The 288,358-nt window shown below is 39.0% G+C and overlaps 1 protein-coding gene across 3 annotated transcripts; it reads right to left on the bottom strand.

Annotated features, from left to right (window-relative positions):
• Positions 1–82,954: 82,954 nt before the first annotated feature.
• On the bottom strand, positions 82,955–274,896 carry LOC149208252 (putative protein phosphatase 2C 5). Of its 3 annotated transcripts, none has more exons than XM_089395971.1 (11): positions 274,329–274,896; positions 203,371–203,499; positions 203,119–203,224; positions 202,240–202,350; positions 143,734–143,813; positions 143,537–143,590; positions 84,682–84,798; positions 84,471–84,525; positions 84,291–84,323; positions 83,557–83,600; positions 82,955–83,290 (listed from the first exon to the last, which is right to left on the bottom strand). In XM_089395971.1, the coding sequence occupies exons 1-11, from the start codon at positions 274,670–274,672 to the stop codon at positions 83,155–83,157; spliced, it is 1,209 nt and encodes a 402-aa protein (XP_089252097.1). In that variant the 5' UTR covers positions 274,673–274,896; the 3' UTR covers positions 82,955–83,154. The 3 variants fall into 3 exon arrangements, with proteins under 3 accessions (XP_089252097.1, XP_089252094.1, XP_089252095.1); XM_089395968.1 differs by having other exon boundaries at positions 83,557–83,603; positions 274,329–274,895; XM_089395969.1 differs by having other exon boundaries at positions 83,557–83,603; positions 203,119–203,221; positions 274,329–274,893.
• Positions 274,897–288,358: the final 13,462 nt, after the last annotated feature.

Genomic DNA, 288,358 nt, shown 5'->3' with positions numbered 1-288,358 from the left:
AAGTCAAAGCAGAGAATGTTATCAGAATAGCGCAGTGGAAGATTATGATGGTCCATCTTAAGATCACTTCATTGGGAAGTTCAGATCTAAGGGTGGAAGGAAAGGTAGATGCCTTGTTGAAATAAGTTCGGCCGTTATGCGAAGGAGTGTTCAAATGGAAGAGACACATCTCTTGATGAAGATAACAATCATTCCTGGGACATCTTCAATGATCAAAAGAATGATTGGTAATGCAGGTCATCAAGGAAATGGTCGACTCTTCCAGGAAAGCAAGGAACCCCAAAATCTCTTTTATGTACCTGATCGAACCTGATGTCCATCTCGGAAATGGGAGTCAAAGGTTACAGGGTGGCACTTATCGATGGAAAGGTACGTGTTTTAAAATAGATCTTTTAAAGATGTTTTGAGTTCAGGTTTGTATCAAGTTGCAGGAAGTCCACTGGGGACCATGTCCATTGACTCAGCACTGGAGGTCTGTGAGTCAGATGGTGACTAGGATGCCTGAATTCAAAAAGAAGCATGAAGTACATGTCTGAAATGTACCGAAGGAAAACATTATAAGGGGACCTTTCCCCTCATGCAGCAGTTCACAAGTTTGGAACAACCCGAGGAGTTTGATGGAAGAAAGCCCTCTATGGCTTGAAGAAAAACACCTCGGGCATAGTATGAGAGGATTGATAGCTGTCTAATGCAGCTGATATTCACTAGGAGTCAAACCGATCCAAACCATTACTCGAAGGTTGTGGATGATAAACCTCTCGTACCGACACCTATGTCTGACAGGTGCAGAGCCTCTCATTTATAGGAGACAGAGGGAGTTGGATCCTGAATGTGAGAAGATAAGCTGCAAGCTTGTGACTGCCTCGAAGATCTTAACTTTCAGAAGTTATATGGTAATGATGTTGGACCAGATTTGGGAAATGCCTTTGAGTTTCATAAACTCATTCACATTGATGTACTTGGAGAACCTCCGTCTGGACATATGGGATGCAGTTAGCATGGTGAGCTCATATTTGAGCCTCACTGGATTGGTGCCAAGAATCTTCTGAGATATCTTCAGGGCACAATCTCTCATGGATTGAGATAAACTGGCGAAAATATGAAACCACATGATTATTCGAATGATGAGTGGGCAGGTAGTATGGAGTATCACTAGAGCACTTCCCAGTGTTGTTTCTCTTTGGAATCTGCCTCGATATCCTGGATGAGCAGGAAGCAGAAGTCAGTGACTCTGAGCAGAATACATTGCTGATAGCATGGCCTTCTGTGAGGCAGTCTAGTTGTTGAAACTCTTCAGTGAGCTGTTTGTACACATGATGAATACCACTGTGATTCTCTGTGACAACTAGAGGTGGGATTCTATTATTGAGGAATCTCATATTTGACAATTGCTCCAGCAAATAGACATCAAATACTGCCTTATCTGGGATATGGTAAGTCGACGATCAAGGAGGCTCCATCGCACTAAGATGATGTACAGGACAAAGCCCCGAGGAAAGATCAAATTTGTGATTTTCCCGAACGACTTGGAGTCATCGGGAGACCTTTGTAAAAGGGTCCTGCATGTTGCATACATTGAGCTCTGGGAGCTCTGGGGGGCTTGCAGTTCTACTGGAGCAACATACGACCACAGGGTGACTCACCCTCCTCTGGTGGTGCGTACTGGAACAAGATGATTCGCTCTGTTGTGGGACAAGATGATACGCTCTCTTGTGTAGTAGGATGATTAGTTCTCCTGTGAGGCCTGGATTGATGTGTTCTCCATGGCGATTGTAGCAGGATTGATGTGTTCTCCCGTGAGGCCTGGATTGATGTGTTCTCCATGGCGATTGTAGCAGGATTGATGTGTTCTCCTGTGAGGACAGGATTGATTAAGTTCTCCTGTCGAGGCATCCTACCCATGCAGTCTGGGACTCATGGGAAGTACCTCTCATCTGATCAATGAGTAGGGAAATGAAGTTAGGGACCATAGTAGTATTGATGGATGCATCATTGTATCTACCATACTCCCTACGCTAGGATGACCTCCATTGATCTGGGATCAATGATACTGGTCTGGGACCAGTGGTAGGAGTTGTACATACTATGATGTTGACTTCGGGTCGGCTGAGACTGGTCTGGGACCAGTGGTACGTACTCTGAGACTGACTTCGTGTCAGTGCAGTACTGGTCTGGGACCAGTGAGAGTCGTACATACTATGACGCTGACTTCGGGTCAGTTGAGACTGGTCTGGGACCAGTGGTACGCACTCTGAGACTAAATTCGGGTTAGTGGAGAATGATATGACTCATTCTCAATCAATTCTTCTTCTTCATAGTTCAGCAGAGCAGAGCTAGTAGAGCCAGCAGAGCTGAGCAAAGCAGAGCTAGCAGAGCCAGCAGAGCTGAGTAGAGCAGAGCTAGCAGAGCCAGTAGAGCTGAGCAGAGCAGAGCTACCAGAGCCAGCAGAGCTGAGCAGAGCAGAGCTACCAAAGCCAACAGAGCTACCAGAGCTAGCAGAGCTAAGCAGAGCAGAGCTACCAAAGCCAGCAGAACTGAGTAGAGCAGAGCTACCAGAGCCAGCAGAGTAGAGCAAAGCGAGCAGAGTTGAGCAGAGTTGGGCAGTACAATGCAAGGCACTGATGGAAGAGATAGTATAGTCGGACTTATGGATCAATGAATGGAGTTCTCCCTAGTTGAGAGGGAGAGTTAAATTGGTAACTAGGGCCAAACTCCATGTGGGTCGGCTTATTTATGGCAGCTGATATTTTATTGGATCCCTATCGTCGAGAGGTGTAGGATTGATCCAAAGATCATCCGATTCTGATAAGTATTTATGGAGATATGAATTTATTTTATTTATGTAATTATTATCAAGCCGACCAGCTCTTATGTAGGCTCTAGAAGCCCAACCGACGTGTCTATTCATCATCCTCATTTTAGTATAAATATAAGAGGATTTGATTTCATTTAGACACACTCTTTAGGTTATCTCCTCTCCACGTCTGGGTTTTTGGAGAAGGAGAAAACGCTAAGAGTATTTGCTATGATGCCCTAAGATGATCCAACATAGTAATGGAAGATACCTAGCCGCGGTAACATGAAGCTTAATATGCTGGTCATTGAAACAAATACACAGCAATATATGGACAGGTCAAGAAAATATGTATACACAGCAATAAAAGGCCGCAGTCAAGCTGCAGCCCGCAGGCATAGAGTGTAATCGCAGTCAACATATGGAGCTGTAGTCACGAAGGCCGCAGTCCTGAGGTGCAGCTGCAGTCAACACACGGAACTGTTGTATCAAAAGAAGAACACGCAGTCATATATAATAAGCTCTCTGAAATCCATGTACAGGTATACGCTAAATACGTTGGGCAGTCATGGTGATATACCACGCAGGTCTTATCATATATGAGACACAGTCAATGTGTGTATGTGATACGCTGTTATACGTTCACCTCGGAAGTAGGTAAGGATGAAACACATTCATTGGAACGCATACATATCATATACTTATATAAATGCTAGACGTTGGGCAATAAATTAATCACTGGACAGTCTTATATATTCGCTGTATCATGGTCTTATATATATACGCTGGGCTGACATACGTTGGTTAGCAAGAAAAGGGTGCCACTATCATCAAGCCGCAGTCATAAAAAGGTTCATCTCAACTTAAGGTAATGTGAACCATTCGCTGATATTATACACAGTCATACATGTCCTAAATTATATATCTCTACAAGTACAGGCTTAATACGTTGCCTTAATATGCTATATAATAAAGCTCTAAAAGGAGCCTTAACTGCTGTCAAGAGGATCACATCTATCCACAGTTATACGTTGCTCATATACGCTGATCATGGAGACATTTATGTGCTAATCATGGAGACATATATATACAGGTCATGAAGACTATTATACACTATGCATGGTGAGTCGGTGACTAAGTGCTGTCGTAGAAGAACTTTAGATAGCATGGATTTAACAGTGGTCAATCTATGCAAGTGGCAAGAGGGTTGCACTAACAATGCTGGAACCTCTCTTGGACCAATGAGAACCGCTCATTGATACTTTGGTACAGCACTAGAATAATGGGCATGTTAATAAAGGGCAGCATAATAATGTAATGGACAGCATGTTCAGTAAGACTACATGATGAGTAATGAGACTGCATGATGCAGCATAATGGGTACGTTAAGTAAGGAGCAGCATACTGATGAACAGGGCAGCATGATGTATGAGCAGCATAAGGATAGCATGATGGTGCTACATAGCAAGGTGCAGCAAATGGACGAGATGTAGCTCTAAGATAGGTGAAGAAGTCACCTTAGAGAATCAGTTGAAGCAATATGTCTTCAACTGATCTCTATAGATATCAAAAGTCAAAGTGTTGACTTCTATTGTAATTGTACTCTCTCTCTCTCTCTCTACTGAACTTCGAAGATAAAAGAAGATTTGATCAAAGGGTTTCCCCACACATTGTGGGGTTTGTCCCTGGCTCGCGCCATATCTTGTGTCCTTTTGCCTTGGCTTGTCTTCTACGATTTATATTTATGTTCTATCTGCAGTTTATCTTAATGCTGATGTGATTGCTAAATGTGAAAATTTAAATAAATTGCTCTAGTATAGAACATACCTAATCTTAACACATTATCATGATAAATAAATAAATAAGAACCACATATAAATCATTACCCTCTCATCCTAACTATATTTGTTTACCACATACCATCTCATTATGAAACATCATTAATATGAGAATCATCTCAATACTTATCAAATATAGAACAACAATGCACTTTAAGCATTATTATCATGAATTGATTTCATTTACTTATATAAACAATGAATACTGACTATGAATTAAGATTATTCAACATCCCTCTAAAATCTATGTTATCTCATGAGTACTATTATTGTCATGTTTTCATCAAGATACCAATTGCTTTCCAATATTCATTTTCACTTCTTTCAACTAGGAAGTTGACAATTCACTCAGTTGGTATAGTCATTTAAGTACATCATGAGCCTCATCAGCTTTGAACTTTAATCTCTAGTCATGTTTTCTTCCTTCCTCAAATAAGATTTAGTGAAATTAATTATTAAGATATTACTAGCCTTACAACGTTCCTTAAATTATTAATATTGGATTTTACATCAATTTACACCTTTGCCTTACTGTCTCATTATATTCATCTTTAGTTAATCATTTGAAGCCCGAAGCCACTATTACCCTTATCATCCACAAAAGGTTTCATATGCTTGGTGTGCTTGGTAACTCCTTCCATTTCCCATGGTACAAACTTGATAAATTCTTCTACAAAAGCCTCAGTATCATGAATCCAGTACACCCTCTTAAATAGTAAAAAAAAAAGGAATTTAAAGCTCTTAGATAATAAAAGAGGAATTTAAAGCTTTAAGGAAAGTTATATATATATATATCTATATATATATATATATATATATATATATATATATATTAAATACCCCTCAAAATATTAATGAGAAAAATTCTTTACAGTGGTTCTATAAAAATTAAAATGACAACCTTTCTCCCAAAGGAAATTGATTTTCCTTTAAATAAAATAAATAAATAAATAAAAACTCAAAGCAATTGACGTTAAGACTCAACGATGAAAATTACTCACTAGGTAAAGTGAATACAGCCTCAGAAATTAAATTATAGATTCCAATGCTCTGAATAATTTATTTCTCAAAATCGACTTGTAGAGATTTTCTCTTAGAAATGTTGACAACTTCCTAAAATAAATCGATAAATCATTTAGATCGAATTTTTCTATATGAAAATTTCTATAGGCCCTAAGAGTTGAAACTATGCTCTGATACCATATGTAACAGCCTCGAAATAAAAACATGTAATTAATTAGATTATTCATGTGATTTATAATCAACACACAATTTATTAACTAATTAACATCAAATTTCAGAAATATGAGTAGAGACAACTTACCTGTGATTTCGGGGTTGAATGCTATTTGAATTTTGCTAACTGCAACAAAGTCTTGGAGATGACTCTCCACCCAACCGTAGGCTCAATTGCACAATATCATGCTACAATTGGCCACCCCCAAGCCCTTAATCAACGTACTACTGCCAAGGAATCCTTTGTCTCATATCATTATTCTCCCAAGAGAATGGATGATGGAATCATGGAAAGATGGAATGCCTCTCATCTTCCTCACCATCTACTAAATAGAGCAAACATTGGAAGGGAAACCACATGCACACACTCCATGTGTCAACATGCAACTTTACTGCTTTCTTGTTTTATTTCTTTTGTTTTTACTTTTTGATAGCTTTACTGAGTTTTAATTCTTTGTTTTTACTTTTTGATGGCTTTACTGATTTTTACTATTTTTCTGTTTATTTTTATTTATATTTATTTAGAGCTTTAGTATTGTTATTTATCATTTTATTATCATTTATTATTTATTTACTATTACCATTTTTTCATTTATTGTTTATTATTTATTTTCTTGTATTATATTATATTATTTATTATTATTATTATTATTAGTATTAGTATTTATTATTTATTATTAAAGGACATTACAGTGTACCATCTCTAAATATTTGGTTGTTTTGTCTATAGTCACACACCGAAGGATAAGAGAAAGAAGTTGGATCCTACAAGCATGAAGGGAACATTTGTTGGATATAGTAACACTTCAAAGGCTTATAGAATCTACATAAAGGAAGGACACCAAATAGAAGTGACTCGATATGTGATATTTGATGAAATTATTTCATTTAGGAAATCAAAAGACCTCCCCATGGACTCTGACGATGAATAAATTCCAATATTTGAAGAGGAATATACGAGGGGGAAGAAGATTTAAATCATGAAAATGAAGGCCCTAGTGAACCTGTGCAACTTGTGTTCATCTCTTAAAGTAGAAAGAGACCTAATTGGTTGAAATCTAATCTTTTAGATGCAAAGGGACATGGAGCATCCAAAGGCGCATTTAGGGCAAGTAAGAAGCCCAAAAGATATTTTGGGTATGCAACCTATATGACAAAGCTAATAGAATCAGAACCATCCACCTTTGAAGAGATTTTCAAACATAAAGAGTGAAATATTCCATGAATGAAGAGTATTAATCAATAATGGATAATTGAGTTTGGGAGATCATACCTAGGCCTGATGAAAAATCTATTGTATCTTCCAAGTGGTTCTATAAGATTTAAAATGCATCACATGGAAGTATTGATAAATAAAAGGAAAGATTTGTGGCTAGAGGTTTCTCTCAACAAGAAGGCATTGATTATGAAGAGACATATGTACTTACATCAAGGTATAAAATTATATGTGTAATGGTCTCTTTGGCAAGATCGATGGGATGGAACATCCATCAAATGGATGTCAAGATTGTATTCCTGAATGGTACCATTGATGAAGAAGTCTATACAGAGCAACCCTTTGGATTTGAAGTCAAGAATATAGAAACTTATGTTAACAGGTTAAAGAAGGCATTATATGTCCTTAAGAAATCTCCAAGGGAATGGTATGCAAGGATGGATTCATACCTACAAAGATTGGGCTTCTTGGAGAGTTATGGTGATCTGAAACTCTATATCAAGGTTTTGAAGGATGGGCCTGTAATCACATTAGAGGAAATTTCAGCCTAAAATTTCCCATGAAATTTTCATGTACATAATATGTAAACCAATCAAAATCCTTTAAATATAAAAACATGTACATGCAAATATTTTGGAGGGAAAGTAAAAGAAGTAGTTTTCTTCTTTTCCCTCCAAAATTCATCTCTTATTTTATTATTTTTCCTTAGGAGGTCACTTTTAGGGTGAAATTTCCTATAATTTTCACCAGTATGTGGATGATATTATCATGACACATGTGGAAGGTTGTAGTCAAGAGTACAAGAAGCAACTGGCAACAAAATTTGACATGAATGATCTAGGGCTGATACACTAATATTTGGGACTGGAAGTTTGGCAAGGACCTAATGAGATTTATCTAGGTCAAGGAAAGTATGTGATTGAGATGATGAAGATATTTGACATGATGGATTTCAAACCTATGACAACTCCCATGATCACAAATTTTAAGAGGCTAAGAATTTCTGAATCAATCCCAATGGCTCCTACTAGGTATTGACAATTGATTGGCTCACTGATGTACTTGGTAAATACTCTACCAAAGATTTGTTTTGTAGTGAATGTTCTCAGTTAGTTATAGGATCCCAAACATGATCATTGGATAGAATCCAAGCATATACTAAGATATATACAAGTAACAATCCACTACTTCCTAAAGTATTATAAGAGGAATAATGTCGACTTGATTAGATATAAAAATTCCGACTAGGTAGGCAGTGAGCAGGATGGAAGAAGAACTATTGGAGGATGTTTCAGTTTGAGATCCTCCATGTTCTCTTGGATGAGAAGAAATAAAGGATCAGTTCCTTTGATTAGTGTTGAGGCAGAATATATTGCAGCTTGTGAAGTAAGTAGATAATCTCTCTAGTTGAGGAAGCTACTATCTGACTTGTTTGAAGGAAAAATGGACCCCATGGTGATACATTGTGACAACACCAACTGTATATGGTAGTTTGAAGACCCAGTATTTCATGGAAAGACAAAGCACATAAATAACAAGTACAACTACATTTGAAAGCCAGTGCAGGATGGTGTGTTACAACTATAATATATCTCCAATGATGAATAGGTAGCTAACGTCTTGACAAAACATCTTCCTAACAAGAAGCTTGTGTATTTGAGAGACAATATTGGACTGGTTGATATATCCTCCCTAGTTGAGAGGGAGAGATATACACATCATTATTGTCTTCACTTCTTGAAGAAAGAATGGAGGATTAAGTAAGAATATGGCATCTGATACTCTTTGAGGATGAGGTAGGACATCTAAGATAAGAGTAGTCGTAGAGCACCGATATTCTTTAGGATTGAGAATCCAAGATAAGAATAGTCCTAGGAGGAAATACTCTGTGAACACTCGAGTGGGGTATATTCCTTAAGATAAAATGATGATGGTGTCTATCAGTGATTGATCTCGCTAACATTGTGCTCCAATCTTATGGAGATATAGAGTTGTTAGCCAAGGCCTTGCTATGTGACAATGTTGGTTAGTATGATGTTAAACAGATGGCTTACCATTCTGACTCTTCTTATGAAATCTCTTTAGATTGAGAATGTCCATGTACCATTTATGAATACCCCCTAGTTAAGAGAGGGTGTTGAAAAATGCGTAATTAGGTTTGCTCTTCATAAATATGAAATGCACTTTCAAGTCTTGTATATTGTAAAATAAAAGAAAAAACATTATTGTTATTTTATAAAGCATGGGTTTCATGCTCAAGGTCTTTTATTTTAGAAGTCAAGCACTCATTGAGTGCTTCTAGGGTTCATCCTAGGCCAAGAAGTCTAAAGAGTCATTGTCATATGATGAAGACCCATCGGTCACATTGTAACTTGTAAAAAATAATTACTTTTGTATTTAAAAGTGTCAAAATACCCTTTAAGACGAATTCAACCTGCCAGCTAATAAGTTATCCTAAATTGGGGCACTTCATCCACCTTAGAAGCCTATATATAGGAGGGAACTCAACCTCCTACGAACATAATTAATTCTCTCATCAAGCAATAAAAGAAGAATAAGAATTCCAAAGAAGGAGGAAGAAGGACGAAGATCAAGTGATTGGGTTATTTCTCTCTCTCTCTCTTCACACGTGCAAAGGAAGGAGACTAAGGTTTCTATTGTTGGGCTAGGGTTTTGTTGCTGCGAGATCAAACTTGGATAAAGTGCAAAAAGAAGGTCAAAGGAAGGCTCATCATGTCATCCTAAATCCCTATAATAAGGAGAAACTCAATAGAATGTCAAGAGAATCCCTAATTCAGCTCACACATGTGAAGGCGACAGTTGCTAGAAGGGATGAAAATTTCAGACATGTAATGGAGGCTGAAATTTTCTAGCTAGGGGTCAAAGTTGTACTGCTGGAAGAGATTTGATTGGTTTTGAATTGGACAAGGGAAGCACATCATCAAGAAGGTCGTACTTTCTCTTGGAAGGTTATTGGTCTTGTTCTAGAGGTCTTGGAATTCATCAATTGAAGAATCTATAAGAAGAGAAGAGGTTTGTGGTTTTTTCCTCTCAAGTCGAGAGGTTTTGGCCTTGGCTTGTAACATATATCGTGTGTTCTTCTGTATTATTTATATTCTTGTTTTGATAGTTGTTTAATGATAATAATAACATAATAATTCAAGAAGAAGCTAATAAGTAAGAAAAATTAAAAGGACATCACAATCAATTATCAGGTATAAGAGAAATCATCCTAACTATTTCCCTATAGATTTCTCAACGTAACCATCATGAAACTAAGAAGTGCCCTTTTGATTTTCATTATTTTTATTGTTTTCTTCCATTTTTATGTCATACACCATCTTCGACTAGTTTTCACATGACATGTGCTCAAGCATGTGCCCAAGGGTTTTCATATGTGAGCTACACTTTTTTTTTTATGTATTTCAAGGTGGAAGAATGAGTAATCCTATAGGAATTTCTCCTTTCTGGATAATTCCCTATATCACTATCGAGCCATCCATTAGTTGTATTTCTCAAAAAGGCCTCTTTTGATAAGGTTCAGTGAAACAAGTTAATATTTTGTCCATTGGCCATCATAAGAGTTCTTTCTTTATCAATAGTATGAAGCTTGATTACTCCATTTTAATATAATGTATCAATCTCATGCATTCCAACCCATCTAATGCAAAAATTCCCTCTAAATTCTTTGAACTTGGAGTCAAATAATAGTTCCCAATCTCAAGCTTCAAATTTGTTCTTTTTTGATGAACTTATCATACCACCTATCCCTTTGATGTTGTATCATTGTGGTTTGATCTAAGGAATATTCCTAACATAGTTCATTTAACTAATTGATCGAGAGGATATTTTTCTTATTATCTAATGATAATTCCAATCCAAGTTATACTGCTATCCTTAGTGTCTAGATCCCCATACCAATAGGAAAAAACATTCTCTTTCCATACACTAGTTCATATGGAGTACGTCCAATAGTAGTTCTCTAGGTTTATCTATAGACCCATAGTGCTTTGGAGAGTTGAACAACATATTCCTTGAGGTGTAGCATAACAGTCTTGGTGATGATGTCCTTAAGGATCTTATTAGCCCCCTTCACTTTTCCATTGGCCTATGGATGATACAGAATTCCTCAACAAGATTTTGGTAGTTTTTTCTTTCCACTGATGTCAAGTTTAGTCATTGATATCAAGTGATGTTAATATTAGGGGGATTTTGTTGATTATTCATGATACTAGTGTTGTCATTGTTATTTAAGGTTTCTACTGTTATTTATTGTTGATTATATGTTGCAAATTGGCCTTGAAATCATGAATGAAAGATAGTTGGATAGCCTAACTTGGAAGATATTTTTTCTATATTTATCTTGATCAAAAGAGCATGCAAAGTGTTTGGTTAAATTACTAAGGAATGACAAGAAAAATCCTTGTAAATTTAAGGAATTGTTAGCAAGAATAGATGAATTTAGTGCATCCCATCATCTAAGGTATATGAAAAGCAAGGTTCTCTTATTAAAGCAAGAGGTTGGATGGGAAGATTAGCGAGATTAATCCATGCTTTGATGAAATTCAAGCTCCTTAGGCATCTAGGATGTGAAAATTTCAACATGTGATGCACATCGAAAGTTGTCTAATACTAGATTTCCCAATGTTGAACACCAGGTGGACCCCAGTACGATGTAAAAGCACATGTGACACCATATGGTAGAGACACATGGCAAACTGATGATGTGGAACCCTAATGGAATGACACATGGAATTATGCTAACATGGAAAGGTGACATGGCATATAGGTGGCAGTGACATGGCAAGTAATTCAATGACATGATAGCAAGAAAACATGACACAATGCATTCATATAGCAATACAAGTGTCATCCAAGTGGCATTAAGCGAGAATGATGTGACATGAACGATGATGTGGCACTTCATGGACATGACATGTGACAAGTGGACTTGGCATTTTTGGTGGCAAAGTACCCCTTTTCAAGTGACACGTGGCAGTGACATGGCATGACAGGTAGCAAAGAGATTGTGTGGTAGTGACATGGCATGATAGGAGGCAGAAAGATGATGTGGCTAAAAATGTGGGACGGAATGGAAAATGAGGTGGTAGGCTTTGAGATTCATGCTAGGAAGTTTGTTTAGCAAGGATTTGTAGTGTTAAATAATTTTGGCACTTTTCATATTTTTGGCATTCATAGGAAAAAATCCATCTAGGCATCTAGAGGTTGGGTTGAACAAGTGTTTAGCAAAGGAAGTTAGGACCATATCCCAGAGCCCCAGATTAGGACACAACATAGACCATAAGGCTTAATAGAGTTATCCAACCATTCAATCGACTGGTGATGTAGTATCATAAGAAAGGGGAGAAGGCACTAGATGCTAGATATCTCAAATCAAGTACTTAGCGTGGAGGTCCTATCCACCCATCTAGGGATATAATGGATCAAGCATTTTAATAATTGAATGGATGCCAAATTGTACAAGGAAAAGAGTATAACGTGTAGATGTCAAATACCAAAATTTAAGTTTTAGCCCTCTGTCCAACATTTGATCATATGGAGAAAACAACCAAAAGAAAAAGAGCTTAACTGCTCTAGCACCATCAACATATTCAAAGGATTAATAAGGCATTATGTGATGATACAGTGAAATGAGAATTTCCTTGGGTAAAACCACTAAACTATACCCATGGTAAAGGAAGGATCTAAATCGTAAATACATAAGAGAAATAATTGTATAGGTGGTTGATGGAGTGTTGAAGATAGAAAATGATTAATAGAAATATCAGATAACAAAATGAAGAGCAAGCAGAAGGTATAAATGCAGTAATATGTTATGAATGTGTAAGAAGAGTGGGTAATATAGACAATGCAATTTCTAGAAATTGTAGTTGTTGGTATGAGTACAGAGTGAAGAAATAAAAGAGTTGAACAATTGAACAACACTAATTGTGGATTGGTTCACGTGGTAAGTGGGTTCCTACTAAAATTTGGGGACAAGTGTCTCCAACAAGTCAGAGCCTTCAAAATTAGAAAGAGGATAGGAATCTCCTGCAAGTGGGTGCTTGCAAAATTTTGTAATTATAGGTGGGTTCCTACAACAATCATTTAAAGAGGAGAATAATTGTTTGTAGTTTTCTCCCTTCATGGGTCTCCGCATTAAATATATAATGTTTTATGCATTCATTTAATTATGTGATTCCTTTTTATATCTGTTAACACCAAAAACTTGTACACTACTAGTACAATCCAGAAGATATCAAAAGTGTCCAACAAAGTGCATAGGTGGACATTTTTCTAGCCGAATACATTATGAAGATTCAAAAATCAAAGGTTCTCCTAAGGTCCAAATTTTATAAAGGAAATCAATTAAGGTCGCGCATATATTTCTTTGATAAACACACGAGTGTGACATATCCTCAAAAATCCATGTGGCTATAGAAAAGGCGACTCAAGAGTCTAGGGCCACTCTACACATTTGGAGCTTATTTCTTGATACACGTCAGCCTAGTACAGCCAAATTTGAGTCGCCTTGGAGAAGTGCAGCCTTCAATGGAATCCTCTTGTCCTACACATGTGTCTTTATCATACATGCACCAAGAGAGGGAAGAGGGATTCAAAAAAATCTATATAAACAGGCCATGGGGGATCCAAAAAGAATAGACATTGTTATGTTGGCCAAATTGTTGTTTGAGCAAACCACCATTACATTGTTGAAACCAAGGAAGTGAAGAGCACTAGCATGTTGGAAAAATTTCTTCTAAGCAGCCCAACATCTTAATGAGTGAAGAGTAATCCACCCTTTGAAGAGTCTTCACACTTCTTTGAGAGAGAAGAGAAAATTTTAAAGAGATTGAGGAAAGGAAACCCCCTTGCTGAGGATTTTTGAGCTCCCTGGCTCAAAGAATTCTCTTCAAGTGTCTGAGATTATAATTGTATTCAACCTCTACCACCAACAATCAATAAAGGGATATTTTTCCATATATTATTGACGTGTTTTCTCCATTTGAGCATTGTTTTGTTCATGCACCTCTTTGTTTAAGATTATTTTTATTTATGCATTGTTTCCACTATTTATAATGTTGTGTTTATTTAAGTCTATCCACTAACATCACCAATTTTGACTATGATCCTTTGCAGGTAAAAATCCACTGCAAAGGGGGTGTTTTTTTGGTACACTTGTGCTCCAAAAACACTACAACATGAATCATGACCATACTGATATCTTTTCATTAATCTAGAGAGTTTTTCAGGAACTCCTCTCTGTGAAAACATCCTACAAGGCGCTCATCACCTCCCTAGATTTTTTACTATCCCCCAAGATCTATTCTGAGCCCATGGAAATGAAAAAATTTCAAAACTTTCTTGGCCACGAGTTTTTTTCACTAATAGACATGAAGCGCACGTCTGTTTCTGCAAAACCCATGAAGTGTGCGTCTATTTCTACCAAACACGTGCGACAGACACAAAAACAACAAAAAAATCCTTGTATTTTTCAGCTTTCTCAGGTGATTGACAGCCTCTAGTGAATTGCCTTCACCTCTTCATTCTGTGTTTTATGTTCAGTACCCATGGTTTCTTGAATGAACCCTAATTCATCAAGCAATTAGATATTTTTTTATTTATTTTCAACAAATACCCACATAGCTTAATTAGGGAGGAAAGTGGCCATAATCCACATATGTTTCCAAACTATTTCGCTTAATTTTCTGCAAATCACATTAGCTTAATTAGTGAAGCAAGTAAGTGGCCCATTATCCACGAACCTTACTACCAACCAAAGCATTTTTTTGGGACTAAAAGCAAATGTTACTAAAGAAAGTGAGTAACCCATGCTTCCCTTGCATCTCCTACATGAACCTAGGATTTCATTTGAAAAACCTTCTCGAAAATATTTTAATTTCCATCTCCCTTATTAAACTCCACATAGTTTAATAGGAAAAAGGTAAGTTTCCCATAATCCACAAACAAACAAAAAAGTCCATGCAAGGAACAACCAACACTTAGTGTAATTAGAAGGATATTGAAAAGGCTCATCGCATATCCAAATCTTATCACACTTTATATACTCACTTGCATCACACACTAAGCCTCCATACACTTTGTACTCAAAGATCATCCATCTTTTGGATCGTTGGTTACTTAGTCTATTTTGGCTTACAAAGTCACTCCATAAGTGAATTAAGCCTCTTTTAAAACAACCATAACTTGAACAAATTAAATTTCCCCACAGGAGCCACCAAAAAATTTATAGTTCAAGATAGGACCATTGGGGGTAGGCATCCCATAATCCACCATGGTCATGCTTCACCATTGAAACATGGTTGTTGAATTTCTAGGGAGCTTAAAAATCCTTCAACCATCCCATGGAAAAGAAAACCCAAGCATGGCAGAGACCCGATTCAGAGGGGGTTCGTCTTAGGCCCAGTGCATGTGGTACTCTTTGGGGCTACCTGGCCCATCTAGTGCTCGTTACTGGTAACTGATTATCAAGAAGCTAAAGACTTGAATTCTCACGTGAGACGAAGGTACTTAGTAACCAAATCTAGGGCATCCTTTCCTTATAGGTGACGATGCAGGCAACACTTGAGCCTCATTACCATTACCTTGGTTAATTCCTCAGCTGCTAGAAGGTGTCACCAGTTCTTTCAGGACGTTGCCCAAGACCCATCAGAGGTTATCTCCACAAGGCCCAGTTACTTTAAATAAACCATTTATATTTTCACTTTTATTTATGTATGTGATCCAATTGTATCGATATTTATCTCCTTTCCTCACCAAATGCAAAGTAGTGGACAATATAAATCGACACCATAGGGGACCCCATAACTCCCTATTGATCTAGGCATTTTTTAAAGCTCCCCCCCTTGCCAGGAGGTGTACAAAGACTTCCACCGTTTATGCGGAGAGTACGTCACTCAGCCACCATTATTGGATCTTACTTTATTGATACAACTTTGCTTGGAACTCCTCCTCGAAAAAGTACACCCTTCACCACTCCTTAAGGATCCCCAAACGCTACCCCCTTTGGTAGCGCACACACCTCTCCTCCAGATAGTCCCCAAGATGCCCATCAAGGTAATCCTCTCATGACATCCCCAAAGAGGACTCCATTGCATATAGTTGTCCAAAATCATTTTGCAATGGAAGGTAATACATAAATCTTGTTCTTAGCTTCATTAAATCTCTCATATTTAAAGAAGCTCACAAATGACCCGATCAAATATGGCCAAAATTGGCCATCTATGCCCACATAGCACCCTTCATATATTCCAAAATTCGAGGGAAAGTAGGGTGAAGACCCAGGGAACCATGTCATGACGTTTCACCCGTGGTGTTCATCTAATAGTATCAAAGAATATACTATTAGATTACGTTATTTCAATGCACCCTAACAGGGCCTACCTCGAAGTCGTATATAGACCAACCCTCTACGTCTCATGGAACCTTTATCTCATTAGCTACTACATTCCTTACTTTCTCCCAACTCCCAGTCCACCATGATTCGGGTTTGGAACTTCTAACCAACTTTAAACAAACACAAGCTACACACATCTTGGACCATATCCATGAATGGGGGAAATGCCACGGCCTGTGCAAAACTGACTTTGAAGATAAATTTCTCCTAGACATTTTCTTTAGTACCCTCACCTCCAAAATATCTAAAGATATGGCTAAAACATTCGTACAAAGTGAGAAAGAAGCCATTAGTAAATCCCAACAACTGGATCTGATCTATAACCAGTCTGGATACATTTACCGCGTACATCCAGATGCCCCGCACCTGCAATCTTATTGAGAATAGTAGGCACATCCAATATTTCTAATGGACTAATTGGGGTCGTATCCCAAAGACATCAAAAAAATAGTTGCCAATACCATGCATATCTAGTTAATGGCCCATCTTATGATGCTACACCACCATTGCAAAATACAAGGTATTATAATGGTCAACCTGCACCTATGTAGAATATAGTCAATAGGGTTAACCAGCACCAGCCCCTGCAAGGAGGCTCGTATCATCCCCCTCAGGGAAATTAATACTCCTCTTGAAGTACAGATAAGACATCTACTCCCCAGAACCAGTACTTAACCAGGGACAAGAGAACCAGTATTATCCTTTCCTAGCACCGCAATAGAATATCCCACCAAAGAAAAATAATGCATGGGTGAATTTAGTGAAACCATCTCTCACTTCACCGCATCAATCAAAAGAACAACCGAATTCGGTTAATCCTTCTAATGGTGTTAGGAAAAAACCTAAAAATAACCCAAAGGGAGAACCCGAGCAAGGAGGCAACAATCAGTAGCAACCCCCAAGGGCACCGAGAAGGGATAACCCCAACCAAAACCAAAACTAGGGTACGACTAATAAAAACTCACAGAAATAAGGAAAGAACACTAATCTTCGGACTAATCATGCATGCACTTTTTTCAGGGAGTATGACCATTATACCCATCATTGTCCTCAACTTCCTGATTTGAAAAGGATACAAGATAGTAGGGGGCAAAGTGACCAACTAACTGTAGTCATGCAAGAACCCTTCCCCCATCAAGGAATCATTAACACAAAGCAACAAACTTCCTAAACTCACCCATCTGGAGAGAACCTCAATAATACTCCTAACCTTGATATCTTCATGACAGGAGAGAACATCCTCTTACAAATGAGGAATCGAACTTATGAGACTCCCTTGGAGCCTAATCCATCCACCTTGACTACGGCCATACCTATTAGACCATTGGCCATCACGCAACCTTCCATAGATGTCATGCCTAAAATGGTTAAAGGACCTTTATGGCATGCATGACACAATTTGAAAGCTACTCATGGCTACAACATATTTGATGACTTAGCACAACCCCTGTCAGCTATGAGTCAACATTATAAATCCTACAAACATGCCCAACCCAATGGAAAGCCTCACTTTCTTCTTTAGGTGCAATCAACCTAGTTGATTCTCGCCTAATGGTCTTTGACTTGGATAAAGTTGTCTAATCATAATTTTTTGGTGGCGAGACCACAAAATCCACCTCACTAGTGGTAACATCACTGATAGTGCAAACCCATCCCATCTACACTTTGTCAACTTCGCTAGGTTCTACAACACCAACCATCGAATCATATTCTTTCCTATCGACCAGCATAGCTAGGCCTGAACTCCACCCTCCAGACTTGGCACACCCCAAGTCAACATTAGATAATATTTTTCACTCAGATGAATATATTGTAGAAACCATGATAGAACATGAATATTCTTGGTATGCCATGCACCATCGTTCACTTTCTCTACCCAAAAAAACATTTGTTCCCAACAACGCACATGTTAACACCCAGGTTGTTCCCTATGACTCCCAAGGGAATACGGCCGGGGTAACCACTAACCAAGCTTTGGATTACAGTCTCTAGCCAAACTGTAATCAGAGAGGGCTCTCTCTTTAAGATTTATCTCTGTTTTGTGAGGATTTTAGGCTAGTTATGAAGTGAGGGTTTGGTTTGAATTTTGGTTGAATGATATCTTTCAATACCTAAGATGTAGTGTTCAGACAGTTGTAATTCATTGGGCAATGGAGTCTAGAGCTGTGAATTGTTTGAAATGCTTAAGTGGGAGTGTTCAGACTGCAGGGCCTATTGGGTATTCCAACAAACAAACTTAAAACTGTGGTGATGATGTATGATTAGCCAATGGAAAGCAATTAAGAATTTTCCACTAAGCTAGTGGTGTGAAAGTGAAGTATATTGCACAGGAGCAAACTTGAATTCCTGAAACAAGGGTCGATGTGAAAGATATATTCTGAAAGTGCAGCAATTAAGAATTACACTTATCAAGATTATAACTGAAGAAAACATTCATTAACAACATAGATTGAGCTCAGGGTATTTCATGAATAAATCCTGAAGCTATTCTTTTTCTTTGCTGCTAAATACTAGAACTTAGAAACATGTATGGATTGTAAAAGAGTGAAACACATAACGAAGAGAGTTACAGAAGATTTATTGTTTTGTGAGATGCACAGGGATCCTGCACCTTTTAAAAAACACCATGAACGCATTCAAACAGCTCAGAACTTGAGAGATTCCATCACTTCTTTTATTAAACTCTGAATAAATTACAGCATAGGATCTCTTCAAGAGGAAATCAACAACCCCTGCAAGCAAATGCGAGGGGGAATTTATACAATCGGTCCCAAAATATCTGAACCGCTGAGTTATCTGATAATTAAATACGTTACCAACTTTTACAAAATATCAGAAAAGCAGTTACTGCTGCTATTAATACAAAATGAATGCCCTTTATATCTGTCAGGAGATACTTTGACCCTTGGAGGCCACTTAGTCGATCTGAACGTTCTGCTTTAATGCTGGAAATGTGCCTTTATGGTTGTTGTGATGTAGCTTTTTGGCCCTGTTACCTGTTAGCTGTCAATCTTGCTTTTGTTGGCCGAATATGATCTGCTGAGTTGGCTCAGCCCTTCCCTTTTTATGCATGCTGATTTTACTAAGTTTTCCTGTGCATACCAACTTGTATTTTTTGATGAAAAAACTTAGTGAATGGCTTCCTGGTCTATAAGATCATCTGTATTGCCTTAGTCCACCATTCCTGTGTGGGCAGTTGATGTCTAAGAATTGCATCCAAAGTCTCATCTGCCTCTGTGTATTTATAGAAATTGGGAGGCACTTCAAACAGGTGTTTAATTTCATTCATTATAAAGAATAAATTCTCTACCCTGTTGTAGAGACTTTGTCCTGTAGCTGGCCCTGTTTCCTCTGAGGTGCTAGGCCTTTCAGTGATCTTATTTGTGGCGAATGTGTTGACCCTCTTGGCATACTGCTCATGTGTAAGTAGTCTTCCTGCGCTGTTCAGTAAGCCAGGGAGACCTCTGTTTTGCAATGCCACAAATTTGTCCATGAATCTGTTGACCTCTGTCTGCATGTCCTGGGTCCTTCTTTCTAATGTCTGCACCAGGTTTCTTAGTGTCAGGAACCTCTTTACTAACAAAATAGTCTCAGTCCTGTTGGAAATTCCCATAGTTGCTAACTGAGCACTTGTTCTATTATTGAGCACATTGATCATCCTGTTGGCAACTTCAGGCATATTGCCTAGAGAGGCCCTTGATCTCTGAATTTCCTTCTGTGCTTTTGCAATGAGCTCTAACTGCTCATGAATTTTCTCAATATACTGCCATTGATCAGTGATGGATTGGCCAATATTGGCCCATAGCACTGTCTTGAGCTCAGCCACTACTTTATCCAGTTTGAGCTCCTTCTCCAACTCCTTTATCCTGTCTTTGAGGGCTTTTATTTCCCTGCCCTTTTCTGCCACAGTCTGCTTGGATTTGTCATATCTTTCATTTACCTTGGCTAAATTCTCCCTGGCCTCATTTAATTCTGTCATTTGAGCTTCCAGGGCCTGAATCTCATTTCTCAGCTTTTGCATGTCCAGGCTTGGGGCCTGCTCTGTTGTTGGTGGTGGTGCTGAGGTAGAAGGTGCTGCTTGTTCTGTTTGTTGAGCGAGGGGAGCAGTAGTTGGAGGAGATTCCTCAAGGTTAATTATTTCAGGAGGAGGCTGAGATGTTTGACCTCCTTCCTTTTGCTGTAATGATGCTTGCAATGCTGCCTGTGCAGCCTCTGATTCTCCCAGCTTTTCTTGAGTCTGGATTAGCTGTTTAAATAAAGACACCAGCAAAGGTGTGGCATCTTGATCATGTCTCATCTGGGCAACTTCATCTGTTTGAGGGTGAATTGTTGCTGGGATTTTGATCTTTCTCCTCAAAGCTGCCATGTCTGCATCCCTCAATTTCAATATTTCTTGTATGCCCTTGATGTCCTTGGGATCATGCCCAATCTCTATGATTATATCTTCTAAGGACCTGATCCTGTTGTCCTTTGCTTGAGAGGATGCTCTCTCCAACTCAAGTTGGGCAGCTGTATTATTTAGGCTATTTTCTAGCCTATAATTATCCAATGTCTTGTCTGCCAAGGAGGCATACACCATCTCACCTGTTTGCTTATGCAATTCGATTTTGTCCATTGGGTGGATGTCCTTGGCAAGGACCTCAAGATTGGTCCTCAAGTAGTCTGAAGGGGACTGTGGTTGTAATGCAGTTGGCATGAAGTGACTCATGATCATTTTGCCTTCACTAACATCATATGCAGACATCAGTCTTTGCTGGTTAGTGGGAGCCATTTTCAACAAATGATTATATAGTTGTATCTTTATTGGCTCATTCCTCCTCTTTATGTCAATGAACTGTTGTTTGATGCTCAGTTCACCTTCTCTCTGCTGGCTTGAGGAGCTGACTTCTCCTCCCACTATCCTCTCTTGTTCCTGCTGGAAGGAACTCCCAGATGCCTCCCTGCTAGGTGGGCCCATGCCCAAAGATTTCCCTATAGGCACTTCTTCCTCTGAGAAGGGATTCATTCTATGTCTTTTCTCCCCATGAGTTGTCGATGTTGTGAGGGGAGTCTCTCTGTCCCTCTTCCTGCTTATATCTTCTTTTTGTGGGGTTTGGAGGACTGAGGCCTCCACTGTTGTCTCTTGCCTAGGAGGCACAATTTGTTGGGGCTGTTGCTCAGTGGATTTTGGGGCTTCCACTGTTTGCTTTTGCTGCACAGGTTGCTCCTGTCTTTGTTCTTCTTGCTGTTGGTGTTGTTGTTGTTGATGCACTTCCTGCTGCTGCACTTCTTCTTGCTGTTCCACCTCTTTTTCTGTTTGCTCTTCAGTCATGGGAGGTGGCTGTTCCTGTTCCACCTGTTTTTGTTTGCCTTTGCTGGATGTCTGTTGAGTGTCCATGGCAGCTTGCTGATGTGCTGTTGAAGATGAGGCAGCTGCTCCAAGTTGCCTTTGATATGAGAAGGAAACCTGTCCACAAGTTTCCAAGTCAGCCTCTTTTTGAATATTCCTAGCCTCTCTTTCTAGCATTTGCTCTCTAGTAATTGGCTCTTCTAGAGTGCCCTCTTTCCAGCTCAAAGAATTGGCATACTTTTCAACATGAGGCAGCCTTACATGTGCATAGTTACCCAATTTGTATTTTATCCTCCTGAGGGAAATAAAATGATTAGGGTCATAAGGTGTCCATTTGAAACTGGTTTGCAATTGGAAACCCTCTAGGATCATATCTGCCTCCTTCCATCCCTCCTCCCTTTTGTTGTATAGAAAAGGGCCTAGCTGGTTCCTTACCTTCAGATGCACCTTCTTGTTCTTACTTTGGAAATGGAAGCAGTCGGCATTTCCAAACTGCCTGAAGTATTCTAAGGCAAAAAGTCTCATAGGGACATATTTTGGCAGCCTATAAGGGTTCAACTCACAGCCATATATTCTGATTACTGTGTGGTGTTGGTAAAAGTACCAATCACCAATGCTGTAGGCCTTGGAGAGATGGAGAACTCTTTGCATGTCATCAGTCAACCTTGGAGGAGGAACACCATACAGCAATGTCATAGCTGGGTGAATGAATAGGTCTATGAATTCACAGTATGTGTATGGTGATTCAGAAGTATAATGAAAAACTAAAGTCCAAAACACAACTGACCTTGGATTTCCCTGGGCATTAAGTTTCTTGAGGGGAATGGAGAAACTGTCTGGTTGATAAAATAAGAACAGATGGTAGATGTATGAGGTGTATCTGAACACCCTTTCCCTTTGTAGATTCATTAGTTGTTCATGAATCTTTTCTGCAATATATGTGGCATAGTCATAGTGTACAGCAGGAGGCTTTCCAGGAGAAAATATGGACAGCATTGCCATTATGGTGTCATCAACATCCTCAACTCCCCTGTACCCCAGGACGTAGCTAATCAAATCCACCAGCATTTTGCCCAAGTCATTCAGGTACTGATATCCAATAGGAGGAGTTCTCGTAGTTTCAGAGCTTGGCTGTATGAATAACTGATTGATTTTGATGATCTGGGCACTTGACAAATTACTCCCCTTCTTTACTAAGTCCAACATGGAGAGAGGGGTCAATGGTCTTGCAGTGTGAAAATGCAGCATCTCATTTATGGTTTCTGGGGTGATATGGAACAAGACTGAGCCTGTAGGACTGAGAATAGCTCTCTGGCATGGATCATAGCACTCCTGGAATCTATGGATCAAGTCTGGAAGGGCATTGACTTGAGGGAGGTTGTAAATGGGCAAATTTGAGTCCCAAATCCCTAAAATATCATCTCCACTAAGGTGTTGGGCTTTCAATTCATTTAGCATATGAATATTAAACTTAGAATTCATTGGGAACCAGTCTATCATCTGATAATCTACATCTCCCAGGGCTTTCCATTCTAACTCCCTTTGAGGGGCATTCAGAGGCTGAATATTCAGGGCTATTGGTGTTTCCATGGCTAATAAGGCTTCTGACTTGTATGTGAACTGGTTTGAGTGAGCAGAGCAACATAGAGGGGTTTCTTTGCAATAGAGAGGTGAGTTGTAAGGAACAGAGGGTAAATTGTGAAAGCAGCAATTGAAATACTACTCAGAGGACTGATGAAGCCAGTACCAGGACTGATAAGAGTGTTTCTACGGTGAATTTATGCAGTTGAGGTTTTTAGTTCATGACTGCGCGAACTACCGGTGAATTTAGGTAAATTTTGCTAAATGCAGGCTCTGCAGAAGGTTTTTTGCCCCGCCAGTTGGAAATGGATACAGGTCACTGGATGTTTGCTGGTGAATTCAGTGCTTTACACTCTCTTAAGCCAGTTTTCTTGTACAAATATGGATAAAACCAGGTGCGGGGAATGATTTTGAGAAATACCTTGTGAATTGCTGGTAACAGTTGCAAATGCAGGTATGACAGATGCGCCCACGGTTTCTGAGTCGAGTTCTGCAGGTTGGCGCTGGTTTGGTCATGAAATGCATGCAAGGAGAAAAATAGTCGTTTTCGCAAAAAGTGGGAAAAACACAATTTTTTGGCTAAAATATGGATTTTTTGGAATATTGGCGCGTTTTTTGGATGACATCAGCATGACGTCATCAGGTGGGGTCAAGGTCGGATGACGTCAGCATGACATCACCGGGTGATGTGGCAAGCTGTGAGTGGTCCACGGGGATGGTGAGGTGGCGGACAGATCAGAGCAGTGGCGGACAAGGGTGCTGACGCGGCGGCGAGGTAGCACTGACGTGGTGATGACGTAGGCATAGCAGGACCGGCGGTAAACCAGAAGCAGTAATGGTTTTTCTCGAACCGCCTTAGATACAGTGGCTGTTTTGTCAGAGGGCGACCTGAGAAATTGTGAGGGCGACGCGTGGCAGAGGCCTGACGTCACCCTCCGACAGTTTCTCGGGTGATATCTTACGGACGTCGGGCCCGACCCGATATGCATACAGGCCGTCCGATCAAAGGTGCCCGATCCGACGGTTGACGGATTGCTAAACTATGCGGACGATACGGCAGCGGGTGGGGTAATAAAATATTATTTTCTTTGAAAAACGCGCCCGGCGGGACTTTGGGTTTCGGCGGAGTTATATAGTTTTCATTGTATTTTTCAAATGAAAATGTATATTGTGCCCATACTTTGGATAAGTTGGAAAAAGTGGGTTTTTTGTGTATTTTTGCGAATAGAGCGGGTTAGGGGTAAAAATGGGGTTTTTACAAGGTCTTTTAGCAAATGAAGGGGTTAATGGTTTGGATAACTTCTGAAGGGGGACAAGGGGTAGGGTTTGGGTTCTTAAAGTGACCAGATGTCACTTTAATCCCTGACTGTGAGCATATGGCTATAGTGCCAAAGGGGAATGGGTATTTATAGCATGCTTGGGGTTTATACACCATAGTGTTTATAATAGTAGGGAAAAGGGGAACATAGGGGATTTAGATAATAAGAAGTTATGGGTTAGTAAGAGTGGGGGAAGGGGTGAAACACTAAGTTTTTGTATGAAATCAACTTAGTATAGGAAGTAGATCAAAATGAAAAGAATTTTTAGACAAGAAATGTGGCTCTAAAGGAAACCAGAACCAACATAAAACCTTGAATTCTTTCATGAACACCACTGGTGTAGGGATGTTAGTAATGAAATATGAGAAAGGGAAAAAAGGAAGTTAGACATGCTCCATTGTGTTACAGCAAAGTGATAGAGAAGAGGAGATTTTCTATCCATTGATGCTTTCCTTGTTTTGACCAGCAAGATTCAGTTGGAAAGGAATGACATTTCTGCAACCCCATCTACCTACCCATCTACTTGCCTAGCATTTTTTGTTTCTTCTTGGAGGGTGCACTTGGACTTGCAGACCCTTATGTGCCTTTTCTTTTCCATTGGCTTTTTCTTTTGATTGTCTATCTAGCACTACCCTTATTGCTTCCAAGGCCCCAGATTAGGCGGTTGGGAACCTTAATTCTCTGCCTAACTATTGGTCTGCCAATATTTAAAGAGTTTGGACAGACTTCTTTCTCTATTCTACAACAGAAAATTGAAACATGGCATGATCCAGATTAGGCTGTTGGACCATCCACCAAAATTGAGTCAACATCAAGCTATGTACATACCTTGTCTTCTCTTGGAAATATGGGATCTTTGTATCAGCAAAGCAGAGCATATTTGGAACTTTCTTTGCCAATCATGAAATATGAAACCTATTGGTATAGGTAGCTAACAGTGGCTCCACATGGGGATGGTTTTTCTTCTTGAAAGACCAAGAACAACAGGTCAGAATGCCTTGGCCCTTTGACTACTCTTTACCAAAACTTGGAGTTTTTCTTCCTTGAAACCTCAAAATTGTAAACTGTCATATTTATAGAACTTGCTGAATTACAGCCTTTTCCTGCTTCTGCAAGATCCTTCAAACTAAGCTATTCACATGCTGAAAGAAAACACTAAACACAACAAATTATGTACAAGGGAACAACCATGCTATATACATGGGGGGCAGTCAAAATAGTGCTTCAACATCCTGCCATTCACAGGACCTTCATCCAAATCAGTTTCATCAAGATTCTTGAGGAAGTAAGTGTTGTTTCCTTGTACTGCTTGGATGACAAATGGTCCTCTCCAAAGGGAATCAAATTTTCCATGTTTTCCTTTATCTTCCCTTCTTGAATCCCACTTGAGGACTTTGTCACCCATGTTGAAATCTTCAGCCTTAGTCCTCCTGTCAAAGGCTTTCTTCAGCTTCTCTTGTAGGATTTGAACTCTGTTATAAACTTGGTCTCTAGTTTGCTGTAAACATATAATTTGATTTACCCTCCTTTGCATATCATTGGGCTCAGCTTGAGTCTCTTGAAGTAGTTTCATAACAGGGATCCCTAGTGATGAAGGGAATTTGGCCTCTAATCCATAGACTAGCTCATATGGGCTGACCCCAATTGATCTCTTGGTTGTTAGTCTATCTGCCCATAAGGCATTCACAAGCTTCTTATGCCAATTCTTCTTATTTTCTTCCAATACCTTCTTTATGATGTTTACAAGGCTTTTATTTGATGATTCAGCTAGGCCATTTCCTTGGGGATAGTATGCAGTGGAATGGCCCAAAGTGATGTGAAATCTGTGGCAAAAGTTCACCATCTTCTTAGATCTGAAAGCAGCAGCATTGTATGTTATTATTTTATCAGGACAACCAAATCTAGCAAGGATATTGGCCTCAAGGAACTGAATGATAGTGGAATCATTTGCTTGTCTACATGGGATGGCCTCAATCCATTTAGTAAAGTAGTCTGTAGCTGTTAGAATCCATCTATGTTGGCCTGAAGATGAGGGATGAATTTCTCCAATGAAATCCAAGCCCCATTGCTAAAAAGGTCTCTCTGTTGTAATAGGCCTCAAAGGAAGTGGCAGTAATGGCATTTATGACATGAAGTGGTAAATTTCTTGATATCAGAGAAAACAGTGGGCCAATAATAACCAGCTCTTAATATCTTATCCACAGTGGACTTCCAATACAAATGTCCACCACAATTACCTGCATGAAATTCTTCCATGATTTTGTTAGACTCATTTTCCATTAAGCAGTTTAACAATATACCCTCATGGTTTTTCCAAAGCAAATTTCCATTCATAACACAAAATTTTGAAGCTTTCATTTTTAGGAACCTACATTTAGTTCTGGACAGTCCTGGGGGAGCACACAGGTTTTCTAACACATAACAGATATCAGAATACTAGGGGGATTGTTCAAAGGCTACATTGATCTTTGGAGTCGCCAGCTTCGGTTCACTGTCTAGCTGGTTGATGTCCAAGGCTTGGAAATTTGTTTCAGACATTAATTTGGCCAAACCTTGCCCTTTTATCAGTTTTGTAGGTTTTATTTCAATGTCAAATTCTAAAATGTTGGCAATCCATTTTCCTCTCCTGCCCTCTAAGTTCTCTTGAGTAAGTATGTCTTTCACAATTGGGCTTGGTACATAGGCTATAACATGGGAGTATAGGATGTAGATCCTAAAGTATTTAATAGCTTTGACCAAAGCATATGCTTGCTTTTCCATGATCTGGTATTTCAGGGGTGCATCTCTAAGAGCTCTACTAAAAAAAGCAATAGGTTTTTCATTTCCTTGGTCATCTTTCTGTAATAAGACAGCATCAATTGTGTGTTGGGAAGCAAAGGAAAATATGATAAATTCCCTATCAAATTGAGCGTTGGTTAAGACTGGGGTTTGGGTGAGGGCTAGTTTGATACCTTCAAAAGCTTGATTTGCTTCTACTTTCCATTTTACTTTTGAATCCTTTTTTAGCATGTTATTGATTAATCTGCTTAATTCAGCCAAATTTGGGATAAATCTCCTTAGGAAGTTGATTTTACCCAGAAAGGCTTGTAATTCCTTTACATTTCTTGGATGAGGCATTTGTAAGATGGCCTGGATTCTGTCTGGGTCGATCCTAATGCCATCCTTTGAAATGATGTGACCCAACAGTTTACCTTCTTCCAAACCAAACAGGGATTTCTTGGGATTTAAGGAAATTCCATATTTCCTACAAGTTATGAATATCTGCCTTAGATGTTTCAGATGTTCAGGGTCAGATTTTGAAAATGGTGTAAGGTCATCTAAGTAGACCACAAGGAAATCATGGATCTCTTTGGCAAAAGCAATATCCATTGCTCTTTGAAAGGTAGCCCCTGCATTTTTCAATCCAAAAGGCATTTTCACATATTTGAAGGTTCCACAAGGAGTTGTAAATGTTGTTTTGTCCTGATCATCATGGTGAACTAGGATCTGGTTGAAACCTGAGAATCCATCAAGTAGAGAAATTCTTGAGGCCCCCACTACTCTCTGCAAGATGTGATCCATCTTGGGTAAGGGGTAGTTATCTTTCAAGGACACTTGATTTAAGTTCCTTAGATCAACACAGAGCCTTATTTCACCAGTTTTCTTTCTTGTAGGGACTAAGTTTGAAATCCAATCAGAAAATCTGATTGGTGCTATGATGCCAGCTTTAAACATTTTTTGTACCTCTTGTTCCATTGCTGGGAGAAGCATAGGATTGATTCTCCTCAATTTTTTCTTAAAGGGTTTTTGATCTGGCTTGAGAGGGATAGTGTGTTGAATTACAGAGGTGTCATAGGATTTTAAATCCTCATAACTCCATGCAAATACATCCTGGAACTCCTTGAAGAGGTCAATGTATTTATGCTTTTGATCAGGAGGTAATGAAGCAGACAGTTTTATTATTTTGGGTTGTTCAGCAGTCCCAATGTTACACTCTTCTATGGCAGTGTTGAGGGGCTAGATTTTTGGTTTGTTGGGAACATCATTGGAGTCAAAAATGTCTTCTAATGGAGCTAAGCCTGTTGGAAGAAAATTGTCTTTCAATTGTATAACTTCGGCTTCATCATCAGCTATCTCTTCACAACTGTTTTGTCCAAGTTCTTGTATGTTTTCTTTGTTAAAAATTGTTGGATGTAACATTTGGTTTGCTGTTTTGGGTGAAACATTTGTTTGGTGTTGTTCACCTAGTATTTGTGATTGACTTGCTCCCTTGGTATCAATGTTTAGTCCTGCAAATTCTTGCTGTAAAGTCAAGAAATTGTTTATTTGTGTATCATCATCAAATACTTGCCAATCCTTGACATTATTTGGGACAGATGGTCTGTGTTTTATCTCAGCTGTAAAACAGTGGTTGGGTTCAAATGGAAGTTTACAGGTGCTTGCAAATGTGGCCAAACTATGAGCATGAAGATTATGTGTTCTCGGAATTTTGGTTATTTGAAATTCAGTGAAGGAGTTTAGTAGTTCAGCAGCAACAGACCTATAAGCCCTCAGTCTTTTGTCATTGGTGACAAAATTTCCCTTTACTTGTTGGATAATTAGGTCTGAATCTCCTAGGACTGAGACTTTTATGGCTTGTAAGGATTTTACTAGCTTTAGGCCTAGTAAGAGAGCTTCATATTTAGCCATATTGTTGGTGCACCTGAAGTTTAACCTATAGGCTCGGCCCTCTACATGACTGTTTTGTTTGTTATGTATCCAAACCCCTGCTCCTGCCCCTAACTTGTTGACTGACCCATCAAATTCAAGAAACCAGAGGACTTCTTGATTAAGGGAAGGTTTGTCAACTGTTATGGGAGTTGGCATCAACAACTTGAGATCTTGGTTTACCCTTGATTTTTCTTTTGGAACATTTTTGTTAATTGATTTCTCAACCTTCATTTCTTGAACAGCAGTCTCTTCATTTGTCTGCTGGTCTTTTTTGAGTGTGTGGAATTCCTCATCACCTGTGGGGTTTGTTTTGTCATTGAAGAGAATGTAGGAGTCAATGTCAGAATGGACAGCATATATGGGGAAGTTTTGAGGTTTTTCACTGCTGACCATGTATTTCATAAGTGACTCTCTATATAGTCTCTTGGGTTGACCAAAGACTGTGATTGTGGCATATGACATGTCTAATTGTAGGGACCCTTGAAGTTTAGCCCCCCATGATCTTGATAACAACATTCCATATTTGGGTGGGATATCAGCAACTACAACATCCATTAAGATTGTTTTATTTGGATATTGGACAAGGGATACACATAAGTCTTTTATCAAGCCTAAACACTTAACTTGGCTGGAGTCAAATGAGAATAGGTCCTTATATGGTCTTGTAATATCTAGATTCAACCTTTCCATGACTGATTTCGGAATCAGGTTATGAGAGGCACCTGAGTCAAACATTGCATTGTGTAGTATCTTATCATGAACATGTAAACTGACATAAAAAGGTAAGATCCCTGTGACTGCTGTCTTTCCATCAACCTCTGGACCGAACAGCAATTCTGGGGTATCATCCAACACATTGACATTGTCTTTATTACGAGTAATTTGGAGGGACTTCTTGATTTGTTGTTTGTAGATGTCATGCTTGGCTAGTTCTGAGAGAGGGATGGCTACCTTCAGTTTGCCAATTTCAGCTTCCAAGTCAAAGGGTCTTTCAGATTGAACCTTAGTGTTGTGGGTGACAACCTTTTCTTTGTTTAGTAAGTTTTCTTCTTGATCATTGTCTTGATCTTGGGGCTTGTGCCTTTCATTCATCTTTTGAGGAAGGTCACTTGGATTAGGCTGCAAAGATGATGCAGCCAGTGGCTGTTGTGTTGAGGGAAGTTGTTCAGTAACTTCTTCAACGGTTACCTCCTTTGTAAGTGAATCAGTTGTGTTAATTGGTTCTGTGACTATGGCTCTTTTAGGCTGCATCCTGTCGTTTGTTTTTCAGGCTGTGTTATATTTACAGTTCTACTTCTTAGTTTGTATTGTTTATGAACTTCATAAACAGCTGTGTCATAGCCTTGTTTGAAGTCAAATGACTCACCTGACTTGGTTTGGAATTGTTTAATATCATCATCTTTGTGATCTTCTTGACTCAGAAAAACTTGATGCTCATCATTGAGGCCCATTAGGTTGATGTGGGTGTCATCTACTTGCTCGTTTGAAGTGGATGTTTCAGCATATTTTTCCTGGAACGAAGGTCTTATCTCTGGATCAGAATTGGCCTTGCCAACGTTTGGGTTTTGATTTCTCCTAAAATTGGGATTCCTTATAGGGTTGTTTTGCGGTGCTTCCCATGATGCCTTTCTCTCAACCGATTCCACTCTATCACCCAATCTCTTCATACCATTGAGTATTGCATCCAGTTTCTGATCAAAGGTCGAGGGTTCTTCTTTGTATATGTTTCTCTTTTCCAATCTTGCCCTGTTTCTTTTAGCAATCAGGTTTGCTTCTACTGTGACAGCTACCTTTTGGGCATCTTGGAGAGTTTCAGGTGCTCTTTCCTTTAACTGATATGCCATGTCAGGGTCAAATCCATCAGGGAATTTGTACAAGGCTAAATCAGGAGGAGGTCTTAAGTTTTGTGGTATTGCGTTGTATACATTGTTAAATCTGGCACAATACTCTAGAACGGTCTCTTGAGGACCTCTCTTGATTGTGTCATATTCACCAAGTATGTGCAAGGGATCTTTCTTTTTCTCCCATCTGTTAGTAAAGGCTTGATAAAGCTCATCAGGGGTTGTGATGGTATTTACAGCAAGTGATCTGAACCAAGTTCAGACATCACCTGTCAGGCTCTGGACAAAAATTCTCATTCTCACACTATCATCATCTATTTCATAGTTCTCAAAGTGATCCTGCATCTTCTTGGCATGCTGAATAGCTGTGAAAGGGCCAGTGGAGTCAAAATATGAGATTTTGGTTTGGTAATCCTGAGGTAAGGCTGCAGGATTAGCAGGCAACTGCAAGGGTGCATATCTGTTAGCCATATTTACAGGGTTTAGAGGATTGACAAGGGAAACTGGGACAACAGGAACGATGGATACCACAGGGGTAACATGTATAGCAGAACCTAGAGTGTTGGTCAAGGGAATATGTGCAGTGGATGAAGGTGTGAAAGGAGGGCTTTGAGATGTGGATGGTGAACTAGGGGAATTGGGGGCAGACCGAAAAAGAACCTTGATTGGAGTGGAAATGGGGTTAGGGTGAACTGTCTCTAGACTTAAGTCAGCAAGCTTATCTGGCCCTTGCTGCTTCCTAACAATCTTAGGGATTGTGTTAGGATTTTCAAAAACAGTGGGTGGGTTGGGGTCCGGATTTGACCTTGTGTACCGTGGATTCTTCTTGGGAGCCAGCTTCTGAACTTGTTTTTTGAGTATTTTGAGGAAATTTTTATATCTGCAAGGACTAGACTAGATTTTGGAATGGTTGTATATGTTTCAAAGCTATCATGAAGATTTGACTGAAGCAGCTTTAGGGGATATATAGCAACTAGAAAATCCTAAGGAGTCCCCAGTGGAGTCGCCATTTACCTTCTTCCAAACCAAACAGGGATTTATGTTAACACCCAGGTTGTTCCCTATGACTCCCAAGGGAATACGCCGGGGTAACCACTAACCAAGCTTTGGATTACAGTCTCTAGCCAAACTGTAATCAGAGAGGGCTCTCTCTTTAAGATTTATCTCTGTTTTGTGAGGATTTTAGGCTAGTTATGAAGTGAGGGTTTGGTTTGAATTTTGGTTGAATGATATCTTTCAATACCTAAGATGTAGTGTTCAGACAGTTGTAATTCATTGGGCAATGGAGTCTAGAGCTGTGAATTGTTTGAAATGCTTAAGTGGGAGTGTTCAGACTGCAGGGCCTATTGGGTATTCCAACAAACAAACTTAAAACTGTGGTGATGATGTATGATTAGCCAATGGAAAGCAATTAAGAATTTTCCACTAAGCTAGTGGTGTGAAAGTGAAGTATATTGCACAGGAGCAAACTTGAATTCCTGAAACAAGGGTCACTGTGAAAGATATATTCTGAAAGTGCAGAAATTAAGAATTACACTTATCAAGATTATAACTGAAGAAAACATTCATTAACAACATAGATTGAGCTCAGGGTATTTCATGAATAAATCCTGAAGCTATTCTTTTTCTTTGCTGCTAAATACTAGAACTTAGAAACATGTATGGATTGTAAAAGACTGAAACACATAACGAAGAGAGTTACAGAAGACTTGTTGTATTGTGAGATGCACAGGGATCCTACAACTTTTAACAAACACCATGAACGCATTCAAACAGCTCAGAACTTGAGAGATTCCATCACTTCTTTTATTAAACTCTGAATAAATTACAGCATAGGATCTCTTCAAGAGGAAATCAACAACCCCTGCAAGCTTATGCGAGGGGGAATTTATACAATCGGTTCCAAAATATCTGAACCACTGAGTTATCTGATAATTAAATACGTTACCAACTTTTACAAAATATCAGAAAAGCAGTTACTGCTGCTATTAATACAAAATGAATGCCCTTTATATCTGTCAGGAGATACTTTGACCCTTGGAGGCCACTTAGTCGGTCTGAACGTTCTGCTTTAATGCTGGAAATGTGCCTTTATGGCTGTTGTGCTGTAGCTTTTCAGCCCTGTTACCTGTTAGCTGTCAATCTTGCTTTTGTTGGCCAAATATGATCTGCTGAGTTGGCTCAACCCTTCCCTTTTCATACATGCTGATTTTACTAAGTTTTCCTGTGCATGCCAACTTGTATTTTTTGATGAAAAAACTTAGTGAATGGCTTCCTCGTCTATAAGATCATCTGTATTGCCTTAGTCCACCATTCCTATGTGGGCAGTTGATGTCTAAGAATTGCATCCAAAGTCTCATCTGCCTCTGTGTATTTATAGAAATTGGGAGGCACTTCAAACACGTGTTTAATTTCATTCATTATAAAGAATAAATTCTCTACCCTATTGTAGAGACTTTGTCCTGTAGCTGGCCCTGTTTCCTCTGAGGTGCTGGGCCTTTCAGTGATCTGATTTGTGGCGAATGTGTTGACCCTCTTGGCATACTGCTCATGTGTAAGTAGTCTTCCTGCGCTGTTCAGTAAGCCAGGGAGACCTCTGTTTTGCAATGCCACAAATTTGTCCATGAATTTGTTGACCTCTGTCTGCATGTCCTGGGTCCTTCTTTCTAATGTCTGCACCAGGTTTCTTAGTGTTAGGACCCTCATTACTAACAAAATAGTCTCAGTCCTGTTGGAAATTCCCATAGTTGCTAACTGAGCACTTGTTCTATTATTGAGCACATTGATCATCCTGTTGGCAACTTCAGGCATATTGCCTAGAGAGGCCCTTGATCTCTGAATTTCCTTCTGTGCTTTTGCAATGAGCTCCAACTGCTCATGAATTGTCTCAATATACTGCCATTGATCAGTGATGGATTGGCCAATATTGGCCCATAGCACTGTCTTGAGCTCAGCCACTACTTTATCCAGTTTGAGCTCCTTCTCCAGCTCCTTTATCCTGTCTTTGAGGGCTTTTATTTCCCTGCCCTTTTCTGCCATAGTCTACTTGGATTTGTCATATCTTTCATTTACCTTGGCTAAATTCTCCCTGGCCTCATTTAATTCTGTCATTTGAGCTTCCAGGGCCTGAATCTCATTTCTCAGCTTTTGCATGTCCAGGCTTGGGGCCTGCTCTGTTGTTGGTGGTGGTGCTGAGGTAGAAGGTGCTTCCTGTTCTGTTTGTTGAGCGAGGGGAGCAGTAGTTGGAGGAGCTTCCTCAAGGTTAATTATTTCAGGAGGAGGCTGAGATGTTTGACCTCCTTCCTTTTGCTGTAATGATGCTTGCAATGTTGCCTATGCAGCCTCTGATTCTCCCAGCTTTTCTTGAGTCTGGATTAGTTGTTTATATAAAGACACCAGCAAAGCTGTGGCATCTTGATCATGTCTCAGCTGGGCAACTTCATCTGTTTGAGGGTGAATTGTTGCTGGGATTTTGATCTTTCTCCTCAAAGCTGCCATGTCTGCATCCCTCAATTTCAATATTTCTTGTATGCCCTTGATGTCCTTGGGATCATGCCCAATCTCTATGATTATATCTTCTAAGGACCTGATCCTGTTGTCCTTTGCTTGAGAGGATGCTCTCTCCAACTCAAGTTGGGCAGCTGTATTATTTAGGCTATTTTCTAGCCTATAATTATCCAATGTCTTGTCTGCCAAGGAGGCATACACCATCTCACCCGTTTGCTTATGCTATTCGATTTTGTCCATTGGGTGTATGTCCTTGGCAAGGACCTCAAGATTGGTCCTCAAGTAGTCTGAAGGGGACTGTGGTTGTAATGCAGTTGGCATGAAGTGACTCATGATCATTTTGCCTTCACTAACATCATATGCAGACATCAGTCTTTGCTGGTTAGTGGGAGCCATTTTCAACAAATGATTATATAGTTGTATCTTTATTGGCTCATTCCTCCTCTTTATGTCAATGAACTGCTGTTTGATGCTCAGTTCACCTTCTCTCTGCTGGCTTGAGGAGCTGACTTCTCCTCCCACTATCCTCTCTTGTTCCTGCTGGAAGGAACTCCCAGATGCCTCCCTGCTAGGTGGGCCCATGCCCAAAGATTGCCCTATAGGCACTTCTTCCTCTGAGAAGGGATTCATTCTATGTCTTTTCTCCCCATGAGTTGTCGATGTTGTGAGGGGAGTCTCTCTGTCCCTCTTCCTGCTTATATCTTCTTTTTGTGGGGTTTGGAGGACTGAGGCCTCCACTGTTGTCTCTTGCCTAGGAGGCACAATTTGTTGGGGCTGTTGCTCAGTGGATTTTGGGGCTTCCACTGTTTGCTTTTGCTACACAGGCTGCTCCTGTCTTTGTTCTTCTTGTTGTTGGTGTTGTTGTTGTTGATGCACTTCCTGCTACTACACTTCTTCTTGTTGTTCCACCTCTTTTTCTGTTTGCTCTTCAGTCATGGGAGGTGGCTATTCCTGTTCCACCTGTTTTTGTTTGCCTTTGCTGGATGTCTGTTGAGTGTCCATGGCAGCTTGCTGATGTGCTGTTGAAGATGAGGCAGCTGCTCCAAGTTGCCTTTGATATGAGAAGGAAACCTGTCCACAAGTTTCCAAGTCAGCCTCTTTTTGAATATTCCTAGCCTCTCTTTCTAGCATTTTCTCTCTAGTAATTGGCTCTTCTAGAGTGCCCTCTTTCCAGCTCAAAGAATTGGCATACTTTTCAACATGAGGCGGCCTTACATGTGTATAGTTACCCAATTTGTATTTTATCCTCCTGAGGGAAATAAAATGATTAGGGTCATAAGGTGTCCATTTGAAACTGGTTTGCAATTGGAAGCCCTCTAGGATCATATCTGCCTCCTTCCATCCCTCCTCCCTTTTGTTGTATAGAAAAGGGCCTAGCTAGTTCCTTACCTTCAGCTGCACCTTCTTGTTCTTACTTTGGAAATGGAAGCAGTCGGCATTTCCAAACTGCCTGAAGTATTCTAAGGCAAAAAGTCTCATAGGGACATATTTTGGCAGCCTATAAGGGTTCAACTCACAACCATATATTCTTATTACTGTGTGGTGTTGGTAAAAGTACCAATCACCAATGCTGTAGGCCTTGGAGAGATGGAGAACTCTTTGCATGTCATCAATCAACCTTGGAGGAGGAACACCATACAGCAATGTCATAGCTGGGTGAATGAATAGGTCTATGAATTCACAGTATGTGTATGGTGATTCAGAAGTATAATGAAAACCTGAAGTCCAAAACACAGCTGACCTTGGATTTCCCTGGGCATTAAGTTTCTTGAGGGGAATGGAGAAACTGTCTGGTTGATAAAATAAGAACAGATGGTAGATGTATGAGGTGTATCTGAACACCCTTTCCCTTTGTAGATTCATTAGTTGTTCATGAATCTTTTCTGCAATATATGTGGCATAGTCATAGTGTACAGCAGGAGGCTTTCTAGGAGAAAATATGGACAGCATTGCCATTATGGTGTCATCAACATCCTCAACTCCCTTGTACCCCAGGACGTAGCTGATCAAATCCACCAGCATTTTGCCCAAGTCATTCAGGTACTGATATCCAATAGGAGGAGTTCTCGTAGTTTCAGAGCTTGGCTGTATGAATAACTGATTGATTTTGATGATCTGGGCACTTGACAAATTACTCCCCTTCTTTACTAAGTCCAACATGGAGAGAGGGGTCAATGGTCTTGCAGTGTGAAAATGCAGCATCTCATTTATGGTTTCTGGGGTGATATGGAACAAGACTGAGCCTGTAGGACTGAGAATAGCTCTCTGGCATGGATCATAGCACTCCTGGCATCTATGGATCAAGTCTGGAAGGGCATTGACTTGAGGGAGGTTGTAAATGGGCAAATTTGAGTCCCAAATCCCTAAAATATCAACTCCACTAAGGTTTTGGGCTTTCAATTCATTTAGCATATGAATATTAAACTTAGAATTCATTGGGAACCAGTCTATCATCTGATAATCTACATCTCCCAGGGCTTTCCATTCTAACTCCCTTTGAGGGGCATTCAGAGGCTGAATATTCAGGGCTATTGGTGTTTCCATGGCTAATAAGGCTTTTGACTTGTATGTGAACTGGTTTGAGTGAGCAGAGCAACACAGAGGGGTTTCTTTGCAATAGAGAGGTGAGTTGTAAGGAAAACAGGGTAAATTGTGAAAGCAGCAATTGAAATACTGCTCAGAGGACTGATGAAACCAGTACCAGGACTGATAAGAGTGTTTCTACGGTGAATTTATGCAGTTGAGGTTTTTAGTTCACGACTGCGCGAACTACCGGTGAATTTAGGTAAATTTTGCTAAATGCAGGCTCTGCAGAAGGTTTTTTGCCCGGCCAGTTGGAAATGGTTACAGGTCACTGGATGTTTGCTGGTGAATTCAATGCTTTACACTCTCTTAAGCCAGTTTTCTTGTACAAATATGGATAAAACCAGGTGCGGGGAATGATTTTGAGAAATACCTTGTGAATTGCCGGTAACAGTTGCAAATGCAGGTATGACGGATGCGCCCACGGTTTCTGAGTCGAGTTCTGCAGGTTGGCGCTGGTTTGGTCGTGAAATGCATGCAAGGAGAACAATAGTCGTTTTCGCAAAAAGTGGGAAAAACGCAATGTTTTGGCTAAAATATGGATTTTTTGGAATATTGGCGCGTTTTTTGGATGACGTCAGCATGACGTCATCAGGTGGGGTCAAGGTCGGATGATGTCAGCATGACGTCACCGGGTGATGTGGCAAGCTGTGAGTGGTCCACGGGGATGGTGAGGTGGCGGACAGATCAGAGCAGTGGCGGACAAGGGTGCTGACGCGGCGGCGAGGTAGCACTGACGTGGGCCTGACGTGGTGATGACGTAGGCATAGCAGGACCGACGGTAAACCAGAAGCGGTAATGGTTTTTCTCGGACCGCCTTAGATACGGTCGTTGTTTTGTCAGAGGGCGACCCGAGAAATTGTGAGGGCGACGCGTGGTAGAGGCCTGAAGTCACCCTCTGACAGTTTCTCGGGTGCTATCTTACGGACGTCGGGCCCGACCCGATATGCATACAGGCCGTCCGATCAAAGGTGCCCGATCCGACGGTTGACAGATCGCTAACCTGTGCGGACGATACGGCAGCGGGTGGGGTAGTAAAATATTATTTTCTTTGAAAAACGCGCCCGGCGGGACTTTGGGTTTCGGCGGAGTTATATAGTTTTCATTGTATTTTTCAAATGAAAATGTATATTGCGCCCATACTTTGGATAAGTCGGAAAAAGTGGGTTTTTTGTGTATTTTTGCGAATAGAGCGGGTTAGGGGTAAAAATGGGGTTTTTACAAGGTCTTTTAGCAAATGAAGGGGTTAATGGTTTGGATAACTTCTGAAGGGGGACAAGGGGTAGGGTTTGGGTTCTTAAAGTGACCAGATGTCACTTTAATCCCTAACTGTGAGCATATGGCTATAGTGCCAAAGGGGAAGGGGTATTTATAGCATGCTTGGGGTTTATACACCATAGTGTTTATAATAGTAGGGAAAAGGGGAACATAGGGGATTTAGATAATAAGAAGTTAGGGGTTAGTAAGAGTGGGGGAAGGGGTGAAACACTAAGTTTTTGTATGAAATCAACTTAGTATAGGAAGTAGATCAAAATGAAAAGAATTTTTAGACAAGAAATGTGGCTCTAAAGGAAACCAGAACCAACATAAAACCTTGAATTCTTTCATGAACACCACTGATGTAGGGATGTTAGTAATGAAATATGAGAAAGGGAAAAAAGGAAGTTAGACATGCTCCATTGTGTTACAGCAATGTGATAGAGAAGAGGAGCTTTTCTATCCATTGATGCTTTCCTTGTTTTGACTAGCAAGATTCAGTTGGAAAGGAATGACATTTCTGCAACCCCATCTACCTACCCATCTACTTGCCTAGCATTTTTTGTTTCTTCTTGGAGGGTGCACTTGGACTTGCAGACCCTTATGTGCCTTTTCTTTTCCATTGGCTTTTTCTTTTGATTGTCTATCTAGCACTACCCTTATTGCTTCCAAGGCCCTAGATTAGGCGATTGGGAACCTTAATTCTCTGCCTAACTATTGGTCTGCCAAGATTTAAACAGTTTGGACAGACTTCTTTCTCTATTCTACAACATAAAATTGAAACATGGCATGATCCAGATTAGGCTGTTGGACCATCCACCAAAATTGAGTCAACATCAAGCTATGTACATACCTTGTCTTCTCTTGGAAATATGGGATCTTTTTATCAGCAAAGCAGAGCATATTTGGAACTTTCTTTGCCAATCATGAAATATGAAACCTATTGGTATAGGTAGCTAACAGCACAAACTCACAATATTTGTGCCATTAAATCAAAAGATTTCATACCACTAGAGAAGGTCGATTGGTTCAAAAATCCCATCCCAACACTTGGTGCATTTGAGGAAGGGAACATGTCTAACATTTCACCTACAATCAAGGTAAATATTTCAAACAAACCTGGCACTGTTGAAGAGATCTCGCTGGGGGCAGCATGCTCCCCAGAAGAGGTAACCTCCTACAAAACCATGTCTCTAGAATATAGGGACATTTCTGCGTGGTCATATTCTGAGAGGCTTTCTATCAGCCCTTCAATCATGGAGCACCAAACCGACACATCATCTGATGCTTACCCAATTGGGAAAAATCAACATCAGCACTGCTCATTTAGAGAACCCATCAGGTCGCCTTCCTGTGTTTTTGGTACATTCTTCTTTCCAGTTTTCATATTTTGATAGATGGATGTTTTCACTTGGGGTATTGGCTTTCAAAGTTGTAGGATATCAAAACCTTCACATCAAGTTCATTCTCTCGATGAAAATCAACAATTAAGGTATCATCCCCCACATAGCATGATAGGATTTCTCCACCGCCTTGCATATCTTGCCACCACATCTCTGACATTAGCAATAGGGTTCACCATCTCAACCACGCTTACCATCACCTTCTATATGCACATGGTAAGTGTCCACGTCAGTTGATAGAACCCCACCTGCATGGATCACCCCAGTTCATAGTCCCATTCACACTATTAGTATCCATGTTCATCCCCCCAGGCCTGGAAGTCATTTTACACACATGTATCGAAGATCAACCTCATACTTCTCTCATTTTCACCGTGCTTTCCTCCCCTATTCTCGAGTTTCCATCCTTGATCATAGATGGATTGAACTGCATGCACCACTGTATGCTACATTGGGCCTACCATTCACCCATATTATAGTAGATCATTTGTGGCACATCACCCACCTCACCAACCCAACACGGAGACCAACCAATGGGGCCCCCACCCTTGGCAGAAACATTACACCTTCACACATGTTACTATCATCATGGGGCACCCGTCTGCATGGTTGTACATCCAAACCAACCCCTGTTCTTTTCACAAGTGTACAAAGATTTTTTTTTTAATCCCATCCACATTTGATTTTTAAAATTCATGGCCCTCGCCCTGCTGCATTCTATAATCACCTTTGGTCACAAATCATCAGTGAATCACCATCATTTTTCATGTCAGTCAAAAATCACTTACACACATCCTGGAAATTCTACCCACTCCAGGATCATCATAAAGCATATTTTTGACCATCGTCATTTTCATATCAAGATTTGACCTCAAAATAGTTATTTGTATCCTCCAATATCGATAGCCCTCGCTATCATGAATATATCTAGCCCAAGTTATTACAATATGTTCATATCTCACATTGATTTCCTGACTCACCATGGCGGGCCGTTGATACCCCTTTCCTATCGACTTCAACAAATATATTCTAGGAAAGAGGTAGTACCTTGGATACTCCCTCCCTTAATAGGGATATCCTCGGGTGGCACATTGGGAACCATTATTGCCCAGTGATTTCATCGGTCCCCTTGACATTTGACATCAACTCAATCATTCATGTCAAGGTGGTGTCGTACTTAGTTACTGTTGCAACTCATTCACATAGTCAAAGACCCCCACATCACTAAGCACCTCATTCAGCAGTGCTTATATTATGATGTGGGGAGGTACCTACCACCAAATACCTATGCATACCACAACACCCATCAACAAAGTGCTTCACCAAGATATGCATAGTGTTGTCACCTTCTGAAAATAGAGTTCCAATTGTACAAAGAGTACCAAATAACAAAGAATTTTTCAGCCATATTCCAATCCACAAAGTCTCTCAACGAAAATCAAACCCTCTCTAATGGATAGTGCTAGGAATAAGCTTTCCAACGATAGGTGGAAGTCTAGAAATGGAGTCTTGGATCAAAAGTTAGAGCAAATTGAAGATACCCTTTCAAAGCAAGAAAACAAAGAAAAATGGCTAAGGGTCAGGCTCATCACAAATCATAATACGGCTTTTTTGAAGTAGCGGCAGGGGAAAATGGTGAAATTTGTGATCGTCCAATCATAGATATGACACATCACAAATTTAAGGGTCATCGGGCACAGTGTATCGACTTATCGATGGTTGGAGGTCCTGCATGTCGTACTTCCCACAATATCAGCGATTGGCGATTCTGAATGGGATTGGGGTTAAAGGATTGTGAAATGGAAAATTCCTGATATAGTGTAAATTCATCGAGAGGGTCCGAAAACTAGTTAAAAAAGGATTGGAGGGTCAAAGAACCAAGGGCCAAGCACTAAATGCGCCAATCCTGTAGATCAGTGATCGCACAAAGAAGGGTCCCTCCTCCGCTGAAGCCCCTCCCAACCTACAATTGCAATAGATGAGGCCCCTCCCGGATGTAATATTTTATTCATCCTGCTTTCTTGAAGTCTCACATCTAGACAATTAGCAACCTCTATGTAATATGGTAGGAATGCTCTCTCCTATACTCCAATTAAGATATCCTGGGTGGGCCCAATCCCGCGGATCAGTGATCGCAAGTGTCAATGGGAGATACTAAAGGTGAGCGTTATAAACTATCAATATGTAGGATTCTATGTAACAAAGGGAAAAGATCCCTAGAGGGACGTCCAAAATCCCTAACGTATAAGGACTAAGCACTTGATCATGGCCCCCAGTCACATGAAGCAAAAGGGGCTAAAATGGATCAAAAGGCCTCATCCTGTAAAGACTTCTTAATGGAAAGTCTTGAAGTGATAACTCTGCAGCCAGGTAGTGCAGAACTTTAAAGGCGTGATGGGTCGGTAGTTGTGGCATTTAATAAAGGAGATGGAGCATTCAAACTCAACATGGACTGACCCAGAAAGGCCCCTTGTGACACGAAACCAGGGTCGATGCTGACAGAAGTAAACAAAGACTTGGAAGCCCGGGAGGACTTGATTATCTAGCATGGTGTCCCATACAGAGGGAAGATGAAGTATCACCCAAGGGTCCTATGCTTCTATATTATGGCATGAAACTGATAGTTTCCCACCCCCAACTTTAAAGGATGAATGATTCAAGCAGTAAACGCAGAAGCGACAGAAAGCGACTGAGCAACACAAGAGGCCAGACTGTGGGCAAGCTACAACCTAATGCAAAGGCAATCACAAGGACAGGCATGAAGATATCTTATTAGCATTCTTATCCGACTGTTGGCTTTTTTTATTACCATGTAATGTGTCACCATTAAATGAGGCAATTAATATTTTGTAATGTTTTTGGGCCACAGAGCCATCCCTGCCAAGACAACTAGTCGACCTGATAGCTGAGAGAGGGCCGAAGATATTTTATTGTAATGAATGTTCAAATGCTCCCCTCTCCTGATAAATAGAGGGAAACGACACTTTACAAAGGTTCAGAAATCCAAAAGAAAAAGCTACATGTTATTTTCATATTGTATTACTGTATGATATGCATCTTTCGAAATAAAAAGAAAATGGTGGTGATATCCCCTTCGAGTACTATAATATGTTCTCCCTCCGTTAAAATCTATTATGTTCATGTTTCTTCTCTGAATTCATGTAATCATAACTGCTAGAAATATTTCAAACTTCCTCGCAGATCCATTTTTTATTAACTTGTTAATGCGTGTGCCTGTATGGATTATTGAGATTGTACCTTTAAGATTGTGCTCCATGAATCATAGCACCTAGTCTCTCTTTTGTCCATTATATCTACCTATAACTCAAATAAGTGTATAAATTCTTGATTCTGCAAGCTCTATGTGTTAAGTGTAGAACTCTTGATGATTTAAGCTCTATGTGATGAGTTACTCCTCCTTGTCCTCTCTCATTGCTCTATCAAAGCTTATTAAAATTTAGGTCCTTAAGCTACTTGGCCTCGACTATTTTATGCACATATTTATGTGAGTTGTATATGCGAATAAGTACCAGAAACTCATGGCTTACTCCTTTAGATAATTGAACCATTCAGTTTAATATATATGTGTGTGTGTGTGTGTGATGTCTCCATTTTCCTGAGAATCATACGAGACACGGAAAATCTAGATGTTCCCAAGCACTCCTCTTGTAAGAAATCCAAGATTGTCTCTGGGAGTGACAACATCTTCTGGTGATGTTTCCAGGGAACGTATTGAAGGTTTTTTCCCTTGGGATACGACAAGTTGATCACTCTTTTTGTAGGTGAGAAAAGGCATTCTAATTGCATCCACATCACCTTGGTGACTCCACAAACCCCATTATCATTTATCATCATGGCCTTTAAAAGCCTCAAACTCTCTCAGATACCTCTTAGCAGAAAACCCCATTTGGATCTGACCCAAAGAATTTAATTTTCGGGAAAGTCTAGAAGGAGAAAACTTCTACTACATGTGCTACCGTCTTATCAGGCTTTGAAGCTTCCTCATCCATCTCCTAACTCGTTGTTACTTACTACTCAGGATTTACCCCTAAGACCCTTACATACCCTGCTTTCAATCTAGCAACTCCAACCACTATGGTTTTGGCCCAAGTTCCTTCGGAAAATATTAGCCCCCCTCCGTTAATACAGATGGTTGTTCCAGGTTTTTTGCTAAATAAATATGCCCCTATTGATTTACCTCAACCCCTAAGTGTTATTCCCTAGGACTACCTAAAGCTTCTTCCTAGGTTTAATGGGGAGGATGAAAACACTACACAGAGACACATTGAAACCTTTTGTGCATTTGTTGAGAATCTAAATGTAGAACAACTAGATGTGGTCCTGAGACTCTTCATACAATCCCTTGATGGAGAAGCCAAAAAATGGTTTAAATCCCTACCTCATGCCTCCATCACTACCTTGGAGGAACTTGAAAACTCTTTCACACAAAAATTGGGTGGAAAGAGAAATCATGAGTACCTCCTCACGAAGTTTAATGCTATAAGGAAGAAGTTGAAAGATGACACTTCAGAATTTATAAAAAGGTCCAATAAGTAGTATAATAACCTGCCTTGTGAGATAACACCTCCTCCACCTATTGTTCGTGTAGCTTTTTTTAGAGCCTTTGAATCCGACTTTGGTTTTACCCTAAGAGAAAGGAAGTCTCTCACTTTATATCAACTCCAAGTCAATGCTCTGGAGATAGAAGCAAATTTCACCTTGGCAAGGAAGTCAAGAGGAAAATAGGAACCTACAGAGAATAAAAGAGGGAAAGAATAATCATCCTCCTCTGGTCAAGCTAAATAATCACTAGATATGAAGTGGGATGAACTGAATAAACTCATCAAGATTTTATCAAATAAGGTTGGAAAACTTTAACTTGAGAACAAGAGTCTCTCCAAACAAAATGCTCAAGGCAACAACTAGGGGTATAACCCTCAATACAGAAGGCCTCCATTACAGATACTTCCAAGGGAAAAAAAGGAACAACTCAATCAGATCCCTCATCCTCTATATTTATAAGATGATCCCGATGAACAATCGTCGAATACACATGAGATGTAGGGAAACTTGTATTCCACTTTCTCTGAAGAAGAACATAAAAATATGGCTCACTAGGAGACCCATCATGATAGAGAAGCAGCAACAAATGAGGAGGATATAGATTATTATTGTAAACAATTTTTGGATTTCATGCAAGCACAGATACACCAAAGGTATGATCGAAGATATTTAAGAAAGAGTTTGAGGGAACCAGAAGAACAAGAGGGAACTACTCCCCAATATATTCCCCCAGTACTAGATAAAGGGAAAGGTAAGTTGAATCCTGACTCGTCCAAGATTAAAGTCTCCTCAAATAAGGAAAGCAATAGTTCCGAGGAACACATTAAAAAGAAGGCACCTATTCTACAAAAAACTTCCAGTGGTAAGGAAGGAGAAGTAGAGCCAAGAGGTATAGAAAAATTCCAACCTATGTTGAATCTTCAAAAGGAGCTTGAGAAGGTAAAGATTCATGTTCTTCTTATTGAGCTTCTAAAGAAGCCTACTTATAAAGCTCAAGTCTCTCAAAACATACATCCATCCACCTCTTCACCCACCCACGATTGTTTAAATCTTCAAGAAGAAAGGCCAATGGTTGTTTTTGGGCCTCATGTGGAAGAACTAAATCCTTCTATTGCACCCTTATATGTGACCCTGGTAATCCATGACCTCTTATTAATTTCATGTTGTACTCTGGAGCCTCACACAACCTCATGCAATTAACAATGGTGGAACATCTTGGCTTGCAGATCACTAGGCCCTACAAGGACCTATACTCTTTTGACTCTAATAGGGTCAAGAACTTCGAAATGATAAAATATCTGGTGGTAAACCTGGCTCAGATCCCTGTGAAGAGCATGGTAATGGACATAGTAGTGGTAGATATTCCCCCTCAGTTCGACACACTCCTATCTAGATCTTCGGGTTCCAAGGTGGGAGGCTCTATCAAGTTATATCTAACTTATTCCACTATCCCCACTTGTGGAGGTGAACAAAGGAGGTTGTATCGAGAGTCCAGATTTGTAAAAACTATGACCCTAGCTAAACGCTCAAAAAAATCCCCACTACATGGAAAAGAAATCGACCTCTCCTTCCTATTCCTAGAAGAAGATGAGACCATCTTAGAAGAAACATTAGTACCCCTAACAAGGTAGTTAGAACACCAGCACACAAATGAAAACAAAGTATGGAAATCATACTTTGACAGAGCAAATTCCAAAGAGGGAAATGGAGCAAGAGTATTGTTGGTATCTCCAGAGGGTAGCCTAATACCCCTCTCATTCAAGATGGAGTTTGAGGCAACCAAAAACGTGGCAGAGCATGAAGAATTTCTCCTTAGGCTACAAATGGAAAAGAATATGAATATTGAATGCCTAACGGTCTATGGAGACTCTAAGCTGGTTGTAAGGCAAATCAAAAATCAATACCAGGCCAAACACCCCATGCTAAGGACTTACTGGAAGGAAGTATGGGATCTAATTGATAAATTCTTTCTGGCCTTTAATATCCAATTTCTGCCTAGAGAAGGAAACAAAATGGTTGATTCCCTTGCTGTAGTAGCAAGCAGTTTCAAGCCCCCTCAAAATCCACTCCTCAGGTATGAGGTGGAAGTCAGATACATACCCTCTATACCTGATAATTTCAAGCATTGGCAGGTATTCAAGGACGATGAGTAGGTGAAATGATTTATAGAAGTCATTGGGGAGTTCACTAACTTAACCATCGATCAAGTAGAGGAAAAATAGGTAGATTAAGAAATCACTTCATGGGAAGACACAGTGGTTGGATGCAAAATTATACAACTAAAAGGGAATACCATTCCTCGTAGACTAGTCCCACTAGAAAGACTTTTTAATAAGGATGACATAACCTCCAAACCAATGGCTTCGAAGATGGAAAATCAAGTAGAAGATTGCAATATCGGCTCAGAGGATGAACTGCAGATGGTCAAGCTATCAAAAGGAATCCCCTTGCAATATAAACAAAGGTACTTAAATCTATTCAAAATCTACAAGGATGTTTTTTCTTAGTCGTATGAGGATTTAAAATCATTTGATACTAACATCATACAACATAAGATTCCTTTAAAGAGTGGAATAAAACCATGCAAGAAGAAACTCAGGTAGATAAATCCACTCTTACTCCCCTCCATTGAAAAATAAGTGAGGAAACTTCTACAGGCCAAAATCATAGTGCCTTTAAGGTACTCGGAGTGGGTGGCCAACTTAGTCCCAGTCCGGAAAAAAGAATTGAGAAATAAGGCTATGTGTAGATTTTCATAATTTGAATAGGGCGTCGTTGAAAGACAACCACCTGCTACCTAAGATGGATTATCTATTGCAGAAGGTGGTTGGCACAGTCAGAATGTCCATGATGGATGGGTTCTTTGGTTACAACTAGTGGCATTCCAACCTGATGATCAAAAGAAGACTGCTTTCACCACCCCGTGGCGAACATTCCTGTATGCTCACATGCCTTTCGGTCTTATTAATGCAGGGGCCACATTTTAGAGATCTATGGATATAGCTTTTGTAGGCGAGAAAGACAAGTTTGTGGTTGTTTATTTGGATGATATCACAACCTTCTCTAAGACAGATGAAGAGCACATCCTCCACTTGAAGCTCACCTTTGAGAAATGTAGGAGGTATGGTCTTTCTTTGGATCCCAATAAATCTCAACTCACCTTGAGTGAGGGGAATCTGGTAGGACACATAGTAGCACAGGAAGGAGTGAAGATTGATCCTAAATGAGTCAAAGCCATCAGTTGTATTCCTCTATCCAAAAATAAGAAATAGGTCCAAGCCTTTTTGGGGAGAATAAATTTCTTAAGGAGGTTCATACCCAACTATGCAGAAATAGTCAAGGGTATTACAGACATGTTTAAAAATGAAAATGAAGTCAAGTGGATCCCTACCCCCTGAGATTCTTTCATTAGAATTAAAGAAGCTTTGGTTGAAGCCCTAGTACTAGTCGGTCCCGACTATTCAGTGACTTTCTATATCTTTTCTTTTGCTTCTCCGCATACTATTGCCATAATTATGCTACAGAAGAATAAATATGATTGTGAACAACCCATCGCCTTCTTCAGCCAAGTCCTGAGGGATGTTGAGATGAAATATAACATCTTGGAGAAACAAGCCTATGCACTAGTCAAGGATTTGAAGGCATTTCATACGTATGTGCTACAATCGGAAATCACAGCATTTGTCCCAAGGACAGTAGTCAAGGACATTCTAGTGCAAGGAGACATCAAAGGAAAAAAGGGTAGGTGGATAGCAAAGATACAAGAATATGAGTTAGACATCAAGCCTGCTAAGCTCGTAAAAGGCCAGGGGTTGGGCAAGGTTTTATCTGAATCTAATTTCCAAGCTTTAGGGATAAACCTGATAACAGAGGAAGGCAGACCAGAGGTTCATTAGAATGGCATTAAAACATCCGAGCAGAATATCTATGCTAAATATGAGGGATCACCCTAGTATAAGAATATCATCCATTATCTCTTATTCCTGGGGTGCTCGTTAGGGCTGGATAAATCCAAATATCGAGCTCTGAGATTTCAAGTACAAAAGTATATCATATCCAATGGTCAATTCTATTGGAAGGACTTGGTGGGAGTTTTGCTGGTATGTTTGGTAGAGGGAGAAACCCATAAAGTGATTGAGGAATTTCATGGAGGATTTTGTGGAGGTCATTATAGATGGAAGACCACAACACAAAAAATCCTCAAGGAAGGATTCTTCTGACCTACACTATTTGGAAATGTTCATTCCTAGGTTAGGTCATGCCAGAAGTGCCAAATGTTTGTTCAGAGTAAAAAACTTTCTCCTCTCCCCCTGATTCTAGTGCATGTAGAAGAACCTTTTAGACAGTGGGGACTAGACTTCATAGGAGAAATAAACCCACTATCTAGTGGCCAACAAAAGTGGATACTAACGGCCATGGATTATTTCACCAAGTGGGTAGAGGCCATCCCAGCAAAAATCGCTACAGACTCAGTGGTAATTAAGTTTATGGAGGATAACATATTATCTCACTTTGGTTGTCTTATCAAAATTATCAATGACAATGTTGAGGTCTTCAAATCTGCCAAATTCATCAACTTCTGCCAGAAATTCAATATCATCATCGGGCACTCCACTACCTACTATCCTCAAGGTAATGGCTTGGTTGAGTCCTCAAACAAAACTATGGTGAGGGTGCCAAAGAAGACCATCACTGAGAATCAGAGGAACCGGGACTCCCAACTGAAGTTTTCCATATGGGCCAACCGAGTAACTCCTAAATGATACACTAGAAAATTGCCTTTCGATATAGTGTATGGTAAGTCTTCCCAATCCAATTAGCGTTGTGAGTGGCGAAATTATTCCAAGAATTTGAGGAAGAGCCAAGTGACTTGACACGAAGGATAAATCAGTTGGTCGAACTTCATGAAAATAGAGAACAGGTGGGGGCCAAATTGTCAAATTACCAACAGAAGATGAAATCCCTGTTTGAAAAGAAGGCTAAGGATTGACCTCTTCAACCAGGAGATTTAGTTCTCTGATGGGATGTCCGACAAGAAGAAAAAGGCAAACACGGAAAATCTGATCCATTATGGTTCAGCCCTTTCAAAATTGCAAAAGAGAGAGGAAATAACACATACCTTCTTGAAAATATGGATATTGAATCATTGGAACTCCCGATAAATGATCAATTCCTCAAACTATATTTCCAAAACTAGAGGTACTTGTCTTGCACTCATTGTAAATATCAGTGTGTGTATTGTAATTATTATATGAAATTTCTAGTTTCTATTGAAAATTCCACTTTCACAAAACTATTGTTTGTTTAGAAAAGACTCCATGCCCAAAGGAGAAGTTCATAGTTTGCAGGTTCTCAGCACCTTGCTAGCAAGGCACTGTCCCCAGGTGGAGCCAATGTTGTCACCTTTTGAAAACAAAGTTCTAGTTGTACAAAGAGTACCAAAGAACAAAGAATTTTGCAGCCATATTCCAAGCCACATAGGCTCTCAAAGCTAAATCAGACCCTCTCCAATGGATAGTGCTCGGAATAAGCTTTCCAACGATAGGTGGAAGTCCAAAAATGGACTCTTGGATCAGAAGTTAGAGAAGATTGAAGATACCCTTTGAAATCTAGAAAACAAAGAAAAATGGCTAAGGGTCGGGCTCATCGCAAATCGTAATCAGGGCTTTTCTAAAGCAGCAGTAAGGGAAAACGGCGATATCTGTGATTGGCCAATCTCCGATATCGTACATTGCAAATCATAGGGTCCTTGGGTATAGTCGATCGGCTTATCGGCAGTTGGAGGTCCCGCATGTTGGACTTCCCGCAATATCAAAGGTCCCGCAATATCGGCGACCATCGATTCTGGATGGGACTGGGGTTAAAATATTGTGAAATGGAAAAGTCTTGATATAGTGTAAATTCATCAGGAGGGGCCGAAAACCAACTAACAAAGGATTAGAGGGCCGAAGAACCAAGGTCCAATCACTAAAGGGGCCAATCCTACAAATCAGTGATCACACAAAGCAGGGTCCCTCCTCTGTCGAAGCCCCTCCCAACTGGTGATTGCGGTAGACAAAACCCCTCCCAAATGCGATATTTTATGCATCTTTCTTTTTTGAAGTTTCACGTCTGGACAATCGGAGGGCTCTATGTAATATGGTAGGAAGGCCAACTCCTATATTCCGATTGTAATATCCTCAGTGGGCCCAATCTCGTGGATCGACGATCACAAGTGTCAAGGGGAGATACTAAAGGCGAGCATTATAAGTCGCCGATATGTGGGATTTTATGTAACAAAGAGAAAATACCCCCGGAGGGCAGTCCAAAGGCCCTAGAACTCGAGGACTAAGCACTTGATTATGGCCCCCAGCCAGATGAAGCAAAAGGAGCTAAAATGGATCGGAAGGCCCCTTCTGGTAAAGTCTTCTTAATGGAAAGTCCCGATGTGATAACTCCATGACTAGGTAGTGTAGAACTTTATAGGAATGATGGGTCGACAGTTGTGGCATTTAAGAAAGGAGATGGAGCACTCAAACTTAGCATGGACCGAACCAGAAAGGCCCCTTGTGACATGAAACCGAGGTCGACGCTGACAGAAGTAAATAAAGACTTGGAAGCCTAGGAAGACTTTAATATCCAACACGGTGTCCCATACAGAGGGAAGATTAAGTACCACCCAGGGGTCCTCTGCTTCTGTGTTGTGGCATAAAACCGATAGTTTCCCAGTCCCAGCTTTAAAGGATGAATGATTCAAGCAGTAAAGGAAAAAGTGACACAATCGGTTGAGCGACACAGGAGGCCAGACCATGGGCAAGCTACAACCTGATGCAAAGGCAATCATAAGGACAGGTATGAAGATATTTTTCTAGCATTCTTATCTGACTATTGAATTGTTTTATTACTTTGTAATGTGCCGCCATTAAATGAGGCAATTAATATTTTGTAATTTTTTTGGGCCACAGAGCCATCCCTGGCCGAGACAGCTAGTCAACCTTACAATTGAGAGAGGGCCAAAGATATTTTTTTGTAATGAATGTTCAAATGCTCCCCTCTCCAGATAAATAGAGGGAAGCGACACTTTACAAAGGTTCAGAAATCCTAAAGAAAAAGCTACATGTTATTTTCAGATTGTATGACTATATGATATGCATCTTTCGGAATATAAAGAAAATGGTGGTGATTCCCCCTTCGATTACTACAGTATGTTCTCCTTCCATTATAATCTAGTATGTTCATGTTTCTTCTCTAAATTCATGTAATCATAGCTGCTAGAAATATTTCAAACTTCCTCGCAAATTCATTTGTATTGACTTGTTAATGCATGTGCCTGTATGGATTATTGAGATTATATCTTTAAAATTGTGCTCCATGAATCATAGCACCCAATCTCTCTTTTGTCCATTATATCTACCTGTAACTCAAATAAGTGTAGAAATTCTTGATGCTTCAAGCTCTATGTGTTAAGTGTAGAACTCTTGATGCTTTAAGCTCTATGTGATGAGTTACTCCTTCTCCTTATCCTCTCTCATTTCTTTGTCAAAGCTTATTAAACTGTAGGTCCTTGAACTACTCAGCCTCCACTATTTTATGCACATATTTATGTGAGTTGTATATGTGAAGAAGTACCAAAAACTCATGGCTTACTCCTTTAGATGAATGAACCAACCCATTCCATTTAATATATATATATATATGATGTCTCCATTTTCCTAAGAATCATACGAGACACACAAAATCTAGATGTGCCCAGGCACTGGTCTTGTAAGCAATTTAAAACTGTCTCTGGGAGAGACAACACACAAGAAAAAATATTTCACCTATTTGACCAGAAAGCGCCCTTGAGGGTGTCAACAATTTTTTCATCATTAGTTATCAACACGACAACAACCACCATGTTGACTAGACAAAAAATAAGTTGTTGTCTGATTCTAATAAATTATGATTAGCCATAATAACGAGCATGGTACATGCCTACCTCATATAGACACATTATTAGTGTAGTTTTTTCACCAAAGCATGAGTATCATTCATACTCAGTCAAGGGGTTTTTTCTCCACTCATCTATGAAACAAGCTATCCTCTCTCTTGAAAAGTTAATCGAACTCTCCAAAGGAAATGAAAACATGATGTATTTCAGCTATAAGTTTGCTCCTAACCTCATACATTAGGGGGAAATTGTTAACACTGAAAAATTGTATGTACAATCCAAAAGACATTAAAAGTGTCCAGCAGAGTGCACAAGTGGGCATTTTTCCAGTCGAATATATTATGAAGATTCAAAAATCAAAGGTTCTCCTCAGGTCCAAAGTTTATAAATGAAATCAATTAAGATCATGTGTAGATTTCTTCGATAAATGCACATGCAACATACCCTCAAAAGGCCGTGTGGTTGCAGAAAAGGTGACTTAGCAATCCGATACCACTCTACACACTTGGAGCCAATTTCTTGATACAAGATCGGCCTAGTACAACCGAATGTCACCTTGGAGCAGTGCAACCCTCAATGGAATCCTATTGTCCTACTCATGTGTCTTTATCATACATGTACCAAGAGAGGGAAGAGGGATTCAAAATATATATCTATATATATATATATATATATATATATATATATATATATGTATATATATGTATGTATGTATGTATGTATGTATGTATGTATGTATGTATGTATGTATGTATGTATGTATATATATATATATGTATGTATGTATGTATGTATGTCTGTATGTATGTATGTATGTATATATATATATATATATGTATGTATGTATGTATGTATGTATGTATATATATATATATATATATATATATAGATATACATACATACATACATACATACATACATACATACATACATACATATATATATATACATACATACATACATACATACATACATACATACATACATATATATATATATATATATATATATATATATATATATATATATATATACTATAAACAGGCCATGGGAGAGCCAAGAAGAAGAGACATTGTTATGCTGGCCAAATTGCTTCTAAGAAACCCAACATCTTAGTGAGTGAAGAGGAATCCACCCTTTGGAGAGTCTTCACACTTCTTTGAGAGAGAGGAGAAACTTCCAAAGAGATTGAGGGAAGGAAACCCCCTTGCTGAGGATTTTTAAGCTCCCTATCTCAAAGGATCCTCTTCAATTGTGAGATTCTAATTGTATTCAACCTCTACCACTAGCAATCAATAAAGGGATATTTTTCCATATATTATTAATATGTTTGCTCCATTTGAGCATTGTTTTGTTCATGCACCTATTTGTTTAAGTTTATGTTTATGTATGCATTGTTTCCACTATTTACAATGTTGTGTTTATTTAAGTATGTCCACTAACAACACCAATTTTGACTATGATCCTTTGCAAGTAAAAATCCACTGCTAAGGGAGTGTTTTTCGGTACACTTATGCTCCAAAAACGCTACAACAATATCTATTCCATAAATGTATAAGAAATAAGGATTGAAGTGAAGTTTCATTTGTGGGAAACAAGAATATTAATTCACACCCCCCTCTCAATATTCAACAATTGGTATCAAAACAAGGTTCCTTGAGTAACAACCTAACCTCTAGAAAAAAATCCCACGCAAAATGGAAAATCAAGACGATGTTTTGTCAAGAAGACCTCCACTATTCAATGGGGCAAACTTTACCTTTTGGAAAATCAAAACAAAGATTTATCTAATGTCACTTGGCATGGACATTTGGAATATCGTAGTGAATGGGTATCAGAACCAAGCAACGGATCCAACTAACAAGGCTAGTAATAAAAGGTATGAAAGCAATATTAAGTCTATGAATGCAATTTTGCGTGAACTTGCACCCTCATAATTTTTTAAAGTAATGCAGTATGATACATCCAAGGAAATTTGGAAAAACTTGTAAACAATTATAAGGAGGACACCAAGGCTAAAAATGCAAAACTACAAACCTTCAAGATACAATATGAAAACCTGAAAATGAATGTGGGTGAAAGAATAGTTATCTTATTTTCCATAATGGATGAACCTGTAAACATAATTAAAGGGCTAGGTGAAAAAATTGATGAAGTTATAGTAGTCCAAAAGGTGTTGAGATCACCTACTCCTAGATTTGATGCCAAAGTCTCAGAAATAGAAGAAATGCATGAAGTATATTAACTAACAATGGAGAAGATTCATATAATACTCAAAACCTATGAGATGAGAATGAAGAAGGATCAACCAAAACTTAGAGAGGCTATTTTAAAAGTATCAAGAAATTCAAAACAATATCAAGACCAAGATTGCTCCAACCACATTCCAAACAAAGAGGAACCAAATTTTGTCAGAACACTACAAAAGGGCACTAGAAAATATAAAGTTATGTTACCATTCAAATGTTTTCAATCTAGTAGAATAGGGCACTTTGCTTCCAAATGTCCCTACAGAGAAAATAATAATTTTGAAAAGAAAGAAAAAGAAAAGAAGACATATAATAAAAATATCAAGAAGCTTGTTAAAAGGAAAAAAAGTTATTCACCAGAAGAAAAATACATTTCATTAGAAGATGAAGTAGATTATGAATCTAACACGAACCTTGATGAGAATCTCCTTATGGCACTTGAAATTCAAATGTTTGGTCTAGAGAAAATTGATTCAAAGGAAGGTGAAGCAATTGTTGACATGGAAACTGAACTTATAAGTGGATTGGAGAAAATAGATAAGCTAAGAAGAATAAACAAAAACAAAAAAGAATATATCCAAGCTTACAAAGAATAAGAGAATAATGCATCTAAATAAATGGTTCTTTTAAGAGTCCAATTATAAGAAGTCAAATGAGTGGAGAAAGTTTTAATGAAAATGTTACAAGAAAATGAGATATATTGTGATAAATTGGAATATGTCTTTGAGAAAGTAACTTTATAAGAATAAAATGCAGTTGAATCTGAACCTAAAATTCGTGAAGCAATCAAAAACCTTAGATAATATTATCAACACTCAATGATCTCTATCAATTAAAATAGGAATTGGGTACAAGGAAACACATGAACAAGTCAAGGGAGATTCAAGTTACAAAGCATCAAAATATGGAGGTTTAAATAGCTATGTTAATGCTCTTATGGGAATAAGTAGTCAACCCAATGAACTCAACAAAGGAAGTGATGATCAATAGAAACAAAATCATCTAATCCACACAAGTAACAATGGAGTTAGGAAGCAAAAGAGGCATATTTCATCAAATCAGGAACCAAGGACCAATCCAGTTGAAAGGTTTCCTCACTCCCATGTACCCAAACATTTTCTATGGTCATTGTTTTACCTATCATAATTTTGGTCATAATGAAGTACATTGCACAACATACAAAGTTATCATGTCTAGGACTAGAAGGATTAAGATGAATTTGGATGAAATGACAAGAACTAGAAAATCATTCAATAATGCATTCTCATCCTCTCATGGATGAAATTGAGTGTTAAATCTCCAACAATTCTGCGCATATGGGAAATGAACGAAAAATCAAGTTGATGTCTTCCTATCAGCAAGAGAGAAAGGAAGCAAAACATGGAAAAAGAAGACTATATGCCCATAAGAGTTTGGGTTGGTTCTGTATGCCAAAAATCAAGGAAATCAATGGAACATATATAGTGGATGTTCAAAACACATGGAAAGTGATAGAAGTAGATTTATATCCTTCAATGAAGAGAGAGGTGTAAATGTTAACTTTGATAATGATGTACCAACAAGAATAATGGTAAAGGGACAGTAATCTTGGAAAAGGAAAGATCAAGGCTCAAAATGTGTTATATGTAGATGGTATTAAGCATAATATTTAAGTGAGTTAGATGTGTGACCAAGGACATGAAGTAACATTCAAGTTAGATGAGTGTGTGGTCAAAGAGTTGTATAAAGGAGAAACTAGAATTAGAGAAATTACGACTCCAAGTAATGTATATGTGTTGAAAGGAAACAAAAAAGGTTGGTATTTTAGTAAAATTGTTGAAAGTTGGTTGTGGCACAAGAGATTTGGGAAACTTTGTTTTCACCATCTAGTTAAATTAGGTTTAAAAGGTATTTTCCAAGACATGCCAAAAATCACCAAACATGAAAATAATGTTTGCAAGTCATGCCATTTGGAAAACAATCAATATTTCAATTCAAAGAAAAGGAATATTCTATAAAAAGGCCTCTAGAGTTTATTCATACAAACATATGTGAACCCACAAGAATGATATCTCCACGAGGTGACAAATACTTTATGTTGTTGATTGATGATTACACAAGGATGTGTTGGCTTATTTTGTTCAAAATATAGGGATGACGATTTTGAAAAATTCAAAATATTCAAAGCACTGGTGGAAAATGAAACGAGTCTTAAAATTAAGTGCCTTAGATCAAACAAAGGCGGAGAATACAAATCTAATGAATTTTATGATTTTTGCAAATAACATGGGATTAAGAGACAATTATCAATAGTTAAAACCCCTTAGTAGAACAACGTAGTTGAAAGGATGAATAAGATAGTCCAAAAATGACTCAAGTTATGCTTGACCAATAAAAAGTACCACATACTTTCTAGGGAGAAGTTGTTTAGAAGAAGTTGAAATTCCAAACAAGACTCATGTTAGAGTAACCAATTATAAAACTCCTCATGAAATATGGTATGGAAGACCTACCTCTATAAATCATTTTAAGGTATTTGGTAGCATGTGTTTCAACAAAAGAAATGAGGAAAGTATTGGCAAATTTGAGTTAAGAGTATATGAAGGGATCTTTCTTGGATACTCTTCTAGGAGAAAAGGTTACAAGTGCTAAAAAAAGACTATACAAGATAGTTGAATTCATAGATGTAAGAATAGATGAAGGACCTATTCACACTGGAAGACGATTGCAACATGATGAACCAATAAACTATGAGGTCAAAGAGCATCAAGTGTTGAAATTTTAGGGCATCCTCTAAACTAATAATTACTTCTTATGATTTTCACAATATATTAATATTTTCATGTAGTCTTTTCCATCATAAAGCAACTACACAAAGGAGCCCAACTGTATAAAAAAAAAAGAAAAACGATAAGTATCATAAAGATATAGCCGCACAATAACACAAGTATTTACCCTGGGAAAACCCAACCCCTTCGTTAGAGAAATCATCAAGTTCAACAAAGATACATCAGTCAAATACAATTTCAAGCATACCAGCAATGTAGCTAGATTAAACCTGCTCCACTTCCTCCTATTCAAGTCAAGCATTGCCCAATAAATTCAGTCTGCTCTTGTACCAATAAACTTGGTTTGGTAAACCATTTACACTTCAAAAGTTTGGTCCTAAAATTCTTGATTATAAAAGGAATGTGGCCTTGCTTTTTCTCAGAGCTTCGACCTTATCTGCCAAAGGAAAGCTTTCCATCTTTAGCAGAGATCATACCTCAGAAATTCATTTTTCTTACCTCAGTAATATGCCTAAGAAATTGGTCCTTCTTGCAAAATGTGCCTAAAAAACTCGTCCTTTATTTGACTTTAGAAATATTCCTTCGCTACCTTAAATAGGTCGAACTTTCTAGCCTCCAAAAAATCCAAAATTCTTACTTGGAGGTAGGTCGAATGGCACATATTTATAGTAGAATGGCTTATCCGAATGGGTGTGTTTATACTGGGGCTGAATTAAATAGGAGGAGGGCCAACCTCGCATCCTCAAGCCAAAAATCACATTTTGAAAATTCAAATTTTCTTCTTATAAAATCCAACATGAAGAACATGTCCAATATTTTTCTCTTTCAACAATAGTATGAAGAACATGCTATACAAATACATCAATGACTACAATAATAATTATGGCAACTAACCATACTTACAAAATTCAACAATCCCTCTTAGCTAGGGAGGTATTCATCATGACTATCCAGATGTTCTCATGTTGATAAATTTCTTTAAGAAAATATTATAACAAATCCAACATAATCGGGTCAATAATTATGACACATGTTACATTGATAGCATCAACCAATTTACCATAATATGGCCAAACATCTTTGACACATGGTAAATCAATAGCATCAATAATATAACATAATGTATTGAGATTAAGATAAGCATCATCATCAATATCATAATCACTAGCACCAACCATACATAATCATGATTCACCATAAAACAACTATATACATAGTCTAGGTGAAACACCAGAGACCTCATCAATGATAAACAAGCTCACTCTAGAAATATATCATATCATGATGATGAGAGGCTCCAACTCGAATGAGTGGCCTCTAGGAACATATTCCATCGAAGGCCAACTGACTTAGGGAGTATGTCATCTACCAGACCAGTTTCCCTAATTCAAGTCAGTGTACTTGATACAGGGATAACTTCCCTAATTATGGTCAAAGTGCTTAAGACAATTAGAACGTCAATCCACTAGCCCATTCTCTAACCAACGTCATAATGACACAAAGAGAATGTATGTCCATCGAAACATTCTCTAACCAAGGTCATAATGACACAGAGAGAATGTTTGTCCATGATGGTATCTAATTTGTCAAACCATTCTCCAACTAAGGTCATAATGACACAAGGAGAATGTCATTGCATGATGATATATCATCAACACTCCCAATCAATGAGAGATTCATTCTCCACAAGTCCAATCTTGTCCCTAAAGTAGGAAAAATCAATCTCAACAGAGGCTCCATGATAATATCGGTTATACTCCTATCAAGGGAGATATAATGGAGCTCCATTACTCCTTTCTACACCATGTCTCAAATGAAGTGGTACTTGATCCCAATGTTCTTTGACCTTCCATCATGGTCATCACCTGCACCTGATTAAGCCATTTTTGGAAATAACCTCTGAAGTCAAAATTCTTCTCAACCAACTGCAATATAATCACTTCTGCAATATTGAGTGTCACAAATGACTACTTCATTCTCATATAAGAAATTATAACAAAGACCAAAATGAAGCAATATCCTTATGAACTCCTTTTGTCTTCAACACGAGTCTACCTAATCTAAAATCTGTAGTTGTTGTTTGAAACAAATCTCAAATCATAATTTACTTTGTCATTATAAATTGTACCATGTTTGTAATCCAATCCACGTTGAGAAACATGCCTTAGTTCATAAAATTGATGAGCTTATTCTCACTTAGTCCAATACCATAGTTGTTTCTTTCCTATCACCCTAATCGGATGCTCCTTCTGACACTTAAACATATTCTATTGTGGTAATTTAGGCTACTCCCTTTTCCGTTGTTGTGTTTTATAATATTAATTATCTAGTCTAACAATGATAATGACAGTCTATCATTTTAGAGATCAACTCCCTCTAAAACTAAAAAAAAGCTCTCTAACTACTTTCTTTGTTATGGAAGCAATTATTTCTACTACTACTTCTTCCTATAACACATGATTCCTGCTTCTTTCATCTGAGACAAATCATATAGGATCAACTCTGATCCATCAATCCAAGTGTATCAAGTCTTAAGGAGTATGTACAAATATGTCTTTCTTCTTACAAGTATAATACTTCTTCATGTACCTCACAAGCTTGAGGTAGATTGTATGTACACTCATCTCATAAAGGACAACAATCTCTACATCCATTTGATGTAACATAAATCATAAGATAATAAATTATAACATAAGTGTACTTAACAAGATGTCCCTTCATAGTCTTCTCCCTCTTACTGAGGTAACCCTTTGCGTTGTACTTCTCTTAAGTTGTTATCTATTACATACTTTGCCTTGGAAGTCACCACAGACTTCTTTTCGACATAGATCAAGACATACTTCAATATCTCTCAACAAAATTCATGGTTCTAGGAAAGTTTTCTCTCTTTGCTTCATTCTTACACTTCTTCCATCTAATTACCATAGCATTGGAAAATTTTACTATGTACCTACAATCCACTCTAGGAGGTCATGGAAGAACGATTAGAACCCAACAAAAGAAACAAATACAAGAGACTAATAGTAAAACAACAACAACACTAATAGTGCAAAAAACAATAGTAATAGTCAAGGAAGAGAGATATAAAATATGTATCTTTGAGGATTATAGAGGAAACTCCCTCTTGATCTTAGCTTCCTGCATACATTTTAACTTTATCATCCTTGTCCTCCTCATGATGTCATTCCCTCCTTCCTAGGGTTACGGTTTCTTCTTTCAGCAAAAACATACAATCTTATGGTTTTGCCCATAAACCCTAAGGATTTCCTTTCCAAACCTTTTTATCTAGTTAGGGTTCTCAAACCCTAGATCAATGTCTAAATGTCAAAACCCTAGAGTTGATATTCTCTTTGCATATGATATGAACTACATCATTCTTCACCATTCTTCATCAATCAATTCACATGATTTAATCAATGATTATACTTAATCTTTTCAAACTAAATGTCTTTTCTTTCTCAAATCGTTGTAGCAATAATAACTTGACCTTGGAGACTTGGTTTTCATTTCAAAAAGTAGACTTCATCATTATGGTTTGAGAATTATATTTAAAAAATAGTTCACAACACTCAAATAGCCATAGTAATATTGTAGTATATCAATTCTTTTAGAAGCTTAAATCTTTGCAACAATAGATTTGATAATAACTTCAATCCATTATATATTTATGACAATTTCACGTCATACTTGCTTCAACATTTCTAGCAATGATATTCTTAAACATCAATCTTGACCTTTTCCAAACCTTGGGCTTAAGTTTTACAGATCACTCATTTTTCGTGAGAATACTTTTGTCTTCAAAACTTGAAGGAGGACTTGGCCTTTTATTGTAATTTTTTAATGTTCAACAATGCAACTTTCAGGACTTTTAATTAATAGTGCAAGGTGTCAACACTTTGTAGCTTCAAAATAGTGTCATGCTTCAAAGAATTTTCATAGATACAATAGCAACATATTCAAGGACAAACATAGATTTGTCGTTTCATATTTCAGATGATCAACACTGGTATATAGATTGCATATTTCTCTTGTGTGACTTTATCTTGCCCCATATCAAATTGTGATGTTGTTATTCATTAGGGGAATTTTGAGGTCTAAAATGGGTCTCCTAAGAAAAATGTACAACCAAAATAAACTTTATAAGAACCAATAGGATTCAATATGATGAGGTCAACCATGGGGGATGATTCACCATTTTTGGAGTCAAACAATAAAAAGATCAAAAAATAATAAAATAACTTTTTAAACTCGTATTTTCAACTTATCTCCCTAAGGTTTTACTCAAATTTCAAGCAGTACTTGTTGGATGCAAAATTTGATTCCTCATCCAAGGAGTACCCATGTTGCATACTTTCAATGGACCCTGTACATGAAAAAACGTGATTGCAATCACATTTTTCATGTATTTCTCATTTTTCGTGTAGTAGGGTCCATCAAAAGTATGCAACATGGGTATTCCTTGGATGAGGAATCAAATTTTTCATCCAACAAGTGTTGCCACTCGAAATTTGAGTAAACCCATAGGGAGATAAGTTGAAAATATGAGTTGAAAAAATAGTTTTTTCTTTTTTCCCTCTAAAATTTGATGATGTAATCTAATCTTATTTTATTATTTCTACTATTATTTTATAATTTCCTTAGGAGGCCCATTTTAGACCTCAAAATTCCCCTAATGATATTTTAAAGGTGACTATCGTGCTACAATATTTTATGTTCTTAATGGATTCTTCAAGGATGACAATAGATCATATATTTGATACTCTTCTACAAGCAGATCATAGTCCTATTTCATTTCCTATGGAAGAAACTTTTAACGAAGCATATGATAAATCTTATTTAGGATCATTGCCACAACAAAACCTTTGATTATTAGGTAATTTTAAATGATGATGCATACCTTTTATTTAGGCATTAAATATTAGACATGTGGCCTTTGTTGATACCATACTCCTTTTGAATACCTTCATCACTGGTAAATCCTTAAGGAGGATACTTCAAACTTGTCATTAGACATCAGTCCAATATTTTAGGATTAAGAGTGGACTTCATGTTGGCGTGTTATTAGACAAGGACATTTTCAAGCTTATTTTGGCTTCTTCCTGAGACTCCTTGTCCTTAGATATATAAACTTAGATCTCAAGTACAAGATGCATTTTATCACAATTGTATGCTTCTATCACCAATACTTCTCTTTGTTGATGAGTGAATGTAAACACTATATGCTTTAGGATTTAACCTTATTTAGTCAAATACATGACCTGAAGCTACAAAAAAATATTTGAAACAAAGAAAATGGGTGTTTCTCATCACATTTTCAAGACCATATCTTAGGCTACTCAGCCTTCTATTAATGGCCCTCATGCCTTTCAACCTTCTACAATAAGTCTGAGACTCAATGGGATTTTTCAGACTTCAGTCTGTTGCAATTATATTGAGATATTTTTCCCTTCCTTGTAATGGGTTTTGAGATATTTTGTTCTTGTGGATATTTTTTCCTTTCTGCAATATTTCATGATGTCTTTGCATCCTCTTTTCCCTTGTCTCAAGTTATGAAGATTTTTTCACTCCTTATAGAAAAAATAACGACATAATTTTCTCCTTTTCATTACCAGGATAGACCCTAGTTAGGGCATGAATTACACAGTGGAATTTCTCCCCAAACTTAGCCATAACAGATAGATTGGCTTCATTTGAGGTATCTTTCTAGTTAACAGATCAAGATATTAAAAATATGACTTCCTCTTTCAGGGTTTCTCTTACACCACACTCTAATACCATATTGAAATTTTAGGGCATCCTCTAAACTAATAATTACTTATGTTTTTACATTATATTAATATTTTCTTGTACTCTTTTCCATCATAATGAAATTACACAAAGGAACTCAACAGTAAAAAAAAAATACCACAAGGATCATAAAGAGGAAGCCACACAATAACACAGGTATTTACCCTAGAAAAACCCACATGCAAGAAAATCCCAACAAACTTTTCCTTAGAGAAATCATCAAGTTCAACAAAGATACATTAGTCAAATACAAGGTCAAGCAGACCAACATTCATGCAAGATCAAACCTGATCCATCACCTCCTATTAAATTCAAATACTATCTAATAGCATTAGTCTTCTCATGTACCAATCAACTTGGTCCTACAAACCATTTACACTTAAGAAGTTTGGTCATGCAACTCCAAATTATCTCAAGAACGCGACCTTGCTCTGTCTTAGAACTTAGACCTTTTGCCTCAAGAATTTCATCCATCTTCAACAGAGATCATACCTCATAAATTTGTCTTTCTTTCCTCATTAATCTGCCTCAAAAACTTATCCTTATTTTAGGAATGTGCCTCAAAAACTCGCCCCTTTCTTTGATCTTAGAAATATTCTTTCACTGCCTTAGATAGGTTGAACTTTCTTGCATCAGACAAATAAGAAATTCTTGCTTAGAGCGAGGTCGTGTTATGAAACCAGCTCAGAAAAAGATAGAAAAGATAAATTAACGCCTTAGAATTCAGCCTCTTCGAGGGGGAAACCTCCTTTACATTACATAAATGAACAATTCTTGGATGATACAAATGAAAATACCTCCTTTCTATATATAGGAGTCTAAGGGGTCATAATATAATCATAGTCGACATAACAATAATAATGTAAGGGCATAATAATAACAATAGTGGGCTTCTATGGGGCACAATAGTAACAATATGGGCACTACATGGGTACGTCAATATAATAAGGGGGTTGTACTAATAACAATAAGGGGTTACACAAGTAGTATAGGGGCCTAACATGCCCCTCTCCTTCAAAACGTGTTGTCCTCAACGCTTGAGTAGTTCTTGATGCTCCTGTATAAAATTCTTGTCCTCCCATGTGGAATCTTCAGCGGGTAAGTTCTTCCACTTGATGAGGCACTCTGAAATTGATCGATTTCGTAGCTCTCGGGTTCTTGTTTCTGTGACTTCTCTAAGTTCCAATATGATTTTTCCTTCCTCATCAATTTCTGGCAATATTGTTTGAATTGGGATCTTTTACAACTTTTGAATGAGTGACCATACTTCTTTGTCCTTCTTCCATTCATCCCTTTCCTCGTTTATCCAATCTGGTTAGATAATAGAAATAGCACAAAACAATGCTTCCACATCCTAATCCTTTCTTGAGAGTGCATTTGCAACAAAATTTTGCTTCCCTTTTCTATAGATGATGTCAAAGTCATAACCCAACATAATTGTGACCCATTTTTTATGTTCTTCTAAAGATAATAGTTGTTCTAAAATGTATTTAAGACTATCATGATCCATTTTTACCTTGAAGTGTCTTCCCATTCGGTAAGGTCGCCATTTCTTAAGTGCGTGTAGTATTGCCAACATTTCCTTCTCATAAATAGCTTGCTTGAGATGTAGTAGTAAAAATATTCAATCACCTACATCAAAACAATGTTCACTAGGATGTTGATCTACCTGTTGTTTCATTCGATTTTGTACCAAAGTGGCGTTATCCTTTAAAAGTTGGAGAACTTGGCATTGATGCTCGATGTGATCTTTCACTGCTTGAACCTTTTTCTTCTTGATATGTCCTTCTATCTTGAGAGTTTGAGGAGTGGTAATTTCTTCCAATGTTTTACAAGATATGGTCGGATTCATTTCTTGATGCTAGATGTGATCTTTCACTTCTTGCACATGTTTCTTCATGATATGTCCTTCTATTTGGATAGTTTGAGAAGTGGTAATTTCGGCCAATTCATTACAAGATATGGTTGGATTCATTTCTTCTTTCTTGATGTGATCATTCACTTCTTGAACCTTTTTCTTCTTGATATGTTCTTCTATCTTGAGAGTTTGAGGAGTGGTAATTCCGACGAATGCATTACAAGATATGGTCGGATTCATTTCTTCTTTCTCTGGGGTTGGTTCCTGGAGTATATCCTCTTCTTTTGATGTTTCTTGATCCTTTTCTTCCTCCTCTTCATATTCTAACAAAGCCCTTTTTCTCTTGTAACAAAGCCATTTTTCTCTTTTTTCTTCACAATTGTAACAAAGCCCTTTTTCTCTTTTTTCTTCCAATTGTTGTGGTGTAACCCTTGTAGGTTGTGGAAGGCTAGGAGAAACAACACTTACATCTTTATAGTTGTGAGCGGTAGACTTCCTTGTTGCCATAATTTTACTTTCCACTATGTAACAAAGCCCTTTTACTCTTTCCAATTATTGTGGTGTTTCTCTAAAGAAGGTGTTGCTCTTTGTATCCTCATAATGTGCTATCATTTCCTCCATGAAAATTGACCACGTAACAAGTTGTTATGAAAACAAAGCCCTTTATACCATAAAAATTGATCCAGTTCTAAATATGAAGATGCAATACATACCTTTTGTAACAGTGGTACACCATGTAGATCAAAATATTGCTCCATCTAAGGTATCCAATTTATCGGATCCTTGCCATCAAACTTCCTCATCTTGCTTTTTCTTGATTTTACGAGCTCGATCTTGAAACAACTATAACTCTGTACTTTCATATCTTTAAGTTATGAAATTGTGACCTGCAGTAGCCCTCTATGTCCTCTTTCCAATGCCACCAGTCTGATCCAAATTGGATTCTCCAAGGAAGGGTTATGCCAAATCTCCCACAGTGACCTGATTATAGACTAGTTCACTAGAGAAAATTGTACGACTTGCCACGTGTCACGGTTTCAACCTTTGGCTCTGAAAAATATATTAAAGAAACTACAGTTCATTCTCTTTCTGTTCCTTCTTACGAAATTTCAATTTGATGCTCAGAGAGAAAGTTATGACGATTTTCCCCAAGTCACCTATTTGGAATGTAATTCAAGAGTCTGCAAAAAGACCAACTTCCTCATATCATATCTCCGCAAATATAGCGCGAAAAACTCTGAAATTCGGACCCGAGGTTCAGTGCAGTTTCGCCTCAAATGGATTTTTTTTTTCGCTTCTGAAACGTCGCAAAAAAAAAATTATATCAAAAATGCCACAATGACCTATTTGGAGCAACGAAACCCTAGAATCAAAAGCTCTGATACCAAATGTTATGAAACCAACTCACAAAAAGATAGAAAAGATAGATTAACGCCTTAGAATTCAGCCTCTTTGAGGGGGAACCTCTTTTACATTACATAAATGAACAATTCTTGGATGATACAAATGAAAATACCTCCTTTCTATAAATAGGAGTCTAAGGGGTCATAATATAATCAAAGCCGACATAACAATAATAATGTAAGGGCATAATAATAACAATAGTGGGTTTCTATGGGGCACAATAGTAACAATATGGGCACTACATGGGTACATCAATATAATAAGGGAGTTGTACTAATAACAATAAGGGGTTACACTAAGTATAGGGGCCTAACAGGTCGAATGGAACATATTATAGTAGACTAGCTTATCCGAATGGGTGTGTTTATACTGGGGCCAACTTGACTCAGAGGAAGGATGACTTGCCTTCTTAGAGCCAAAATTTACATTTTCAAATTTCAAATTGTCTTGAATCTCATAAAAACCGACATGAACATGGAAAAAAAATTATCTTTTGACAATAGCTTGAAGAACATGCTTTACAGATACATCAATGACTAAAATAATAATTATAAATGCCAACCATAGCTACAAAATTCAGCATTGAGAACAAGAGGAACATAAAGAGTCATAGGAAGAAGGAGTAGAATCTCTACAAAAAAATAGTCCATCAAGTTATGTACAAAAACACCATCTCGAGAGTCAGATTCATGTTGACAAAGAAATAGGGGTGCAAACAAGAATAAAATTCCTAGCCGCATCTAGTCATGCAAGCCTAGCATTATTATCTGTGATAGAACCTGAAAGTTTTGCACAAGCAAGCCAAAATGAGCATTGGATCAAAGAAATGAATAAAGAATTGAATAAAATAGAGAAGAACGAAACATGGGATCTTTTTCCAAGACCTAAGAATAAAAATGTGATAGGAACTAAATAGGTTTCCAAAAATAAGTTTAATGAAGATGGGCATATTGTTAGAAATAAGGAAAGACTTGTTTGTAAGGGATATGCTTTGAAAGGAGGCGCAGATTTTGAACAAACATTTGCTCCTACTGCAAGAATTTAAGAAATTAGAATTTTTTTAGCATTTATTTGTTATCAAAGATTCAAAGTTTATCAAATGGATGTTAAGTCAACATTTTTAAATGGTGACCTAGAGGAGGAAGTCTATCTAGAGAAACTAGAAGGTTTTCTGCTGAGAAACAATCAGTATCATGTCATTAAAATCAAGAAAGCTCTTTATCGATTAAAGCAAGCACGAAGGGCATGGTATTATAGGTTAGATAGGTATTGTCCATGATAATTCTTTATGAAAGTCACAAATGATAGCAATCTATATATTAAGGATAAACGTAATAACTTATTGTTAGTTGTAGTGTATGTTGATGTGTCATGGTGTTTGGGAATAATATTGGATCAATGAGTAGAAGATTTTTCGTTGTTATGCATCAGAATTTGATATGTCTATGTTTGGAGAATCGTTCTTTTTTCTTGGACTACAAGTTCAATGAACAAAAAAAGGAGTTTTTATTTCTAAAACCAAGTACCTAAAAAAATCTATGTTTTGGATAGAGGACTGTAAATGGGTAAGTATACTTATGGTAACTAGGTGAGACATTAGCAAGGATGAAAAATATATAGAAGCTAATCAATATTCCTATAGATCAATGATTGGGTGTTTGCTCTATCTCATAGCTACAAGACCTGGTATTATGCATGCAGTTGGCTTGGTGGGACAATTTCAATTAAATCCCAAGAAAACTCATTTCAAGGCAGTGAAGACAATATTTAAATACCTGCAATGAAATTTAGACTTTGGTTTATGGTATCCTAAGGATACAGACTTTACTACAAGCTTATACTAATTCTAATTACATAGGTAGTATTGATGACAATAAAAGCACCAGTGGTGGAGCTTTCCTTCCAAGAAATTGTCTTGTCTCCTAGCTAAGCAAGAAATAGAGCTCTATCTCCCTATCTATTGTTGAAGAAGAAAAAATTGCAGTTGCATCATGTTGTATATAGGTACTATGGATGATGAAAAATATCAAAGACATTTATGTAAATTTCACTCAACCTATATATATCTTCTATGATAACATCGATGTAATTAATATATCAAATAATCTTGTGATGCACACCAAAAAAAATCACATTCCTAGTAAATATCATTTTCTCAGCGAACCAGTACTGGGTCAAATAATTAAGATAGAATATGCACCCAGTAAGGAGCATATTGTATACATCTTTACTAATCCCCTTGCAAGAGATCCTTTTGAGTATCTCAAACAAAGATTGGGAATGATACCTTTCTCCTCTCTTCCATAGATTCCTTACACAAGAAAGAGGGCATTTGCCCAAATATGGTAGGGATAGTTTTATGCCAAAACCTCAAGATAAGGATATAGAATTAGCTCAGGGGGAGCTCTAAGCTTAGAAAATGTAACATGTGTTCAGGGGAAGAGATTTGCACTCAATATGATGAAATGAAAAAATGTCATCCTCTTTTGAATTATCTTATTTCTTTCAAAAATTAGTAGCATCATCATCCTAATATATTAAAGTAGGGGGAGCATTTATCCCTTGGAACAACCATTAGTGTACCTTGGTACAAGCAATTTGGAGACACTTGGTGTTCACCCCAAGTCTTATGTAAGTGAGCATCTAAAGTCCTTTTCCATTGATGTCAAAGGGTGGGAGGGAGGGGAATAAGTAGACATTGGAAACTCAAAGCAAATGATAGTGAGCATCCAATGGAACTTTATAGTTAGTGGGAGTTTCAACAACCTAACAGGGGGAATCAAATCTACAACCATCAACTACCAATAATGTATAGTGTAGTTGCCATCAATGAGAAAGGGGGGATTGTTGGCAGTTTGTGGTTGTTATTGATGTCAATTTTAATCATCGATGTCAAGTGATATTAAGCTCAAGGGGAGCTTAATGAGTATTCAAGATACTAATGATGTCATTGTTGTTTAAGGTTTCCAATGTCATCGATTGCTGACTATATGTTGCAAATTGTTGGCCTTGAAATCATGAATGCAAACCATTTGGATATCATAACTTGACAGATATTTTTCCTGTATTTATTTTGATCCAAAGAGAATGCAAAGAATTTGGTTATAAATCTCTCTCAAAGATATTTCCAGTGATATATGGCACTTGGCCAAATTTGTAAGGAACGAGGAGAACAATCTTTTTGAAGTGAAGGCATTTTTAGTAATCATAGATGGCTTTAGTGCATCTAATCATCTAAGGTCCAGAACATGCAAGGTGATCTTATTCAAGTGATAGGTTATATGGCATATTAGCAATATTAATCAAGGCTTTGCTAAAACTCATTCTCTTCGAGGCTATCTAGGAATTCAGGGCGCAATAAGTTCAACATGCAATGCATAGGGAAAGTTGTTGGATACCAAATTTTCCATTGCCCAACAGTAGATGGACTCTAATATGACGTGGCAACACATGGTGTTAGATGGTAGAGACAGGAGGAAAATTAATGATGTGGAACCCTTAAGAGAGGACATGTGGCATTGTACTGACTAGAATATAAGTGTCAGTGACATTGCAATCAGGTCAATGACATGGAAACAAGAGGATAGGACACCTAGCATTCATATGGCAATATAGGTGGCATGAAGGCAATACTAGGTGAGAGTGATGTGGCATGAATGATGATGTCACGGTCTATGGACATGACGCATGGCAAGTGGATTTGACATTTTTTGGGTGGCCAAGTGGCCCTTTTTCAAGTGACATGTGGAAATGATGTGGCATGACAGGTGGCAAAGAGATGATGTGACAATGACATGGCAGGATAGGTGGTAGAAAGATGATGTGGTAGTGGCAAGCTTCAGCATTCATGTTAGGAAGATGGTGTGGCAAGGCTTTACAATGTTAAAGAATTTTGGTACTTATCATATTTTTGGCATTCAAAGGTCGAGCCAAGCAATTTTTTGGAGGAGGCAGTTACAACTAGATCTTGGATCCCTGAATTAGGACCCAACATAGACCACAAGGCTTAACAGAGTTATATTATCATCCAAACAATTGGTGATGTAGTCTCATAACAAAGAGAAGAAGGCACCAGACTCAAATCTCCTAGATCTGGGACTTAGAGTGGAGGTCATATCTTCTTATCAACCACTTCAAGGATGCAATAGAGTAAGTGGGTTAAGAATTAACCAGATGTTGGATTGCACAAGGAAAAGTTGTATAATGTTTAGATGCCAAATACCATACTTAGGTTTAGCCCTTGGTCAAGCATGTGGTCATATGGAAAAAAGGGCCAAAAGAATTGATTAAATGATTTAATGTCATTTAAGTATTCAAAGGATAAGAAATCATTGAAGTATTCAAAGGATAAGAAATTATGTGTTTATATAGTCAAACGAGAATTTCCATGGGTAAAAACATGGACCTATACCCATGTTAAAGGAAGGATATAAATCATAAATATAGAAAATAAATAATTGTATAGGTGGTTGATGGAGTTGTGAAGAGAGAAAAAGATCAATAGAAATATTAAATAAAAAAGGGAAGTGTGAGCAGAATGTAAAAATACAAGAATGCATTAGTGAATGTGTGAGAAGAGCAATGAGGGTAATATAGACAATGCATTTGCCAAAAAATGTTGTTGTTGGTATGAATACAGAGGCAAGAAAGGAGAGAGTTGAACAATTGAACAACACTAATTGGGGATCATTATACCTAGCATATGGGTTCCTTCTAAACCTTGTGGATAGGTGTCTCTGGCAGGATAAATCTTGCAAAATTAGAGAGGGAATAGGAATCTCCTGCAAGTGGGTGCTTGCAAACTCTGTAATTGTAGGTGGGTGTCTATACAATCATTTAAAGAAAAGAAAATTTGTTTGTGCTTTTCTCCCTTTATTGGTTTCCATGTTAAATCTCTATTTTCTATGTGTTCATTTAATTATGTGATGTTTTTCTATTTATTCCATAAATGCATGAGAAATAAGGATTGAAGTGAAATTTTCATTTGTGGGCAACAAGAATACTGATCCCCCAAGTGTTTAATACGAGCCTTGAAGTAAACTAAGTTCCTTCGTTTGTTACTATCTTTTGATGTATCCCTAACCTTGTGAAAATCTCTTCATGGATAAATTCAACTACTTTCTATTCTATTTTTGTTGGGAGTCCTTTAGCTTCCATCCATTTTGTAACATAATCAGCGTAGATTAGGGTGTACGAGTTCTTATGGGAAGAGGGATTTATTGGCTCCAAAAAAATCAATGGCGTATTTTCTAACGATTCCAACACCAGCTAAGGCCGCAACACCATCTCTTATGTTTATACTGGTCTACCCATGCATTGGGTTGAGTCACCAAAATTCCATCTTTTTACCAACCTTTTCCTTGACTTTTAACCAATTTCCGCTCTTCAATAACCTTGTTTTACTCCATTTTTATGCTTATATGCCAAAGTAGAATCAATATTTTCCAATTGACTTATTTTAATATTTTTTATTGAATTTATGATTAAATACTAGAAAAATAACATGTTTGCAGTTATATTTTAAAATTCCAATAATGCAAATTTTTACCACTACGGTCCAAATTCAATTTTCATCTCCAACCTTTGAAGATTTATGAAGATTTGGGAAGACCAGTCAAGTATCTTGGATGGAAAAGAATCATCGAAGATTTGATATCAAATATTTTAGAGAGATTTGTGGAAATATCTTTAGATATATTATTTGCTAGTTGTGCTAAGAGGTGCATTCTACACTCAACTTGTCACTTTCAAAATAAAAATAGAATATACTCTAAATAAAAAAAACACAATGTTAGCTATGGTAAAAAATTAATGAATATACATATTTGGTTAATTTTAATTAAAAGTACTATAAAACAACAATAATCTCACTCTCTGTGCTTGCTCATAACATTGTTAATATTACCATTCATTTATGGTAAAACATACAAGAATATACATATTTGGTTAATTTTAATTAAAAGTACTATAAAACAACAATAATCTCACTCTTTGTGCTTGTTCGTAACATTGTAAATATTACAACTCATTAGGAAGTAGATGTGGTAAAAATATTTTACTTTCACTCTCAAATTCATAAATAAAATATTTCTATATATAGATATAAGTTACTTCCTCAATAAAAGGAGAAGTGTAACTTATTTAACTATTAATATATAATTGATATGTTGCATTTAAAAATGATTAATAATTATAAATAAATAAATGTGTCATAAATAAAATATTTTACTTTATAAATTTAAGTAATGCTGATTTGTATTTAAAAATATATTAATAACATTTTAATATGGACAATGTAGTCCATAAATAAAATATTTCAATGTTAACCATGCATATATGTATATATTATATAAAGCAATTAAAAAACATAAATTCTTATTATTAAAATATTTTATAAATCAATTTAAAAACATAAATTCTTATCGTTAAAACATTTTAAAATATTTCAAATAGTCTCACTGATTTTACATTTTGGCATTGTTTTCAATCAACCTTGTGTGAGATCTAGAAAAGATTTGTTGGAATTGCAAGTTTAAGTTATATATTATGTACAACTTTGAAGGCATTGTAACATTTATGCATTCAAAAATACAATTCAAGGGAAAAAAATTTGCATGGCATAAAAGATCAACATTTCTAGATACATCTAACAATTTTAATCATGGCACATATTGAAAACCTAATTTACACAATATAATATGCAACATATAGAATATACCAGTAAACATACAAAATTCCATATGAATCTCTTAAATTAATCCCAAGAAACTAGCTTCAAACAAAAGATCCACCTCCAAGAGCAACTTGCACCATAGAAACACATTGTGTCCAAGAACAAAGAGACAAGAAGATAGTGAAAACTTCCATAGAGAAGGAAGTGTGATGACTGAATGATGATGAAAAATTATTAGGCTCCGCTCTATTTATATGATGGTAACCAGGCCTTATTTCATTAATTTTACAAGCAAAACCAAAAAAAAATTACGTGAGCATTCAACAAGGTCAAAGGTCGTAAGCTAGCCTTGAAATAGCTAACATAAAAAGCTGCCAAAAAATAACCCACGTGTGCGATAAAAGGAGTCTCCACCATGGCATCATCCTCCAAAATAGATAATAAGAGATCAAAGAACATGAGACAATGATCCACAAGAGCTTCTCACTACAAGAAAGTTTCATAGTGTAGGTGTACAACTTCAAATGACGTCCTTTCGACCATGATGTGATCCAAGAGAGACTCTATGCCACCCTTTTTAAGCATGTGCGAATGACATGCCACCTCTAAGGGCAAGTGTTGCATCAAAGAGAGATATGCTAGCTCTCTCAAGTCATCTCAATGATAATGATCCTCATCTGGTCTCTAAAGCATGGGGGCGTCTTGAGTCCATCTAGGCACATCATCAAATAGTCCGACACCCAAGCTATTAGGCTCAATGTTTCATCATTTGGAGTCTCATCAAGGGGTGTAGCATCATGTGGAATCATTGCAAGGCCTAACACTCATCTTTGGAGGGCCAAGGTTAGGACCACATAATCAAGTCTATCCTCTAAATGGGGCAAATAACCCACTAGAAGGGGTTGAAGAAAAATGAAGTTATTCCTCAAGGGATCTCTACCACATAAGTGATACCACCTGAGAAAACCTCCCAATATCAAGTGAGATCAAATTCATTTGGGTCATAAAACCATTAAAGCATCACATCGAACCATATCCAATGTTAAGGGCACAAGACTACTTGACACAAAGCTTACCTTCAAATATCTAACTAAATCGGGATCTGTAAACAAGCTTCCTCACTTATGTTATGGATGACTAGTTCAACAACATTATTAGGTGCTTTTAGCCCCCAAGGACTGTGGCATGTCATGGTTCACCCCATCAATCCAGATCTATGTGTGATAACAATGGTCATGGAGTGAGAGAGACTTCAAAGAAGGTGTCATAGCCATGAAAAAATTTAATGGGGGTTCAACACCTTAAGTGTAATGGTGTAAGGAGGGAGAAATTATGGTGGCAAGAGTTACCCCTCTCCTCAGCCTGCTTTATCCACCCCTATGGTGCACCTTTTAGTTTAATGATTTGTCTTTATTTGGTGCATAGCTTAGGAGCCCAAGATTTCTTTATACTTTTTCAATCTCTCTTTAATATGTAATAGTTTCACACTCACTGATCTCGAGACATTAAAGAGTTCCTTCATTTGAGATGAAGCATTGAATGCTTGAGGAAATGGGTGATGGCTAATGAGGGGGGTAGAGCTCACGCTAGGCTTTTACTTGCACGCTAAATATTTTCTCATTCATCTTTTGTATCTTACATTTTATTTCATTGTCACTTAATATGCTACAACAACATTCAGGGCTAAGTTTTCGAGCCTTGACTCAAGGATGTGGATATATGGTGCCAATCCCAATGACCAATGATCACTAACCCAAAGAATGGAGATGGATAATAAAGAGATATGGAAAGTAGTAAGCATGGATTACCTTGGACACACTAAATCAATCAATGCCTCTCCAGTGGTGCCCTTCCTAAACCTTAAGGCCTGACATGAGATCCCACTAGACTAGAGTCATAGACTAACCTCCCAAGTGAAGTGTGGGAACAAGAATACAATCAAGATTGATCAATCATTCAATTTTCCCTGTGATCTACATCAATATGGCCATTACATTAAATGAAAGCGCATGATTACAAGAATGGTTAGAGTACCTGTCGGGAGATGACCCACCTTCCCTCAAGAAGAAATATCATATGGGATAGAGATCTAACCGAATCAACAAGTGGAGAACCCTAGCATAATGTTGATTGTTGACCACTATGGGGTTATTAGTTGGCTTGTTGTCGAATGAGGAGAAATTTTTTCTCCTATGGGTTGCCTACTTTTGGTGGGTAACAATCCACTCTTGCATCAATCTCATAAAATAATAAAAATAAAACCTTAATTTTTAACTATTTTCTAGGGTAAATTAGGGTTTGGTTATTTAAAATTTTGTATTTTTCAACTTTATTTACCTTAGACCTTATCGTCTTATGGTTAGACTTTGCATGCATTAAATTGGAAAAGAATAAATATTGTTTGTCATGCATTTTTCCAGTGATTTTATGTTTTTTCAGCCATTGAAAATTGTTGTAAACTATTTCTTAGTTCATTCATTAAAAAATCCTTATTCTTCACTTGTTTATTATAATTTTTGGACTATTTTTATATTATTGTTATAAATATTTGGATGTTGTAATTGAGTTGATTAAACCCTTAGTTTATAACAACAATTTGTAATTTATAGACAACGTTTTTGGGAACCTAATTGAGCCTCTCCAAGACTTACCAAGCCTTCTAGAATTAGCCATAGGGTCCTTTGAACTCATGGTATTGGAATTATATCTTATCTCATCTAAAACGCTAATTATTGAACATTTACCTTTGGGTGATTTTATTAATAGAATCCTTAGGGGGTATTTAACTTTGGAGCACTTGGGTTATCTAATCTCTAAGATCTGTTGGGTAAGCCTCCATTGTGGGAATCACATATGACCACAAAACATTAGGGGAATAGTTACTAAGGTGGCAATGGCAACTAATTCCATTGTTGCTCTTAATCTAGATTTCTGAGTAAGGATTTGCACTAAGGTGCTAGATTTTGCAATAACAAACACGACACCTTGAATGGTATCCATGAACTATACTTCTAGAATATCAACAATGATATACTAACAAGAAACAATACATCCCTGACCTTCTAGAACCCATCATTTTACCCAACAAACTAGTGGGTAACAAGTCCATTTGAAGTTTTGTATGGCCAAAAATGTAAATATACCAATATGTTGGGATAACCCAACCGGCGAAGTTACACATGGACCTAAATTACTCAAGGAAAGTCAATAACATATTATTAGAATCAAGCAAAAATAGGGAGCAATCCAAGATGGGCATAAATGTTATGTAGATAATGGAAAAATATATAAATAATTTTGTGTTGGGGGTCATGTGTTTATCATATTGAAACGGAAGAGAACATTAATAAAGCTTGAAAGTTGTGTCAATATTGCATCGAGATGTTGTGGACCCTTTGAAGTTCTCAACAAAATAGGAGTAGTTGCATATAGGATAGCATTGCCTACTAATATAAAAAATCAAAATTCATCTAGTGTATTCTTTAAAGAAATATGTTCATGATCTTAACAATGTAGTTGATTGGGTTTCTATCCAAGTGGAACCAAAAGAAAATATTTAGACAAAGGCATTATGCATCCTTCATAGAATGCATAAGTTGTGATTACCTCACTAACAAAGTTATACTCAAACCAAAATTACTCAGGAAATTGAAGAACATAGTGGAAAATCCAAGTAAAACTTGAAACCAGTGTAGGATAGGCATAAAAATTATGTAGAAAACAACAAAATACACAAATAATTCAGCTCTAGGGATCATGTATTTCTCAAAGTGAAATCAAAGAAAATCACACTGAAGTTTGGCATTTATGCCAAGCTTGCACCAAGATATTATGGACCTTTGAAGTCCATAATAGAATATAACTAATTGCATATAGGATTGGATTGTCTGCTAATATAGAAAGTTCACAATATTTTTTATGTATCTTTGTTAAAGAAATATGCTCATGATCCTAAAAATGTAATTGATTGAAATTTGATCTAAGTGGAACCAAAAGAAAATTTCTAAACAACCACCATGCATCTCAGAAATAAAATCACATTGTTTGAACATAACAATCAGATAAGTAAAGGTCTAATAGACACATTATAGTGCCAATGAAGCAACACGATACACAATGGGAATACCATAAGAACAACATGCCCACTTCTTTGTTTTTATTAATTTGATATTGCACGAAGGTCAGCGATAATCCAAGTTGCATGGGAATGTAGTAACATGGTATAGATCAATTATGTTGGTACGTAATGATAACTTGGTTAGAGGCATAGACTTACATTGATTTTATTGTGTCGAGAAGCGCTCTATAGGCCAGTATGGGGGTAGATCTCAAGCGTAAACATGTAAACATTTAACATGTCGTGTTTAACATTTAACATTTAACATTTTTAGTCTAATGTCGAACCTATTTAAAAATCAATCTAATTATTATTATGTATAAACACAATATAAATTTAAAATATAAAGAGGTTTATGAACACTCAAAAAATAAGTATGGTAAATAAATAAAAATATAAATAAACCAAATGTATGGTAAGTAAATAAAACATATTTTTATACTTCCTCTAGAGGTATGGTAAATGAGTATATATATAAATAAACTAGAGATATGGTAAATAAATAAAACCTCTTTTTATATTTACTCCATAAACCTCTTTATATTTACGAAAATTCATAAAAGAGGTTTTATTTAGGTGAAGCCTCTGGACCAAATTATTATTAATACCATGCAAAAAAAATTATTAACCCTAATATTCATATTAATATATTATAATATTAACATTATTAAATTTAATAACTTTGGATAAAATACAATATTAATTTTGTTATATTATAATATATCATCATATATATTAACTCTAGATATATATGGAAGGGAAAAACAAAGACATAGAGTGATAAAGGTGGAGAGATAGGGGGAGTGACAAGGGAGAGATGGAGACAAACTGAAGGAGAGGGGAGAGGGGGAATGAAGAGACAGCAAGGGAGAGAAGTGAGAGAGGTAGATAAGGGTAAGTGAGGGAGAGGGAGACAAAAAGATGGAGGGGAGAGAGGAGAGGGATGGAGATAGTGAGAGGATTGGAGGGCAGAGAGAGAGAGAGAGAGAGAGAGACGATGGAAGAGAGAGGGAGTTAAGAGAGAGAGAGAGAGAGAGGATGAGAGAGGGAGGGATAAAGAGATGGAGTTACAGGGGAAGAGAGGGAGGGAAGAAGAAAGACATATAGAGTGAGAAGTGGAGAGACAGAGGTAGTAACAAGGGAGAGATGGAGAGAGAAAGTGCATGTTTAGGGGTGACATAAAGAGACAAAGGAGAGGGAGGGATATAATAACATAGTTGGGGAGAGAGAGAGAGAGTTGGGGAAAGAGAGAGGGAGGTAGGAGAGAAAGGGAGAGAAGAAGGACAGAGAGAGGACTTAAGAGAGAGGAGGAGAGGGAGGGAGAGAGGAGAGAGGGAGGGATAAAGAGATGGAGTTGGAGGAGGAGAAAGGGAGGGAAAAAGAAAGAGAGCAAGAAGTGGAGAGAGAGAGGGAGTGACAAGGGAGAGATGGAGAGAGTGTGTGCATGTTTGGGGTGAGATAAAGAGACAAAGAAGGAGAGATAAAGAGAATGGGGGAGAGAAGGAGATGGAGGGATACAATAACAGATTTGGAGGGTGGAGAGAGCGAGAGAGGAGGTTGGAGAGAGAGAGAGGTGGGAGAGAAAGGGAGAGAGAGGATGTGAGAGAGTGGAGAGAGGAAGGGAGAGAGATGGAGTTGGAGGGGGAGAGAGAGGATGTGAGAGAGTTGAGGGAGGAAGGGAGAGAGATGGAGTTGGAGGGGGAGAGAGAGGGAGGTAAGAAAAAAGAAATAGAAAGAAAGTTAGAGAGAGAGAGAGAGGAAGTGATGAGGAAGATGGAGAGACGAGAGCAGGAGGGAGGAGAGATAGAAGCGAGGGTTAGGGAGAGAAGGGGAAGAGAGAGAGGGGGAGGGAGAGGAGGAGGGAAGGATAAATATATAGATTGGAGAAAGTGTTGGACATTGGATAAACCAAAGGTCCCATTGTGTTTCGTGACATGGACTAATCGCCTCTCGTGGATCCTTATCTCTAGCGATGTGACCGTTGACTAACATGTGGGTTTTGTTCTAATGACAATCATGATTCCCAACAAGTGGTATAAGAGCGTAGGTCACGAGTTCAATACACACTCGGTTTGCGTTTGGGGGGGGAGATTGTTGGACATTAGATAAACCAACGCTCCATGTGTGTTTCGCGACATGGCCTAATCGCCTCTCGTGAATCCTTATCTCTGTCGATGCGATCATTGACTAGGACCTACGAGTTTTAGTCTAACAACAATTGTGATTCCCAACAGAAAGAGAATGTATATTTTGGGGGTGATAAAGAGAGACAAAGGGAGATAGAGATATAGATGGAAGGTGAAGAGAGAGATGGAAAGAGGGAGGGAGGGATAGATAAATTGATAGATATGGAGTGAGAGAGTGTGTGTTTGGGGGGTGAGATAGAGAGACAAAGAAGGAGAGATGGAGAGAGATATAGATATAGTTGGAGGGGGGAAAGAGGGAAGAAGATTTGTTGCACTATATGCATTGACTTCAGTATAGATGGTTATTTCTAATCATATTTTACTGCTTGCACTAGATGCATTGATTTTAGTGTAGATGTTGATTTTTAATGATATTTGATTGCATGCACTAGATGCATCGATTTCAATGAAGATGATTTCTAATCCTATTTTATTGTTTGCACTAAATGCATTGATTTCAGAGTAGATGGTGATTTCTAATCTTATTTTATTGCTTGCACTATATGCATTGATTTCAGTGTAGATGTTGGTTTCTAATCTTATTTGATTACTTGCACTAGATGCATTGATTTTAGTGTATATGTTGATTTTTAATCCTATTTGATTGCTTGCATTAAATCCATTGATTTCAATGTAAATGTTGTTTTCTATTCTTATTTGATTGCTAGCATTAGATGCATTGATTTCAGTGTAGATGTTGATTTTTTATTGGATGTAATTGGATGTATGATGGTACAATAGTTTTAAAGTGATTGGATTAACATTGTGCATTGATTTTAGTGCATACACAAAAAATTATTGACAATGTACATTGATTTGTGTTATAGTAATTCAACCTATTAATATTGGAGAGCAAGAGAGACAAAGTATGATGTTTACTACAATAGCTCAAGCTAAAGATTTTAGATGGTTTACGATTTCAATTGTCGTTTTCATATAATCGATATGAAAAGATGACAAAAGTAACACGTGTAACAATAAGAATAGTAGAAAAAAATAGTTTGAGATTAATCACAATGAAGACTATTTTAATTGACTACATTCTTATTATTCACATTTTCTATCATTCAACACTACTATATTGTCACTTTGCATTCAAAAAAATTATTTCATCATTTTTCATCATTAAAGTTATTAACAATATTTATCATCTCAGCAAACTGAGGTAACTAAGAAAATTTAAAACTAAAATGACCAGATTAATCTCGGGCATATTTAGCATATTTAAAATGATTATATTAATATTATACGTATTTACATATTATTGATAAAGAAAATCATATCTCCGATAGATTTTCCTTGCTTGCACACCACTGAAATCAGCGTAGATCCATCTTAACTCCGGATCTATCAGGTGGCTAGAGGGATCAAATCTCTCAAGGTGAAAACCTTTTCTCAAGTTTTGCACTCAAAAAGGAGGTTTGCACTTCGAGAGATTTGATCCCTCTCAATGCTTGATAAATTCAGAGTTAAGATGGATCTAGGCTGCTTTTTAGCAAGCTATGATACACAAACTACTCACCGGATGAGTAAACATTTCTACAGAGTATTTTTGGAATGTAAATAGGTACATTATTTCAATGATAAAATCATCAATTAGGTTGGAAATTAGAATAAATGGGACCTATTGGTCTGCAAAAGGGGAATAAGAATTATTATTATTATTATTATTTTTTATTTTTTTCGTGGGTTCCCTGACCATTCCAATATCAATTAAAGTCTTAATGGCCTTGTAGGTTATTTGTCAAAGTGAAGGTATTGTTAGAAAATCAGAAAGGCAGAAAGGCTTTCTTGTACTTGATAATTACCTGTGATGTTCTTGACTTCTTATTAAGTTTTGTATCTTCTTTATTTTAGTTCAAGCAATTACCAAAGCAAAAACACATAAAACAATGAACACAAAATATAGGCACTATGTCAAGGAAAAACCCGCCTCGAGGGAAAAACCCGCCTCGAGGGAAAAACCCAATCAGAATTCTCTTCTTTTCAATAGTATTCTTTGAGACTCTTCACCCTAAACAAACACTAGACCTTCCCTCCACACCAAGTCAGCCTACCAGATCTTCGACCTCTTTTCCAGCTACTTCGACTATGTAGCAACTTCTGGCATAAAAAAGACTTGGAAGACTTCGATCTCCCAAACTAGGGCACGAAACAAAGAGAGAGAGGCACCAAAATTTTGCTTTTCTTTTTCTCCTTCGACTCCACCCAACTCGCACTTCCTTGGCTTCCTTAGACACACTTCACACTTCTTTAGCTTCCTTAGAAATATCGAACTTGCTTGAGATGCAATGCTTCAAATGAATTCAACTTGCTTCTATTTATAGGCTTCAAGGGAAGTCGAATTGATGTCCTTAAGCAGACTTGATCTCTTCTAGGCCGACTTGGTGTGGAGGATACATAAATTATATTTGACTCAATACTAAACCTTTTTACATGATTCAAAAGCCCAAAAAAGGTCTCTTTAAAAGTACAATGACTCTATTGACTCAGAATAAATCCTAGAAGTCCTCAATGGGGACTTCGACTTAAAACATGGTGACCCAAGCATGGAACCCATGCTTTAATAAGTCACAATAAAAATAATAATAATTTTTTTCTTTATTCTTTGACAAGTACATTACAAAATTACTCAAATACATTTAATGAAAGCCGAACCTAGTTACATTTTCCAACAGATATACATGGTCTTATAGTTGCTTTTATTTTTTAGTGAATTCCCCAACCATTCCTACCTCAATTAAAGTCTTAGAAACCTTGTGGATTATTTGTCCAAGTGAAGGGATACATGGTCTTCTTGTGAAGGCATGTGGTTCAATGTCTATTATCTATAATTTTAGGCATGTAAAAAATTTCTTCGTTCAGTTTGTTCCTCAGCTGCGGCCATTAATTCGTAAAAACCATGACCACTATCATCTGTGAAGGCATGAATACAGACCAGCAATTTCCAGCAGCTAGTACAGGAATATTAATGGTGCGAGTAAGATAAGATACTGGTGAAATCACTAACCTGCAACTCTGCGCTTGTTCGAAAGGTGACTTTAGACAAAGCAAAGTTTATCTCTACGGAGAATGCATCAAAACCAACAGAAAATATTCCCTTTTCTTTAGTGGAGCACTAGAGGGGAAGAGATTGCATTGCAAAGACATGTTTTCCTTGACTAGTGTTGAGTGGGGCTGATAAGGAATATTGTGGCTGGTTGAAGGTGGATTGCCATGTCTGGAGTTGTTACAGCGTCAGAAATCAAAATGGATAGTTAGAAGTTTCTCTCTCTGAGCAATGTGGATTGCTATTTGTGAGAAAGTTTAGGGCCAGCGTAATTTCACTATTGTGGTGTCATAGCCAAACTTGGGGACAGCATCTGCAATAGATTGCCCTTTCTATTAGAAACACTTTGTTAACCATTTCTTGCAGTAGTACCTAGATACTAGATTCAACAAATATTAGATAACGGGAGAATGCACATTCTCCTCTGGTAAAATGAACTGAAACGTGTCCACAAACAGTATTCTGTCTCCAAAATAAAAAATGAAAGGAAAAATAGACCAAAATTGGAGGGATTCAATTAGAAAGATAATTAAGACTAGTCATCCTGAGAAATTCCGTACATGACATAGACAAGACAATGTTAGCTGCCAAGCCCTTGGCCAAATAAAGATGATAGCCAAATTCCCAAAGTTACAGTACCAACTGTTGCAGTAGCTTGCAAAATTTCACTTCCAAAATTTTGCTCTTCCTCTGGTCCATCCTGCTGTGCAACTCTCCTGTACATAGAAGTTAGAACATAATCATGACTAAATGCAAGGCTCGAATTTCAATGAAAAACAAGAGAGATTCAACTGCTCTATTGAAATTTGGCACAATCAACTATACTGTCATCTCATGTTGTGCAACCATGTCCAAAGTTCTGAACTAAATCAAATTGACACACAACCCTTCCTAGGAAGGTAAAGCATGACAGAATTTCACTTTCTTCAAACAGCAGATCCCTCTACATAAACTTATTTAAGATATATATGCATTTGCTTACCCAAAGTCTGCGATGATAATACTAACATTGTCCTGTGCATTTCTCTTCTGCAACGCAAACATAGTATTGTCATAACCTTACTGTAAGACGTGAAAAAAAGAAGCGAAATGCATAGACTTCCTTATCAGAAGTTACTGACCAAACTAGTTATACGAAAATCAAGAAACCATAGAGATTGAAACCTTTTAACATGGAAGAGTCAATTATGCTGAACAAAAGCAGAAATTTAAGTATGGGGGATTTTCGCAGTGCATTATATTAGATATCATTTTTTGGGATTCAACTGCGTTAAGTAAGTCATTCAAAGTATGACCATTTCCATAATGGGATCAAGGGATCTCTACCTGAATGGTTCATGAGGCACAATACTTGCTAAGGTTTTGCAAATGGGGTAGCAAGTTAAGTGGGCTTGATTGTGGGAAAAACTCCACAGTTAAGCGCGCTTGAGCCAGAGGAGTTCTGGGATGGGTGACCTCCTGGGAAGTCCTGGTTACCGGGTGCAAGCCCCGGAAGTGATGATTGATGCTATGTGATTCCCACATTTCACTAGTTTCAATCCCACTTCTTCACCCCTGTGAGCATCACCCGATGCAATGAGTGCTAAGTGAACTATTCAAAAATCATGAGAAATTAGTCACTTTACGACTACCTCTCATGGAAATGGTCATACTTTGAATGACTTACTTAACGCAGTTGAATCCCAAAAAATGATATCTAAAAGCAGAAATATTTACCAGAGCAGCATTGGCAAGTGCTTCACAAGCAAACTGCACAATAACAAGACCAAGACACTGATAAGAACTTGATACCTAGAATAAGGAAAAAAAAAATTGTGGGGGAAGGAAACAAAAAATAAAACTCTTATCTATACAAGGGAAAAAAATTAGAGCAAAGAAAAAGTCGTGGAGGAACACCTGCACATCACGATGTTGTCGAAGTTGATTCCTAACGAACTTTACTGCATCAGAACTATAATATATAAAAGTCATCAGTACTAGATCATGCCTCCTGTGATATGGTTAACTTGAGAAACAGAAAGTGGAAGACTAAAAATTACAACATCATCTCAGATGGCCTATCAAACTGAACAAGCATAACTGCTGCATAAACATAATTTACTCAAACCTGTGCATGCAATCCCAAAGGCCATCAGAGGCAACTATAATAAACTCTATATCAGGGCCCAAATCTGCATGATAAATGTCAGGTGTGGCAGTAACCCAGTCGCCACTAAGCTTGATTCTGCAATAGAAAGTCATTCAGGTATCTCCTAGTTGATTCTAAATTGCAGTAAACTCTTAGATGAGATAACGTTTGTCAGTTTTCAAAGTACATTACAGGAAGAATTCTTCAAGAAAGTTTTTACTTTACGTACACAGAATAGCAAATTATGCCAAAAGTAACAAGGAAATGGCATAAGTTCCAATAGCAAATGAAGAACTGAAGGTACATAACAATTGACAGTTCAGGTCTATAAATATAATAATTATGTAAATGAAAATGCCTTCTACAATATCCCTTCTTCAACAGAGCCAGATGAAGTTAGACGATAAAATGAGAAAGATATACACATGGATGTCCAGCGACATCCTCTTACAGGTCTAGAAAAGGTTTAAGATCTCAGCTACATCTCGAACCTGCATTCAATGTATACAAAGTCCGAACCACAAAATGTAACCTCAAGGGAACTCAGAAAGCCTATACATTGTGACCTCTGTAGGTCTTATCCACTCTTTAGGTCAGATCTCCTGCAGTACAAGGGGGGCTTCACTAGGTATAAGATTGCCAAAGCTATATCACTGAGGCTCAAGATGAAATTGAAAACTTAGCTTTAGCAAAACATAATTGTGAAAGATATTGATTTATTTTTTTTGTAACTATGGTCGGTCTTCATAATGTATGCTTGAGTCATTATGAATTTGTAAAGCGTATTTTAAAATGCTAAGAGTCAAAAGAAAAATATTTTTGTTCAGTCCCATTTGGACTTTCAAAAGAAAGAAATTTGAAATTTTTTAAATTAAAGTTCTTGGCTCCAAAATTGTAAAGTTGACCTCCTAGTCAAGTTGGCCCTCCAAATAGCTCAGGTTGGCTCCAATGAAGATGCGCCCATTCGGCCTCAGGAAAGATTATATAAAGGCACCACTTCGTCCCTCCAAAAGGTCAAGAAAGCTCACATATCTGAGGCAGAACAGAGAGCATTTCTGAGGCAGCTCGCATAGCTATTCTGTGGCAGTTCATATGGCCTTTCTGTGGCAGTTCGCATGGCCTTTCTGTGGCAATTCGTATGGCTTTTCTGAGGCATTCGTATGGCATTCCTAAGGCAGTTCATATAGCATATCTGAGACAACTTGGTTAACTGTTATGAGGCCAGCAAAGTATGATCTATGGAGGCTAGCAAAGGGTCATTGCAAGGATGAATCTCTGTTGAATTGTAGAAGGATGAACCTCTGTTGGACAAAGAATCAAATCTCTTCAACGGCAAGATTGACTTGACTAGGAAGATGGACCAGATTTGACCTAGTAGTAAATGTAGATGTATCTCTGATGAATTGAAGAATTCTGGATAGAAAAGGGTTGCTGGGTTTTTCCCCATGTGGATTTTCCTACAGTAAATCTTTGTGGTCTTTGTGTGGCTGTCTGTTTATGATCTCACTGTCTTAAATATTGCATTGTTGATGTCTTTTGTATAATTTGCTTAATGATGAATCTGTGGATGAAATTAATGTGTAAGAGAATTAAATCATCATAACGAATTATCAGTATAGAAGACATATGTATATTCAACATGGTATCAGAGCAGCCCTGAAAAGGAAGTCATCTAGTCTTCATCTAGGGCCTAATTTGTCAAATAGTCCTAGTTGCCTTAGTTCAAAAATCAAAGTCTAGATTCGCCTTTCTGGAAGAAGCCTTGACCTACTTTGTTGGTCAAAGATGTGTTTATTTTTCCATGACACTGGAGTCTAAGATAGAATCTTAAATCACTGACATTACCAATCCAAGTATCACAACAAGACTACTTTGCAGAGCAGAACAATGTACAATAGTAAATCTACTAGTGCACAAAATATACACAACGTTTTACACAATTTTACAACAACCCAACTTCATTATATTAATCAAACTAATAATGCAATAGTCTAGGGCTCTTGTACCAAGGATAATGTCTCTCAAACATCCACTACTACAAGAATAAAAGATACAAGATACACTGACGGTCTAGCTGATGTAGTGCACAATCACAACTGCTTTGTCGTACCCTGTACATTGTGGGTCCTTCACTTCCTTTCTGCAGCCCCTGCCTCTATCAATGCACCAAATCCTTTATGCCATTGAAATCGGCTCTCCAATCTGCCCTTTAGTTGATCATAATTCCATCTGCAACACATGGGGTCTTCACGCTCACTAGTTGCTCCTTCGTCCTTGACTCCTTCAAGGCCACAACACTTTGAGACTTCTTGCCCACTGCTGCTCCTCAGCTACTCAGAGACTTCTTCCCACTATAGTCTTCCTACGCTACTCCATGAAGACTAACATAGGGCAGGAGCGCTGCCACCTGTCACTGCCAAACGTCTCTTCAACAATGAACATGGGCTAGAACAACAACTGCTCCTCGCTGGCCAGACCTTGAACTCAACTTCTCTTCCTCTTCTAGCAGCCACCTTAGTCCATCAAGGTGCTACTCTAGGCCACACTTGGTCCACTCTCACGCTGCCCTCCAACAAACCACAAATGTCCAATACCAAGTCTTCTCCTAGAACTACTCATCCACTAGCATCCAACCATCAACAAGAGAACATCTACAACACACTATTGCTGCCTCTTGCCTTGGGATCTATGCATCTACAAGTCTGGTTAGGGCACACCAACTGCCCTAAACCATTGCTCTAAGCCACTGTATTCCTTGTCCAAACTACTACCTCCTTTGTTGTCCATTCCTTGGCATCCAAAGCACTTCGGGCACCTCCACAAAGCTCTTCTATAAGGCAGATTGCTACAGCAAGAAGATCAACCTCAAGGCACAAGAGAATACCACTGTTTGAAGCCTTCCTTACCTCTGTTCACCTGCGGCTTTCTTCCTCGAAGTTGCGGCTTGAAGGGAAGTCCCTTACTAGGCAACAATGCCCACCAAACAAGTCTCCAAACTAGCTGTTGTAGCAGCAAGTACTGCGGCCAAAGCACAAAAGACACCCTACAACTTACCTCTGATCTGTGGCCTGGTCTTGCAAGTAAGTCTGCTCAAAACAGGAGATAAACTCCCCAACAGGTTCCCCCTACCTCCACGCAAGTTGCCTCAGACATGCGGCTCTATCTCTTCAAGGAATCAGTACCCAAACAAAGATAAACCCTCTCCAAATCTCATGCTGCTTGCCTCCTGTGTCCTTGCTTCAAATCTGCTATCCAAATTAGAGACATTCTTTCATGGATGATGCACTTGGATGTGAGAAATAACCTCCAACATAACTCTTATTTATATCTTTTTCAAGGGCTTCATCAAACTACCCTTGTGGGCTTGCCAACTTGTCATGACGCTTACAATAACCCTAGCTAACGTGAACAATACATGTGCAAACCCAACATCCACATATAAAAATTAATATCTCCATTTCTAGAACTCTGATTCGAGTGTTTTTTGCTGCCCCTTTCTCCTCTAAGGGTCCTCTAACACCTCCATGTGTCAAATCACTCAAAGTCCTCATGGTTTGACACCCACAATCTTGGGTGAAAATCCCATGCCTTGGGTTATGTTACCGCTCAAACTAGCAGGGGACCAAAGGGGAATCCCTAAAGGGAAAATGTTAGGCCAAGGACAACAAATGGAGTCTTAGCCCACTTGTCACCTCAACTAAGGCTCCCTTCTATTTACGGATTTTCACCGATGGGAGGAGACCCAGTATGTGTGGAGTCACTAATGAAGGATAAGTCAATGGATATGAGTGACCTGAACCACCCTTTCCCAAAATTTGAAGGATAAAGATTGCTTTCTTTGTAAGCAAGGTACTAGGTGATCTAGGGAAAGGAAGAGAGGATTTGAGGGTTAGGTATATGGGATAAGACGTGTGAAGGAGTTTCCCAATCCCTAAAATCCTTGTTAGCATTGGTATCTTGGATGATTTTTGAAGAATGGTATTTCAAAGGAGTGGGATCACACGGGGCCAAGTGGACCCAGTTTAAGGTACGAGGAAGGAATGTAGCAACCAATGATATTCTTACCCTAGACAAGGTGGATAGAGGATCAAAGAAAATATTATTACTCAAAGATGTTGGTTTGACCTTGGGAAGTGCTAGCCTTGGGGATGGCAGGGCAAGTTTTGGTCTCGGAGCTAGGGCTTGGCTTTTCTCCCAACTCCACCATCGGAATATCTTCAAATTTGGAGGAGATCTAGAGGAAAGGCTAGTACAGGAGACCCTAGGAGATCGAATTTTTTTAGTAGCTAGCTTGTCGGGAAATTGATGCCCTAGGCACCCCAATGTGGCTAGACTTGGGAGAAGGTGAAGAAATAAGAGTTTTGGTGACCACCCTTGGTAGATCAAAGCCTTAATCCTTGGGAGAATGGAGTCGATGTTGATTATGTGTAGTATCTCTTGGTTCCCAGTCAAGGAGGCCTCAAAATTACTTCACAAACCCTCTAGGTCAAGTGAAAGCAATCTTGCAGCTTTTATACTTCAAATGCACAAGAGGAATGGCTTATCAAGGTCAAATTTTACACTTAGGAGATTTCTCTCACACTACATGGCTCATACATGGAGAGAACGTTATATTAGAGACAATTCCACAATATTAAGCAATTATTGCATGCAGCAATTAGCCCTAAAACAACGAAAATTCTAATCCAACATCTATGGAAAAAAGTAACAAGAATAACATCAAAATTCCATACTTACATGTAGTAGAGTATATCCAACCATTCACAAATGACAATAGAGAAGCTCCATGAGAAGATAGGCCAATAACCATACATCAAAATTCATCCATAAAAGTTTCAATTCATCCTCCGGAAAAAGTGTAAATTCTCTAAAGAAGATAGAGATCCAATCCAAAGTGATGATGAGAAATGATCTCACCTCACTTGTATTTATACACATCTTAGGAGTTTGAATTAGCCTCCTTCGCCTAAATAAGCCCCAAAAATAAAACAATGTGCTAATAATACAACTTTTGGTGACAAGCCCACCAAACTAGCTCATAAATGAAAAAGTAAGCCTCTCAAGAGGTCAAATAATAATCTATGCATGTTGCAAGGCTCTCTAAGAGGCCTAATGAGGTCCATGGGTGCCACAATGAAGAACAGGACCCTCAAAAGCAGTGGGCAAGGGGTTGGCCCCTTGTAATAACCTGTGGTACTCCTGATCACATGCAGAGGCACACAAGTGTCCTCATGGGTCTTCAAACAAATCGAAGATGCCTGTAGGTTGCCTGCAAGGGCTAGGATGATAATGTAGGTGATGGCACATCATCGTACAATACCTGGATCATCTGCCAAGTGTATGGTGTAGATCTGGGGCCAGCTGGGAATGATGGATCAGGTGCATCCTCTTCGTTCAATAAGTGAACCATGAGCAATCTTTGAATGGATGTGGGGATCCATAGAGTGAAATCTGGTGCTGTGGAGGCCCATGGCTCTAAATGCTCACCCTATATGTGCCAATATAGCCCTCTGGAGGATTAGGACCCTGTATAGGGAGGCCAAACCCCAAATGGAAACCATCTGCAATCTTACATAAGATCCAATGTGTCCCCTAGATTTTTAGTACAAGAAGTCATTAGAGAAATCGAGTAAATGAACTTACCTAATCATGGACCACAGGTGGGGACTTCATAATGGCCTGCCCTTCCATAATGGGCTTTGGGATGTGCTAATGTCTCCTAAACTCCTAATGGGGTTAACCAAGCATCCTATTAGGTGGTTTCTACCTCTAAAGGGGATAATATAGTCAAGGTACATCTGTCAAAAGGTGGTGGTATGTGACAGATAGGTGAATGAAGTAGGGGATGAGAAGGGGCAACCCTGGGTCACATGCTGGGGTACAAGGGTAGCTAATAAGAGGAAAGCCCACACTTGGGTTGATAGTGTGTAGGAGGGAGCAATCGTGGTATATGAGGTGCCCCGGCCTTGATTTTTCCACCCTCTTTATATGACTTTTGCCTTTTTATGATTTTCTTTGATTAACTGCTAAGGGTTCAAGGGGTTAGAGCATGTTGTATAAGATATAGCAATGAATTCTCCCCTTTAAGGTGGGGTGGTTCATCGCCTACCAGGGGTTGGGACAATCATGGATTCCTATATGATGAAGAAGGCTCATAAAACCTGTTGGAACCAGGGTGATGGCCATGATGATGGGGTGGAGCTCATGCATTGGCTTTTACCCACATGCTAAATGTTTTTGTCCTGGACATCTTTTACATTGTGCGGTACTTTTCCTTTTGAATGTGGCCATATATGATTTTAACTTTCTTTTCAGTTGCACCAACCTTCGGGCTTAATTCCAGGCCATGACCCAAGGTGTGGATAAGGGGGAGAGGCGAGTTGACCCTATGTGGACCCGATCGAGGAATGTGGACCTAGGTGGGAGAAATGATGGATGGGGTGATAACGAATGGAAAGAGGGTAATATGAGCAGATAAGGGAGCGGGACCACGCAACCATTATTGAAGTTCCCCGTGAAATACCATCGTTAGAACCAAATGGTCAGTAGAAGAGATCCCACGAGACTAGAATCCAAGGTTAATTCCTAAAAGGGGTCTAGGGGACAAAAGCACATACCTAGCCTATTCTTTCCACCGAATCCCCCCATTAATCCATACCCAAAAGTGTCCATGATAAGCAAACTACAATACTCAATATCCAAATGACAAGGCATACCTTTAGATTCAGGAGGCCCACCTTCAAATATACGATCATGGCAGATGGGCGAGGGACCACCTGGTTGGCTCAAGTGGCAAAGAAATGGCACAATGAGCTAGCTGATGATTGCAAGGGATTGTTGGCTGCCAGTTGAGGACCCTCTTGAAGAAAATTATTCTCCTAGGGATATTACCCAAGCCCACAAATTACTTTTGTGGTGTTCCAACCTCCAAACCCTAGGGCTTGGAGTACCTCTTGATGTCGCTCAAATTGTACAGGCACCGCGACAACAATGCAAGGCAAGGGCTTTCACTCTTATCCCTGCCCTCTTCATTCTAGCTGTCTCCCAACAACAGGTTATGGGGGGTAGTCCCTATGAAATGAGAGAATGCAAGACTCATTGGCAACCAACAAGTCCGAGAGACACGGTTGAATGGCCTAGCCACTTGGTTAATTTTAGCAAGTTTTAAAGATTTGATTAGATTTATATGTGAGACCAGTGCCTTATGGAGTCAACTACTTGCTTTATATCAATTAAAGACCAAATGACCGGATGAACAAGCTCAGCTTAATGGATGCTTGACTATCCTAGATGAAATGCAAACCCTAAGATCTTGTATTTTAATTAAATGCCTAGATAAGTGTATCCCTTGATCTTTATCTATATTGAACCTAGTCTCTAAAATAAGTAGCAAAGAGAAGTCAAGGTGAAGCAAGCAAGGGCTCGGTTAACGATCCCTCTCCTAGAAATCTAACATACCCAATGCCTCCGGCACTGCAGAGACTGTGACTCTGACGACTGCGAGGTCACCATTTGAAATAAAATGTTCAGCAAAGAGAGTACAATGATCCAATTCACCTATCAAGAGTCAAAGGTCAATCCTTTGACTATACAACAAAGTCAACCAACCAATATCAAATGATGAGCCAAGAGTCAAATCTATCCCAAGTCAAGGCTAAAGCACATGAGATCTCCAAAACCCAGAAATCGTTTTGAGAAATTCTACCCGGATAAGGAGATATTAAAATAATTAATATTTTTAATGGGGTCTTAAGTATAAACTTAGGAAAATTAAAATATTAATGTGTACTAATATAATTTTTGGTTAAAAGGTTCCAAGAGACAAGGATCAAACCAAATATAATCTTAGCCGTTGATTATGGACTTAATCTCGGCCGTTGAAGACTCAACGGGAAGAGTATACGAGGAGGCTTGAGGGTTAGTTAGAGATACACCATATTGATCAGTCAGTTCGATTTTCTGGAGCGGGGTTTTCCTAAGAGAATCGAGCTAGTGATCTGTTGCAGCGAGGGGTAGTTCAGCATGAGGCCAAGAATACATAGCAGAGAGGCAAAGATAATACCAGAGAGACAGCGCAGGGCCTAGAGAGGCTTATTCACAAGCAGTTAGGAGCTACGCAGTGGCTAAAGAGGCCAACGTGAGTGACGCATAGGGTCTGAGAGCTGACGCAGAGGCTTCAGTAGCTGCGTAGAGGCTAGCAAAGCTGACACATGGCCAAGAGGCAATGCCAGAAGATTTTCGTGGGGCAAACTGACTACTAGTGAGCTAAGAGGGTGACACAGTCCCTATCAAAGTGACGCAGAGCAGTGGAAGTTGCCATAGTTGCTGTGGGATCATTCATCTGATGATTGATCAGCGAGAATATTTGTCTCCGAGGAGAGGTACTACTGCTAAGGGTATTCTTTGTTGGGTGAGCCATTTCTGGCACCCTAGTTGTCTTCAAAAACTGCATAATCATAAAACCCTCATATCTGTTGCACTAGTTTTCCCGCATTGGGTTCTTTTGGGGATGATTGTCCAAAAATAACTGTATCCCTTGTGTTTTTGTCTCAGTTATTTCAGTTGTTGATCTATATATGAGTTAAGGCTGCATTTGTGTTTATTTTCAGTATTTATATTTATAAATAACACATTAATGAAAAGAACAAGTAGGAGAAAATAAACCAGATAATGCAATAGGGATTTCTAACCTGTTAGACTTAGAAATTTCAACATGGTATCAGAGAATTACATATCACAGGAGAACTGAAGGCACCAGCAGTAATCTAAAGAATTTGCAGCAGAGGCAGTTGTCCCGAGAGACAGCATTGTTCCAGAGCAAAAACAACAGAGAAGAAGTGATGCAAAGGGCCTGCATCATCATTTCGAGCCAAGAGGAGGGTCGACGCAGAGGCAAAGAGGGGCAGATCAGACCTATGCAGTGTCCGGTCATCTTTCTCAGCCAGGAAGGATCAACGTTGTGGCCAAGAGGAGCAGATTTTGTCGTTGTCGAGATTGCGCATAGCATGAAAGGCTCAGTTTCTTCAGTTGTCGGGGCTTGGGGAGCTGTGGGCAGATTGTGATTGAGAAATTGGTGGTGTGCCGGTTCTGTCAGAACAGAACAGTACCTAAGGAGATGGAACCAAGGTAGAGAGAGTCGCTACCTTGACGGATTTCTAGCCAAGAAATCCAGATCAAGGTTGCAGTTGCAAGGAGGATTGGAGAGGAGCGATTCGACAATTGGCTAGAGGATTTCCAAGAGGGAAATCAAGACTTAGAGGGAGATTTCCAGGAGGGAAGTTGAAACTTAGAGGGAGTCCAGAAGAGGAGCTGAAATGGCAGTGAACGTACTGAGGGAACAGGATAGGCTAGATGGGACTTGCAACTTTGTCATCTGGAAGGCCAGGATCCTGGCAGTCCTGGATCGACATCGCATTAAGGACTTTGCCTTGAGAACTGTGGCTATCCCAATTGACCCAGCTGAGAACAAGTATGAAGATGCAATGGCGAGGGCGAAGTGCATGATCCTTGACGGGGTCAAAGATCATGTCATACTACATATTGCAAAGAAGAACACAACAAAGGAGATGTGGGACACTTTGACGACCTTGTATCGGGGCACTTTCGTGCAGAGGAAGATAATATTGAAGAATCACCTGCGGTCATATCAGAAGCAGAAGGGAGAGAAAATAGATCCATTCCTTCTCAGGTTGCAAGAGATTCGCGACCAGCTTACTTCCATGGGGTCTACACCGGATCCAGAATTTATGGACAGGACTACCCTGAATGCAGTCTCCGAGGAGTGGGCGACATTTTTCCAAAGTATTTTGGGCAGGGCTACTCTTCCTGGTTGGAAGGAGATGTGGGAAGCTCTTCGGCAGGAATAGATAAATGGAATGACTAAGGCGGGGAGTAGTGGCAAGAGAGGTCGAATCAAGAAAGAGGAGGAGGAGGATGCGACTCTAGCATCTACAGGACAACGAGGAAAAAGGAAAAAGAAGGATATCTCCAAAGTGAAGTGCTTCCACTGTGGGGAGCTGGGACATTATGCATCCCGGTGTCCCAGGAAGAAAAACAAGGGAGAGGCTTCTGATTCTAAGGCAACTCCAGCTAAGGCGAAGGAGGTCGAGACTGATGACAATTGTGCCATGAGTGCTCATGCACCTCTAGAGAAGAGGTGGGGAGACATCGAGTTCAAGTCAGGAGGACTACATACTAGGGGCACGATCCTTGAGGTGCCCAAACTCTTGGATCATATCCGGCTAAAGGAGCCCTTAACGACAGTAGCAGGATGATAAGGGTCGAGTGGAGCAAAGTGTAGTGGAGCAGCGAGGCAGTGCTTGGGTGCAGAAATCTGAGGTAGTGCAGTGGAGGTTGCAACAGTGTGAGAGGCACAGAGGTGTATGTAGCAGCGCAGTCGCAGTAGAGGGAGCACAAGATAGTAGCAAAGGCAGCTTCAATTTCACGAGGCTTCCAGACTGACTAGGATGTCAGTATTTTGGAGAAGTCAATTACCTATTTCTCGGTAACTAAGTTGCAAGCAGCAGTTAGCAGTGACAGTGCCAGGGACAGCATGGGAAGCATATTGAGAGGGAGCTGCAATACAGATGTAGTAGTGGAAGTGGCAATGTCATGGGCAGCAGTACAGGAAGCAGCAGTTCAAATGATGTGAGGCAGCATGCCAAGCATCAACACAAGTACTTGTGCAGAGGATCGGTGTGATGTTTCCATGGTGAAGCATTACTAGAGCACATTCCTCGCTAAGAGGGAGTGTTGATCTGTGGTAGCATCGGATGTGCTATAGCCATGACAATTGGTGGAGAGGCTAAAGCACATAAGATCTCCAAAACCCAAAAATTGTTTGGAGAAATTCTACCTGGATAAGGAGATATTAAAATAATTAATATTTTTAATGGGGTCTTAAGTATAAACTTAGGAAAATTAAAATATTAATGTGTATTAATATAATTTTGGGTTAGAAGGTTCCAAGAGACGAGGATCAAGCCAAATCTAATCTTAGCCATTGATTACAGACTTAATCTTGGCAGTTGAAGACTCAACAGGAAGAGTATAAGAGGAGGCTTGAGGGTCAGTTAGAGATAGACCATATTGATCAGTCAGTTCGATTTTCTGGAGCGGGGTTTTGCTGAGAGAATCGAGCTAATGATCTGTTGCAGCAAGGGGTAGTTCAGTACGAGGCCGAGAATACATAGATGAGAGGCAGAGATAGTACCAGAGAGACATCACAGAGCCTGGAGAGGCTGACGCATAGGCAGTTGGGAGCTACACAGAGGCTAAAGAGGCCAGCGTGAGTGACCCAAAGGGTCTGAGAGCTGACGCAGAAAGCCAAGTGGCTGAGGCAAAGGCTTTAGTAGCTACGTAGAGGCTCGCAGAGCTGACACAGGACCAAGAGGCAATGTCGAAAGATTTTCGTGGGGCAAACTGAGTGCTAGTGAGCTGAGAGAGTGACACAATCCCTATCAGAGTGACGCAGAGCAGTGGAAACTGCTATAGATTTTGTGCGATCGTTCATCTGGTGATTGATCAGCCATAATATTTGTCTCCGAGGAGAGGTACTACTGTCGAGGGCATTCTCTGTTGGGTGAGCCATTTCTGGCACCCTAGTTGTATTCAGAAACTGCATAATAATAAAACCCTCATATTTGTTGCACCGGTTTTCCTGCATTGGGTTTTGTTGGGGACGGTTGTCCAAAAATAACAATGTCCCTGGTGTGTTTCTCTCAGTTATTTCAGTTGTTGATCTGTATATGAGTTAAGGCCGCATTTGTGCTTATTTTCAATATTTATATTTATAAATAACTCGTTAATGAAAAGAACAAGTAGGAGAAAATAAACCAAATAATGCAGTAGAGATTTCTAACATGTCAGACTTAGAAATTTCAACATGGTATCAGAGCATTATAGATCACAGGAGAACTGAAGGCACCAGCAGTAATCTGAAGAATTTGCAGCAGTAGCAGTTGTCCCGAGAGACAGCGTTGTTCCAGAGCAGAAGCAGTAGAGAAGAAGTGACGCAAAGGGCCTGCGTCATCATTTCGAGCTAGGAGGAGGGTCAGCGCAGAGGCAGAGAGGGGCAGATCAGACCTACGCAATGCCCGATCATCTTTCTCAGCCAGGAAGGATCGACGCTATGGCCAGGAGGAGCAGATTCTATCATTGTCGGGATTGCGCAGAGCCTGAAAGGCTCAGTTTCTTCAGTTGTCGGGGCTTGGGGAGCTGTGGGCAAATTGTGATTGAGAAGTTGGTGGGGTGTTGGTTCTATCAAAACAGAACAGTACCTAAGGAGACGAAACCAAGGTAGAGGGAGTTGCTACCTTAACGATTTCTAGCCAACAAATCCAGATCCAAGTTGCAATTGGAAGGAGGATTAGAGAGGAGCGATTCGACAGTTGGCCAGAGGATTTCCAAGAGGGAAATCAGGACTTAGAGGGAGATTTCCAGGAGGGAAGTTGAAACTCAGAGGGAGTTCAGAAGAGGAGCTAGAATGGCAGTCAATGGACTAAGGGAACAAGACACGCTGGACGAGGCTTCCAACTTTGTCATCTGGAAGGCCAGGATCCTGGCAATCCTCAATCAACATTGCATGAAGGACTTTGCCTTAAGAACCATGGCTATCCCAGTTGACCTAGCTAAGAACGAGAAGTATGAAGATGCAATGGCGAGGGCGAAGTGCATGATCCTTTGCAGGGTCAAAGATCATGTCATACCACATATTGCTGAGAAGAACACAGTAAAGGAGATGAGGGACACTTTGACGACCTTCTATCAGGTCACTTCCGTGCAAAGGAAGATGCTATTGGAGAATCACCTGCGGTCATATCAGATGCAGAAGGGAGAGCAGATAGATCCATTCCTTCTCAGGTTGCAGGAGATACGCGACCATCTTACTTCCATGGAGTCTACACCAGATCCAGAATTTATGGTCAGGACTGCCCTGAATGCAGTCTCCAAGGAGTGGGAGATATTTTTCCAAAGTATTTTGGGCAGGGCTACTCTTCCTGGTTGGGAGGAGATGTGGGAAGCTCTTCGGCAAGAAGAGATCAGGGGAATGACCAAGGCGGGGAGTAGTGGCAAGGGAGGTCGAATCAAGAAAGAGGAGGAGGAGGATGTGGCTCTACCATCTGCGGGACAGCGAGGACAAAGGAAGAAGAAGGATATCTCGAAAGTGAAGTGCTTCCATTGTGGAGAGTTGGGACATTATGCATCCCAATGTCCCAGGAAGAAAAACAAGGGAGAGGCTTCTGATTCTAAGGCAGCTCCAGCTAAGGCGGAGAAAGAGGTCGAGACTAATGACGATTATGCCATGAGTGCTCATGCACCTCTAGAGAAGAGGTGGGGAAACATCGAGTTGTAGTCAAGAGGACTACATACTAGGGGCACGATCCTTGAGGTGCCCAAACTCTTGGATCATATCCGGCTACAAGAGCCCCTAACGACAATAGCAGGATGATAGGGGTCGGGTGGAGCAAAGTGTAGTGGCGCAGCGAGGCAGTGCTTGGGTGCATAAATTTGAGGCAACACAGTGAAGGTTGCAACAGTGCGAGAGGCATAGAGGTGTATGCAACAGCGTAGTCACAACAGAGGGAGCACAAGATAGCAGCAAAGGCAGCTTCAGTTTCATGAGGCTTCCAGACTCACTGGGATGTTAGTATTTCGGAGAAGTCAATTACCTAATTCTCGGTAACTAAGTTGCAGTGCAGCAGTTAGCAGTGGCAGTGCTAGGGGCAGCATGGGCAGCATATTGAGAGGGCATTGCAGTACAGATGTAGCAGTGGCAGTGGCAGTGTCATGGGTAGCAGTACAGGAAGCAGCGACTCAAGGGATGTGAGGCAGCAGGCCAAGCATCAGTACTGGTACTTGTGCAGAGGATCGGTGTGATGTTTCCATGGTGAAGCATTACTAGAGCGCATTCCTCGCTAAGAGGGAGTGTTGATTTGTGGTAGCATTGGATGTGCTCTAGCCATGAAAATTGGTGGACAGGCTAAAGCACATGAGATTTCCAAAACACAGAAATTGTTTGGAGAAATTCCACCCGAATAAGGAGATATTAAAATAATTAAAATTTTTAATGGGGTCTTAAGTATAAACTTAGGAAAATTAAAATATTAATGTATATTAATATAATTTTGGGATAGAAAGTTCCAAGAGATAAGGATCAAGCCAAATCTAATCTTAGCCGTTGATTACAGACTTAATCTCGGTCGTTGAAGAGTTAACAAGAAGAGTATAAGAGGTGGCTTGAGGGTCAGTTAGAGATACACCATATTGATCAGTCAATTCGATTTTCTGGAGCGGGGTTTTGCTAAGAGAATCGAGCTAGTGATCTGTTGTAGCAAGGGGCAGTTCGACACGAGTGCGAGAATACATAGCAGAGAGGCAGAGATAGTACCAGAGAGACAACACTAAGCTTAGAGAGGTTGACGCACAAGCAATTGGGAGCTACGCAAAGGCTAAAGAGGCCAACGTGAGTGACACAGAGGGTCTGAGAGCTGACACAAAGAGCCAAGGGGCTAATGCAGAGGCTTCAGTAGTTGCGCAGAGGCTAGCAGAGCTGACGCAGGGCCAAGAGGCAATGCCGGAAGATTTTCGTGGGGTAGACTGAGTGCTGGTGAGCTGAGAGGGTGACGTAGTCCCTATCAGAGTGACGCAGAGCAATGGAAGTTGCCATAATTGTTGTGGGATCGTTTATCTGGTGATTGATCAACCAGAATATTTGTCTCCGAGGAGAGGTACTTCTGCTGAGTGCATTCTCTATTGGGTGAGCCATTTCTGGCACCCTAGTTGTATTCAAGAACTGCATAATAATAAAACCCTCAAATCTGTTGCACCGGTTTTCCTGCATTGGGTTTTTTTGGGGACGATTGTCCAAAAATAACAGTGTCCCTTGTGTGTTTGTCTCAGTTATGTCAGTTGTTGATCTGTATATGAGTTAAGGCTGCATTTGTGTTTATTTTTAGTATTTATATTTATAAATAACTCGTTAATGAAAAGAACAAGTAGGAGAACATAAACCAGATAATGCAATAGGGATTTCTAATCTGTCAGAGTTAGAAATTTCAACACTCTCCTGTTCACCCTCTTCGGAGGACCAACGGACTCTGCTTCCTTCAAGCTGTCTTGAAGCCACTTGGGCCTCCTCTTCCCTGAAGAAGCTTCCCAATAGGGAACCTCATCCTCTGCTCCCCAGTCTGGTGAACTTGAAGGTCTGCTAACTGACCTTGGTGTGCCTGTACCAGCACCTGTCCTCGAAGAACCTGTATTTGCACATGTGCCTATGTCAGCTGAAGTGCCATGTGAACTTTGTACCAGTGGACTCCGTAAAGAAGTGCTCGGGAACTCGCCACTGGTGCCCCAGATGTCACTGACACTGAAGTACCTCCTGTACTAGTCAATCCAAAACCCTGAGGTCGTGCTCCCTATTCTTGACCTCCCTGCTGAGGAGAAGTTAGTGACTCTCTCTCATCATACTCCTGGGATCTCCAATAGGCCCTCTCCTCCTCGAACTTCACATCCCTCCTAATCACCACTCTCTGTTTAGAAGGAATGAAGATCTGATAGGCCTTCAAAGTCTCGTTGTAACCCACAAAGATACCCTTCTCTGCCATGGGTTCCAGCTTCGTCCTCTCCTCCTAGGGGATATAAGAATATGTGAGACATCCAAAGATACGAAGATGTCCCACATGAGGCTTCTCTCCAGTGAAAGCCTCCTTCGGAGTCATATTCCCCAAATACTCTGTGAGGACTCATGTTCTGAAGATAAACAACAGTATTGCAGGCCTCATCCCACAAAGATAAAGGCAACCCCTGATCATGAATCATCGCTCTAGCAACCCCAACAATAGCTATGTTCTTCCTTTCAAACACCCCATTTTGCTAGGGGTTGTAAGGAACTGTGAACTCTCTCTAATGCCCTCATGTGCACAGAAGTCAGAAAACCCACCATCAGTGTACTCACCACTATTGTCTGACCTCAAGACCCAAATCTTCCTACCTGTTTGCTTTTCCACAAGAGCTTTGAACTCTTTAAAGCAACTAAATACCTCACCCTTGGTCTTCAGGAAATATATCCAAGTTCTCCTAGAGTAGTCATCAATTAATGTAACATAATACTCATAACTACCCAAAGACACATGAGACATACGACCACTAACATCAGTATGAATCAAGTCTAGTATGCCTGTAGATCTGTTGTCGCTCACTGGGAATGGTAACTTGGTGTACTTTCCCAAAGCACACCCTCTACAAACCTCGTAGTGCTCGACACTAAAATCAGGAACTCCAATAGTGATCTCCCTCAGTACTCTCAAAGCTCCGTGATGCATATGCGCCATCCTCCAATGCCATAACTCACACAAGTCTCTCATGTTGGTGGTACTAGGATGAGTGCTACTAGATGTGCTACTCACCAATGCTCCTACCAACTGAAAATTGAACCTGTATAGTTTCCCAAAGCAGACACCAATCACTTTGGCTGAAGTGATGGAGGCTCCCCTAGGATGCATCAATACCTGCCCTCCTGAGAAAGTGACATCAAACCCCTTCTCCTCCATAGCAGACACTAAAATCAAGTTCTTGTTCATCCCCGGAACATACAAAACATCCATGACCTTCAAAGGAGGTAAAGACTCCCTCTCAAAGGTCACAGTCCCCACACCAACAACTCTCACAGTGCGATTAGCTCCTAGTACAATCTCAAAATCAAGTGCCCTCTTTGCAAGCTCTGAAAAGAACTCCTGTGCACTTGTGTTAAAATTGGCAACTAGGGCAAAACTCCATGTGGGTCATCTTATTTATGGCAGCCGATATTTTTCTTGGATCCCTCTCATCGAGAGGTGTTGGATTGATCTAAAGATCATCCGATTTTGATAAGTATTCATGGAGTTATGAATTTATTTGTGTTATAAGACAATTCGTCAAGGTCGGCCAGCAACCAAATAAACCCCACATGTGCTTCAACTTTTTAGTATAAAAAGAGGTGACTTGATTGTCATTTGTACACACACTTCACTCTTGATTTCTCTCTCATCGAGAGGTGTTGGATTGATCTAAAGATCATCCGATTTTGATAAGTATTCATGGAGTTATGAATTTATTTGTGTTATAAGACAATTCGTCAAGGTCGGCCAGCAACCAAATAAACCCCACATGTGCTTCAACTTTTTAGTATAAAAAGAGGTGACTTGATTGTCATTTGTACACACACTTCACTCTTGATTTCTCTCCACTTGTTTTAGGTTTTAGCGGAAGAGAAGTCTAAGAGGAGGAAGGATGCCCTAGCTGCAAGTCTTGTGAAGGTTTGGTCGCAGTTCAAAGGGAGATCTAGCACGGTGAAGGAGGCCTAACAGCTGACCCTAAACACAGTCTTATCATACCCTAGATGCCCTAATCTATACGTTGTTTGAGACAGCCCTTAGACGCTGGAAAAGAGGCAGTAAACTCGCTGCCCTAACCAGCAAAGAAGGTAGGGACAGCGTGGGTGGTTTAGGGCTGTTAGAATCTCTTGGTGACTGTGTGGAGGGTTGTTCCATGCTACAAAGAGGCCGATTTAGGTAAGGAGAATTGTGGACTGTTTGTGGGCAGCTTTAAGGTAAGGGTGACACTATTTGGTTGGCTAATAGGTGACAGCAATCCCTGTGGTAGGCTGTAGGCCTTGCCTAACTAAAATAGGGATAGCATGGAGGCTTCTTGGGCTGAAAAGTACCCATAACAGTGACACAAATGGAGGAGACCCTCCCTTGACAAGGCCACAGTTTTTGAGGGATGTTTTAGGTGATTGTTTATGGGTGCCCTAACCAGTCACAGTAAGGAACAACAGCAAACACAGTCTTCTACACCTCCTATCTGTTGTAAGAAAGAGACATTGTTGTGTTTTAGGTGCACATCTTGTTTGTTGTCCTAAAGACCAGTCAAATTAAAGAGAGAGGTCTCTTCAGATGAGGAGATCCTATGTGCTGTCACAAAAGGTTCTTATCAGCAGTCTAGATAAAGGAACTGCTACCCATACCTAGCTCCTATAACACACAGATCAGCATTGTGTGTTTCCTAGGACTGTGGGATCATAGTCTATCTAGCTACTAAGACTGTGTGGCAGCTGCTAAGGCTGTGTGGCAGCATGACTAAGGTAGTATGGCAGCATGACAGAAGTTATGGTGCAACATATGTGTATCAGGGTGTGCAACACAAGTGTATCAAGGTGCAGCATGGTGTATCAAGGTGCAACATAATCAAGGTGCAGCATAAGTGTATCAAGATGCAACACAAGGGGATGCAGCATGATGGGCACAGTAAGGTACAGTTTGAAGATGCAGCACAAGGAGGTGCAGCATGATGATACGGTGCAACAGCATGATGTGTGCAGCATGATGATGAAGAGCAGCAAGATGGGTACAGCTCAGTAGTGATGCAGCATGGTGCAGCTCTGTGATGATGGACATGGTATGATGGTGCAGCACTATGATAGGGTGATGGAATCACATGAGTCCATATCAATTATCTCACGCGACATCTTCTTAGAGAAGATCTATGTTCTTATCTTGTCAAGTCAAAGTGTTGACTTCTGTTGTAAATGTACTATCTCTCTCTCTCTCTCTCTCTCTGTGCTGAACTATTGAAGAACATATAAGAAGAATTGATCAAGGTTTTCCCCACATTGAAATTAGTCCCTAGCTAGCGCCACATCTTGTGTCCTCTTGTCTTGGCTTGTCTTTTGCGATTTATGTTTATGTTCTATCTGCAGTTTACTTTAGTGCTGATGTGATTGCTAATCTAGAAAAGATATTGAGCTAACTATAAAAATTGAAATAAATTGCTCTAAGCATAGAACATACCTAAACTTAACAACTTGTCATATGGCGGGAAGCCCCGCTGTCTATGTACCACACATCAGATGATGTACTCCTACTAGATGTAGAAGTAATAAATGCAAAGTCCTGGTCAAACTGTGAAGCAAACTACTCCACCTCTGTTGAAGCTGAAGCAGTGTTGCACACATCGCGATAAAATCGGAAAATCGCGATTTTTTAAATTTGCCGATTCAAAGCGCGATTTTTTATCGAAAAAATCGCCCATTTTTTTTATAGCGATTTTTATCGAAAAAATCGCAATTTTTTTCGGTTAAAAATCGCGGCGGGGCGCGGGCAGCGGGGTTTTATATGGAAAAAAAACGATTTTTTTTTTTATTCATTCAGCAGTCCGCCGCGGAGGAGAAGGAGAAGAAGGGAGGGAGAGGGTTGCCGTCGGTTGTGGGAGCGAATCGAAGCGATTTTAGGAGGAATCCAAGCCAAGATCGCCAATTTGTCCATAAACCAGTATGTAGATTAATTTTTTTTTGTTTTGGTTCAATAAAAACTTTGTTTTTCATTGTTTTTAAAGAATTTTTGGAAATTTTTCATTGATTTGGGATGGGTTATTTGTTATGACTATGAGAACCAATTTTTGATTTTTATTTTCTCATTTTCTTTAAACATTGTTTATTTTTTTTGATTTTTCATTGTTTTTTGGCATTTGGTTGGGTGACTTGGGTTTAGAAATTGGGATTTTGGAAATAATTAGCTTGTAATTTTGCAAATGCTAAATTGTAATTTGTATTTACTATTATCATTTATGTAATCCTAAATTCCTATTTCCTAATCCTTATTTTTCCATAGGTTTGCAAATTCAAAATTCAAAAACAAACATGCCAAGGAAATTGGATCCTTTCTGGGAATATGGTGACCCTAAAACTCCGAATGATAGACAAAACTTGTATTGCAAGTTGTGTGGAAAGGAAATATTCGGGGGGGTGTACAGGTTGAAGTTCCACCTTGCACAAATCCCTGGACGTGATGTGGGGCCCTGTCTAAAGACAAATGCTGAAATTATCCAAAAGCCATGAGAGCATTGGGAGAATTAGAGCACACTAGAGACGCCAAAGAAGAACTCAAAAGGCAACTAAAAAGGTCAGTTGAAGGAAGTGGGCCAAGTGGCACAGGTTCTACTGCTGCGCGTCAGTCAATCCGTTTGCTGGCATCATCATATTTTGGTTCCTCGAACCACACCTGGTTCACAACCAACTATCGGTTCAATGATGAAAAGAACTGAAAAAGAAAAAGCTGACAAGTGTGATGACAAAATTTCTCCTCTGGAGTGATATTCCTTTCAGCATTATAAGGAATAATCCATTTTTCCAACCTACTCTTGATGCTGTTGCGCAGTGTTGGCCCGGGGTACAAACTCCCTTCTCTTCATGATTTCAGAGGCCGGCTTCTTCAAGATGAAAAGCGTGACTGCACCCAAAGATTGGAGGATTTTAGGGCATCATGGCACAAACAGGATGCACTGTTATGTCAGATGGTTGGACTGACCAAAAGGGGAGAACCCTTATAAACTTCTTGGTTAGTTGTCCCTTGGGGACTATGTTTATCAAATCTGTTGATGCAACTCATCAAATCAAAGATGCAAAAAATTTATGTGATTTGCTGGATGTGTTTATTTTGGAGGTGGTGCAGAAAATGTTGTCCAAGTCATAACGGACAACGCTGCAAATTATGTTGCTGCTGGTAGAATGCTTATGGACAGGCATCCTAACTTTATTTTGGACACCTTGTGCTGCCCATTGTATTGATTTGATGTTAGAGGACATAGGGAAAATTCCCTTTGTCAAAGAGGCTGTTGACTCATCAAAAACCCATCACAAAATTTATTACAATCACACATCTGTGCTTAGCTTGATGAGAAAATGCACCAACAACAAAGAGTTGGTGCGCCCCGCCATTACACGGTTTGCGACGAGTTTCATATCTCTTCAATCCCTCTTGAATTCTATGTGGGATTTGAAGAGAATGTTTGTTTCAGAGGAGTGCGTCTTCTTCGCCAATGAGCCGCAAACCAGAAGGAGAGGCCGTCTGCAAACTTGTTTCATACCAAGAAGACTTCTGGGCGGGAGTGCAGGAGGTGTGCGCTGTCACTGAACCTTTGGTAAAGGTTCTTCGGTTGGTAGATGGTGAGAAGCCCGCAATGGGCTATTTGTATGAAGCCATGGACAGGGCCAAAGAAGCCATTCGGTCCTACTATGATGACAAGGGAGATGATGGGTTCCAGAGACAACTCCTTCTATGGAAGGTCATTGATGAGCGATGGACAACACACTCCATCGTCCCATTCATGCTGCTGGGCTTTTCCTGAAGCCCTGCATTTTCTTATGCATGTGGGTTTAATTTTGATGTTGAGGTCGTGGAAGGATTATTAACCTGTGTCCAGAAGATGGTGAGATCTTCAGAAGAACGTATGGAGATCTCTAGACAAATTGAGCAATATAAGTTGTCAGGTGGCTTATTTGGCTTTGATATGGCTGTCATTGATAGGACGGTTAAAATGCCAGGTATTTTTTATTTTGTAGTATGTACTTTGTAACTTTGTTTCAAATTTCATTGTTTCTTCAAATTCCATTTTTTTCTTATGTTTATTTAAAATTTTATTTGTAATTTTGTTGTAGACGCATGGTGGAAGATGTATGGTGGCAGAGTACCCCTTTTGCAAAATCTTGCCATACGCATCCTCAGCCAAACATGCAGCTCCTCGGGATGTGAGCGCAATTGGAGTGTAATTTGAAAAAATACACAACAAGAAGCGCAATAGGTTAACACTTAAACATTTAAAATATTGCAAATTTCCAAATAAATTTTTGAATTCATTAAAAGTTTTAAACAATATTTTTTTTATAATATTAATTATTAATTATTAATTTATTATTTCATGAACTTTGTACAGGTTGGAGTCCCATAGACTTAATGACATGGTCTATGTCTACTACAATCTTCGATTGTGGGTGAAACAACTAGAGAAGACACCTGATACGGAAGCCATCTCATTGGATGGGATTGACACCACTGCTGAATGGAGGGTTGAGACCGAGAGGCCTCTCATGGATCCCACTGAGGATTGGTTAGTGCAGGATGAGGGGAGGAGGAGGGGGAGGAGGAGGAGGAGGAGGAGCAGGAGCAGGAGCAGGAGGAGGAGGAGTTGGAGGAGCAGGAGGAGGAGGTGACACCGCCTACCCGGGCTACCGGGCTACCACTACCACCAGTAGAGGACGTGGTCTCCGTCCACCTCAGCCTCCTATAGCTGCTACTACTAGTTCTTTCAGCTTCTAGAGCACGTCAGACTCCACTGCATTTCCACCACCACAGGCACCAGCTTCTACATCTAGAGGGAAAGAGAAAGTTGTGCCATTTTCTCGCAAGAGGGGCGAGGAAATCAATAGGATTAGACTTTCATTTTATTGTATATGACATTATGACATGATGAGATACATTATCATATTTTTTGTTGATATTTTGAGGCTGAGTTGGACTTGGGACTCAGGACTTACTATTCAGGACATGATTCAATGTTATGTGTGATTTTAGCGCTAGAAATGATATTAAACATCTTATATATTAGTTTTTTTATCATATTTATGTGTCAATGTATTTATTTTATGTTGTAGATGGTTAGATATTAAAAAATTGAAAAAAAAAAAAATTGAAAAAAAAAATGAATATTTTTGTGCCCAACGATTTTTTTTCTTCTTTTTTTTCGCTTTTTCCGACTTTTCTTTTTTTCCGATTTTATTTTACGATTTTTTCCGCTTTTTTCGCCCGGCGCCGATTAAATCCGATCGCGATGTGTGCAACACTGAGCTGAAGTACCCTTCTTCCCCTTGTTCTTCCTCTCAGGACACATAGCAACATAGTGTCCCATCCTCTGACATGCCCAACATTTGACTTTGGATATATCTGTATCTTTCTTCTTCTTCTCCTTTTCCTTAGCCCCATCTGATGAGGCCCCTTTCTTGGCCTTCCCTTTGTTCTTCCCCCTGGCTACATCCTCCTCATCTGCTATCTTCACCCCACCACTGCCAGTCTTCCGTATCTCATGCTGCACACAACCATCCCAGAATTTGTCCCAATTGCGAAGATTCTCCCTAGAGGTAACAGCATCTCCAAAGACCTCCCAAGACTTAGGAAGTCCCTCTACAGCTATCCTAACTAACTCTGTGGGTACAATTGCCTCACTAATAGTAGTCAAATCATCACTTACCTGTTTGACCCTGCCAAGATACTGAACTACACTTTCAGCCTTTGTCATCCTAATGTTCTTCAATTGTTCTTTGAGTACCATCTTCCTACTCTCATTGGTACTCTGTTAGAGAGTGGTTAGAGTTGTTCACATCTGATATGCATATGTGTTTCCTCTCACCTGAGGAACCACATGATCCTTCAGAATGTCCATCAAAATCCTTTTTGCCATTGCATTATCTTTTGTGAATCCAGCAAGTTCATCTACAACAGTAGGAGGTACAACCACTTGCCGCACTATGTCCCAAACTGTTGCCTCCTTAAACATTGTCTGAATTATGTCCTTCCAAACGACATAGTTGGATATCCCATTCAATCTATCCTCTATCCTTAAGAACATGGCCATGATTGTTGTCCAAAATTTACAAAACCAAGAAAATGGAGAAATGAACTTTCTAGCACACCTTGTTGTCCCAAAAGTTCAGTCTGTGTAAAATTTCACCTTCTTGTCCCAAATTATCAGTTTGTTGTCCAAACTGAGTTTGCTATCCAAAAATTCAGTTTGTTGTCCAAACCACTGTTTGTTGTCTCAAACTATTGTCTGCTCTACAAACTGCAATTTTCAACCTGTAGCTCTAATACCATGTTGAAATTTGATGATTAAAATATTTCTTGCAATTCCAACCCGGTCTTAATTTCACCTTATCAGTCCCATTCAATTAAATGCCCTTTCCCATAAATATACATTCAACATATAGAATTCTGGAAATGAAGTTTTTCAGATTAAAACACATGGGACTGTAAACACATGTTGAAAATAAATATGGACATAAATACACCAGCAACACACATAAAAATACACAAATTTTTGGTCAAGTTAGACCTAGGCAAAACCTCTTCAATCTTCTCGAGGGAAAACCTGCTAGAGAGCTCTTCAAATTTATTTACCTTTCAAGTTCAAGAAAGATACATTTACAGACAAAAACAAAACAACAAAATACAACTTATCTTTTCAACCCAAAACTCCTTGAAAACCGTGCCCAATTTGCCTCGATTTTTGTGCCCACTTGAAGCTGATACGAAGAGTACAAAATGTACAGATACGAAGAGTACAAAATGTACTGTAAGGATCTTGTATAGACTATATGGATCTCTGTACCGCTGTACGGACTGTACGGATTTTTTCCCAAAAAAAATCTCAAAAACTTCTCTCGAACGGCGTGTAACTCACAACATTAAATGTTGTTCATAAAGTACCTTCTGTTGTCTTCTATGCCTCGATTTTCATGCCCATCTTTGCCCAGAAATCACTCCTTTAGCTTGCTGCAACAAATTTCTCCTTCAGAACTTTTCTCTAGCTCTCAACCTCCTTTCTCCAATCTGCTCATGAAGAATGAATGCAGTCTCTTTTTTCTTTTCCCCCTTTTGTTTCCTTAAATGACTTTTGGGCAACCCTAAGATCTAATGGCTCAAATTCATTTAGATCAAGAGATGAGGAGAAATGTGCATTTAATTCTCACTTTCTATTTTTAACTCACCCATTAAATAAAGTACCCACACTGTACTTTATGTCTAAAGTCACTTATCACTTTATAATTTAACATTGACTTTACCACTTATAAAGTCACTTTCACTTTATAAAGTCACACTTAGGATAAAAATTATTTTGGACACTAACCCATGGGAAACCACTTGTCCAAGGTACATTAAAAATCAACATATTTGTTGTGTGCTACAACAAATATCGAAACAAATACATTGCAGCCTTCACAAAACAAATACTGCGGAAGAAATAAAAAAACTGGAAGAAATAGATGCACACACACAAAATACACCATTATTTTTGGACTAAGTCCCCAGGAAAACCCAACACGAGAAAACCGATGCAGCAGATGAGGGTTTTAATATTATGCAGTAGTGAAAATCTGAGTATAAATTATGGATGCTTAAACTAGCAATCCAAACAAAGAAATAACTGGCAATAATAACTAGTGAGAAAAATCTCTCACTCCACAAGTAATCCCACACTGCCCCAAGCTCGAATTGAGCTGCTCCCTGCTCCCTCTGCGCAGTCATTGCGTCAACCTACGCAGTTACTGTGTCCCACAAGCTCGGAACTGCGTCTCCTCTCACTGTCTCATCAGCTGCTGTCTGGGAAACTGATACTCTTTGCCTCCAGACCCTCTGCCCAGCTTCTGGCTCAAAATCTCGACTTCTCCCCAGCAAAACGAAAATCTCCTCGAGAGGGCTTTGTGTTGCCTCTCTGCAATGTACTCACCGGAACTAGAAAATCTTCCTCCGGCCTCACTATCTTGACCCTCTCTCACTGCTTCGACCTCACTGAATCACTTCCGGCAACATACAACTACTACTCTGGAAATCAGTTTCTCAGAAAAATCAAACTATGTAAGTATCATTTCCAAGCCCCATCGACTTTCTTCTTATAACCCTCTGTTGAGACTTCAACAGCCAAGATTAGATCTAAATCTATGGCGAGGATTAACTAAAAGTCAATCTGTGTGAGTTTCTAGAAGATTCACACCATAACTTAATTAACTATGGTTAATTAGTCATATTCCCTAAGTTTAGAGTTAAAAAAAATGACTAATAATCTAATTAAGTCATCTCTAGGTGGAGTTTCCATAAACGATTTCTGGGTTTTGGAGATCTCATGTATTCTAGCCTCTCCACAAAATTTTGTGGCTAGAACACATTTGATGCTACAAAAACTAACAGACTGGACCCAAGAAGACAAAGATCAAGATGGAGCTGACACATTCTCAAGAGCTAAGTACTTTCTTGATTGTTTCTAATATTGTTTCATTATGAGTCTCTTGTCTTTGCATGCCTTGCTTGGTTGAATTTGTTCTTCCATGGCCTCCTAGTGAGGATTGCGGGAACATGATGAAATACGTCAAGGCTATGGCATCGTTGAAAAGATGGAAGAACAAAGTGACAAGAAGACTCGTGATTGGATGGATTTTGGACTTAGAGGGAGTAGACAAGATCAGCCTGCTTAAAGCATGGTTTGATCCATGATGGTTTGAAGTCTTGAAGATTAATGATGATACAAATCTACTAAAGAAGAGCTCGTGATTTTTCTGTTGTGTATTGATGATATGACAACGAGTGAGGTCCTCTTTGTCCATTGTAACATGGAGTTAATTGAAGAACTGTAAGATTGAAAGTATGACACAATCTTGATGAAATCCTTGCTAAGGTTGTGGCATGATGGACTGTGAATCCATGGACACTTGCTCGATGATAAATTTGAAGAAGTTGCGAGACTTTCTTGTTGACTTGATTGATTCTCAGATTGGCTCGTTGAATCACTAAATGCATGAAATTGTTGACTCTATCTGGACTGAATGTATTTTGGATGTTGTATTGATATGAACAACATGGATGGTCTTGTTGCATGTAACACGTTTGAAGTTGGAAATGTAGCTGATTTGTGAAGTTGATTGTTGATCTATTTAATCTTGTGTTGAAAAGCAGGTTGTTGATATTTTCCTCTGTGAGAATCCACTTATTATCTACTGGATTCGACTATAGCACACTTTCTTGCTGATAAGAAGGTTACTGATATTTTCTTTTGTGAGAAGCCATTTGTTGTTCGTTGGATTCAACCATGGTTGTTGTTGATGTTTGCTTCTATGAGAAGCCCCAGCTAAAGCTGAATGAATAGATGGATGTTATTGTTTGATGAAATGTTAGATAAAACACTGAGATCCACCATGGCTACTTTTCGGTTGTTTCACTGGTTGCTAATGTTTATGTGGAGAAATAGGAATGGCTAAGAATCCCTTTGGAGAGGGATCATTGATTACATAGCATCATGAATCTTCCATAGGTTGCGGCTTTGAGACCAATAGATTGGTTGGGAAGATTGTCACTTCCTTAGGTTGTGTGCTATGAGACCTTTTGGTCGCGGAGATGCATTGAGATGATGATTCCTCCCTTAGGCTATGTGTTGTGAGACCTTGTGCTTGAGGAGATTTATTTAGATGATGATTCCTTTCTTAGGTTGTGAGTTGTGAGACCTTGTGGTGGGGGAGATGCATTGAGATAAGTTGGATGCTATTTATATTTCCTTATGATGAGAATGACAATCTCTCCCTTAGTTTGTGTGCAATGAGACTTATGGATTGGTCAGGAAGATTGTTCCTGACAGAGAGAAAGACTTGTATTTGTGGTCTCTTCCTTAGGCTGTGTTGTGAGAACTATGAAATGGTCGGGAAAATTGATCTTGAGAGAAAATGAAAAATACCTCCCTGGCTAAGAGGCAGTGTTGGAAATATAGTAGCCATGGTTGGTATTTTCATCATGTGAAGAAGTTGAAATTTTGAAATTATATTTTTGCCTTCAAAATTTGCTCAAGTCGGCCTCCTATTATATTAGGTCATTTGGGCCCCTAAGAGGCACCCATTCAACCCCCTTTAAAAGTCTATATAAAGGAGAGCCTTCCTCCTCATTTCACACATCGATTGTCTTAATTCTCTCTAATCCAATGAATTTTAGGAGAAAAGGAGGGCCGAAAATCTGAAGGAGGGCATGGCACTTGGCTTGTCATTTGATCTTGGTTCGTGTTTACTAGTTTGGCTATTATCTTGCTATGGTTATTTCTGATGTATTGATGAATTTGAAACTCTCTCTCTCATAAGGAAAGAATTCTCTGGGTTTTCCCCTTGTGGGTTTTTCCCTAGCCTCAGGCCTAAATTTTTGGTCTCGTCTTATTGTCTCGTGCTTATCTTTACAGCCCTTTCATGTTTTATGGTTGAAATTTTCTTCTATGTAATTGCTTAATGATATTAAATGTTATTAATGCAAACTAATCATTGGATGTAGTTACCTATTAAAGGAAATTATATTTCTAGCTTGTGTGCCCTAGAAAATTCAACAAATACCTCTACCACTGTTGCTCGCAAGTTCTTCTGCTACTCCAGAATGCCTTACATCTTTAGCTCATCAAATTGCCTTCTATCAATACACTTGTATTCTTCAAGGTCATTGAACATAGGTCAACAAATTTTCCCTCCAACAATCCTCTAGCTACTCCTTACATCATTGTTCTTAGGGTCTTCAATCAATCTTCCCTCTATCAATCCTTACTGCTTCTAGAAGACTAAACCTAAGGCTTCTATAAACAAACCTCGTAATTGGCTTCTTAATCCTCCAAGATATTAGTCCTGAGGGCACACAACACTGTCCTAACCTTCCTTGTAGGATATACTTTTCACACCATCAACCTAGCATTTCTTCTCCTCAAAGACTCAACCACATGTCCTCCTTGCAACCTTTGCTCAGACTACAAGAAACTCGGTCCTGTGCAAAATAAACTCAGTCCTACCACAATTCGGAATGACCTTAACACTTGTGCACCACCTTAGGAACGTGTCCCTCGCATCTCCATCATATCAGCTCCTAAAGTCGACACACAAGAACCTTTATCTCCTTCGCTCCACTCTAATTGAGCTTAGCCCTTACTCAGCTAGCATTAAACCCTCTTAGCCTCATGTATAACACATTAAGGGAGTCTTGGCCCTCTTGAATAGAAAGATATAACTCAACCATAGCACATTTTAGATGGATAGAGAATCTCAAACCTTATCGCAGATATTTACCTCAACTTGGATGCACAAAAACTCCGCTTTAAGCACAGAACCATGCCCAGACTCTCGGCCAACCTCCCTCCTCTTGACCTGTACCAAAACATGAGAAATTTAGAACCAGAACATGTCGTTCTTCTCCTTTCTATCTCGATTCCTTTGGTTAGCAGCTACTTAGGCTTATCTTTTCTTGAGAAGATACGCTTAATGCATGCCCAAATGGTCTTAATCTCATCTTTACTTATAGTGATCTTAGGGGATAACATTAAACCCCAAAGGTCATATCTTGTAGGTCAAGCCGACATGAGCCTACACATGAAATCCCACTAATCATAAGAGATAAAATTATTTTCATTTGTTTTTCACCACTCCATTGAAGTCCGAGGTGCCCCTTAGCCCATTAAGGGTTCCCCTCATGCATCCAATGAATAAACAACCATTTTTCACTTTGGTCTTGCGCCCACAACATTGGGTACAAATCCCACTACTTGGGTACATCGCCCACAAACCACATTTTTTGGGTCAACTCCTCACAAACCCAGTACCCTAGGGATTGTGGGAGTACCTCCCAAGCTACACATTTCAACATATATCCCTGTAGTTGTATATCATCTTTTGAGACATCTCAAATCATAATCGATCGTACCACACAAATATCTCAATATATGCTTTGCTGCAATCCAATGATCATGTCTCGGTTCCACCTGGAACTGGCTCAAAGTGTTCACTGTAAAGCAAATATCTAGCCTGGTATTGACCAAATACATCACTGAGCCAATCAACATTCAATACATGGATGGATCTACCAAATCTGACTCAGATCTCTCAATGTTCTCAAAGTTGTTACCATGGGAGTTGCCATCGATTTAAACTACATCATTTGAAACTTCTGCAGGATCTTGATAATATATTTTCCTTGACCAATAAAGATTTTTTCGAGCTCCTACCATACTTTTAGTCCCAAATAGTAATGCATCAATCCAAGATCTCTCATATAAAATTCAAAGGCCAACTTCCTCTTACTTCAAATAATGAGATGCTCCACACTTGTCAAAAATAAGTCATCAACATATAACAATTGAATCACAAGTTCATTCTTCTTGACCTTGAAATACAAGTTTGGATCAACATCACTTTTGGAGAAACCAAGTCTTGTAAGATAACTCTCAATTCATGAATACCAGGCTCTTGGTGCTTACTTAAGTCCATACAAGGCTTTCTTCAATCTGCACACATGACACTCTCTTCCACGGACCTCCAAAACTTGAGGTTTCTCTATGTATACTTCTTCAATCACGCCATTAAGAAAAGAAATTTTTACATCCATTTGATGTAAATTCCAACTCATAGAAGAAGCAATGGAAATAATAGATCTAATGGTAATGTACTTGGTAACCGAAGCAAGAGTCTCATCATAATCCTCTCCCTCTTTCTGGGAGAATCCTCTAGCCACAAATCTTGCTTTGAATTTGATGATATTGCCATCCTCTGCATGCTTGATCTTGTATACCCATTTGGAGGACACCACGGATTTCCCTTCAAGTCTAGGCACAATTTACCATACATCATTCTTCATAATCGATTGGTATTCTTCTAACATAGCATCCTTCCATACTTGTTGGTTAGTTGCTTCTTGAAAGGTGGAAGGTTCAGAATCAATAAGACTTGTCATCAAAACAGATCTAGAATATCTCTTAGGTCTCTTGCTTTTCCTGAAGGCACCACATGGTGTTGCATGTTCTTTTGCATCCTACAATGTAAATATAAGCCAACCTAGCCTCTTCCTTATTTCAGGAACAAAAATCGGATCCATTGGTTCACTTGGCCCTTCTAACTCTTCTTGATGATCTACGGGATGTTCTGCACAATTGGATGGCCCTAAAGCTTCTTCCTTGTGAGCTTCATTTTCTTCGTCATAATCAGAGTCCATGGATACTTCTTTAGATTTCCAATAGGCAACATTTTCATCAAATCTCACGTCCCTACTAACTTCAACTTGTCTTTAACCTAGAACATAGATTCTATATGCCTTTGATGATTCACTGTATCCAACAAATATTCCTTTCTTTCCTGAATGCTCTAGCTTCCTTCTCTTATCTTTAGGCACATGGATATAAACCTATGTTGCACGGGTACCATTCCTGAGAGCTTGGAAACCTGTTCCGGTGGTTCCCACGCTCCCTGGAACTTTAGAGCTACACAGGAATGTTCCTTTTTCTGTGGGAACGGGAAAGGAAACTTCAGACAGTTTCTGGAACTGTTAAGACTTAAATCGGCAAAGTTCCAGCGTTCCCATACGGAAATTGGAATTGGCGGCAGTCGCGGTTGTCTCTTTGCTATGACGGCTAGTTTGGAACGACAGATTCCTGATATGGTTTCAGAGGAAAGTGCCAGTGTGAACAGACCCGGCAGTCGCAACAGTCTCTTTCCTATGACGGCTAGTTTGGAACAAAAGATTCCTGATATGGTTTCAGTGGAAAGTGTCAGTGTGAGCAGACCTAGGTGCGCTTTGATCTGTTCGTATGAAAAGAGTAAGTTATGACAATTGGCTACTTGATTGAGTACATATACGAATTTAGTAATTTACCCTTTGAATTCAATTGTATTACTTCTTGATATTGAATAACTCTTCGTGGAAATTCCTTCTTCATGGCGATAGGTGAAAACAATGTCAATTTGGTAGAGATACGCTTATGCTAGATGCGGGTGACTCTCCCACGTCTAGACTTTGTTGTGTGAGCTATTCACCCACAAAATTGTATAGTCGGTTTTACCGATGAACAATATGGGAAGTCAAAAGATAAGGTAAGCCCCAAAGAAAGGGACCTGGGCAGAGAAAGACGCACTTGTTGTTACACACTGTATGATCAGAGGGAAATATGCACTTGCAATTATTAGACGATGCACTATTTGTCTTTCCACCAGTTTCTGTGGATAGGAATGGGTGGGAATGTTTTTGGCGCCAAAAAAAACCTTCAGTTCTTCCATAAATGCTGGTTGCTACACCTCTTTTCACTGAGAGCTTTCGTTGTTGTTTGGTGTTGAGAGCCGAGAGCGAAGTGTGTTGAGAGCGAACTGTGTTGAGAGTTGGAGCGCTGCCCTTCAGCAATAAACAACTTATTGTTTCGTCTTCATAGGTTCAGGTAAAAATCAAGATCAAGCATATTTTGTGTATATATTCGGGTTGTTTGGGAATGCAGTGTTTAACTTTAACTTTGTAAACCATTAATGCTCAAAGGCTCTGCGCGTGACTTAATGGTGTCATAGATATATAATTAAAGGTATGTACTTTTGTGGATGATTCAGGATTGATTCTCTTTTCTCCTCCTTATCTTCTCGATAACAAAATGAGAGTCAAGAGTGAAGTTGGCTTGGACAATACCTCGAAATCTAATGGGTGCCTAATGCTAAAAACAACATGTTGATATTCGTTGGCTAAACATTTCGGTTTCACTATTAAAAGGAATTGTCGTCTCCTGGCTTCCCCAATTATATTTTTTATCGATTTTTCTCCACCTGTATTTTACCAATATCCATATTTTTCTGGTTTGGGCATTGGCCTAGAAGTCGTATGCTACTTTGAGAATCAAGATGCTTTAATGCTGGAAGAATCTAGAAGCTCTATAGTGTAAATGGAGGAGATATACGCTTGTAATAAAGCCAAAACCAAACACCTCGTAAAACTAGGATCAGAAAAAGAGTAAACATAAAGCAATTTGAAAAATTGAGCTCTCCGCCTCTTACCAGGTTCTAAAATTTACAGTATATCCAAAAGTATTGAGGAGAAATTTCTGGAGTTCTAAGGTTGGAATTAGTATATAATTCTGTTTCAATTGGTTCTGAGAAATTTCTCTCCGGATTCATCTTCGAATCTCTTGTACACCAACTCTAGAAAATTTCAGGCCTTATTCTTTGTAAATTACAACAAAATGAGGTCAAAGGAGTTGAACTCAAAATGAGGTCAAAGGCCTTATTGCCAACGGCAGAAATCCATATCAAGAATCTGCAAATCTCCAATTTACACTTTTGTTTTCATGGGATTGGATATTAATCATATATTTAATATTAGTAATGGTGCAAAATTAACTTACATAGTGGTAAAATCTCCAATTTACACTTTTGTTTTCGTGGGATTGGATATTAATCATATATTTAATATTAGTAATGGTGCAAAATTAACTTACATAGTGGTAAATTTCTTAACTCATCCTTTGACAGAAACTTTAACCTTTAGATAAATTTCTTCTCAAGCATTTTTAAAGGTTTGGAAGGCAGAACTGGAATAATATCCCCAATCTGTTCTTTTACGTATAAAAGTGCTCTGTATAGGTTTTGGTTAAGCATTCTAGCTGCCTATATTTAAATGCAGGTAAGACTATCATGAACTAGTATACAGCGTTAACCCATCTATTTCTAATCTCTATAGATTAGATGGTTGTAACCCTAACTTTGATATGACCTCAACTTTGATGTTATCAGGTAATTTGATTTATTTATTTTTAACTTAGATAGCTATTTTTATTTAGATCGTAGATTTTTAATAATAAAGAAAATTCAATTATTTAACTCATTTTTATTTTCAATTTGATTTATTTATTTTTAACTTGGATAGCTATTTTTATTTAGATGGTACATTTTTAATAATAAAGAAAATTCAAGTATTTAACTCATTTGTATTTTCAATTTGATTTATTTATTTTTAACTTGGATAGCTATTTTTATTTAGATGGTACATTTTTAATAATAAAGAAAATTCAAGTATTTAACTTCATTTTTATTTTCAATTTCGCTTCTATACATCAAATTTCAAAATAGTCTGCAATGTAATTAACTTATTAAGTTAAATATTAAAGTACAAGAAGCAATTAAATTTGCAAATTGCAATTCCTTGAGGCTTTTTAACTTGGATAGCTATTTTTATTTAGATGGTAGATTTTTAATAATAAATAAAATTCAAGTATTTAACTCATTTTTATTTTCAATTTGATTTATTTATTTTTAACTTGGATAGCTATTTTTATTTAGATGGTACATTTTTAATAATAAAGAAAATTCAAGTATTTAACTTCATTTTTATTTTCAATTTCGCTTCTATACATCAAATTTCAAAATAGTCTGCAATGTAATTAAGTTAAATATTAAAATACAAGAAGCAATTAAATTTGCAAATTGCAGTTCCCTAAGGCCTTTGGTGATGTGCAAAAGAAAATGGGAGTAAAAATTGACAATATAGAACCTTGGCACAGTGACTCATGGGACCTCATATTGAAGATCTGCTAAAAAAAAATGCTCAATCTATTTTTCTATTGTCTTGGACTTCTTCTCATCTCATTGATATGTTGTCATAGATATATTAGTAATGGTGCAAAATTAACTTACATAGTTGTTCCTAGTAAGTATGGAAAGAAATAAAAAGTACTTGGGTGTAAGCCCTTAACCACTTAAAAGTTAAGAGCAAAGATTAGTTTATGCTAATTTATTTCATTATTTTTTTATGTCAACACTTCTTTTTTATAACTAAATGCAAAACATCAAAATTTTTCTATTTTGTTTTATTGGTATTATCCACATAGATAGTAGTTATTATCCACATAGGTAGATATGTAAACCTTAGTGTGTTTTTTTGTTAAGCCTTATTGTTGGTTCAAATTTTGATTCATAGGCAGAACTTGATAGGTACATTTGTATTTTTGTATGTAAGTACAAGTTATTTTTTGATTTCTCATTGTACATTTTGTTTATAATGTGTTTTTCTGTCTCTTGTATTAATCAGGGAAATCATGGAGGGTGGTAGTTCAATACCAACAAGTGGATATGAAAATTCTTCTCTTCCTCCAATTCCAAGTGGTCAAGTCCAACAAAGCACAAACCCCAAGAAACCCTTGTTAAAGTTTGTGAAGAAAATTACTAAAAACAAGAAAAAGAATAGTGGTGGTTGTGAAGAATGGATGTGCACATTGTGTAACCATGTGTTTAAAGGAAGCTACACTAGGGTGTGGCATCATCTTCTATCCCTATCCGGTGATGGTGTAAAGGGTTGTACATGTACTATTTTGAAAAGGATGGAGTTGACAAAGCTTCATATGGCTTCCCTAGGATCCAATGTAATGAACTTGGACAATGATTGTAATTTTAAAGTACCTAGATCTTCTTCCCATGATATGGAAGATTCAGTTAATCAAAATGCATCAAACCAATTTGAGTCTGTGGGGGGGTCTACTTCTGAGAGGAGTAAGAGGCCCGCTAGTTTTGCTCAGGAACAAATTTCTAAAATCTACAATGTAGTACATAGGGATGAGGTTGATGATGCTATTGCTGATTTTTTTATGGAAAATGGAATTTCATTTAATGCTACCCGTTCTCCACATTACAAAGAAATGGTGTGAAAAATCATAGCTGTTGGGCCAGGATATGCACCTCCAAATTACAACAAAATGAGGACATCATTGTTAGATAAAGGGGTGACAAGAATGCAGGGGCTTATGGGCCCCCTTAAACAATCTTGGATTTATTCAGGATGTTCAATAGTTATGGATGGTTGGACAGACATTCAACAAAGGCCATTGTTGAATATTATTGTTACATCTCCAGCTGGGCCCTATTTTTTAAGAGCAGTTGATTGTAGTGGGAAACTAAAGGATGCTACCTTCATGTTTGAAGTATTGAAAGAAGCAATTGATGAGCTTGGTCCTTCAAATGTAGTACATGTAATCACAGATGCAACGCCTGTTTGCAAAGCAGCGGGTTTGATGGTTCAAAGTCGATATAGGCATATCTTTTGGACTCCTTGTTGTGTACATGCCTTGAATAATGTCCTCAAAGACATTGGCAAAATATCTTGGATTGAAAAACTAATTTTAGATGCAAGAGATGCACAAATGTACATTTGCAACCACCATGCCTCTTTAGCAATCTATAAGATGTACTCAAGGAAGAGGTTTTTGAAACCTGCAGAAACAAGATATGCTACATACTTCATTCTTCTTCAACGTATGGTTGAGGTGCATGCATCCTTACAAGCCACTGTTGTTTCCCAAGAGTGGAATGCATGGTCTGAATCTAAATCAATGCAGGCAAAGAAGATAAGAGAGAAACTTCTCAATGATGATTGGTGGTCTAATTGTAAATATGTTGTTTCTTTCACAGCTCCAATTGTGGAGTTGATTAGGTATGTAGATTTCTGATTCCCCCACCCTTGGAGAAGTTTATGAATGTATTGATAGCATGGTAGGCAAGATAAGGCACATCATTCAGGACAGAAACCCCTCTTTGGAGTTCTTCAATGAAATTCATAAGATAATAGGGAAGAGATGGATCAAACTCAATACCTCTCTTCACATGGCTGCTTATGCCCTTAATCCAAAGTGGTATATGGAGAGACCAAACAAAGTTCTACCCATTGATGATGAAGAAGTGAAACAAGGCTTTCTTGATGCCATATGCAAAATCTATACACCTAATGAAGCAATTGTAATGCGGGAACAATTTATTGATTTTTCTACCTTAAACCCTTCCAAATTCTCTCAAGATGCAAGGGTGGACATCAACATTTATGCACAAAGGAATCCCATTGGATGGTGGAGAATGTATGGGTGTAGGAATTTACAGGGTAAGTTCCTCAGAAAGAATACCAAAAGGACACCGCTCACAACCAGATCACAGATCAATACACCAGTATTTTTGACGTGGTTAAAACCCTCAAAGAGGGAAACAGTCCACGGCCTGTCCCAACGTGGGTACTACAGGCAATTTATTAATCAAAGAATGAAAATTTACATAAGCTTCTCTCATGCATGGATTACCCGAACAATGACCCTCCATGCGCTTTAAATAGAACTCATGGACCAATCGGATGTCAAGCCACGGATCAAGTGTCGGTAATACCGAGGAGAGAATGAACCGTCGGATCACTACATATCGTGACCGTCGGATTGTAAGTTACAAAATGTACAACGGTAAAGAAACACACTTTACCTAACTCTATACTAGACCAAGTTGAACTTAACTATTTCCTATGTGTCGGAATATCCTAACATCCCCCCTTAAGAACAACTTGGGATAGGATTGAAGGATTTACAAATATGACACAATAGGAGAAGGAAGGAGGCACTAGAGCCTATCCCCCCTTAGTGACAACTTCCTGAACTCCAAGCATATATCGAAGTTTAGTGAACTTTGCCTCTGTGAGAGCCTTTGTGAAGATGTCTGCAACCTGATCATCTGTTGAACAATATTGCACTTCAAGAACATGGTCATGAATGAGCTTTCTGATGAAGTGCATGTGTAGTTCAATGTGTTTGCTGCGCTGATGCTGGACTGGATCTTTGCATAGCTGAATGGCACTTTGATTATCACACCAAAGTGTGGTTGGATGCTGCTGCTCAAAGCCAAACTCTGATAGGATCTGACGAAGCCACAAGGCTTCCTTACTAGCTTCCACGGCACCACGATACTCTGCTTCTGCTGACGAAAGAGAAATGGCAGCCTGTTTCTTACAAGCCCATGTAATAGGTCCTGAACCAAGAGTGAAGACATAACCGGCAGTAGACTTCCGATCATCATGGTCACCAGCCCAATCAGAATCAGTGAAACCAACTAACAGAGGAGCTGCTTTGGCACTGTAATGAATCCCAAACTGTACTGTACCTCGAACATAACGAAGTATTCTTTTAGCTGCTTTCCAATGACTTTCACGGGGGTTTTGCATAAAACGAGCAACAAGGCCAACAGCAAAGGAAAGATCAGGACGAGTATGGGTTAAATACAAGAGTTTTCCTACAAGTTGACGGTATAAGGTAGCATCAACTTCAGGAGAAGTACAAGAGACTGAAAGTTTGACTCCAGACTGAAAGGGAGAAGGGGCTGGCTTACAGTCTTCCATGTGAAAATGACGAAGAATATCACAAGCATACTTGGACTGGGAAAGGAGAATACCCTCCTTGGATTGCAAGACTTGAAGACCGAGAAAATAGTGTAAGTGTCCTAAGTCTGTCATTTCAAATTTCTTTTTAAGGCTGGACTTCACATGGTTTATAAGGTTGGGATCACTACCAGTAAGAATAAGATCATCAACATAAAGAACAAGGATGATAAGAGAGTTGCCCACTTTCTTGGTGTAGACAGTATTGTCAGAATGACACCTAGAAAAGCCAGATTCTAAAAGAAAGCTATCCATTTTGGCATACCAAGCCCGAGGAGCTTGCTTGAGGCCATAAAGGGATTTCTTAAGTCGACAAACAAGGCTGGAGTCTGTTTGTATGAAGCCAATGGGTTGTTCCATATAGATTTCTTCCTGCAAGTCCCCATGCAAGAAGGCAGATTTAACATCCATCTGATGGACTTCCCATTTTAAAGAGGCAGCAAGGGAAAGAACAAGGCAGATAGAGTTCATTTTGGCAACAGGGGAGAAGGTTTCAGTGTAGTCAATGCCTTCAACCTGTGAAAAGCCCTTAGCAACGAGACGAGCTTTATGTTTATCAACTTTTCCATCTGGTCCATACTTGGTTCTGTAAACCCATTTACATCTAACAAGTTTGCGTCCCTTTGGTAGAGGAACAAGATCCCATGTATCATTTGTCATCAATGAATGATATTCTTCATTCATAGCTGCTTCCCAATGTGGATGGCCTGAAGCTTCTGCAAAAGTGTCAGGATCATGATTTACTGGAGCTTGAGCCAGTAAAGAAGAGGCTCTTTCAAACTGAGAACGTGTACGTCGCTGATCTGTAGGATCACCGGCAAGATCACCTGCTGCATCCCGAGTAGCACGGACCCATCTTGGAAGTTGAGGATCCTGAGAAGGTGGGGGAGGATTATCATCCTCACTTTCATCATCTGAAGAAGAAATGTTTTCAAAAGTAGAAGAGATAGGAAGAGGTGGCACATCCGCCGGACTAGGCTCGCAGGCCGATTTATTTTCATCAAATTTTACATCTCTTCTAATGATAACATTTTTGGACTTAAATGGAATAAGTCTATAACCTTTTACATCTTCAGAATATCCAACAAAAGTACATTTCTCACTCTTAGGTTCTAAAGCTTTATGCTTTTCATCTGGAATATGGGCCCATGCTTCACTTCCAAACACACGAAAGTGACTTACATCTGGTTTAATGGAACTCCAAGCTTCTTCTGGAGTGATATTCTCTAGAACCTTAGTAGGAGTGCGATTGATTATATAATTTGCACAATTAATTGCTTCGGCCCAAAAACTAAGACTGAGTCCTTTAGATTGCAGCATACAATTAGCCATTTCCTTTAAGGTGCGATTTTTCCTTTCAGCTACACCATTTTGTTGTGGAGTGTATGGAACAGTATGTTGCATTTGAATTCCATTTTCGGTGCAAAAGTTGATGAATGTGTTTTTAACATATTCTCCACCATTATCAGTTCTTAGCTTAAGAATTTGATGTCCAGATTGTTTTTCAACAAAGGCTTTGAAGGCCAAAAATGTGTTAAATACTTCGCTCTTGAGTTTTAAGAAGTATACCCAAGTGCGTCTGGAGAAATCATCAATGAAAGTTAAGAAGTACTTGCAGCCAGAGAATGAAGCAACAGGAAGAGGACCACATAAATCACTGTGCACAAGTTGTAAAGGGGCTGAGGCGTGCCAAGAGGCACGTTTGTCAAAACTGTCCCGATGATGTTTTCCGAGTACACATCCGAAACAAACACCATCTCTGCAAGATACCATAGGAAGACCTGTCACCATATTTTCTTTACATAGATGCTGAAGGGAGCGATAGTTTAAGTGACCAAATCGCTCATGCCAAAGTTTGCTCACTTCATCATTATGAGCAACAAATACTGAGGGAAGATTTGATGACCCAAAGTTGTGAAACTTATACAACCTTGTGGAATCATCAGCAAGACCAGTAGCTAGAATCTGTTTAGGATCTTTTAGATCCTTGATTACAACATCATGAGGTGAAAATTCAACAATTTTACCTTCACCTGAATGAGTTATTTGATAGACAGATAGAAGGTTGCAGGATAAGGTTGGAACACATAATACATCATTAAACTGACCATTGTCTAGATGAACAGTTCCAGTCCCTACAACATTAAGAGATCTATCATCACCAACATATATATTTTTGGTGTTACAATCATTTAAAGAAGAAAACATGGCTTGGTTTTTGGCCATGTGATAAGAGGCTCCAGAATCAATGAGCCACTCATGAGAATGAGAAGAAGAAGAATATACATTTAATGCATAACCAGACTGAGATGATTGACAACGACATGCAGAAAGTGCCATTCCGGAAGTTGAAGTTGAAGTAGGCTCCACATGGATGTTATGTTTCTTCATTGTGGCTTCCAAGGCTTCCATCTTCTTAAAGCATTTAGATTCTAAGTGGCCATCTCGATTACAAAAGTTACAATGTCTATCAGTCTTCTTCCATTTGTTTTTATTGGTCTTATCATTTTGCTGAAATGATCTTTCATTTTGAGGCTGAGTTGGTTTAGGACCATTCTTTTGAGGATATGACTTCTTAGGATTCTTTGAATTTGGTTGCTGCTGGGCGGCTAACGCTTTCGTGGAAGAGTTTCCAAGATTAAGAAGACCAAGGTGTAAGAGTTTTTCTTGTTCTCTTATTAAGGAATCACAAAAGGAGTCAAAGGAAGGGGCCTTGTAGTCTTTTCCTTGACAAATGAAAGCTTCCCTTGTAGAATGGAAAGTGGAAACAAATACAGAGTAGGCTGGTCCCAACTTAGTAAGGATGGAATAAATAAGGTTACCATCTTCTTTCTTAACTTTAACACCTTCCAAGAGATATCTAAGGGTCTTGAATTTGGACAAGAAATCTTCAATGAAAGAAAAATTATTAGGATCCAAAGTAAGCAACTCATTTTCAAGTTGATGGGCTCTAATTTCATCTTTAATCTCAAAAACTTTAGCGAGTTTTTTCTAATGCTTCATGAGGAGTCTCAAGTTCTGCAATGTGGAATCTAAGATCAGGAGAAATAGACATCCCTATCAAACCACGTGCTTGATCTTGTCTATTTTCCCATTTTGCAGCCTTGTCTTCATCTTTTGGTTTCTTCTCTTGGTCTGTGGCTATTCTGAAGAGACCTTTACTTCTAAGTAAATCTTCCATGTAGGCTACCCATTGGAAGTAGTTAGTGCTGTCAAGAATGACTTGGCATGGACTTTCCATTTTTTTTTAAAAAACTGAAGCTGAAGATGCTGAAAGTAAGTGTTCCAATGGATAGATCTCGAAAAAATAGGCGGTTTTAAAAAAAACGGCTCTGAAAAAGGCTTCCGGATGAAGAAGTTATGGCTTTTTGAAAAAAAATTGTTGACGTTGCCGGCAAAGTGCGCGAATGTGCGGGAATGAAAAAATCCGCCCCCACAAAATGGAGACTTGAACCCAAGACCTCTACTCTCTTAAAATAGCTTTGAACCAATTGATCTATACAAAAAATTTGAGAGAGAGAGAGAGAGAGAGGGGGGGGGAGCCTTGGTTTGCGTGCTTGCCTTGAGAAAGCTCTTTTTCCCTACAAAACACAAAACCCAACACGAATATGCAAAGTAAAACGAACCTTGCGGCTCGAAGTTAGCTTTAGCCAAAAAACTAGAAATTTTTTAAAAAAATCTCAAAGTTAGCTTTAGCCGAAAAACTAAATATTTTTCTCAATGTTTCTGATTTTCCGAGATCACACTAAGGTGCAGGGAAAAGAGCATATGCATGAGCAAAATCCTTCCTTTCTGTTTCTGATTTGCCCAGATCGCACAGAGTCGCAGGGCAAAGAGCATACGCAGAAATGAAAGGTATAGATCCGGTTAAAAAAAAAGGCTAAATAAACCGAAACCGAAATAAGCAGAGAGAAAATAACAGTAAACTGCAAAAAACACTGTATACCTCCCGATCTGAAAAATGACGCAGCTAGGGCTACCGGAAACCTTTTCGCGTGAAACGAAAGGGGTTCCTCACTGGAACAGATGCTCCGAACGCAACAGAGCAGTCCTCTCGGCCCGAAAGCAGTCAGAAACAGCAGATCTAGGAAACGACAACCGCATGCAGTTCTACCGACTTCAGATTTGGATCACCAACGGACGCGGCCCTCAAATAGCTCCGATACCATGTAGGAATTTACAGGGTAAGTTCCTCAGAAAGAATACCAATAGGACACCGCTCACAACCAGATCACAGATCAATACACCAGTATTTTTGACGTGGTTAAAACCCTCAAAGAGGGAAACAGTCCACGGCCTGTCCCAACGTGGGTACTACAGGCAATTTATTAATCAAAGAATGAAAATTTACATAAGCTTCTCTCATGCACGGATTACCCGAACAATGACCCTCCATGCGCTTTAAATAGAACTCATGGACCAATCGGGTGTCAAGCCACGGATCAAGTGTCGGTAATACCGAGGAGAGAATGAACCGTCGGATCACTACATATCGTGACCGTCGGATTGTAAGTTACAAAATGTACAACGATAAAGAAACACACTTTACCTAACTCTATACCTAACTCTATACTAGACCAAGTTGGACTTAACTATTTCCTATGTGTCGGAATATCCTAACAGGGAAAGCCCAAGATCTTTGAAATCTTGCCTCACGCTTGCTATCTCAGGTTTCTAGTTCATCGGTAGCTGAAAGGAATTGGTCTACTTATAGTTTCATTCACTCTGTTAAGAGGAATAGGCTTACCTCTAAGAGAGCAGAGAAATTGGTTTATATGCATAGTAGTCTTCGACTTTGCTCAAGGAAGCTACCTAAGTATTTAGATGGCCCTGCAGCAAGATGGGATGTTGACGCTGAGGAGGCTTCTCAGATTGATGATGATGAGGATAATCCTTCACCAGATGCAGGTTTAGTTGGCATACCTTTGGGTAGCATTGCAGGTGATCTTGATATTGATGATGGTGATGATGAAATTGGAGTGCCTAGCGAGGCTCAAGGTTATATGGATAGTCTTGATGCTGAAGATTGCACTTTATGATCATCTTCAACTTTAGTCTTTAATGTTATGTTTTGGCCTTTGAGCATTTTTGGACCATGTATTACTTTGCCACTTTGGGCATTTGTCATTTTTTTTTACTATGTACTACATTGGGCATGCTAGCAATATGAATATTAATATGATGAGTTCTTTGATTTTCACTATGTTTCTTAAATTCAAAAGTGTCTCTTGAATCATTTACATTTTCAAATTTTCATTTTTGAATTTGATATTCATATAATGAATTAAAATTTTAAATTGATTTTAATATTTGAAATATTTTGATTATTATATATATATATATATATAGATATAGATATATTATTATATTATTATATAATATTACCACTCCCAATTAGTTGTTTCCTAGAAATTTTGGGAAAACCTCTAGCCGTTCTAGACACCCGTACCCAAGTTCCCAACATTCCCAAGTTCCAGAAACTCGTGCAACATAGATATAAACAAGACAACCAAATATTCTCAAATGACCAACTTGTGGTTTCTGTCTGGTGAATGCTTCTTCGAGAGTCTTGTTTTCCAGAATTCGATGAGGACTTCTATTTTGAATGTAGAAAACTGTCATAAATGCTTCACTCCACTAAAACATAGGCAAGTCTTGATTGTGCATCATTGCCTTTAACAAATTCTTTAATGGTTCTATTGTTTCTTTCAACAACTCCATTTTGTTGTGGATTGTAAGGGACTATCAACTCCCTCTTAATCCCAACTTCTTTACAAAAGGAAACGAGCTCCTTGGAAGCATATTCTCCTTCATTATCAAAACCTTAGGATCTTGATCTTCTTGCCTTTCAACTTCTCCACTTCAACCTTGAATTCCTAAAACTTGTCAAAAACTATCATTTGTCTTCATAAAGTAAATCCATGTCTTGCGAGAGAAGTCATAAATAAAGGTTACATAGTCCAAAGTGCCTCCAAAAGATTTCACTACCATCTCACCACACATTAGAATGGACTTGATCCAAGATTTCTTTGGACCTACTTTCGCTGCTTGGAAAAGGCCTATTGACATTCTTTCCAAGTGCAAAACCTTTACATAATTCTTCATACTCCACCTGCAATTCTCGAACACCTAAAACCATTTGTTTTGAAGTAGGCAAAGCTCTATAGTGAAGGTGAGCATATCTTCTATGCCAAAGCTCACATGGATTAATATCATTATGTACAAATGTTTGAGCAGGATGTTTCAATAATCTATACAACCTTCCTTCACGAATTCCAATTACTCTAGCAGAATCTAAACTAGATCCCTTTGGCCATACAAGAATTTTTCCATCAACAAATGCTACTCTATCTCCCTTATTTTCCAAGCATGAATTAGAAACCAAATTCTTTTTCACATAAAGTATGTTGCTTAGATGAATGTTTATACCTAATCCAACTCAACAGAAGTATTTCCAATGCTTTTAACTACATAATTGTTGTTGCCTCCAAGCTCTACCTTCTGAGATAATCTTCTTTCCATTAAGCTTGCGAGGTTTTCACAATCTCCCATCACGTTCCTTGAGGCACCATTATCTACTAGCCATAAATCATCACTATTTGCAATAAAACTTGTAAGAACATAGAAATAAAAGAAATCTGTCACCTGATTCTTCATTCTTGGGTCTTTCGATAAGTTCATCGATGTTTTTCGTGGTGGCATGTTGCTTTCCCTTTCTCTTTCTATCATTCAATATTTTAGGAAAATCATGTCTATAGTGACCAAATTTGTGATATTGATAGCATTGAACTTTTGACATATCTCTATTTCCTTGAGGAGTAGGTATTCTTTCTTCAAGTCTTCTTCCTTCATCTCTTCTTCCTCTATTTCTTCTTTGGAAACCAAACTTTTTTCTTCCTCCACCCTTCCTGAATCATGTTGCATATGCTTGAGAGTTACCTTCTTTGGATCTCTGAATCTTCCCTCTTGACATGAACCTTGATTCTTCTTGAGCACATGCAGTCCATAGTTCATCAAACATTGGAGCTTCCTTTCTAGCACATATTCCTGCTACAAATATGTCCCATGATTCAAGTAAACCATTGCGTTTTGTAGTCATAGTTTCTTTTCAGGAATGATTTCATCAATTGCTTGAAGTTGATCTCTCAATTGAGAAATCCTCATGAAATATGAGGCTATAGTATCATTCCTTGTCATTCTAACATCACAAAGTTCATTTTTCAAACTCATTGCTTGACCAATATTGTTGATAGTGTATAATCCAAATAGGGCATCATCTGTTTTCTTTAAAGAGTCAATATTTGCAATATATGGAATCAAATGATCTCTGACGGAATCTACAATGATACTTCTAGTTGTAATATCATCTTTCTCAAATTATAGTTTGTCTTCATCCTTTTCGAGTTCAGTGACCTTCCCTTTTACAATACCTAAAAGAACATTCTTTGCAAGGAGGAGATCGATCCTTGTTTTCCAAGCCCTAAAGCTTGTAGCTCCTAATTTGTTTCCATCCTTCATATAGGAACCCATAGTCATAGACAAGTAGATAGATCTTCGATAAGGTATTTTTCAATTCTCTTTTCTTGACCAAAGCTTTCCAAGAGTGATCTCAATGTCCTAATCTTCACCAAAGCTCTAATAACATGTTGAGTTTTCAAGTGCAATAGATACAAGCACTAATTTCTAAATACTGATAATTACTTCAATGATATAGATCTTCTTTTAACAATTCCAAATTATCATTAAGCAATTACACTTCAGAAATTCAACCATAAAACCACAAGGATAGTAGAGATCACAATGCACAAAGAGAACACAAGATTTACCCTAGGAAAACCCACTTCGGAGAAAAACCCAACAACCTTTTTCTTAGAGAAATTCTTCAGTTCAACAAGAGATACATCTAATGCAACTAGTCAACTATGACATCCAACAAGCTATGGTCAAACCTAGTCAAGCAACCCTCTAGTCAAGTCAAGTCAAGTCAAACCTCTACCCTTCAAACTTCACCCCTCTCAGATATGCCCAAAATTTTGGCCTACCTATAATCTGATGCCTAGAAAAACTATCCATAATTTCGACCTATCCAGAAACTGCCTAGAATTTCAGCTTGTCTAGAAACTACGCCTAGAAAACTGCCAAGAAACACACATGTGAGCCAGAAGAGAGAGATGCAAGTTAGAGACAGAGAGGGGGAGAGAGAGATGATCTTCTTCCTTCTATTCATCCTTCTTGTCCTTCTTGTACTTCACTTGGATGACCATAAATTGTCTTTCTTGGGTGCCTTTGTGGAGGAGATTGAATGCCTTTATATAGTTACCTGACTGTCCAGAATGGGTGTGTCTCTTCACTGGGCCAACTTGACTTGAGGGAGGGTCGACTTGACAAGTTTGGAGCCAAAATTTCAAATTTCAAATTTTGAAATTTTTTCTTTTAAATCCGACACGAAGAACATGTCTTGTATAAATTCTTTCAAGGGCTAAACAAAGGAGGGTAGGCATGAGTACGCCCAGAGGATGGCATGCTCGTAAGTAAACAACATAAATGGCTCACTGCCATCTGGTGGGAACATAGAGCTCACGTGGCATAAAACGGAGTCAATGAACTGAATCAATACATAAGTTCCAAAACATCCAAGAATCCATCCAATAAGAAATCCTCCCATCGGCTCCAAAAATACAAGAAGGTATCGACTCTTGTATAAACTCTTGTATCGACTAGTGGAAACCTGGCATTGAAGCATGGAGTAGCGGCATCACCACCTGGGATCAACACCTGGATCGACTAGGGTACACGCTCAGTCACTATATCTTGAAATCCTATTTCGGTGAACTCTGTCATTGTGGGATATTCGGATTCCCAACCAGCCAGTGAACCACCAGAAAAGTCATTAAGTCCCGAAACCCGCCATTACTCAACTCTCCTTCTTGGGAATACCCTTCAATTTGACCGGGAAGCCGGCCTCTTGCAATATTTGGTCCAGTCTCCGGCTCCAGCTTATGCGCTACCTAGGTGATCCCCTCTTCCAAAACAAGTTCCGCCTGACATTTTTTTAAAGCAAAAGAGGACCTTTAGGTGCTCGACTGTTAAGGAGAGGTATTTCATGGTTTTTAGTGTATAGAATCAAAGAACCTTTCTCGACTTGGAGATGACCTTCTATAAAAAAAATGACTACTTTAGAAGAAAGCCCCTTTTCATCTTTCGACTTGGCTGAAAGAGCAATTAAAGGTAGGTTGCTTCCTTAGCACAAGCGCTAAGCGATAATAATTCCTCTCCCGCTGGTCGAGCCCTCTCCTTATTAGTCGAGCGTTTGTTCATTTTACTTATTGGGTGGCCCCTCTCAAATAAGTAACTAAAAAAGTCACTAACGTACCTCTCCTCTCCTGTCGATGGCGGCCCTCTCCCTCTCCCTCTCCTCTCGATGGCGGCCCTCTCCCCTCCCTCTCCCTTATGGTCGAGTACCTAAAGGTCCTATGGTCGAGTACCTCTCCTTATTAGTCGAGCGTGCTTACGCACCCTAAAGGTCCTCTCCTTAACAGTCGAGCCTGCTTGCGCATCCTTAACAGTCGAGTGCCTCCAGACCTTATGGTCGAGCACCTCTCGTTATTAGTCGAGCGTGCTTACGCACCCTAAAGGTCCTCTCCTTAACAGTCGAGCCTGCTTACGCATCCTCTCCCTCTCCTTAACAGTCGAGCACCTAAAGGTCCTATGGTCGAGTACCTCTCCTTATTAGTCGAGCGTGCTTACGCACCCTAAAGGTCCTCTCCTTAACAGTCGAGCCTGCTTACGCATCCTTAACAGTCGAGCACCTAAAGGTCCTTATGGTCGAGTACCTCTCCTTATTAGTCGAGCGTGCTTACGCACCCTAAAGGTCCTCTCCTTAACAGTCGAGCCTGCTTGCGCATCCTTAACAGTCGAGCCCCTGACGGACCTTATGGTCGAGCACCTCTCCTTATTAGTCGAGCATGCTTACGCACCCTAAAGGTCCTATGGTTGAGCGCCTCCAGACCCTATGGTCGAGCGATAAATCCCTCACCATATGAATAGTGAGTGACTCCATCCCTCACCCATATGATGAGTGAGCGTTAAAACCCTCACCATATGAATAGTGAGTGACTCTGTCCCTCACCCATATGATGAGTGAGCGTTAAAACCCTCACCATATGAATAGTGAGTGACTTCGTCGATGGCGGCCCTTATGGTCGAGCGATAAATCGATGGCGGCCTTAACAGTCGAGCCCCTCACCATCGGAATAGTGAGTGACTCTGTCCCTCCGGTCCTTAAGGTCGAGCAACTAAAGTTTCAATTTACTTATTGGGTGGATGGGCTTAAGGTCGAGCCCCGTTGCCGGTCCTTATGGTCGAGCAACTAAAGTTCCTCTCCTTATCAGTCGAGCCTCGTTGCCGGTCCTTATCAGTCGAGCCTGCTTACGCATCCTTTCAGACGAGATTCCACTCTCGATGCATGCCTCTGGAAAACTACCGCAACATAGGCTGGCTAAAGAGAGATAGATCGAGTAAGTGAATCGGTCTACATTGAATTATATATGTCATTACGGCAGCATCTGAATCTCTATTTTATGAAGCCGCAACTACCATATGCTCATATATAACTACCACCATTTCACCGGGCTATCAATTAGGCGGTTTATAGGTACGATTTGCTCGAATCATCAATCATAATATCGTATACAAAGAGATATCTCATTCATGCATAATGACCAGCAGTCACTTACTCATTGTCTTGGTCGGCATTCATTATATACGTAATTACGTCATTCGAGATAGGAACCAGAATAGAATCACCCACCTCCTCTTTTCAATTTACTTATTGGGTCTCTCAAATAAGTAACTAAAAAAGAGTTCGACAGGCTCACCCTTGCCCTCCTAACGTCAAGCAAGCGGGTTCATTTGACTTACTTTTTGATCAGCTCCCTTGGCGGAGGTTTTGGACATTCTCCCTACGAGATTGGCCATTTTCCCTTGGCGGAGGTTAGGGAAGTTTGACTTCTCATTTTCTCACGCACTCCTCTCCCTCGTAACCTCGGTCGAGTCGATGGTGGCTTTTTAGTCGAGTGTGCTAACGCCAACCAGGAAGGCCACCCTTTAGATGTACATTCACAGAAAGCAACCAACCAGGAAGTCAGATACCAACATAGATCTGGACAACCAGTAAGCAACCAACAAGGAAGTCAGATACCAACATAGAGCTAGACAATGACACCAACAAGGCATGGTGTTCCTGGGTTTGACGCCATCTCAGGAATGAAATTGACCATACTCGTATGCGGCTCACTCCGTGCAGGCAATATTGAGCTTGAAGCAACACTGAGCCGTAAGCCATTGGGTGCAAATAATAGTACGTCACACCTTTAAAAAGGGCCTCAACACCCCTATGCCTTGTCATGGAATCACTAAGGCACTGAGTCGATGTGGGGCTATCATTAATTAGGGTACTCTACCCTAGCTCATCGTGAAGACAGTGGGCTAGGTGCCCGGGTTAGCCAAACAGGGCTTTGTGCCTTAGCCAAATCTAGAAAATGAAGGCAAGACAACCAACATAAAGTCAGACACCAAAATAAAACTATACAAACAACAAGTCAGATACCAACATAGAGCTAGACAAGTCTGTGGCACAGGATGGATAAATAGATGATCGGCAAAGGGACAACCACTACCAACACTAGGAGGCTGGGAGGTCATGCCTGGTAGCCCTGTAGGCCCACTACAGCCAGTGGTAACCTTATACCTCCAGTAAGCTGCCTTGCTCCCTAACCAAAATGATGGACAGCCTCTAATGCAGCAGTGAGGTTGAGAGTCATGTCTGCCCCATCATCCCCTTAACCGCCAACAGCCCGAAAGTGAAAACCCTCAACAAAAATAAGTCCATGCCCAAACAATCACCCCCTGACTTTATCATCCAACTCTGACACCATCCTAAACTAGCTTCCCTCTCTCTATGCTTTCAGCTTCTGACAAAAAGCAAGGAATACCCATCTTTTTGCTAAACAAAATGGATTGAACCCGTAATTAATTAGACCTTTTTGATAAGTGTAGGCCAAATATCGTAAGTGAATAAGCCCTGGCTGTCTAATGATTTGATCTCCAAATTCATTCTTGAATAAATTATGACTGTAAGTAAAAATTGATTCAAATTTAAAAAGGGTTTTTTCCGTCATTAGAAACTGAACTAGTAAGTTTATCTCTTTTTCGGAGATATCCATACTAGAGCACAATCCGTTCAACTCTCTTATTATAGTTATAAGCAATTTTATATTTCTATTCTTCGTCTTCGTCTTCCTCTTCATAGAAAAAAAACTATTAATAATCTGTGGAAGAGAACTGGATCTCTCTATTGTATAATAGAGAAAGCTATTAGGCACAGGAGGATTAATCATTTTTTTGGAGAACTGAAACTAATCAACTACCGGGGGTCCTGAACGAATAGATAGCGGTGAGATGGGGTAGCCATCCATTTTGCTTTCATTAGTCCCTGGGGGATGGAGTCCTAGAATATGAGTAGGATCCTTGGCACAGAGTTCTAGAAAGTATTCTCCATCGGGAAGGCTGGACGGTTCCCTGGAGTTAACTACGTTTATCGGGTGGGAGGAAGATATAGTGGAGTTCCCGGGCTCAGGGATAGGAGGAAGGGCCGGCCATCCTGTATTTGTTTCCTGTCCGGAGGGAGGGCCAGTAAGATAGGTTAGTGAAAGGCGACACCAGTTCAGTAGCTTTTATGGAAGAGATGCTAGGCGAGCGAGATGGCCTACAGGTATGCTGCTGGATGCTATAGTTGATTCCCGAGAAGGATGAGGCAATCCATCTAAACCGGACAATTCCGATTATAGTTCTATTCAACTACTATCTATGGAAGGGAATTCCAATTCCGAGGGAGGGAAGGTGGGAGTTCTAGCCAACTCGACTGAAGCGGGTACGACATTCACTTTAGTAATAGAAACAGATCCAGTAGTTGAACTCGTTACCTTCTGTATGACGTACTATTGTTTGCACCCAATGGCTTACGGCTCAGTGTTGCTTCAAGCTCAATATTGCCTGCACGGAGTGAGCCGCATACGAGTATGGTCAATTTCATTCCTGAGATGGCGTCAAACCCAGGAACACCATGCCTTGTTGGTTTCATTTTCTAGCTCTATGTTGGTATCTGACTTCCTTGTTGGTTGCTTACTGGTTGTCCAGATCTATGTTGGTATCTGACTTCCTGGTTGGTTGCTTTCTGGGTCTAGAAAACAAAACAAAAAAATAAAGTTATGAAATAACAGTCAGATCTACTAGTAGGGTCTCCAAGGCCTGATACTAGTAAGTGGCACAAATGAGGTTAACTAGATTAAAGCTGGATAACCAATGTCATTAGCACAATAACAGTAATCGAGTAAACATTAAATCATTAACTCTCCTCGGCTTCTACGATTAAGCAACCACTTTGAGTGGGGCTACCTCACTGTAATTAATTGGTATGGGCTGTGGTTGGACAGCAAGCTTACCGTCGAAAATTAGTATTCCCCTTTCAGCCTACTCTCAACGGATAGCGATTGGCGTCCGTAATACTGTTTTGGTACTGAGAGCGGTGGATACTTTAATATCTCGCGTGGGGGGTATTATGGTATTTCATCACGGGTTAGGCAACGGTTAAGTTCTCCAATAAAGTGAACTGAGCTCACCCCTTCAATCTGTGGTCCATGTCAATTGATAGGCCTAGTTAAATATTTAAGGCTTGGTTAAACATTCTCAAGCCCTAGTTAAACCTATATTGACATGGGGATTAGTGCTTATTGCTTTTTCATAGTTTTGTATATAATACTACATTTTCATGTAACCCCTTTTTCATGGACCCTCTCTTTAGATAAAATGTTCTAAGCTAAGTCTAGAAAACAAAACAAAAAAATAAAGTTATGAAATAACAATCAGATCTACTAGTAGGGTCTCCAAGGCCTGATACTAGTAAGTGGCACAAATGAGGTTAACTAGATTAAAGCTGGATAACCAATGTCATTAGCACAATAACAGTAATCACGTAAACATTAAATCATTAACTCTCCTTGGCTTCTATGATTAAGGAACCACTTTGAGTGGGGCTACCTCACTGTAATTATTACTTGGTATGGGCTGTGGTTGGACAGCAAGCTTACCGTTGAAAATTAGTATTCCCCTTTCAGCCTACTCTCAACGGATAGTGATTGGCGTCCGTAATACTGTTTTGGTACTGAGAGCGGTGGATACTTTAATATCTCGCGTGGGGGGTATTATGGTATTTCATCACGGGTTAGGCAACGGTTAAGTTCTCAAATAAAGTGAACTGAGCTCACCCCTTCAATCTGTGGTCCATGTCAATTAATAGGCCTAGTTAAATATTTAAGGCTTGGTTAAACATTCTCAAGCCCTAGTTAAACCTATATTGACATGGGGATCAGTGCTTATTGCTTTTTTGTAGTTTTGTATATAATACTACATTTTCATGTAACCCCTTTTTCATGGACCCCCCTTTTCAACTAAGTTTCACTCCATTTAACGTTATAAGATCGATTAAGCATCCATATAATTACATTGAAGGGGGGATTCACTTTCAGATAAAAGGATGTTGGAGGTTACAGTCAAGGCTCAAGGCTGGCTAAAAGTGGTTTAATACCTATTTGAAGGGTAAAAAAACCAGGCCAGCCTTGATCCTTGAACCTTCGGCCAGCCTTGATGGAGCCCCATCATCCCCTTAACCGCCAACAGCCCAAAAGTGAAAACCCTCAACAAAAATAAGTCCATGCCCAAACAATCACCCCCTGACTTTATCATCCAACTCTGACACCATCCTAAACCAGCTTCCCTCTCTCTATGCTTTCAGCTTCCAGGTGACTTCAAGCTTTCAGCTTCCAGCTTCCAGCTTCTCTCTCTCTATGCTTTCAGCTTCCAACTTCCAGGTGGCTTTCAGCTTCCAGCTTCCAAGTGACTTCAAGCTTTCAGCTTCCAGCTTCCAGCTTCTCTCTCTCTATGCTTTCAGCTTCCAGCTTCTCTCTCTCTATGCTTTCAGCTTTCAGCTTCCAGCTTCCAGGTGGCTTTTAGCTTCCAGCTTCCAGCTTCTCTCTCTCTATGCTTTCAGCTTCCAGCTTCCAGGTGGCTTTCAGCTTCCAGCTTCCAGGTGACTTCAAGCTTTTAGCTTCCAGCTTCCAGCTTCTCTCTCTCTATGCTTTCAGCTTCCAGCTTCTCTCTCTCTATGCTTTCAGCTTCCAGCTTCTCTCTCTCTATGCTTTTAGCTTCCAGCTTCCAGGTGGCTTTCAGCTTCCAGCTTCCCTCTCTCCAGAAAACTACGAAAAAGCAATAAGCACTAATCCCCATGTTTAATTGACATGGATCACAGATTGAAGGGGTGAGCTCATTTCACTTTATTGGATAACTTAACCGTTGCCTAACCCGTGATGAAATACCATAATACCTTCCACGCGAGATATTAAAGTATCCACAGCTCTCACTACCATACAGCATTACGGAAGCCAATCGCTATCCGTGGAGAGTAGGCTGAAAGGGGAATACTAATTTTCGACGGTAAGCTTGTTGTCCAACCACAGCCAGCCCATACCAAGTAATAATTACAGTGAGGTAGCCCCAATCAAAGTGGTTGCTTAATCGTAGAATCAGAAAGAGTTAATGATTTAAGGTTTACGTGATTACTGTTATTGTGCTAATGACATTAGTTATCCAGCTTTAATCTAGTTAACCTCATTTGTTCCACTTACCTTCTGGTTGGTTGCTTTCTGTGAATATACATCTAAAGGGTGGCCTTCGGGCCATTGTACTTTTAACTAGATTAAGTGGAACAAATGAGGTTAACTAGATTAAAGTTGGATAACCAATGTCATTAGCACAATAACAGTAATCACGTAAACCTTAAATCATTAACTCTCTCTGATTCTAAGATTAAGCAACCACTTTGATTGGGGCTACCTCACTATAATTATTGCTTGGTATGGGCTGGCTGTGGTTGGACAGCAAGCTTACCGTCGAAATATAGTATTCCCCTTTCAGCCTACTCTCCACGGAAAGCGATTGGCTTCTGTAATGCTGTATGGTAGTGAGAGCGGTGGATACCTTAATATCTCGCGTGGGAGGTATTATGGTATTTCATCACGGGTTAGGCAACGGTTAAGTTATCTAAAAAAGTACAATGGCCCGAAGGCCACCCTTTAGATGTACATTCACAGAAAGCAACCAACCAGAAAGAAACCAACCAGGAAGTCAGATACCAACATAGATCTGGACAACTAGTAAGCAACCAACAAGGAAGTCAGATACCAACATAGAGCTAGACAATGACACCAACAAGCCATGGTGTTCCTGGGTTTGACGCCATCTCAGGAATGAAATTGACCATACTCGTATGCGGCTCACTCCGTGCAGGTAATATTGAGCTTGAAGCAACACTGAGCCGTAAGCCATTGGGTGCAAATAATAGTACGTCACACCTTTAAAAAGGGCCTCAACACCCCTATGTCTTGTCATGGAATCACTAAGGCACTGAGTCGATGTGGGGCTATCATTAATTAGGGTACTCTACCCTAGCTCATCGTGAAGACAGTGGGCTAGGTGCCCGGGTTAGCGTACAATGGCCGGAAGGCCACCCTTTAGATGTATATTCACAGAAAGCAACCAACCAGAAAGTAAGTGGAACAAATGAGGTTAACTAGATTAAAGCTGGATAACCAATGTCATTAGCACAATAACAGTAATCACGTAAACCTTAAATCATTAACTCTCTCTGATTCTATGATTAAGCAACCACTTTGATTGGGGCTACCTCACTGTAATTATTACTTGGTATGGGCTGGCTGTGGTTGGACAGCAAGCTTACCGTCGAAAATTAGTATTCCCCTTTCAGCCTACTCTCCACGGATAACGATTGGCTTCCGTAATGCTGTATGGTAGTGAGAGCGGTGGATACTTTAATATCTCGCGTGGGAGGTATTATGGTATTTCATCACGGGTTAGGCAACGGTTAAGTTATCCAATAAAGTGAAATGAGCTCACCCCTTCAATCTGTGATCCATGTCAATTAAACATGGGGATCAGTGCTATTGCTTTTTCGTAGTTTTCTGGAGAGAGGGAAGCTGGAAACTGGAAGCTGAAAGCCACCTGGAAGCTGGAAGCTGAAAGCATAGAGAGAGAGAAGCTGGAAGCTAGAAGCTGAAAGCTTGAAGTCACCTGGAAGCTGGAAGCTGAAAGCCACCTGGAAGCTGGAAGCTGAAAGCATAGAGAGAGAGAAGCTGAAAGCTTGAAGTCACTTGGAAGCTGGAAGCTGAAAGCATAGAGAGAGAGAAGCTGGAAGCTGGAAGCTGAAAGCTTGAAGTCACCTGGAAGCTGGAAGCTGAAAGCCACCTGGAAGCTGGAAGCTGAAAGCATAGAGAGAGAGAAGCTGGAAGCTGGAAGCTGAAAGCTTGAAGTCACCTAGAAGCTGGAAGCTGAAAGCCACCTGGAAGCTGGAAGTTTAAAGCATAGAGAGAGAGAACCTGGAAGCTGGAAGCTGAAAGCCACCTGGAAGCTGGAAGTTGAAAGCTGAAAGCATAGAGAGAGAGAAGTTGGAAGCTGAAAGCATAGAGAGAGAGAAGCTGGAAGCTGGAAGCTGAAAGCTTGAAGTCACCTGGAAGCTGGAAGCTGAAAGCCACCTGGAAGCTGGAAGCTGAAAGCTGAAAGCATAGAGAGAGAGAAGCTGGAAGCTGAAAGCATAGAGAGAGAGAAGCTGGAAGCTGAAAGCTTGAAGTCACCTGGAAGCTGGAAGCTGAAAGCCACCTGGAAGCTGGAAGCTGAAAGCTGAAAGCATAGAGAGAGAGAAGCTGGAAGCTGAAAGCATAGAGAGAGAGAAGCTGGAAGCTGGAAGCTGAAAGCTTGAAGTCACCTGGAAGCTGGAAGCTGAAAGCCACCTGTAAGCTGGAAACTGAAAGCATAGAGAGAGAGAAGCTGGAAGCTGGAAGCTGAAAGCTTGAAGTCACCTGGAAGCTGAAAGCGTAGAGAGAGGGAAGCTGGTTTAGGATGGTGTCAGAGTTGGATGATAAAGTCAGGGGGTGATTGTTTGGGCATGGACTTATTTTTGTTGAGGGTTTTCACTTTCGGGTTGTTGGCGGTTAAGGGGATGATGGGGCCAGGCCAAAGGTGATTCGTTTCTCCCCCCGGCTGGTCCCTTTCATCGCTATTACTACTAGACCAATTCAGGAACAGATTGAATCTTTAAACGACGGCAGGGAAACACTAACTCTTTGCCTTGGTGCCTCGCTCTCGCTCGGCCTTCGGTTCACATGGCAAATGTATATCAATTCACTCAAGACCAGGTAGGTCTCAGGTGGGTATTTTTAAAAAAATACAATGTCCCGAAGGCCACCCTTTAGATGTATATTCACAGAAAGCAACCAACCAGAAAGTAAGTGGAACAAATGAGGTTAACTAGATTAAAGCTGGATAATCAATGTCATTAGCACAATAACAATAATCACGTAAACCTTAAATCATTAACTCTCTCTGATTCTACGATTAAGCGACCACTTTGATTGGGGCTACCTCACTGTAATTATTACTTGGTATGGGTTGGCTGTGGTTGGACAGCAAGCTTACCGTCGAAAATTAGTATTCCCCTTTCAACCTACTCTCCACGGATAGTGATTGGCTTCCGTAATGCTGTATGGTAGTGAGAGCAGTGGATACTTTAATATCTCGCATGGGAGGTATTATGGTATTTCATCACGGGTTAGGCAACGGTTAAGTTATCCAATAAAGTGAAATGAGCTCACCCCTTCAATCTGTGATCCATGTCAATTAAACATGGGGATCAATGCTTATTGCTTTTTCGTAGTTTTCTGGAGAGAGGGAAGCTGGAAGCTGAAATTTCTCTCTCAGGGGGGGAGGTCGCAAGGTCGATCTAAGCATTTCGGGTATGCGATTTCACTGTGTGGACTGGAGGCGTAACAGTGTTGTGTTGTGACCAACTGGATGTGATGATAACTGTAGGTTGAACGTTGGACGTAAGGTGAACAGCAGCATAATACGCAGAGCATAATACGCAGAGATCGATGAAGCCCCTCTCCTCTCCCTCTTGGTCGAGTACCTAAAGGTCCTCTCCTTAACAGTCGAGCCTGCTTACGCATCCTTATTAGTCGAGCGTGCTTACGCACCCTTTCAAGGTTCAGTCAATTAAGCAGTCGGTGAAGCACAAGTAGATCCAGTGGGTTATCCAGTTGCTTAGCTTTATCCAGTAGATCCAGTCGTTGACCTAGCAGCAATACCAGCAGAAGCTGTTTATGTATATGATCCATAAGTATATATAGGTTTAAGTGCACGTTTAAGCATCTTAACCAGATCAAGATCCAAATGACATGAATAACATGTATTACGAATTATTTATACATTACAAGGGCTAAATATAAATTATGAAGACCAACCATGGCTACAAAATTAAATAGTTCAGAGGATGAGCGTTGGAGACATCTTGTGGAGTCCCTTGCTTGCATATGACATCACCTTGGAACTTGGCATGCGTATGTTGGAATGTATCACTTCACCTAGGGCATAGTTGTGGTTTTGTAGGCTGTAAGGGTTTAGGCCCATAGATGTATTGTTGACCTCCCTTCCCTCTCATATAAATAGAGGAAGAAGAGAGTTCATTTATCATTCTTATTCATCATCATCTTGTGTTAGAGATGTGAGGAGAGAAGCACACTTCTCTCTCTCTCTCTGATCTTCAGTTTTATATTTGTTTCGTCGTCTTGGAGATGCTAGGGTTTCTTAGAGCTTGTGGAGCATCTTGAGTACTAGGGTCAGGGTTTTATCTCTTGGAGACATTGGAACTAGGGTTTTGTGGTTAACCCCTAGATTGTATTTGTTGAGTGAAGGGGATACATCTTCCCTCAAGAAGTTGTTAATGTGACGATTTCCTGTTGGAAATCCTTGTTGTTTTCTAGGGTTTTTCCTAGCTTTTCCTAGCTAGGGTTTCGGAAATCTAGAGAATTTTAGTAGTATTGAGATAAAGCTCAGTATGTACATGAACTTCATTGTTACGTATGTATACAAGGTTTTCAGCCATCCAAAATTGTTTATTGCAGATTTGATTTTCAGCTATCTATTCCTCCATGGTTTGGTAATTTCAAACACTAGTATGTCTTGCTGATATGACCTAATTTAAGACTAAATTGCTAAGTGATTTAGCATTAATCTTGAAGATAGGATAGATTTACCGCTGTTATAAGGTGATTTCCAAATCTGGATTTTGCATAATAAGTTTGTCCTTTAAGGGCTTAAACTTGTTGGCACAAATTGCTATCTTTTCTATTGGATTGTTTTGTTGATTAGGGCTGTTAAGAAGTGAAATATTGTCCCTTTTTGCTACTACTTATCATATTCATAAGAGCCTTAAGGCTGAAAATTCATAGGGTTAAGATCTAGGAAACCTCTAGGGAAGAGATCAAATTTCTGTAGTTGCATTAATTGCCCTAGATCAATAAATTTCTACACCAACCATGATGAAATATCTATTCTAAAACATACTATCCTAGCTGAAACCTAAGCCAATAACTCAACTGGGACATTTGGTGTTTCCCGTTGATTGGATTGGAATATCTTCATTAGAAGTTGTTCCACATCTTTTCCGTAAGTTGGATAGACATTGAGGCAAATGATACTCCAAGTTTCCAGACAATGTTGTTTAATTATCTAGTTGTCTCCAAGAATCGCACCTCTCCATCTTAGTGAACCCATAGATACAAATCAATACTCTGTTACAATCCAGTACCATGATGCTTGAGACATACTGCAACTCTAGAAAGTATGCTTCAATCACACAATCTAATCTTCTGTTATGCAGCCTTGCTTTAACAGCTACACTCTAATTAGTCATTATCTGTCTAGCATATAGTATTTAGAAGACAAACTAATTTTTCAAATGGGAAAATATGGCCTGCAAAAACTAAAAGCTAGAGGTTTGTAACCTCATACACCATGTCATTCTAGCGTGGCATGTGACACATGAGGTGATTTAATTTGTGGTTTATGAGACTGCAACAATCTTAGCTATATTCTAGGTAGCAATGTCTAGTTCATGAGGAATTGGTCCTCATCTAGATTAAATGCATAACAAGGCATATGCCTGCCTGCTGTCACAAAGATTTGACAATTTCAAAATTATGGTTGGCCTAATTGGGGCAAAATGTAATCAGTTCTCCTCACAATAATTATGGACACATTACAGCAATGAACTAAAAAAGTGCTTAGTGGAGAAAAATAATTACCTAGATACGAATTTCCTAGTCCATTTCCCTTCTCGAACACCTTCCTCCAACATACTGTTCCACATGAAAAAAATGTTAATATAATATTTATTGAAATCAAAATTAAAATTCAGTTCCCTGTCACTCATTTCTTGAGCTCGAATTTTAAAAATTGCAACCATAGTTATTAAATAAAGCCAACAATGAGTAAAACTAACTCTTTCATCTTTGTCTTGAATCGCATATCCCCAAATGCACGTGAAACAGATATGTCTCCACAAATTCGACCATTGGTAACCTGAGAAACAAGTAAAAACTAAATTGGAGCAAAAGAAAAAAGACAATGGAGGAATTTTTCATAACCCCTTGAAAAATCAGCATTTACATAATGATTGTAAAATTATTTCAGCCCCACATTTGATCACAAGCACATGTTGATATTTTATGCTCAAGGCTGTGTAGACCTCAACATCTATAACAAGTCGACGAATTACATGTTACAGAACATAACATGGACACATCCCCATTAGTTCATTACAGTACACATAAAATACTTTCAAACTGTTCTCCAATCTTATCAATACTAACCAAATCAAGCATCGGTGCTTTCTCCCTACCATCCACAAGCCAACAGCCAAGTTGAAGTCACTAATAGGTAGATGGAAAACAGACTGTCCAATTTCATCATCACAACTGGGATAATCCACACCCTGAAGCTGCTTTGGTTTATCATACAACTTGGAAGACTCTATAGGTTTCACTCCCTGTGAGCTCATGTATGGAAAAACAGTGCTTTTGCCAATCAAGTTTGAAACCAAAAGTCTTCAAACAGCTCTTGAACTAAGCATTGGCATTTCTATTGCTCAGCAGCAATGCTCACAGAGCTCAATCTTTTGGATCAATTTTGTCTGCAAACTCTGCAACATACCAAGACTCTGAAACAACAGTGCATTCAATGGCATGACTCCAGAATCTTTTCATATCACATCATCAAACCTAAATCTTTTCAACCCAGTGATTGGGATTTGTTGTATGACTCCAGAATTCAAGAATTTAAAGGTACACTTCACACACATTGGCCAGATCCTTATGAGGTTGAAACAATCTATGATAATGGAACAGTTTGGTTATGTACTATTGCTGATCACATACCTCTTGTCAACGGCCACCATCTTAAGATTTACAGGAAACCCAAGTCTAAGGAAGAATTTGTTACCATATTACAAAACCAATAATCCATGGGTTTCATTGAAGGCACTTCAGCCTTCATATCTAACTAATCAACAATCTTTTAAGTGTGAAGCTGTAATATCCCCAATTTTGTGAGTGCAGAAATTGCTATGGAGTTTTGCCCAATTTTGATGATATTAATTAAAAAAAAGGGGGAAATATTATTTTATTAGAAAAATGGGAGGCAAATATTATCTTGGTGGAAAATATTATTTTATTAGAAAATGGCGGCAAATAGTATTTTATTAGAAAATGGCAGCAAAAAGTCACTTAGTAGAAAGTGGCCCCCACCACTAAAATAATATTGAAAAGGGAATCTAGAAGCTTGGGGAAAACTCATCAACAGCTTATAAAATGGAGGTTGGAGATCATTGTTCATCTGCATCATTCTATCTGATCATTTCTTATTGTCATTGAAGAGAAACTCAAGTGAGTTTCAGATCGAGGGTTTCAAGTGAAATTCCTCACCCTAGTTTCAGTGGATTTCTTGCCACCCTAGCTAGTCTCTTCCAACTTCAGTGCACAGATTTTTCCACCCTAGTAGGACTACTCTTTGGGATTATTTGAAGATCTAAAAAAGAATTGGTTGCAGGAAAACTTATGTTCCAGCAGTACCAATTTTGTTTACAGGTTGGGCATTCACACAAAGTATGGAGGACGATCCTCTTTGCTGATGGGAGCATATTCCTTATTCCCACTGCTGGATGTGTTATCTTCTTGTTGGGTTGAAATCCTTGAAGAATCAAGTCGAGTTCCTTCATTCTGGGCTGAGTTTAACAGTGCAAGAGTGACTGCACTGTAACACCTGGAGGCACGAGTTTGCTAGATCTATGGGGCTGAGTTTCCTTTTAGTGTGTGCAGAGGTTCTCAGTGTCTAAATGCCAAGCTTTATTAAAACAAAAAGGGTGAGTTCTACCTGTTGGGAAGGGCCGAATTTGTTGAAGGAAATGTAACTAGGTTCGGTCTTCATAAATGTACTTTTGATATTTGTACTTATTCAAGAAAAGAAATATTATTTTTATAAAATATATCAATGAGTTTCTTGCTCACTGAAATAGGTCTAGCACATCTTAAGTGCTATAGGTGAGTCAAATAGTCAAAAGGAAATGTTGAAGGCCTTAAGGGCATGTTACACCATGTATGATTATGTATTAGGGTCAAGAGAACACCTCCAAGCAAAGTCAAGTCTTCTCCTAGCAAAGACACCATCAAAAGAAGCAATGGCACCATTAAAAGCAACTATCGTAGCAAAGGAAGACAAGTCGGCCTCAAAACAGCAATTCGACCTACAAGTCAGCCTAAAGGAGGGACGGTCCTCTATATATAGAGGCTGTCCACTCCTCTAAAGAAAACGCATTCATAATCTCTGAAATTAGCGAAGGTGGAAGGCAAGAAAAGGGTAATAAGAGGACAAGTAAAGGAGAAAACAAAGGAGAAAGTAAAACCGAAGTCTTAAAGGGCTGTTACAGTCACACGTGCTAAGAAAGGAAGCCCTACCTGCGGTCAGAACAGCACCACTATAACAGTCATATAATTTCATTGGTTGGGCTAGATCATTAGGCCTATAAGGTCTCTCTCTCAAGCGTGGAAGAAGGTTATACAAGCGAAGCTAGAAGGAGAAGTCTAACATAATTCTTGTGAGGGTATTCCCTCACACGTGCGAAGAACTAGGGCTGCATTACTGCTGCTCTAAAGTCTGCAATATTTGTGAAAGAGAAGAAGGCTCGGTTGGGAGGCAACAAGAGCATCTCCTTAAGTTTGAAAGGCTCCATCACTAGCAAGATAAGAAAAGATCAAGGGTCATTCTAAAGTATACAATCAAAGGTCTCTACAGTTGCTGGAAGAAGTGCCGAAGGAAGAAAGATTAAGTGCTAGAAGGAGGAGGACAAAGTGCTGCAAGAAGAAGTATACAATCAAGATAAGAGAGGTTTTGGCCCTGGCAGAGAGCCAACGTCTTGTGTTCTTGTTCTATGATTTGATAGCAGTTTGATGACGCACACACACATGCATTAATAAGAAAAGAAGAAGATTAAGCTAACAAGAAAAGTAAGAAGACATCACAAATTGTTATCTAGTCCTAAAGAATCACTCTACACCTAATTGCCCTAGATTCTTCAACAGAATTTGCATTTCCTTGGCTAGTCGTGTTGGGCCATTTACTGGGCTGAATCTTATCACCAGTGCCGACCAAGTTCAAGCTCTTTTGGAGGGTCGATTTCAGACTTAAGGGACAGAGAATACCTCCTTGCTGGTTGTGGGTACAGTAGAGAGAATACTCAGACTTCCTGGGGCTGAGTTGATTCTACAGAGGTCATACAAGGTTGCTGAAGCAATTCTAGGCATGTTTATCAGTCTAAGAACTAGGCCGAGTTCCTCTTGTTGACTGGGTACTCATAGCATTGGCTGTGGCAGCATGGGAACAGAGATAAACAAGGAACCTCCCTCCTGTGCATTGTACTCCTATAGTTCGCAAGAGGGCTGATACAACAAGGATTACTTCACTGACAAATATACCAGGTTTTCCTATATCATTTACCAATATAATCTCTGTTAATACTGTGTGAATTTCCTGAGTTGTATTCAGTTAGAGAAGAAGGTTTTTTGGTTGTCATATTGTTCCAATGTTATGTTCTATATGCTGAGTCAGACATGCTGATATAATATTGACTTCAGAGTATCAAAGAGGGTTGGGTCCCCAGTGTATTTTGGCTGAGAATAGAACTTCCAAGCTGGCTGATAACCCTGTGTCAAAGGCTCATTTCTTGGCTGTCATGGGGCTGTAACTTCTGAAGAGTATATGGATTGATATGCTGAGCTTATTTACTGATATAACTCCAGGTTCCTCTGATACTATGCCTTGTAATTTCTGCCCATAATTTAATGTTGCAACTGTGTATGGAATATATATATTTCTGAGTTGTTTTATCAATAGAAAAGATTATCATATGATTGTTGCATGTTCTCTCTGAAGGACTGTGTGATTTCTGAGTGTAGCATATGTTTATTATTGTTGGTTGAAAGTCTGTTCATCTAAGTTACCAGGATACGGATTCGGATACGGATCCGCCAGTTTTTTGAAAAGTCAGGATCCGGAAACGGCAAGTACAAGCAAATATAAAATATTTTATAATTTTTAAAATTAAAATTTATATAAATATAAAATTAAATACATAATTTTTCAATATGTAATTTTTATATACAATAAATAATTATTATATAAGTAATTCCTAACGTATCATTTATAAGTATTAATTAAATTTATATAAAAATAAAAAAACATGTGGAAATTTTTAAATATATCAATTCAATATAATACTTTAAAAATAATTATTAAGTTAATCATAATATAATTAATGCATCGTTTATAAATATTTGAACATTAATTATTAGTTATAATTATTTATATTAAGCAAATTATTAAACTTATTTTAGAAAAACTATTTTTAAACTTGAAAATTTATTAAAATATAAACTTACTTTTTAAACTTTAAATAAAATATCTTCTAAATAAATACGAGTAGATTATAATCTTGACGTCACATGTATTAAAGTTTATAATATGTATTTGTATTAAATAATATAAAGTTTATAATATATCTTTGTATTAAAGTTTATAATATATATTTGTATTAAATAATATAAAGTTTATAATATGTATTTGTATTAAATAATATAAAGTTTATAATATATCTTTGTATTAAAGTTTATAATACGGTCAACATAGAAATAATAAATTGTGGCCCGCCAACTCCCTCTCGGACTTCATATCCGCTCGTTCTTACCATTAGCTTCATTCACTTGAATTAAAGTTTATAATATATTGTATTAAAAATAATACATTTCAATGTAAAAATAATAAATTTTATGACGTCCAACAACTCAGTTTATTTTCGCGTTGGGATTTTTAATCCATTTCTTAACATTCGAAATTGACTTGCGTTGATATTTCTGTTTAGAAATTTTGTGCTGAATTACAGTTTTTTACCCACCGAGAGAAATTTTTGCCAACATACGGTATTTACACACGGAGAGAAGACGGGCGGATCTCTACGGATCCGGATCCGGATCCGTCTCTGATCCGGGGATCCGCGGATCCAGCCATCAGGCTTGACGGATGCGGTAACATAGCTGTTCATGCTTTATGTGGCACTTCATTTGTTACTTGAAATAAAATATAAAGGGCAGACACCTGTAGGCAATCATGTACCAATTGTTTGACAAAATTCTTCACTAGAAACTCATCAAAACTCTGAAATATCGTAGGGAAAATTTGAGATATCCTAGGTGGGTATATTACACAAGCAGGCTGTTACCCACCAAAAGTGGGTGACCCCATAGCAGAATTCTTTCTCCTAGATATCTCTTCAACCGGCAGCCAGCATCCCCTGACAGCCACCAGTGTAGCTGATTCATTGTCTCATTTGATCTCTGCTCCCTGCATCAGTTATATGTTTCCTCACCCATCTATTGAGAGCATGTGTTTGAAGGTGGGCAATCCGATCCTAAAGGTATGTTTTTCATTGTGCAATCAGGTGCTTGCGCTTGTTTTTCCTTGGGAATCTTGGGCATGGATTATTGGGTGACTTGGAAGAAGAAAGGGTTTTGACCGTAGTCTTGTTCCATCACCTTAAATTGGGGGTTAATCCTCAATCCTAGTCCCTTGGGATCTCGCCTATTGGCATATGGCTTTAAGAATGGCAATACTTGGGAAACCCTAATTTTGGTAGCATGGTCCCATTTTCCCGTTTCATATTTTTCACTCGCCTCCACACATTACAAGCCCTATTTCATCATCTTTCCTCTCTAGGTTTGCACGACCACCGGTTCCACAAGGCTTTGGTACACCCCCTTCCCTTGTCCACATTTTTGGGTCGGGCCTAGAAATGTTGCCCATTAGGTTGATTTAGCTAAACGAATGTTAAAAGCATATCATGGCCACAAGCAGAAACAAAAGAAAACAATATCATAAAATGCAAAAGATGGCCAGGGCATTAAGATAGCACATGGGGTTCCTAGGGCCCATGAGTGCCCCCACATCATTAAGGAATCCATGCATGTCCCATACCTTAGTGGGTGATGAATGGCCCTACATTAACGGGGTAACAATTGCTTATATCATACATAGCATGCTCTCATCTCCTGAAGCCCTGGGAAGTAATACAAACAAAAATCAAGAGAAAGCAAAAGGCTAATGAAGAAATGTGGATCTGTAGAAAAACAAAGGTCAAGGTAACTCATGTACCCACGATTGTTGTAATATTCCGAAATAGGAAAAATAGTGATATACAAAGAAAATAACACATGCAAGCACAAAATTTCCAAAAATCAGTTAACACCCATGAAATCTCCACAAATACCACGAAGTTGAGCCGTTTTATTATATATATGGAGCAAGAGTACAATAGTATGGAAGGAGTGCACTTGGGCTTGCCTCAAGGGAAAGCTTGATAAGACCCAAGTGAGAAAATGCAATGCCCATAAGAGAGAGTGAGCTGCCCCAAAAGGCCCTGCACTGCCCCAGAAAACTGCATTGTCTGCTGGAGAGATTTTGTTGAAAGTCCCAACTCTGGTGCTCAGAAAATTCCACACAATTAGCCCCGAGCTCCTCTCAATAAACCCACCAAAACCCAGAAAGGATTCGGCCTAGTTCTGACCTCTGAAAATCAACCCCAAATACCACGTCCTCCTAAAACTGACTAGAAAATACACCTGTTTGGAAATGTGTTGAGCAACCTCCCAATTCCCCCAAAAATGTTGAACTCCACTCCCCAAATGATCTCCTCAAACTCCTAGCACAATCCCGCTCCCAAACTTCTTTTCTCAACCTTCCACGAGTGCCCAAAAATTAGCTTCTACATTGACCCAGAAATTGTGCCACTGCTGCTATCTGGAATTGGTTCAAGTCCCTTGCTAGAATCCCCAGATTGGCCTAAAATTGTTATTGAAGCTTATTTACTGATATAACTCCAGGTTCCTCTAATACTATACCTTGTAATTTCTGCCCATAATTTAAAGATGCAACTGTGTATGGAATATATATTTCTGAGTTGTTCTATCAATAGAAAACATTGTCATATGATTGTTGCATGTTCTCTCTGAAGGACTGTGCGATTTCTGAGTGTAGCATATGTTTATTATTGTTTGTTGAAACTTTGAATAACCACGAAATTTTAAAAGCTAAGCACCTAGGATTTAAAATGATTATGCCTGAAATTCCAAATCTAGGAACTTTATCACTTTCCAATAGTTAGACTCCAAATAAAAAATTTAAGCACATTTAACTATAGAAAAAAGTCAAATATTAATACCACAAAAGTTCACTTTCAGATTTTATCCTTGAAAAACCTTTTTCAATATGCGGTAAATGATTTTCTAATGTGACCAAAATAAATCCTAAAACAAATTTTATTTTTTATCTTTTTAAAAGAAAATCTAAATGAAAATCTGAACAAAAATAAATCAAACCTAAAGATTAACCTTTATGCTTTTTTTTTTAATTTTTTTTACGATTTTTTATTTATTTTAAAATCAAAATCAAAACAAAACTAAACTTAAAAATACCTAATTCTAAGACTAAAACCTAAGCTTAAATAAAAGTAACAAAAAAAACTAACACCTAATAGTAAAAATGAAAATCGAAATTTAATGAATATAATCTAGATTTTATGAAATCAAAAAAAAATTAAAGAAAAGGAGAAGATATAGCTAAATCTAAACCCTAAAACAATATATAAACCCAAAGGACTACCTGCACACATAAAATCGAAAAGCTTTCTTTGTTATGTAGCTACAGGTTGACGACGGGAGAGAAAAGGCTACGCAGAGAGGAGCTAAGGAATGCAGCAGATCAAGATGAGCTGTAGAGGTAGCACGCAGGGCATTGAAGGCTTGGGCATAAGATTGGACGCAAGCAGAGATGGAGGTTTATGGCGGAGGACACAGCGAGTAGGAGAAAAATTGCAGGTGTGGGAGTGCTGAAGGGCGAGTGAAGTGCGGTTTTGGATAGCGATGAAGAGCAGGTTGAGGGGATGCAGATAGCCGCAATGACGAGGAAGCAACGTGGAGGTTTTGGAGAAGGCAGCGTAGGAGAAAGGAGCAGGAGGATAGCAACGGAAATGGACAGTATCGAGAAGGGAGCTACGGGTTGGTGTGACAGATGGAGGATGTGACTGTGCGAGCGAGGGGATTTTGAAGACAATGTGTAGCTGCGTGGAAAGGCAACGGATGAGGAGAGAGGCTGCGCAGGTCAGGATGAAGCTAGCGGGGCGAGAGTTGCGAATGAAATGCGTGAAGAGGCCGCAAGTGACTGGAATGAAGCCACAGTAGCGTAAAATAAATAACTAAATAAACGATTTTCCCTGCAGGTTGGTGGAGTGGCGTGAAGGATGCGGATCAGGGACAGCGCACAAGTGAGGGTTTGGATAGCTCTCACCTTTAAAAAAAAATTCAAAAATTTTTATGCGAAAATGAAACCCCAGCAGACAGATAACATGAACCAACCCTCGAATTTCTTCAGAAAATTTTAAAATCCTTTGAAGGATACCCTTGCAAAAATGACTCTGAGGCCAAATCTTACCCTCCAGGGCCTAGATCTGGCTTCAGAACAAGACTACACTTTCAGATCTGCAACCGGTAAAGACAAAAATAAACACCCAGAAGCAAAATATGCAAGAAACAAAACTAAAAACCCTAAAACCAACTAGATAATTGCAATATTCATAGTTCAAAGGCTCTAAATAGCCAGATTTATCAGTATGCCACAGAAATATTTTCAAAATTTTAGATTTTATATGAGGTGCTTCAGAAAACCCTTCATGTATTCAAAAAAAAAAAAAAAAATTAATGATAAGTCCAAAATCAAAACTAGTTGGCATCTTCAGAGAACGCTTCTAGGGAGTTGCCTGGTTCAGCCAAAAACTTCCCCAAACGCCCGTTGATTTTCAAGATCCATATTTTCCTGCACAACTTACTTCAACCATTAACAAGAGGGAGAAAACGATACTAAAATCCAGATCTAATGGAGATACTTGCCATCATATTCAGAAATTTAACTATCATTCAAACCCTAGTGACTAAACAAGATACCTGTGTTTAAAATCACTCTTCATCAAGCTATCATCAATGGCTGAAATTAAATTTATGCTTTAAAATAAAACATCTTACAGGATTTCCAGAAGAGTAACACCAGCAAGATTTCAACCCCAAAGTCTTTCTTTATTGCACATGAAAAACGATTACAAGAGAGCTTTCTTTAGCACAAGACTCACAGATCCAATTGTCTCAAATGAACCCTGACACCCTATTTAAAGAAAAAATTCCCAACGGCTAGTTCAAGTGATCCATGTCAAAGTAATCTCGACCATCGATGAGGATCAAAATCTCTTTTTAATCTCATCCATCGAAATTTTAAAAGTTGAGGAAATTTCACATTTTTTAAATTAAATGCATTTTAATATATTAAAAAATTAAAATTTTGCATTTATTTCCTCAAAACTTTGACTTATTATTTTATTATTTTATTTTATTTTATTATTTTTTTAATTTTTTAATTTTATATAGATATATATATATATATTAATAATAATAATAAATAAATAAAATAAAATATATTATTATTATTTTTATTTTATTTATTATTATTATTATTATTATTATTATTATTATATATTTATATATATTTGGACCCTGGAACTTAGCCTTTGGGAATTTTACCTAGGACCTAGGACCTATGAGAGGATAAATAATTTTTCTAACCCTCAAGACACTTTACATCATGATTTTTACATTTTTACATCTCAAGGGGGAAAACCCATTTGACATAGACCCTCATAGACTACCCAGTTCTGCGACACGAATATAATCTAGCAGATCAAGCAATTTGTAATAAAATAGCCTAACCAAATAGTTATGCCTATTCCTAGATCACTTTTACATAGACTCGGTAAAGTACACTAAGAGTCCCCTAAGATTCTAATAACAAAAGCCATTCTGGCTTTGGGGTTAGACTGAAGGAAAACTCTGCCGATCATGGATCGATGAGACAAAAACCTTCCGGAATGTAGATCATCACTAGAAAATTAGGTTTACCTACGCAATTACATACATGATACAGATCTGCTAAGATTATTTACAATTTACACTGCAAACTGGGTTTACAACATAACATGATCAGGCTGATGATAGTCGAATGGCACGGACATATCGATCAAGTGCTATCCCTTTTGCGAAAAAGGGGGTGTATTGCTATGGGTAGTTGACACGTAGTGGTCAACAGGACCTCTCACACTTTTGGAGATCAAATTCAAGGAGACAATGAGCACTTGAGTGCAGCTGCGAAATAGCTAGGCTATGGGACCTTTGAGGCTGATTTCTTTCTTATAATTTTCAGATTTTGAGAAAATTTCCATTGGCTATTGAGGTTACCAAGTTTCACAAGGAGACTCTAGCTTCTAAAGCTCCTACTTAGTAAAAGTTTCTCCTTTATCTTTTGGGAAGCTTTCTAAAAGGCCTTCTCCTCATCATAACGTTTAATAAAAGTTCCAAATGTTCTTGTGGGAGCTTGGGATTTTATCCCTCCTATTTTACAGGGAGGACTTTTGTGGGTGGATTGACTTGCATCTCATTTTTCTAGTTTTCTCACTTACTTCATTTATATGCTCTTTTGGTAATCTAACTCACATGGCATCCACATCTAATTTCAATTTTAGCTTGCTTTGTATTTCCCAAGTATTTGCAATCTCTTACATCCCATGCACAATCTTTGAGCAAATGCAAGTATTCTAAGTTTTATGTGGCAAGTTTAACTCATTTACTTAGCATTTGGTTTCCTTGGAATATATTGCCTCATTACTTGCTTACTTGTTGTTTTGATCATTCATCATACATTCTAAGTAATCATTTTGCTCATTTACAAGCAAGCATTTTACTCTTGGCTACATTTCAATTGATACATGCTTCATTGTCAATTTATGCTTAAGTATATTGTCCATTGGTATATCCTTTGATGAAGCATTTAGTTGGAACACATTTGCAAATCTTGGTCATTTGTGAAGCTTATGTTTACATGCCATTTACTTTTACAAGCTTGTGAGTAATATTGGAAGTCATTGATTCAATCTTATTTTGAGCAATTTATCCATTTACTTTGAGGCATTTTCCTTTGCAAGCTCTAATAACATACAAGCATTCAAACATTTTAGTTTTAGATCTTGCATGCTTAAAATTTACTTCCAAGCATAAGTTTGGTTGAATAGAAATAATAGGGCCAAGATTTTTTTTGAAATCTCTTCCAATTGGTACGGAGTAAGGTAAAGTGTTTGACCCTACAGCTATGAAGGTGGCTTTGTCCCCTTATAGGAACGAAGACACACGTGGCTTGTAAGGATTAGGGGAAGGGTATCGTTAACAAAGGCAAGAGCTTCCTGAACCTCTCTTCCTTGGAGTCACCCCAATATCTACCTTTGGTAAGAGGTTGAAAGGAGAATCTCTCACCTAGAATAGACATTTGGTTTAGAAATTTACCAAGATACTTGCATCTCACCTTACATAAGTGCATGTCATTCTAGCTCATTTTATTTTGAAATATTTTCCATTTACTTACAAATTTATCTCATGTACTTGTTCTGGTGAATAACCTCACTATCAATTGAAGTTATCATTTTTATTGTTGAAGTATCTCATTTAGCAAGTACAATATTTTTCTTTTGCAAGTAAAGCTTTGGTTCATTTAATTTCATTTTGCAAGTCATTGTCCTTTAAATTGCTACTTTACATGCTTACGATTATGAATGATAGTTTCTTTGTTTAATCATTTCTTTAAAGTACAATTTATATCTTGCAATCTAACATTGATTTGTTTTGCAAGACTACTTGTTATCTCATTTTTGGGTATTTACATTTGAGCAAGTTTTTTTACTATTTCTTGAAGTAATCATTAAGGCACTAGTTTTTACATGTTTATCTTTTGAAAGATGTGTTAATGATCATTAAAAATATCTTTATTCGATTATTGAATCCATATCTTGTATTTCTCATTATATTCACTAAGCTTGCTCATAATTTTTTGTAGTCCAATTAACTTAAGGTATCCTAGAAACTTACTTCATTTCATCTAACCTTTCATTAGGGACCACCCCCCTTAGCTTTACCTAGGAGAGAGATTCAACAGGGAGAATTGGGAATAGGTGACAATCCCATCTCTTAGGTTTGCCACCAAGCCACACCTTGTGGGGTTAGGGACTTTTCCCAGACTAACCTAGGTGTGAGTGTTAGGCGACATTAACAAGGCCTAAGAGGGTAACACCAAAGGATAGCTAAAAGACTGAGGAGCAAGCCGTGGATTAGGAAAGAGAAGGTTGTAGCCCAGGAGAGTTGGTTGTTGCAAGAAGAAAGGGCCAAAGTCAGGTAAGGAAGGCTGTGACAAAAAAGAGACAGGACGTAGGCCTATTGTGGTAAAGAGAGTTCTAGCTAGAGTAGGTCGAGGGCTAGAGAAGGCTACAACAGTTGGCTGAGGGGTTTAAATGGTAGCGTGAATGTGATTCATAGCTAGGATAGTCTGGCCGAGGGCTAAAAAGGAAAGTTGAGTGAGCGGCAGGACTAGCAGAGGGTTGATAGTGCTACAAGAAGAGGACTGAGGGCTAAAGGAGTAGGCCGAGGTAAGTAGATTGTTGTTTGGATGATTTAAGGTGTTGATAAATCCCTCGTTTGCTATAACTGCATAATTTAGAGTGCTGTAAGTGTTGTTTGGGCAAAGAAGGCTTAAGAGGACAAAGCCTTAGCCCTAGGTAAATTGGTCAAAAGGATTTGACATTGTATTGGGATATAAAGGGCCATTATCCCTGGTACGAGAGCTTTGTGGTTTTTCTTGTTAATGGACTGATAAGAAACATGTTTGGACATAAGCTATTGTGTACTATCATTAATCTAGTTGTTGGTGTAATTTCTGTTATGCAAAATTTTTTGAAGTTAGGCATTTTCACTGTGTTTATATTTTCTAGCTAAAGCATAGACTAGAGTTGAGCTGCATGAAATTCTAATAGTTTTAATCTACATAACAATATAACAATAGAAATCTAATCACTCAATATCTAGGGCTTAATAAGGGGTTTTATGGTTAACATGGGGCTTATACAAGGCTTAACAACTCATTAGCCCTTATCTCACCTTGTGGTGGCTTTTTGTGTTCATTTGGAGGGTGATGTCATGCTTTTGGAGCATTTATTTCCACATGTGTGCGATTTTATGGCATATTTGTTATGGTTTTGAGCTATTTGTATCTTCTTTCTTGTAGAAAACTTAAATGTTATTTTTTGTAGCATCAGATGTGTTCTAGCCACAAAATTTGGTGGAGAGGCTAGAATACATGAGATCTCCAAAACTTAGAAATTGTTTCTGGAAATTCCGCCTAGAAGTGTATCAATTAGATCAATGTTACTTGGGAGCGGGAGCAAAAATGGGTGCGGGAGCGACATTTTCAGAAGCTCCCAGTTTGGAAGCGAATCTCGGAGCGTTTTATATATATATATATATATATATAGATATATATATATATATTATAGTTTTATATTTTGATACATATATGTCAACAAAAACATGTAGAATGATGAACTAGATATAGAAAACATAAGAAAAACATAGATTGAACCATATAACAACAATCATCTAGAAGTTATAATCTTCATCAACCACGTCCACAAGTTAGTGACATAGTAACATACAACATATTGAGTCTCATGATTCATCAATCTTAAAGTTTCAAGCTTTCAAAATTCAATATATAACATTTATCATCATTGATCACCAAAGCTGTACTTGTAAGCTAAGTGTAACCATTACAACAAATAATATCTAACATGAAATGAAATGTTATAAAATGAAATGAAACAACTTTCAACTTTTATGAAGCATCATATTCATAATTCATTACTAATGAGTTATAATTGCCAACTTCAAACTTAAAATGTCATATATTGTTTAAAAAAATATCATAATAAATATGAAAGAGTCAATATTTATAAAAACTACTAGAAACTATAAAAGACAAGTAAATCTATTATCTATTGCTTATGTTTGGGCCTCTTGCCACCACGAGAAATTTCTAATTTTTTAGTCTTGTTGGAAAATCTGGATCTTTGTCATTAATATCACCCTCTAAGCATTAATATCCAGAGGTATCTTTGTCATTACCTCTGTATCTGTATAGGAATATTTGTCATTAATATCACCTTCTAAGCATTAACATAAGATAGAAAAAGCATAGCATGTCAAGTCAAGATTTTGTTTGAGTGATGCGTACATTTTTAGGAGGGTCATGATAGAGGAGTTCGACAACCAATGTCACTAACATCAGGGTACATAGAGGGATTGGTGCTCTTGATTAAATACAAGTTCCATACCCTAATACATGTCAAAATTCAATGGAAACATTGCAATCCTGAAATCCTGAAAAACTGATAAGTCTGTTAGATTTTGAATGAAATCTAAAATTCTACTTTCTCCATATGAAATCCAATGAGGTCGGAACCACTCTCAAACATCCTGAGTCATTTCATGGTAATGTTAAAAATTTAAGTAAAAGGATGAAAATGAAGATTAAGGAGAATGTCACTTTTACTAGGGCCATAGACTTGATCATTAAGCTGCCCCACTCAAAACTTATTTGTTTCTTTGAAAAAAAATTGCATTTGGAACATCACTACAAAAAAAAATTGCAAAAAAGGCAAAACGCTCCTTTTTTAGGAAGCGCGCTCACGACCCGCTCTCGAGTCGCTCCCGCCCAGAGCGCGGATTGGGAGCGGGATTGAGGGGAGGCGAGGCAATCCCCAGCAACACTGAATTAGATTATTAACCATTTTTTTTAAATATTTCCTAAGTCTAAACTTAGGGAATATGGTCAATTAATCAAATATTAATTGAGATAAAATGAGAATCATCTAAAAACTCACACAGATCGATCCATGATGATCCTAGCCATTGATTAGGTTTTAATCTTGGTCGTTGTTGCTCCAACAAAGGATTATAAGAGGAGGTTGATGTGGCGATGGAGGATACGTAAGTGCAAATACTTAGTTGCCCAAGCAGTTTGATTTTCTCAGTAGCAGTAGCTCAACAAAGAAGATAGAGCCAGAGTGTGAGTAGCAGGTGGAAGAGGAGGGCACCAACATTCTGGGAGGAAAGTTTCCAGTGCCCAGAAGAGGCCAAAGAAGGAAGGCCGAAATTCTCGTAGGGCCAGTTTAAGCTCTGCACAGAGGGTAACGCAGGAGGCTCAATGCAGAGTTTGGGGAGGTAATTTCAAAGGAAGAAAATAATTGTGGGGTGAGAGAAAATTCCTCACTAGATTTGCCAGTGTTTTCTTCAGATTAGATCGCCAGTTAGGCATCCAAAATTATTGTACTAAGAATTGCTGCTAAAGAATAATGATAAAATCCTCATCTGCTACACCAATTTTCCTGCATTGGGTTTTTCCGGGGACAATTGTCCAAAAATAAATATGTCCAAATTCTTGTGCGTGTGCTAGAATTTCTCAGTTTCCAGTGTTTTATTTTCTGCAGTATTTTTATGGTGAAAATTGCAGTTGTGATTTTATTCGTTGTTTGTCGTAGCAAATAAACTGCATAATTAATTTTTCAGTTAGAAGAATAATTTCCAGTTGCTGCAATAGATAAAAATTTCACATTAAAGTGAACTTCTCAATAGGGCTTCTTAGTTTTATTTGTAAAATGAGTGGGAGAAGGCTCATATAAATAGAGCCTCCCCCTCATTTCTCTTTTCCTAATGACACACATGTAATTCGACCTCTCCAAAAGAGAGTGTGAACTTGTCTCTTTTTCGCTAATTGAGCATGATGTGATCTTTTATGGATGCAACTTACTATTGGAAGAGATTTTTCCTTGGAGACATTATTTTGGGATTGGAAGAAGTGCTCTTGTGGAGGACTTTTGTAAGTTTATTGATTATCATTGATATTTTGTATGCTTTCATATTTAAAGTAGGGTTTCTCTTGTTCCATGACTAAATGTTTATTATTGTTGAAACTTTGCTTCATAGTTGCATGTAAAATTCTCTTCTCCAAAGCCTATAAGGATTCTTCAAAGCCTATAAGGAAACTCTTTATGTGCAGACCTTATAATTAATTTCTCCCCTCACAAGAATAATAATTAGGGTTTTATAAGTGGATGCCCTAGATCATCCCCCCTTACTCCTTCATAGTCCTTCTTTGGTATTTTGTTTGTGCCATTAACACTCCATTAGCCCTTGTAGGATAAGCTGCTTGTCTAAAAGTGTGTTGATCACCATAAAAACAAATAAAAACCTCTCTAATTTTCTCTCTCCTAGACGGCTAGTCCAACTCCTAGGGTTTAGGAGCTGATTTGTGTGTAATTTTTTTTTTTATTGCTTAAGTGTGGCCTTAAATTGGAGGTTAATCTCTATACATCATACACAAGAAAAATATAGCATTGTATATTTCCTTACATGCCCTTGACGGGATGACATCACCTCTTTCTTGTTGTTTATGCATATCTAACAACCTTGAATCTACTTGCTTTAGTTCAACCCTAGTCTCTAATTGAAACCCTTGCTCCTTTATTGTTGAAGATCACTTGGAGGGTTTTTCTTAGGCTTCTATATACCATTTCATGCCCTAACATTAAAGATCATACAAACCCTAAGTTATAGCAACCCTTTTATTGGTCTAACTTTAGAGTGCTTGAACCCTATCATTGAATAGCCTGGTCATCTTTGGCCTTGCCAAGCCCTCTATCCATCCTTGGACCTTAAAAAATGTTAATCTAGGTTGTCATTGATGTCAATATGGCATTGACCGAGACGGCGAGATGTCAATATTTGTGAGATGGCTAATGATAGTCAAGCCTCTTGTTTGACAAGGATACCATGAATGAAGATGTCAAGATACTAAGAAGAAGTCTTGTCCTAGATGCCTATTGTTCATAATGTATCACTGCACTATCATGATGACATGATGATTAAAGACATAACAAGTGGAGACCTCACTTAAAAACAGTTGGTGACAAAGAAGAAGCTCATACTGCCCTAATATGCTCTTGGTGATAAGTTGAAGAAAGCTTGGCCCTAAAACTGAGAGTTTAGTGTGCACTTATCAAATCTTTAGATTAACATAAACTAAAACCGTGTGAAGGTAAATTCAAGGGTAAACACTACATTCTGTCAGCAATAAAAAAAACAGCAGATACAAGGAAGCTAACTTCACATAAAATATACATATCAAGATGACATGGATGAAGCATATCATGATGACATTATGACCCTAAATATTAATTTCTACTTGTTTTTATAAATCCTAAACATTAGTTCTAAAATCTTAATTCCTAAACACCTACGCAAACATCATACATCTATGCCATTACCAGGTACATAAAATTACTTTGTTTAATGGCAGACAAACATGGCATACATGTTTCCTATGGCCATACATGGCAGACAAACATGGCATACATGTTTCCTATGGCCATACATGGCAGACAAGGCCTTTTACATGGCAGACAAGTATTTTGATGATTTACAACACTCGCATGGCAGACATTCTTTTGCATGGTTCTTATATCATCGATATTTCACATGGTAGACAAATGTAATGCATACATCACATGGCAGATAGAAGTAATGCATACATCACATGGCAGACAAATAAAAATGTCAAAAAATATATCCTAAAGATATGTTGGCTTCAACAAAAGTCGGCCTGTCCTCCAACTGACGTATCTATTCATATAACTCAAAAAACTAGTATATATTAATGTTTAAAACTCAGCATTCATATTATCCAATCTCGGTGATCAATACAGATACGAGGCTTAGAAGGAGACAAAACCCAAGGAGGAAAAAGAAGATTAAATGTTTAAGCATATGCCTTATCCAATTCGGTGAAGTGATCTCGGATAACAATAAACTTGAAAGTATGTTCATGATTTATGTGGCACTTCATTTGTTACTTGAAATAAAATATGAAGGGCAGACACCTGTAGGCAATCATATACCAATTGTTTGACAAAACTCTTCACTAGAAACTCATTAAAACTCTGAAATATCAAAGGGAAAATTTGAGATATCCTAGGTGGGTATATTACAAAAGCAGCCTGTTACCCACCAAAAGTGGGTGACCCCATAGCAGAATTTTTTCTCCTAGTTATCTCTTCAACCGGCAGCCAACATCACCTAACAGCCCAGTGTAGCCGATTCATTGTGCCATTTGATCTCCGCTCCCTGCATCAATCATATGTCTCCTCACCCATCTATAGAGAGCATATGTTTGAAGGTGGGCAATCTAATCCTAAAGGTATGTTTTTCATTGTGCAATCGGGTGCTTATGCTTGTTTTTCCTTGGGCATCTTCGGCATGGATTATTGGGTGACTTGGAAGAAGAAAGGATTTTGACCGTAGTCTTGTTCACTCACCTTAAATTGGGGGTTAATCGTCAATCCTAGTCGCATGGGATCTCCCCTATTGGCATATGGCTTTAAGAATGGCAATACTTGGGAAACCCTACTTTTGGTAGCGTGGTCCCATTTTCATGTTTCATATTTTTCACTCGCCTCCACACATTACAAGCCCTATGTCATCATCTTTCCTCTCTAGGTTCGCATGACCACCAGGTCCACAAGGCTTTGGTACACCCCCTTCCCTTGTCCACATGTTTGGGTCGGGCCTAGAAATGTTGCCCATTAGGTTGATTTAGATAAAAGAATCATAAAAGCATATCATGGCCACAAGCAGAAATAAAAGAAAATCATATCACAAAATGCAAAATATGGCCAGGAGTCAGGACATTAAGATAGCACATGGGCAAAAGCCAAACATGAGCTCTACCCCTTATCATTATGGCCATCACCCTGGTTCATAGGGCCCATGAGTGCCCCCACATCATTAAGGAACCCATGCATGTCCCATCTCTTAGTGGGTGATGAACGACCCTACATTAACAGGGTAATAATTTCTTATATCATACATAGCATTCTCTCATCTCCGAGAGCCCCGGGAAGTAATACAAAGAAAAATCAAGAAAAAGCAAAAGTCTAATGAAGAAATGTGGATTCGTAGAAAAACAAAGGTCAAGGTAACTCATGTACCCACGATTGTTGTAATGTTCTGAAATAGGAAAAATAGTGACATACAAAGACAATAACACATGAAACCACAAAATTTCCAAAAATAAGTTAACACGCATGAAATCTCCACAAATACCACGTAGTTGAGCCATTTTATTAAATATATGGAGCAAGAGTACAATAGTATGGAAGGAGTGCACCTGGGCTTGCCTCAAGAGAAAGCTTGACAAGACCCAAGTGAGAAAATGCAACGCCCAGAAGAGAGAGTGAGCTGCCCCAAAAGGCCCTATGCTGCCCCAGAAAACTGCATTGTCTGCTGGAGTGATGTTGTTGAAAGTCCCAACTCTGGTGCTCAAAAAATTCCACACAATTAGCCCCCGAGCTCCTCTCAATAAACCCACCAAAACCTAGAAAGTATTTGGCCTAGTTCTGACCTCTGACAATCGACCCCAAATACCACGTCCACCTCAAACTGACTAGAAAATACGGCCTATTTGGAAATGTGTTGAGCAGCCTTCCAATTCCCCCAAAAATGTTGAACTCCACTCCCCAGATGATCTCCTCAAACTCCTAGCACAACCCCGCTCCCAAACTTCTTTCCTCAACCTTCCACGAGTGCCCAGAAATTAGCTTCTATGCTGACCCAGAAATTGTGCCACTGCTACTATCTGGAATTGGTTCAAGTCCCTTGATAGAATGGCTAGATTGGCTTGAAATTGTTGTTGTAACTTCCTCTTAATTTTTCTCACAAGACCCAAAAAGGAATTGGTCCCAATCCTTCAAACCCACAAAATGGAGCAATATTACCTAATACCAATCGCTACTAGTTGGAAAGAGACACCTGTTTGACCCTGCTAGAGTGCTCAAAAAATTCAGCCAAATTAATCTTGGCCTCTCCTCAATAAACCCAAAGAAACCCAAAAGGGGTTGGGCCTAATTCCAACCTTCCAAAATTGGCCCCAAATAATGTGAGCACCCTCTACAGCTGGGTAATTCGTACTGCCTAGTAAATAGCTGCCAAGGCCCTCCAAAATTAGTTGAGGATACCTCAATGAATTATCCTTATGCCCCCTTGCAAATCTTCAGCCCCCAATTCCGGTAGAAGCCTCCACAACCAATGTGCTCCTCCAATGACTGCACAAGCCCAGTGAAACTACCTCTGCATATGCACTGGAGAAATAATTTCAGCCAAATGACCAGCCACTGATTCAGCTTGGTAAACTCCACACAAGAGTAGCAAAATCCAAGGTGATTATGTCCCCAAAAGTTCGAAACCAATGCTGCTATGAAGCTCCCTCTCCTAGGAAATGCGTACATCCCTTCTGCGTCCAGTCTGCGCCCAGAACAATTCGATCTGCTCTGTATAATACTCTCGGGCCAGCTGACAAGTGTGGAAATGTCTCCCCTAGGGTGGCACTCGAAGTCCACTAAAGTAGGAGTTGAGATTTCCCCTCGGAAATCTCATGTGCTGAACAGCACTCTGTTGACTCAGCGAAACAGCTTGAGCAAACTATGATTCAAATATCAAATTAACAAAAGATGCCTAAAATGAGGCCCTCCACCTCTATTTATCTTGTTGCCCCTTCTATTCCTTCATGTGGCCCCCACAATTCGAGTTCCCTCTACTCTTTCTCCCCACAAGTTCGAACTCTCCTAAGGGGTACGAATTCCCTTTAAAGTGGCCCCCACATTCCACTTGCACTTTGATTTATAACCTTTTCTAATGTTTGGAAGCCTTCTTTTCCTAAAAAGCCAAGTGGGGTCCTCTTAATCCACCTTTCCTAAGTTCTAATGCCAAAATATCTCCCAATGGTCAAAATTGTAAAAATGGAATTTCTTCTTAACCATATTAATTAATTGGGGACATTACAATTGCTCCCCCCTACATCTATAAACCCAAGTATGTGGACATCCCTCATCACTATCATCTTTGAACCCTTGACATTTTGCTTTGAGACCCCTATGCCCCATCTATCCCATCATTATTCGCATGACCCCTATCAATTGAATGATGTACCTTTCCCCTTAGGGGATGGGAACACCTAGTAGGATTGTTTATTAGCCCCTCCTACCTTAGGAAGTAACATCATTATGAGCTTAAAGCCCAAAATTTGGAAGGGAATCCCATTATGAAGTCTCAATGTACCCTTGATTAACAAGCTTGGTTCACTGAGATGCACTAATGAATTATTGTACCTGATGGTAAGGAAGGGCATTGGATCTTATATGTAATTTGCAGGTGGTTTCATCATAGGCTGGGCAACTTAATTAGGGCCCAAGCCCACCAAAGTGTTGAATTTTCTAAGTCTATCCGTTAGAAAATTAATCTGTATTATGTTGGTTTATTTCTTCTGCTTGTAAATTATGAACAAGTTATTTAAAACATTTAAATACCAAAATAAACATGATATAGTCACAACATCTACATATCATCAACTGAAGGAAAACAAGCACACAAGTGACACCATTATTTTTGGACAAATGTCCCCGAAAAAACCCAATGCAGGAAAACCGATGCAGCTATTCCGAGCGTTATATTATTATGCAGTCTTTCTGAGTACAATTGGGTGCCTAACCGGCTCACCCGACACAGAAAAATACATGACAGCAATACTCTATATTCGGAAACAGGTATTCAAAAAACCTATCCCACAAAATCCTCTCCAATACAACTAAAGCTCCGCGCTGGCCCTTCTGGCCTCTACGACAACCTCCCGCTGACCTGCGTCATCCCAAAGATCCTCTGCGTCAACCCTCTGAGGCACTGCGCAGCCTCTGGGACCCTCTACGTCACTCCAGTAACCTCTGCATGGATGACGCAGTCCCTCTGGCCTCTGCACTATCTCGGCTGGGCTCTGTGTGCCCTGAATTGGCTGCTGCTCTCGCTCTCCCTACTTCTGCGCCAGTCTCTCAGTACTGTCTCTGCCTCTCTGCCTAGTACTCCCTGCCACTCATTGTTGATCACTGATTCACTTTTGCTTAGCAACCCTGCTCTAGAAAAATGAATGATTGATCACTCTGGTGTGTTCTCCAACTAACCCTCAAGCCTCCTCTTATGCTTTTCTCGTTGGTCCTTCAACGGTCGAGATTAAATCTCTAATCAACGGCTAACATTAGATTTGGCTTGATCCATGACCTTTGGAACCTTCTAACCCAGTTTTATATTAATACCCATTAATATTTTATTTTTCCTAAGTTTAGACTTAGGAAATCCATTAAAAATATTAATTATTTTAATATCTCCCAAACCGGGTACAATCTGTCCAAACCATTTCTGGGTCTTTGAGATCTCATGCACTTTAGCCTCTCCACCAATTTTCATGGCTAGAGCACATCCAATGCTACACCAAATCAACACTCCCTCTTAGCGAGGATTATGCTCTAAGAATATTCCACACTGAGCATCACTTGGATTATCTGGCACCAGTACCTATGCTGATGCTAGGCGTCCCCGCCCAACATCCTCTACATTGATGCATCCTGTACTACTGCCCATGGCCCTACCACTGCCACTGCTGCATCCGTACGGCAGCTCCCTCTACATCCATGCTGTTGTTGATCCATCCTCCCAACACTGCATCTGCACTACATCCCCTCTCATCATGCTACATCGTTCTACTGCATACTGCTACTGCACTGCAACTCAGTTATTGAGAAGTAAGTAACTGATCCACCCAACTTCTGACATCCCTGTCAGGCTAGAAACACTCCCGATGTTGAAGCTATCTCTGCCGCTAACAAGTGCTCCCTCAACTAGCCTCCGCTGCTACAACAACTCCCTACATCTCGCATCGTTGCACACCTCTCTGTGCCATCCTGCATTGGTGCAACACTCCCATGCCTCTCACACTGTTTCAACCTGCTAGTCTCGTGTTGCCCGGGGACTCCTGCATTGTAGCACTCTCTGCCGCTTCATTCGCATCCGTCTCTACCAACATCCGCTAGTCCTGCTACTCCTCTTTGGGGCTCCCGTAGCAAGGTATAATCCAAGAGGTTGGATACCTCAAGGATCCTACCCCTCCTCGCATGTAGTCTTCCCGACTACAGCTCAATGTCTCCCCACTTCTTCTCAAGTGACACATGGAAACTCATGGCACAATCGTCATCCTCCTCGACTTCTTTCTCCGCCTTCACTAGCGCTGCCTTCAAGTCAGAAGCCTCTCCCTTACTCTTCTTCCTCTAACACTGTTTTGCATAGTGACTCAGTTCCCCACAATGGAAGCACTTGACCTTGGAAAGGTCCTTCTTCTTCCTCTTCTCCTACTTTCTCGCCGATGCCAAAGCCGCATCCTCTTCCTCTTCCCTCTTGATCCTGACCCCTTTGCTGCTACTTCCCGCCTTGGTCAGTTGACTGATCTCTTTTTGAGGAAGAGCCGCCCACAATTCTTCCCAATCCAAAATACTCGTCCTGCTCAGTATGCTCTGGACAAATGTCTCCCAATCCTCGGAGACTGTGTTAAGTGTGATCCTTTCCATCAACTCCTGATCCGGCATGGCCCCTATGGAAGTCAGTTGTTCACAGATCTCCTTCAACCGACCAAGGAAGACATCTATCTACTCTCCCTTCTGCATCTGGTATGACCTTAGTTGATTCTCCAGGAGCATCTTCCTCTACACAGAATTATGTTGGTACAATGTCTTCAAAGTGTCCCACATCTCTTTTGTCGTTTCCTTTTTGGCAATATGTGGAACCACATGATCCTTGACCCCATCAAGGATCATACACTTTGCCTTAGCCATTGCCTCCGCATACCTTTCATTAGCTACCAAGTCAACTGGGATAGCCATCAGTGAGCACTCTCAAGGTGACGCCCTTGATACGATGTCTGTCTAGGATGGACAAGATCCTGGCCTTCTAGACCACAAAGTTGGACGCTCCGTCCAGCCTGTTCTGATCTCCCAGCCCATTCACGACCATCTTGCTGCTATTCTGTCGACTCCTCCGAGTCTCTCTACTTCTCGCCTAGAAGTTCTCGGTTCAACACCTGCTGAGTCTCTCTACTTCCCGTCTGGAAGTTCTCGGTTCAACTCCTCCAAGTCTCTCTACTTATCGTCTGGAAGTTCTCTTCTGGACTCCCTCTGAGTCCCAATTTCCCTCCTGGAAATCCTTTTGCCAACTGTCAAGTTGCTCCTCTCCAATCGTCTATGCAACTAGAACACTGATCCGGATTCCTTGGCTAGAAATCCGCCTCGGCAGCAACTCTGTCTACCTTGGTCTTGCCCTGTTAGGTATTGTTCTAACCACAGTACCCCACCAACTTTGCTCCCGCAAACTGCCCACAACTTCCTTCGCCCCAACAACTGAAAGATTAAGCCTCTTGGCTCTGCGCAATCCCCGCACCAGCAAAACAACTCCCTCAACCAACTACGTCAGCCCTCCTGGCCTCTGCGTGAGCCTCTCTCTGCCCTCGTCAACCTCTGCACTAGCCTCTCTCTAGCCCAGACTAATGACGCAGTCCCTCTGCGTCAACCCTTCCTCTGTCGCGTTTGCAAGGATCAGCGACTGTCACTCGGGATAGCTGATTCTGCTGCAAATGCTCTGCTCAGCTGATGCCTTCAGCTCTCCTGTGATCTGCAACCATGCTCTGATACCATGTTCAATTTTCTCAATCTATTCGTTAGAAAATTAATCTATATTCTGCTGGTTTATTTCTTCTACTTGTAAATTCTGAACAAGTTATTTAAAACATTTAAATACCGAAATAAACACAATACAGTCACAACATCTATAGATCATCAACTGAAGGAAAACAAGCACACAAGTGACACCATTATTTTTGGACAAATGTCCCTGGAAAAACCCAATGCAGGAAAACCGGAGCAGCTATTCTGAGGGTTATATTATTATGTAGCCTTTCTGAGTACAACTGGATGCCTAACCAGCTCACCCGATTGAGAAAAATACATGGCAACAATACCTCTATATTTGGAAACAAGTATTCAGAAAACCTGTCCCACGAAACCCTCTCCAACATAACTAAAGTTCAACGCTGGCCCTTCTGGCCTCTACATCAGCCCCAGGACCCTCTGCATCAAACCTCTGAGGCACTGCACAACCTCTAGGACCCTCTGCATCACTCTAGTAGCGTTTGTGTGGATGGCGCAATCCCTCTGGCCTCTGCGCTGTCTCGGCTGGGCTCTATGTGGCCTGAACTGGCTGCTGCTCTCGCTCTCCCTGCTTCCGCGCTAGTCTCTCAGTACTGCCTCTGCCTCTCTGCCCAGTACTCACTACCCCTCGCTACTGATCACTGATTCACTTTTGCTTAGCAACCCCACTCTAGCAAAATGAATCATTGATCACTCTGGTGTGTTCTCCAACTGACCCTCAAGCCTCCTCTTATACTTTTCTCGTTGGTCCTTCAACGGTCGAGATTAAATCTCTAATCAACGGCTAAGATTAGATTTGGCTTGATCCATGACTTTTGGAACCTTCTAACCCAGTTTTATATTAATACCCATTAATATTTTATTTTTCCTAAGTTTAGACTTAAGAACTCCATTAAAAATATTAATTATTTTAATATCTCCCAAACCATGTACAATCTTTCCAAACCATTTCTGGGTCTTGGAGATCTCATGTGCTTTAGCCTATCTGCCAATTTTCATGGCTAGAGCACATCCGATGCTACCCCAAATCGACACAAAGGATCATATTGACACTCCTAGGGGAAGTATTGGGAGCCAAGGACTCCATCATTTGTTAGAGCATCATTTCATGCCATGGACACCCTCAGCGATTTGTTCATTGCCCCAGATTATTCACAGGATGATGCACTTGGACCAATGTGCCCCGACTGGCTTAGCATAATTTGGTAACTGATTTAAGGCCCAGAGAAGGTTAGTCTCACCCTTGAGACATAGGAGGGTAGGCACCATCATCAAAGCCCTCATTTGGAGCATTATACAAGCTATTTTATTATCAGGAGGCCCATGAGACCAACATTTGTGCCCCAAACCCACTTTGGGGCCCCACATGATGACTTGCATGGAGAATTAGGGGACATCCCCTAATTGGTGATTTATGTAGCCCTCTCTCTCATCTCGACACCTAGAAGACTCAACATGGCCTTCCAATGGCCCTATATCAGCATGACATCATCAATTTCGCTCGCATTTGGATGGGTAATTTATAATTTATGAAAGCTACTTGGTTTGCTTGTCACCAAGGCTTGTATTTTGCACATTTTTATAATGTCAGGGGCCCCTAGACTAATAATTCGACTTGGTGAGACACATATAAATAGAACTCACCTTCATATGTATTTCACCATCACCACACTTGGATTAGTTCTCTTTTAAAAGAACTCTCACTTTTTCTTTCGAGCTACTAGAGATTCTTTTCATGCATTTTGATGTGGAAGATGATTCAGTTTTCTTCTTTGGAGCTTCTTCTTGAATGATGGATGGATATATTGCATGTCTCTTTGCAAGTGTTGAATGTTGATGGAATTTTTTCTTTGAAAGTTATATAATGTATGGAATTGAAAGTTATTCATGGGAATAAATCACAAGAAGCCTTTTCTTCTCTCTAGTCTTGACCTTGTGAATACCTATTATCATCAAGAAACCTAAAAACAATAGGTTTTGTGCCTTCTTTTCTAGGGTTTTACTTAGAAAGTGGTTCGCTTCTTTGAAGCCTCGTACCTTTATTGAGCCTCTCTTCGAATGAGCTCTAGCTCCATCGCCTCAAACCTTCAAACCTAGAATATTTATTATAGGTGATCATATTCATACCAAGACCAATGTTGCGAACATCGGCATCAAGATAAAATTGTTAAGGGTCCAGAAAACCAAAAAATCATAAAAATCGAGAAAATATCGGTAAAAATTGGCAAAACATTAGCTAGGCCAAAAATCGTGATTTCGAGATAAAATTGGGATGTTATCGAGATGTTAGCAAAGTTCATAAAGAACAAGGGACCTTGGTTGTGGTGACAGTGGGCCATTGTCCCATTAATGTCACTTAGTCTAGTAATTGTCCGGTAGGTTTTCACCCCTTTGGGCCCTACTAGATTTTGTGGTAACACGGCCAACCAAAAAAACAAATCTTGTGTTGGTTTTCTTCAACACTAACAACTTTCTCTATAGCAACTATGATTTGTCGATGTTGACAACTTTATCTACAGCAGCTGTGTTTTTTGGCACTAACAATTTTTTGTACCACCACTATGTTTTTTGGTGCCACCTCCTTTCTCTTCGACCAATCCATTAACATTTTTTTGGCTCTTTATGCCAACTTGCTCCAACCTGCATTCTTGATTGTCAAACTTAAAGATGCTACTCCTCCATCTTAATTTTAAATCTATCTCTTCTTCGACAATTCATTTATTTTCATGCAATTTCCTTGCCGTGAGTGCATTTGTCCTCTCTTCTTACCTAACTTTTGTATTACCAAGATGGCATCACCTTAAGTTTGGGGGCGGGGCCGGGGGGGTTGGTCAGGGCGTAGATGTATTTCATGAATGGCATGATTTATGGCCTTGTGTTGTTTTGAACTGCCTTTGCACATTTAGTGCAGCTTTCCATTGTTATATTACAAGCCAAATCATCATAATTCTAGCACTCATGACTCATTACTCCATTTTAAAGCATACATATCATAACCCCTCACGTTAGCCATTATGACCCCATAATAAACACTACATGCCTACATGTACTTCACACATGTCTACAGCATTAACTCCATAAGTACGCTGGCACGATTGATGGTTGAACCAACCAATGGAGATGACAGAAATGACAGTTAATAATAGAAAATCCCATGCATCAAATAATTCACATAACCCAAACCTTCCAAAATTTAACTAAATCCATAATGAAATGATTAAGGCATGCATGAGCAACATATTTGAATTATGAGAAATAAGGAGTAGTTCCCATCCATACTTTCATGCAGAAGAGTTTGCATTACAATGCTACCAAATGAAGAATTGAGATTTGTCAGAGATGGGAGGCAAACTCAATAGACATAAACTCGCTACTTTAGAGATAATCCTCTGAAATAAACAAGTTGGAGATACTTTTTGGTAGGCTAAATGGCTGCAATTCTACAAAAAAAAAAATCAAGATGTTAGGTGCCAAGAGCTAAATATATTGCCCAAAATCTGCAGAATGGAATCACAAGAGTAAATGGATTGGAAGTATGGTTTTAGAAGGGGTGATTTCCAAGGTTACGGGACTGCCTCAGATGGAAAGCAAACATTTATGGAAAGAGCAGTGTCTATGAGGGTCAAGGGATGTTTCTTAGCAGCTGATGAAGGCATCAAAGACATCGGGCAAGGAATAAAACATCTTTCTATACCTCAACCATAGGCTTAGGTAGTGCATCATGTGATAAATTATTTCACTTGTGATGGTTGTCCATCCATTTTCATGGCATACCACTTTTGTTTCCTTGCACATCTAAAGAGGAACAAAAGAATCAATGTGCCTTTCTTTTTACTACGCTTGCTCTCGGCCATGGCTGAACATGTTCAATCCAGTAAACAACTACCCCTTGCTCACCACATATTAATATCTCTTCTTGTCAAAGATGCATTCATGCAAGCTCACCACAGAGAAAGTTGGGATGAGCTTGTTGATTGACTGCCTATTGAACATGCAGATGATAAGAAGGACACAAAGATGATCAAACAAGCTGGTTCTCCCAACAACAATGAGAATCCACTTTAACCCAAGGTTACCAAGAAAATTGAAGGCATTAGGATAAGTAAACGGTTAAAGAGGAAGAACTCTACAATTGAGTCTTCCTACAGTAGGGAGCAGCACACAAATTCCACTTTAACGCTACACTATGATGATGATGGGGTGCAAGGATAGAAGAGAAGGATGTAGAGCTAGCTATAGCTACCCAAGAGGGGAGTTGTGTGGGCTCTCCTGAGGGGTTGCGTGAGTGGTCCCCTAAGGGGTAGTGAATGGGGTGCTTTGACAAGGAGGGGTCACAATCAAAGTCGCACCGATAAAGGAAGATCCTATAATAGTGGCTGTGTGGTGTCTTCTACGCCTAAACGGCAAGAGACCAGGCACACCTCCTGGTAATGGAGGGAGGTTTTGAAAATGTCTAGATCGACGGGGAACCAGGGGGTCCCCTATGGTGTTAAGTAGAGTGTGTGTTACTTGGTGTGATGAGGGAAGGAGGTAAGTATCAAAGAAAGAAAATCACATACATAAAACAAAGCGAAAATAAAATGATTACTTTCCCTTTAACTTAGGCTATGTGATCAATCAACCAAAAAATGGTTTTTGTTTGTTTTTGCATATGATAAAAGATCCTATAAAGACTTATTCGTCCTTGCGACTCTCAAAGTAACTGGGCCTTGCGAAGATATCTTCTGATGGGTACTGAGGCAACGTCCCGAAAGAACTAGTGACACTTTCCAACAGTCGAAGAATCAACCAAGGTAACGGATGAGGCTTTAGTGTTGCCCGCACCTCCACCTATAGGGATGGATGCCCTAATTTTGGCCACTAAAGTACCTTTGTCCCACGTGAACATTCAAGTCTTTAACTTCTTGGTAGTGAGTTACCAATATTGAGCACTAGATGAGTCGGGTAGCCCCAAATAGTATCGCACGCACTAGACCTAAGTCGAGCCCCCTCTGAATCGGGTCTCTATTATGCTCGGGTATTCTGTTATGTGGGACGATTGAAGGATTTTAAGCACCCTAAAAGTCAATTTCCATGTTTCAAAGATGTAACCTGACCATGGCGGCTTATGGGATGCCTAAACCCAATGGTCCTAACCTGAACTATTAATTCTTTTGTGGCCCCTGTGGGGAATTTAGATGGTTCAAGTTATGGTTTCTTTTAAGAGTCTTGCTTTTCATAGGGTGTGAGATGTAAGCCAATTAATTCTTTTGTGGCCCCTGTGGGGAATTTAGATGGTTCAAATTATGGTTTCTTTAAGAGTCTTTCTTTTCATAGGGCGTGAGATGTAAGCCAAAACAAGTTAAGTACAAAAAGCTCTGAAAACTATATGCCTTTCTATACAAAGCTTATAGAAGCTTAGTGTGTGATGTGAAATTTGTGTGCAAGTGGCCAAATAATCATACAAAGAGTGATAAGATGTGGATATGTGATGATCATTTTCAATATCCTCCTAATTACAATACGTTTTGATTGTTCTCTGCATGATAAAGAAATAATGTGTGGATAATGGGCCACTTACTCTTTTTCCTATTACACCATGTGAGTTTCAACAAAGGGAGATAGAAACTTGAGTGCTTTAAGAAAGTTTTCATATGAAAACCTAGGTTCGTTTAGGAGACGCAAGGGAAGTAGAGATTACTTACTTTCTGTAATAACACTTAATCCTAGTCCCAAAAATGAAGAAAAATAAATGCTTTGGTTAGTAACAAGATTTGTGGATCATGGGCCACTTACTCCTTTACTAATTAAGCTATGTGAGAAATGTAAAAAAACAAAGATAATCTAATTACCCTACTAATTGTGATTAGTAAAGCAACTAAGTAATCTAAACCGATTGGAAAAAAATTGCAGAGGTGAAGGCAATTCACCTAAACGCTGCCAATCATCCGAGAAAAGTGAAAGTACAATGATTTTTATGCTCTCTGTAAACTGCGTGGGTTTTATTGTGCACAGATGTCTGTCTGAATAAAAACTGCACCTGCGCATCTGTCTCACCGAAAGTCACGCAGTGGACAAAAAAGAATGAACAGACGAGCTTTTCGGCCGACAACAGGTCCAACTGGTCCTGCAAAGATTCCATAGAGATGTTCAACGCCCAATGAGGTGATAACACAAAGAAAATCTCCTGCAAACACAACCGTTAGAGTAAAGAAAAGAAACTAGTGGAGTCGCCAATTATGTAGTAGTGTTTTTGTAGCAATGGGGTACCAAAAGACACCTCCTTAGTAGTTGGTTGTTCCCTGCAAATAAATACAGATAGTTTGGTTGTTGTTAGTGGACAAGCATGAAGAAACAAAGCATTGCAAATGGTGAAAACAATGCATATACAAACATAAACTAAAACAAAGAGATAAACACATAAATAATGCTTAATGAAGCAAACAAGTCAACAAAATTATGGAAAATGGCTCCCTTTATTGACTGTTGGTGGTAGAAGATGAATACAATAGATGAATACTAAACACTTGAAGAGAATTCTTTGAGCTATGGTGCTCAAACATCCTCAACAAGGAGGTTCCTTTCCTCAATCTCTTTGCAAGCTTCTCCTCTCTATCAAAGAAGTATGAAGACTCTTCCAATGGTGGACTCTTCTTGCACTAGAATGATGGATTGCTGAGAAGCAATTTGGCCAACATACTAATGCTCTACTTCTTCTTCTTCAAAAATGAAATGTAGGATTGCTTTGATAGCAATTTTTCCAGCATAACATTGTCTTCTCTTTGGTTCTCCAATGGCCTGTTTATATAGAATTTTTTGAATCCCTCTTCCCTCTCTTGGTTCATGAATGAAAGTGACTTATGAGTAGGAAAAGAGGATTCCTTTGAGGGTTGCATATCTTCAGGATACCTCGAATTCGGTTTTCCTTGACTGGAACATGTCAGGGAATCATCTTCCAAGTGTGGGAAGTGGTCCCGAATTTGCTGAGTCGAACTTTTCTTCGACCGCGTGACTTTCATAGGAAAAATCACACAGTTGTAATTTAATTCTTTTGTATAAGCCGCATAGTCCAATTTTACACATAAGACCTTTGGAGAATTTAAATTTTTTGAACTTCATAATGTCTTCAGCTGGAAAATCTTCACTCGTACGTTTTTTTGGACGACTTTGGGCATCTTTTGGATTGCACAAATATGTGTACGATTTTCTGATGTTAACAGGGAGTTATTGCCCAACAAGGATTAGTCAGCAGTGCCACAAAGTTAGACACACCATGAATAAAACAAGATCAAGAGTAGCCATGGTTGTCCACACCAACAAGGATCTGAGAGTCGCTTTCACAACAATGCACACAGCCACATGACCTCACAAGGCTATAAGGCACATCCTTTGGGCTTATATGGCGTGGCGAACCAAAATGTTTTGGAGTACCCCTACGGAAATAGGAGTAACATGACCCTTTAACCTTAACAAATTACTTTAATTAAAGGAATAATTAAAGTAATTGTTTTTTAGAAGAAAATTTAATTTAGCCTAATGAAATACAAAGTTAGTTATATTAGTTCGAGAAAGAATTTTCATTGGTCTTTTGTCTATCTACCAAACAGCATCATCAAGAGTGCTTGGTACTTGGACAATAGTGCATCATGCCATATGATAGAAGCACAGGGGTATTTTAGCAATCTAATGAAGAAAAACTCAGGTGTTCATGTGGAACTTGGTGATGATGCCACGTATGAAGTGAAGAGAGGGAATTGTTACCACAAAATCTAGTGGACCTTGGAGAGGGAAACCCTACAAGACAAAGAGTTAGACTAAGTATTAACAATAGCACAAGGGCCCACTGTCACTACAGTGAAGGTCCCCTGCTCTTTATAGAAATTTTCCGATGGGATAAGTCCCAGTAGTATATGATCACCTATGAAAGGTATTCTAAGGGTTTAGGGTGCGAGGTGATAGATTTAAAGTCTCAAGAAAGACTCAAATATATGATATGAGGCTTCAATGGGCACTTCACTTTCTACAAGAGACCTAGTAAAGGATTGCGCAAGACCTAGGGTTTCACAAATTTGTGTGGTTATAGGTACTCCTGAGATCAAGGCAATGAGGAGAAAACGTTCCTTGTGATATACTTCAACAAGTACTAAGCTCATACAACCTTCAAAGAAGTCCCAAAGTTGAGGAGGAATAGCTAGGGTTGCCCTTTTAGCTCAACACATAGGGCAAGAGATATGGACGAAATTTAAGTGGATGCCCACAAAAGTTGGAGGTGAAGTAGCCAAGACCCTAGGCTTGATGTTTAGGTGCTTATATTCCCACAATACCTCTCCCAAGGCAAATCGCTTTAAGCCCTAGTTAGACATCCTACCTTAAGAGGACCAAAATTTTGTGAGGTTGACCACCAATGACTTGGATTAGTGGCTTGTACTTTGGGCATATTGATTCTAGAAGGCTCAAGATAAGCTACATCTTTTCTAACGAGGCCAAAAGTTTATGCCCTAGGTATCAACTTATAGCATTTACCTTCTTCTAGAGAAAATGGAGTTTGATGGAGATATTTAAGATTTCCTCCGCTAGGAACATTGATTACATGTTGTACAATGAATAATATATACAATACTCAACTAGATAGCCTCTCAAAATTATTTTTCCAATAATTAAGGCACAACTTAGCATAATCTAGAAGTAGCAATTCCATACATTAGACAATTTCAAGATAAAATTCATCAACAAAAGGAAGTTACAAGACAACATGTAGTATATCCATCCATTATCCAAAGAATTAGCTCCAAAATGGGTCTCCTAGTAATAGAATAGACTAGATTTGCTCCCACATGAAGAATGGTGCTATCCCTCCCATGTCTGAAGGAGAAATAAAATCTCATCTAAGACTCGGATCAGCTACCAAATTATGTGCACACTGTTAAACTAGTTGGGGGCACATTGGTCCAAGTGCATCATCTCATGAATAGTGTGGGGCAAAGTACAAATTGTGGTGGTGCTGAAGAAGCCCATCGAATGAAGTGATGCTTTGCAAGTAGTAAGAGTTCTATGGCTCTCAACGCTTCACCTGTAGGGTGTCATAATTCTCTTCTAATGGGCATGGACCCCAGTTAAGTTGCCTAGCCCATAATGGAAACCACCTGCCAATCACGCACAATGTCCAGTGTTGCATCTTCACCATTAGGTACAATTAATCATAAGTGCATCTAAATGAACCAAGCTTGATAATCAAGGGCAAATTGAGACTTCATGCAAATCTTCTCTTCTAAATTTGAAGTTTTGATCATGTACTAGTGTTACCTCCCTAGGTAGGAATGGCTAATAGATGACCTTATTAGGTGTTCCCAGCCCCTAAGGGGACAAATATGTCCGTGGTGCATCCTTCAATCAATAGGTGGCATATGAATAATGATGGAATGGATGGGGATAAGGGGGGTGGTGTCTCAAAGGTAAATACCATGGGCCAAGCGGTAGCAATAATGAGGAAGTCCACATATTGGGTATATACGTATGAGGCGGGAGCAATTGTAAAAGTCCTACTATTTTAGTCAAGTCCTACTGTTTTAGTCGAGTCTTATGTAAAAGTGGTTTGGGAATAATTTAATCTAGTTGACTAAATTATTTTATTACAGATCACTTGGTCTACTAGATCATATTGTGTCGCAGAATTGGGTAAATTATTTGAGGATCTATACAGAATGGGTGTTCCCCCTTGGAATGTTGAAAATGTAATTATTTTATGTAAAAAAATATTTTAGTGCATGGTCCCTCATGCTTAGACACCATGGCTAAAATATTAGAGGGTGGAAAATTTATTAATCCCCTCAAGTGTCAATTAATTAAATTTTCTGGCAAAAATAAATTAAAATCCTAAGCTATAAATTTAATTAATTAAAGTCTCAGAGAAATTAAATTCTCCAAGTGGAAAAATTTGTGGGTATCAAAGAAATTATTTTTTGGAGGCCCCTACCAAAAGAATATTGAAAATTTCAAAAAAAATTGGACCCTTGGACCTTGGTGGATAAGTCAAAGTCATTTTTTTAAGAAATTAGCTCAAAATAATTAATTTTGAGCTAAAAAAAAATGGGTTAAATAAGAAACTTGAAAATTTCTCACAAATTATTATTTCAACAGTAGAGATTAAAAATTCATCAAGGATTTATCAACAACTGAGATTATTTTGACGAGAATCAAACCAACTAGCCGTTATTTTTCCATTTGGAGGATTTATCTATATATAAAGAGCGATTTGTGTCTAAAGCGATGAGATAATTGGCTAAGAAAATTCTATAGAAACACTGATGTAACGCTACTGTCCCACTGGGAATGTTTTTTGAATCATAACAAAGACTTTGGGGTGCAGTTCATCGTGTTTATTGTCTACTGATTTGTGGTACGTGCTAGGTACGGGCATTCCTATATTGTGCATAAAATTTTAAAAGTTTTTTTATTCATTAAATGGTGATAAAACATTCTATTTGTAGATTTTGGGTCTATCTTAAATGATCCGATTCGCCATATGTCTAACAAGCTTTCTTGAAGAAAATATATAGTGTTTGCAGGTTCCCCAGTCCTTGGGCTCCAAGTTCACAAACTATGGACATAAGCTGACCTTGTTTGGACGTCAAATATTTTTATGGTTTATCAAACTTCACTAAGGTTGTATCTTGCATTTATTTTCCAAAGTACACTTAGCCATTTATCAAAAAAATCTTTAAAAAAATTATTTCTCAAAATTCCTTGTAAAAGCATTGTATATTTGTACAATTGTAAATAAATTTGTATAATATATTTTGAAAATTATTTTTTCTAACAGGGTTTGGGTGTTTGTAAATTCATTTGTGCAGGTGAAATCAAGTGAGAAGAGTTGGATTAGAGCTAGATCTAGGCCCTTGAGGATAAGATCTAGTCTCCATTGAACATTTTGTGACAAAGCTAAATCTGAAGCAAATAATTTTTTTTAGAGTTGGGGTTTCAAGTTTTAAGGCTCCCGAGCCTAGGTCTACCCTCTCCAGGCCCTACGTCAGTCTCCTTCCTCCCTGCGTCACCTCCTTGAGGCCAAATGTCATCTTTTTCGGCCCTTCTAGGTCTGGTTGTGGCCTCTATGCCACTCAACCTCCTCTCTTTCCTTTGTCGCAGGCCTCTGAAGGCCTTTTCCCCCTTGTCTTGGCCTTGAAAGGCCTTCATCCCTTCTCCTTATCCCTCTACTAGCCTTTCTCCCCTTCGCTTTTCCCTCCTCGACCCTCTCCTTCGTCCGTTTCCCCTCTTCTCCTTGGTCACGACCCTATAAGGGCTTGTGGAAGGCCATCTTGGCCTTAGAACCCCAGGTCATAGGCCTTAGGGTCTCTCCCAAGCCTCTCGGCCTCCCTCCTCTGCCTAGGCCATTGCCCTTTTGGGGTCCACAGTAGCCCTTTAGGGCTATTTTCGTAAGTCGTTAGGCCTTCCAAGGCCTCCTCCCTCTATCGATGACCCTCCTAGGCATCTAGACATCTTCAGCATTAATATTTTGGGCTTGAATCTTCATTTCTAGTGGCTGATATCTCTGCATAAAAGGCATAATCAAATCTGATATTTTCTGAATTTAACATCTTAAAAGGGCTAAGAGTTCATAAATTTACATTGGCAAAGTTGTTCTATCAATTGGCAAGTCAATAGGCTATTTATTAGTCATTTTCAGTTTTACATGCTTAATATTTTTTTGATTGGAAGGGATTTACATACTGTTGTCCTATACTTCATCATTGTAATGTCCCAAATAGGCATTTTCACTAAAATTTCATGTGGGTTTTAACTTTGCACAATTTCACCAAGAAACATAACCAAAAAGCTGGAAATTGATAGAAACAATGAACCCATAAATTATATGGCAATCTCATTAAAAATAACACAACATGGAGAACAATGAGAAATGTGGCAACAATAACAAAATCCATCTTTATCATATAGAGAAATATGTGCCAATACAATAGCTGGAAACAACCCTCCAATATATGTTATAATGTTGATGTCGACCTCCAAACTGAAACAAGAAATCAATCACTAATCTAAATGATTCCACGAAGGGGAGCGATGGAATTGCACCCAACACTCACTGAATCACTCGAGGGTTTTCGTCTTGGGGCTACTGGAGTAGAGAACTATGTTCTCAAACCTCTCACACAAAGACAATGCACAAATCCAAGGTTTGAGATGGACCTACAAGGTCAAAATACGCTGCAAATGGCAGTGTGGAAAAATACAAAGCCAAGTTCGTGGCTAAGGGGTATGCTCAAAAGGAAGGGATAGACTATGAAGAAACCTTCGCCCCAGTAGCCAAGTATACTTCTATTAGATCCGTGATATCCCTTGCAGCACAGATGGGGTGGGAGATTCACTAGATGGATGTCAAGACTGCGTTCTTGAACGAGGTGATAGAAGAAGAAGTATACATTGAACAACCAGAGGGTTTTGAGACACATGAGAAGAAATCTCATGTATGCAGGTTGAAGAAAGCCTTGTATGGGCTTAAACAGGTGCTTAGAGCATGGTATGGTCGAATTGATGGTTACTTGCAAAAGATGGGATTCGTCAAGAGTGATGCAGATCCCAACCTCTACTATCTGATTGTAGAGAATGAGCCTCTAATTCTGGTGTTATATGTGGATGATCTTTTTCTAACAGGTTCATCCAAGCTCATCAAAGATTGCAAAGAAAACCTAGCTACAGAATTTGACATGAAGGATTTGGGGCGGATGCATTATTTTTTGGAGTTGGAAGTTTGGTAGCAAAAGGATGGAATTTTCCTTGGACAAGGGAGATATGCTACATGTTGAAAATAGCAACAAGAAATGATAAAAATAGAAATGCTAGAAATAGCATTGCTATAAATAGCATTTCAGGATATGCTCCAACTTTATTGAAAATAGCAAAAAATAGAAATGCTAAAAATAGCATTGCTATAAATAGCATTTCGGGATATATTCCAATTTTAATTTGTCCTTGAATTAAAATTGAGAATTCAAATTCAAATTTAGTCTCACCAGCTATTTGAAAAATAATTAATTAATTCATCTTGAGTTCATTAGTTGGAGAAAATCAAACATGAAGTCAATGTGAAAACATGCAATAGTTTTCCCTTTGATTGAGGAAGTTATCCCTTAATTAAGGAGATAAGGATGAGTTGTATTTGAATTGTAATTAGTTAGCTCAGTTAACTAAGTTAAGTCCAGTTAAATTAGTTCCAAACAGTTTGAGGAACTAATTGTGAGTTCAGTCAGTTAATGCATGCATGCATGCAACTAGTGTTCTCTAGATAACTGAATATTCTCTCATAAATAACTCATGCATGTCAGTTCAAACAAAGACCCAATTGAGATTAAAGATAGGGATATTGTACTATCAGTTGGAGGAATTTTCCTATAAAGGAAACTCATCCATGCAGAAGGAATTCATTCCTTCAGGATTGCGCAGTTACTACAGAGGTTAGAGCAATGTGTGAGGTGAGAATCACACAGGTGGCAGCTGGAGGACCCAGGAGAAACTGCGCAAGGAAATAGGAGGCTTGGAGGATTGAAAGAAGGCATATGTGTTGTCTATTGTGTCTATGAGCAGCAGTAAGTGATTGTACTGAGAGCTGGATAGTTGTGTGAGAGCTAAAGCTTTGTGTAATCCTGAGATATTTCCACTTGTATGATAATATAGATAGCGAGGTTTTTAGCTGAGGCTTTCCCCAGAGTATTCTTCTGTGTTTCATGTGTGATTGATTCTTCTTCTCTGTTATATGTGTTCTGGTTGATCTTGCTCAAAATCGATTAAGCTTCCGCAAGTTTGGTTGTAGAAGTAGATTAAGTATTTTGCTTTAGAACATTGCATAATCAGTTTAATCTACAGTGAGAATTTCTACATGGTATTGGAGCATAGGTGATCAAAGCGAAGAACAGTATACAAAGAAGGGAGAAGTTCGAAGTTTGAAGTTCCTGATTATAGAATTCGAATTCTTATCACATCTCAAATTTCACCAATGGCGTTCAACGATTTGAGACTCGAGTATGCCCTTGATGGCAACTCGAATTATATAGCCTGGAAAGATCGCATGGAAGCGATATTAGAGGACAACGGTTTGAAGGACTTCATTGATCAAGAAGTCCCCAAGCCAATAGCTGTTGATGCCCAAGAATTGGCGGAATGGAAGAAATGTGTGGCTAGAGCGAGGAGAATCCTCCTGGAGGGAGTTCGAGACCACATTGTCTCGAGCCTCCATGGGAAGGAGACACCATTTTCAATGTGGAAAACATTGAAGGATCTATATCAGAACAACATCGATCAAAGGAAGTTGGCACTGAAAGACAAGCTTCGGAAAATCAAGTGTGAAAAGGGTGACACGATCTCTGCATATCTGAACAAGCACACCATTTGCAGGGATGAGCTTGGAAGTGTAGGGATCACGACAACTGATGATGACATGGTGAGTCTTCTTCTCCTTGGTCTTCCTAAGAGCTTGCATAGCTACCAAGACTCGATAAATGGAAGAGAGAAACTGCCAGATTGGGAACGACTTTGGTCGGATCTGATGCAAGAGGAGATAAAGAGAAGCACCAGAGATGGATCTTCATCAAATCAAGATGATGAAGAAAATTGCGCCTTAGCAAGTAAAGCAAAGAAAGGGAAGGAGAAGGATTCTCATCCCAAATCGAGTTCTTCCCATGGTGGGAAGAAGATTGACAAATCTAAAGTGCGATGCTTTCATTGTCATGAGGTGGGCCATTATGCAACAAATTGTCCACAAAAGAAATCCAATAAGGGATCCTTGGAAGGATCGAAGGTGAGGCACTGGCTTCACAGTTCGAATTGGATTTCACCCTCATCATATGCATGGTTTCATCGATGATGGTTTGTGGTTGGTTTCTTGACAATGGAGCTTCATTCCACATGACCGGTGATAAGAGTATTTTCAGTATCTTGGAGGAGAAAGATCTCCATATACTCATAGAGATGGGTAATGATGAAAAGTATAGTGTCTCAGGAGTAGGCACGGTTGTTTTTCAAAGGGAGCATGGAGCTCGCATTACCTTGACAGATGTGAAGTATATACCAGGACTAAAGAAAAACTTGGTATCGATCCCGATGATGGAAGACAAAGGCTATGATGTAGTCTTCAGTAAGGGAAAGGTTTTCCTTGGACACATCAGCACTAGACAAGTGAAGCAAATCGGTTCACGAGTCAAGAACCTGTATGCTCTTGATATACAAGATGCATGCAAAGCCTTGAGCAAGGCAACGGTTAGATACTTGGTGGTTGAGAGGGAGAGTAAATTACCTCTCAACATGCAACCACAGAAAAAGTCTCAGACAATTGTGGAGGAACCACAATTGGTGAAGCAGCGTCAGGAAGTTGTGGAGCAGCCACAACTAGAGAAGCCGAGAGGAGACCGAGTGGAGGCATCTACTCATGCAGAGACCTCCAGTAGGGGGAAAATTCGAGCTAGGTGGGCAGAGGGATCACATGCATCCATACCTCCAGGTAAGAGGTGGGACGATGTGGAGTGATAGTCCCAAGAAGGCTGACATAGGGGTAGGATCCTTGAGGTACCCAACCTCTTGTATTAGACCTTGCTACAGGAACCCCAACGAGTAGCAAGACTGGCTGAGTGGGTAGTGACAGATGCGAATGGAGCAGCAGAGAGAGCTACAGTGCAAGAGTCCCAAGACAGCGCAGAGCTAGCAAGCTACAACAATGCAAGAGGAACAAGAGTGTTGCACTAGTGCATGATGGAATAGAGAGGTGTGCAACGATGTGAAATGCAGGGAGTTGTTGCAGCAGCGAAGAGGTCAGAGAGGGAGCACTTGTCAGCGACAGAGGGAGCTTCAGCATCAGAGGATGATTCTAGCCCAACAAGGAGATCAGTTGGGAGATCAGTTACTTACTTCTCAGTAACTGAGTTGCAGTGCAGCAGTGGGCAGCGCGATGCAACATGATGAGAGGAGGTGCAGTGCGGATGCAGTGCTGGGTGAAAGGACCAGCGGCAGCACGGATGCAGCAGGAGGAATCAGTGTGATTGATGCAGTCGGAGATCAAAGTGATAGAGGCTAGAGCAGTCAGATACTAAAGAGCACAAAGGTGCAGAGTTTTTCAGTCGACAGAGGCAATAGCAGTCAGAGACTTTGATGACAGAGGCATCATTCTGATTCAGGTTGGATATTTTTTTGTTTCTAGAGTTGCTGGAGCAACAACACTTGAGAGAAGTGTTTCATGCAGGACATTCAAAAGGTTCAGGATCGGGATCAAGTTGAATTCCTTTCTTGTTGAAAGGGAGTGTTGAAAATAGCAACAAGAAATGATAAAAATAGAAATGCTAAAAATAGCATTGCTATAAATAGCATTTCAGGATATACTCCAACTCTGTTGAAAATAGCAAAAAATAGAAATGCTAAAAATAACATTGCTATAAATAGCATTTCATGATATATTCCAATTTTAATTTGTCCTTTAATTAAAATTGAGAATTCAAATTCAAATTTAGTCTCACTAGATATTTGAAAAATAATTAATTAATTCATCTTGAGTTAATTAGTTGGAGAAAATCAAACATGAAGTCAATGTGAAGACATGCGACAATTTTCCCTTTGATTGAGGAAGTTATCCCTTAATTAAGGAGATAAAGATGAGTTGTATTTGAGTTGTAATTAGCTAGCTTAGTTAACTGAGTTAAGTCCAATTAAATTAGTTCCAAACAGTTTGAGGAACTAATTGTGAGTTCAGTCAGTTAATGCATGCATGCATGCAACTAGTGATCTCTAGATAACTGAATATTTTTCATAAATAACTCATGCATGTCAGTTCAAACAAAGACCCAATTGAGATTAAAGACAGGGACATTGTACTATTAGTTGGAGGAATTTTCCTATAAAGGAAACTCATCCATTTAGAAGGAATTCATTCCTTCAGGATTGCACAGTTACTACAGAGGTTAGAGCAGTGTGTGAGGTGAGAATCACACAGGTGGCAGCTAGAGGACCCAGGAGAAACTGCGCAAGGAAATAGGAGGCTTGGAGGACTGAAGGAAGGCATAAGTGTTGTCTATTTTGTCTATGAGCAGCAGCAAGCGATTGTACTGAGAGCTGGATAGCTGTGTGAGAGCTAAAGCTTTGTGTAATCCTGAGATATTTCCACTTGTATTTTAGCTGAGGATTTCCCCAGAGTATTCTTTTGTGCTTCATGTGTGATTGATTCTTCTTCTCTGTTATATGTGTTCTAGTTGATCTTGCTCAAAATCGATTAAGCTTCCGCAAGTTTGGTTGTAGAAATAGATTAAGTATTTTGCTTTAGAACACTGCATAATCAGTTTAATCTACAGTGAGAATTTATACACTACAGAAATTCTGAAAAGATTCAGAATGCAGGACTGTAGACCTATGGCTACTCCAACGATTACCAACTGGAAGAAGATTGATGCATCTGAAGATAAAGAAGTCGATCCCACCTTGTATAGGCAACTCGTAGGATCCCTGATGTATTTGTTCAATACCAGGCTAGACATTTGTTACGTTGTCAACACCCTCAGTGAATTCATGGTGTAACCAAAGAGGGCGCACTGGGCGGCAACCAAGCATGTTCTCAGATATATACCAGGAACATTGGAGCATGGACTAATGTAACTCGAGGCAATGACATTAGGGTGAGCAGGTTCACTGACGCAGATTGGGCTACAAGTTCAGTAGATCGTAAAAGTACCACTGGGTACTGTTTCAACATTGGATCAAGAACGACCTCCTGGTGTAGTAGGAAACAGAAATCCACAACAATGAGCTCCGCTAAAGCTAAATAAATGGCAGCTAGCACAACATCGTGTGAAGCCATATGGCTTAGGAAGCTGCTTGTGAATCTATTCAGGAGAAGGATGGAAGTGACCAATATTTTGTGTGAAAATCAGAGTTGCATCAAGCTCTCTGAGAATCCAGTGTTTCATGATCGGTCGAAGCACATTGACATCAGGTGTTACTTTATCAGAGACTGTGTCCAACAAGGGGCAGTACAGTTACGGTACACCCCGACAGGAGAACATGTGGCACACATTCTCACCAAATCTCTAGGAAGAACAAAGTTTGTTTATTTCAGGGAGAAGATGGGGATGATTGAGAATCCGTTTTAGTAGCAGAAGCGGATAGTACAAGAGTTGCAGTGCAGCAGTTAGCAATAGCAATACTATGGGCAGCATGATGCAGCATATTTAGAGGGAGCTGCAATACAGATGTAGCAGTGACAGTGGCAGTGTCAAGGGCAACAGTACAAGTTGCAGCAGCGCAGTAGATGAGGGGCAGCAGGCCGAGCATCAACAGCGCAAAGGACCGATGTCGTGGATCAGTGTGATACTTCTGTTGGGAAGTATTGCTAGAGCACATACCTCGCTAAGAGGGAGTGTTGATTTTGGGTAGTATTGGATGTGCTCTAGCTCCGAAATGTTGTGGAAGAGCTAGAACACATGAGATCTCCAAGACCCAGAAATTGTTTGGAGAAATTCCACCCGGATTGTGAGTTATTAAAATAATTAATATTTTTAATGGGGTTCCGAAGTCTAAACTTAGGAAAATAAAAATATTAATGGGTATTAATAAAAATATGGGTGAGAAGCTTCTAAGAGACTAGGATCAAGTCTAATTTAATCTTAGTCGTTGATTAGGGACTTAATCTCGACCGTTGATTCATCAACAGGAAAAGTATAAGAGAAGACTTGAGAGTCATTTGGAGAGACACTGGGCAAATAATCAGTAACTCGAGGGAAATCAATTCTCAAAGAGGAGTTCAATTTTAGAGGGAGAGTTGCAGGGTGAAGGAAGAGAAGGGCATCAGCATCAGTCAGAGACTGAGGAGGAGGCGACGCAGAGCATCAGAGGAACAACGTTGAGGGAAGATCAGAGAGACAGCGCAGCAAGAGATGCAGTCCTCATGCAGGCCTCACGCAAAAGTGATGCAGAGGTGGTAGGCCTCACATAGAAGTGACGCAGAGTTGATGCAATGAAGGCTAAAGGGTCAGAATTTCTCCAAAGCAAGGGGAAAAATTGTCTCAGGTGTTTCTCTCATAGGTGTCTCTATATTCTGTAAATTCGTTCTTTGTAAAGAGATTGTTGTTGAAGAATAATAAATAAACCCTCATATGTTGCACCGGTTTTACCGCATTGGGTTTTTATGGGGACAATTGTCCAAAAATAACTATGTTGATGTGATTGATTCTTATGCTTGTATATCACTGTTATTTTCTCTACGCTATTATGTGATAACTACAGTAGAACTTATTTTGATGTTTACTGAAGGTTTTGTAAATAACTTATTTTACTAGGAGAAATAAATCAGTTACTGCAGTAGAATTTCTTGTTAGAAATTTTCACACCTACCATTTACCAGATATGCGGATTAACTACAACATTGGTGGTATATTTGACCCAGCAATCGAATGCACACATTTATTAGGAGAGTCCCAGTCAATGACAGTGGCCAATCAGTTTGTGAGGGGACTCCCTGGGTCATTTTAGTATGATGGTTGTACATGGGATCACAGGATGGTCGACATACTTTGGCAAGAGTTTGTTGGAGGAGGTGGCATTGGCAAGGCACCAGATAGTGCCTTGTTTGGGGCCAGGGACTCTCTGCAGTTAGTTGGGACTCAGTGGTCACCGAGGAGCAACAAAGTGGTGGCATCGCCACTGGTACATAAGGGGATTCACCTCTTGTGTCTCTCAGGGAGGATTTGGAGGCGAGGCCCATGCATCAGAGGGTACGGTGATATGAAAGTGGAGGTGGCGATACAAGTAGGATGTGGGTTGATGCGTACTATCTCAGTTTTAGATCCTGGCATCCAATGGCGTGTAGGAGCATGTAGCATGGAGCAGTCATTTACAAGTGAGCACGTATATGAATGGCGGTGTGTTGTGGTGTGCGGTTTTACAACAATGGAGTGGGAGGAGGCATAGCATTGGATGCAGCTCACTCTGTATGGATGGGAGTGTTGGTGAGCATCTGGGGACATCCTGTTCAGCAGAGTCAAGTCTTCAATAGAGTTATCAACAGAACGAGGACAGAGAGGGGCATCCATGGGATTACCTTTTGGTGTCCATGCAAACTCTTGGTCATACCCGTGGGGACTTACATACCTATCGCTCTCCAGCATGGCTTACAGTTGCTAAGGGTTGGGTTGCTGCCCCATGATGCCCTTAGTACAAGCAGCAGGACATGGGAGGCTCACCCTAGACAGTTGGATGAGACATAGTGTGTCATGGGCAGGAGGGAGACTCTCCAGTTGAGGCATTTGGTGGATGCACAAGCTAACAAATACAAGCTTAGGGATGACGCGGTCTATTGTCGAGGGAGCATATGCTCCACCCCTGGGCTCACACTTGGGGAGGTGATCACTAGGGAGCTGCATGATACACTTTCGGCGAGGTTGTCTGAGGCGCTACATATGCATGAGGGACAGTGGATGGTAGACTTCATCTACAGGAGGGTGTCCAGACTCCAAGCAGTGTCCGGGTGTATCATCAGGAGTTGGGATAGCAGATTTCACTGTGTGGTCTAGCAGGAGCAGGGCAGATTGGCATGCGTGGGACAGATTCTTGATACTTGGGGTCCACTTATGGGATACATACAGGGGTCAGAGATGACGGTCAGATGGGTTCTAGTAGGTAGCAGTGCTAGGCAATGATAGACCGTAAGGAGTGGGATTTGTGAGCTCCCAATATGGTTGGGGGATATAAGGATCTAGTTAGCGAGTGGATCACTCCACTTCTCAATGGGCAGGGTTATGATGGAGGGTGATCCAATTCTTTCCCAGGCTGACACATGGGGAGTCGCTGAGACCTTCATCATATGGCGAGGCAGGTTGCTACTCAGGATCAAGGCTAGTCGTGGAGTGGTGGACTCGAGCATTGTTGAGTTGCCCTTGCAGGTTGGGCATAACGTTGATCGTGATAGATATAGTGGTCGAGCATTACCGAAGAGGAGGATCCGGTACGAGCATGTTGAGCAGTCGGGCATGACCGAGGTGTCACGATGTCAGCAGGATAGGTTCATTCTACGACGGGCAAGGGATTTTGGCATAGCAGGGCTTAGCAATTCAACTACCCGTAGAGGTGAGTTGGTTTCTACAAGGGAAGGTCATCCAGATCTTCCATTGGGTTTTAGTGATTCATTGATGGTGTGGAGGACTTCACCAATGTCGCAGGGTGATTAGCAAGAGGAGATCAGGGGAAGTTCAGGCAGACGAGGGTTCAATCCCACAAGGATTGGATTGCATCTTCAGGAGTCTACTCCTGAAGTGCACGAGAGGGACTATTCAGTAGAGCAGTTTCACAAGGAGATGATCAGTGTTTTATACTACCACGATGCTCTAATTAGTGGTTGGTATGCAAAGGGCATCTAGTGCCCATGTTGGGCTGGACAGTGAATGGAGAAAAGGATGCCTCATGCTGATCAGAATGGCTTGGGATCCTGGTACCCAGAGATTCCCCCAAGGCGGGACAGTGCAAAGATCAAAGATTACTCGATGGCACATTTGGGACCCTGGTAATTTTTGCATTGACAGTTCAGGTCAGTTGATCGAGAGGGTGCTTGTTCAGGCATCGCTTCAAGGCAAGCAATTTTCGGTGGGGAGGACTGTAATATCCCCAATTAATTAATTTTGTTAAGAAGAATTTCCATTTTGCAATTTTGGCAATTGGGAGATATTTTAGCATTAAAACTTAGGAAATATGGCTTAGGAGAAACCCACTTGACTTTTTGAGGAAAGAAGGCTCCCAAACATTAGAAAAGGAAATAAATCAAAGTGCAAGTGGAATGTGAGGGTCAATCTAAAGAGAATTCGTACCCCTTAGGAGAGTTTTAATTTGTGGGAAGAGAGAGAGGAGGGAACTCGACTTGTGGGACCCACATGGAGGATGAAGGGGCAACAAGATAAATAGAGGTGGAGGGCTTCATTTTGGGGACTTCTTCTCATTTGATATCTAAACTATTGTTTGCTCAAGTTGTTTAACTGGGTCAACAGAGTGTTGTTCAGCACACGAGATTTCCAAGGGGAGATATCAACTCCTACTTCGATGGACTTCGAGTACCACCCTAGGGGAGCTTTGCTACATTCTTGGAGTTGTTCCGGAGGAATTTCACAGGGAGATTCAAGTTGTTGAGAATCACGTTGGGTGTAGTAAGGGACAACGCAGCCTTGTGGGGAGTGAGCTTCACGACAGCGATGATTTCGAGGGCTTAGAGGCACATTCTCTTGGCACCTACAGCGTTTTTGCAGTGGTTTGAGGGGCAGGCTGAGTGGATTAGATACAAGCCGAATTTCTTCTTCCTAGGCCAGTGTAGAAGTGGTTCGGCTAGGCCTATGAAGCCATTAGAGGAGGACCTAGCTTGTGGGGACTTGAACCTGAGTTGGGGTTGAGGATTTACAACGGGGTCATAAGGAGAATTCTTGGAGAAATTCTCAGCTAATTTTGGAGGGCTTTGGCAGTTGTTTCTCAAGCAGTACAAATTACCCAACTAAAGAGGGGGCGCACATAAATTGGGGGTAATTACGGAAGGTTGGAACGAGGCCCAAAGCTTTCTGAGTTTTTATGGGTATTTGGAGGAGAGGTCCTCGTTAAATTTGCAGAATTTTTTGGGTAGTATTCAGGATAGAAAACCTTTTTTTGTTCAATAGTGCGTTTTATTACTTGGTAATTTGCACCATTTTGTGGGTTTTCCGAGTGGTTGGTCTGAGGCATATTCCTTTCTGAGTTTTGTTGAGCACATTGTGGAGAGGCACCAGCTGCAATTTTAGGAGGTTTTGAGCGCAAGACTGGAAGTTATCACCATTTTCTTCTAGCATCAGGAGCGGGAATTTACTAGGTCTGCGCAAAGCTTAGTTGGGCTAATATTTAAGCACTTGGGCAGTGGTTTCTCAACCTGGGGCTTTGCTTGCCTGTTGTAGCAAGCCCAGGTTCTTCTTTCCATCACTATATTGTACTTATTTAGCTCAAGATTTATTATAAAGACCCAATTTTGGTGTCAATATATGTGTATCTTCTATTTATGTATGTTTTCCATTTTTTGGTGTTGTTCGTGAGCATGTTTTTCTGTTATTCGTTGTTAATTTCCTGTTAGGAACACTACACATCAATAGTGATGGAACAAAGGGGAGAAGACTTTATGGCCAAGTGCCATGGTCAAGGGACCAACTATGATGAGCTCCTAATCCTGAGTGTATAGATGTGGGGAGGGAGCAATCATGGATGCATGAGATACCAACTCAGCCTTTGATTTTCCACCCCTCTTGTGTGCCTTTTACTTTTTCTTAATCTTTCTTTGTATTTCTACTCATAGCTCAAAGGGTTAGAGCTTGCTTTGTATGATTAATAACAGTTTTTACCCCTTTAATGGTGAGACATCTCATTGCCCACCAGGGGTTGGACACGGAAAGGCTCCTTCTCATAATATGAAGAGCAACAAGTGCTTGGGAACCGAGTGACGGCCATAATGAATGAGGTAGAGCTCATGCTAGGCTTTTTGTAATGTCCCAAATGGAACAATTTGGGTTTTCTTGAAATTCTAACTCAAAAATTCTTTAGACAGAACTTTCATTCATAAACAGAAGATTGTGATGTAAAATTTAACACCATAGAACTGTAAATAACAATAATGAGCAGAAATAATCTCAGCTTTATTCATAATATATAAACTGGGGTTACGTGCACATACAACCAAAAGAGTTGAGATGAAAAGCTGGCCTCCAAGATAATCTGCTACACTATTATGTTGGCCCTCCAAACTTAACTGAACTGTACTGTTGAGCTCTCCTGTGAATTTTGGATGAATTCACCAAGGGGAGATGGGTACTCGCCCAATGTCACTGAATCACCTGAGGGTTTCCGTCCTAGGTTACCAATGGAGTAGGGAACCGAGTTCTCAACCTCTCATACAAGAAACAATGTCTAATCCAAGATGTCTCCAAATGACCTCCTCCTCCTCTTTTATAGATCTGATGGATAGATCTCCAAGCCTCTAGAAGCATCTTATTTTATTATTTTATTATTATTCTAGAAGCTCCTCCATTGACTGTCTCAAGTGACCTTTTAATTTTATTTTATTTCACTTTTTGCCCATTTCCTCCAATTAATTATTTTTCTTTAATTAAATGACTAAGTCATTTTTAATCAAGGAAAATGGTAAATCGCCCACCATACTCTCTCCGGCCACCAAAAATCACTTCTCAGCATCCCATCTTGTAGATCTTCTCATTCAAGTTCCAACGAGCTATTACACTAAGGTGTTTTGTCAAATATTCCTCTCGGAATGCCACCTTGAGCGTAATTAATTAAGTTATGCCCAATAATAACCTCGTTTTATGAGAATTGTCAGAAAGTCATGGAACCAAAAACAATATGTGCGGAACTTCTCATAATGTGAATATGCCAAGCGAATGCCATCGAACCCCATAAAAACTTCTCAAAACTCCATCAGGACCCCTAATGACATAAACCTGCTCCACTGACCTGGCCATCCCCTGCCCTGGAAATCCACCCTGGTTGTACTATGCAGAAAAATAAAAATGGGGAATTAAAAATCCTCCCGCCCCAAGATTGCTTGCCCTCAGCAACCTGCACCTATGTGAAAATTCCTAGACTCAAAGGAACCCCTACTGCAACAAATCTAAATCTACTTCACCTACTTGATTTTTAATATACATTAACCAAGTTATTCTTCTGAATACTGAAGCAAATTACTTCTACAGCCTACACTAATTAAATGTTTGATCTTATGAAACAGAAAACAGAGCAAAGAACAAGATACATAGGACACAATTATTTTTGGACACAATAGTCCCCAGAGAAACCCAATGCGGGAAAACTGGTGCAGCAGCTCTGAGGTTTTATTATTATGCAAGAGAAATATCTTAATACAAATCTAGGATGTTCATCTAGCAATCTTTTATAGAGAAAATATTGGCAGAAAATTTGAGTGAGTTTTACCTCACTTCACCCAACAAAACTTTGGCTGATCTGGCACAAGACTGGCTAACCCCAGCTATTTCTGCGCTAGCTCTACGTCATCCCTGTGTCACCTTCTCTACCCTCTGCGTCATCTCTCTAGGTTGTTCTGAAAGTTCCCGGCAGTTCTGGCTTCTGCGTGACAGGCGCTTTTCTGCGTCAGCCCTCCCGGCTACTGCATTACCTTTGCATCAGCGCTCTTGGCTACTGCGTTGCCTCTGCGTCAGCTCTCCCAGCTGTTCCGACAGTTCCCGGTAATTCGGCGGCCCGATAGTTATGGATTCTACGTGACATACAGTTTTCCTGTGTCATCTCTCCCAGCTATTGCTGTCTCTCTGCAAGCTCTCTCTGCCTCTCTATTCTGTATTTTCCAGAAAGTCCTCCCGGATTCTCTCTGCCCCTCAGCTACAAGATCTCCCCAATCGATTTTCCTCCTAAGAACTTCTCACCTTAGAAAATCGATTTCCTCAATCTCTCTCTGTGTGCTTCCAAATGAACCCCAAACCTCCATTTTATACTTTTTCTATTGAGTCTTCAATGATCGAGATTAAGTCTCTAATCAATGGCTAAGATTAAAACATGACTTGATCCGCCTTCTAGATCATTCTCACCCATATTTTGATTAATACCCATTAATAGTTTAATTTCCATAAGTTTAGACTTAAGAACTCCATTCGAAATATTAACTATTTTAATAAAATACAACCTGGGTGGAATTTCACCAAACGATTTTTGGGTTCTTTAGAACGCATGTGCCTTAGCCTCTCCACCAATTTTCAAGGCTAGAGCACTTTCGATGCTACCAAAAACTAACTATCTTGTAGATCTTCTCATTCTGGTTCCAACGAGCTATTACACTAAGGTGTTCTGTCAAATATTCCTCTTGGAATATCACCTTGAGCGTAATTAATTAATTTATGCCCAATAATAACCTCGTTTTACGAGAATTATCCGAAAGTCACAAAACCAAAAACGAGATGTGCGGAACTGCTCATGATGATGAATATGCCAAGCGAATGTCATCGGACCCCATAAAAACTTCTCAAAACTCCATCGGGACCCCTGATGACATAAACCTGCTCCACTGACATGGCCCTCCCCTGCCCTGGAAATCCACCCTAGTTGTATTATGCATAAAAACAAAAATGGGGACATTCAAAATCCTCTAGCCCCAAGATTGTTTGCCCTCAAGCAATCCACACTTGTGCACTGTAGAGGCATCTACAAACTGATACTAAGATCCCATATGAACCACTGATCCACATCATGCCTCCAAGCAATCCAAACATGACTAGATCCCCCAATACCTGGATCCCATGCCCATCTCTGACTTAACTTGCTACTAGTAGATGTGCCTGGAACCCAATGCCACCATGGCCAATCATCGCCCAAGTCGCTTGGCTCAGACTGTGCTCTGTCTCTGGCTATAGTTGTTGCTCCATCAAGCGAATACCAACTCATCACCTCTCTCCAATCCAACCCTTGGCATAGACCAAGGTCAATCTCATCACGTTGACGTTGTGCTGAAACACTGATGAGTGGCCAACCCACATACTGCTACCAACCGAAGCAAGTAATATCCCTCACATATAAGGGCTCCTGCAGTACAATGCTTCTGACTAAAAATGATGCTCCATCAATAGGGTACCAACTCATGATATCTCGTCAATCCAATGCATGGACACCTGTGTAAGGAACAAGTCTACTAGGCTGATATGGGTCCCTGCTCAACTAATGATGCTCTATCTGGTCAATCAACCAGATTTGTCTAAGGAAAATTGACCCTCTCACTATAATAGGCAAAAGCAGGAAAGATGTGCTACAAGCTCTGTCTATGTACTTCTGGAGAGGGTTGCATCCTGGAAATACTACAACTCTAGTGGTTGTCATTGCACCGCATCAATGGGTAGGCACAAAGATGGATGCACCACCATCTCCAATAGCTCCTCCCTCCTTTGATCAGGAACTCTACGCTCCTATCGTCTACAAGCCTCTCGCAAAACTACCCTGTCAGCCTTCAACACTTCCCGAGGACAAGTGTCTGTAAATATTGCCACCCTGCAAGATGTTTGTACAGCTATCTTCTCCTCATCAATCACTGACCCCAAGGGTGCTTGTTCATCCTCCACCATCATGGGCTCAATATGAACCTCCAACTGGCTCTCCCTAGAAGGCTCATCATGCATGTTGTGCACATCATCATCCTCAGCTGACTCATGCTCTGCCATATGTTGCTCATGTTGAATCACCATTGGTGACTCATCATCCTCCCATAGGGTCCACTAACTGCTCATCATATGAATTTGTCCTGTTGTCAACGACTCTACATGACTCATGCTCCTCGGAGGCATCCTCATATGAACCCATGGAATTGCCCAAAGAAGTATCCATGCCCTGAAGGTCAGAAGGAATCTCCTCCTACTCTATCTCTGTCATCTCCTCAGTGTCACTCAAGCATGAGTGGTCAGGTCCCCAAGGTCCACTGCACAAGAAGCAAAGTCCCTTCCTCCTTAGCTCATTCTTGTTGCATGATCCCCCAAACCTGAGTAGCTCCTGCCTAGTCAACTGTCTCCTTAACAGCCCACTGTTCTGCTCAACCAACCTCTCGGCTAGTTCATAAGCAGTAGGTGAGACCAAATGTTCTCTCCTCCAAACGGACAGCAATTGGGACTGCAACTCCCAGCAAATGGCATCACGACCTCTCATACATGATGATAAGATGGACTGCATGTGTGCTATGACTATGTCAAGATGATGTTTCCTAATGCTGAAGAAGAATTGGAACATCTACAGGATCAAACCATCACACTCTAGATCAAACATGATTTCATATATCCTAGTTATGGCCATAATTTTCAGAACCTGAAGCTTCTTCCCTAATGTAGGACCCTCACTGCCATCCAAGTCTCACAAAGTTTCTACCATCAGCTCGAAGACTCTCCTTTTAACATCATCATTGTAAGGAGCTATAGTGGCGATCAACATCATGATGCTACTAAGACAAAAGGCAACTAGAAGTGTGACCCCTTCACAAGGGTACTCCAAAAATTTGGGTTGTATTAAAGCTAGCATGGCAAGTTTCAAAGCCCACAACTTCTTCCCTTCTAATTGGTTTACTTCAGAAAGAAGTGCATCTAATTCATCTAGTTTGAAAAGAGCTTTCATTGTGACCCTCATGTGTTTCGACTCTGTCCCAAGTCCAAAGATTTTGTGTCCTATTTCCTGCCCCTTCTGCACATCTTTTGGTTGCTCTCTCTGAAGAATGGCATAGAACCCTTTTGAGAAGGGTCTGTTGTTTGTTGCTATTGGTTTATTAAGGGAGTTTATAAAGGTTTGGTCCATGCTGACTCCTACAAGACTTGACAACACAAGTATAAGATAAGATAAGATAATTTTATTAATGTCCAACAAATGACCATAGTAGGTCAACAGGATTGTCAGTTACAATGATTACATCATACAAGTCGGTGGACCAAACGGTCCCCTTTAACATTTCTTTTAAAAAGCAGGAAATACATCTAAAATGTAAATGAAGAAGCAAGAAGCTCGCGGCTTCGGAACAAAGCGCTGCAATGAAGCAAAGGAGGAGAAGAAGAAGAAGAAGGGGGGAAGGATCTCTTGTCCAGCCCCTACTCCTAACATCCGAGGTCGAGAGAAGAAAACTGAGGGAAGCTCGTCAAAGTCTGTTGTCTTGTGGGCATACTGGGCTGTCATTGATGTCGCCTGGAAGTTCTATGGCGCCTCCCAGGGATGGAACCAATCCTAAAGCACTGGTGCAATCTGGTGGATCAGCCCCCGGGACCGCACTGATCTGGTCTCAGTGTCTGTGGGTCAGTCTATGGTTCTTTTGGTGCCCCGCGCTGAGGGTAGCGCTCTAAAGAAGTCTGTGATCTACGTGGTATCCGATCTGGCGGGGGGCTGAAGATAACAGGCCCAAAGTCTGAAGGCCTCCTGGAGATAAAGTGTTAGGCATCTCTGGTCAACATATCTGAGGAAGCTGGATAGGGTCTGAGAGGACCTGAAGAGAGAATGGAAACAGCCTCGGATCTCATAGTACATAGGGCATCCGAAGATGAAATGTGTCTCTGTCTCTATCTCCTGCAAGTGACAGAGCTGGCAAATCCTATCTGCCCTATCGATGTGGTGATCTATCTCCACCCGGAGTCTGTGAGACCCAACTCTGAGCTGCCCGAGGGGGATTCTAAGGGCATGCATCCAATGCTGGAATGTGTGCTGGGGTCTGATGATGAGCCCATCCCTAATCTCCAAGCAATGCTCCACGTAGAAGGCCATTTTAGGGCGCAACCCATTGGGAGGATTGGTCCATGTAGTCTGAATGTATCATCTGTAAATATCTTCCTTAATGATTTTATTCAGCTCTTGCTGATTGGGAAGGAGGTGGCTTGGAGCATTCAGAGAGTACATGACCAGCTGACTTAATACATTTAACCTTTATGACTGCATCTCCTATACATGACGCAAGTCTCAATAGTGTGCTTTAAACCTCACTGACTAGCAACATATATTGTCACAACAATAATTTACATTTAGGATGGTTCTTCAATGCACTAAGGCAACAAATAGCACTGCGCAACAAAATTCTCTAGCAATCCATAAAATTTCATTGTTTTCTGCATTATTGGAATTTCCTGTGTGGGTTATGTCTCGTCAAATGGTTATGAATGCGTTGCTATAGGTGTGTGATGAAGATCAATGCCCAAATGTAGATGTATATAGCTAGAAAAGTTTATGGATGAGGACCATATAACATTTAATATTGTAATTTGGATGCTACAGCCATCAAACCTATTACATCTTTGATAAACGAAGCCAGAAATATATGCAGTCCCACAGTCATTTAAAGCATAAATATAAGCACAAGATTTAATAGAGGAACCTGGTTACGACAAACAATTTGTTTCTTTCCTCCTGGATGCATAAACACCTGCAACGCTGCCATTGTGTATAATTCAACACATCCCAAATGGGCCTCTAAACAAAATGTATGCCCAGTGCTTCCCCTGTCCGCATGCACAGTCGCTTTATATGCCTCAAGCCAATCGTTTAGCCCTAGCCCCATACAATCTCCATTGTCAGCGCAAGTCCCCCAGCGTTCGAATCGACGACCCCTACAAATTGTGTACAGTCGTTTTGGATTTTGCCCCTACTGAACAGTTCGATTCTTTATGCTCCGAGAGGATTAATAGCTCACGATCTGAGCTTGTGATTTAACTCTGCTCACATAAAATTAACTCAGACTGATGGGACTACCTCGTGCCAATTTTCACGTGCTTGTAGGTTTACTTTATTCTGCAGTCTCCAAGCAATACTTAAACCATCCACCACTGCTATGACATCCCCGAAACTTGGCTTTTGATTGTCTATCGACAACAAATTTCCAATTGACAGCAAATCGATCGACTCGTTGATAATGAATTTAGTAAAATGCTAATTTGGCACCATGCTTAAAATGATGAAGATGTCCGAACCGTTATGTCACCAGAATAAATTGTTGCGTGAAATCCTTATTTCCTTTGAAAAAGGAATGTAACCTCTTTGCAATAGGGACTCAATCCTTTTAGTGGCCTCATTCCCTTAGTCCCTGCGCTGATGAATGATAACCCGTCGCCTCTTTATATGCCCAGGAGCTCGATTTCAGAGAGGGAACGCCACCATTGTGCCGAGAATACGTTCAGATGGATAAATGACCTTCTATAATAGTCCACAGGCTCAACGTATTCGGTTCAAACTCCAGTGAAGAATTGTGGCCGCACTCCATGATGGATATAAGCTTCATCAACCCAGTCATTCGACACCCTCAGAGAAATTTCAATTTCCAGCACCTACAGAACAGTAGATTTCGAATGGCAGTCTTAATTTTATTTGACATGGCCACTCCAATAATTAACCTCTTCAATTATATCCACGGTCTCAGTCTTCTTCATTCAACAGAAACTTGGTTCCTCTATTTTCAATGGAACTCGACCTTTCAACCATAATGAACTTGGTTCATAAGAATGAGAAACACCCCCCTTCAAACATTCAACAGTTTGATTTTCTAATGATCAAATTTGCCCAGTTGTGGGAATGAGGGATTCGACAGACTCGTGGCCTTGCCGTCACAAATTCTTCAAGTAATTTGCAGCTTGTTGCTTATATGGAGAACATTCGGCCCTCAATAAAATTCTGTAGGGCATAAAAATTAAAATCGGCCCCTTCTTATAAGTTGTTCATTGCAAAAAAAAACAAAAACAAAAATCGGCTCCCTTTAAAATTTGACCAAATAATTCATCTTATGTCTCAACAATAAAATTTCAGCCTTTACATACAATAACACAAAAAATCACATGTTCATCTCACTTGTAACATGGGGCGATTTTGTATACATCCAACAATTTCTCAGAAATTTTGTCACTTATTTATTGAGAAAATTTGCCCAGCCCTTTGAATAAGATCTTATTCTGCTACAAAAAATAAGTCTTCGACTTCTCTCGCAAAACCCACTGACAATAATCGTTGCAACTAGAAACTGAAAACCTGCAAGCTGAGCCAAGATCGAAGCTCTGATACCACTGTAATGTCCCAAATGGAACAATTTGGGGGTTTCTTGAAATTCTAACTCTAAAATTCTTCAGACAGAACTTTCATTCATAAACAGAAGATTGACATGTAAAATTCAACATGATAGAACTGTAAATAACAATAATGAGCAGAAATAATCTCAGCTTTATTCATAATATATAAATTGGGGTTACATGCACATACAACCAAAAGAGTTGAGATGAAAAGTTGGCCTCCAAGATAATCTGCTACACCGCTATGCTGGCCCTCCAAACTGAACTAAACTGTATTGTTGAGCTCTCCTGTGAATTCTGGATGAATTCACCAAGGGGAGATGGCTACTCGCCCAATCTCACTGAATCACCTGAGGGCGTAACTACCAATGGAGTAGAGAACCGGGTTCTCAACCTCTCATACAAGAAACAACATCAAATCCAAGATGTCTCCAAATGACCTCCTCCTCTTTTATAGATCTGATGGATAGATCTCCAAGCCTCTAGAAGCATCTTATTTTATTATTTTATTATTATTCTAGAAGCTCCTCCATTGACTTTATCTTAAGTGACCTTTTAACTTTATTTTATTTCACTTAAGTCACTATTGGCCCATTTCCTCCAATTAATTATTTTTCTTTAATTAAATGACTAATTAAAATCATTTTTAATCAAGGAAAATGGTAAATCGCCCACCATACTCTCTCTGGCCACCAAAAATCACTTCTCGACATCCCATCCTGTATATCTTCTCATTCTGGTTCCAACGGGGTATTACACTAAGGTGTTTTGTCAAATATTCCTCTGGAATGCCACCTTGAGCATAATTAATTAAGTTATGCCCAATAATAACCCCGTTTTATGGGAATTATCAAAAAGTCACAGAACCAAAAACAAGATGTGCAGAACTACTCATGATGATGAATATGCCAAGTGAATGCCATCAAACCACTTAAAAACTCCTCAAAACTCCATCGGGACCCCTGATAACATAAACCTGCTCCAATGACCTCACCATCCCCTGCCCTGGAAATCCACTCTGGTTGTACTATGGAGAAAAATAAAAATGGGAACATTATAGTTTTTCCCATGTGCTAATGTATATGTCCCAACCATCTTTTGCATTTTGATCTTCTTTTGTTTTTTCTTATGGGCATCATATGTTTTTTCTTGTTCTTTTAGCTACATCAACCTCCCAGGGCCAAATTATGGGCCCTACCCAAGTATGAGAATGTATGGTGCCAAATCCTAGAGAACCAATGGTTCATTGAACCAAAAGAATGGAGGTGGAATATAATGCTTGTAATGCAAGATGGAAAGTGGTAATTAAGTAATGGGTAGAGATGGGACTACGTTATCTCAATTGGGGTTTCCCAAGTAGTGCCCCTCCTATACCAACTAGGCCATTAGGGGAGGTCCCACTAGACTAGGACGAAAGATTAACCCCCCATTTAACGTGAGGGAACAAGATCATGGTCAAAACCCCTTTCCTTCCAAGTTACCCCAAAATTTGAAAATCCATGTCAAATGCCCAAAATACAAACAAAAATAAGCACTAGATTGCAAAATGAATAAAGTACCTTTCGATCAGAAGCCCACCTTCCAACATGTTCTCTTACAAAATGGGCGAGGAAACATATGATTGATGTAGGAGGCGAAGATGTGAATGGCACATCATCATCAGCTACTAGTGGTTCTAAGGGGCCACTGGTTGGCTGGATAGAAGAGATGATGGAAGAAAAATTTCTCCTATAGGCTCACCCACTTTTGGTGGGTAACAAAGCCAAAGGAGATCCGACCTAAAGTATGAAGAGGGTTTGTGAGGTAACATTGGCATCCCTCATAGTTCCTCCAAGGTTTCACTTGAGCCTTTGGAATTTCTCTCAAAAGTGAAGGTTTGAGAGGTAATAGGCTTCTTGCAATTTATGTTCTTGTTGTACAAGTTTATTCAATTAATGAGAATTCAGAATTGATATATCACCACACCAATTTCTTAGACATGAAATTATTTTTCTAAGATAGCTAAGATTGTGCATGTCAAGTTGAATTCATCACAATTTGTGTTGTCATGACACTAATTCCAATAGTGCACTCCCTTATGAATCAAGCCATTTTCCATGCCTCCATTTATTATTTATGGAAGATAGTATGACTTTTCAAACATACTCATGTACTAAATTGTTTGTGCAATATATGTATTGTTTCCATAATGCTACTCTTAAAATCCTTCAAATTTAAAGCGCAAGTGAATAAATTATATGGACTATCAAACACTTACCCAACCGCCTGCTGCTTTTATACGTCGTATTTCATCAAGAGAAACTTTGCTATTTCCATATGGGCGATGAGGACTTGTAATCTCCATTGGCTTCCCTGAACGAGAAAGTACCTACAAACATGCCATCCAATCAATAAGAATTGAATTGATTGTTCTAAACACTTTGAATTCCAATAAATCAAACAATTGCTTAAAACAAATTCACCCAAAAAGCATTTTTTACCCTAACAACTTTATACCAACGTTCCACCAACCGTTTGGGACAGGGGGGAATGGACACAAGGAAACATATCTAAGGAAAGTGTGGAAACACCCCCCATATCTTCATAAACATCAGGGTCTTTGACATATAGGACACCATCCAATGTCCTTAAAAAATAAAATTTAAACAAATGAAAAGCAATGATAAGTTAAAAACATGAACAATGAAAATGTGAAATAAATATTAACATTCGCTTTACTGTTAACTTTTGTGTATTTTTTAAAATTTTATTTTACTTTTTCTAATGCCATTGGGAAAAAATCATGGGGGTCGTCCGCGTCCCTTGTTTCAGGGGGGGCACCTAGGTATCCCCACAAAAGGGAAACAACCCCCATTTCTTGGGGAATGACACCCCTATGCCTCCCTAAGCTTCCCAGAAAGGGGACAAGGGAAACATCCCAGCCAAGGTAGTATGTGCCCTTGTAACATTGCCCTAAAGTTTATACAGATGCATGATAATGTCAAGAAAATAATATGACATTCAAATTGGAGTCATTAAAGTATTTCTTCTCCAAAGCTATTCTTAAAACAAAAATTAAAAACCACAAGTAAATTTGGTACAAGATTATCCAGATAATGAATCAGACAAGTTGATCTCAGATTGGTCCAGAACATACCACAGAAGAATCGCCAATATGCGAAACTATCAATCTGCCACCTCCTACAAACATAACAGTTGCTGTTGAGCCTGAGTCAACCTCATCATTTACTTCTTCAAGCCTGCTACACAGAGTGGGTTCTGACACTCAGAAACATAAAAGATAAATATCAATGGTTTTATATATTTAAGCGTTACAAAGGAATTTTTCTCAAACAACAATCACAATTTCCAGTAATCTTATCTCTTCAAAAAATAAGTACATACAAACCAGGATATCAGCTTCCTATCAGCTTCTAAAAAAGCTTTCCTTAATGCCTCCCTTGTAGCATCTAAGTCGTTGGACTCCAACAGTAAGCCATCTTGTAAAGCTATTGCACATTCTTTGTACAATTCATCCCTGACCATTAATGTCAAGTAAACCATTAGGAATACAAATATAAGATCCAAGCTGATCTGGCCCAGAAGTTGATCATATTTTTGAGATCCAAAAGTTTAAAGCTTAAACAAAAGCCCAAGAAATGGATCAAAATTAGAACTATATAGCAAAAAAGGCCACCAGTAACAGTCAGACAGTTTTAGGAAGGAAGAAAGGAAAATAAGACATTATGACTGAAAGAAAGAAAAGACTCCAAGAGTCTGACTTCACAGTATACATTTAAGGACAAACTGCTATGAGCTCTAAGCAAGCCCATGAATGACCAATGGTAATCTTGCATATGCATGGATCAGATAATTACACCCAAGTTAGAACAGAGAATTATTATTTTCCAGATCTATTATTGCAATTATGATCACATATAACATATCCAATGAAATATAGATGATAAAGGCACACAATGACATTATTTACTTTTATACTAACATGTAAACAAAGTTACATTCAGGGTTGTGAGTTGGTCCTGAATCAGTACAAACTCAATATTTAATGTATGCATGTAATATTTAATTCAATAGTTATTTTTTATTAATATACATATGTTAAAAGTATTTTCAACACAATATGTCCAACAGTTCACAACATGTTTAAAAACCTTTTAAATATTTGCAAAATAGATGGTCTAAAAACTTATAGATGAAAATCTAGCATGCTAATTGACCATCAAAATACCAATTCAATGCACAGACCAACAATCAGATAGATCAACCAACCAGAAGGAAAGAGCAAACAGGATATAAGGAAGTAAGGCAACGAAGCAGAAAAAATAAATAAAGAAATAGGTTATTCGAAACATAGTCACTAAGTTTATTTACAAGGGGCTTCAAACATACTTATTCAAGTAAAATTTTGAAGATAAAATGACTGTAAATGAACAAACACCATATTCAACCTCTTATGAATCATGCATGCACTCATGATGGCACCTAACAATACACACTCTCGAATCACACTTGTATTTTGAGTTTATACTCCAACACCTTCCTATAATACACAAAATCATTTAACATCTAACACAGACCGACTAACATAAAACCACTAGCACAAAATCCCCCAACCTTTTGCCTAACATTTTGATGAAGAAATTGTGGAACCAACTATATCTTTTCTCGTCATGCATCCACTTCGACTCTTCCATGGTTCTCTCTCAACTTGCTTGCCATCACTCTCATATTGAATGTAGAATTTGCTACCTGTACAGGGATATGAACTCACCTAGACAACCACCACTGAACACGCACCCAAATGTTTCCCTCTATTAGTAGGTCCTATGATGCAAAATCTAGCAAAACCAATGCAAGGCCTCACCGGTTAAAGGAACCAGACCTTATGGCAACAATGAGAAAAGGTTGCCACTATCATCTCAACAAACTTCCTCCTGCTCTTTAGTGGGGTTTCAGGATTCAACCACAAGGGAGGCTTCCTATTGAGAAACCAAGAATAGGGTAGATAAGGTTTGATTCCTCTTAACTTGATAATTACTTGTGAATGTTAGATTTCTTCTTATTGTTTGTTATGTCTTCTTCATCAAGCAATTATACAAATGTTAAATCTTCCAAGACAATAAAGAGACAAGAGACACCAAAATTAGGTTATAAGCCAGGGAAAAACCCCACTAGGGGGTGTTGTCGTCCATCACACACACCTACCAGTTAGTGAGAAAAGCCCTTAACCCCACAAGGTGTGGTTGGTGGCAAATTAAAGAGAAAGGGTTGTCACCTATTGCCTACTCTCTCCTTTTAAGCTATCTCCTAGGTTAGCTAAGGGGGGTGGTCCCTAAATGGAAGACTAAGTTAAAAGATGGGAGTTTCTAGGAGATTAGTAATGTGTTAATTTGGATTACTTGTCAAAAAATAACTTGTTTCCAAGAAATAAGCAAGCATATGAATAAACAAGCAAACTTGAAATATAGATTCAAAATGTAGACTAGTGCCTTCAAGTAAATAACAATAGCTTGCTCAAAATGAAATCAAGATACAAATGATAAACAATTCAAATGTTAGACCAAGATAAGCATATGAACATCAATTGCAACTATAAAGGAAATAGTACTTTGGAAGTGAATGCCCCAAATAACAAGATACATCAATTACTCATGAGCATAATGATCATCAAAGCAATAACATGAAATAAAATTGCACCAATGAACAATATTCCAAGTACAAGAAAATTAAATTGTTGCAAAAGTAAAGGACTCACAATACTTGCATCATAAATGCTTCTTGAAATAAAAAATTGATATTTGCAAATGAAACTCAAAACACATCAAGATAGCAAAATGGGAAATTGCAAGTAAAATGGTGATGTAAATGTGCTCTTGGTTTATTTTATTAGTTAAACTCTAAAGCAAGATTTCAATTTAACTCCAATCCTCATACCTCACCCTCGCCCAAAAATTCGGATCTGACAGTGAGGAGTCAATAGAGGTGGAGGGTCCCTAAAGTCTATACAACCAACTTAAGTTGGAGGTAAATTTTAGTGATGCTTGGTGCATGTAAGATTTCCCAAAGTAGCTTTGCAAAAGGAAACTTTAACTTGAGAGATTAGCTTGACATAAAATAAATGGTTGCTTTGGAAAATGAAATTGCCCAAATACACAATGCATCAATACTCAAGATATGAAAATGTTGCACAATAATGAAGCATAAGTGAACTTTAGACAATTACCAAGCTAAATGTATCAAGTTAAAGAGATGCTTGCATAAAAATAAATTGCTATGAAATGGAATGTAACTTGTGACTTGTGGCAATCAATGTAAATGGTGCAAGCAAATTGTAGTGAACTTTGGGAAAGGGAATGTAATGTGTAGTTATGCTAATTTCCAACTTAAAACATGCATAAGATGTGAGAAAAAATGGAAATGTCAAAGCTAACAATCAATCTACCTACAAGATCTCTCACTAAATGGAGAGATAGGATGCCATTGGGTAGAACCCACACTCCCACAGAAAAAACAGAAATTTTTATTATTATGGTTTACAATGAGGTTAATGGCTCTTTGAGAGCTACCCAAAGAATTGATGGAAGTACAATAGGAGGTTTCGAAACCACAAGGAAATTCCTTCAAGTATGGAGCCTCAAGAGAGATGAAGATTGTGCTACAATTAGGAAATACAAGCTCCCAAAGTGATACACAGCCTAGCCTCTTTACCAAGCCCTCCTAATGCCCACGGCCTCCTTGAAAATGGAACTTTAAGCTTGAGAGAACCTACAACAAAAATGTTAAGTCTTCAAAACTAAAAACAAAGTTAGTGTGAAAAAGAGCATGTAAAATGAGTGATAATGCTACAATATAATATACAAAAACTAAATCAAGTGATGGGAAAAAATTCCATCAATTGTCTAGCTTATAAGGAGCTCTTGATTAGTTAGATAAGAAATGAAAGCACAAGAGTTTATGAGATAAATTTGATTGAAATATTGACCTATGCACAAACTATGTCAAAAGGGACCCTGCAAAACAAAACACTTTCAAAAGATAAACTTATGAAATTCAAATAATGATAGGAGCTCCTTGAGAGCTATGCCAAGAGTGGGTTGGTCTCTTGAAGACTTCCTCTCACACTTGCTAATCGATCCAAAGATGTTCCCTACAAAACTTCACATGCACATTAGCCCATATGGATTTAAACAATAAACAATGACAAGAAAACTAGAATTTGTATGAAAATGGATAGAGTTGTCTAGTCTAGAGCATATCAAATAAACAAAAAGTAAATGTAAGATAGTTGTACATTCACAACTCTATAAAGCATATGAGAAAATGGAACAAAATAAAGCATAAGTAGAGAAGTATACCATCATTGAACCAAGCACAACCTCCAAGAGAGAAACACCCATGAATGAACCCCAAAGACTTTTTTATTCATATGAAGCACAAGTGTACATAGGAGCAGAGTCTCCCCAAACACAATAGCTAGTACAAAAGATACATAAGTGGGAGCACAAAGCTTTTATTATATAGAAGCTTGCGACCCAATCCCAAGGCAAATGGAGACAATCCTAAAGCACCTTCATGCAAATTCGAATTTCCCAAGTGGCATCAAGAATCCCTCAAGCAAAATCAAATTCCATGATGAAATGAAAAGTGTATATGGGTGGGAACCAATGTGGGGACAATTTCCCACAAAAATCTCCACAAAATATTCTCTCAAATCCTACGAAATGTGCATTAACTTCACAAATTCGAATTTTCCAAGTAAACATCTTCCTCATTTATTCCCAGAAATTTGATTTCTTTGAGCACATGTCCTTTCCTTGATTTTATAAGTCAACATCACCTTAGGACTTCAATATAACTCCTCCATGATTTTCCACCTCATTTCCACATCATTTAGCATGTGTGGACTGTGGATATTTATTTTTCTCCATTTATTTAATTGTTGGCTTAATTTATTGCCACTTTTTCCATTAAGGTTAGGAAAAGTGGGTTTTGAAGGTTTAGAACACATTTTTAACCCCTCAGAGTGTGTCTTAGTAGAAAGTTGAGAGTAAGAGGTGCAATTTTTATTACTCATACCCCATAAAACTTCTCTAGAACACTTATTACATTTCATATACAATTTTTATTCCAATTTCCGCCCTACGAGAAATTTAAAAAATTAAAAAATGACCCCCTAAACCTAATCAAAATCCACGAAATTTTTTGTGTGATCTAGTATGGTAATATACATTGACCCTAGACACTAGGACTCAGCTAATGATTTACCATCAATCCATACTCCACCTTTGGAGTATATTTGGAGGAAAAAACTCAAATAATTATTAAGTCATGATAGGGAAATGATAATTAACCAAGTGAAAAAAACTTCCCAGAGTAATACTCACTTGATAACAAGGTCCCAAGCTACCTAGACTTGTTAAATTACTCAAACCCATCATACTAGCATCACTTTACATCATCCCCGTAGGCCTTGTGGAATCTAGGTACAACAGAAAATGATAAGAGAAGTAGAGGTGAAAAACTCTAGTAATATGATGACCTCTGATGGTACAAGCATCCTTTGGTACATCCTTAGGCATGGAGTCTTCAAATAATCTTCAGGTACCACTCAAGTGGTCAACAAGGGGAAAACCCAACAATCCGTCTCTTCCTGAATCAAATCAAAATGAGATATCCAAGACCAAGACCAAACTGCCACCAAAACATCAAGTCCAACCCTCCTCCAAGTCACCTCCAAGAGTTAAAGTCAACACAAGTCAAACCTCGTCCAAATCTGGTCTTCTTCTTGAAATTCTAATCCTCTTCTGGACAACATCCTGATATTTCGGGTTTGCAACAAAGGGGCCGAAAATAGGTCTGTAGCTGGCTCGGAAAACTCGTCCTCATTCACAAAATCTATCCTCCACATGTGCAAGATTCTCTCTCCTTTAAATCAGTATTGTTCTTCTTTATTAGGTGCAGAAAGTACTTTATGTGATCATTATTGATTGTCCATCAAATGGGTCTAACTATCCTTTATATATAGTTGTCCAGGAGGTCGAATAGGTGTTTGTTAGAGGACTTGGTCGACTTGTTCCAGGGAGGGCTAACTTGCTCATTTGGTGGACTTTGACCCAAACAAAAATTCAAATTCCTTTTTTTCTAACAAATGTCCAAATGGAACATGACTCAAATACATTTTCTTTTGACTCATAATAAATTCTTTTTGACTCTATAAGCATGAAGAACATGCTTTGACCAAAATAAAATATAATAATCAATATTATAAATACATTACTTACATTACATTATGAAGACCAACTCTAGTTACAATTTTACACTTCCCTAGATCAACTATAAGATATTCTAATACTAGGGCTCAAGGTGACCTTTTTTTTGTTGGAAATACGAAAGGGGGGGTGAATCAGTATTCCTTTTCAATTGTTACTTTTACCAGTTAGATCATTTACATTTAGAACACAAAATGAACAATAGGAATAAATGCTTTTATTAATATAATCTTTACAATGAATCAAGTACAATATATATAGGGCTCCAACCCCAGATGAAGACACCGATCTTCAATCTCCCAAGCTCCAACCTGTTGCCAAGCACCAACTTGGACTTTTGTGAGGCTCCGACCTCTAGGGCACCAACCCTATCTTCTCAAGGCACCAACCTTGCGTTTAGAGGCTCCAACCCCTAGGGCACCAACCCTTCTATAGTACAGGCTCCGACCTTGTTTCTTGAGGACACTGATCCTTTAGGGCCCCAACCCTATCCTCCAAGGCACCAACCTTGTCTTTTCAAGGCTCCAACCTTCAGCTTCACTTCGTCAAGATATGTTTATTTGTACTTCACGAATCCCAATATCTTCTTCACCGAGCCCTGTCAATCCTCAGTGATGCCTTCACTTCGTCTCCATGTCACGTCCTTAATGACAACCTTGCTCTTCACATGAAGGTGTGACCACTGCTCTTCATCATACCCAACCAAATTATCCAAGTCACCTCATGGTGGTGACATCAACGCATCATGGCCTCCAATATTATCTCCAAGATCGGCTTCAAAATGTCTTCAGATGTCTTCAATAATGCCTCAAGATGTCTTCAATAAATTTCCCAAGAACTATCCAAGACAATGAAGGCTTCTCCAAGTAATGCTCAAGAATGCTTCACAAGTCAATAGTTCTTCACTAGTCTTCACAAATGAACAAGTAGTTGTCTTCAAATGCTAGTCCAGAATGTGCTTCAGCAAGTGTGTCTTCAATAGGTGTGCTTCAATGTTGTCTTCAAGGTCTTCAATTCTTCAAGGGTCCTCCAATAAGATATCTTCTGCACAACTGCTTTATAAGATTGCACCATACTTTCACCTTGTCCACTATCCAAATGCTTCAATTTCTTTGCTTCCCATGTCTTCAAATACTTCACTGTTCAAAGCTCTAAGTACTTAACTTCAAAGTCTGATTCAAATAATGACTATAATTCTAGACCAAATCATAGAAAATAGGACAGTTTTGAGTTTCAAGGCTTTTGTGCAAAGGAGATTTTTTCAAGTGGACCAGACTACTGTGTGAGGTAAGTGATCTGTTCTTCTTGACCGAGTTCAACAAGTCCGAGCTTCCTTGTATTTTCTGTGATTAGGTTCTATTCTCAACACAGTCTTTGACACCCAAAACAAAAATATCATTAAGCTCTTTTTCCTCGGCCTTCAGTTCACGAGTTGTAAACCCTTTATTGTTATCCAAGATCACTTCACCGAATTGGGTAAGGCATATGCTTAAACATTTAATCTTATTTTTCGTCCTTGGGTTCTGTCTCCTTCTAAGCCTCGTATTTGTATTGATCACCGAGATTGGACAATATGAATGTTGAGTATTAAACATTAATATATACTAGTTTTTTGAGTTATATGAATAGGTACGTCAGTTGGAGGAGAGGCTGAATTTTGTTGAAGCCGACATATCTTTAGGATATATTTTTTTAACATTTTTATTTGTCTACCATGTGATGTATGCATTACTTCTATCTACCATGTGATCTATGAATTACATTTGTCTGCCATGTGAAATATGGATGATATAAGAACCATGCAAAAGAATGCCTGCCATGCGAGTGTTGTAAATCATCAAAAGGCTTGTCTACCATGTAAAAGGCCTTGTCTGCCATTGTATCATGTACATGCTGCAATTATACATTGTCTGCCATGTATGGCCATAGGAAACATGTATGCCATGTTTGTCTGCCATTAAACAAAGTAATTTTATGTGCATGGTAATGGTATAGATGTATGATGTTTGCGTAGGTGTTTAGGAACTAAGATTTTAGAACTAATGTTTAAGATTTATAAAAACAAGTAGACATTAATATTTAGGGTCATAATGTCATCATGATATGCTTCATCCATGTCATCTTGATATGTATATTTTATGTGAAGTTAGCTTCCTTGTATCTGTTGTTTTTTTGTTGCTGACAGAATGGAGTGATTTTACCCTTGAAATTACCTTCACACAGTTTTAGTTTATGTTAATCTAAAGATTTGATAAGTGCACACTAAACTTTCAGTTTTAGGGCCAAGCTTTCTTCAACTTATCACCAAGAGCATATTAGGGCAGTATGGGCTTCTTCTTTGTCACCAAGTGTTTTTAAGTGAGGTCTCCACTTGTTATGTCTTTAATCATCATGTCATCATGATAGTGCAATGTTACATTATGAACAATAGGCATCTAGGACAAGACTTCTTCTTAGTATCTTGACATCTTCATTCATGGTATCCTTGTCAAACAAGAGCCTTGACTATCATTAGCCATCTCACGAATATTGACATATCAGTCAATGCCATATTGACATCAATGACAACCTAGATTAACAATCTCCCCCTTTGTCATTGATGGCAATCTTGTGCTTCCAACATTCTCTCCCCCTTCGACATCAATGGCAAATGGGGTGCCTAAGTACTCCCCCTGTCCTGGTGCTCTTCTTTCTGGCAATGTGGTCCATGATAGATGTGCTTACATTCCTGCACGTGATGAACCAACTCCCCTTGTCTGTACGACCTCCTCTAGCTCATGAAAGATTACTTGCTTAGTGATCAAGTCGAAGAGATCTTCAATAATAGTTCATGGATGAATAAGGGATCATATTCTTCAATGTTATTGCTCCCAAGAGACGATCTATCAAAGGATGATTGTCCATGTGGTTCATCAAGGATTTCATAGGATCCATCCATGAATAGCTTCTGCAAGAATGCCTAATCATCATAAGCTTCCCCTAACTGTATGCATGATCTTCCTTTGGCAGAGTCTCCCCATCAAATGCTTAGATTGTCAAAGATCAGGGCAACAACATATGTTGTTGGTTGGAGAGTTTAGGAGATTTTGGGATTGTATTTGCTTCCTTCTCCATACTTGTGTAACTTTCTTCTCTGGCATGGTTCTAACTTGTGTAGAAGCCCAATTCAAGTTACAATCACGTGCCATATGACCAATCTTATGACACTTGAAGCATTCTATGTTGTTCATGAATAAGAATTCATGATTTCTTGCAAAATTGCTTCTTGGAGATTGATGGGGACCATAATATTTATCTTTGTGATATGCCCTACAATCTTTTGCCATGTGTCCAAAGTTTGTACAAGCATAACAATAACCAAGAAATAAACTTTGGTACCTGGGAGATGGATATTTCCTTGATGTACTTCTAAAGCCTTTCTGCCTTGGAATTCCTTGATAATATTCATCGCCTTTTGTATTCTTGACATCATTTGCAAGTCTTCTTGGAGTAGGATTTCTTCCATAGTTGTCTTGACTCTTCTCCTTGCCTTTGCTCGAACTGGGAGCATCAACATTTCTTCCAAGCTTCCTCACATCCTTGTTGTTTGAATCATTAGGGTTTGCATCATTCTTGCTTGAGGATTCACCTGCATAGCCAAGCCCTGATTTATCAAGGGGAGACCTTTGATGACTTAGGATGTCATCTAGGGTTTGAGAACTTTTCAAGTTCTTATTCAACAAGTCAACTTCCTTTTTAAGAAAGACAATTTCTTCCTTCATTTTCTTGCATTCTTCATCCTTCTTTGATAGAATGATCTCCATTTCTTCCTTCATCTTGGTTGCTTCACACAATTCGGCCTTAAGAGAAGTGATTTCTGATTTTAACTTGGTGATGTCATCATCCTTTTCTTCTCGTTGCCATGTCATGGTGTTTATCTCCTTTTCTGCTTCATCAACTTGTCCTTCTATGAATGTCAAAGCCTCCATCACCTTCTCAACTCCTTATGCTTGTTTCCTTACTTCTTCTAGTTGAGATCTAAGGGAGGAGACCTCTTACTTGTATTGACCAATCTCTGCTTCAAGTTTGTTCAAGCTCTTGTGCCTTTGTTCAAGGTGGCTTGACAAGGTATCTTCTCGTTTCTTTGCCTTATCCAATTGATTTGTCATGGATATGACTTCCTCATGATGTTTTCTCTTGTTTTGATGAAATTCTTACTTAATCTTGGCGAGCTCCTCATCTCTTTCTTGTACTTAATCTTGACAAGGTTAACTTCCTTCCTTGTCTTGTCCTGGTCGCCAACTTGTGATTTCTTCTTAAGTTCCTCATTTTCCTTTTTCAAATTGTTAATCTCTTCCATGGTAGGCATAAGTTTAGTGAGGAGATCTTCTTCAAAATCTTTTTCATTCTCTTCATCGTCTAAGTATTCTTTAGCCTTGATGTTATCACTCTTATCTTCACCTTCCTTGGTGGGCTCTAGATTTTCTTCTTGTTTTCCATCATTTTCTTGACTAGAGATCATTGCCAATGCTCCTTTTGAGTGAAGATCATGAAGTTTAAACTTTATCCCATATGACTTTTGCTGACGAACATTTTTCAAATTGGCCTTCATAGAATCAGGTAGCCCATTCAATATTGCATTCATTGCTCTTGTATTATGTTCCTTGGATTCTCCATCCATCATGTTGTCAGCAATCATTGATTTCTAGACTTCAATGCCTTGAGTCTTTATGAAATTCCTCATTCTTGCTTCCCAGATATCAAAGTTTCCATTGAACAATGGAGCCTTCACAAATTGATTGACTTCAATTTCGGTGGTTGAGGGAGACACATCTTTAGGAGGATTGGAGACTTTCTTCCTTGGCTTCGCCATTTGTGTTCAAATGATCAACCTTCAAGTTGTTAGGCTTTAAGTGAAGGTACTGGCTCTGATACCAATTGTTGGAAATACTGAGAGGGGGGGGGTGAATCAATATTCCTTTTCAATTGTTACTTTTACCAATTAGATCACTTATATTTAGAACACAATTGAACAATAGGAATAACTGCTTTTGTTAATATAATCTTTACAATGAATCAAGTACAATATATATAGGGCTCCAACCCTAGATGAAGACACTGATCTTCAATCTCCCAGGCTCCAACCTGTTGCCAAGCACCAACTTGGACTTATGTGAGGCTCCGACCTCTAGGGCACCAACCCTATCTTCTCAAGGCATCAACCTTGCGTTTAGAGGCTCCAACCCCTAGGGCACCAACCCTTCTCTGGTACAGGCTCCGACCTGGTTTCTTGAGGAAACCGATTCTCTAGGGCCCCAACCCTATCCTCCAAGGCACCAACTTTGTCTTTTCGAGGCTCCAACCTCTTGGGCTCCAACCTTCAGCTTCACTTTGTCAAGATATGTTTAGTTGTACTTCACGAATCCCAATATCTTCTTCACCAAGCCCTGTCGATCCTCAGTGATGCCTTCACTTAGTCTCCACATCACGTCATTAATGACAACCTTGTTCTTCACATGAAGGTGTCACCACTGCTCTTCATCATACCCAACCAAATTCTCCAAGTCACTTCATGATGACATCAACGCATCATGGTCTCCAATATTATCTCCAAGATCGGCTTCAAGATGTCTTCAGATGTCTTCAATAATGCCTCAAGGTGTCTTCAATAAATTTCCCAAGAACTATCCAAGACAATGAAGGCTTCTCCAAGGAATGCTCAAGAATGCTTCACAAGTCAATAGTTCTTCACTAGTCTTCACAAATGAACAAGTAGTTGTCTTCAAATGCTGGTCCAAAATGTGCTTCAGCAAGTGTGTCTTCAATAGGTGTGCTTCAATGTTGTCTTCAAGGTCTTCAATTCTTCAAGGGTCCTCCAATAAGATATCTTCTGCACAACTGCTTTATAAGATTGCACCAGACTTTCACCTTGTCTATTAAACACACATGGGTAGTAGAGGAATATGAAAGATAAAACATGCAAATACAATTTTTATTAACAAATGATTTACATTTATAGTACATGTTGTGACCGTTGGGTTTCACATCCCAAGGTCTTTTGGACTCCTTTTGTCCATTCGGCTTCCACACTAACCCATTGAGGATTAGGTGTCCAACATTCCCCCCTTAATCCGAAGGGTTATGTATGAGTCCAAGAAGAGAGCTGTAATACAAAATGTGCAAAAATGCATGGCAGCACTAGGATAAATGTGCTCTCTGAAATGTTGGTATAAAGGGCGGTGGTTTAAGGATGACCACCAACACTGGAACGCTTAGTGCAGTTCCTGGAGCTCTTCCAAAACTGGCAAGAAGTTGAAGTCTTCTGCTAGAGGAAGTGCTCCTATTGTTTTGAAGAGGGAAACCTTCAACCATGAAAGGGAGGTCTCACCTCGCATAAAAGGGAGAACTTCAACCTGAAAAGGGAAGTCTCAACCTGTGATGGTTTAAGGATGACCAACAACTCTGGAATGCTTAATGCAATTCCTGGAACTCTTCCAAAACTGGCAAGAAGCTGGAGTCTTCTGCTAGAGGAAGTGTTCTCAATTTTGTTCCTGGAATTCTTCCGAAACTAGCAAGAAGCTGAAGTCTTCTGCTAGAGGAAGTGTCCCAGATTACCAACTGAAGGCATGTTCACGGGCATCTTTGTCTCTGGCTACAACTCTCAATCTGGTATGGCAGGTTGTGGCTCAGGCTCGCTTGATGTGACTTTGAAGCTCGTAAATGACCATCATTTCCCCCCCTGTCAGATACAAGGTGAGATGATGGAGAAAACTCAACTACAAGACTGTTCAATACTCTGGAACAAGTTTTGACATGTGGTTGGAATATCTTCTTGGCTATTGATGCCCATTGCCAAGAAGCGATCCATCCAAGATGAATCTTTGTTCTTGCAGGACGTTTGTTTCTGAAGCATCTGTGTAAAGAAGGGGTGGTTTTATGACAATGCTTACATGGATGAAGATCAAAACAATGATCTTTCAAATGGCCAACTCAGTCACAGTGTTGGCATTTCACAATCTATTGTTGTTGTTGCTGTGGAAGAGGGGCAGAGTCTGGAACAACTGAAGCTACATTGTCATGAGGAGCAGGTGAATTGTCATGAATGAATCCAGCACTCTGAAACTGAATGGGTTTGGCGTACTCTGGAATATGAAAGGACAACTCCTTTTCATATCCAAGACCAGTTCTGTGCTTGTTGTGGACAAGCTGTTCCCAAGGTCTGATGATGGGCTTGGGAAGTGCAGACTGAGTTTCTGAATCTGTACATACAATTGCTGCTTTATTGGGTACTAAATCTGAACCAACTGTAACATTATTGACTTGCTTCTGATGGGTTGCAGTCTCAATGTTCTGAACAGAAACACGTTCAGAATGACTCCTCTACTTTAATTCTTCTTGCTGTAGCTGAGATTCACGCTGCAAAAAATTAATCTTTTCCTGTGCATTTTGTAGACAGACCTGAATGTCTGTGAGAGAAATGTTGAAATTTGGTACCGGAGGACAGGTGGTTCCCTAAGGCTTTGATCTTTGGCCTAGGGAAAAGTGTCCAAAAGAATTTAATTTTTCTCCTAAAGTAACTTTATAATTTTTATAAAGTTAAATCTAATTTGAAAGTGACTTTAAGTGATAAAGTTACTAAGTCTAATTTTAAAGTGACTTTATAAAGTCAATGAAAAATTAGAAAGGAAAAGTGACTTTGGAAATAAATGACTAAGTGGGTCTTTATTAAAGTGGGGTGAATTAAAAACTAGAAAGTGAGATTTAAATGAGCATTTAATCTCAGCCATTGATCTAAATCTATTTCAGCCATTGGATTTAGGGATCACCCAAAAGTCATTTAGGGTTGGGTTAAGGAAGGAAAAGGAGAAAAAGATCATTCATTCTTTCATGAGCAGATTGGGAGAAGGAGAGCAAGAGAGCAAGGGAAATTTCTGGACAAGGAGGAGAAAGAGGCAGCAGTTTGGCACACACACCAAGGCAGCATTTCAGCAAATCTGAACAGCATAAAGAACAAGCAGAAAAAGGCAGATTTAGTGAGCAAAACAGTGAAAAAATTATTTTTCAGCACGAATATCGAGGAGGCGATTTTCTGCACTTTTCCCGAGGGCTGTCCGTACAAGTCCGTACGGCCGTCTGTACAGTCTGTACAGTCCGTACGGTCCGTACATCCGTACGTCCGTACAGTCCGTACATTCGTACGGTCCGTACAGCTCTTCCAGCAGTTTTCAGATTGTCGTTTGGGCTGAAAACAGATAAGTTTTGCTTGCTGGAAAAATTTCTGTTTTGCTGATTTTTTGCTGAAAATATTTTCTCTGTAAAAGGCATTTTCCAGAAATAAAGAAGAGCTCTCAAACTGGTTTTCCCCAAGAGTTGTAGGGGGTTTTTCCAGGGTCAAGTTGACCAAAAATCACTGAGTTTAAATGTGTATTTATGACTGTTTTAATTGCTGATTTTTTATTTCTGCAATTTCCAGCACTCTGAAAAATTTCCAGAATTTGTGTTTTCAGCAATATTTATTTTTTCAGTCTGTTAAATGTATGGCTATGGGAATGGGCATTTAACTATATGGGAGAAATAAGGTGAAACTGAAAACCGGGGTGGGAAACAGAAAATTTTACAAGAAACTTTGCTGACTTTTAATGTATCATGAGTAGTAGACAATATCAGAGTTTTGAGGAACTCTAATACTTCATTGATTCTGGCCATTTTCTCTAATGTTAAACTTACACTCTAAGCCAACTATGAACCAATGTCACTACAAGGTATTCTCAAAGTTTGTTCTCTCAGAAAACTACAACAATCAAATGAGATTATTCCTTGAGGAATGAATCAAAAGCTAGATTTTAACTCTACTTATTCTCCAAATCCACACACAACGATGGTTGGTTGCATTCATATAAAGCATATTGTGCATTCCCAAACAATGAAACTCAAACGCTGCAACAGATAAAATACTTGTTTTTCCACTCAGAAATATATATCAGCAAGGATGCAAGCTTTACACAGATATCTATTCAAGAAATACAGTGTATTTTATCAATTTTATACCCAAGGTTCAAGGAGGAACTTCCATCACAACACTGGTAGAGGGCATCCTAGGTACTTTTTCATCTGGCAGGAGTACTGTTTGGCATGATACAGCACCTCATAAAATTGGAGCAAGCCCTCGGGTCACAAGTTAACATATATGAACAAATGGTCTACCGCCTTTTCTTGCTTGATTTAGAACCAATAAGTATATAAACCCCACAACGATTGTTAGAATGGGCGTTTAAATATTTGTATTCCACGTTTCGAATAGCCAATTTTAAAAACAGTTTGTTTGTTTTTTTTTTTTTTTTTTTTTTTTTTTTTTTTTTTTTTTTTTTTTTTCGAACTGTACAGTAATTTAATATATCAAACCAGCAAGAAGGCGGAATATAATGCAGGGCTCACCGCCGCCTCTGTTCGAAGAATCTCTGTTTGCAGATACCACGATGGAGTCGAAAGCGAGGTATTCGCTTTAGGTCCCGCGCTGGAGAGGAAGGCTTAAGGCATCGACATTGATAATGAAACGCGGGTCTTCTGAAGGCAGCTCGAGCACCAGCAAGTCCGCCACCAATACTCTTACAAGAGATTATTACTCAATCATCGATATTGATAACAAATTCCAACAAGCCTCTTAATGTTTTATCAGCACCAGCATTGGACGAAGTAAACTTGTACTTTTTCCCTCTAGTATACCACTGTAAAATACCTATATTTAATTAATTCGAATCAACACCAGCATACCATCATTTGGAGAGAGACAGATTCTAAACTTTATTTTAGCAAATTGCAGGGGATACAATTTGGGGTAGAACACCGGAGAGGAGCTGCCATGCAAGATATGATCCCTATTTAATTAGTCCTCTATTGAATATCTGATCTTGGAAGCATTCTGCAAACATATCATATGCCATCACATGGAACGCATAAGGATGTTTATAGAAAAAACCACAACAAGCTTTGTCACCAGCAATGATTGGGCGATCTCCTCTAGAATTATGTTGAAATTTGGTACCGGAGGACAGGTGGTTCCCTTAGGCTTTGATCTTTGGCCTAGGGAAAAGCGTCCAAAAGAATTTAATTTTTCTCCTAAAGTAACTTTATAATTTTTATAAAGTTAAATCTAATTTAAAAGTGACTTTAAGTGATAAAGTTACTAAATCTAATTTTAAAGCGACTTTTATAAAGTCAATGAAAAATTAGAAAGGAAAAGTGACTTTGGAAATAAATGACTAAGTGGGTCTTTATTAAAGTGGGGTGAATTAAAAAATAAAAATGAGATTTAAATGAGCATTTAATCTCAGCCATTGATCTAAATCTATTTCAGCCATTGGATTTAGAGATCGCCCAAAAGTCACTTGGGTCACCCAAAAGTCACTTGGAGTTATATTAAGGGAGGAAAATGAGGAAAAGATCACATTCGATTCAATTCTTTCATGAGCAGATTGGGAGAAGGAGAGCAAGAGAGATTTCTGAGCAGGGAGGAGGAGACAGCAGCTTGGCACACATTCCAAGGCAGCAGTTGAGCAGATTTGTACAGCTGATTCAGCACACAGTGAAAGGCAGATTTTGGCACAATTTTCGAGGAGAGGTTTGCACAAAAATCGAGCAATTTGCTGATTTTTCTGCACGCAAAACAAGGGCCATACAGCAACATTTAATGCTGAAAGTGGGCACGAAAATCAAGGAGACCGTACAGCATTTATTGCTGTCATGTTTGCTGTAATTTCCAGTTTGCTGTGAAGCATGGGAAAAGAGATAAGTTGTAAATTTGCTTGCTGATTTTTTGCTGAAAATTTCTCACTGTAAAAGGCAATTTTCAGAAATAAAGAAGAGCTCTCAAACTGGTTTTCCCCAAGAGTTGTAGGGGGTTTTTCCATGGTCACATTGACCAAAAATATCAGTGTTTAAATGTGTTTTAATGGTTGTTTATTACTGCTCATTTTTATTTCTGCAATTTCCAGCATTCTGTAAAATTTCCAGAATTTGTGTTTTCAGCAAATTTATTTTTTTCAGCTTGTTAAATGTATGGTTATGGGAAAGGGCATTTAACTATATGGGAGAAATAAGGAGAAACTGAAAACCGGGGTGGGAAAACAGAAATTTCTACATGGTATTAGAGCTTGAGTGCTGAAGGGCAGTTTGGGATAGCAAAAGGAAAAATTACAGTTGCTGATTTTTCACTCAGAAAATTCCAGCAAGCTGATTTTTTCATAAACAGCAGTTTTATCTTTACTACAGCAGTGCTATTTTTCAGTTTTAGGACAGCAAGATGTCATTGGGATTGAGGGTGGAAGATAGGCTGGATGGGCATATAAATTACAGCGTTTGGAAGGAGAGAATGCAGAGTATCTTTGAGGAGGCAGAAGTCTGGGATATCATGGTGCATACCACACAGAACCCTGTTGTTGTGCCTACTGATGCTACTCAGTTGATAGCTTATAATAAAAAGAACAACAAAGGTAAGAGGTTGATTCTAGACGGAATCAAAGACCATTGCATTCCTCATGTGAGAGGAAAGAGCAATGCCCATGAGATGTGGACAGCATTGTCCAATCTCTACCAGAGTACCAATGAGAACCGGAAGATGGTCCTGAAAGAGAAGCTGAAGAACATTAAGATGGGTAATGATAGTGCAGCTGGATATCTCACAAAGATTACTAATGTGAGAGATGAGTTGGCAGCGATTGGAGAGGCCATTCCACCCACTGAATTGGTGCGGATTGCAGTGAATGGCCTCCCCCGTTCATGGTTGAACTTTGCTGATGGGGTTTGTGCACGTGAGACCCTTCCCACATGGGAGAGGTTTTGGGATGATTGCATTCAGACAGAGATCAGGAAAGGTCAGCTTGGGGCAGCCAAACCAGTTGAGCAGGATGAGGATGTAGCACTGGTGGCAGGGGGCAAGAAAGGCAAAGGGAAGAAGCAGGCTTCCACAAGCAGTGGTGGGGGCAAAGGCAAAGGTAAACGTAAACAGGGGAACACACAGAAGGACTATTCCAAGGTGAAGTGTTGGAATTGTCAAAAGATGGGACACTATGCAGTTGTGTGTCCGGAGAAGAAGAAGAAGAAGGGGAAGAACCAGGACGTGGCAGCTTCAGCAGAAATTGAGGACTTTGCTGGTCGTTTTGACCGAGAGTTTGCGTTCACTACGTGTGAGTCCTCTAATGCAGGATCACCTGCCACACAGGTTCAGAGGGAGCATGCTTTTCCCTCGATTAGCGGAGCATCTTCAGGTATCTGGTATGTGGACAGTGGGGCTTCACGTCATATGACAGGAGTCCGTGAGTACTTCTCAGAGCTTTCAGAGAGTGGCACTGATATTGAGGTAGTACTCGGTGATGACAGAGTTGTTAGAGCAGTCGGGGTGGGGACAGTGACATTTCAGAGGGAGTCCAAACCTCCCTTGAAGGTGTCAGAGGTTCTTTATGTGCCAGGGATGAGGAAGAACCTCATATCTGTCTCAGCTTTGGAGGACAGAGGATATGAGGTACTGTTCAGGGGAGGACAGGTGTTGATGTATCCCAGGGGCACTCCAGTTGATTCAGCTAGAGTGATAGGTGTATGCCATGCAAAGGTGTACAAGTTTGCATTCCAGCCCCTTTTGGCATTGAGCAGTAGTACCGACAGCAGAGCTCGCAGTTCTGAGCTGTGTGAGATTTGGCTCCGCAGGATGGGACATATGTATCATGGAGCCTTGAGGACATTGCGGGAGATCACTACAGGTGTGCCAGATTTCAGTACTGATCACTTTGATACTTGCAGAGGTTGTGCGATGGGCAAATTTGCCAAATCCCCTTTTTCCAGCAGTGACAGCAGAGTGATGAGGATACTTGATTCGATTCATTCCGATGTGAGCGGTCGGATGTCTCATGTTTCCTTGAGTGGATATGAATACTATGTTTTATTCATTGATGATCACTCCAGGAGGACCTGGATTTATTTTTTGAAGACCAAGAGTGAGGTCTTCAAGCGGTTTCAGGAGTTCAGAGCTCTTGTGGAGACTCAGACAGGTCGAAAGATCAAGTCCTTGAGGTCGGACAATGGAGGAGAGTATACCCTTGGAGAGTTTGTTGACTATTGTGCGGAGGCAGGCATTAGGAGGGAGTTCATTGTTCCTTACAACCCCCAGCAGAACGGGGTTGCGGAGAGGAAGAACAGATCCATCATAGGGGCTGCCAAAGCCATGTTTCATGATCAGGGGTTGCCATTGTTCTTGTGGGCAAAGGCCTGCAACACAGTTGTTTACTTGCAGAACAGGAGTCTGCATCGTGCCTTGGGGCACATGACTCCGGAGGAGGCTTTCTCTGGGAAGAAGCCTGATATTGGTCATCTTCATATCTTTGGATGCATTACATACTCCTATATACCCAAGGAGAAGAGGACCAAACTAGAGCCCACCGCAGAGAAGGGTATCTTTGTGGGCTACAGTGAGACCTCAAAGGCCTTTCGGATTTACATTCCTGCACAGAGGAGAGTTGTTGTCAGACGGGATGTGAAGTTCGAGGAGGACAGGGCCTTTAGGAGGTCACGGGAGTTAGAGTATCTGGATCAACCAGACCCTCAGCAGCAGTTGAGTTAGTCGCAGGGATCCAGTGGGCAGGGATCAGGAGGATCCGGAGGTACATCTATGAGGATGTCAGGTCCGTCATTGAGCAGTGGCTCGCCGAGCCAGAGGGGTGGTGCTCCGGGCAGCATGCAGAGCAGTTCACAGAGCAGTTCATTAGCGAGTCCACTGATGGACAGTTCACACGGTACCTCAGCGTCTACAGGTTCAGGTGCATGCAGGAGGACAGCAGACAGACAGTTAGGATTTCAGGCTCCTAATGATGATGAGGAGGAGGAGTTTCATTCTCCGGTGGGAGAAGTGCGCTCAGGGAAGAGGAAGCCCAAGTGGCTTCAGGACACCTTGAGAGATGCCACATCTGTTGCTGAGCCGAAGAAGCCGGTCAGAGAGAGTAGACCACCTGAGAGGTTTTGTAGCTATATGGCGATGGTTACCAGCATCCTTGACTCTGAGCCTTCTAGCTATGAGGAGGCAGCTAGCCAGCAGGTCTGGAGAGAGGCCATGCAGGAGGAGTATTCTTCTATCATGAAGAATGATGTTTGGGAGGTGGTGCCGAGGCCTGAGGGCAAATCCGTGGTTACTTCCAGATGGCTTTACAAGGTAAAGCATGCTACAGATGGCAGCATTGAGAAATTCAAAGCGAGGTTTGTGGCTAGAGGGTTCTCCCAGGTAGAGGGAGTTGATTATGAGGAGACCTTCGCTCCCGTGGCTCGATATACTTCGATCCGCTCCATTATATCGATAGCAGCAGAGATGGGTTGGAAGATCCACCAGATGGATGTGAAGACCGCATTTCTCAATGGCTTCATACAGGAGGAGGTGTACATTGAGCAGCCACAGGGCTTTGAGGTGCATGGGAAGGAGTCCCATGTGTGCAGACTGAAGAAGGCCCTTTATGGCTTGATGCAAGCTCCCAGAGCTTGGTAGTCCAGGATAGATACATATTTGCAGGGGATGGGTTTCACAAAGAGTGAGGCAGATCTGAACCTTTACTTTATTGTGATTGGTGAGGAGCCTCTCATTCTGGTGCTGTATGTGGATGACTTGATCATTATAGGTGCAGAGAGACTCATAGAGCACTGCAAGAGAGATCTTGCGACGGAGTTTGAGATGAAGGACATCGGCTTGATGCATTACTTTTTGGGTTTGGAGGTGTGGCAGGATGAGGGGCATTTCTTCCTGGGGCAGGGGAAGTATATTGTGGACATCCTTAGCAGATTCCACATGGAGGATTGTAGACCCATGTCGACACCGATGATCACCAACTGGAAGAAGCTTCATGCTTCAGATTCCGAGTTGGTGGATCCCACATTGTACAGGCAGCTGATTGGTTCCTTGATGTATTTGGTCAACACTAGACCAGATATTTGTTTTGCAGTCAACACGATGAGTCAGTTTATGTGTGAGCCTAGGAAGGTTCACTGGGTGGCTGCAAAACACATTTTGCAGTAGTTGCAGGGGACAATGGATTATGGTCTGGACTACAGGCAGGGAGATGGAGTGAGATTGGCAGGATACACTGATTCTGAATGGGCAGGTTGTGCTTTTGATAGGAAGAGCACTTCAGGGTGTTGTTTTGGGTTGGGTTCAGCAGTAGTGTCATGGTTCAGCCGGAAGCAGCAGTCAGTAGCACTGAGTTCAACGGAAGCAGAGTATATGGCAACCAGTCTAGCTAGTTGTGAGGCTATCTGGCTTCGCAAGATGTTGTTTGGCTTATTTGGTCAGCCGTTGAGACCTTCAGTGATTTACTGTGATAATCAGAGTTGCATTAAACTCACGGAGAATCCAGTATTTCATGACAGGTCAAAGCATATCGGGATCAAATATCATTTCATTAGAGACTATGTTCAGAAGGGAGTTGTGAAGCTTAAGTATATTTCCACTGATGAGCAGGTTGCAGATATCCTTACCAAAGCCTTACCACGGGGCAAGCATGTCTACTTCAGAGACAAGATGGGTGTGGTGAGAAACACCTTCCTCGGTAAGAGGGAGTGTTGAAATTTGGTACCGGAGGACAGGTGGTTCCATTAGGCTTTGATCTTTGGCCTAGGGAAAAGTGTCCAAAAGAATTTAATTTTTCTCCTAAAGTAACTTTATAATTTTTATAAAGTTAAATCTAATTTAAAAGTGACTTTAAGTGATAAAGTTACTAAGTCTAATTTTAAAGTGACTTTTATAAAGTCAATGAAAAATTAGAAAGGAAAAGTGACTTTGGAAATAAATGACTAAGTGGGTCTTTATTAAAGTAGGGTGAATTAAAAAATAAAAAGTGAGATTTAAATGAGCATTTAATCTCAGCCATTGATCTAAATCTATTTAAGCCATTGGATTTAGAGATCACCCAAAAGTCACTTGGGTCACCCAAAAGTCATTTGGAGTTATATTAAGGGAGGAAAATGAGGAAAAGATCACATTCGATTCAATTCTTTCATGAGCAGATTGGGAGAAGGAGAGCAAGAGAGATTTCTGAGCAGGGAGGAGAAGGAGACAACAGCTTGGCACACATTCCAAGGCAGCAGTTGAGCAGATTTGTACAGCTGATTCAGCACACAGTGAATGGCAGATTTTGGCACGATTTTCGAGGAAAAGTTTGCACAAAAATCGAGGAGTAGTTTGTTGGTTTTTCTGCATGCAAAACAAGGGCCATACAGCAGCATTTAATGCTGAAAGTGGGCACAAAAATCGAGGAGACCGTACAGCATTTATTGCTGTCCTGTTTGCTGTAATTTCCAATTTTCTGTGAAGCATGGGAAAAGAGATAAGTTGTAAATTTGCTTGCTGATTTTTTGCTGAAAATTTCTCACTGTAAAAGGAAATTTTCAGAAATAAAGAAAAGCTCTCAAACTGGTTTTCCCCAAGAGTTGTAGGGGGTTTTTCCAGGGTCACATTGACCAAAAATCTCAGTGTTTAAATGTGTTTTAATGGCTGTTTATTACTGCTGATTTTTATTTCTACAATTTCCAGCATTCTGTAAAATTTCCAGAATTTGTGTTTTCAGCAAATTTATTTTTTTCAGCTTGTTAAATGTATGGTTATGGGAAAAGGCATTTAACTATATGAGAGAAATAAGGAGAAACTGAAAACTGGGGTGGGAAAACAAAAATTTCTACAAATTAATACAGTAAGTTGCACTCAAAATAATTTGATCTCCTGGAATTAAAGGGTTGGAGCTTATTAGAAGTCAACAGACCAGTGGTTCGAGCCTCCCTTCAATTCATTCAACATGCAACGATTCAACCAGAGCGACCAACACGAGTGGGGCAGCGTATGGTGAGTGTAAATACAATGTAATACACAACGTTCAATATATGGTGAGTGTAAATACAATGTAATACACAGCGTTCAATGTATCCAGCGTTCAAGAAACTATCCAGCGTTCAAGAAACTATTCAAACTTCAATGGAACCAGCGTTCAATGGAATCAGTGTTCAAGAAATATATATGGATGGGGCAACGTAAACATATGGTGAGTAACTGTGTATATATATGGCAGCGTTAAACAACACATTCAATGTAATATGGTTGGCGTAAATATTTAAATCCTGGCTTGCAAAACCCTGAGGATTTTTTTTTTTAAGTGCAAGAGCAAAATGTATATATATTCATAAAGGCAAGAACATGAGCTTGGAACCAGAAGCAGACACGCTGTCAGACAATGCGAAGACTAGGCAACGCAGCGAAAAATACAATGGAAGACCTTTAAATAGCCAGCCATTAAAAACCGTTTTAAATTCCCAAAGTCTCAAGGCAGGAGCTCAACAATAAAATACCGTGGATCTACTTAAGCAATTGGAGGAAAGACGGTCTTTAAGTGCTGTTGTTGTGTGAAGGTCCTGCACCATTAGAATTTCTGAACCACGTCACAGCGCTCCAAGCCGAGGTATGGAGCAGCGTAAATATCAATACCAGCCATATCAAATCGGACCAGATTCAAGTATGCCATCTCAGCACATAATTTTCCATTCCATAATGCATAAGTTCAAAATTCCATATGCAACATATTTGCCAATGATTCACCAATCACAAGATTGAACAATTCTTCTAAGATTACCTTTTCTTTTTTTCTTCTGCTTTGGAGGTTGAAGCACCGAATTTGATATTCTGTTGTATTTTTGAACGGCACTCTATGTATGCAGACGCACCAATTTGCTTCTTCAACTCTTCCCTCGGGCAGTTGTTACAGGAACAGCACCAGGGTGATCAGTAAAAACTGGCGCGCCCACTATTAGGAGGGAATATGGCAGACAATGGCGCAGACAATGGCAGATAACACTTCAATGTTTAAATCAAAGGACCAGCGTTACAAATTCAGGAATGCGCAGAGGCCGTAGTCAGGAATACATTGCAGTCAGAGATACGTTCTTGCTAGGGCAGAGATGGCAGGTCTGAGCAAGGAGCATTTTTAGAAGGCAGGTGAATAAAAATAGCGCTGGAGAAATAACAGGTTGCAGCTAAAATTTAGGTGAGACAATATTCATGAAATTCATGGCAGAAATAACCTGCACAGAAAGGCCATAAAACAAATGGCTCAAATTAATTATGCAGGGCATGAATAAGACTGCTCTGATATCATGTTAAACACACATGGGCAGCAGAGGAATATGAAAGATAAAACATGCAAGTACGATTTTTATTAACAAATGATTTACATTTATAGTACATGTTGTGACTGTTGGGTTTCACATCCCAAGGTCTCTTGGACTCCTTTTGTCCATTCGGCTTCCACACTAACCCCATTGAGGATTAGGTGTCCAACATTGTCCACTGTTCAAAAGCTTTAATTTCTTTGCTTCCCATGTCTTCAAATACCTCACTCTTCAAAGCTCTAAGTAGTTAACTTCAAAGTCTGATTCAAATAATGACTATAATCCTAGACTGAATCATAGAAAATAGGACAGTTTTGAGTTTCAAGGCTTCTGTGCAATGGAGATTTCTTCAAGTGGACCAGGCTTCCTTCTGCAACTTGACCGAGCCAAATAATAGATTCAAACTTCAGAAATTATCTCTTGGTCAGCTTCAGATTCTTGCCTTATTTCCACCGCAGAGAGTACCACAACACTTCTCCAAAATACTTGTATACTGTGTGAGGTAAGTGGTCTGCTCTTCTTGACTGAGTTCAACAAGTCCGAGCTTCCTTGTATTTTCTGTGATTAGGTTCTGTTCTCAACAGTCTTTGACACCCAAAACAGAAATATCATTAAGCTCTTTTTCCTCAGCCTTCAGTTCACGAGGTGTAAACCCTTTATTGTTATCCGAGATCACTTCACCGAATTGGATAAGGCATATGCTTAAACATTTAATCTTCTTTTTCCTCCTTGGGTTCTGTCTCCTTCTAAGCCTCGTATCTGTATTGATCACCGAGATTGGATAATATGAATGCTGAGTTTTAAACATTAATATATACTAGTTTTTTGAGTTATATGAATAGATACGTCAGTTGGAGGAGAGGCCGACTTTTGTTGAAGCCGACATATCTTTAGGATATATTTTTTAACATTTTTATTTGTCTGCCATGTGATGTATGCATTACTTCTATCTGCCATGTGATGTATGCATTACATTTGTCTGCCATGTGAAATATGGATGATATAAGAACCATGCAAAAGAATGTTTGCCATGCGAGTGTTGTATCTCATCAAAATACTTGTCTGCCATGTAAAAGGCCTTGTCTGCCATTGTATCATGTACATGCTGCAATTATACATTGTCTGCCATGTATGGCCATAGGAAACATGTATGCCATGTTTGTCTGCCATTAAACAAAGTAATTTTATGTACATGGTAATGGTATAGATGTATGATGTTTGCATAGGTGTTTAGGAATTAAGATTCTAGAACTAATGTTTAGGATTTATAAAAACAAGTAGACATTAATATTTAGTGTCATAATGTCATCATGATATGCTTCATCCATGTCATCTTGATATGTATATTTTATGTGAAGTTAGCTTCCTTGTATCTGCTGTTTTTTTTATTGCTGACAGAATGTAGTGTTTTTACCCTTGAATTTACCTTCACACAGTTTTAGTTTATGTTAATCTAAAGATTTGATAAGTGCACACTAAACTCTCAGTTTTAGGGCCAAGCTTTCTTCAACTTATCACCAAGAGCATATTAGGGCAGTATGAGCTTCTTCTTTGTCACCAAGTGTTTTTAAGTGAGGTCTCCACTTGTTATGTCTTTAGTCATCATGTCATCATGATAGTGCAGTGATACATTATGAACAATAGGCATCTAGGACAAGACTTTTTCTTAGTAGCTTGACATCTTCATTCATGGTATCCTTGTCAAACAAGAGGCTTGACTATCATTAGCCATCTCACGAATATTGACATCTCGGTCAATGCCATATTGACATCAATGACAACCTAGATTAACATTTTTTAAGGTGTAAAGATGGATAGAGGGCTTGGGAAGGCCAAAGATGACCAGGCTATTCAATGATAGGGTTCAAGCACTCTAAAGTTAGACCAATAAAAGGGTTGCTATAACTTAGGGTTTGTATGATATTTAATGTTAGGGCATGAAATGGTATATAGAAGCCTAAGAAAAACCCTCCAAGTGATCTTCAACAATAGAGCAAGGGTTTCAGATAGAGACTAGGGTTGAACTAAAGCAAGCAGATTCAAGGTTGTTAGATATGCATAAACAACAAGAAAGAGGTGATGTCATCCCGTCAAGGGCATGTAAGGAAATATACAATGCTATATTTTTCTTGTGTATGATGTATAGAGATTAACCTCCAATTTAAGGCCACACTTAAGCAATAAAAAAAAAAAAAAAAATTACACACAAATCAGCTCCTAAACCCTAGGAGTTGGACTAGCCGTCTAGGAGAGAGAAAATTAGAGAGGTTTTTACTTGTTTTTATGGTGATCAACACACTTTTAGACAAGCAGCTTATCCTACAAGGGCTAATGGAGTGTTAATGGCACAAACAAAATACCAAAGGACTATGAAGGAGTAAGGGGGGATGATCTAGGGCATCCACTTATAAAACCCTAATTATTATTCTTGTGAGGGGAGAAATTAATTATAAGGTCTGCACATAAAGAGTTTCCTTAGGCTTCGAAGAATCTTTATAGGCTTTGGAGAAGAGAATTTTACATGCAACTATGAAGCAAAGTTTCAACAATAATAAACATTTAGTCATGGAACAAGAGAAACCCTACTTTAAATATGAAAGCATACAAAATATCAATGATAATCAATAAACTTACAAAAGTCCTCCACAAGAGCACTTCTTCCAATCCCAAAATAATGTCTCCAAGGAAAAATCTCTTCCAATAGTAAGTTGCATCCATAAAAGATCACATCATGCTCAATTAGCGAAAAAGAGACAAGTTCACACTCTCTTTTGGAGAGGTCGAATTACATGTGTGTCATTATGAAAAGAGAAATGAGGGGGAGGCTCTATTTATATGAGCCTTCTCCCGCTCATTTTAAAAATAAAACTAAGAAGCCCTATTGACAAGTTCACTTTAATGTGAAATTTTTATCTATTGCAGCAACTGGAAATTATTCTTCTAATTGAAAATTTAATTATGCAGTTTATTTGCTACGACAAACAACGAATAAAATCACAACTGCAATTTTCACCATAAAAATACTGCGGAAAATAAAACACTGGAAACTGAGAAATTCTAGCACACGCACAAGAATTTTGACATAGTTATTTTTGGACAATTGTCCCCGGAAAAACCCAATGCAGGAAAATTGGTGTAGCAGATGAGGATTTTATCATTATTCTTTAGCAACAATTCTTAGTACAATAATTTTGGATGCCTAACTGGCAATCTAATCTGAAGAAAACACTGGCAAATCTAGTGAGGAATTTTCTCTCACCCCACAGTTATTTTCTTCCTCTGAAATTACCTTCCCAAACTTTGCATTGAGCCTCCTGCGTCACCCTCTGTGCAGAGCTTAAACTGGCCCTATGAGAATTTCGGCCTTCCTTCTTTTGCCTCTTCCGAGCACTGGAAACCTTCCTCCCAGAATGTTGGTGCCCTCCTTTTCCACCTGCTACTCACACTCTAGCTCTATCTTCTTTGTTGAGCTACTGCTACTGAGAAAATCAAACTGCTTGGGCAACTGAGTATCTGCACTTACATATCCTCCATCACCACATCAACCTCCTCTTATAATCCTTTGTTGGAGCAACAACGACCAAGATTAAAACCTAATCAATGGATAGGATCATCATGGATCGATCTGTGTGAGTTTTTAGATGATTATCACTTTATCTCAATTAATATTTGATTTATTGACCATATTCCCTAAGTTTAGACTTAGGAAATATTTTTAAAAAATGGTTAATAGTCTAATTCATTGTTGCGGGGGAGCGCCTCACCTCCCCTCAATCCCGCTCCCAATCCGCGCTCTGGGCGGGAGCGACTCGAGAGCGGGTCGGGAGCGCGCTTCCTAAAAAAAACAAGCGCTCCCTGCCTTTAAGGGAGCGATTTTAGGAGCGTTTTGCCTTTTTTTGCAATTTTTTTTTGTAGTGATGTTCCAAATGCAATTTTTTTTCAAAGAAACAAATAAGTTTTGAGTGGGGCAGCTTAATGATCAAGTCTATGGCCCTAGTAAAAGTGACATTCTCCTTAATCTTCATTTTCATCCTTTTACTTAAATTTTTAACGTTACCAATAAATGACTTAGGATGTTTGAGAGTGGTTCCGACCTCATTGGATTTCATATGGCGAAAGTAGAATTTTAGATTTCATTCAAAATCTAGCAGACTTATCAGTTTTTCAGGATTTCAGGATTGCAATGTTTCCATTGAATTTTGACATGTATTAGGGTATGGAACTTGTATTTAATCAAGAGCACCAATCCCTCTATGTACCCTGATGTTAGTGACGTTGGTTGTCGAACTCCTCTATCATGACCCTCCTAAAAATGTACGCATCACTCAAACAAAATCTTGACTTGACATGCTATGCTTTTTCTATCTTACGTTAATGCTTAGAGGGTGATATTAATGACAAAGATTCCTATACAGATACAGAGGTAATGACAAAGATACCTCTAGATATTAATGCTTAGAGGGTGATATTAATGACAAAGATCCAGATTTTCCAACAAGACTAAAAAATTAGAAATTTCTCGTGGTGGCAAGAGGCCCAAACATAAGCAATAGATAATAAATATACTTGTCTTTTCTAGTTTCTAGTAGTTTTTATAACTATTGACACTTTCATATTTATTATGATTTTTTTTAAACAATATATGACAATTTAAGTTTGAAGTTGGCAATTATAACTCATTAGTAATGAATTATGAATATGATGCTTCATGAAAGTTGAAAGTTGTTTCATTTCATTTTAAAACATTTCATTTCATGTTAGATATTATTTGTTGTAATGGTTACACTTAGCTTACAAGTACAACTTTGGTGATCAATGATGATAAATGTTATATATTGAATTTTGAAAGCTTGAAACTTTAAGATTGATCAATCATGAGACTCAATATGTTGTATGTTACTATGTTACTAACTTGTGGACGTGGTTGATAAAGATTATAACTTCTAGATGATTGTTGTTATATGGTTCAATCTATGTTTTTTTTATGTTTTCTATATCTAGTTCATCATTCTACATGTTTTTGTTGACATATATGTATCAAAATATAAAAATATAATATATATATATATATATATATATAAAATGCTCCGAGATTCGCTTCCAAACCGGGAGCTTCTGAAAATGTCGCTCCCGCACCCATTTTTGCTGCCGCTCCCAAGTAACATTGATCTAATTGATACACTTCTAGGCAGAATTTCCAGAAACAATTTCTAGGTTTTGGAGATCTCATGTATTCTAGCCTCTCCACCAAATTTTGTGGCTAGAACACATCTGATGCTACAAAAAATAACATTTAAGTTTTCTACAAGAAAGAAGATACAAATAGCTCAAAACCATAACAAATATGCCATAAAATCCCACACATGTGGAAATAAATGCTCCAAAAGCATGACATCACCCTCCAAATGAACACAAAAAGCCACCACAAGGTGAGATAAGGGCTAATGAGTTGTTAAGCCTTGTATGAGCCCCATGTTAACCATAAAAACCCTTATTAAGCCCTAGATATTGAGTGATTAGATTTCTATTGTTATATTGTTATGTAGATTAAAACTATTAGAATTTCATGCAGCTCAACTCTAGTCTATGCTTTAGCTAGAAAATATAAACACAGTGAAAATGCCTAACTTCAAAAAATTTTGCATAACGGAAATTACACCAATAACTAGATCAATGATAGTACACAATAGCTTATGTCCAAACATGTTTCTTATCAGTCCATTAACAAGAAAAACCACAAAGCTCTCGTACCAGGGATAATGGCCCTTTATATCCCAATACAATATCAAATCCTTTTGACCAATTTACCTAGGGCTAAGGCTTTGTCCTCTTAAGCCTTCTTTGCCCAAACAACACTTACAACACTCTAAATTATGCAGTTATAGCAAACAAGGGATTTATCAACACCTTAAATCATCCAAACAACAATCTACTTACCTCGGCCTACTCCTTTAGCCCTCAGTCCTCTTCTTGTAGCACTATCAACCCTCTGCTAGTCCTGCCGCTCACTCAACTTTCCTTTTTAGCCCTCGGCTAGACTATCCTAGCTATGAATCACATTCACGCTACCCTTTAAACCCCTCAGCCAACTGTTGTAGCCTTCTCTAGCCCTCGACCTACTCTAACTAGAACTCTCTTTACCATAATAGGCCTACGTCCTGTCTCTTTTTTGTCACAGCCTTCCTTACCTGACTTTGGCCCTTTCTTCTAGCCACAACCAACTCTCCTGGGCTACAACCTTCTCTTTCCTAATCCATGGCTTGCTCCTCAATCTTTTAGCTATCCTTTGGTGTTACCCTCTTAGGCCTTGTTAATGTCGCCTAACACACACACCTAGGTTAGTCTGGGAAAAGTCCCTAACCCCACAAGGTGTGGCTTGGTGGCAAACCTAAGAGATGGGATTGTCACCTATTCCCAATTCTCCCTGTTGAATCTCTCTCCTAGGTAAAGCTAAGGGGGGTGGTCCCTAATGAAAGGTTAGATGAAATGAAGTAAGTTTCTAGGATACCTTAAGTTAATTGGACTACAAAAAATTATGAGCAAGCTTAGTGAATATAATGAGAAATACAAGATATGGATTCAATAATCGAATAGAGATATTTTTAATGATCATTAACACATCTTTCAAAAGATAAACACGTAAAAACTAGTGCCTTAATGATTACTTCAAGAAATAGTAAAAAAACTTGCTTAAATGTAAATACCCAAAAATGAGATAACAAGTAGTCTTGCAAAACAAATCAATGTTAGATTGCAAGATATAAATTGTACTTTAAAGAAATGCTTAAACAAAGAAACTATCATTCATAATCGTAAGCATGTAAAGTAGCAGTTTAAAGGACAATGACTTGCAAAATGAAATTAAATGAACCAAAGCTTTACTTGCAAAAGAAAAATATTGTACTTGCTAAATGAGATACTTCAACAATAAAAATGATAACTTCAATTGATAGTGAGGTTATTCACCATAACAAGTACATGAGATAAATTTGTAAGTAAATGGAAAATATTTCAAAATAAAATGAGCTAGAATGACATGCACTTATGTAAGGTGAGATGCAAGTATCTTGGTAAATTTCTAAACCAAATGTCTATTCTAGGTGAGAGATTCTCCTTTCAACCTCTTACCAAAGGTAGATATTGGGGTGACTCCAAGGAAGAGAGGTTCAGGAAGCTCTTGCCTTTGTTAACGATACCCTTCCCCTAATCCTTACAAGCCACGTGTGTCTTCGTTCCTATAAGGGGACAAAGCCACCTTCATAGCTGTAGGGTCAAACACTTTACCTTACTCCGTACCAATTGGAAGAGATTTCAAAAAAAATCTTGGCCCTATTATTTCTATTCAACCAAACTTATGCTTGGAAGTAAATTTTAAGCATGCAAGATCTAAAACTAAAATGTTTGAATGCTTGTATGTTATTAGAGCAATGCCTCAAAGTAAATGGATAGATTGCTAAAAATAAGATTGAATCAATGACTTCCAATATTACTCACAAGCTTATAAAAGTAAATGGCATGTAAACATAAGCTTCACAAATGACCAAGATTTGCAAATGTGTTCCAACTAAATGCTTAATCAAAGGATATACCAATGGACAATATACTTAAGCATAAATTGACAATGAAGCATGTATCAATTGAAATGTAGCCAAGAGTAAAATGCTTGCTTGTAAATGAGCAAAATGATTACTTAAAATGTATGATGAATGATCAAAACAACAAGTAAGCATGTAATGAGGCAATATATTCCAAGGAAACCAAATGCTAAGTAAATGAGTTAAACTTGCCACATAAAACTTAGAATACTTGCATTTTCTCAAAGATTGTGCATGGAATGTAAGAGATTGCAAATACTTGGGAAATACAAAGCAAGCTAAAATTGAAATTAGATGTGGATGCCACGTGAGTTAGATTACCAAAAGAGCATATAAATGAACTAAGTGAGAAAACTAGAAATTCAATCCACCCACAAAAGTCCTCCCTGTAAAATAGGAGGGGGGATAAAATCCCAAGCTCCCACAAGAACATTTGGAACTTTTATTAAATGTTATGATCAGGAGAAGGCCTTTTAGAAAGCTTCCCAAAAGATAAACAAGAAACTTTTACTAAGTAGGAGCTTTAGAAGCTAGAGTCTCCTTGTGAAACTTGGTAACCTCAATAGCCAATGGAAATTTTCTCAAAATCTGAAAATTATAAGAAAGAAATCAGCTCAAAGGGCCCACAGCCTAGCTATTTTGCAGCTGCACTCAACTGCTCACGGTCTCCTTGAATTTGATCTCCAAAAGTGTGAGAGGTCCTGTTGACCACTACGTGTCAACTACCCATAGCAGTACACCCCCTTTTTCGCAAAAGGGATAGCGCTTGATCGATATGTCTGTGCCATTCGACTACCATCATCAGCCCGATCATGTTATGTTGTAAACCCAGTCTGCATGTGTAAATTGTAAATAATCTTAGCAGATCTGTATCATGTATGTAATTACCTAGGTAAACCTAATTTTCTAGTGATGATCTACATTCCGGAAGGTTTTTTGTCTCACCGATCCATGATCGGCAGAGTTTTCCTTCAGTCTAACCCCAAAGCCAGAATGGATTTTGTTATTAGAATCTTAGGGGACTCCTAGTGTACTTTACCTAGTCTATGTAAAAGTGATCTAGGAATAGGCCTAACTATTTGGTTAGCCTATTTTATTACAAATTGCTTGATCTGCTAGATTATATTCGTGTCGCAGAACTGGGTAGTCTATGAGGGTCTATGTCAAATGGGTTTTCCCCCTTGAGATGTAAAACTGTAAAAATCATGATGTAAAGTGTCTTGAGGGTTAGAAAAATTATTTATCCCCTCATAGGTCCTAGGTCCTAGGTAAAATTCCCAAAGGCTAAGTTCGAGGATCCAAAAAAAAAAAAAAAAAAAATATATATATATATATATATATATATATATATATAAAATAAAAATAAAAATAATAATAATAATAATAAATATATATAATAAAATATATCTATATATACATATATATATATATAATTAAAAAATTAAAAATAAAATAATAAAATAATAAGTCAAAGTTTTGAGGAAATAAATGCAAAATTTTGATTTTTTAATATATTAAAATGCATTTAAATTAAAAAATGTGAAATTTCCTCAACTTTTAAAATTTCGACGGATGAGATTAAAAAGAGATTTTGATCTTCATCGACGGTCGAGATTACTTTGACATGGGTCACTCGAACTAGCCGTTGGAAATTTTTTCTTTAAATAGGGTGTCAGGGGTCATTTGAGACAATTCGATCTGTGAGTCTTGTGCTAAAGAAAGCTCTCTTGTAATCGTTTTTCATGTGCAATAAAGAAAGACTTTGGGGTTGAAATCTTGTTGGTGTTACTCTTCTGCAAATCCTGTAAGATGTTTTATTTTTCTGCATAAATTTAATTTCAGCCATTGATGATAGCTTGATGAAAAGTGATTTTAAACACAGGTATCTTGTTTAGTCACTAGGGTTTGAATAATAGTTAAAGCAATGAATATGATGGCAAGTATCTCCATTAGATCTGGATTTTAGTATCGTTTTCCCCCTCTTGTTAATGGTTGAAGTAAGTTGTGCAGGAAAATCTGGATTTCGAAAATCAATGAGCGCTTGGGGAAGTTCTTGGCTAAACCAGCCAACTCCCCAGAAGCGTTTTCTGAAGAGCCCAGCTAGTTTTGATTCCGGGCTTATCATTAAAAAAAAAATTGAATACATAAAGGGTTTTCTGAAGCACCTCATATCAAATCTAAAATTTTGAAAATATTTCTGTGGCATATTGATAAATCTGGCTATTTATAGCCTTTGAACTGTGAATATTGTAATTATTTAGCTGGTTTTAGGGTTTTTAGTTTTGTTTCTTGCATATTTTGCTTCTGAGTATTTATTTTTGTCTTTACAAGTTGCAGATCTGAAAGTGTAGTCTTGTTCTGAAGCCAGATCTAGGCCCTGGAGGGTAAGATCTGGCCTCAGAGTCATTTTTGCAGGGATATCCTTCAAAGGATTTTCAAATTTTCTGAAGAAATTCGAGGGTTGGTTCAAGCTATCTGTCTGTTGGGGTTTCATTTTCGCATAAAAAAATTTGAAATTTTATTTTTTAAAGGTGAGAGCTGTCCAAACCCTCACCTGTGCGCTATCCCTGACCCGCATCCTTCACGCTACTCCACCAACCTGCAAGGAAAATCAAAAAAAAAAAAATTTACACTACTGCGGCTTCATTCCAGTCACTTGCGGCCTCTTCACGCATTTCATTCGCAGCTCTCACCCCGCTAGCTTCACCCTGACCTGCGCAGCCTCTCTCCTCATCTGCTGCCTTTCCACACAACTACAGATTGTCTTCAAAATCTCCTCACTCGAGCAGTCACGTCCTCCATCTGTCACACCAACCCACAGCTCCCTTCTCGATACTGTCCATTTTCGCTGCTATCCTCCTGCTCCTTTCTCCTACGTTGCCTTCTCCAAAACCTCCATGATGCTTCCTCGTCGTTGCAACTATCTACGTCCCCTCAACCTGCTCTTCATCGCTATCCAAAACCGCACTTCACTCGCCCTTCAACACTCCCACACTTGTAGCTTTTCTCCTACTCGTTGCGTCCTCCGCCATCAACCTCCATCTCTGCCTGCGTCCAATCTTATGCCCAAGCCTTCAATCCCCTGCGTGCTACCTCTACAGCTCATCTTGATCCGCTGCATTCCTTAGCTCCTCTCTGCACAGCCTTTTCTCTCCCGCCATCAACCTGTAGCTGCATAACAAACAAAGCTTTTCGATTTTATGTGTGCAGGTAGTCCTTTGGGTTGATATATTATTTTAGGGTTTAGATTTAGCTATATCTTCTCCTTTTCTTTAATTTTTTTTTTATTTCATAAAACCTAGATTATATTCATTAAATTTCAATTTTCATTTTTACTATTAGGTGTTAGTTTTTTTTAATTGGACTTTTTTTTACTTTTATTTAAGCTTAGTTTTTAGTCTTAGAATTAGGTATTTTTAAGTTTAGTTTTGTTTTGATTTTGATTTTAAAATAAATAAAAAATCATAAAAAAATTAAAAAAAAAAAAAGCATAAAGGTTAATCTTTAGATTTGATTTATTTTTGTTCAGATTTTCATTTAGATTTTCTTTTAAAAAAAATAAAAAATAAAATTTGTTTTAGGATTTATTTTGGTCACATTAGAAAATCATTTACCGCATATTGAAAAAGGTTTTTCAAGGATAAAATCTGAAAGTGAACTTTTGTGGTATTAATATTTGACTTTTTTCTATAGTTAAATGTGCTTAAATTTTTTATTTGGAGTCTAACTATTGGAAAGTGATAAAGTTCCTAGATTTGGAATTTCAGGCATAATCATTTTAAATCCTAGGTGCTTAGCTTTTAAAATTTCATGGTTATTCAAAGTATTTGATCTTTTTTTGAAAAATTTAATTGTTGGAGCTTTGCTAAGTCATTGAAATTGATCGTTATTACTTGATTGTTTTAATCGTATGCTAGACATTTCAGTAAATATTTTCAAGCAATTGTTAAAAGGTTTGTTCACATTTCTATTTCCAAAGCAGCAGCAGCAAACAAATTACTCAGTTTTCACTTCATCTAGCAAAGGCACTGGTCTTAAACGTTTAAAGATCTACTCAAATTTTAAATATCGATAAATTGCTTGTTTCCTCCGCTGTGTCTCCCAAGCCAGCTGATTCCCAGTTGGTCTTCCTTTATCCCATAGGGTCTACCCCGCTTGGCCTAGGGAGACGGCTTAAACGGAGAGATCAAGGATCAGGGTGACAGCCCCCGATCCAAGCATTGTCGCGATGCTTGGACACTCTGCGCGACAACAAGTCCTACAAACACTAGTTAGAAGTTCCAGAAAATCTCTCCTCACGTCTTATCACAAAATGAGTTGCCAAAGGCTCCAACTATGTGCTGCAAAACAAAGAGGATTATTAGTGGGGAGAGCATGCAAAGAAAACAAAATATGGTACATTCCAATATACAAGAAACCAAACCAAGTAAAAGGAGTGACCTCCCATACTTGTCTAGTTTAGAAAATTGCTCTTAATTAGCTTATGAAATCTTTTAAAGCTAGATCAAAAGAAATATGTAATTTAAATTTATAAATGATTCAAACAGATAAGGAGAAAGAGAACTCCACTCTTGCTTATCTTTAGATGAAAGTCTTGAAGTGAATGTTGATGGGTCTTGAGTGTAATGTTCCTAAACAGGAATTTAAGTGATATACAAAGCATGCAAAGTTACAAACAATCCAGCAATCAAAAAACGAACTATACATCAAGCACCTATGACAACACTGGAAATAGAGAACTGTTGCGCCAATTTATTAATTCTTTAAGGGCAAATACAATGACAGAATAGAATGGTGCACCTAGGCTTGTCTCAATGGACAAGCATGACAAAACTCATGTGGGAAAATTTTGAACTGAAGGTTGCCCCAACTGCTGCACCAAAACTGAACCGCGCTGCCCCAAAATTGTACTGTCGATTGACTTTGAAGGGCTAGAATCACTGCTTCCTGTGCTTAGAAAATTATGAGATGTTAGCTCCTTGCTCCTCGGCCTAAACCCAGAAAAACTCAGGAAGGGTTTAGTCTGGTTCAGACTTCTGAAATTCGACCCCCAAGGAGCCCAACCTCCGTTGCAACTGCAAAACTCGACCTGCTAGTATGAAGCTGTAAATCCTCATCGAAAATGCCTCAAAACACTGAGATGATCCCTCCAATGAATCTCCTTCCTTCCCAGCTGAGATTTCGGGTTGTAACTCTTCCCCTCAAGACCCACGAATTGACTGGACTGGCCCTCTGCGTTGTCCTCCAAGCCTGGAATTCGAACTATTGGTTTGCTTCCTTCTCTAACCCCAAAACTCCTCTTGAATGTTGGCCCAATAATGTCCTTCAGATTCCTTGGCTCCTCCAGCTAATGGTTGACCCAAGGTGGCTCTCTCTCCCTCTGTGTGTTCTCACTGTTAGCCCAGAAATACGCACTCCCTGAAGATAGTTGAGTGATTGTGTTGTAGATACTCCCTGAAACTCCTGAAAATGTTGTGGAACTACCTTCCTAGGGTGGCACTCGAAGTCCCCCGAAGGTAAGGTTGAATCTCTCGCTTGAGAGATTCGTGACTAAACAGTAGTTGACTCGGCTAAGCAGCTTGAGCAAACAGTCAAGTAAATTCGATGTATAAGAGTGACTGAATTACCAAGTGAGAGCCTCCTTCTCCTTAAGACTTCGTGGGCCTTCCTTTGCCTCATGTGGGCCCCTCCAACAGCGATTCAAATTCCCTCCAAGCCATTTGAATTGCCTAGTTCGAATTCCCACGTGGGTAGCCCCCACCTTCCACTAGCACACTAATTTGGCCGAAATTTCTCATAAGTCTCTAAATCGAAACTATTGGGTCCTTTTCCTTGGCAAAATTGTGCAAAATTTTGTAAAGATAAACCTGTTACAAATGTATTTGGGAAGGGACATGATAGTCCTCCCCTCTCAAATGTTGCTTGCCCTTAAGCAACTTCAGAGCTGGGTGCTCCAAAATATGCACACCCTCACAGGTGGCTTCCTCATCTGGCAAGTTCTTAAAGTGTACCAAGAACTCCCTAATGGTCCTGCTCCTTAGCTTCTTCTCCCTCCTCTCCAAGATGGTATCAGGCTCCAAAACCAAGTGGCCCTCATCATCCAATGGGGGTAACTCAACTGCTGTTGTCCCCTGTTGCCCCAACACCCTTTTAAGGCACAAGTACCAATGTTTATCTCGATATATTCGCCTGGATCCATTTTATTTTCCTCTTTCAACTTTGTGGCATCATGCCAATCAAAGTATTGTTCTAAAGCAACCACATTCCTAGGGGTAGGATTTATGATATGCTCATGATTACCATCCTCCTCAGGAATTTATCTAAAAATTTTCAAACTCATCCAAATTATCAAGAAAACGAATCACTTGCTTTTCATCATTAAAGACCTGCCAATGCTCTGAGTTATCTGGAACAGAAGGTCTAAATATAGCTTCCATTTTAATCTTATCCTCAATTAGTTCATCAAACAATTGCAAAGTAGAAGCAGCGAGGGCAAGTTCATCTGCCAAACTATTATGCTCTCTTGGGATTGCCTCAAGGTCAAGGGCATCAAAGTGTTCCATAGTATCTCACACAGCATTTCGATAATTCCTTAACCTTTGATTTCTACATGTAAATTTATTTTTAAGTTGCATGATAATTAAGTCAGAATCTCCCTTAATGCTAAGCAACTTAATTCGTAAAGCCTTTGCCAACTCAAGACCCAACAACAAAGCTTCATATTCGGCAATTCCAATCAATAGGCAAACTTGAAAATATGACCAAGGGGAGATTTCAAAACTATACCCATACCTTTACCATGTCTAGACGATGCACCATCAAAATACATGTACCAAACTTTATTATTGAGATCCCTAATCTTTTTATCAACCTTATCATCGGGAGGAACTATGAAATTAGACATGATAGCGTAATTCCCAATGTCAGATTGTTCTCTAATTATCACGTTATGAGGTCTCTTAGGATCTTCGACATGGAATTTTCTCTCGGGCTCTCTATTAAGTCTCACAAAACCATCACCTCTAGGACAAGGAATCATAGCATATGACCAATTCATTTGAATACTGCCTCCTAGATCAGAGGCACATTTTCTAGATAGAAGCATACCCCAAGCATCGACACATCAACGACAACAGTGTCCATAACAATCATGATGTCCAGGTAAACTGATAAATGAACTTGTAAATCTTTGATCAAGCCATGAACTTCAATCTTCTTAGCATCCATGGCGCATATATTGTAATAGGGTCTAGAAACTCTTAAGTTAAGCTGTTCCATGACCCTCTTAGTCATGACACACGCTGATGCACCAAAATCCAACATGCAATTATTCAATTTACATCCATTAACCAACAAGGTGATAAAGAAAGGCTCGTGATCTTTGTTATCCGAATCTAAACTTTGCAAATATATGGGAGCATCATGATAATCAACTTCTGGGGTTTTCTATTAAGAAGCATTTGCTTGAGGACCTTGAATAGCTTTTAGTAATCTATCTTTTTGGGAAGGGATTTTACGATCTTGGAGACAAGAACCCAGATTTTCGCATTGTTGATCCAACTTCCCAAATCGACATCTAATCTGGAATTTAAACCTGGGTTAAAGGTTCGAGGAGGAATTGGATTCCCGCTCTGATCTTTATCCCTTCTTTGATAAGTTAGACCTTTGTCTCTAGCAATTTCCATTATTTGCTCTGGAGAGGGCTTTTCGCCATACAGCTTAGCCAAAATGTCATTTTCATTTTCAAGATTATTTATACCAAAAACTGATGAAGGATGCATAACATCTCGACTATTTTCCTTAACCTCCATCCAGTCATTCATAGACAAAGGAAACTCTTTACCCACTACATTTATTTTATCACTTGCCCCAAACATTCCATTATCCAAAATCCTTCTAACGATGGGACAAGTAGCTTCCTCATGAAGAGCATCACAAACCCGATAGTAAGGTGGAGCATCATCGACCAAATTAGTAAGCGGATTAGGAGGTCTCTGTTCACTAGATTGACCCTTCTTTTGCCAATTATTATTTCAATTATTATCATTATTTCTAGGCTAGAAATTTTGTGTTTGCACTCTTTCCATTTGGACCAATCTATTCTGCAGAGTAGCTATCTCTTTAGCATGGTTAGATGTCAATTTCGCTTGATTAATTTCCATGCTTTCGATCTTCTAGAGCAATTTCTGAACAAGCTCGCTATCAGGTACTTGAACCGCTTTTCCTTTAGGTTCTTTTAGAATCGTAGCAGCCCTATCGAAACCTAGGATCTCAGACTTCCAAGATACTACCTTATCCTTTTCAAGCTCTAAGGCTAAAGCTTGACAATCCCTATAATCAGGAAGTTTAGCACGTCTCAACTCATAAGAAGGCTCAGGGCTAAAGGCATCAATATAAAAATCTCACAGAGATTTGTCGGTAGGTTTATAATCTTGAGGTAATTCCTTAATAATATCATTAAACCTTTTGTTAAATTCTTCAGCGATTTCATTCTCTCTCTTTTTAATTATGCTAATAGCTTTTACAAGGTGTCTCCCTTCTCTCTTATCCCCATACTTTTCCTTAAAGGCGTTAACGATCGATTGCAAGGAATCAAATGAATTCCGAGGCTTTTCTGCAAACCATTCGTGAGCATCGCCCTCCAAGGTCAGAACAAAAAGAGTCATTCTAACATCTTCATGATTTTGAAGAGAGATTCCATACAGGCTGGTAGAGTATTTAATTAATGGAAAAACCTGTGAGCAATTTTTGAAACCGACGTTTCGGACTAGCTAGGTGAGTCCATCATCAGGGTAATGAGATCTGTATTTTGAGAAGAGAGAGTCAAGAAAATGTGAACCTATTAATAGAAGGGTTGAGAGATAACTTAGGGTTGGAGAGGTCGGCTTGGTTTTCATATATTTATAAATTGATTAAGTTAATTTTAATTTAGTTTTAATTTTTGTTTTACTTAATAAATTTTAATTAATAAATTTAAAACTAAATTAAAAATAAAATCAATTTTAACCTATATTAAAAATAAACTAATTTAAACTAAATTAAAAATAAAATTAATTGAACCTAAATTTCAAATAAAATTAATTTAAACTAAATTTAAAATAAAATTAATTTAATTAATTAGTTAATTAATTAATTAATTAAATTAACTTTAAATTTAGTTTAAATTTTTTTATTTTAATTAATAAATTTACAACTAAATTAAATTAATTTAACCTAAGTTAAAAATACAATTACTTTAAACTAAATAAAGTTAATTTAATTCATTAATTAATTAATTAAATTAACTTTAAATTTAGTTTAAATTTTTATCTTCATGATTAAAATCAGCAGCCCTTGCGTACTTACCCATCCATAAACTAAAAGCTTTCAGATGTGAATTAGCACTAATTGTGTTATCCCCATGAAAGATAGGCAATTTATCGATCCCATGTGTTGGAATATCATTGGGATAACCTTGAATATTAGAAAAATCGCAAGGGGAAAATATATCCATGATGTCGTGCTCGACCGGATAGTAAAAAGGAAATGGATATCAGATAGGGCTTCTTGTCCGAGATTAACAAGAAGTGTACAAGAAGAGTTTGTGTAATCGTACTCTGAGAGCCCTTCCAGGATCAAGTACAGGATTAAACAAACTGCTTGGATGTCTTCTAGTATACACTCTTGTAGATGATATATGAAGTGTTGTCGCCACCCGGAAAAAAAGTATGACATGGAAAAACTCAAAAGAAAGGAGCTAAGGACAGGAAAAGACGAGAGGAAAGAAATAAGACGAATGTCAAGAAGATCAAGGACAGAAAAAACTCTATCCACGGCAACAGTGCCAAAAAATGTTGTCGCGCAGAGTATCTAGGCACCGCGGCAACACTCAGACCAGGGGCTGTCACCCTGATCCCTGATCTCTTCGTTTAAGCCATCTCCCTAGGCTAAGGGGGGTAGACCCTATGGGATAAGGACGACCAACAGGGAATCAGCGAGGTTGGGAGACACAGCGAGGCAAATGAGCGCTTGATTAAAGCTTAAAGATTATTTTATTAGATTTTAAATACTTAAAACCAGTGCCTTCGCTAGATGAAGTGAAAACTGAGTAATTGGTTTGTTGCTTAGGAAATAGAAATATTAACAAACCTTTTAACAATTGCTTGAAAATATTTACTGAAATATTTAGTATATGATGAGCATTGAAACAATCAAGCAATAATTGATTTCACCAAACGTAAGATGTTTTAGCAAATAAATTTAGAAAGATATAAATATTTGGAGCAATCACGAAATTTAAGATGCTCACTGATTTCAATCCTAGAAATAAAAGATTTATGCTTAGAGAGCCCAAATCTAGGAAACATTCACCACTTTGCAATAGTTAGTCCTCAAATATTGAATTTTAAGCACACTTAACTATAGCGAATACCACGAAAATTTTTCTTTCAAAATTTAGACAATGCTAAGACTAAATGCGACTCAAATATTTAAAGATTTTTATTTTTTTATTGTTTTGGATTTATTTTAAAGTCAAAATAAAAAATGGAACAAAACAAAAACCTTTTTTTTTTAAACGAAAAGAAACTTAAATATATCTAATTCTAAAACTAAAACATAGGCTAAATGAAACTAAAAGTAAATAATAAATAAAAGTCTTAACACCTAATAGTATCAAACATACAAAAAAAAAAAACGATTTTTTTTTAATTTTTCTAATTTTTTAATTTTATTAAAGGGACCCTCGAACTTAGCCTTTGGAAAAATCACCTAGCACCTCAGACTTATGAGGGGATAAAACATTTTCTAACCCTCAAGACACTTTACATCATGACTTTTACAATTTTACACCTCAAGGGGGAAAAACCCATTTGACATAGACCCTCATAGACTACCCAGTTCTGCGACACAAACATAATCTAGCAGATCAAACAATTTGTAATAAATTAACCCAACCAAATGGTTAGGATTATTCCCAAATCACTTTTACATGGACTCAATCTAGCACACTAGGACTCCCCTAAGATTCTAATGATAAAATCCATTCCGGCTTTGGAGTTAGGCTGAAGGAAAACTCTGTCGATCATGGATCGGTGAGACAAAAAACTTTCCGGAATGTAGATCATCATTAGAAGATTAGGTTTACCTAGGCAAATACATACATGATACAGATCTGCTAAGATTATTTACAATTTACACATGCAGACTGGGTTTACAACATAACATGATCGAGTTGATGATGACAATCGAATGGCACGGGCATGTTGATCAAGCGGTATCCCTTTTGCGAAAAAAAAGGGGTGTACTACTATGGGTAGTTGACACGTAGTGATCAACATCTGGCTCTACTTGGGGACACGTTGCTGCACTGTAGGAATGTGAGAATCCAGAATCTGCATCCACGCAACACACAACAAAACATAAGTAGCGTCCATCCAAAAATCATCATATAACATTAAGCACAGGAAAGATATAAGCTCTTCATTTATTAACTATCTAGTAACATGAAAAGTAAATCTAATCCTAAAACAGAATTGAAAATGCTGAAAAACAAGTAGGGTTAGAAATACAGAGGATGCCCCATGGCATCAGATATCATCTTTGAAGAACAGCTTGAGCATTTGGCCATTTGCAGGTAAATCAAGTGGTTCGCCATCCAATCTGCTCAAGTGGAATGAGTTTGGTCCGGCAATGTCTCGGATGATGTACGGTCCCAGCCACAAACTGTCAAACTTCTTATGTTTTCCTGGTTTTTCATTCTTGCGATCCCAAAGAAGCACCATGTCTCCAACCTGCAAAGATCTAGATCTTGATGATTTATCAAAGCTTTTCTTGATGTTAGATTGATTTTTACATAGATTATCAAAGGTTGTCCTACAAGCTTCATCTAACTCCACAATTTGATCGATCCTATTCTGAACAACATCTTTATTAGTGGAAAAAAGTTGAAGGAGTTGATCAGCTGGCAATTTAAGGTGCACAGGTAAGGTTACATCCAAGCCATAAACCAATTCAAAAGGACTTTTACCAGTAGCTTTCTTTTTAGTAATCCTATCTACCCATAAAGCATACTTGATTTTGCTATCACATGATCTCTTATTATCTCCTACTATCTTCTTGATAATGGCTGTGAGATTTTTATTACTTGATTCAGCAAGACCATTACCCTGAGGATAGTAATTTGATGAATGAGATAAAACAATGCCATACTTGAAACAAAAAGATGAAAATTCTGAAGAACTAAAAGCCTTGGCATTATCAGTCGTGATCTTAGCCAGGACACCAAATCTAGTAATAATATTATTTTCAATGAAATCCATAATAACCTTTTCAGTGGCATTCTTAGCAGGGATGGCTTCAACCCATTTAGTGAAATAATCGGTAGCAGTCAAAATCCATGAGTAGCCATTGCTAGAATTTTCATGAAAATTCCCAATGAAGTCTAAACCCCAATGCTGAAAAGGTTCCTCCACAAGGACAGGTTGTAAGGGCAGGGCAACAAGCTTCTGTTTTCCAGTGAACAGTTGACAAGCTTGAAAATTTCTAACAAATTTATGCACATCAGAAAAAATTGAAGGCCAATAACAACCAGCTCTCAGAATTTTGTGGGCAGTAGTTCTAGTAGCATAATGACCACCACAAAATCCTGACTGAAACTTAGAAACTAATTTTTTCGACTCAATTTCATCAACACACCTAAGTACTATGCCCTCAAGATTTCTCCATCCAAGGCCATCCTTCATTAGGCAATACTTAGTGGCTTTTAATCTAAGAGCCCTTCTCTTATGAGCGACTAAATGGTTAGGACATGTAAGATTTAACAAGTAATAAATAATGTCCTTGTACCACTCATGCTCTCCTAATCTTTGCAACTCAGTCAAAGATAGATCGTTAATATAAATCAAACCAAGAGCCTTTTCATTACCTTCGGTCAACATTTGAGCCAAGCCTTGGCCTTTGACTAACTTGGTGGGTCTAATCTCTAAATCATATTCTTGTATTTTAGTAACCCACCTAGCACGAGTCCCTAGGCAATCAGTTTGAGTTGATATATCTTTAACAGCAAAATGTGGGACAAAAGCAATGATTTTAGAATAACCCACATAAGTTATGAAATGCTTAAGAGATTTGACTAAGGCATAGGCTTGCTTTTCCATGGTATTGTACTTTAACTTAGAATTTTGAAGCGCTCTACTCATGAAAGCAACAAGCTTCTCGTGACCATATTTGTTTTCCTGCAATCAGACACCAGCAATGGTATCCTCGGAAGCGAAAAAGAAAATCATGAAATCCTTATAGTCAAGACTAACTAAGACAGGGGCTCTTGCAATAGCGCATTTGATTTCCTGAAAAGCCCTTTTGTCGTCTTCTTGCGAAACAAATCTTACATCTTTCTTCAGAAGACTCTGAATAGGCTTAGCTATTTCTGCGTAATTTGGAATAAACCTTCTAAGAAAATTTGTTTTCCCAAGAAAAGACTGAAGAGGCTTAAGATTATGGGGAAGAGGAATCTTTTGGATTGCCTCAACTCTTTCAGGATCAATCTTGATTCCATCTTTAGAAATGATGTGACCAAGTAATTACCCTTCGGTTGCTCCAAAAACAGAGTTAGCCGATTTAAAGAAATCTCGTACTCTCTACATCTATCGAAAACCTGCCTAAGATGATTTATATGACTGATACCATCTTTAGAAAATACAGTAAGATCATCTTGTAAATTTCTATAAATTTCACAATTAACCCCTTGAAGGCATAATCCATAGCCCTTTGAAATGTTGCCCCAGCGTTGGTTGATCCAAATGGAATTCTAATGTATTCAAAGGTACCCCATGGTGTGGTGAATGTGGTTTTGTGACGATCCTCTTTTTTAACCCATACATGATTATATCAAGAAAAAACATCTAGCAATGACATCATTCCAGAACCAGTTACTCTTTGCAGCAAAGTCTCCATGTTTGGCAAAGGGAAATTATCCTTCTTACATGCTAGATTAAGATTTCGAAAATCGACACAAAGACTTATCGTACCATTCTTTTTCCTAACAATCACCAGGTTGGAGCACCATGTTGAATGTCTCGTTTGAGCGATAATTCCCGCTACAAACATCTTTCAAAGCTCTTTTTGAACCAGAGGGGCTAACTTAGGATTAATCTACCTAAGCTTCTGACGAAAGGGTTTAGCATTTTCATCTTTTAAGGGGATAGTATGCTCCATGACATCTTCCTATAACCTTTTAATTCATCATAAGAAAATGCTAAAACATCACGATACTCATGAAGTAAATTAGTTAACTTTTTTCTCTCTTCAACACTAGTACCTTTACCAATTTTAACAATCTTTGGGTTCGCAGGAGTACCAATGTTTATCTCGATATATTCGCCTGGATCCATTTTACTTTCCTCTTTCAACTTTGTGGCATCATGCCGATCAAAGTATTGTTCTAAAGCAACCACATTCCTAGGGGTAGGATTTATGATATGCTCATGATTACCATCCTCCTCAGAATTAATCTGAAAATTTTCAAACTCATCCAAATTATCAAGAAAACGAATCACTTGCTTTTCATCATTAAAGACCTGCCAATGCTCTGAGTTATCTGGAACAGAAGGTCTAAATATAGCTTCCATTTTAATCTTATCCTCAATTAGTTCATCAAACAATTGCAAAGTAGAAGCAGCAACGACAAGTTCATCTGCCAAACTATTATGCTCTCTTGGGATTGCCTCAAGGTCAAGGGCATCAAAGTGTTCCATAGTATCTCACACGGCATTTCGATAATTCCTTAACCTTTGATTTTTACATGTAAATTTATTTTTAAGTTGCATGATAATTAAGTCAGAATCTCCCTTGATGCTAAGCAACTTAATTCATAAAGCCTTCGCCAACTCAAGACCCAACAACAAAGCTTCATATTCGGCAACGTTGTTGGTTGCTTCAAATTCCAATCGATAGGCAAACTTGAAAATATGACCAAAGGGAGATTTCAAAACTATACCCGTACCTTTACCATGTCTAGACTATGCACCTTCAAAATACATGTACCAAACTTTATTATTGAGATCCCTAATCTTTTTATCAACCTTATCATCGGGAGGAACTATGAAATTAGACATGATAGCGTAATTCCCAATGTCAGATTGTTCTTTAATTATCTCGTTATGAGGTCTCTTAGGATCTTCGACATGGAATTTTCTCTCGGGCTCTCTATTAAGTCTCACAAAACCATCACCTCTAGGAGAAGGAATCATAGCATATGACCAATTCATTTGAATACTGCCTCCTAGATCAGAGGCACATTTTCTAGATAGAAGCATACCCCAAGCATCAGGCACATCAACGACAACAATGTCCATAATAATCATGATGTCCGGGTAAACCGATAAATGAACTTGTAAATCTTTGATCAAGCCATGAACTTCAATCTTCTTAGAGTCCATGGTGCATATATTGTAATAGGATCTAGAAACTCTTAAGTTAAGCTGTTCCATGACCCTCTTAGTCATGACACAAGCTGATGCACCAGAATCCAACATGCAATTATTCAATTTATATCCATTAACCAACAAGGTGATAAAGAAAGGTTGGTGATCTTTGTTATCCGAATCTAAACTTTGCAAATATATGGGAGCATCGTGATAATCAACTTCTGGGGTTTTCTGTTAAGAAGCATTTGCTTGAGGACCTTGAATAGCTTTTAGTAATTTATCTTTCTGTGAAGGGATTTTTACAATCTTGGAGACAGGAACCCAGATTTTCGCATTGTTGATCCAACTTCCCAAATCGACATCTAATCTGGAATTTAAACCTGGGTTAAAGGTTCGAGGAGGAATTGGCTTCCCGCTCTGATATTTATCCCTTCTTTGATAAGTTAGACCTTTGTCTCTAGCAATTTCCATTATTTGCTCTGGAGAGGGCTTTTCGCCATACAGCTTAGCAAAAATGTCATTTTCATTTTCAAGATTATTTATACCAAAAACTGATGAAGGATGCATAACATCTCGACTATTTTCCTTAACCTCCATCTAGTCATTCATAGACAAAGGAAACTCTTTACCCACTACATTTATTTGATCACTTGCCCCAAACATTCCATTATCCAAAATCCTTCTAACAATGGGACAAGTAGCTTCCTCATGAAGAGCATCACAAACCCGACAGTGAGGCGGAGCATCATCGACAAAATTAGTAAGCAGATTAGGAGGTCTTTGTTCACTAGATTGACCCTTCTTTTGCCAATTATTATTTCAATTATTATTATTATTTCTAGGCTAGAAATTTTGTGTTTGCGCTCTTTCCGTTTGGACCAATCTATTCTGCAAAGTAGCTATCTCTTTAGCATGGTTAGATGTCAATTTCGCTTGATTAATTTCCATGCTTTCGATCTTCTGGAGCAATTTCTGAACAAGCTCGCTATCAAGTTCTTGAACCGCTTTTCCTTTAGGTTCTTTTAGTTTCGTAGCAGCCCTATCGAAACCTGGGATCTCAGACTTCCCAGATGCTGCCTTATCCTTTTCAAGCTCTAAGGCTAAAGCTTGACAATCCCTATAATCAGGAAGTTTAGCACGTCTCAACTCATAAGAAGGCTCAGGGCTAAAGGCATCAATATAAAAATCTCGCAGAGATTTGTCGGTAGGTTTATAATCTTGAGGTAATTCCTTAATAATATCATTAAACCTTTTGTTAAATTCTTCAGCGGTTTCATTCTCTCTCTATTTAATTATGCTAATAGCTTTTACTAGGTGTCTCCCTTCTCTCTTATCTCCATACTTTTCCTTAAAGGCATTAACGATTGATTGCAAGGAATCAAATGAATTCCGAGGCTTTTCTGCAAACCATTCGTGATCATCGCCCTCCAAGGTCAGAACAAAAAGAATCATTCTAACATCTTCATGATTAAAATCAGCAGCCCTTGCGTACTTACCCATCCATAAACTAAAAGCTTTCACATGTGAATTAGCACTAATTGCGTTATCCCCATGAAAGATAGGCAATTTATCGATCCCATGTGTTGGAATATCATTGGGATAACCTTGAATGTTAGAAAAATCGCAAGGGGCAAATATATCCATGATGTCATGCTCGACTGGGCTAGCAAAAAGGAGATGGATATCAGATAGGGCTTCTTGTCCGAAATTAACAAGAAGTGTACGAGAAGAGAGTTTGTGTAATCGTACTCTGAGAGCCCTTTCAGGATTAGGAGCAGGATTAAACAAACTGCTTGGATGTCTTCTAGTATACACTCTTGCAGATGATATATGAAGTGGAGTCGCCACCCGGAAAAAAAGTATGACACGGAAAAACTCGAAGAAAGGAGCTAAGAATAGGAAAGGACGAGAGGAAAGAAACAAGACGAATGTCAAGAAGACCAAGGACAGAAAAAACTCTATCCCCAGCAACGGCGCCAAAAAATGTTGTCGCGCAGAGTGTCTAGGCACCACGACAACGCTTAGAGCGGGGGCTGTCACCCTGATCCGTTATCTCTCCGTTTAAGTTGTCTCCCTAGGGTAAGGGGGGTAGACCCTATGGGATAAGGAAGACCAACTGGGAAACAGCTGGGTTGGGAGACACAGCAAGGCAAATGAGCGCTTGATTAAAGCTTAAAGATTATTTGATTAGATTTTAAATACTTAAGACCAGTGCCTTCGCTAGATGAAGTGAAAACTGAGTAATTGTTTCGCTGCTTAGGAAATAGAAATATTAACAAACCTTTTAACAATTGCTTGAAAATATTTACTGAAATATTTAGCATATGATGAGCATTGAAACAATCAAGCAATAATTGATTTCACCAGACATAAGATGTTTTAGCAAATAAATTTCGAAAGATTTAAATATTTGGAGAGCCCAAATCTAGGAAACATTCACCACTTTGCAATAGTTAGTCCTCAAATATTGAATTTTAAGCACACTTAACTATAGCGAATACCACGAAAATTTTTCTTTCAAAACTTAGACAATGCTAAGACTAAATGCGACAAATATTTCAAGATTTTTATTTTTTTATTGTTTTGGATTTATTTTAAAATCAAAATAAAAATGGAACAAAACAAAACCCTTTTTTTTTTAAACAAAAAGAAACTTAAATATATCTAATTCTAAAACTAAAACATAGGCTAAATGAAACTAAAATTAAATAATAAATAAAAATTTTAACACCTAATAGTATCAAACATACAATAAAAAAAGGATTTTTTTTTTTTATTTTATTTAAAGGGACCCTCGAACTTAGCCTTTGGAAAAATCACCTAGCACCTAGGACTTATGAGGGGATAAAACATTTTCTAACCCTCAAGACACTTTACATCATGACTTTTACAATTTTACATCTCAAGGGGGAAAAACCCATTTGACATAGACCCTCATAGACTACCCAGTTCTGCGACACAAACATAATCTAGCAAATCAAGCAATTTGTAATAAAGTAACCTAACCAAATGGTTAGGATTATTCCCAAATCACTTTTACATGGACTCAATCTAGCACACTAGGACTCCCCTAAGATTCTAATGATAAAATCCATTCCGACTTTGGGGTTAGGCTGAAGGAAAACTCTGCCGATCATGGATCGGTGAGACAAAAAACCTTCCGAAATGTAGATCATCACTAGAAGATTAGGTTTACCTAGGCAAATACATACATGATACAGATCTGCTAAGATTATTTACAATTTACACATGCAGACTGGGTTTACAACATAACATGATCGGGCTGATGATGACAGTCGAATGGCACGGGCATGTTGATCAAGCGGTATCCCTTTTGTGAAAAAAGGGGGTGCACTGCTATGGGTAGTTGACACGTAGTGGTCAACAGGAGCCATATTTGTCAGCCACCTCATATTCTTTATGAGGTCATATTATGTTGATTTCATCTTGTCAATATGTAGAAGAGTTCAAGGCACATTGTATACATGCCTTCATGCATCATTCTAATGAAAGAGTTTCTTCCTCTTTCATCATGCTCATGAGATAGAGTATTCACCCATTCTATCTACAACCATATGATGACATGACTTTATCTATCTATTACCAAATATATATACATACCTCTTCCTTCGTGTGGTCATCTAGACTTTCTTCTAGCAACTTCCTTTCCATTCTTGAAGCTGAAAGTACTTCAACCAACTTGACATGTTGCACATCTCTGTCATCATACCATCATCTTTCCAAATTGTGGATCCCACACTTGTGGAATGTAGACCATCTATGTGACACTTGCTTCTTTTATGTAAAGGTGAATCTTCTTAATAAATATTCCAATGGAGGATCTTAATGATCCTTATTCTGCAAGTGCTTCCTTCTAATGATGATGAGGTGTGACGATATCTTGCTTGATTGCTACATAGATCATGCTTCCAATGGAGATGTCATGCTTCAACCATATCAACGTCTACTTCGGCTATCCTCCCATGCTACTATGATGATGTCATGATTTACTTCATTTTTATCATGTACTATGACTGCTTCATCTATATAAATTTCATGCTTCTGATATGATGCCATCTAATATGATGCATCCTATCATACCTATAATGTTTTTCATCATGATTGCTATCTTCAATCATAGTAGAGGTCTTTTACTTCCTCCTTCTTTGTCTTCTTCTTTTCTAGTTCCTCTACTTCTTCAGTGACATGGCCTTCATTCCTTTGGCTTCATTTCTTTCCTTTCTCTTCTTGTTGTCCTTCTTGTGTTTAGGACAATTCCTTTTGAAATGCCCATATTCATTACATTCATAGCATTGAATTTTGGACATGTCAATTTTCTTCCTTTTCAGAGGATCAAACTTTCCAAACTTCCCTTTCTTTCTAGCCATAGCTGCATATGCTTGAATTCGTTCACTTGATCCTACATCACTCTTTGCCTTTAACCTAGTTTCTTCAATCTTACATAATGACCAAAGTTCATTGAATGGAGTGGCTTCCTTCTTTCCATAGATACTTGATACAAAGTTGCCCCATTCATCTAGTAGTGCATTGAGTACGATAGTGGTCATTTCTTGATCAGACATAACTTCTCCTAGCTCTTGTAGTTGATCTCTTATTTGAGATACTTTCATGAGATATGGAGCTACTCCTTCTTTAGATACCTTCATCTTGTATATTTTGGTTCTAAGAGATATTATTTCTCCAGCAGTGCTTACAGAGAATAATTCTACCAATTTATCATAGATCTCTTTTGATGTATCCAGCTTGGCTACATATGGGATGAGAGTATCTTTGATTAATTCTACGAGGATTCTTTGAGCCCTTACTTCTCCTTTCATATACTTCAATAGTTCCTGAGATTGATCTTGAGAAGGTTTGGAGATTGAACCCTTGACATATTCAAAGACTTCATTTTCTATGAGGATCAAATCTATCCCTTTCTTCCATGCAAGTTAGTTTGATGACCCAACAAGTTTGTTTCTCTCTTTGCAGAATGAAGTCATTTTGATGGTAGATTCAAACATAAATATAAAATACTTACTTGTCAAGTGAATATGCTCATTGATGATAATATCTTCAACTTGATGCCTTCTTGATGATGTTGAAAATTTGATGATGCTTTCCTTCTTCAAAGATGACAATACTTTCTTTCTAGATGTTAAGAGATGTCTTTCTTGAAATGTGATCCTTTCTTCAATGAGAGGGAGAACACCTTGATTTCTTTGATGATGATGGCAAGGCTTCTTCTAGCTTCCTTAGGATGTAGAATGAGGAGACTTCAAGATGTTTCAAGTGTAGAATCATTCTTTGAATGGAGGTGGGGACTTTGAGGTCTTCTTCTTCTTTCAAGAGTTCCTTCCTTCAAGATGATGTGTAGACTAGTCCTCTTTGATGTGCTTATGTTTGGTCGAAATGTATCCTTCTTGATGCCTTAACTCTCCTTGATGATTTTCATTGTGCTTGGCCCTTACGTGTACTTGTTTAATTGGATGATCTTCAAGTTTCCCCTTCTTCTTCTTCTTGTCACCTTAGCTCTGATACCATGTTGAGAAATCTGGGGGCAACTAGGTTAGATGATTTCTCTTACTTTGATAATTGCTTGTGATGTTATTTTCTTACCTTGATGTACTTTTTATTAGCTACTTATTCCACTTGATTATTATTGTGTTCTATATCATCAAACAACTACCAAACAATGAGACAAGAGGACACAAGATATATGCTATAAGCCAGGGCCAAAACCTCTCCTCTTGAGAGGAAAACCCACAAGAATTTTTCTCTTCTTATAGAATCTTCAAATGATGAACTCCAAGACCTAGGACCCTTGACAAAGACTCCTCCAAGACCAAGTCAAACTTCTCCTTGGTAAACTTGCTTTCTCACAAAGTCAACCCAAGTCAAACTTGCCTTCCAACTACTGAAACTTTCTTCTTCAACCAAAAATCTCTTACTACAATTTTGGCCCTTATGACAAAAACCCTAGCTTGCACGTGAGAGGGAAATATGGCAAGATAGGTCTCTTTTCTTCTTCGTTGGAGGATCGCCTTTCTTCTTAGCAACTCGGCCTTCAAATTGATTCTTCTTGACACCTAACTCTCCTCCTCTTGATGTGATTGCAATTCAGTCTATCTGCATCAAATTGATGCCCTAATGATTTCACAAGTGTAGGAGACTTCAGCTCTAAAATAGTCCACTTAATCCTTTGATTTCTTCTTCCTTTCTTACTCTTTTTTTCTGTTGGCTACTTCTTGTCTTTGTTATGCTTCAACGAGTTACTTGGATGCCCCTACAAATGAGGTCAAGCTCTTTATATATAAGCTTCTTCATGGTGGTCGAATAGTTGTTCATGAGGCCGACTTATCACTGCTTGTAGGCCGACTTCTCTTATGCAGGACGACTTGTCTTGGAGGCTAGTTTTACTTGTCTTGGAGGAAGTCTTATGAGATTTTTGACTTACAATCTATTTTCTTAACATGATACAATATGCCCAATGGGGTCTTACATATATGACAATGACTCAATTGACTTCTTGACTCTATGACAAATCCTAGAAGCACTCAATGGGTGCTTAACCTACAAAAATTGACCTTGAGCATGAAACCCATGCTACAAAAATAATAATAATAATTTTCTTTTTCTTTTTACAATATACAAGAATCAAGTTTACATTTCATATTTATGAAGACCGAACCTAGTTACCTATTACAAAAAAGGTTGACATTTTCTTTATCTTTCCATTTTATCTATTTCCTTTAAGAATTTAACATTACCATTAGAAAGCATCTAGGGAGCACCCATGTTAATTTTTGGTATGTTCTATGCTTAAGAGCACTTCAATTTTCTTATTAGCCCAATATCAATATCCAGATTAGCAATCACATCAGCATGATAGTAAAATGTAGATAGAACATAAACATAAATAGTAGAAGAGAAGCCAAGACAAGAGGACACAAGATGTGGCACCAGCCAGGGACAAACCCCAATGTGGGGAAACCCTTGATCAATTCTTCTTATATTCTTCAATAATTCAGCAGAGAAAGAGAGATAGTACAAATACACAAATCTGATATTTTATGACAGCAACAAAAAACCCTAACCAGCAAAGTCAATGCTGGTCAACCAGGTCAGATTTTACCTCCAATTCAACTCAGTCGAAGCTCAGTCAACTCGGCCTCCAACAGCGAGATGAATCAGTCCAAAAATCCAGTCAAACACTGGTCAACAAAAGTCAACCTGCAGCCAACAACTACGGCAGTCAACACTGGCCAAACCAGAGGTTGGATAACCTCGGTTTGTGTGCCCAAATCTATGGCCTGCCAAGGAGAAGCAGCCTCACCCAATCCGCAATCCAAGAGAGGTCAACGTTGGTCAACACTTGTCCAAAACAGTAGCTCAAAAATTCGATCAGACTCGTCAACACAACCCTAAACAGAAATGTCCTCCTTCCTTCGCATGTGTGAGAGATTCTGCCCAGATCTGCATACCCAAACAAGTAAGGAGAGAGAGAGATGTGAGGATGAGATGATGTCCAAATGAGTTTAGGTCTCCTCCTTTTATATGCAACGTTGAGGATAAGCTGGAGGTGAAAATCCATGTTTTGCTTGCTAGTCGACCTTGACAATTTGTCAATAATACAAATAAATTCATATCTCCCTATATACATGTCGGAATCGGATGATCTTTAGATCAGTCTTACACCTCTTGGAGAGAGGAATCCAAGAAAAATATCAATTGTCATAAATAAGGTGACCCATATGGAGTTTGGCCCTAGTTGCCAATTTTAACACTCCCTCTCAACTAGGGAGAACTCCATCTGCTAAATCCATCTGCCAGTGGGTACTATCTCTGTCATCAATGCACTACTCTGTTGAACCATGAAGAAGAAGAAGTGATCGAAAATGTATCATACCATTCTCTACTAACCCAAAGTCAATCCCAGATAAAAGAGAGTGTCTCATACCACTCTTACTGAACCGAAGTTAGTTCCAATAAAGAGAGTGTGTCATACCACTCTTACTTACCCGAAGTCAATTCCAATTGATCCCAGATTAATATCATCCTAGCATAGGGAGTGCGGTGGTACACGATGCGCCCATCGATAATACTATGCTTCCTATCCTCATTGGCCAGATGAGAGGTACTTCCCATGAGTCCCAGACTGAATGGGTAGGATGTCTCAGCAGGAGAAGGATGAACCATTTTTCTTGCCTACATGTCACCGCGGGGTATCACAGGGGAAGGCTGAACCACTCACCCTGTACACAGCAAACCACTAGGGGAAGGCTAAACCACTCACCCTATGGTTTCTCATCGCTCCAAGAAGTACTGCAAGCCCCCTGGAGCTCCCAAAGCTCAATGTCCATATCATACAGGACCCTCATAAGAGGGTCCCTGCACGACTCCTAGTCGTCTCGGAAAGTCAAGAAATTAACCTTTCCCAAGGGCTTCGTCAGAATATCGGCGACCTACTCATCAGTCCCAATGTGATGGAGCCTTATTGCTCCTCGTTGTACCATATCCCGGATAAAGTGGTACCTGATGTCTATGTGCTTGGAGCGATCATGAAATACAAGATTCTCTGATAATCGGATCCCACTTTGGTTGTCGCAGTGGATCACGGTGGTATCTAGCACATGTCCAAAGAGATCACTGAAGAGCTTCCTCAACCAGACAGATTCACAGGAGGCCATACTTTTAGCTATGTATTCGGCCTCAACGGTGCTCAAAGAAACTGACTTCTGCTTCTTGCTCATCTAGGATATCGAAGCAGAACCCAAAGAGAAACAGCACCCAGAAGTGCTCTTGCAATCCACCACACTTCCTGCCCAATCAACATCAGAATAACCATGCAGCCTCACATCTCTAGCAGTGTATCTCAGTCCATGGGTGATTGTACCCCGAAGATATCTCAGAAGATTCTTGGCACCAATCCAATGTATATGATGAGGCTCAACCATATATTAGTTCAACGTGTTAACTGCAAAACACATATCCGGACAGGAGTTCACCAAGAACATCAGTGCTACTATGAGTTAACGATACTCAGAAGCATTTCCCAATTCAAGTCCGGCAGCACTACCACATAACATCTTGAAGTTAAGTTCCATCGAGGTAGTCACAGGCTTGCAGTCCACCATCCCAAATCTTTCCAATATCTTCACAACATATTTTCCTTGAGATAGGAAAACTTCTCCTGGCTTTTGCCAGACCTCCAACCCTAGGAAGTAGTGCATCAGTCCTAGGGCCTTCATCTGAAATTCGGAAGCCAACTCCCTCTTACATTTGTGAATGAGAGGGTTTGCACCTATCAGAAAGAGGCCATCCACATAAAGTACCAGTATGAGAGGTTTATCATCTTCAACCTTAAAGTAAAGGTTCAGATCGGTTTCACTCCTAGTGAATCTTAGCTTCATCAAATAGCTATCAATCGAGGTGCTTGCTTCAAGCCATAGAGAGCCTTCTTCAACCTGCATACATGAGATTCCTAGGCATGAACCTCAAACCCCTTGGGTTGTTCCACATAGACTTCCTCTTTGATCGAACCATGCAAGAAGGCAGTCTTGACATCCATCTGATGTAGGTTCCATCCTTGTGAGGCAGCAAGAGCTATGATCGAGCGAATGGTGATGTATCGGGCAACAAGTGCAAATATCTCATCATAATCTACACCTTCCTTTTGAGAGAAGCCTCGGGAAACAAAGTGAGCCTTGAACTTTTCAACACTTCCATCATCTCCATGCTTGATTTTGTAGAGCCACTTAGAGGTGACAACCAATTTGTTCTAGGGTTTAGGGACCACATCTCAGACATCATTCTTCATAATAGACTCATACTCTTCATTCATAACATCCTTCCAAACTTATTGCTTCACGGCTTCTTCAAATGATGAAGGTTCATTTTGAATGATAGTGCTCATGGCTGTCAAGTATCCTTGATACCTATTCGGCTTCTTGCTCTCACGGAAAGTCCCCCTCGGTGCAATATGTCTCTCGGCATCTTCGAGAGTCTCCCCAAGCCATGAGGGTTTCCTCTTGGAGTAGGAGGGCTCTTGGGAAGGAGGATCAATAGGATCCATAGGTTCATCGACATCCAACATCGTCTCGTCCTCTTTTTCACCCTGTCTTCCGGTGTCTACTTCTTTGTCCTTCCTTGGGATAGGAAGGTTGTCAATCTTGCTAAGAGCCATATCTTCGTCAAAGGTGATATCATGACTTATCTCAACTTCCCTTTGACGAACCACATAAATTATATAGCCCTTAGAATTTTCGCTATAGCCCACAAAGATTCCTTTCTTTCCAGATGCACCCAATTTGCTTATTTTCTCTTTCGGCACATGAAAGTATACAGGACTTCCAAAAATTCTAAAATGAGAGACATTGGGTTTCTTAGTAGTGAACATTTCTTCGGGAGTCTTGGAGTAGACTGCTTGATGAGGGCATCGGTTTTGAACATACATGGCGGTATTCGCAACTTCGCCCCATAGAAACTTCGGAAGCCTTTGACCATGAAGCATGGCACGAACAACTTCCATAATAGTACGATTCTTCCTTTCAGCCGCACCATTATGCTCGGGAGTGTATGGTGTTGTGGACTCCCTATTAATTCCATCTTCTCTGCAATAATCATGGAATTCATTAGATTCATACTCAGTCCCATTATCGGTCCTCAATATCTTGATTCTCTTCTCGAATTGATTTTCAATCATGGCTTTGAAGTGACGGAACCAGGTGAACACTTCATCCTTCCTTTTCAAGAAGTAGATCCAAGTCTTGCGAGAATAGTCATCCATAAAAGTGAGATAATATAAGTATCCTCCCAAAGAGTTTACGAGCATCATACCAGATATGTCAGAGTGGATCAACTGCAATATATTGGTGGTCTTGCTATTACTTGAGGGGAATGGTCCCCTTGTAAGTTTTCCTTCGACACATCCCGGACATATACCTTCATGCTCTACTTTGAACTCGGGCATACCTGTCACCATCTGTCTCACATCAGGAAGAGCCTTATAATGAAGATGGGCAAACCTTTGGTGCCATAGTTCAAATTGTAGAGATGTGTCACAAGACATGGCTCCCAATGGACTTCCTCCAACTTGATACAAAGTGTCAGCCCAGAACCTAAGAGTAAAAGCATCTTTAAAATTCATTTTCCAAACACATACCTTTCCATCGATGAATGCCACCTAGTATCCTTTGTCTTCCATTGCCGAAATGGACACTAGGTTCTTCTTGAGATCAGGTACATATAGAACTTCTTGTAAATGAATCGTGTTACCCTACTTCAATTGAAGGGTAAAATTCCCTACTCCCTTCACGGGATAGGTGGCATCGTTTCCAAGAATAATCTACAAGTTTGTCTCCTTCTCTATCAGATTAGAGAGAGCTTCCTTGTACCCAGTGAAGTGCATTGAGGCACCACTATCAATTAGCCAATTCCCCAAAGTGTCCAGAGGAGAGGTAGTGGAGAGGAACGATATAAGATAGTATTCCTTTTGCTTATTCTTAACAACATTTGATTCTTCATACCTGGAGTTCCTTGCTTTCTTAGAGGGTTGACCATTTCCTTGATGTCCCGCATTCCTTTTTCCTTTTCCATTGTACCTGCATTCCTTTGATTGTGGTTGTTGTTGAAGTTGCCCCTAGAGTGATTGTGATCATCATCATGTAATGTGTCCCTTCTATTTGAACACTCCCTCACATAGTGGCCAAACTTATTGCAAACAAAGCACCGCCCTTCCTTCCACCCTTAGATCCGAGCTTTCCATTGAAATGACTTTTAAACCCTGCATTATTTCTCCTTTTGGCATGAGAGAAGAAAGCAGTGGGGTTGCCTCTATTAGAAGGCATTTCTTGCTCCACCATTCTTGTCTCTTCTTGAATGCATCTCAACATTAATTCTTCAAATCCTAGAATTTGATCATTATTGAGAATAGTGGTTCTAAATATATACCAGTCATGTGGGAGTCCTCCAAGGGTAGTGATAGTAAGTTCCCGTCAGGAATGACCTCTCCAATCAAAAGTAGATCATTCTTGATCTCAGAGATCCTTAAGAAGTAGGATTGAATATCCTCATCCTTGCTCTTCTTGATGTCCTTAAATTTATTTTTGAGAAACAAAATTTGATTTGCATCACTAACCTTGAACATGCTTAACAATCTGTCGTAGATCTCCTTGGAGGTGTTCAAATCGGAGATGTAGACCACCAGATGCTTGTCAATGGAATCTCTGATAATCTTCTTCGCTTTGACTTCAACCTTGTTGTACTTGCTCTTCGTAGCAACCGATGCATTTGATGGAGGCTTAGGGATTTTACCCTTCACATAATCCAACACTTCTTGTTCTTCCAATGTCAGATCAAGAGACATCTTCCATCCATGATAGTCAAACTTTTCACGAAGCTTGTCTTCAGCAGGGAAGTGGGCTGAGGAACCCATTGAGCCTTATGTCCTTGTCCAACTGTCTTTGGTGATTGCTCTTTCACTCTTGCTTGGGCTTTGGCTTCACCTCACCTCTGATACCATGTTGATTTTTGGTATGTTTTATGCTTAAGAGGACTTCAATTTTCTTATTAACCCAATATCAATATCCAAGTTATCAATCACATCAGCATGATAGTAAAATGCATATAGAACATAAACATAAACAATAGAAGACAAGGCGAGACAAGAGGACACAAGATGTGGCACCAGCCAAGGACAAACCCCAAAGTGGGGAAACCCTTGATCAATTCTTCTTATATTATTCAATAATTCAGCACAAAGAGAGATGGTACAAATATACAAATCTGATATTTTATGACAGCAATAGCAAACCCTAACCAACAAAGTCAATGTTGGTCAACCAGATCAGATTTTACCTCCAAATCAGCTCGGTCAAAGCTCAGTCAACTCGGCCTCCAACATCAAGATGAATCAGCCCAAAACAGTCCAAAAATCCTGTCAAACGATGGTCAACAAAAGTCAACCTGTAGCCAGCAACTACGGCAATCAATGCTGGTCAAACCAGAGGTCGGATCACCTCAGTTTGCATGCCCAAATCTGTGGCTTGCCAAGGAGAAGCAGCCTCACCCAATCCGCAGTCCAAGAGAGGTCAACGCTTGTCCAAAACAGCAGCTCATAAATTCGGTCAAACTGGGCAACGCAACCCTAAACAGAAATGTCCTCCTCCTTCCTTCGCACGTGTGAAAGATTCTGCCCAGATCTGCGTACCCAAACAAGTAAGGAGAGAGAGAGATATGAGGATGAGATGATGTCCAAATGAGTTTAGGTCTCCCCCTTTTATATGCAATGTTGAGGATAAGTTGGGGGTGAAAATACCTGTTTTGCTTGTTGGCCGGCCTTGACAATTTGTCAATAATACAAATAAATTCATATCTCCATATATACATGTCGGAATCTAATGATCTTTAGATCAATCCTACACCTCTTGGAGAGAGGAATCCAAGAAAAATATCAGCTGCCATAAATAAGGTGACCCATATGGAATTTGGCCCTAGTTGCCAATTTTAACAACCCAAGAAGTGATCAGGGTGCAACCTGGGAGCATGCTCTTTGTCTCTAAGGAATCCTAAGGAGCGCCACGCTCCCAAAAGGGAAGGGAGTGTCTCAAATTTGTCAAAAACACACTCCTAAATTTTAAGAACATGCTCTCAGGGATGCTGCTCCCTAGATGCTCCCACTCAAAGCATGGTTCCAAGGGGGGAACAAGCCCTAGGGAGGTGCTCTCGGTAACACTGGCACAACTCTTCAATCTAGCTATAAGGTAGCAGGGAGTCACTATTGCAGCCACCCCTGCACTCCATTCTACCATTTTGGCAATTATGCAAGTTGTAATAAAGCAAGCAAGTGGTTAGAGGGTGTCACCAAAAGCCGCATGAGTTGATCTTGAAGGCTGTTCATGAAATCCCTTCCTATCAATATTCATAGTTTTGAATATTTGTCTATAATGGTTTGAAAAAGCACATACTGTTATAGTATTTTGTGGGCACATCCCGCCTAGAGTCAAAGGAGGCCTAGGAAACTTATGGATGTATTTCCATGACCATATGAAGCCCGCTGCCCAACTAAGGGATTCTTTCAACCTACTTTTTTTGAAGAAAATTGCTGCCATGAAGTAATTTCCCACGATAGGTGTATTGAAATACCGTCGTTGTCCTGAATGATTTTTGGCTGAAGAAGCTGCTCAACTCTGCTACCCAATGTGGGTAGAGATCCCTAGGCTTCCATTATAGTTCTGGGATTGTTACCTCTAATGCTATGCACAAAGATAAGTCCAACAACCAAGCACAATTCTTAGGGAAATTTAGAATTTCCACCCATTGTCACATAGTTGGACACTTCCCTCATTTATAGGATTGTCCATCTGTCCTTTTAACCCAAATACTTGTAATTTATTTGGCAAAACAAAACTTTAATGTCTGAAAATAATATATGTTGATGGATTCAAGTAGATGATCGCCTTATCCATTTCATAATGGAGTTTAAAACAATTCTATCAGTTTGAAACTTGAATATGAAGCAAACAAAGCAGCAAACACGCAATAAACACAAGTATTTCTAGCTATAACAGGTCTGTGATTTACACTTTCGGCCAACATACAAAGCTCAAATAGATACAACACTTCCGTTATGTACTGGCCTCAAATTCTAACATAAGTTTAAAGTATGAAGTAAAAATATAATATATTTGAATAATCAGCCACATACATTGCATATTTCAAATCTGATATTATCAAGCCTTAAGCAGGCAAACAGATCACTCTTTTCAGCCCTCCTATGCTGGAAAACAAACACTATAATAGCAAAAAAGAATCCAGCAAGGAAAAGAAAAAATTAGATAACAGCAGCCTTACAATGCCAGATGACAGCCATGAATACGCCCAAAACCAATCTCCAAATCTGCAAATATATTTTCCGCATTTAGCCCATAAGTTGAGGGCATTTATCCACAATAAAAAACATACCCTACAAATAAGGATATGTTATCCTTTTATATGCTTATTTCATAACCACCCTAGGAAAAAATGATAATAGAATCCTCGCGAAACCCCAAGGGACTCCATTAGTGGACCTTTTGACTATGTCAAATGTGCCATGTGTCAATCTCCAAGATAAGTGCTCCACTAAACAATGATTTCTTTTTTGGGTTGTGAATTGTTCTAGATCCTTCTAGGTGGAATGCTCCCTTTATAAATACCTTTTGACCTTTCCATGTAGAGCACTTCCTCTACGGTGCCTTTGACCATGTCCAAACCCATAAAATGGGAGTCCACGTGAGGCACAACCTTGAAGAATGTGCATGGAGTGAGCTTGAACTTGAACAACCTCCCCCCCAGTTTTGGCTTTGAACCAGACCAAAAACAGTGGAAGCGGCCGATCTGACAATTTTGATGCCTAAACTGGTCCAAATAGTGGCACAGAATTGTAAAAGGGCTGTTTGGTGCCGAACCAGCCTTTTTTCACCGAACCAACTGCTTTTGTATGGAATTGGCCAGTTCTATACAATACAACCAAGGACCCTCCCGTAGAAAACAACAACAACAACAATAATTTATGGGTGGGGTATCCTAATATTCAACCCTAGGGTCCTACTAATGCTATGTAATTATGGTAACATTAAATTCTTAAAGTAAAAGTGACATTCTTTACTTAAATTTTTAACATTACCATTAATTGTTTCAGATATTTGAGAATGGTTCCAACCTCACCAGATTTCATATGGAGAAAGTAAAATTTTACATGTTTCTCAAAATCTAGCAGACTACAGTTTTTAGGATTTCAAGATTGGGGGGATCGCATTGTTTCCATCGAATTTTGTCGTGGATGAGAGTATGGAACTAACATTTAATCAAGAGCACCAAGCCTGCCATGTACCTTGATCTTAGTGGCCTTGATTGTTGAAATCTTCTATCATGACCCTCGTGAAAATGTACCCATCATCCAAACAAAATCTTGATTTGACATGTTAAGCTTTTTCTATCTTACTTTAATGCTTAGAGGGTGTTATTGATGATGAGGATCCCAATACATGCAATGATTTTGATGATATGTAGTTATTTGTTGTAGCATAATTTTTTTTTATGTTAGAGGCCATCTAGAGCCTCTTCGCTGATATAGTTTTGGTTCAGAGATGTATTGCACAATGCACTAAGTGTTATTTTGGTTATATGCAATCTTACCTGCTATATAGGTCAATAAGTTTTGCATATTTGTGTATAAAATTTAAATGGTTTGGATTCATATGGATGCACATGAATATATATGTTTTTCTTTCAAATTTGGATATTTTATGTAGTTTTTGGTCAATCGGTTTTTCCCTGGTTTTTTCTAGTTCTAGTCCAGTTCCTGGTTCGAGCAGCCAACCAGTTTAGTTCTGATAACATTGGCTACCTGTTAATTTTAGGCAACACTGGTATGTTCTATGCTTTAAAGCAATTTTACTTCAATTTCTTTATTAGCCCAGTATCAATATTCAGATTAGCAATCACAAAAACATGATAGTAAAATGCAGATAGAATATAAACATAAATAGTAGAAAACAAGCCAAGACAAGAGACACAAGATGTGGCACCAGCCAGGGGCAAACCCCAATGTGGGGAAACCCTTGATCAAATCTTCTTTTAGTCTTCAATAGTTCAGCAGAGAGATAGTACAATTTAAAAATCTGATAATTTATAACAGCAGCAAAAAAGCCCTCACCAGAAAAGTCAACGCGGGTCAACAAGGCAGATTTGACCCTCAACAAATCGGTTAACTTCAGTCAACTTCAGCATCCAAACAGCAAGATAAAACAGCCCTCAAAACAGTCAAATTCATCCCAGTCAAAAAGCACACCTGCGGTCAACACTAGTTGCAGTCAACTCTAGTCAACACTTGGTCAAACTTTCCAGAAATTCGGTCTCTTGAAATTTCGGCCTCCTGATATTCACTCTCCTGAAATTTCGGCCTCCTGATATTCACTCTCCTGAAATTTCGGCCTCCTGAAATTCACTCTCTTGAAATTCGCTCTCCTTAAATTTCGGCCTCCTGAAATTTCGAACGTGTGTAGAGAGAGAGGCCCAGAAATCCGTATCCAATCAATGAGAGAGAGAGAGAGAAATGTGAAGATGAGTGTGTCCAAATGAGGCTAAGTCACCTTCTATTTATATGCAACGTTGAGGATGAATAGACGTGACTGTTGGGCTTCTGGGCCTACATAAGTTTGCTAGCCAACCTTGACAATTTGACCATAATCAAAATAAATTCATAACTTCATTTGTACATGTCAGAATCAAATGAACTTTAGATCAATCCTACAACTCTCGGAGAGAGGAATCCAAGAAAAATATCAGTTGTCATAAATAAGATGACCCGTGTGGAGTTTGGCCCTAGTTGCCAATTTTAATACTCCCTCTCAACTAAGGAGAACTCCATCTGCTAATCCATCTACCAATCTATACTATCTCTGCCATCAATGCACTGCTCTGCTCTGCTCTACTAAACTATGAAGAAAAAGAAGTGATTGAGAATGTATCATATCATTCTCTACTGACCCGAAGTCAGTGTCAATCAAAGGAGAGTGTGTCATACCACTCTTACTGACCCGAAGTCAGTTCCAATCAAAAGAGAGTGTCTCATACCACTCTTACTAACCTGGAGTCAGTTCCAATTGATCCCAAGTCAATATCGATCATCCTAGCATAGTGAGTATGGTAGTGCACGATGCATCCATCGGTAGTACTATGGTCCCTATCCTCATTTCCCTACTCATTGGCCAAATGAGAGGTACTTCCCATGAGTCCCAAACTACGTGAGTAGGATATCTCAGTAGGAGAAGGATGAACCACTCATCCTACCTACATGTCGCCAAGGGGTATCAGAGGGGAAGGTTGAACCACTCACCCTGTACACAGCAAACCACTAGGGGAAGGCTAAATCACTCACCCTATGGTTGCTCATCGCTCCAAGAAGTACCCCAAGCCCCCCGGAGCTCCTAGAGCTTAATGTCCATCTCATACAGGACCCTCACAAGAGGGTCTCTCCACGACTCCAAGTCGTTCTCAGAAGGCCAAGAACTTGACCTTCCCCAGGGGCTTTGTCAGAATATCGGCGACCTGCTCATCAGTCCCAATGTGATGAAGCCTTATTGCTCCTCATTGTACCACATCCCGGATAAAGTGGTACCTGATATTTATATGCTTGGAGCAATCATAAAACACAAGATTCTCTGATAATCAGATCCCACTCTAGTTGTCGCAGAGGATCACGGTGGTATCCAGCACATGTCCAAACAGCTCAGTGAAGAGCTTCCTCAACCAGACAGCTTCACAGGAGGCCATACTAGCAACTATGTATTCGGCCTCGACAGTGCTCAAGGCAACCGATTTCTGCTTCCTACTCATCCAGGATATCAAAGTAGAACCCAAAGAAAAACAACATCCATAAGTGTCTTGCCACAGCATCCATAAGTGCTCTTGCCATCCACCACACTTCCAGCCCAATCAGCATCAGAATAACCATGCAACCTCACATCTCCAACAGTGTATCTCGGTCGATAAGTGATTGTACCCCAAAGATATCTCAGAAGATTCTTGGGACCAATCCAATGTATATGATGAGGCTCAACCATATATTGCCTCAATGTGTTAACTGCAAAACATATGTCCGGATGGGAGTTCACCAAGAACATCATTGCTCCTATGAGTTGACGATACTCAAAAGCATTTCCCAATTCAGGTCCAGCAACACTACCACATAACTTTTTAAAGTTAGTTTCCATCGAAGTAGTCACAGGCTTGCAGTACACCATCTCAAATCTTTCCAATATCTTCACAACATATTTTCCTTGAGAGAGAAAAATTTCACCTGGCTTTTGCCGGACCTCCAACCCTAGGAAATAGTGCATCGGTCCTAGGTCCTTCATCTCAAATTTAGAAGCCAACTCCCTCTTACATTTGTGAATGGGAGGATCTGCACTTCCATCAACTCCATGCTTGATTTTGTAGAGCCACTTAGAGGTGACAACCGATTTGTCTTGGGGTCTAGGGACCACATCCCAGACATCATTCTTCATAATTGACTCGTATTCTTCATTCATAGCATCCTTCCATACTTGATGCTTCATGGATTCTTCAAATGATGAAGGCTCATTTTGAATGATAGTGCTCATGGCGATCAAATATCCTTGATACCTATTCGGCTTCTTGCTTTCACGGAAAGTCCCTCTTAGTGCAATGTGTCTCTTGGCATCTTCGAAAGTCTCCCTAAGCCATGAGGGTCTTGTTTTGGAGGAGGAGGATCAATAGGATCCACAGGTTCATCAACATCAAGCATTTTTTCGTCTTCTTTTTCACCCTGATTTCCGGTGTCAGCTTCTTTGTCCTTCCTTAGGATAGGAAGGTTGTTGATTTTCCTAAGGGCCATATCTTCGTCGAAGGCGACATCATGACTTATCTCAACTTCCTTTTGACCAACCACATAAATTCTATATTCCTTAGAAGTTTCACTATAGCCCACAAAGAATCATTTCTTCCCATAAGCACCCAATTTGCTTCTTTTCTCTTTCGACACATGAAAATATACGGGACTTCCAAAAATTCTAAAATGAGAGACATCAGGTTTCTTACCAGTGAACATTTCTTCGAGAGTCTTGGAGTCCAATGCTTGATGAGGGCATCGATTTTGAACATACACAGCGGTATTTGCAACGTCAGGCCATAGGAACTTCAGAAGGCCTTGATCATGAAGCATGGCACGAACTACTTCTACAATAGAGCGATTCTTCCTTTCAGCCATACCATTTTGCTCAGGAGTGTATGGTGTTGTAGTCTCCCTCTTCATGCCAACTTCTTTGCAATAATTTTGGAATTCATTGGATTCGTACTCGGTCCCATTATCAGTCCTCAATATCTTGATTTTTTTCTCAGATTGGTTTCCGATCAAGGCTTTGAAGTGTCGAAACCAGGTGAACACTTCATCCTTCTTCTTCAAGAAGTAGATCCAAGTCTTGTGAGAATAATCATCCGTAAAGGTGAGATAATATAAGTATCCTCCCAAAGAGTTTACGGGCATCATACAAGATATGTCGAAGTGGATCAATTGCAATATATCTGTGGTCTTGCTATTACTTGAGGAGAATGGTCCCCTTGTAAATTTTCCTTCGGCACATCTTGAACATACACCTTCATGCTCTACTTTGAACTTGGGCATACCTGTCACCATCTGTCTCACATAGGATAGGGCCTTATAATGAAGACGGGCAAACCTTTGGTGCCATAGTTCAGATTGTAGAGATGTGTCACAAGACATGGCTCCCAATGGACTTCCTCCAACTTGATACAAAGTGTCAACCCTGAACCCAAGAGTAAAAGCATCTTTAAAATTTCTCTTCTAAACACATACCTTTCCATCGATGAATGCCACCTTGAATCCTTTGTCCTCCATGGCTGAAATGGACACCAGGTTCTTCTTGAGATCAGGTACATATAGTACTTCTTGCAAATGAATAGTGTTACCTTGATTCAATTGAAGGGTAACATTCCCTACTCCCTTCACAAGATAGGTGGCATCGTCTCCAAGGATGATCTCCATGTTTGTCTCCTTTTCTATCAGAATAGAGAGGACTTCCTTATATACGGTGAAGTGCCTTGAGGCACCACTATCAATCAGCCAATTTCCCAAAGTGTCCGGAGGAGAGGCAGTGGAGAGGGCCGATATAAGATAGTACTCTTTTTGCTTATTGTTAACAACATTTGATTCTTCATACCTGGAGTTCCTTGATTTCTTGGAGGGTCGACCCTTGATGTCCTGTATTCCTTTTTCCTTTGCCATTAGACGTGCCATTCCTTTGATCGTTGTTGTTGAAGTTGCCCCTGGAATGATTGTGATCATCATCATGCGATGTGTCCCTTCTATTTGGACACTCCCTTGCATAGTGACCAAACTTATTGCAAACAAAGCACCTGCCCTTCCTTCCTCCCTTAGATCTAGGCTTTCCATGGAAATGACGTTTAGACCCTGCATTATTTCTCATTTTTGCATGAGCGGAGAATGCAGTGGGGTTGCTTCTATTAGAAGGCATTTCTTGCTCCACCATTCTTGTTTCTTCTTGAATGCATCTCGAAATCAATTTTTCAAACCCTGGAATTCGATCATTGTTTAGGACGGTGGTTCTAAATACATACCATTCAGGTGGGAGTCCTCCAAGGGTGGTGAGAGTAAGTTCCCTGTCAGGAATGACTTCTCCAATCGAGAGTAGATCATTCTTGAACTCAGTGATCCTTAAGAAATAGGATTGAATATCCTCGTCCTTGCCCTTCTTAATATCCTTCAACTTATTCTTGAAAAATAGAATTTGATTAGCATTACTAACCTTGAACATGCTGACCAACTTGTCATAGATATCCTTGGAGGTTTTCAATTCAGAGATGTAGGCCACCAGATGCTTGTCAATGGAATCCCTGATAATCTTCTTTGCTTTGACTTCAGCCCTATTGTACTTGGTCATCGCAGCAGCCGATGCATTTGAAGGAGGTTCAGGGATTTTACCCTGCACATAGTCAATGACTTCTTTTTCTTCCAAGGTCAAATCAAGAGACACCTTCCATCCATGATAGTCAGATTTATCATGGAGCTTGTCTTTAGCCAGGAAGTAGGATGAGGAACCCATTGAACCTTTTTTCCTTGTCCAACTGTCTTTGGTGATTGCTCTTTCACTCTTGCTTGGGCTTTGTCTTCACCTCACCTCTGATACCATGTTAATTTTAGGCAACAATGGTATGTTCTATGTTTTAGAGCAATTTTACTTCAATTTCTTTATTAGCCTAGCATCAATATTCAGATTGGCAATCAATCAACATGATAGTAAAAAGTAGTTAGAATGTAAACATAAACAATAGAAGACAAGCGAAGACGAGGACATAAACTATGGCACCAACCAGGGACAAACCCCAATGTGGGGAAACCCTTGATCAAATCTTCTTTTAGTTTTCAATAGTTCAACAAAGAGAGATAGTACAATTTACAAATCTAATAATTTATAACAGCAACAAAAGAGCCCTAACTAGAAAAGTCAACGTTGGTCAACAGGGCAGATTTAACCCCCAACAAATCGGTTAACTTCAGTCAACTTCAACCTCCAAATAGCAAGATAAAACAGCCCTCAAAACAGTCAAATTGAGCCTAGTCAAAGTCTGGTCAAACATCCCACCTGTGGTCAGCCCTAACTACAGTGAACGCTGGTCAACACTTGGTCAAACTGTCCAGAAATTTGATCTCCTGAAATTTTGGCCTCCTGAAATTTCGCTCTCCTGAAATTTTGGCCTCCTAAAATTCGCTCTCCTGAAATTTCGCTCTCCTGAAATTTCGGACGTGTGGACTCGAGAGAGAGAGAGGCCCAGAAATCCGTACCCAATCAATGAGGAGAGAGAGAGAAGTGTGAAGGTGAGTGTGTCCAAATGAGGCTAAGTCACCTTCTATTTATATGCAACATTGAGGATGAATAGACGTGACTATTGGGCTTATGAGCCTACATAAGTTTGTTGGTCGATCCTGACAATTTGACCATAATCAAAATAAATTCATAGCTTCATTTGTACATGTCAGAATCAGATGATCTTTAAATCAATCCTACACCTCTCGGAGAGAGGAATCCAAGAAAAATATCAGCTATCATAAGTAAGATGACCAGTGTGGAGTTTGGCCCTAGTTGCCAATTTTAACACTACCACCATTGTCCACAACCCTCTTATGAACAAAAATTATCATGTTTCACTACAACATCATGTGTATCCTTTTCTACAATTTTCCTCGTTAGTTCATCTTCTCAGATACAACACTTTAAATTCCACAATTTAGTGTGTTGTCATACAGATTCCTCTTAAAATCCGGATCACTCAGGCACGGTGTGGCCTGAGCTATTTGTGGGAGACGTGAATGGAGGCACAACTGGCCTTCTCCCATGCAAATGACAAATTCAACCACTTGTTTTTCACATATCTGAGACCCAAAAGCAGCCCAAACCTGGCAGTGATGACTAGGGGGCAATCATAATCGAGGATGAGCCTGCTGCTGGTTGGGGACCTGCCCCAAACGATCGAGACAAGCCACCCACTATTGTCCGGCTTATTCTTTCTGCCTAGTGTATATGTATTGGTCATGGGCCCTTGTCTTGTTTATGTCTCTTTGAAGTTTGAATTGGATCCTTTGACTATTGTTTGTCTTTGGCACTAAGTTTTTCGGGTGTTATTGTTATTAACATGCCCAATTTTGAGCTTGTGCTAGTAACAGTGGATGCACAACCCACCCTTTTTTAATGTAAAAGTCTCCCATATACATATTGATGTAGAAGTCTCCCATGTACATATTCAATATTTATAATGTATATAAAGGACGTGTTTTGTCCCCCCAAAAAGAGGGATAGTCGATCAATTTTTAAGTAAACAATGCTAAGGAATCAAATATGAAGATACAAGAAAACAAAACAATGAAACCAAAATAGGTTCCTCTACAAATTAACTCATTGCTACTACAGCAAGGGAGGCTTTCACTTTACACTAAACAATGATGTTCAATTTAATCCCTTTTCAATATTTATGTGTTTCTGTCCTACTTTAGGGTTTCTGAGTGAAATTTTAGTGACATATATTTGTTTGTCATAATGTAGGGTTTCTGATTGGAATTTTAGCAATCAACAAACACATCATAACCAGAATGAAAGAAAGTGTCAATTGGATATTCGTAGAATGGTTAACGGCTGATATGTTCCAATCTCAAATCTCTTTAAAATATGATTAAGCCTCTCCAGGGAATTTTCTAGTGTGGTAAGCTGTCTATGTTTCATGATAAATAATATTTTCAGATTGAATAAGGGCATAATTGCGGCAACATGATACGACGAAGCATGTTGAAAAACACAATCGCATGTATGATGAGAAGCTTACTTCAAAAATTTAGCAGAAGCAAATCCAGCATGGCCGTCAAAGACTGCTGCGTAAGTGAAATTATTAAGCATGTTCACCCGTAAAACGATGGCATCTTCCATCTCTGTTCTGGCACCTTGAATTCCAACCCATCCCCATTTAATGTCTCCTTCTTTTGATGTGTCGGACGCTGAGAGGTCCACCTGTACAGGTCTCGCTGCTACTCCAGCCACCTGTACACCGCCTCGTTTTCTGCGTTCCACGGAACCTCTCAGAACTCTCCTCTGTACCTTGCATTTATTTACACAGCCTCCTGAACAATTTGGCATGAAGGCATTATAATAAACGAGGGTTGATAATTCCATTATCTCGATAATAAAAGAAGTTTCCCTATGTGAAGCTTGGTTTTTTTTTTTTTTTGTCTAAGGCTTCTGCAGAGTTGCTATTCATCGAATTGCCTCCACGGTGGAATGTCCATAGGCTCTGTTCCCTTCCTCATTTTGATTCCTCCGTATTCAATTATTTGAAATTTGCGGTGCCTTCATCAATGTGCTCAGCATTCAAGAGAAGCAATAGCACATATATTTATGAGAATGATTGAGTACTTTGAGATATCCAAATGGGTGATTTCATCCATTGAGAAACAGGTGATCGGAAATCAATCTGCTACGAGCGGTTTTGATTTAATTTTCGGACAATGAGATATCTGGACCGTTCTTTGAGCTGAGTGAAAGGCGGTTATGATTGGCTGCTCGTATTCCCAGCGACTGAGGTGGCATTTCACATCGGAGTGACCGGAAAATCCATTTCCTCCATCAACTTGAGTTTGTTTTTATTCTTAGAAAGGGATAAATAGGTTTTGCCCCAAAAACGAGAAATGAGATTCGTCCGAGTTTTCCAGCTCCGTTGGATGTGTAAATAGGTTAGTATCAGCGTGATCTTTTATGGCATAATGATTCTATTGACTAGATTTATCATCCAATCAACTTGGGGTTTGTTTTTATTTTCGGAGGATAAATAAGTTTGGCTCCGAGTTGTACTGGGATGTCAACGAGAGGTTAAATTTGAATAAGTATTTATCTGTATATATTTATTTATTTAATTAGTAAATATTATCCATTTTAAAATCTTTATATTATTAGAAATTTACTTAACTTTTAAAATGGTTAAATTGATAAGTGAACTATAAATTTATCTATATCTATATATATAAATTTAATATCTCATATATAAATAATTTTAAATAAGATTGTAAAATATGAAAAATAAAAATTAATAGTAACTACATTATATGTTATCTATAATATTAAGATTTTAAGATGAGATCTAACATTAGATTAGAATATTTTTATAGGCTTGAGACTTCAAGATAAGCGTAGACTCACTATAAATGGGCTTGTAGATTAGTTAAAAAGTGTCTCTCGGTCTCCACTCACATCATACAATTTTGCACTATGCACACTAGCATAATGTTTGAAGCTTGAAGCTTAAAGGTTGAGACTTGTGCACCATGAGTACCCCCATGGGCCGTTGGCATTGGTATGCTATATAAAATGCTAACTTAGGGGATAGAGTAATCAAATGGAAGGGTTTTTAGTTGTCCAAAAGAATAAATAGAACTAATTTTTCTTATTTGTTTACGTGAAATAACATTTTTTTGTTTGATTTTAAAGTTTTTATGCATTTTCTTTAGTGTTGATATGCTAGTAATAGATCTCAATTTTTATAATTTTTTTGTTTGATTTTAAAGTTTTTATGCAGTTTCTTTAGTGTTGATATGCTAGTAATAGATCTCAATTTTTATAAAATAGGTATGTTTATTAGATTGATTAGAAAATGGATCTATTTCATGGTTGATGTAGAAATCTCAAATATGTGGTTACCAAAGCTATGATGCATTCGATATATTCATACTTGAATTTGAACACAATTGGATTTGAACCTTTCAAGTGTTAAGGTGCTCGCTAGAGAGTTTCCTCCTTACTTGTTGAAAAATTATGAATTTCTTTAAAATGCATGCCCCGTATATTCATATTACTTGAAACATTTGAAAATTGTGTTTGAATGTTCCTCTTCAAAATACATTATAGTTAGTGAGTTTAACCCAGCTACTAGAGAATTTTTCAAGAATGGTTAGCATTATTTGTAAAATCCTTCATTGACTGGTTTGGCAATAGGAATGAACACAATTGAATATGTTTGATATTTTTAAAGTAATATAAAACATGTACAACTATGATATTATTTGGTTAAACCATATTTTATGGTCAAACTAGAACAAAATAATTTCCTAAAAAGGTGGAACACAATAATTATATTAACAAAAAACTACTTTCTTATTCGCAACAAAAACTTAACAAAAAAACATATAATACATGGGATTTAAATTATGCCTAAAAATAAATAACAAACATCATGTAAAGGGTAGTTTTAAAAGGAATTGTCATAAAAAATTACTTGATAGGCAAGAGTGCCCCTTAAATTTATACCCTAAGGTGAATGTCAATATTTATGAGATAATCATTTTATTAACTATATGTATTATAGAGTTGTTATGGTCTCATAAAGTATTGTTTTGAAGGTTTTAACCTTGTACAGAAATTGGTTTCAAACGGATTCTTAAAAAACGGAAAATACATAACGGCCAGAACAAAAAGTACACACAAAGATTTTCTCCTTGAACCGAAAATCAGGAAAACCAAATTGATTTTTCATTATATTTCTTTGAATGGTACAATACATTATATACATGTCCAAGCATTCATAAAGTCCCAATCCATTAACCCTGGATTAAAACATAATTGTAGTTCCCTTGACTGGATCTACAAAATTGTATGGGAAAAATCAACATTCCCCAAAACCATGCACGAAACCATGGGCAAGTCAAACCCCATCATTAGGTCCGCCCAACCATCCTCGGGTCTGCATATTTATTTAATAAATAAAATAAAATAAAAAATGAACCCCATTCCTCCTACAACCCCCCTATTGTGCTTGGCACAATGTAACAACACATGTAACTAGTCTTGTAACAACACTCGTAACTAGTCTTGTAACGAATATAACACATACCCAACATGTTTGGAGTAGTTAGAAGATAAGTTGCATTATGTACTTCATTGCTTCATGGATAAGATCACTTGCCATTAACGCTTAGATTGTCTCATCTCTCTACAACTAAGGGCTATGAAACAACAATAACGTTGAACTTTTTGATAGATAGAAATAGTCCCCCAAGCCCACATTTATTTAGAACCAAATGCTACACTACTGACAATCTATCTCTTAGCACCCCTAGTAGAAAGAAGCATTGAAATGAAGGAAGTGATCAACTAAGTGGAGGGTGGTCTAAGGGTTAGCAAGAGAATCTAAGAACAAAGTATAAGGGCCTCATGCATGCATAAAACCAAAGAATGATGATTGGAATATCAAAAGCAACTAGAAAGGTATGTGACTCTAAACAAACAATAGAACCACCCTTAGATCTCATAATACATGGGTTATTGAAAAATGAAATGTTCCTTATTCTAAAGCTCTTGAAGATGGCATAGCTAGTGAATTATGGTACGCCATCATTATACACAATATCAACATCAAAAGAAGGGTTTGATGTTTCTCGAAAAGAAACACATTTTTCTAATGTATAAACACGCTTTTTCATGTAATTTTGGTTTATCTCATTGTGTATTTATCATAAATATGTAAAGTGGTTACTCGTTGGATGTGGAGTTTAATTCTACATCCAATGAGTGCATACACTTGATATTTAAGTAAACCTATAAAGAGATAAGTTAAAAACATGATGACAAATTTTGTTTTTTCCTCCTTCCTTTCAAAAATATTTACCCTTATGGTTGACATCATCATCTTCAATCCTAATGGTTCTTTCAAAGCTGACTTCAATAATATTTTTTTATTTCAAGGCCCACTTTTAACCTCTAAATTCTTGTAATTGACAACTCTACTTAAAATATTCACCATTTAACTTAACTCATCAATATCCTAAATTCTTTTGGGTAGAGAACTTGTTCTCTTTCCCAAGAACATCAACCTAACATTAGGATTAAGTTCATTGAACTTGAATGCTTTTAATACCATACATTATGATTAGAACTACAACTCCAATATCTTCAAAAGCACTATAAACATAAGGGAAAGGATATTTAATCTATAGGCTCCTTGCCATGTATGGTTCCACAAAATGTCTCAAACCTTAAAACAAAAGTGCCATTGGCCTTGAGGGGAAAAAATGTTAAATTTCATTCCATGATAGAGGTATATACTTCACATTAGCCATTAAAATAATTGATAAATGTTTCATAACGAATTAAACATAACATTCATATATCTTCCAAATTGGGGAACTGGACATTTATTTCCTTGAGGAAGTCATTGAAGAACTAAATCATGGAACAAACCAACTCATACCAAAAGAAAACATATAATTTGATATCCCTAGGAACATTCTCAGTGGATGCAAATATTAAAATAAAAAAAGAGATTGCAAACATCGAACATCGATTTTTATTGAAAAACATAATGTCCTCTGCATTTTGTAATCCCAGTACGTGCAAATAATATACATTTATGACATATATGAAGAAACACTTATAGATGAAAAGCTAGTGCAAACCTTTCTCACTTAGAAAATGGTGCAGGTTATTTTCTAGCTAAAAATACACTACTGGAATAAGCACTCTTTAACTCAAAGAACCCGCAGGGTTCTTGTCTACTTGCGCGTTCTTGTCTACAAACCCGACACTGCATGGAATCCTCTTTGTATGGAATTAAAATTGTTCTTAACCTCCAACGCAAGGTTGTTTCTAAGCAGCATTTGCAATCACACCAATATGAACACTAAGTTAAGCCTGTGCACCTGTAAATAAAATGTCACACATTCACTAACTTTCCATTACGCATTGGGTTATGTGCGATATAATCATGAACACTGGTTAATAATTTTGCAGTTGGTTGTATTTGGAATGATCCTCGTAAACTCCAAATAGGTATATCTTAGGCTTAGAGAATTTGCTTATGCACACAACATCATATCAATAAAAGATGCAATTGAAACACATGCAAAACTTTGTAAAGGATAGGAATTTCTTTGTTCGATTTAGAGATCTTAGAATGTTGGATCATAATGGAAATAGGCAGACTCCAAACAATTCAATTCTCTGTTAAAACAAAATATGAGAAATTACTGCAATAACATAAATTCACCAGCAGTCCAAATTGCGTCAAGATAATCTTTCATTCATATTATTCTACTGCAAAATATAGATTCATTTTCGTTATGAAAGAGTATGCAGAGAGAAAAAAACCAAAAAAATCCCCCTTTTCTAACTAGAAAATTACATTAAATACCCCAAATTTTTGGTGAGCCAAAAATCGAAGGCTTTTTACCTTTTATCTAGTGTTTTTTTGAATTGTTTTTTCTCCATCAAAGTTGTATTCTAAAAGAAACAAAAAATAGTTATCAAAACACAAACAGTTGAACCTTCTATTTAAATCCCTAAAATCTAATTTTTAAAAATAAAAGGTAAAAACTAATTTTATGGGAACCAACTTGTTGAAAAGTGTGCAACAAGAAATGCTAAATTCAGAATGTGTTAAAAATAGCAGTTTGGCTAGTGAGGTCATTGGCCACATTGGGTGAGAGGTGAAACTGCTAAAAATAGAAAGTTCTAAAAATAGCATTTATGGGTCCCTTCCTATTTATAGCAGTGCCTAGTCTATCTATAAGAAGTAAAATTAATTTTGGTCTTAACAGCAGTTTGAAATATTAATTAATTAATTCAGTTGAGTTAATTAACTAAGGAAATTTGAATTTGAAGTCTTTGTGAGCATGCACATGAGTTTCCTCCACTGATTGAGGGAATAAGCATGACTTCTATAATGAGAGAATCAGTTGACTTAGTTCTAACTAGTCAAGTCCAGTTAGATTATTTTAACAAGTTGTTAGAATAATAAAATATAGTTTGTTAATGCTTGCATGCATGTGACAACTATTATTTTAGATAACTGAGGATTCACTCATGGATAACTGTTGCATGTCAGTTCTGTTAGAGACCCAGTTGAGATCAGATGTGGGATAGTGTACTATCAAATGCTTAACTATTTCTAGTAAGTAGTTTTTGCATGGTTGAGGAACTAGTGTTCTCAAGGAATACGTAGTTGGACCATTGGTTGTTTTTGGTATGTTGGAATTAAGTGCATATGCTTTTGCTATTATTTCCTAAGCAAACTACATAAGGACCATAGGGAAAGCCTATATAAACAGGGCTTGGGTGGTTCATGAGAAATATCTTCATATCTTCATAGTTCATTGAGAACTGAATAGCTTGAGAGCTAATTCTTCTTGTATTATGAAGAGGATTTCCACTTGATTGATAATACATGGTTGGGGTTTTATGCTAGTGCTTTCTCCTAGATATATCTTGTGTTATGTGTGATTAATTCTCTTGATCAGTTATGCATGTTTCTACTTGATGTTGCTCATGATTTCGATTATGCTTCTGCTTAATGTTTTGTAGAAGTAGAACAAGTATTATGCTTTAGGACATTGCATATATCGGTTTGTTCTACAGGTGAAATTTCTACATGGTATCAGAGCACAGGTGATCAAGCAAGAACAATATACTAGCAAGAGGAATTCGAAGTTTCTTATTCTTGATATAGATCTCAAGTTCTTATCACATCTATTTCATTGATGGTGTTCAATGGTTTGAGGCTTGAGTATGCCCTTGATGGCAGCTCAAACTATATAGCTTGGAAGGATCGCATGGAGGCAGTTTTGGAAGATAATGGTCTTAAGGATTTCATTGATCAAGAAGTCCCTAAGCCTACTGACAAGACTGAGCTGGTGGAATGGGGTAAGTGTGTGGCTAGAGCTAGGAGAATTCTCTTGGAGGGTGTTCGAGGTCACATAGTCCCAAGCCTTCATGGGAAGGAGTCTCCATTTGCAATGTGGAAAACATTGAAAGATTTGTATTAGAATAGCAGTGATCAAAGGAAGTTGGCACTGAAGGACAAGCTTCAAAAGATCAAGTGTGAGAAGGGTGACTCTATTTCTACATTCTTGAACAAGCTCACCACCTACAAAGATGAGCTTGCAAGCGTAGGAGTCACTACAGCTGATGAGGATATGGTGAGTCTAACACTCCTTGGCCTTCCTAAGAGCTAGCATAGCTACCAAGACTCAATGAATGGAAGGGACAAACTTCCAGATTGGGAACGACTATGGTCGGATTTGATGCAGGAGGAGATCAGACGGAGCACCAGGGATGGAGCTTCTTCATCAAAACATGATGATGAAGAGAACTTGGCTTTAGCTTCTAAAGCTAAGAAAGGGAAAGGGAAGGCATCCCATTCCAAGTCTTCTCAAGGAGGGAAGAAGTTTGACAAGTCGAAGGTGAGATGCTTTCATTGTCATGAGTTGGGTCATTATGCTAATAATTGCCCAAAGAGGAAGTCCAAGAAGAAAGGTTCCTCCAAGGAATTTGATGGTGATGCACTAGCTTCACAGTTTGAGATGGATTTCTCGCTTATTGCATGCATGGTTTCATCTAGCATGGGATGTGTTTGGTATTTGGACAGTGGAGCTTCTTTCCACATGTCAGGTGACAAGAATCTTTTCAGCACTTTGGAGGAGAAGGATCTCCAGATACGGATTGAGATGGGCGATGACGGAAAGTACTGTGTCTCGGGTAGAGGTACGGTTATGTTTCAGAGGGAGCATGGTTCTCCCCTCACTCTTTCTAATGTTATGTATGTACCAGGGCTGAAAAAGAATCTTGTGTCTATTGCTATGCTTGAGGATAAAGGCTATGATGTAGTCTTTAGTTTGGGAAAGGTTTTCCTAAGGCATATCGGCACTGGACAAACGAAACAGATTGGGATTCGAATTAAGAATCTCTACAAGTTACGCGTAGAAGATTATGTTGCTCTCAGTTCCAAGGCAGAAGTGGTGCATGGCCAAGATATTGGCGAGTTATGGCATAGGAGACTGGGCCACTTGCATCATGGGGCCTTGAAGATCATGCAACAAATTTCTACCGGATTACCCAAGTGCAAACTAGAGCAGACAAGCACATGCAAAGGTTGTACTCTGGGTAAGTATGTGAAGGCTTCCTTTCATGATCGGGATGGTAGAGCAGGAGCAGTTCTAGATCGAGTTCATTCAAATGTATGTGGGCCCTTCTCTACAGCCTCCACCGCGAAGCAAAGGTACTTTATTATTTTTATAGATGATTTTTCTCGTAGATGTTGGATCTACTTCATGCAAAAGAAGGATCAAACCTTCTTGAAGTTTTGTGAGTTCAAAGCTTTGGTAGAGAAAGAATCAGGGAGGAAGATAAAGGCCTTGCGGAGTGATAACGGTGGAGAGTATGTTTCCCAGTAGTTTAAAGACTTCTGTGCTTTAGGAGGAATTAAATGGGAACTCACGGCACCTCATAGTCCACAACAGAATGGGGTGGCCAAAAGGAAGAACAGATCTATTGTGGGAGCAGCTCAAGCGATGTTGCATGACTAAAGCCTACCACTTCATCTGTAGGCTGAGGCATGCAATACAATAGTGTATCTTTAGAACAGAAGCCCTCATCATATTTTTGGGATGAAGACACCTATAAAAGCTTTTTCAGGGAAGCGACTAGATGTAAGTCACTTTCATATCTTTGGATCACCAGTTTACTATCATGTGACCAAAGATGCTCGGAAGAAGCTAGACCCAACAGCTGAGTTCGGAATACTTGTGGGGTATACGGATACACCTCACAACTATTGGATGTTTCTACCTGCCAGTAAGAGGGTAGTAGTGCACAGGGATCTGAAGTTTGATGAGCAGCGAGCCATGCAAGAGTCACTTGAGAGGGAGCTCAAGTTGCATGGTGATGATGAGGAACTATTAGTTACTAAGGAGGAGGAGCCTCCTGATGATGAAGAGCAGCCGCATGCAGAGATTCCAGTGGTGGAGATCACCACTACTTGAGAGTCTTCCAAAGGGGCGGAAATGCTCTTGGGAAGCTGATAGATTGATGCAGGATGCGAGAGAGAATGTGGGGCAGCCATCCTCTCATCGTAGACAGAGGAGATCTCCCGATAGATACACTGGCTACATGGCCCTGGTTAGGGAGTGTGTAGCGACCAAGCCTTTTTCTTTTGAGGAGGCAGTGCAGCAGCTAGTTTGGATGGATGTGATGGTAGAGGAGTATGATTCTATCATGAGGAACAATGTATGGGATGTTGTTCCTATACTGGGGGACAAGTCAGTGGTTACTTCTCGATGGCTTTACAAGGTAAAGCAAGCAGCTGATGGCAGTATTGAGAAACATAAGGCAAGATTTGTTGCCCGTGGTTTCTCACAGGTTGAGGGGATTGACTATGATGAGACCTTTGCTCCTGTTGCAAGGTACTCATCGATCAGATCGATTCTAGCACTATCAGCACAGATGGGTTGGAAGATCCATCAGATGGATGTGAAGACAACTTTCCTCAATGGGGAGATTGAGGAAGAGGTATACATTGAGCAGCTCGAAGGATTTGAGACCTTCGATCATGAGTCACATGTGTGTCGGCTCAAGCGAGCATTGTATGGGCTGAAGCAAGCACCCCGTGCTTGGTATACCAGGATCGACAGCTATTTCACCGGGTTGGGCTTCACCAAGAGTGAAGTGGATGCAAACCTCTACCACATCATTGTAGATGGTAAGCTATTGATTATTGTACTTTATGTCAATGATCTGATTTTAACAGGTGATGATGAGTTGATCAAGTCTTGCAAGAAGGATCTTGCAAGAGAGTTTGAGATGAAGGACATGGGCCCCGTGCACTACTTTCTAGGCATGGAGGTGTAGCAGAGATATGGGGAAGTATTTGTTTCTCAAGGCAAGTATGCCAATGAGATACTGAGGCGCTTCCACATGGATATGTGCAAGCCCATGGAGACTCCTCTAGCAGGTAACTGGAGGAAGGAGGATGCTACTTCAGGTGAGGTAGTAGTTGTTATAGTTTATCGGCAGCTTGTGGATTCGCTCATGTATCTAGTGAACGCACGACCAGATTTGTGCTTTGTAGTGAACCAGCTGAGTCAAGCTATGGTTCAGCCAACCAAGTTATTTTGAAAGGCGGAAAAGCATGTGCTGAGATATCTCAGAGGCACTACACGGTATGGATTATGGTACAAGCGGGCAGAGGGCGTGAAGCTCCGAGGCTTCACAGATGCATATTGGGTAGGTAGTCCATCAGACAGGAAGAGCACTTCTGGAGGGATCTTCAACCTTGGGTCAGCTGCAGTTTCTTGGTATAGCCGGAAACAGAGATCAATTGCACTTAGCTCAGCGGAGGCAGAGTACATGGCAGCAAGTCAGGCTGCATGTGAGGCCATTTGGATGTGGAAGATCCTAGTGGGATTGTTTGGTCAGATGATGGATCCGACGGTGATATATTGTGATAATCAGAGTTGCATTAAACTCTCTGAGAATCCAGTGTTTCATGACAGGTCCAAGCATATAGATATCTGCTATCATCATCTACGGGATTGTGTGGTCAAGAGGATCATGATGTTGCAATATATTTCGACCGAGGAACAGGATGCAGATATTTTGACAAAGGCATTGTCAAAGGGAAAGTTTGAGTTCCATAGAGACAGGATCGAGGTCGCTGATAATCCCTTTCTTGTTGAGAGGGAGTTTTGAAAAGTGTGCAACAAGAAATTCTAAATTTAGAATGTGCTAAAAATAGCATGTCTAAAAATAGCAGTTTGGCCGTGAGGTCATTGGCCACATTGGGTGAGAGGTGAAGATGCAAAAAATAGAAAGTTCTAAAAATAACATTTCTAAGTCCCTTCCTATTTATAGCAGTCCCTAGTCTATCTATAGGAAGTAAAATTAATTTTGGTCTTAACAGCAGTTTGAAATATTAATTAATTAAGGAAATTCGAATTTTAAGTCTTTGTGAGCATGCGCATGAATTTCCTCCAATTGAGAGAATAAGCATGAGTTCTATAATGAGAGAATCAATTGACTTAGTTCTAACTAGTCAAGTCCAGTTAGATTATTTTAACAAGTTGTTAAAATAATAAAATATAGTTTGTTAATGCTTGCATGCATGTGACAACTATTATTTCAAATAACTGAGAATTCACTCATGGATAACTGTTGCATGTCAGTTCTGTCAGAGACCCAGTTGAGATCAGATGTGGGACAGTGTACTATTAGATGCTTAACTATTTCTAGTAAGTAGTTTTTGCATGGTTGAGGAACTAGTGTTCTCAAGGAATACGTAGTTGGACCATTGGTTGTTTTTGGTATGTTGGAATTAATAGCATATGCTTTTGCTATTATTTCCTAAGAAAACTACATAAGGACCATAGGGAAAGCCTATATAAACAGGGCTTGGGTGGTTCACGAGAAATATCTTCATAATCCTTTGAGAACTGAATAGCTTGAGAGCTAATTCTTCTTGTATTGTGAAGAGGATTTCCACTTGATTGATAATACATGGTTGGGGTTTTATGCTGGTGCTTTCCCCTGGATATATCTTGTGTTATGTGTGATTAATTCTCTTGATCAGTTATGCATGTTTCTACTTGATGTTGCTCATGATTTCGATTATGCTTCCGCTTAATGTTTTGTAGAAGTAGAACAAGTATTATGCTTTAGGACATTGCATATATCGGTTTGTTCTACAGGTGAAATTTCTACACAACTCTCTCCGAGAAAAAAAAATAATAATTAAAATTAAAATAAAATAAAATAAATAAATAAAATAAAACAAAAATTCTCAATTTTTCTAAAACAAACATGTAGCTTTGACTATTGGTCTGCATCATACTCCCAAGGAATAAAATATTCATGGACTTATGTCCAAGAGGTCTTTAATCGTACTGCCACTTTTCTGTATCATTGTGGTAGTCATCCAGGTTGCATCTTTAATAGGATGATCCTTCCATTTAACTAAGTACTCGAAATACTCCTTGCCTTGGGTCTTCTTGCCAACTCTTTTGTCCAAAATTCTCTCAGGTTTTAAAGGCTTTGTTGATGGTAACTATTCCTTCCATTGAATTGTTGCTCCTTATTGTCATCTAGTACGTATCTTGTGTCATTAGCATGACAGGGATACAAATTTGCTACATTGAATATTGGAGATATGCCTACTCCTGTTGGTAATTCAATCTCATATGCATTAGCTGAAAACTTCCTCAAAATCCTACAAGGTCCTATTGTCTTTAGCTTTAGTTTGTTATACTCTCCTTTCATAAATTTCTCCTTCCTTAGATGAGATAAAACCGGATCTCCAACTTCAATGTTCATCTCCCTTTTCTTTAAATCAGCTCTGCCTTTGTACTTAAGACTACTTTCCTATAGCTTCTACTTCACTTCCTCATGTAGCTCATGCATAGATGTAGCAAAATATTCACCATCTGCACTTCTCTTTTCATATTTTCCCAAATCTCTAAGTTCATGAACTCCCCTTGGATGCATCCCGTACAAGAATTATAAAGGGATCATCCTTGTACTTCAATTTGGAGAGTCATTGCAAGCAAACTTTGCTTGAGCTAGTACATGATTTCACTATTTGGGATGCTCTCCAACCAAGCTTTTCAAAATATTCCCTAAACTTCGGTTGACCACCTTGGTTTTCCCATCCATCTACAGATGATAAGTTGAGCTATAACTCAATGTTGTGTCCAACTTCTTCCATAAGGTCCTCCAGAAGCACCCCAAGGATCTGGTGTCACTATCTGAAATGATGCTCTTGGGTAAACCATGTAGTTACCACTTCTTTGAAAAATAAATTAGCAACATGTGTAGCATCATTGGTTTTAAAACAAGGAATAAAATGAGCCATCTTTGAAAACCTTTCAACCACTACAAAGATAGAATCATTACCTTTTTGTGTGTTTGGCAAGCCTAACACAAAATCCATGCTTACCGTATCCCACTATCTATTTGGAACTGGTAATGGAGTATACAAACTTTTGTTTTGACTCTTTCCCTTCACACGCTGACAAATCCTACACTTACTTATAAATTTTTGAACATCGGTCCTCATCTTTGGAAAAAAATAAAATTGCTTTAGTTGTTCATAGGTCTTATCATGCCCAAAATGTCCATCTAGTCCTCCACTGTGCTTTTCTTTAATCAATTTTTCCCTCGTGGAGCATTTAGGAATACAAAGTTGATTGTTTTTTAATAATAGCATGTGCTATGTCCATTTACTCCTATCCCAAACTACTCAATTTGTGCATGCTTCATATGCTTCCTTGAAATTTGTATCTTGTTCATACATCTCCTTCAAAAATTCAAATCCCATGACCTGAATTTGACCTTCATGTAGAATCAGACTCCTTCTACTGAGAGCATCAACAATTTTGTTTTCTTGACCACTAATATGTTTCTGGTTTAGCTTTGGTTGTTGCCTAATATACTATAATGCATGATTGTCAGAGTACAATACAAATTCTCTAGACATTAAATAATGTCTCCACTTCTTAAGTGCTTGCACTATAGCATAAAATTATTTATCATATGTCGAATATTTCTGTTTGGCTTCATTCAATTTCTCACTAAAATAAGCAATGGGTTTCTCCTCCTGACTTAGTATAGCTACTATGGCTACATCAATGGCATCACACCTTACCTAAAATAGTTTTTTGAAATCAAGAAACACCAACACCAACTTCTTAGTAATATTCTTCTTCAATAGATGAAATCATTTTTCCACTTATTTAGTCCACTTGAATAGTTGGTTGTCCTTGATAGTTTTTATAATTGGTGCATTTATTCCACTGAAATTTCTAGTAAATTTCCTATAAAAGCTATCCAATCTTTAGAAAATTCTTACCTCATAAACACTTCTGGGAGAAGGCCATTTTGTTATTGTTTTTACCTTATCTATATCCATATTCAAACCATCTACGGATACAACAAATCTCAAGAACACAAGCTCTTCCTTCATGAATGAGCATTTTTTTTCATATTTATGATCAACTTCTCCTATTGCAACTTCTTCGATACATACTTCAAATGTCTTAAATGATCCTCTTT

The sequence above is a fragment of the Pinus tabuliformis genome, chromosome 1_2 (assembly GCF_031772625.1).
Source record: "Pinus tabuliformis cultivar Carrire ecotype Pingquan chromosome 1_2, CPIR1, whole genome shotgun sequence".
Classification (NCBI taxonomy): Eukaryota; Viridiplantae; Streptophyta; class Pinopsida; order Pinales; family Pinaceae; genus Pinus; species Pinus tabuliformis.
The sequence above is the reverse complement of the archived record's forward strand: the minus strand, read 5'-3'. Positions and strand labels throughout refer to the sequence as shown.

Bases quoted from the DNA above. Each gene is read 5' to 3' on its own strand.
- LOC149208252 (XM_089395968.1), bottom strand. From the start codon at position 274,672: ATGGAATTATCAACCCTCGTTTATTATAATGCCTTCATGCCAAATTGT. The intron at 84,799-143,536 runs GTAATTATTTTT...TTTCTATTGCAG, and splicing joins ACTAGGAAATTCGTATCTAG to AATCAAGCTTAGTGGCGACT. The intron at 84,526-84,681 runs GTTTGAGTAAAT...TATATATTATAG, and splicing joins CTTTGGGATTGCATGCACAG to TTCTGATGCAGTAAAGTTCG.